This window comes from Lagenorhynchus albirostris, chromosome 2 (assembly GCF_949774975.1).
Source record: "Lagenorhynchus albirostris chromosome 2, mLagAlb1.1, whole genome shotgun sequence".
NCBI lineage: Eukaryota > Metazoa > Chordata > Mammalia > Artiodactyla > Delphinidae > Lagenorhynchus > Lagenorhynchus albirostris.
The window spans coordinates 140,118,658-140,380,928 of record NC_083096.1 but is presented as its reverse complement, the minus strand read 5'-3'; the positions used below and the strand labels follow the sequence as shown (position 1 = coordinate 140,380,928).

The 262,271-nt window shown below is 44.2% G+C and overlaps 4 protein-coding genes, 1 long non-coding RNA gene and 1 other non-coding gene across 12 annotated transcripts; 4 read left to right on the top strand and 2 right to left on the bottom strand.

Moving 5' to 3' along the window:
• Positions 1-15,214: 15,214 nt before the first annotated feature.
• TRNAG-ACC (transfer RNA glycine (anticodon ACC)) lies at positions 15,215-15,287 on the bottom strand. The gene has a single exon. It is a non-coding gene; the product is annotated as a tRNA-Gly (tRNA).
• Positions 15,288-25,088: 9,801 nt separating this feature from the next.
• Positions 25,089-34,881, top strand: TMEM61 (transmembrane protein 61). The gene is made up of 3 exons (XM_060142580.1): positions 25,089-25,268; positions 29,213-29,559; positions 34,551-34,881. The coding sequence occupies exons 1-3, from the start codon at positions 25,254-25,256 to the stop codon at positions 34,831-34,833; spliced, it is 645 nt and encodes a 214-aa protein (XP_059998563.1). The 5' UTR covers positions 25,089-25,253; the 3' UTR covers positions 34,834-34,881.
• Positions 34,882-43,028: 8,147 nt separating this feature from the next.
• On the top strand, positions 43,029-51,135 carry BSND (barttin CLCNK type accessory subunit beta). Its single transcript, XM_060142579.1, has 4 exons — positions 43,029-43,205; positions 47,682-47,775; positions 49,583-49,859; positions 50,721-51,135. Exons 1-4 carry the CDS (start codon positions 43,029-43,031, stop codon positions 51,133-51,135), a joined length of 963 nt encoding a protein of 320 aa, XP_059998562.1.
• Positions 51,136-71,690: 20,555 nt separating this feature from the next.
• PCSK9 (proprotein convertase subtilisin/kexin type 9) lies at positions 71,691-93,709 on the top strand. Of its 3 annotated transcripts, none has more exons than XM_060139939.1 (12): positions 71,691-71,894; positions 75,057-75,248; positions 77,485-77,608; positions 81,159-81,292; positions 81,484-81,625; positions 84,599-84,795; positions 85,818-86,001; positions 86,517-86,690; positions 87,018-87,166; positions 88,271-88,448; positions 90,171-90,352; positions 91,867-93,709. In XM_060139939.1, the coding sequence occupies exons 1-12, from the start codon at positions 71,691-71,693 to the stop codon at positions 92,083-92,085; spliced, it is 2,079 nt and encodes a 692-aa protein (XP_059995922.1). In that variant the 3' UTR covers positions 92,086-93,709. The 3 variants fall into 3 exon arrangements, with proteins under 3 accessions (XP_059995922.1, XP_059995924.1, XP_059995923.1); XM_060139941.1 differs by having other exon boundaries at positions 88,229-88,448; XM_060139940.1 differs by lacking the exons at positions 86,517-86,690; positions 87,018-87,166; positions 88,271-88,448.
• Positions 93,710-96,985: 3,276 nt separating this feature from the next.
• Positions 96,986-245,248, bottom strand: USP24 (ubiquitin specific peptidase 24). 5 transcript variants are annotated; one of them, XM_060139935.1, is made up of 68 exons: positions 244,924-245,248; positions 204,045-204,210; positions 202,637-202,704; positions 198,761-198,904; positions 197,957-198,079; positions 192,197-192,232; positions 191,794-191,859; positions 187,891-187,956; positions 185,294-185,368; positions 184,501-184,659; positions 183,248-183,362; positions 182,948-183,051; positions 182,284-182,391; positions 181,982-182,077; positions 181,729-181,890; positions 181,482-181,529; positions 176,216-176,323; positions 175,401-175,550; positions 174,622-174,753; positions 173,645-173,756; positions 172,081-172,157; positions 170,740-170,880; positions 170,516-170,569; positions 169,468-169,583; positions 166,727-166,793; positions 166,476-166,586; positions 165,647-165,745; positions 165,380-165,553; positions 161,832-161,917; positions 161,573-161,666; positions 160,153-160,308; positions 157,174-157,271; positions 154,323-154,418; positions 153,975-154,203; positions 153,118-153,277; positions 151,900-152,055; positions 149,690-149,760; positions 148,846-149,006; positions 142,302-142,363; positions 139,928-140,119; positions 138,618-138,735; positions 136,263-136,407; positions 133,822-133,941; positions 133,044-133,169; positions 132,309-132,407; positions 130,934-131,016; positions 130,393-130,534; positions 130,044-130,163; positions 129,396-129,616; positions 128,718-128,842; positions 127,514-127,655; positions 125,589-125,739; positions 123,992-124,087; positions 123,206-123,309; positions 122,657-122,770; positions 116,971-117,067; positions 114,519-114,635; positions 114,036-114,128; positions 112,415-112,517; positions 111,130-111,251; positions 110,142-110,255; positions 108,422-108,487; positions 106,345-106,411; positions 104,840-104,918; positions 100,328-100,403; positions 99,339-99,425; positions 98,895-99,005; positions 96,986-97,900 (listed from the first exon to the last, which is right to left on the bottom strand). In XM_060139935.1, the coding sequence occupies exons 1-68, from the start codon at positions 245,245-245,247 to the stop codon at positions 97,838-97,840; spliced, it is 7,863 nt and encodes a 2,620-aa protein (XP_059995918.1). In that variant the 5' UTR covers position 245,248; the 3' UTR covers positions 96,986-97,837. The 5 variants fall into 5 exon arrangements, 4 of the variants coding, with proteins under 4 accessions (XP_059995918.1, XP_059995920.1, XP_059995919.1 ...); XM_060139937.1 differs by having other exon boundaries at positions 160,153-160,245; XM_060139936.1 differs by having other exon boundaries at positions 204,045-204,207.
• LOC132514746 (uncharacterized) lies at positions 244,994-246,358 on the top strand. Its single transcript, XR_009538922.1, has 2 exons — positions 244,994-245,122; positions 245,637-246,358. It is a non-coding gene; the product is annotated as an uncharacterized LOC132514746 (long non-coding RNA).
• The last annotated feature ends 15,913 nt before the right edge of the window (positions 246,359-262,271 follow it).

Sequence of the window (262,271 nt, the reverse complement as noted above, 5' to 3'; positions counted from 1 at the left end):
GCAAGTCAGCTCTGTGGTGGGCATCCTGCAGCATGAACTGTACAATGGTCGAGGCTCAGAAATAAGGCAGAGAAGGGGCAATAAATTTGCCTTTTCTTCCCATGCACCTGGGCCGAGGGAAACCCTGCGTACTCCTCAAAGTGAGCTCAGTCACCAATGAAGTCCCCTTTGATCAGTGCCTCCTGCCCCACCTTCAGCTTCCAGCTGGGTTCTGTCACTCCTTCCTTTCAACGCTTGTGGCTCTTTCTACCTTTGTAAGAGATTGATCACACAGCCTGGGAGAGGAGTTCAGGGGAGATCAATCAATAGGACCAACGGGCCAAGCTCCATGCTAGACTCGGGGCAGACAGAACTAATAGTAGACGCTTGATACCTGGCAGCTCTGAGCTACCACATTACAGGCGTTATCTCGTTTCTTCTCCCAACAAGTCGAGGAATAGGTGCTACTCATCTAATTTTATGGATGAAGTGTGGAGAAGTCTGGCTCAGAGTTACGGAGCCATTTAAAGGCAGAGCCAGGATTTGAAACCAGGCCACTTTGACTTTAGGACCCACTACGTCAGGTAGTTCAGGTGAAGCGAGGAGCCATGCTGTCTACCTGTGTGCTCTGAGCACGCTTTCCTGGCTGTTCAAGGTGCTCCTCGTGGACGGGGAGCCCTGTTTAGTATCCACACAACACTCTATGTGTACTGACCGTCTGGCTGATACAGCCACAGAAAGTCCTGTAGGAAACCCACCAGAGAAAGATTTGCATTGACACATCTGGGGACAAACTGCATTGGGAAAGCTGATTTTGTTAACAACTGAACAGGAGTTGAGAAAGCGAGGAGGACTCAGCACTCTAAAACTCTTTGAATGAGCTTTGGATACAATGATGATGATGGTGGTGGAACTGGTGGTAGAAGTGATGGCCGTGGTAATGATGGCGGTGGTGGTGATGGTCATGATGGGGGTAATTGAGAGGTTAATGGAGGTGTTGGTAGTAGTGATGTTGGTGGTGGTGGTGGTGAAGCTCATGGTGATGCTGATAGTGTTGGTAGTGGCGGCAGTGGTGGTGATGGTGGTGGTGACAGTGCTGATGACAGTGGCAGTGATGTTTGTGTTGATGGCGATAGTGGCAATGGTAATGGTTGTGATTGTGATGATGGTGGTGATGGTAGAGGAGGTGGTGGTGTTTATGGTGATTCTGGTGATGGTGGTTGTGGTGATGATGGTGGTAATTGTGGTGGTGATTACGGTGATGCTGGTGATGGTGGTTGTGGTGATGATGGTGGTAATTGTGGTGGTGATTACGGTGATGCTGGTGATGGTGGTTGTGGTGATGATGGTGGTAATTGTGGTGGTGATTACGGTGATGCTGGTGATGGTGGTTGTGGTGATGATGGTGGTAATTGTGGTGGTGATTACGGTGATGCTGGTGATGGTGGTGATGATGGTGGTAATTGTGGTGGTGGTGGTGATGGTGGTACTGGTGGTAGTGATGTTGTGATAGTAGTTATGATGGTTGTATGATTGTGGTGTGATGGTGGTGGAGGTGGTGATGTCCATGGCGATCACAGTGACGATGATGATCATGGTGAAGGCATAGAAATGGAAAGAGCACAGGACTGAGGATTCAGACTGGCCTGATTTTAAAGCCCAGCTCCACTATTTACTTGCTCTATTACTTGGAGCAAGTTAATACTTCTTTCTTTGAGTCCCACTTTCTTCATCTGTCAAATGAGAGGACTAAACTGAATCCATTCATTTATTCTATCATCAAACATTTATTGAGCATTAGTAGGTGACCAGTAGTGTATGGTTGCTAGGGATTCAACAGACTTGTAGTTCAATAAAGTTATCAGAGGGCATAGAACCAATTGTGTGTATAATCAGTACAAAAAGCACTGAAATAGAACACAGAAGAGTGAATGATAAGTGTTCATTCTGGAGTGGGAATGGGTGGTGTTTCGCAGAGGTGACCTGGGCCATGTAGGAGGGCATAATCCCACTAGGCAGAGGAGGGGGTCGGCTTCCAGGAGCCCTGCCTGAGCAAAGGTGCAGAGGTGTGAGGGGCTGGGAGGGCGGTGAACTCTCCAGACTGATGAAGACAGGGCTCAGGTGGGAGAGGCCAAATCTTGATCGGGCCCCAAATAATAGATTTCAGCTCTTCTCCAAGGTTAGCCCCCTATGATGGTGTTAATCTCAGCCTGTTGAGTTCCTGAGGTCCTGCAGGCATAAATAATAGTTTGCTGCTGAAGGTAGAGAGAATGTTACCAACTATCAGATAGCACAGCTGGGCATTCCAGCATTCCAGAGGCTGATGGCCAGAGGTCAGGACATGCCCAAGGCTGTTGCTACTATTTATCTCCACTGGAGAGAGAGAGAGAGAAAGAGAAATAGAGACCTCAACCTTTCAACCTTACAGCTGGCTTGAGATTTAATCATACACATTCAACAACACGTGAAATTCAGCTGTGTCAGTCAGGCTCTCCCTCCCTCCCTCCCTCCCTCCCTTCCTTCCTTCTCTCTCTCTTTCTCAAACTCAGAAATGGGTCCTGGCTAATCCAAGAGGAAAAGGAATCTATGGATTGTATCAGGAAGCTGTAAGACATGATGGGATGGCTTGAGAGCCAGACTTTGACAGGAAGTAAGGGAGGCACACTGAAGATGCTGCCCACGAAGTGTCTGCTGAGGGATGAAGCCTTCTTGGACACTTGCTGCCGGGCCACTGAAGACCTCACCCCCGTCTTCAAGAATCCCTAATGACCAGATGTCTTTCAAAGGTCAAAGCCAGGAAGGAGCAGCTAATCAGCTACACTTAGAATGTGTGCCCACACTCCAGTGCCAAGGGGCTGGATGGGACTCCCTCCTCCTTAGGTTTCCTGTCTGTTTCTCCCTGTTTGGGAGTCCCTACAATATAGGAAGGATGTTCAGATGCTGGACAGCTGTTGGATTTTTAGTATTCATGTTTGTTAATTTTATACTGAATGTGCACACAAGGTGACTACATCAGATAGATTATCATTATTCACTTTAATGACAAATAATAATCACTTGACTCCCCACACCCCAATTCTCACCCTTGGGGTAATATAATGAAAGTCAGAAAAATCTCCTGTGTATACAAAATCTGTTTCATAAATGAGGAATGAATGAAAAATGAAGTTTCTCTGCTTACAGAGGGGAAGGAGGCAGCTGTCCACTGCCCCTCCTGGAAAGGTCTCCTCGGAAACTGAATGGGCCTGAGTCCTCACTGCAGCCCCGTGGTATGTAAGTCTGCCCGGCAGAGACTGAGTACCTGAGAAACTCCATTCTCCCTGGAAATGTAAACACATTCCTCCACGATTAGGTGCATCTCTCTGGAGTTCTCTCGTCTAAACTTTTGTAAATAACTTTAAGTTTTGCTCTTAGGTCTGGCCCAGGTTTCAGGAAAATTTGTTCAGAAAGCCCTAATTGTGCAGAAACACACAGATATTTTTCATATGCTCTGTAGCAACCAAAGTGACAGATGTTTGCCACATCCATGAACATTCACTAACACCCACATTGTGTCAGGCTCTGTGATGGCACTAGGGGCGGGCAAGGAGCAAGCCATGGCCCCTGTCTTCACTCAGCTCCAAAGGGAGAAGAGGCACGGTCCCAGACCCAGTTCAAGCGTCCCCACCCCTACATCTGCTCAGCTCGCGTGCCTTGCTTCCTGTCCAGAGTGGCCTTAGTGACAAGTCCCACCTTACGTTGGCCTTAAAGCCTGGACACTCGTCACAGACCTAGAAGCCCCCATGTCAGCGCCAGCTGACAAAGAGAGACTACTGCTTCTGCCCACTAGCTGGCCTGGACCAAAACTTCAGAGGCCCTGGCTTTCCCAGCAGCTTCCTGGGGGGCCAAGTAGTGCAAGCTGGCCGTGCAGGGGGCTAGTGCCCATGGGGTGGACTTTGACCACAGAGAGCAGGAGATGGAAATAAACCAGCAACTAAATTGCTTGCCCCACTCCTCCAACTCCAGGGCTGTTTAAGATGCAGTGAATCCTAGTCTGCTTGAGCTGCCGTAACAAAATCCCATAGACTGGGTGAGTGGAAACAACAGAAATTTGTTTATTATTTATTGGCCTTGTTGTGCGGCTTGTGAGGTTCTTAGCTGCCCAACCAGAAATTGAACCCAGACCCTCAGCAGTGAGAGTGCAGAGCCCTAACCACTGGCCCACCAGGGAATCCCCCAAACAACAGAAGTTTATTTCTCACATTTTTGGAGGCTGGAAGTCTAAGATCAAGGTGCCGGCATGGTCGGGTTCTGGTGATGGCTCTCTTCCTGGCTTGCAGACAGCTGCTTTCCAAGAAGACTACCTCACCATTCATTCACTCATTCATCCATTTGTTCATTCATTCATCTCTGAGCCAACATCAGGAGACTCCCAGGCCTGGCTGGGCCCCAGGTGAACCAGACCAGCCTGCCCTCTCCACACAGTGTGAGAAGCTCTGACTGACCATCTGCAAGGGGCAGGAGGCACAGAGTAGGACAGGAGTCGTTGGGAGTGGCAGGGGGTGAGCGGTGGTCAGGGGGACGTCGTAGAGAGTGGGTGAGCAGAGGTGGTCTGGGCAAAGGAAACTGCCTGTGCAAACAGAGATGAGGGAGAGAAGCCAGGGGTTCAGGAGGGCTACTGTGAAGTGTGAGGGGGTGATGGGAGGGGCCAGGTCCTGGGAACACTTCGGGTGAGGTACCTGGACTGTTTCCTGTGGGAGGCTTCTGAGAGATAAGGAGGAGGGACAGTGACAGGCCCCCAGCATCAGGTAGGGAGACCAGCGAGAAAACAATGAGATTACACATTGTCAGTCCCAGGCTGAGGAGCTGGGGCTGGAATCAAATGTTCTAGGGAGGAACTAGAACCCTCCTGGGGTTTCCTGCAACACAGAGCTACCTGGGCAACATTAAGTAGTGATGCCTGTCTGTATGCATGCATGAATTCTGGGTGGATGGACCCTGCTCTTCCCTCCGGTAGCCCTTGCCCTGAACTGGTACTTTCCAGGGAAAAGGGCAGAACAGAGCAAAGCTCTTTCCCTCTTGCTCATGAGACCCGTCCCAGGCTTGAAAAATGGCGTGAATGAGGTCTACGTTCCTGGAACCCAGGAGGATGGACAAATGTACTTACTGTGATGGAAAAGAAGCGGAGCTGTGAGACCTTGGGCAAGTCCTTTCACCTCTCTGGGCCTCAGTTTCCTCTCCTGTACAGCAAGGAAATTATATCGGTCATGCGGTTGTTGTGATGATGAATTTGGTCTGTGAAGCATCCAGCCCACCTTGGATACCTAAATACGGCTAGTTCCGACCCCTTCCGCTCCTTCGTTCTCTCCCATCCCCCCACACACCAGCAATGCTGGCAGCTGGCTGGGTGGTGACTCAGCTAAAGTACCTGCAGCCCCTGACTCCTTTATGCACCAATCGATGCATAGACCACCCCGCCCTCCCGCACTGGGCTGTGATGGGGAGGTTTGGAGCTCTGGCCTTCCAGGCATCTGGGACTGGGCTCCACATGCACACCCCAACCCCCAAGAGCCTTTGGTGATTCGTTTTCAAAGCCACTTTAGTGTTCATTTTAGGGAAACGAAGGGGAAAAGAAGCAAACTCCAGGCTCCTATGAGTAAGCACTGCAGGAAAGGACACACAAAGATCTCCCACAACCCTAAGAAGTAGTTTCTGTTAAAGCCCAATTTAGAAGAGGAAATTGAGGTACAGAGAGGTTAAGGTACACGGCTGGCAGGGTGGCCCAGCTGGAAGGTGGTTGAGTCACATGGAAAGGCACATCTGTCTGTCTGACCCCAACGCCTTTGCTTCTTCCATCACCCCCCTGGCCTAGAGCCACAGAACAAACACAGGGCCTGGCAGCTCAGCCTCAGGGACCTCCCAGAGGAAGAGAAGTCCACCCACCCTCGTTGCCTGCCCACATTTTATTGTAAAGTTAACCAAGGCCCAGAGAGGGCCAGTGGCCTGTGGGGTCACACAGCCAGCTAACTCTGCTCTTCCACCCTGATCTCCACACGCCCCATTCAACTACCACAGTTTCCTGATTTTAGACGATTGTCATTAAGAGCTTTGTATGCCTTTAACTGTGGAAAGAGCCCTTGCCCAATACCAGAACAAAGCAGAGAAAAGACCCTGGAGGGTGAAAAGGGTTCTTGGTAGGAGTGATGCGAGAGGGGTTCGACCATTACCCTGGTTTCTGGAAAGAACAAATGATGGGCTTTTTATTCTTGTCTTTTTAATGAGAAAGCTTTCAAAACAAACTGGCGACTTCTCAGTGTGTCTGCAGCTATCACCATCCACCCTTCAGCCCTGCACACGGTGGCCGTCAATGTGATCAGGTCCGTACAACTGACCCTTCTGGGTTTGGCCATGTCACCAGGCAGGGTTGTTCCACATCTGAGGGTGGCAGGGATCAGCCTGGTGGTGGCATTGTTGGGACAGGGTCCTGCCAGGAGGCCAAGTGCTGGCAGTGAGGGCTGCAGGGTAGCTGAGGCAGGGCCTCCCCTCAGGGACTCCCCTCTGCAGCAGGTGTCCCCCAGTGCATGAAGCCCTGGGAGTGGGTTAAAATGCGGATCCTGACTCAGGGATCTGGGTGGGGCTCAGATGCTGCATTTCTAACAAGCTCCCAGGGATACAAAGCTGCTGGTTGTGGACAAACTTTGAGGAGCAAGGATTTAGTGGATATATGCTGAGCACTGGGTCCTTTAAAAAATAACCTCTTTACATGCTGATTTTTACATCTCCTTTATTTATCCATTTTGTACATTTTCCCTACTTCTGTCCTTTCCCCCTCCCATTTCAGTCATTATAGAGCTGAGAGCTGGCCATGGGGGTTTCTACAGAGAAATTTCCATTGCCTACATTTCCCTTCTAGAAGGTTGACTCAGGTCATAGTGCAGAGAGTAAGTGTAGGGGTGAAGAATGGAGGTGGGGAGGCCAGTGAGTGGGCCTTAGAGGTTGTCCAGGGCCGAGATGGTGGTGGCTTGGACTAGCATAGTGATGGGAAGGGAGAGAAGCAGAGGGATGCCACAGCATTGAGGTGTGGTGACTTGGGGTATGACTGGAATGAGGGGAGACTTGGGAGGATTCCCAGGGTGGAGGTGGGTGCCCCTGATGGGCATGTGGGGCTGGGAGGAGGGGGACTGGGGCAGGGAGGGGAGAAGTGGCTCTGGCAGGAGCGCAGGACATGGGACACCCTGGGGTCAGGCTTTGGAGATGACCAGGCAGCAGGCGTCTAGCATAGAGCCTGGCACAGTGCTTCAGTGAATGTGCGTGGAATGAGCAAGGCTGAAGCTCTGGGCCCCCAGAGATGGCACAGCAGGGACCACTGGATGGGCAATTGACCCCATTGTGCCTGAGAGGCCCTGAGCCATTAAAGACTATTTGTGAACCCTCTGGGGCTGGCAGACTGGGCTCCTGGCCCTGGGGATGTGGCCGTGTGGTGGTCACTGGAGCCCTTCCTTTTCCTGTGGCCCATGTGACCTGGGAACCACGAAGCACGGATTACATGCGTGATGGTGGAGCTCACCACAAGGGGGCGCGCATAGGCTTTCTTTAGTTTTAATTTCAAACTCGCATGACAAATTTGGGATTTCTTGCGTTGCTGAACAGAGAGAAGCCCGACTTAGTCTTCGCAAGTTACAAGGCTGACCCCAAGTGCTGTGGTGTTTCCTATTCTACCATGTTGCAACCACCCCCAGCCTGGGGAATACAGGCTAGGGTTCCAAGACCAACATAAAGGTCCTCATTCAACAACTCAGTTTGGGTGGCAACCTCCAATGGCACAATAATGCAACACTCCCACTGGCTGTGTGACCTTGAGCACGTCATTTAACTTCTCGGAACCCAGCTCTCCTAGAATGAAGAATGGAGACGATGATCATTCTTTTCATACACAGCTGTTGCAGGAAGTGATCAGAAATGGAAGCAGTACTATATTATTTTTTTTAGCCGAATCCCTCAAACCCCGCCCTGTGCTACTACCTCAGTTGGATTCTTCCAGCCAACATTTACAAAGTCCCCACTTAGTTCCTGGCCCTGTGCCGGCTGCTGGGGAAGCAGAGATGAATGTGAGGCAGTGGCTGCCCTCAGGTGCCCCCAGCCTGGGGGAGTCTCCCATGAGGATGGGCCCTCCCTGGGCCCAGGATTGTGAATGATGCCCCTGTGGTCTCACAGACTAAGTGAGGCCCACCCGGAGCTGGACTGAGTGTCCTAACTGCCTGCCCAAGGTGACAGGAATTCAGAACAGCGACCTCAGCTCTCCCAGGTGGAACTAGATTCCTCTGATACCTGCCCCACGCCTGTTAACACATTGGCATTAGGTTGGCAGGTCCTGATGAGTGAGGCTCCAGTTCGCACTCCAGTGAAGGGATTTACAAGGAAGCAGAGTCAGATTGCTTCCAGAAATGACATGGTTTCCTGCAGGTCTGGGCCTTTGCAAAACCGTAATAGGAGCCATTGTCCCCTCAGTGACTCGGGGCCTCCTGGACGGTGGAGCACGGGATGTGCTTCTCACTGAATGAAGTTCCCAGGAAGGGCTCCCCTCTGTGCTGACAGTTTGGTCTGCTTTCTTTTCTGAGGAAAGAGACACCAAGTAAGTCTGACTTTTCTTTGATGTCTGCTCAGCCAGGGAATGGCTGGAAGTCGGATTTGGCTCTCACCAGCTCTTTGTAGGTGCCTGGTATCAGTGGCTCTTTCTGTCCCTTTTCAGTGGGCTCTGCTCACTTAGAAGTATAGCATGATGGTTAGGAGCACAGACCCTGCAGCCAGATGGTGTGGGTTCAAATCCCAGCTCTGCTACTTACTAGCTTGGTCACATGACTTAACTTTAGTGTGGCTCAGTTTCCCCATCTGTGAAATGGGCTGCTGTGAGAATTAAATGAGCCCTTTCTGTAAAGCGCTTGGTCACATAATAAGCTGTATGTAACTGTGAGCTATTATGTATCTTCTCTACCTGTCTTGCTTCACCCTCTGTGGATGGGGATGCAATAGAGAGCAAGGGACACAAACATTTATTTTTTTATTTTTAATTTTTTTTGATGGTACAATTCACAGAGTTTATTCAGATTTCATCAGTTACATATGCATTCATGAATGTGTGTGTGTGCATATGTGTGTCTGTATGTGTGTAGCTCTATGTAATTTTGTTTTATTGGAGTGTAGTTGCTTTATAATGTTGTGTTAGTTTCTACTGTACAGCAAAGTGAATCAGCTATACGTATACACTATCCCCTCTTTTTTGGATTTCTTTCCCATTTAGGTCACCGCAGAGCGTTAAGTAGAGTTCCCTGTGCTATACAGTAGGTTCTCATTAGTTATCTATTTTATACATAGTATCAATAGTGTATATATGTCAATCCCCATTTCCCAGTTCATGCCACCGCCCGCCCCCCTTCCCCCTTGGTATCCATATGTTTGTTCTCTATGTCTGTGTCTCCATTTCTGCTTTGCAAATAAGATCATCTATACCATGTTTTTAGGTTCCACATATATGCATTCGTATACAATATTTGTTTTTCTCTTTCTGACTTACTTCACTCTCTGTGACAGTCTTTAGTCTAGGTCCACCCATGTAAGGGACAGAAACATTTATAAAGCAGCATTATAGCTGAAGCACTCTATGTATGTAATTTGTGATGCTCTGAGTAGCCATGAGAGGTAGGAACTCTCATCCTCATTTGATCAAGGAGGAAACAGAGGTTCATGTGGGGAAGTGCCTAATACTAGGTCACCTGTGCCGCCAAGAAGTACCCACACCTTCAGCCCCTAAGCTGGGGCATCTTCTCTGTCCTTATGTTCTTGCCCAGCCCCTTCAGCCTTCAGCTGCCTCTCAGTGCCCCCCTCACTCTAATCTGTCTGACCCGGGAGTCAGGAAAGACACTGGGGGCCGTCAGGGTAAATAACACTGACTGCCTAACAAACAGTCCTCAAATCTCAACATTTCCCACACTGGAGATTTCTTTATTCACATCACAGTTTAATGAAGGGCAGGTGTGGTGAGGGGATCTGCTGCATACAGCCACTCAAGAACCCAGGGACCTTTCATTTAGTGACCTTGCCACCCTCCAGGGGCTCAGAGTCCCCCCTGGATCCTCTGCATTTTGTCAGTCAACAGAGGAAGAGCGATTGTGTAAAGGGGCTTTATAGGTAGAGACCACGTCTGCTTCATCTGAATCTCACCTCATCCAGGACACATGAAATACATGTTTGCTGAACTGAGGGGCTCATCATGGGGGAGCTTAGATGATACCTAACTCTGCCCAGGAAAGGTGGGGAAGTGTTCACCAAAAAGGACACATCTGAGTTGGGTGTTGAAGGATGAACAGGAGGTCTCTGGATAAGGTGGAGGGGAAGAGTATTCTGGCAGAGTGGAACAGCATGTGCAAAGACACATGGTTAGGAAAGGTAAAGGGCCAACCTGGCAGGGTCACAGAGTGGGAGGTGGGGGGAGGGGAGATGAGGCTAGAGAAGTAACCAGGGCTGGAGTTTGAAGGTTCTTATTCCTCATTGTTTCCTATCCTTCAAGTACCAGCCCCAGGCCTCCTCCCCAGGACTCTAGGACATGGGGGCCTCCCTCTGTCCTGGGAAGCACTGATGTTCAGGCCATTTTAGCCTGGAATGACTCAGCCTGACCCTGACAGCAGCCTAGTGAAGGAGGAATTATGATCCCATTTCTTACATTGTCTAATTGTGTATTGCTAGTTTACTTTAAAATTTTTGAATTTTGTTTATTGAACTTGTGTATAGTGAAATTGCTCAATTCACTTGTAGATTCTTTTGGATTTGCAACACGATCATATCATGTGCATATAATGAGTTTTATTTCTTCCTCTATAATCCATATACATTTTATTTCTTTTCCTTACCTTGTTGCACTGGCTAGGATCTCCAATAAAATGGAACCGAATCAATGATGGCAAGCAGCCTTGTCCCTTTCCTGAGCTCATGGGGAAAACTTTCAAATTTTCACCATTAAGAATTATATTAGCTTGGGCTGCCATAACATAATACTATAGACTGGGTGGTTTTAAACAACAGAACTTTATTTCTCACAGTTCTGGAGGCTGGGAAATCCAAGATCAAGGTGCTGGCAAAATAGGTTTTATTCTGAGACCTCTTCTCTTGGCGTGTAGGCGCTGCTGTCTTGCTCTGTTTTCACATGATCAGAGAGAGAGAGAGAGGTCTCTTCATATAAGGCCACCAGTTCTATTGGATTAGGGTCCCACCTTTATGATCTCATTTAACCTTAATTACCTTCTAAGGGCTCTATCTACATATACAGCCATATTGGGGGTTAGGGTTTTAACATATGAACTCCTGGGGAACACAATTCCATCCATAGCAAATATAATGTTTACTGTAGATTATTTTAGTAAATACCATTTATCAAATTGTTTCCTTCCATTCTAGTTTGCCAAGTACGTTTTAAAAAACATGAATTGGCATTGAATTTTATCAAATGGTTTTTCTATACCTACCAAGATAATTTTATAGACTTTCTAGTTTATTCTGTTAATAGGATGATTTTATTATTGGTTCTCAACTGAGGGCAATTTTGCTCCCTAGGGGACGTTTGACAATGTCTAGAGACATTTTTGATTGACTCAACTGGTGTGTGTGTGTGTGTGTGTGTGTGTGTGTGTGTGTGTGTTACTGGCATGTAGTGAGTAGAAGCTACAATGCACAGGACTGCCCTTTACAACAAAGGATTATCCAACCAAAAAGGTCAATAGTGCCAAGATTAAGAATTAATCAGTGATTAATTTTTGAACGTTAAATCAGCCTTGCAATTTGGAAATAAATCCAACTTGGTTGTGATATAATATTAAAAAACCCTCAGGTGCTGCCTTTTGCTGGAGATGGGAGGGGACATTTCCAGGAGCCTGAGGGGAAAGGCGGGTGGTGTGAGCAGGAGATTCCTGTGACCCCAAATCCTCAGAGCCCAATCAAGGGACAGTGGAGAAGATCCCAGGCCACCGGAGGGCAGATACTCCTGGAGAATAGGGATCTCAGTGCACGACTGAGAATTAGAGGAAATGTTTAACAACATCACTGTGATTGGCCCCTGGGATCTTGGCAGCAATGTCTGAGCGACAGGAAGTGAGGTGCTGCTGGGCCGGCAGACAAGGGACAGAAGAAGTGGAGAACAGAGTGAGTCCCAGGGACCAAGGGGGCAGTGTTGGGGAGATGACATTCAACTGAGGTGGCTCAGGGAGACACAAGGGCCCCGAGCGATTGCCTGGAGCACCAGCTGTGCTCAATGCTCACCTTTAGGGTCTGCAAAGTGTGGGAGGTATAGGGGGTGAGTCTGGCTTTAAGAACCAGGACCAAGTGGACCGTTGCGTAGTTTAAAATGTTTATCCTCTTGTGCTTGGTGTAGGCGTCCATCCATTCCTCCTTCAGTCATGCAGTTCACATGTACCAGATCTCAACTCTGCATGAAGCCAGGTATGGGTTGTAGGGTTGGAAAGTCCCTGTCTCTGAGGAACGTGGTCTGGTCACGGAAAAATAGAGAGATTAGCTGGTACTTTATTGGGAGCCCCAAAGAGGGCACTCATCCAGTCTGGAAAGGCTTCCTCTGGAAAGTGATGCATTGGCTGGAATGGAAAGAGTGAGAAGGGCAAGGGGTGTGCCAGTGGAGGGAACAGCATTTGCAAAGGCTTAGGGGCAGGAGAGCATTCTGTTCCCTATGATTATGGCTGAAGCACAGAGTTCAGGGGGAAGGGATGGAGGGTCTGTACAGGCATTGGTTTAGAGTGCCACCTGGTGGAGTGGAAAAGGTCAGGCTTTGAGTCAGACTGCTCTGACTCCTCTGTGTGGTCTTAGGTGAGTTACTTCACCTCTCTGAGCTATTTTTCTCTTCCATAACACAGAGATAACAGTTCTTTGTTCTTGGGAAATGTTTCATTAGGGATAATGAATAACTAAGAATTATTAATCAGAAAAATGAATACAAAATAACTAGCCCATTGTCTGGCACATAATAAGCATTGAAGAGCAATTTATTTAATCAATTCCAAGAGGCATTTTCCCTCCAGATGTTCACATCTCTGATATGGGGAGTCATTGTAATGGTCTAATTGACAGCATCTCTTTCTTGGTGATACACAAACAAATGGTGTCATCTGATTGATGACATCTTACTGTCAATAAAATATGGTAATTGTTCGGGCTGTCCAGAATGGACGTTGGCAAACTTTTTCTGTAAAGGTCAAGAAAGTAAAGATTTTAGGCTTTGTGGGCCATATGGTCTCTATCACAGCTACTCAACTCTGCCATCATCGTGCTATGGACAATATGTTAATGAATGAGGATGGCTGTGTCCAATAACGCATTATTTATTTATTTATTTTTTGCGGAACGCAGGCCTCTCACTGTTGTGGCCTCTCCCGTTGCGGAGCACAGGCTCTGGACGCGCAGGCCCAGCGGCCATGGCTCACGGGCCCAGCCGCTCCGCGGCATGTGGGATCTTCCCGGACCGGGGCACGAAGCCGTGTCCCCTGCATCAGCAGGCGGACTCTCAACCACTGCACCACCAGGGAAGCCCAATAATGCATTATTTATGGACACTGGCTTTTGAATTTCATATAATTTTCATCTGTCACAAAATATTACCCCCCTTTTGATTTGTTTCCCAACGATTTACAAATGTAAAAACTATTCTTAGTTCCCAGGCTGTACAAACACAAGAGGTGGGCTGGATTGGCCCCATGGCACCCAGACCATTAATAGGTGGTCAAGAATTGCTTTTTATCAATGTCTGTGCTTTATGCTTCTGTTACTATCTGGAAAGTTTCCAGATTTTTTCAAGCCTTACTAGAAATTATTTGTAATGATGCTTGGGGCTATCTAGAGGCAATCTGGAAACTCAGCTTGGGTAGACTGGATTCAGGAATGTTTTCCTGGAGGAGATGACCCATGAGCTGGGTTTTGCAGGATGAGTTGAAAGTGTGGTGTGGGGATGGGGGCTACCAACTAAAATGTGAAGCACCCTGTACATGTGAGGAGCCAGGCACGGCTAACAATAGGTTCTGGGGCAAGCAGGCAATGTGGAGAGGTGAGATTAGATCACGCCAAGCTTTGGACACCAGGCAAAGGGCTTTATTCCAATGCAGAAGTTCTTAATTCGAGGCTCATAAATTGTGCTTCAGAAGGTCTACGATTCTCTTGAAATTGCATGCAAAACTTTGCAAGGATGTTTATTTTTCTAGGGATGTCTGTGCCTTTGATCAAATTCTCAAAGGTGCGTGTGAGCCCAACTTAAAAATAAAATGAACACTAAAATGAATGATGAGCCATTTGCAGTAGACAGCGTCAGTCAGGAGACTACCTGCCTGGCTGTTTTCCCACCTCTAGGTATACACGGGGATGGGCCTTTCGTGGGCATTTCTTTGCTACATGGCCCCACTGCCTAGCCACAGTTGACTGATCCAGGGGTGGGCACCTCACTTAACTGATAGTCCCTGGGATTTTTTATTCTTTTATTATTTATTTATTTTTTTTGCTGCATTGGGTCTTTGCTGTTGTGTGCCGGCTTTTTCTAGCTGCGGCGAGCAGGGGCTACTCTTCATTGTAGTGCGTGGGCTTATCGCAGTGGCTTCTCTTGCTGCGGAGCACGTGCTCTAGGTGCGCAGGCTTCAGTAGTTGTGGCTCACGGGCTCTAGAGCTCAGGCTCAGCAGTTTTGGCGCACAGGCTTATTTGCTCTGCGGCATGTGGGATCTTCCCGGACCAGGGATCGATCCAGTGTCCCCTGCATTGGCAGGTGGATTCTTAACGACTGTACCACCAGGGAAGTCCCCTGAGATATTTTAAACCTAGACCCAAAGGTGGTAGCTGGTGTTGGTGGTAATAGAGGATAAGCCTCGGGAGTGGCAGGTGACCATGTTGCCCGTCCCGTGGAGGAAAGTAGTATGATGAGAGAATGAAACCAACATACCAGGAAAAGCAGAAATACAAAACCTCAAGTGAGAATTTCACTGGTATGTGAGTCAAGGCACCTTGACCTCCATTCCTGCCCTTTTCACGGTTACTTGAGATGGTCCACTGCCCTAAAATTAAATTGATTCTTTTTTTTTTATTCTTTTTTTTTAAAAAAAATCTATTTATTCATTTGTCTGTGCCGGGTCTTAGTTGTGGTATGTAGGATCTTCAGTTGCAGCATGCGGATTCTTTTTAGTTGGGGCATGCAGGCTCTTAGTTGTAGCATGCGGGATCTAGTTCCCTAACCAGGAATTGAACACGGGCCCCCTGCATTGGTAGTGCAGAGTCCTAACCGCTGGACCACCAGGAAAGTCCCTAAGTTGATTCTTGCCTAACCTTAATCACGTTGAGTTTCTGACAAACTAAAGAATCTCAAGCAGAGGGGGATGGCATGATCAGAATAGAGTTCAGAGTGGAAACTCTAGCTGCCACGAGGGGCATGAACTGGACAGAGGAGGCAGGGCCAGCAGGGAGGCTGATGCAGGGTCTTGGGGAGAGATGAGGAGGCCTGGGGTAGACCTGGCAGTCTCAGTGTGGGGAGGAGAGGGAATGAGGATGGGCACTGGGACCTCAAGAAGATGCTCAGGTTATGACCACGTGGTGTTGGAAATTCAGGGCAGGGGATCTGGGGCTTAGAGGGGAGGTTCTAGGCTGCATATGGAGATATATCTGCTTAGAAGTATTGGGTGGCCCAAAAGGTGCCTTCAGTTCTTTAAGTAAAAATAAAACACACATTTTTCACTTTCACCAAGAACTTTATTGAACAATGTATTCACCCTTTTGTTCCACTACCTTCTGCCATTTTCCAGGCAACTTCATAATTCCATCTTCCCAAAACTTTTTATCTTTTTGAGCAAAGAACTGTTCCACGTGGCTTTTACAGTCTTCCAGGAAATTGAAATTTTTTCCCTTAAGAGAATTTTGTAAAGACCGAAATAAATAGAAATCCGAAGGTGCATTGTCTGGTGAATATGATGGATGAATCAAAACTTCCCAGACAAGCTGTCACAGTTTTTGCCTGGTCATCAAAGAAACATGCGGTTTTGTGTTATCCTGATGGGAGATTATGCGTTTTATGTTGAGTAATTCTGGACGCTTTTTGTCGAATGTTGCTTTCAGTTGGTCTAACTGGGAGCAGTACTTGCTGGAATTAATCGTTTGGTTTTACAGAAGGAGCTCATAATAGGGGACTCCCTTCCAATCCCACCATATACACAACATCACCTTCTTTGGCTGAAGATCAGTCTTTGGTGTGGTTGGTGGTGGTTCATTTCGCTTGCCCCGCGATCTCTTCCGTTCCACATTATTGTACAGTATCCACTTTTCATCACCCGTCACAATTTGTTTTAAAACGGAACATTTTCATTACGTTTTAGTAGAGAATCGCATGCGAAAATATGGTCAAGAAGGGTTTTTTCGCTTAACTTACGTGGAACCCAAACATCAAAGCAATTAACATAACCCAGCTGGTGCAAATGATTTTCAACGCTTGATTTGGATATTTTGAGCATGTCGGCTATCTCCTGCGTGGTATAACGTTGATTTTTCTCAATTAATGTCTCGATTTGATCGCTATCAACTTCAACTGGTCTACCCGACTGTGGAGCATCGTCCAGCAAGAAATCTCCAGCACGAAACTTCGCAAACCACTTTTGACAATGCTCGATCGGTCACAGCCCCTTCTCCATACATTGCACAAATCTCTTTTTGCATTTCAGTTGCATGTTTACGTTTCTTGAAATAATAAAGCATAACATGCTAAAAATGTTGCTTTTTTTCCTTCCATCTTCAATATTAAAATGGCTACACAAAAATTCACCAATTTTGATGTCTTTTTTTTTTTATTGTACACTGATATGACAGCTGTCACATACAATCTAACAAAATCGTTCTGAATGAAGTTAAAGACAACTAAGTGCTACTAGAGCCGTCTTACGGAAAAAAACCGAACACACCTTTTGGCTCACCCAGTAGTAACTGAAGCCATGGCAGTGAACCAGGTTGTCTAGGACAACGCAGAAAGGGCCAAAGCATGCTGTGCTCCGTCCAGTGTGGTCAGAGGACATCTGGTCACCAAAGGGGGTGAGGGGCACAGACCCCTGCCCAGGGCTTGTGGGGGGCGGCACCGGGCCATATAGTCCTTCTCCAGGGGTGGCGGTGCCCTCCTGTGCAGGTAGTGGAGAAGAGGAAGCCAGGGCACACTTGACGAAGAAGCACAGGACTAGGTAGGTAGTGATCGGTGCTTGCTGGGAAGAGAAGGGAGCACCCAGTCCAGGGTGGCAAGATGAACTGATGACTAAGTGAAGCCAGAGCTCCTGCCTCCACTGTCAGTGCTTTTTCCACCTCCCCTAGGCCAAAACGTATCTGGTCCAATCTCTTCGATTACTGATGTGGAAACTGAGGTCAAAGAGAGGAATGACTTGGCCAGGGTCACTCTGCAGGCTAATAACAGATTTGGAGTAAAATCAGAGCATTCAGGCCCGTCAGCAGCCTTAGCTACTGTCAAGGGCAACGTCTCATTGAACTGTTGATAAACCAGACCCAGAAAGGGTAGTGAGTGATTGCTTTGCTGCAGCTGGTGTCCTTGTTTGGGTGAATTCACTGAGCACTGATCACGAGAGACAGAGCATCTTAGGAGGGAAGTGGTGATTTGGTTGGAACAGGCTGAGGGGGAGGTTCTTATGGGACATCAGGCATTGGTTGCATGGGGCTGGGTTCGCACAGGAGGTAGGACCTGAGGCAGGAAATGGGGCATTTCAGAAATCCTGGGCTAGGGCTTCCCTGGTGGCTCAGTGGTTAAGAATCCACCCGCCAATGCAGAGGACACGGGTTCGAGCTCTGGTCTGGGAAGATCTCACATGCTGTGGAGCAGCTAAGCCCGTGCACTACAACTACTGAACCTGCGCTCTAGAGTCTGCAAGCCACAACTACTGAGGCCGCATGACACAACTACTGAGCCCACATGCCACAACTACTGAAGTCTGTGCGCCTATAGCCCATGCTCTGCAGCAAGTGAAGACACTGAAATGAGAAGCCCATGTGCCACAATTGCTGAGCCTGCGCTCTAGAGCACATGAACCACAACTACTGAGCCCGTGTGACCCAACTACTGAGCCCACATGCCACAACTACTGAGCCCGCGCTTAGCGCTTGTGCTCTGCAATAAGAGAAGCCACCACAATGAAAAGCCTGTGCACTGCAACGAAGAGTAGCCCCTGCTCGCTGCAACTAGAGAAAGCCCGCATGCAGAAATGAAGACCCAACGCAGCCAAAAAATAAATAAATAAAATTTATAAAAATAAATAAATAAAACAGTATGATCTTTATTAAAAGAGAAAAAAAGAAGAGAAAGAAATCCTGGGCTAGAGGGAGATGATTCCAGAAGAGCCTCTATATGCCTGCAAAGAAAGCGCTGACTCTATGAACAGAGTCTAGGATTTCTATTAGACTTGGCATGGAATTAGTGAGTCCAATTCAGAGGAGGAAGGAGAAGAAGAAAGAGAATTAAGCCTCGGAATAGAGTCCCAGAGCCAGAAAGGACTCCCAACTTTTTATAGGAAGGGCAACGGAGGCTGAGAGGGGACAGAGACTTGGCCAAGGCCACAAGTCACAGTCAGGACCCAAACCAGCCCCTCCTATCTGTGAGGGCAGCTCTCTTCCCTCACGCCCCACCTCAGCCCATTGAGAATCATTCTCCCCACTGACAGGAGGGCTTGCTGTATCTTTCCCGGGATCTCTGGGAACAGCTGGCTCTTTCCCAGAATCTGCATCCTTTTATGTGTCTGTTCCCAGAGGTCATCCTGGAGTCAAGGCTGCTGCCAGCCCTGCATCCACAGAACTTTGTTTCAGCTCCCAGACAAGATTTCCTCCCCTGACTGGTGAGCATCTTCCCCATGCTCCAGGGCTGCTGGCCCAGTCTCAGCCCGCCCAGAACAGAGGCCCCAGAAGAGCCCAGGGCCGTCTCACTTGGGCAGAAAATGCCTTCCAAGGAAGCTGAGGCCTTGAGGTTCTAATCCTTTTCTTACCCACAGACAGCAGTTTCCTTTTTTAGAACATGAACTCAGAGGACGCAGCTCCTTGCCTCTCCATGAATAGACTATCTCCCAGGCACAGAATTCCAAGAACCCAGGGGGCCACTAGAGACAATGGCCTTTCAAGGTTGACTGCAGGGGGAGAGCATGTCCCTTGTAGGGTGGCTTCAGCTGGCTCTCAGAGTCTGAAAACTTCATCCTGGCACCAAGTCTGGAATCTTGAAAATTTCCCACAACCCCACTCACCCGCCTTCAAATCATCTACACTTATTCATTCTGCCCTTCATTTAACAAGTGTGTATTGAGCACCTACTACGTGTCTAGCCTCTTTGAGGCACTGGAACTTTTTGGACATATCAGATAAAACCGACAAAGATCCTTATCCACCCTATCCAACAAATCCATATTTTAAGAGGGGAATGGTTAAAAGAGACCTCTGTACTATTTTATATATTTATCCAGAGGCAGGAGATAGAGAGCTTTGGCGTTGGATGGACGTGAGTTTAAACCTGCTCTCTTCTCTGATCTTGGGTGGCTGTTTTAACTTCTCTGAGCCTCAGTTTCCTCAATGCCAAAGTGGAGACAAAAATTCCTACTTTATCCTCAGTTGGCTAAATACTGAGTTACCATATGATCCAGCAAGTTGGCTCCTAGGTTGTACACCCGAGGGAAATGAACTTGTACACGAATGTTCACAGCAGCAGTATTCATAATATCCAAAAAGGAGAAACAACTCAAATGCCCATCAGCTGATGAATAGGTAAACAAAATGTGTTGTATCCATACAATGGAATATTATTTGGCAATAAACAGGAATGAAGTACTGCTACGTGCTACAACATGGATGAACCTTGAAAACAGTATGCAAGTGAAAGAAGCCAGACACAAAAGACCACATGTTATATGTTTCCATTCATATGAAATATCCAGAATGGGCAAAGACTAAGACTAGGGGAAATGGAGGAATTAGGAGTATAATGGTTAAGGGGTGCAGGGTTTCTTCCTTTTTTTTTTAAAGAGAGAGAGAGAGAATTTTTTTTAATTAATTAATTTTATTTTTGGCTGCATTGGGTCTTGTTGCTGTGCTTGGGTTTTCTCTAGTTGTGGTGAGCGGGAGCTACTCTTTGTTGTGGTGCGCAGTCTTCTCATTGCTGTGGCTTCTCTTGTTGCGGAGCACGGGCTCTAGGTGCGCAGGTTTCAGTAGTTGTGGTGTGCAGGTTCAGTAGTTGTGGCGCACCAGCTCAGTTGCTCTGCGGGATGTGGGATCTTCCTGGACCAGGGCTCGAACCCGTGCCCCCTGCATTGGCAGGTGGATTCTTAACCACTGTGCCACCAGGGAAGTCCTGGTACAGGGTTTCTTTTGGGGGAATGAAAATGTCCTAAAATTGATTATGGTGATGGATGCAAACTCTGTGAATATACTAAAAGCCACTGAATTGTACACTTTAAATGGGTGAGTGTTACGGTACATGAATTGTATCTCAATAAAGCTATTAAAAATTTCCTACCATGTAGGGCTCTTGGAGGACTAAATGACCTAAGTATACAGTGTACCTAACATAGCATCTTGTATTTGGTAGATAGTTAATGGATGCTGACTTTTAGTCTGTTGATAATCCTTAATAGGCTTGTTTATACAAAAGCTTAAAAATATGTCCTTTGTCAACACAAGAATGCCGTAACCTTTGGTAATCAGTGTTGTGCCTTGAGCAGGTGGTCCTTCCCTACCCCCGGTCCCAGTCCCTTCTTTGCCTGTTGAAATCCTACCTGTATCCCAGCTCAGCTTAAATGCCACCTCTGCAACACGTCTGTGTCGGTCCACCTAGAAATCCTGGGGCATTCAAAGGCAAGCTTTCGCCACAGTCTGGCCTGTTTCCTAATTCTTTGTGAACACTGCCTCTCCATGTGTCCTGTCCTCTGTGTCCAGCACCTGGCACAGAGGACCTGATCCTGTAACGAGAGGGTTTATAGCTCACATGCTCTGTCTCCCTGGCATAAAACCTGTAATGGGCAGAATTCTCCCACGGCCCTCATAACATTTGCCCCTCTGGTTACATGGCAAGAAGAATTTCATAGATGTAATTAAGGTTACTAATCAGCTGACCTTAAGATAGAGAGTTGGGTGGGCCTAACCTAATCACAGGAACCCTTTAAAAGCAGAGTTTTCTTCCACTGGTAGCAGAAAAGGCAGAGAAATTCAAAGCGGCCTCTGAGAGCTGAGAGCTGTCCCCACCAGGGGGAAAATGGGCCTTAGTCCTACAATCACAAGGACCAGAATTCTGCATGGAAGCAGGAATCTTGCTCAGAGCTGCCGGATAAGAGACCAGCCCAGCCCACACCTTGACTTGAGTTTGACCTTGTGAAGCCCTCAGCTGAGAATTCAGTTGAACCTACCTTGACTTCTGACCTACAGATAATAAACAGGTGTTATCTTAAATTGCTATGTTTGTGGTAATTTGTTATGCAGCAATAGAGAACAAATATAGCATCTGTCTGTGGAGGGACATTTTATCCCCATTTTCTAAGTGAGGAGGCCCAGAGGGGTGCCATCATTTGCCCAGGACTGCACAGCGCACTAGTGGTAGGGCTGAGCCAGCGGCTACAGCAGGGCTGGCAAACACTGTCTGTAAAGGTCCAGACAACTAATATTTTAGGCTTTAGGGGTCATATGGTTTCCGCACTTAGGGAAATGTTTTTCTCCCTTTAAGGGTTGGAGACTGGTTTTTATCTGTGAAGGGGGACATTCTGATTTCTTTTAACTTATTGATCGTTTCTGCAATGTCCATCTATTTCTTTTTATTGGAACAGAGGTAGGGAAGGCAGTGATTTCACTTTTGTTAGCGTGCCCAGGGCTCTGATGGATGAATCTGTAAAGTCCTGTGGGAGCTTGGGAGAGGGACCAGATAATTCTTCTTTGAGACACTGAGGAGACATCACCCAGAGAAGGTGACCTGTGACCTGTCTTAAGGGAAGTGTATGAGCTCAACAGGTGAAGCTGGTAAAAGGGAGGGCCTTTGTAGCAAAGGTGTGGTATTGTGCTTGGGACACAGTGGACAGTAGTTCAGGAGTGGCATGGGAGGAGTGCAGGAAATGAAGCTGGTGTCGTTATTCTGAGGGCAGTGGGAAGCACTGAAAAGTTTAGGCAGGTGAGGGACTTACTGGGATGCTGCTTTGGAAGCTCAAGCTGGGGCCTGATGATGGGCAGAGAGCCTGAAGTCAGAGAGGCCAGCAAGGGGTGGGTAGCAGCAGCCCAGGCTGTAACTGAGGAAGGGCCAGTGTGGCAAAAAAGGAGAAGTACACGTGGGTGTGGAAGATTCAGGCGGATGTGGATTTCAGCACTTACTCTGCCACTCCCCACTCCCAGCCCCCCACTTATCAGCTGTGTGACCCTGAGAAGGTATCAATATTTCTCTCTCAGCCTTGATGAATTGACTGAAGTGACAGTTAAATGGGAAAAGCACTGACTGGTGACGTCCAGTAAGTGGGTGCAAGTGGTAGTCCCCTCCCCCACACCTGGAGGCAAAGGCTGGTGACCCATTTTCTGCTCTGAGTTGCCCGGTGGTGCCAGGAAAGCCTGAGGCTGATTGTTCAGAAAGGACCTGCAAGTATTCCCAAGCCTGCATGGTCCCCACAGTGCCTGGGCATCATGGCAGACTTCGGGGGCTGGGACCAGAGCCCCCAAAAGTGGGGAAGAGGAAGATGGAGCCAGAAGAACTGGACCAGATCCTCAGGTTCGAATCAACACCCGGTCCCAGTCTCCTCTGGTCCTGGCTCTGCTGGGTCTGGCTGGGCCCTGCACCAAGTCACATCTGGTCCCTGCCCTCAGGGTGGTCCCCATCAACTAGGGGAGATTCACAAACTGAACCATCCTGTAATACGAGAGCGTACCCAAGCCAGCTCCTCATAGGTAAGGTCTTACTAAACTATGAGGCCCTCATAGCTACCCTGGGAAGGAGGTACCATTGTCTCCATTTTATAGATAAGGAAACAGCAGCTTAAAGAGAAGGACGTGGCCAGAATCTTCCGGCCTGGAAGTGGCTGAGTCAGGACAGAAGTTACAACCAGGCCACCACCTCCAGGACGTGAGTGTCCAGCCTGGGCCAGGGGACTCGGGTTCCAGCAGGGTCAGGTGTGTGCCCAGGCCCTGATCTCAACCTTATCAGCCTGTGACCTGTGACCCTGGGGAAGGAGAGTCTGGATCGGTGAGAGGCCCACACCGGCATGGATGCCTGTCCCTGGAGAAATGGGTGGAGCTGACAGCTTCACAGCCTCCAGTTGCTCACTCACATCCCCCCTGAGCAGGCCCACAAGGGCACCGAGAAGGCTGCTTGGCCCCACCTCCAGATTAAGCAGAGCAAAGCTGAACGAGGTCCTGGTTTGAGGTCTACCTGATCCCTACCTCAGCTCAGCCACTTGTGAGTTCTTTAGACTTGCACAGGCCTTTGCCCCTCTCTGAGCCTCAGTTTTCTGTCTGTAAAATGGGAACGCTTACATAGACCACACACACAGTGAAGATGAAATGAGATAACATGTAAAAGGACCTCACCGGTCAGAGGAGTCGGTGCTTAGAGAATGCTAAAACTCTCAGGTGGCATATTTCCTCAGAGACAAGGAGTTTAAAAATTGGGGGCCTGGGCCCTGGCGCTGACCTGCTCTGTGACTCTGAGACAGTGGTTCCGCCTCGCTGAGCTTCAGATCTCCACTGGACAGGCTGCTCTGACCTCCCCGTGTCCCTGGGTTGGTCGGGGAGTTGGTCGCCACCGGCTCAGTGGGGAATCCTTGGCCGTGGCTGAGGGGAATCCGCCCAGTCCCCTGGCTTGTTGGAGGAGCAGGACGAAACATAAACAAAACCCAGACCCCAGCTGGTCCGGAACCACCTCCCTTGGACCCACATGAAATTGTCGAGGTTTTACCTGCCTGTGACTTCACCCAGCCTTTGCACATGCTGGATGCTGCCGCCCCATTCCTACCTTCTACAACAGGTGTCCTCCCAGAGAAGACGTCACACAAGCACACACGCTGACCCTTCTCCAGGCTCCTAAAGCACCTGTCCATAAAATCTGCCTCCTGCCTGCACTTGTGAAAGGGCTGAGCTCTATTAACCTGCTCAGCTTAACTCATTCAATCCCGGAAGACCTGTGAGCTGGGGTCCTCAGCCCTCCTTGGACACAGGAGGGAGTAGGTTCAGAGAGGTTAAGGTCACACAGGAGGTGGGAGGCCCTGCTCTCAAGCCCCCCTCTCCTGGCCTCTCCCTGCCTGGGTCAGCGACTTCACTCGTTTAGAGGCTGGGGAAGCACTTAAATGCCTTCTGTTATTTCGGAGAATGCCTTCCTCCTGGGGATGTGAGAGCCTGGAGGGCCCGGGAGGGCTTGCTGTCCGATTGACTGCTGTGAGAAGAAAAAGCCAGTTGTCAAGGAGTATGCGGTAAACAGTCAAGTAACTTTCCCTCCTTGGGCCTCAGTTTCCCTTCCTGTAGAATGGGAGTGAGGAGGCCTGGGCTTCACAGCCCTCTCAGACTGAGCGCCGATGGCTCTCAGAAGAGTTAGTGTCCGGTTCCCAAGCCCGCCCCCGTGGAGTAGTGGGGGCGGGATGGCCCCAAGGACTGCGGGTTCCCGACAGTTCCAGGGAGGTTCCGGTTAAGGGCTCCCCCCGCGCTGGGAAACCCCGACCTCCGCCAGCCCAGGTCGCGCTGTCGCTTTAAGGTCGGGCGCGGCACCTGGAGCCGCCTGGAGCCGCGCCACCCTGGAGTCTCCGCAGGCCCTGCGGCCGCGAGGACGCAGATCCGAGGAGAGGTGGTGCCGGCCGCGCCCTGAGCCCGAGCCCAGGGTCCCGGCCGCAGTCGGCCAAGCCCGAAGCGTGGGCGGGAGCTAGGGGGTGATCATCACCGGAGTCGACAGCGAAGTCGGACTCCACGCGCCCCTCGGTTGGCCGAGACCCTGTGCGGTGAAGCGGGCTTTGCACCGCTCCCACCGGGTCGGGGCGGCGATCGGACGGGACGCACGGCGGCGGACGAGACGCCGTGGACCAGACCCGGAGCCGGACCGTAGCGCTTCTGCGGTCTCGGAGAGCTGGGCTGGGGGAGGGTCGCCGGGCCGCCTCTAACGCCGGGCGCCCCCTGCAGACCAGAGAGACCGCCCTTCCCAGGTTCGCTCTGCCCACGGGCGCGACAACCATCATGCATTCACGTGACTCCGCTCGGCTCGCCAGGCTCCCCGCTCCGGGACCACGCCTGACCCTGCAGCGCGATGGCTGCGCGCAAGGTGGGTATAAGCTTCCTTCTCTCCCCGCCCTTGGGAGCATCTCGGCTCCTCCTAATCCAGCCCCCCCCCCCCCCCCCCCGTCCCGGACCCCTTCCCTTCACCTTGACCTCAGTGACTTGGTGAGCAGAGTCTGGACACCCAAGCCTCCTCCTGTGTTCTAACTTGTTGGGTGGCCTTGGACCATGGCGCTCAGACCCTCAGTTTACCCGGGGTTACACGAAGGTGGTTTGGAACACTTCTTGTTCAGATGGTTTAGTTCTTTACAGAAAACTAGCACTTAAAGTTCCCCTGTTGGTAGCAGGGATAGTACGATATTATTTGTGCCCATTTTACAAAGGAGGGAACTGAGGCATGGAGAATCTAGGTAACTTACCCCGTGTCAGAGCCAGGGTCCATCCTCTCTGTCAAGCTGTGTCACTGTTTGCCATCTTGCCACCTCATCTTCACAACTTGCTCCCCAGGAAGTTGTGGAATTTGAGCTCAGAGATGTTGGGCCGCCTGATCAAGGTCACAGAGCTAACAGAGTGGCTATAGTCAGAGGCAGTGATAACTCTGGCTGGTGGGAGGTGGGGTGGCAGCAGCAGAAAGGCTTCTGGGAGGAGGTGTATTTGGCATGGGTCTTGAAGGGGGGTGTGAAATGAGGGCCCTGAATGGGGACAGAGGGCTCCCCAGGAGCAGCAGGTGTAGGGGACCCCAGGAGTTTGGGTGCATGGGTGGGGGGGATATGAGGGAGCTGGAAGGAGGGGCCAGCCTGGCAGCCTGACTGAGTACCAGATTGGGAGCGGGACTCCTCTGGGATTAGAGACGTTTCCTCCCTGCCCGGGGCTGGGGTTATGCCCTCCAGGGCAGGGAGCCCTTTCTTCCTCCCCGACCAGGGTCCAGGGTACACTACTGTGAAGGGTGAGTAAACTGCCTGAAGACCACGTCTCTGAAATGGGCCAGGGGAATCTAGGGCAGGACACCCTTCCCATAAGCCATCAGAGCCCCGATCTGTAAAAATAATGAAGACCACCTCACAACAGAACAGGCTGTCCTTCATCCAGCGGACGTTGACACCTTCCATCTCCCGGGGGTGGTGGGTCATTGTGTGCTCTGCCTGCCCATGGTGGATCCACGTGGAGGGAGGGAGACTCACACAGAAGGAGATGACAGCATCCAGTGAGAACATGCTAAGGGGAATTCCAGGGGCTTGTCTGAGGTCTGGGAGCATTTGAATCAGGAAGGAGGGCAGAGCATTTTAGAAGGTGGGATCTGCCTGTGCTGAAGATTTACAAATGCATCTATTCACGGTACGGTCTCAACTTTATATACTGAAAAATACAGATGGATCTAGCTATGCACACACAGGGATTTGATTCAGACTAGACCTGGTTCAAATTTGGCACTGACCTTGGACAAGCTGTCACCCTCGAAGCTCCAGTGTCCTCAGGACATAATGCTGTTGTAGGATTAAGATGGCGGGTACCTGTAAAGTGCTGGATGTGGTTCCCAGCGCCTGTAAAGGCCTCGTACACATCTGCTGCCGCCATCATCAGCTATGCAGGCCAAGGGAGGACTGGAAAGGAAGCATTCACTTGCAGATCATGCTCATCTCTGTGGGGCAGCATTAATGATGATTTGTATTTTGCATTTTTCTTCTCTTCTGTGGTTTTCTCCTTTTCTCCACAATGAGGAACTATTGCTTTTATAGAAATTTGAAAGCATCGTAAGTTACCTTACTCAGGAGTGAGTTCTGCAAGGGTTGAGACACACAGCTGTATACGGCTTTGGGCAAAGTCCCTCACATTTCTGGGTTCAGTCTCCTCATTTGCAAAACAGGAATTTCTTTCCCTGCCCTGACCATCCACCTCAGTTGTGGTTAGTTGGATGAGATTCCAGGTATGAAGCGGAACTGTCAAGTGCCGTAATATACAGGCAAAGGGTTACCGTTATAGATTTGCTGTGTTTCCCCCCCACACCCCAAGCTGATTTCTCCAGCTTTTCCTTCTGACAGCCTCTCCTCGCTGTCTGACTTTGGAAAGAGTGTAGTCAGGTTCTTTTTCTCTTCCCCAGAAAATGCCTTGAGCTGGAGACAGGAGGCCTTGCCCCATAGACAAATTCACAGGAAGAGAATTGAAGGTAATTTACAAGTGGCATTTTTCTAAATGCTTCTGGTGGCCTGGAGGCTCAGAAAGATTGGGGTCCACTCCTCGAGCATTACATGTATACATTCTCTCTTTCTCTCTCACATGCATACACACACACATACACACACACGTTTTTAAACACATCTGGGAACATGCCCTTTTGAAATCTAAAGGCTCACCGACTACATCTTGAACTGCCACACTCCTCAGCTCCCCAGGAGTGTGCCTTTGAATGGCTGCACAGCAGGGCATCATTTGATGCACCACATTAGGCTGGGCAAGTCCCCATTTGTAAGGCTGGCGATTGAAGTCTTCCTAAGGTCTGTGAGTTCCCCAGCCCCCTCCTTCACCGGCTCAACTTTTGGAAGAGGAGAGGGGCCCTCTGTAAGTTCTGCTAGCTGCCTGTTAGAGAGCCTGCCCTTTGTACAGGTGAGGAGACAGGCCCGGAGCAGTTGAGAGGCTCACCCCAGGACACGGCTGGTGAGCTGTAATGTAGGGACTAAAACCAGGCTCCAAGGCTGGGTGCTATAGCAGCTGGAATCTTGTGTTCCCTCCCCTCTCCCAGCCCCTCCCAACTGCGAGAGGGGCTTTTCACACAACAAGGTTTATTCAGCAACACTGTTTCTCATTTAGGAGAATTTTTTCAACAAATGTTTATAGAGCAGCTACTATGTGCTAGGCACTGGGGGTTAGAGCAATGAACAGGGCCTATACAGACCCTGCCCCCAGGAAGCTTCCTGTCTGGTAAGGACAATAAGCAAAGGAGAAACCAAACAGGCAGGATAAAAGCTTGGTCCAAGAAGGCCCAGGGGACTCCAAGTTTAGAGTGTCCCCAGCGAAGACTTCTCAGGTGAGGGCCAAGCTGAGCGGGGAGGGGAGACGCAAGTTACCAGGCAGAGGGAACAGTGTGTACAGCAACCTAGAGGTTGGCTTTGGGGACAGCCCCTTCCTGTCTGCATAATCTGGAGCCAGGGTTCCTCCCAGTTATTTTTTTTCCCCTGGGCATTTTGTCTTTGCCTCATTGAGATAACACTGTGCACATAATTTGGCAAACTAAGTTGAAAAAGGTCAGATATCATAAGCATTTACCCCGTTGTTAAACATTTGTGCTGAGCTTTTTGAAAAATGAGTCATGAATATTCCATCTAGGGTTTATGCCGTGGTTTACTCACCCTTTCCCTATAGTTGGACATTTAGGCTCTTTCCAAATTACAACCATTAAAAATAAGGCCATGGTGAACATCTTTTTGCACAAAGGTTTGCTTTGTGTCATGAATTTCAACTTCAGGCTTCTCAATGCCCCTTTCCCACTAGCTCCTTTACCCACCCCCAATTTCAATGTCTTCCTCTGTCAAATGGAGATAAGAGCATTGACCTTTCGAGACTGTGACCAAGGTGAAGTGAGGCAAGGCGTAACCAGCAAGCCTCTCTCCTGGCAGGCCTGGCGGACCCCACAGCGTTCACTCTTCTCCCTCCCAGCCTGCAGTGGGGAGTCTCATACACACCAGGCTGATGAGGCCTCTGAGTCTGGGGGGAGTCCTGGAGTGAACCCAGCCACACTTAGCTGAGCTCCTACCAGGTCCCAGGTGTGGTGCTAGGAACTTGAGACACATTATTTGTGGCCTTCAGAACAACCCTGCAACGTTGGGAGCATCATCTCCATTTCACAGATGAGGAAACTAAGGCACAGAGAAGTCAAATGACCCCTCTGAGTTTGCACAGTGACCTCAGGCAGAGGAGGACTAAAATCCAGTCTCTGGTACCCAACAGGCCTCTCACGGGGCCCATTTCCTCTTCTCTCTCCTTCTCGGTGTCCAGACGTGTGACAGGGGCCATGTGGCCTCCGCCCTGTGCTACTGCATGACGATCACTGGCATGGTGGTTCTGGTGGCCGGGACACTCTGCTTCGCCTGGTGGAGTGAAGAAGATGCAGGTGCCCAGCCCAGCCAGCCGGCTCTGCCCACAGCACGCCCTGAGCCTGAGGCCGCCGGTCCCCTGTTCAGGTCGGTCAGCTTCTTCTGCTGCGGTGCAGGTGGCCTGCTGCTGCTCCTCAGCCTGCTGTGGTCTGTCAAGGCCAGCACCAAGGGGCCGCCTCGATGGGACTCATATCACCTCTCCAGAGACCTGTACTACCTCACTGTGGAGCCCTTGGAGGAGAGCTGCAGGTCAGCAGGGCTGGGTGGAGGCCACAGGTGGGGCACTGTCACATCATCATGCATTTGCTCAGCAAACTTTCATGGGGTTTCTCCTCTGGACCAGGCCTTGCCTATGCCCTGGGGTCTTGGAGGCTGATCAGCACTCCTGGAAGTGTTTAAAGTCCCTCGACAGAGGCAGACTCTGACAAATCAGAGTAGTTAAAGCTGTGAAAGAGGACAGACATGGTTCTGTGGGGACATGGAGAAATCCAGGAAGGCTTCTTGGAGGAGGTGGCAGCAGAGCTCAGCATACAATAGTAGCAAATGCCTGTATAGTACTTAAGTGAGATGATGTATATGAAGAACTCAGCCCAGAGCCTGGCACACAGTAGGTGCACAACAAATGTCAACTTTTCCTCAAGTAGATAAGGTGGAGAGAAGAGTTTTAGGCAAGCAGAAGAGCGTGTGCAAAGGCCCAGGGGTGAGGTGGGGAATGGAGACAAAACCTTGCATTTGGACAATATTTCTCTTTTTTTTCATTATCATTCCCTCTAAGGAGACTTTTTAGGCATGTTTTTCTTCATCCTCCCCCATGAAATGTTAATACCACAGATATACTACATATTTGGTCTGTGTGTATATTTGTGCTTTATATGTAAACACAGTATCAGCAAGAGTCCAAGAACCAATTTTTGCCCTATTGAGAATGCATGTATCTTACATGCTCTTATGTACTTACTCATTCACCAAGTATCAGCTGGGCAGGCATCTCAGGGGCCTGCATACATCTTCCCCAGTCTAACCTACCTGCAAGGTAAGAATTACTGTTGTATTTTACAGAAAAAGAGGGTGAGGGTTATACAGCTAGAAAGTAGCAGAGCCTGCTGGCTGTGAAGTGTGCATTCCCCCACACCACTCTGTAAGCACTGGATTTGCATGTACTAAGGGTTAAGCCATATATTTGGCAACTGGCCTCGGACGTGGGCACCCTTCTTCCCTTGGTTAGAGGGAAAAATGCATTCTGAGTTAAAGAAAGTAACAGATTAGTCCCTGCTACTGGCCTGTGACTCCTTGAGGTCACAGACAATAAAGTATTCAACAGAAGCCCCTTAGTCCAATGGTCAGGCCTTAATTTGACAATTAGAGGGAAGGGCAGGGCCTTGGGGACTCTTCTCAGTTGAGAAACCTGGTCTCAGAGAGACCAGTGACCTACCCGGTCACACAGTCGGTTAATGGTCAGTTGGAACCAGACCAGGCCTCGGGGTGCTCTGGACTGGAGCCTGTCCCTCCCCGCCCAGCCTGGCCTGAGCACAGAAGGTAGGTGTTGTCTGTAGACACAGCCGTGTTGACCCAACAGGGTCCGGGACATAGCTGCATCTGTCAGGTGGGGCCACTTGGCCTTCATTCCCAGCCTACCCAGGAGGCTGTGGGGTGCTCATGGCCCATCAGGTTCAGAGACCAGGTCTTAGATTCAGAGCTGGGGTGGCTGGCTGTTGGAGAGGCTGCTTCTGCTAATGGCTCTTTCTTGTCCCTGGGGCTGAGCCACCCTGGCCCTCCTGCTGAGAGCCCAGCATCTGGGCCCCATGGGGAGGCCACTCAGCTGTCCCTGCCCCCAGGGGCCTTGCTCTCTGCAGGTAACTCTAGGTTAGAGAGAAAGGCCTTCTAGGCTGATGACTTGGGCAGGTCCATTTCTCTCCTGGGGCCTCAGTTTCCTCATTTATTCATCTACTTATTCTTTCCTGCGTTTCACCAATATTTACTGAGTACCTAACTACGCAGAGCGCTGACAATGCAGCCGTGGAGGAAACAGACAAAACCCCTCCTCTCAGGGGCTCCCATCTTAAGTGTGAGCCCTAAATGAGGTGCCTGGATGGGAGGCCTCCTGGGACACCCCCCCCCCCGCCCCGCCGACGCCTCAGTAAGTACAGCAGAAAAAGCGTGGGTCTAGTCAGACACGAGGCTTTCAGTGTCTGCTCTTTCTTTTCTAAGCTCTGTATTCTTGAGCCTGTTAATTAGACTCTGAGCCATGTCTAGTTCTTCCCCTGTCAATCCTGGAATTTTCCCTAGGATTACTGTTAGGCTCAGATGAGATGACAGATGGGGAGGTGTATTCACTGCAAAGTTTGCTGTTCTTCCCGCACTTTCATTTTATGATGTGCTCTCATGCCTCCTGATTTGAGCCTCACTGCTCATGAGGCAGCGTAAGGATTAGATCCATTTTGCAGATGAGAAAGCTGAGGTGTGGAGAGATTAGGGGTCAGGGTTGGGGGAGGTGTGATGGGTGGAGTTGGCTTGGGTTTTGCAAGCAGGCAGAGCTGGGGCTTTGCCGCTTCATTGGAGTGCGGCCTCCACTCTCCTGTGCAATGGCTGAGGGCTGCTACCCCCAGACTTGTCATGAAAGTGAAATAAGATTAGAGAGCTTGACTGTTGGGCATACAGTGTTTCCTCCCTGGTCCCTGTCCCCTTTCCCTACTGTGTTTGCTTGAGTCAGCTGAATAATGGAAGAGCTGGTGCCAGGCTCAGATCTCACGTCCCCCCCAGGCTCCAGAGAGTGGGGTGAGCCCCAGCCTCGGTGGAGCTTCCTGTGCATGGGGACCACAGTGGGCAGCCCGCCCCACACGGCTGCAGGGGGCCACATCCAGAATACACCACAAATGGGCCTGCCCCTGAAGTGTGCGATATGGTCACCCTGAACTTCATGTTCCCCAAGTTTCCAGCCTGCTGGACCATGACTCTGGCAACCTGGGGCCGGGTGGGCCCAGCTGGCTAGGTGAGGTGGCATGAGGGATACTGCACCTCTGCCCTCGAAGCAAACTTCCTGCTGTGGTCTGATCTCACCTGCCACCTGTGCCCTGCTCTGCCAGCTGTTGCCTGCTGGAGCGGCCCTAGGCATACCCAAAACCTGACTCATGTCTCTGGGGCTTGGAGAAGTAGGGAGCAGCAGGGCCGTGGCTGGGAGGTGAGCAGGGCAGGAGATGTGGGGTTCTGGAAGCCTAATCACCCATATTTTCCTGAGCGTTGTCAAAGCATTTTCCATTTTTCCCTCTCCCTGAATCTACAAAATGGAAATTGTTATCCTCATTTTATAGATGAGGAGAAAGGCTCAGAGAGGCTGTGAACATAGCCTAGGTCACACAGCAAGTGAACCTAATTTGCCTACCTCCAGGAGCAATATTCTTTGCCTGCCCTCACCTCAAAGGATGCTGGGAGTCAGAGGTGGGTGAGACCCCTTATCTGATTTCTCAGCTGCAGGGCTCCTGGGCTCCGGAGGAGGAGGGTCTGTGAGAGAAGTTTGCAAAAGCACTGGAAGGGGAGCCCAGCTGGGGCTCTTGGCTGGTGCCCTCCATCAGACTGGCACACAGCCTGCTCCATGACCTTGGTCACGTGGTCCCAGTGGGCTGCTCTTAGGGCTGTGGTGGGCGTGGGCTGAGAAGATACGTTGCCCATAGAAGGGCCATGTCCATGGGGGTGATGGGTGCCCACCTGAGGGGCGGCAGATTCCTGGCACAGCTGCCCCATCACCACTGGAGCGAAGACCCCTGCACCACCTGTCTGTCCTCTGGCCAGCCTCCTGCCATCGGTCTTCCCCTGTCTAGACAGGCTGGAACTAACTTGCTGCTGGCTCCAAACTGATGGCCTTGGGCAAGTCGCAGCCTCTCTGAGCCTGCGTGGCTCCTGCTAGCAGCAGATCTGTGATAACTTTTGCTACCTACACCCCTGCCTCATGGAGACCTTTGAGATTTTGTTACCAGCTCCCATTTATGGAGCATGTGCTAAGTGTCCCTGTATTACCTCATGTAATCTTCATACGGTCCTGTGAGGTAGATGCCCTTATTGTCCCCATTTACAGATGGCGAAACTGGGGCCTAGGTTAATAGAGTTACTGACCCATGATCTCCCACCGAGAATGTGGCTGAGCAGGGAGGTGTACCAGCCAGTGCTGACTCATAGCCAGCCCTCGAGCCACTTGGGGTGGGAGGGGACCTCCAAGGTCACCTAGTCAACCTCCGTATCTGGCAGTATCTTCCCAAAGCAAAAGCAGTCCAGACAGAGGATCAGTGACCCTCCCACCCCCAAGGTCCTGGGACGGGAAGGAGCCCTGACTTCCCAGAGATGACCCCCCAGGGTCCTGGGAGGACCGAGGGCCAGCCTCATTCCCATCAGCATTGGTGTGGCTGGGATGCAAGTGACCTGTTCTTGGAATCTAGTGGGCAGAGCCTGGTCAGAGGAGCCTCAGAGGATCTGGTCTGTACCTCAAGTCCCTCCAGGGTGGTTCATTTGGGGGAGGTGGGGGAAAGTCACAGGAAAGCCAAGCTCTTTAGAGATAGATAGGGTTGACTGGGTAGATAGTGAGCTCTCTGTCTCTGGAGGTATGCAAGTAGAGGTAATCACTTGGTGGACTTACCATATCAGGGCCCCAAGCATCCAGATGGGCAGGGGAATTGAGGTCTCGCATCCCGCCCTGAGCATCCACAACTCCAGATTTTGTAAGGGAGATGATTACAGTAAGCTGGAAGTCTTTCTCCCCATCGATCTTCACTCAGTCTTTCAACAAACATCCCCAAGCATCAATCCCTGGACACCCAAAATCAGTCCCTGCCCTAGGGAACAACCAGCTGGGGTCAAGAGTGACAGAAGGGAGAGCACTGTGGGGACCCAGAGGAGGGAGTGGGAGATTTGCTAGGGGAGGTCAGGAGAGCTCCCCGGAGGAGACTCAAAGGACAAGTGGGGATTGACCAGCAGGGAAGGGGTGAGGGAGGTGGGAAGGACTTTCCCTGTTGAGAGAACTGAGGAGACAGAGGGTGTGGTGAGCCCATGTGGGGAACTAACTGTATGGAGAACTAACTATAGCACAGGGAGGGTGCAGTTGGGGGAGCTGAGGTTGGCAGGGGCCGGCTGATGTCAAGCTTCAGCTGTGTCTATGGGGCCCTGGGGAGCCTACAGCCTTCCTCGCTCTCTTCCTGGCATGCAGTAGGGTTTTGCCCCACCCCCTGCTCACAGCCTCTCTTCTGTCCCTGTAGGACCCCAGAGGTGGTTGCCATCCCCACTTACGAGGAGGTCGTGCACTGCCGACTGGCTGAGGGGCCCCTGACACCACCTGCATACCCCGTGGAGGAAGACCCGGAGCGCAGTGCCTCGGGGGATGCCCTGCTTGGGGCCCAGCCCCCCTTGCCTCCGCCCAGCTACGAGAGCCTCATCCTCGCTGACGCTGACGGTGGCTTCTCTGGAGAGACAACACCTGGGGCTACGTGCTCCTGCCCAGGCCTGGTTCAGACTGCAGGGGAGGAAGTTAAAGGCTTCTAGCAGGCCTGGAAGCCAGAAACAAATGATGGGCTTCTTCTAGCGTCTAGTACAGTGCCTGGTACACAACAGGCACTCAATGTTGCTGAATGCTGTTTTATTTTTCTATTGCCGTGTAACAAATGGCTTGAAATAAATCCATTTCATTCTCTCTCATGATTCTGTGGGTCACCGGGGCCCAGCTGGGTGGTTCTGCCCCACGTGACACTGGTGGGGCTGTAGTCTTCGGGGCCCAGCTGGGCCGGCACGCCCAAGATAGCACACTCACGTGGCTGACAGTTAGTACTGGCTGTCAGCTGGGAAATGTTCTTGTGCCGATGAGAAAATTGGGGCCCAGAGGCAGAGCCAGGACTGGCCCAAGGGAACACACTGAGTTTATAACCAAAAGAACAGGGACTCTGAATTCAGACCACCTGTGCCTGGGTTCCACCAGGTACCAGCTGGTGAGTGACCTTGGACAAGTGACTTTACCTCTCTCTGCCTCAGTTTCCTCATCTGTAAAATGGGAATTGGGAATGACAAAGGCACCAGCCCCTACCTTAGAGAGCTGAGTTTTGAGGATTAAATGAGATAACAGCTGACATTATGAGATCACACTGACCCTGCAGGCTCAGTGCTAACGCATCAGACAATAAATGCAGGCTTCTTAGCGCAGAGGCTGGTGTCTCTTAAGTGTGCAGTGATTGTTAGATTTTGTTAGTAAAGGTAACCCCCTCCACCAGGTGCCTCTGCTTCTATACCTCCTGTGACAGGGAGCTCGATACCTCTTCTTATATTCCAGATAGGCAGAAGGGTCTGCTTTCACAGTGTCATATCCCATTCACAGATGAGAAAACCAGCCCAGAGAGGCTAAGTAACCTTCCCAGGGGCACTCAGCCAGCAGGAGTTCAAAGTCCTGGGGCTCAGTCAGCTGTGTAGGGACACTATTCCCTGAGGGCCTACCATTCACTGGGCCAGGCTCTCTGCTGTTGTTTCACATCCTCAAGGCCTCTCTGCTGCAGGTGGTGGCCCCACTCAACAGGTGTGGAAACTGAGCCTCAGGGAGGTAAAAATCACCGAGAATAAAGGTTTTTCATGTAAATAAAGGTATTTTCATTCAGGCCTGGTTGGGCTTCAGGCCTCGGCTCCTCCCACTTAGGCCTGGACCAGCTCGGCAGCTGCCTTTCCCAACACCCTGCTTCTGCCAGGGTCCCCTGAAGTCTCTTCAAAGCTCAGCAGATGGAATGAGCCTGATCAAACCCAGATCCGTAACATCCCTCCTGGGCTCAAAACCCTGAGTGGTTCCCAGCTCACTCCGAGTAATGAAAGCCCTAATGAGGATGGTATGGGCGGGTCTGGGTCCCTCCCCTTGCTCTCTGCTGCTGTCAGTCCCCCTGTGGGCCTTTGCTCCTGTGTTTTCTCTCCAGAAGCTCCTCCCCAGGCTCACTCCTCATGCCCCTTGCATCTTTGTCCCTCTCTTCAACACACCGTCCTGGACCACTCTGTTAAAACTGTTGTCTCACCCAGCCCCCTGCACTCCCAGCCTCCTTCCTGCTTTACTTTTTAAATAACACCTGTCATCATTTAATATTTTACCTTTAAAAAATTTGTTTGTTTGTTTGTTTGTTGTATGTTTCTCCCCACCAGTAAGCTCTCTGAGGGCAGGGATTTTTTTGTTTCTTTCCTTTACATTTATATCCCTAAAGCCTAGAAACGGAGCCTGGCCCATGGAAGATGCTCAGTAGATATTTGTGGACTGAGAGAATGAATCAATAAATGTCAGCTATCACGGTTGTTTCCGGGCCCTCTCTCAGCCATCTGAGCCACATCTTGTGGATCTTCCTGTGGGTCTTGTGTCCTCTCCCTCCCCCTTCACCAAATCCTGGATCCCCATCCTGTACCCCTTCCCTTCCTCCCCGTCTCCCGTGTGTGCCTTATACTTACTGCTATGATGGAGATGCAGGTTTGAATGCTGCCTTAGCCCTGACCTTTCTGTGTGACCCTGAAATGTGTGTGTGTGTGCGCGCGCGCGCGCGTGCACGCGCGTGCAAACACACACACACACACACACACACACACACCAGCTTCCTGTGTGAACCATGGGGATTTGGTTGGGGGAGGTGCGGGGGATTTATCAGGCCCTCTGCAATTCTGAAGGGGTTAATGGGGTTCCAGGCTGGGAAGCAGAGCCCAGCTTCCCTCCTACCCCCAAACTGAGGAATTTCCCCCAGGCAGGTGAGTTAATGAGTTGCAGGTGTGATTTGGAGGTACCACCACCTTTGCCAAGTGGGAGCTGGAAGGGGCAGGGGGTGGGGAAGGCTGGAAGACCGGAAAAACCTTTTCTGGTTTCCTCTCTAAGTCAGCTCATCTGCATCCCAACTGAAAGCCACCAAGGAGGGGCAGTGATTTGCTCAAGGTCACCAGCTCCTTGGAGGCCAAGCCAGGGCCACAGAGCCAGTCTCCCTAACCCTAACCCTAACCCTAACCCTGCCAAGCCAAGGGTCCTTATGAGACGCAGTGGCCTTGCTGTGAACTGGGAAGGCCTCAGGCTGGGCGGCCCCCTGAGGCTGGGTCTGTCACTCCAGCCCCCAGTAGGCACTGGTTTGCTGCCTGGCCTCTTTCCTCCTGGGCCTGGCTGACTGGTTTCTTCATCCATCATTCAGAGCTCACATCTGGTGCCCGCCACCAGGCCTGGGACATCAGGGACCCTCTGAGCTCAGGCCTCTCCCACGCTTTCCCTGGGCCCCTCCTTTGCCCTGTTTCCCTCTGTGTTGACCGGTGACCCCACACCCTGGAGCTCGCCACCTCAAATCAGTTGGAAAATTCCCAGTCAGAAATTCCCTTGCCCTCCATCCCCTCAGCAACTAATTACTCTTTGAAAAGGCTTCATTTTAATCTTTCCCTCCCTAGGTTTCTGCAAGTCTGGCAACTGCCCCTCGCTTCCTCCACCTCCTCTTGTTTCTTCCAACCTGATCTCAGAACCAGAGAATCAGTGTAAAATTAAAATCCGACCTGTGTCACCCCCCTGCACAACTCCCTGGGAGGCTCCCTGTTGGCCTCTGAAAGATGTTGGCAACCTTAGCCTGACCCCAGGAGCTTTCCTACCTATGCTTCCTCTTCGGCCTCCCTCTCCTCTGGAGCCAATAGCCATCCCTCCATTCCCAAACATGAATTGAGGGCCAACCAGTTCTAGTCCCTGGAGATAACACAATGAACAAAACAAAGCCCCCAGCCTGTGGGAGCTCGAGTTCTAGGGGAGGAAGACAGACAAGAGACAAGAGAAATAAATGATGTGTACAGTATGATAGATGGTGACGAGTACTACGGAGAAAAGTAAATGGGAAAGGAGGACAGGCAACACCTGGGGGCGGGGGTTCTGCAGTTTCAGATGTCACACCAGAGATGGCCTCGTTGTGAAGCTGACATTTGGACAAAGAATTGAAGAAGGTAAGGGAGGGAGCCATGCAGATATCTGGAGGAAGAGCTTTCCAGGCGGAAGGAAGAGCAGAGGCAAAGGCCCGGGGATGGCTGTGTATTCCCAGAAGAGCATAGAGCCAGGGTGGCTGGGGTGGCGGGGGTGAGGGGAGATGTGGCAGGAGATTATCTCAGAGGGGTGATTGGGTGGGCAGCATGGGCAAGTTACCTAGGGCTTTGTAGGCCATTTTAAGTCTTAGCTTTTACTCTGATAGGCCGGGAACCATTCCAGGGTTCTGAGCAGAGGAGTGACATGGTCTGACCTGACATTTGGGTGGGAAAGAGATTTCAGCCAGCAAGGGTAGAAGCAGAGACCTCTTAAAAGGACAGACACGATGGGCCTCAGACTGAGGCAGGAGATGGGTGGGCTCCAGGCTAGACATTTACAACTAGCCTCCTGTTCACACTTCCTGGGGTGAGAAGAAGATGGGCTCCAGGCTGGACATTCATTCCCAGCCCCCTGTTTACATTTCCTGAAGCAAGAGACAAATGGGCTCCAGGACTACATATTTATGACCAGACTCCTGTCTCTCTCTCTCTCTCTCTATATATATATATATTTTTTGCGGTATGTGGGCCTCTCACTGTTCGGGCCTCTCACTATTGTGGCCTCTCCCGTTGCGGAGCACAGGCTCCGGACACGCAGGCTCAGCGGCCATGGCTCACGGGCCCAGCCGCTCCATGGCATGTGGGATCCTCCTGGACCGGGGCACGAACACGTGTCCCCTGCATCGGCAGGCGGACTCTCAACCACTGCGCCACCAGGGAAGCCCTCCCATCTATATTTTGAGATCTGCACCTTGATATAAAAACCAGCAACAGAAATAGGGTAAATAACCGGATTTTGGACATTTTTATGGCAGGGGCAGAGAGGGGTTAAACCCTGTTAAAAGGTCAAGAGGTCATACATTTCCCATCCTTGGGGCAATGGAAACATTGCACATGCACAGAAATGCTCCTTGGGGGTCAAAAAGGAGGGGGCACCACCCCATAATATATAATGCTAAGCCTGTCCCATAGGCCTCTGGGCTGGAATACATTTTGGAAAAAAGTTGCGTATGCAAGTTGGGGAGGACCCTAGAGCAGGGCAGGTGTGGAAAAAGAAATAAGATGATTGGCCAAATGTAAACAAAGACCCGGAAGAACTGCCCTGTATGAATGACAACCGCTTCTTTACTACGCTCCTCATTAGAAAGGATGCCCACACCCTTTCTCTCCAGGTGTGCATCTCTGCCTTGCTTCTGTCTTAACTGAACGAACTGTTTATCTGTGTGCTCTCGCACTTGTTGTTGTGCTATGTCTCTGATGATAAACTTTGACCGGTTTTTACAGTTTTGCCTCCGTGAGAAATGCATTTTTCACTGGGGGCGAGAGCCAGGGGGTGTGGTGGCTAGGATTCCTGGTTTTCATCCAGGCTACCCAGGTTCAATTCCTGGGCAGGGAATTAAGATCTCGCTTCACGCCACCACTCACTTCCGCCTCTCTGAGCTCAAGACCAGGGTGATGAGCAGTAGTGGGGGGGGGGGGGTGAGAAGTGATTGGATTCTTCTGTCTCGGAGGTAGGGCCAATAGGATGTGGGTGTGAGAGAGGAGGTGAGGATGTCAGCTAGGGTATCCCGGTGGTGGAAGGATGGATTTGACACGGAGGAACAGGAAGGGGAGGAATATGCCGTATAGGGGTGAACGTGTGCATAGCATTTAGCGTTTTACCTCCAGCTACGTGTCAGTGCTTACTTGCCTCTGGGCATTTGCACACACTGGTCTCTTTGCCTGAACTGCTTTTCCTGCCCTGACAGAACTCCAGCTGGCTTCTCAAGAATCCCTCCTGTGAATCTGTCCCTTCGTTCCTCCCCCTCCACCCCAGTCTCTCCCTCTGTCTGCTTCGTGCACCTGCTGGACCTCAGGCATATCTCAGAGCCTTTACCATATTGTGCCCCAGAAGACAGGACCAAGCGCCATCACACTGAAAACCCACGTTCATCAGACACCTCATACCTCAGCATCCTGCACGTAGCAGGCGCTCAAGAAAAGAGGGACGTGGGGCCTGGCTTGAACCCTGGCTCTGCTATTTATAGGTTCTGTGATCTTGGGCCATTACTGATGCAGCGCCTCAGTTTCTGCATCGGTCAAATGGGTGTGATGTTTCCCCTCCCTGAAGCAGCTCTTAGGATCTTGCGAGGACCCCGAATTCTGCAGACCGGGAGAAAACCGTGGTTATCGCGTCCTCTGCTGGAAGATGGCAGACTCCGCAAGCGCTCCCCCCCCCCCCCCCCCCCCCCCCCCCCCCCCCCGCTTTGCAGGGAAGGAAGCAGAAGTCAGAGGCAGGTGCGACGTGAGCGGGACCCGCGGACAACCCAATACTTCCAATGCCCGGTACTCACGTGTCCCCGCTTAACCCTCACCGCGGCTCTGTGGAAGAGGTTAGACTAGACCCATTTTACCGAGCACCTACTTGTCCCAGAGCTGCTTACTCGTTGCCACTTCCCCCCTACCCCCCTCTTTTAAGGAGAGAAAAGGTGGAAAGGAGGCCGGGTCGTGGTGAGGAAAGAAAAGATGGGGAGACTCGGAGAGTGCTCGGGTGACCCGGAGGACTCTCAGGAAGCCCTAAGGACCAGATCCGATCCATCCACAATGGAGCTGGGACTGTGTGGATCCCGGTCACCGCTCAGCCCCCGATTCAGTTTCGGGAGATCTTTGGGGAAATCTCCCCGGGCTCGGTTTCCTCGCCCGTGAAATAGGCACGATCTTCCCTGCGCCCCTCGCGGGGCTGCGGGTTTCAGGCATGACCTACGGTGGTGTGAAAGCACGTCGCCAAGCGCGTGCTAAGATGGCCACCAGGGGGCGCGAGAGGCTCCTGCTGGACCGCGACCCCGCAGATCCAATCCCGCCGTGGGCCGGGGCTTCAGGACCAGACAGGCAGGCTGAGGTCCCTCTGGGCCCCGGTCTCCTTTTCTGGGAGGGGCACGTAGCCTCCCTTCTCTGAGCCTGTATAAGATGATTATAATAGTATTTCCCTGGACGGTCCTTCCCTGTAAATAATCCCAGATTACAAAGCATTTTTCCCTCCATCATGTCACTTCCCTCCACAACCCCTGGGAGGTGGCCTAATACCACCTTCAATCACTGATGACAAGACTCAAGCCCAGAGCGGAGGCACCAGGCCAAGGTCACCCCGGGAAACAAACATGGTTGTCACCTGGTGCCTCTCAGCCCTTCTCTGACCGCGTAGCAGCCTCTCACTGGGAGGGTCCCCCAAGCTCTGCCCCACTCCGCAAACTGTAAGCGCTGGGTCTGAGGGCTGGTGAAGGAAAAACAGCTTCACAATGAAACCCCAAGGCACTGTGGGCAGAGATGTCAGAGGGTATCATGTGAGCAGAGGTGTGATGTCGGGAACCAGCACAGCTTGTTTTGGGGAGGAGGGAGAGGGTGACATCACAAACAGGAAAATCCCCAAACCTATGAAGTCAGGATGCCAAATGAAAGCCTTTTCTCCTGCAGTGGCAATTCAATACCATACAAACAACATGTTAACATTTTCTTTTAGCGATACTGTTGACCCTCATTTTCCTATAATCCTGTAAGGGAATCTGATTTTTACCCTCATCCTGTCCCCAGGACTGAAATTCCACCATTAGAGTCTCATTCTTAGGATGAAGGTATCTTCCTAGGTTAGGAGGCAAGGAAATTGCTGTCGGCCATTCACACCCTAGAGGGGCATTGCCTCACCACGGCCAGCTCAGAGCCAGCAGGCCTGGCTGGAGCATAGAGTACGGGAAAGGGACAGAGGCACTCAGGGAGACCAGGCCTGGGGATAGACCCAATCCTGTGAGTTGCTATTATTATCCCCATTGTAGAGAGGAGGAAAACTGAGGCACAGGAGGTAACTTGACCAAGACCACACTGCACCATAATAGAGGAACCAGAACCCAAGCCCAGGCAGTCTGTCCAGCCACCAGAGCCTGCACGTTTAACCCTTGTGCTACAGTTAGGCAGTATCACCCAGTGGCAATACTGTGGACCCACGGCCTCCGGGTTCAAATCCCAGCTGCTCTGCCTTTTCTAGCTGCGTGACCTTGGGCAAGTTACTTGTTCGTGTCTTCATTTGTAAAGTAGGGATAGTAATACCTGCCTCACGGGGTTCCTTAAATGAGTTAATATGTGTCACATGTTTAGAACAGAGACATGCGTGCAGCCACGGTCAAATAAATAGGGGCCAGATGGGCACATGACCTTGAATAGTCTAGAATTCTTCAGGATTCTAAAATGCCAGCCTGTGGGACCCTGTGGGATCCTCCAGTGGCATTCTGATGTCTTGGGGCTGCAGCATTGTATCTGCTTCCCGTGGCTGGACGGTGCGGGGCCACCTGTCAGCCCAGCTTGGCCCTGAACAGGCAAATGAGGTGATGTCAAAGCCTTGGCTAAGGCCCAGCCCCTGGAACCTCCCCTTCCTTCCCTCGTGTCTCCCTCACTCGGATTCCCACACACTCCGGAGGGCCCAGAGGGAAGGTGAGAGGGAGTGAAGGTGGGAGCACGTGGCCACCCAAGCGTAGCTCCTCCAGCCTGGAGAACTGGTGCTCCCAGGGGCTGAGCTGGACCCGAAGGGAGCCTCCTTCCCTCCTACCTGAAGCCCTGATCTGCAGTGATCCCAGAGCGTCACTCCTCCGGTGTGAGCGTGTGCAGACGGCTGGCTGATTCATTGGCGCCCCTCTGCGGGTGGTGCACAGACCAGGCCTGGCCAGGCAGCCATGGCTGATGAGAAGACCTTCCGCATTGGCTTCATCATGCTGGGGCTCTTCCTGCTGGCCCTCGGCACATTCCTCATGAGCCACGACCGGCCCCAGGTCTACGGCACCTTCTACGCCATGGGCGGTGTCATGGTGATCGGGGGTGTCATCTGGAGCATGTGCCAGTGCTACCCCAAGGTAGGTGGTAGTGGGGACAGGTGGCCTGGGGGTCAGGGCCCAGGAGGGCCTGGGGCTGTGCCTCTGTTCCAGGCATCAATCCCCCATCCTTCAATCATCTTGTTATCCTTTCCCCTTTCCCCCTTCTTTTCTTATCTCCGTTCTCCTGAGCGTCCATCCATCCATCCATCCATCTATCCCTTATCATAGAGATAGATCAGGAGCCCCCTGGATCTGGAGCCCTGAACTAGGCACCATGGGGGAGACGCAGTAAAACCCACCACACAGTCCAGGTGCTTGAAACCAGAGTTTATGAGGGCTTGCTGCCTGCCGGCACGCCTGCATCCCTGGTGCAGTTCAGTCCTCATCCTGAACTTTTTGGTACCTTTGACGTTCTATTTTACACTAGAGAAGCCCGAGGCTCAGAAAGTGAGGTCCCACAGCTCCTAAGTGTCAGGCTTGGGATCAGAGCTCAGACGTGTGTCACCTAAAGCATAGCCCTCCACCTCGGGAGGGCAATCCCTGTGTCCCAGGACTGCTGAGTGTTCTGGGTGGGTCAGCTGTAACCTTGATGGCCTGAGTTAGGCAGCTCTATCTTTTAACGAACTCCTAGCCTAATAAGTGACTTAGTGATGGGAAGAGCACTGGTTTGGGAATCTTGAGTTCTAGTTCTAGCTCTGCTCCAAACTCTCTGTGTGGCCTTTATCTTTCTGAACCTCAGTTTCTTTCATCTGCAAAATGAGGCCCTGAGCTCCTATTCTCCCAGCCTCACAGAGTTATTATGGAGAACAGAAAAGAGATGGGCAGTTTTGTAAACTGTACAGCGTTATATTTAGGTGAAGCGCTGCCACGCTTACTGTTAGTGATCCTCTCAACAACCCTGTGAAATGGGCATATCAGGAGTTGTAATCCTTCAGTGCCCAGAGAGGTTGAGTGACTTCTCCAAGGTCACAGCAGCTGGTCAGATAGACCCAGGGAGAAAAGGAAAGAAGCATGGATTCTAACTAGGGCTCTGCCTCTAACTACCTGGGAGACTTTGGTCAAGCCCCTTCCCTCTCTGAGCCTCAGTTTCCACATTTGTAGAATATGTGAGTCAGGAAGAGGGGGTGGGAAAGCGTGTGCATCTTAAGGGCCTTGCTGGTCCCGCCATCCAGGGTTCCAGGCCCCAGGCAGCCTCACACACTCAGACACCTCCTCGCCTCTTGCCTGGATGGCCGTGCTGGGGTGTGGGAGGAGGGGGGAGGATCCTGGGGGCCTGGGCTCGGCTCTCCCAGTCCTGTCTCCTCTGCGGGAAGCCCCGGGCTGTGAGCGCGTTCATTCAGCACCGAGGCGGTCCCAGCTGGTTTGTGGTCGTTTACCGAGCAGTTTACAGTCAACTCACCTCTCTCTGTTCGGTGTCCTGAGCAGAGGTCACCGGGAGAAGAGGGCCCTGGGGGACAGCAAGGTGATGGCCGGGGTGGGGTGGGGGGAGTGTCCTTCCTGCCTCACTCCGTTCACAGAGCTGGCTGTGGGCGGTAGGCAGAGTGATCGGGTGGCAGTGGGGATGAGGGAGTGGCGGGAGGGGGGGAAGGAGGGAATATTGCTGGGTATTAATGAGTAACTGTTGATAGATTCACGTGTTCATGTGCTGTGGAGGCCGCATGGCGGGTCAGAAACGGCACAGGTTTCAGTGCCCACCAGGCCCTGACTCAAGTGCCCCTCCCTGTGCCCCACTTCTGGGGCCTTAGCAGAGGCTCGCCCGGGCCTGTGGAGGAGCCAGTGGGGGCTTGTAGATGGGGGACCTGGCATCACGCCTGGCCTGGAGCCAATGCGAAGGCAGCGTTCTCAGGACAGGTGTTTGTGGCTTTGGGAGGGTCTCTGGATGTGTGTGCCGGTGTGTGAGCACAGACGTGGGTGTGTGTTTCAGGGACGCAGGCTGTTAGGGCTGGAACACTAAAGGAGGGGAGGGAAGTGTGTCGTAAACCAGGGAGGTGTGCTAGACGAGGGTCCCGGTCTCCCACATTGTCTCATTGGAACCTGGGCCATCAGAGCCCTCAGCAAATGCTGGCGCCCATCCTCCCTGCCGGATCCTCCCCTGCCTCAGTGCCTGACAAATGGGAATTTTCTGGATTGAAAAAAATATAAACATAAGGGAATGGAATTAGCCAATTATGATATGGGGGAAGGGGTAGCCAGTACCCATGTGAATTAAGCCGTCCCTGTCTTTGAGGCCCTGGGGGTCTCATGGAGGAGACAGTTTTCTGCCTGATGGGGAGGGAGTGGGCTTCACAGGGAAGACGAGCTGGGGTTTGTAGGTTAAGTAGAAGTTCACCAGGCAGAAAAGATGGGGAAAGAAATTCCAGGCAGAAGGAACCGCACGAGCAAAGACATGAGGTGAAAGGACAAGGCAAGCGGGTCAGCCTGGCTGCCGGAGGGCGTGGGGAGCGAAGTAAGGCGGAGAGGGAGTGGGGCTCGGGTCCATGGGACCTGCATGCCATGCTGAGGAGTTTGGACCTGACCCTTTAGCGGATGGGATGAGGGACGGCTGTGAGCAGCTTTGCAGTTCGAGGAAGCTATCAGGCTGACATCTGGGAGGAGGAACGTTCAAGCGCAACCAGGCCAGTGGGGGAGGCTCCTTCTCGGTCCAAGGGAGGATGATCATTTCCTAGACTAAGGCAGAACTTGAACCCAAGGCTGTAGGAGCTGAGAAGACATTCCCAGTTCACCAAACATATAGTACCTGTCGTGGCTGGGCGTGGCCCTTGTCCTCCCATCCAGCTTATTTTATTGAATTTCTGAAGTAGACTTGGTCAGTTTTGGTGGTCAGCTGGGCCTCAGGCTTGAGAGGGAAGGAGGAATCGGGGCAAATCTAGCAGGTGGGACTGTCAGGGATGCTGTGCCCATTAGCTGAGATGGGGCAGGGGAACTGGGAGAAGGGGAAGGATTGTCTGGGAAAGCAGGGCCTCTCCCTGTCTGGCTTCTGATTCTGCCTACAAGTCGCCCACTCCCCACTCCTGCCTGCTCTGCTGGAGCCCAGGACCAGGCCCCTGATTGGTGGCTGATGGATTGGTCCTCTCCATGGGCCTCCCTCCATCCCTCTGTTCCCTCCCTTTGGGGACTGCTCGGAACTCTGCCTGAACACAAATCTGGCTCTGTATTCTGCTGAGAACTCCTCCAGGGCTCCTGTTGCTTCTGGATTAAAGGCTGAATTTCTTAGCCTGATGCTCTGGGGTCTTTATGATCTGATCTCCCCTCCCCAGCTTCAACTCTGCCTGTCACCCTTTCTTAAAAGAACTTGTGTTGTAAGATTCTCAGGACTTTCCTCCTCCTCCAGGCTTTTCACAGTGGCAATGATAATGATGCTGTAGAGTGATGATGATGATGGTGATGGTGACGAAGGCGCTGGTGCTGATGTTGCTGGTGATGACGTAATTATGATGTTGATGGAGATGATGGTGGTGGTGGTGATTATGATGATGGGGAGAAGGAGGAAAACTGGAGGAAGGGGCAGCTTCTAGGAAACACAGAGTCAGCTGGCAAGTGCAGGACATACTAAGTGGGTGTGGAAGATACCCAGGCCCCTCGCTCATTTCCAGACATCTGGGGGAAGCTTACCCCTCACAGGAGTTCTAAGAACACATCCATCTATCATTCCCTTCTCCCCAGCAGGATTGGGTGCTTTCCTGGTGCAGACAAGTGTCTTTCTCTCACCTACTCTATGGGAAAGGGAGAAAAGGGGCTGCCAATTATGAACCTGGCATGACACAATGGGGTCTCATCAAATATTTGTTGAACAAATTTTCAGCTGGGGAGAACAAGACTTAGAGAAGTCAGGTAACTTCATCTTCAGTAGCATCAAACTATGATTTACTGAGCAACTACTGTGTGCCAGGCTTTGTGCTGGGGGACTCCTTATATGTTATCTCATGGAATCCAGGAGACAGGCATTACTAGTCCTACATTTTTTAATTGTAAAATATAATATAACATAAAATTTACCATCTTAACCATTTTTAAGTGAACAGTTCAGTAGTGTAGGCACAACCTCAGCCATCCACTTCTCTGTCCTCCCCACCGCAGCCTCTGTCTGTGCCAAGAAACACATGAACTGCTTCCCACTCACTCATCAGATGCGGACGAAGGGCCTACTCCGGGTCGGGCAAGTGCTGGGCACTGGACGAGGACCCCTGGAAATGACAAGATATGACCTCCCCCAGGGCAGGGGTGTTCGTCTCATTCACTCATGGCTGCCCCCTAGTGCCTAGAAGAGTGCCTGGCACACAGCTGATGCTGCATGAGTGCTGGGTGAATGAAGAGCCAGTGAGAGCAGGAACCCAGACATCTGGCGGCCACAGGTGCTGGGCCCTGAGCAGGCACCCTCCTGTCAGACGGGGTGGCCTCCCTTGTCAGGCCTGTCTCCTAGGGTATGTGGAGATGTTAGGCCCGTGCTCTGGGGGAGCAGTGACCATGGATGTGTGTGGGCAGCTGCAGAGAAGCCTTCTCCCCTTTGCCTTGCAGATCACCTTCGTACCCGCTGACTCTGACTTCCAAGGCATCCTGTCACCGAAGGCGCTGGGCCTGCTGGAAAATGGGCTCACTGCTGAGATGAAGAGGTGGGTGCCGGGCCCTCTGGGGCAGGGGTGGGGCAGTGGAGGGAGGGGAGGGGCAGTGAGCCCCTCAGGCCAGTCTTCTCCCCTGCCCCAGGCTCTGGCTTTGCCTTCCCACTTACTGAGAACATACTATCAGAAATCATGGATTGTTTTGACCTCTCAATTCTATGAGGTGAGCTTTATTATGACCATTTCACAGATGAGGAAACTGAGGCTCAGGGATTTTTGTCCTGTCTTACAGTGAAGTAGTGGCAGACCAGAAATCAAAAATAGGTGTGACCCTAAATCCCACACAGCGGTGACTACTACTCCTCTAGCAAACAAGAGGCATCCTGACGGCCAAGGCACAGCCCTGGGGCCCTGCTACTTTTTGGCTGGGTGACTTTGGGAAAGCAACCTGCCTCTCTTTGCCCCATCTGTGAAATAGGGATACTAATAGTACCTTCCTCCTAGGCTTCAGGGAGGGCTAAGTGAGATAATACAGCCGTCCCTCAGTATCTGTAGGGGATGAGTTCCAGACACCCTCTCCCACCACGTACACCAAAATCCGCAGATGCTCAAGTGCCTTATATAAAATGGCTCAGTATTTGCTTGCAATCTATGTACATCCTCCCCTGTGCTTTAAATCACCTCTAGGTTACTAATAATATTTAATACAATGTAAATGCTGTGTCAATGTTTGTAAATACAGTGTAAGTGCTATGTAAGTAGTTGCCAGTGTGTGGCAAATTCAAGTTTTGCTATTTGGAACTTACTGGAACTTAAAAAAAATATATTTTAGATCCACGGTTGGTCGAATGTGCGGATGCGGAACCTGTGATATGGATGGTGGACTTTAATAAGCCAGGTGCTAAGAACAGAGCCTGGGGCATAGCGGGCCCTCTAGAAGCCTTTGCCATCATCACTAGGAAGTGCTTCCAAAGCACCAGAGAGCAAGTCAGGCGTTTTGTGCCCTGTGCTCTTCTTTCAGGCCTCATAGAAACCCTGTGAAGTAGCGGGGTGGCAGGCCCATTATACAGATGTGGAAGCGGAGGCTCAAGAAGTGCAATCCCAAGGCCCAAACCTCACGGGGAGTCAACACCAGACCAGACCTGGGTGGGTGGGTGTGGGGGCCAGCCTCAGGGCTGGTCACACAGGGAGAGCTGCTAGAACAGAGCAGGGGCTCAGGCCACCCTGAGCCTGCGCTCCTCCCTGCTGCTCCCAGCCCTGGACTGTAGAGAGCAGTGGAGAAAGGGGTGCTTGGGGCCCCAGTACCACCCCCTAGGTCTGCACCACCTGGGCAAGCCAGCTAAGGTGTCTGCGCCTCAGCTTCCTCCAGTATCTCCCAGAGTTACAGGGAGAGTTAGACGAGCTAACTGATAGAGCCTGACCTGCAAGGAACACTCAGTAGCTGGTTCTTACTGTTGCTCTGTCCTCATCTGAAAAGCGGGAACGACCATTCTGCTTCAAGGTGTCATTCAGAATAAATGGGATGATAAATGTAAAGGCTTCAGGCCACTGTCTGGAGCCCAGCAAACGCTCAGGCAACGCGAGCTGGTCTTCATTTGACAGCCGCAGCCTTGGAGTTAACTTTGGAGACGCGGGTGAAAGGAACACTGGACCGAGGGTCTGAGCTCTGCCACTCAACTTAACTTGTTGGGCCTCAGCCTCCTTATCAATGAACTGGGTACAGTAACCACCCGCACTGGCTTCTCTGAGATCGGGGGAGAGCCGGTGCACGGAGCAGGTGGGCCAGGGGACGGCACTGACGTCTGTTGATCGAATCTTTGCCCACCTGCCTGTTCTCTCTCCCGCTGTCTGCTGTGCCCCCGCCCAGCCCCCGGACCCCCTACGTCAGGCTGTGGGAGGAAGCCGCCTACGACCAGAGCCTGCCGGACTTCAGCCACATGCAGATGAAGGTCATGGGCTACAGTGAAGACCCCCACCCCGTCCTGGCTCCTAAGCCGGGACGGCCACAGCCAGGAGCCAGCGATGGAGGAGAAGGTGGCCCTCGCGACCCTCAGGCCTTGTTGGAAGCCGCCGTGGTCATCCACAGGGGCTCGGACCAGGACGAGGGAGAAAGAGACCCAAGTCAGGGCAGGCCCGGGTGAGTGCACGGAGCGCAGGGGTGCTGGGGTGAAGGAGGAGGGGTGTGGCCACTAAGAGGTGGCTGGGGACATTGGGGAGTAGAGAGGCTGGGGACACCCTGAGAAGAAGCAGGGGTAGCAGACACATGGGTCTTGGCTTAGATGGGCCTGCGTTCAAAGCCCAGCTCCTCTGCTGTGTAACCTACGGATGTCCCTCACCATCCTGAGCCTCAGTTTCCCCACATGGGAATAATCGGTCCTACCTCAGAGTTGTCCGAATACTCGTCATGAGGGGCCAGGGCAGGGAGCCAGAGGACCTGAGTTCAAATCCAGGCTCTGCCACTGATGTGCTCTGTGACCTCAGTCAGGTCACTCCCCGCCCCACCCTGTCCCCAGCTGTTCATGAACTGGGTTCCTCATTCATCCACGTAGTCACTCATCCACCAGCATTACTGGATACGTACTCCCTGCCAGCCCTTGACAGCCCCTACCCTGCAGGAGCTCCTCGTCCAATGGGGGAGGCACACAAGGGAACAGAAGGTGACACCCAGTGTGACAGGGATTGTGGGCCCAGAGGAGACCTCCAAGTGATTGGAGAGGCAGAGGAGTGACCTGGTTTGGATAACATAATAAAGGCCCATTTCTTGAGCACCTACTATGTGCCAGGCCTTGTGCAAAGTGCTCTGCGTTCACTATCTGTTGTAAACCTCAGGGATAAACATAGGAGTGAATGCTGTTATTACCCCCATTTTACAGAGGAGGGAACTGAGGCCCAGACAGGTGAACTCACCTACCCTGGGCCTTGCAGCTAGTGGGTAGGATTTGGACCCAGGCAGTCTGACTCAGAGCTACCCTCGCCCTTTCCGCCTTTGCCCCTGCAGCCCCCCGACCTGTCCCCAGGGCCCTGCACCCTTGGCTTCCTTCCAAGATGACCTGGACGTGGGCTCCAGTGAGGGCAGCAGCCCCAACCTGGCACCATCTGAGGGGGCGGAGCCCCGGCCTGCAACCCCGGAGCCCCAGGCTTGCAGGTGCCGGCTGGACCGCTTCCATGACTTTGCCCTCATTGATGCCCCAACGTTGGAGGATGTGCCTCCAGAGAAGCAGCTACAGGGGGCAGCCCTGCCCAGCTCCTGCCAGAGACCCCCGAGGACAAAGCGGGAGGAAGAGGAGGCTTCGGACGCAGGTACAGAGGAGCCGGAACAGGAAGAGGAAGACTTGTACTACGGGCTTCCCGACAGCCCTGGGGACCCCCTTCCGGACAAGGAACTGGACTTTGAGCCCGACGCCCAGGGCTGACATGGAACTGCTCCCTGGGTTTTAGCCTGGCTCTGGGGCTAACCCCGATGTGATCACACAGGACTTCAATTTCACTACCTGCAAAATGGGGTTAGATGGACGTTCACAGGAGACAGTGGACCCGAGAGCATTTTGAGAACTGCACAGAAATGCACAGGGAGGAGATGATTACATTACTGGGCCATTGCTGTTCGGATTATTAATACCTTTTGTAAAGATTTGAAGGTCAAATATGATTAGTTGAGAAGATCTGTAGCAGCCAGGGCCCTCAAGAGCCCTTTCTGCCTCCCCCCAGAGCTGGCCTCTGAACAGGAACCCTCCTGGGTGCTACCCCCGTGTCCCCGATCCTCTGTGAAGGCCTCTCAGGGCTCTTATTCCTGACGTGTCTTTTAGTCCAGCCGGGGGATGGCGTGATTTGTTTTCACTCAGAGCTAACGTCCCCGGCCCGCATCCCTCCTGTGTCTCGTGTAGCTCTGGGATCCAACACCCTCCATGAGTGACCTCTGCTGACCTCCCAGCTTTCGCCCTGGCCAGCCCCACCCCACGCTCACCCTGCTGCCCCATGCCCTTGCCAACCTGTCTCCTCTGCCCGGATGCCCTTTGTCTCCTGTCTGCCGGGCAAATTCAGGCTCATCCTTCGGACCACTGCACAGACATCCCTCTTCTGAAGGCTTTTCCTGATGTCACCGCTTCTGGGCCGAGTTAGTCCTGGCTCCCGTGTGCCACCCCTGGGCCATCTCTGGGCCTTGCGCATTTATCATGGAGCATGGCTGCCTGCTCAAGGTCAGCACCTTTGCTTTACTCACCTCGGTCTCTCCTGTGCCCAGCTGGTGGTCGCTGAGCATGTACAGAAGTGACCAGAATCCACAAGCCTTTTGCAGGGAATGCTGCCTCCCCCACTTCCCTGGGTCTCAGACTCCTGACTTAATTAATTTGGTTCAGGTGGCATTTACTGAGCATCTACTGTGTGCCAGACGCTAAGCTGGGATCTTTAGGAGGAGAGAGACACAAACTGATAACAGTTCTCACCCTCGAAGGGCTCCCAGTCCACTGAGCCTGGTGTCTTGTAAGTTAGCACAGAGTGCAGAGCAGAAACTGAAGTGGGAACAGAGGAGTTAAAAATTGTCACACCAGAGGCAGCAGAGTGACACTCACACAGCCGTTGGGGCCATCGAGCGCACGGACAAACAGCTCCAGCTGCCTGAGCAGCCCCTGGAGGTATCACCGTATGGTTGCATCACCGAGTGACGCTTTTCTTAGGCTGATCTCTGCAAAGCCCCTCTGGGCCCCATCAAAGGGATGGTGGCACTACCTCATCCTACGTCCCCACGTTCAGAGCTTGCAGCCTGGGCCTCCTGGGAGGGCTGGCCTTCACCTGGGCTGGGCCTCTGGGTCAGGATTGGGGTCACGGTCAAGGGAAGGGCACAGCCCTGGGACCCCCTCCCTCTCCTTTCTGGGTCATTGCTACCTCCTGGAGGAAAGGCTCTGCTGTAACAGATGTTTCCTCACTGCCGTTCCTGTGCTCAGCTCACTCACGCAGGGAATGGGTGACCGCATCAGAAAGAACACCAGTGTGAAAGGCTAAAATAAAAAAGTTTTCAGTGTTTAGGGCGGTCACCTTCATTCACCTGCAAATTCTTTTATGTGAACCCCTCCCACACCCCCAGTCCCCCTCTGGGCAGGATAAACGAGGCATCCAGAGAGTTGAGGGAACTCTCTGGAAAACCAACAAACACAGTGGCGTGGCCGCTGGGACAGCTGTGTGCGTGGAAACTTGGGTGTGGCCCACGCCTAGGCATCACACGGCAGCGCACCCCCAGACCAGGGGGGTCTCTGGCTGCCAGGCCCGTCCACAGAGAGAACCCTGTCCCCGGGAGGGCGCGGGGACAGAGATGGCCCGGCCAGGCTTCGACCCCCGTCCGGCTCCCCCACTTTCTTCCTGCTTGATTGGGAGACCACTCGCCTGGCCTGCCCGGGACAGTCCTGGTTTAGGCCCACTGTCCCTGCCTAGTTAGTAGTAGTGCGTCCTTTCACCCTCGAAAGTATCCCCTTGGGACGATAAACTACATGTTCACCCTACTCTGTGACCTTGGGCTTGGACCTCACTTTCCTCACCTGTGGGAGGGAGGGGATGGATCCCGGGCTCTGCCTTTTGCAGGGTTAGGTGGTGGCGGCGACGGCGCGGGGCGGTGGGGGATCTGATGAGATCCGTCTGCTGGTGCCCTGCAGGTGAGGAACACCAGTAGCTTGCCTGTGGTTAATGGTGGGGTTTGTGGCTCATTGCAGCGAGGGGAGAAACCCCATGCGATCTACGAGGTGTCTCTGTAAGAGGGTGTGAGAAGGGACTTATATGGGATTTGGGCTTGTGTGACGTGACTTGGGGGCGGGTCTGAGGAAGTGGGCTGCAGATTGGATGCTGTTGGGAAGCAGGGCTAATCCATGGTGGGGCATCTCAATCAACCCTATGTAGGAGAGAGCAAGCTAAGGATGCAACTGGCAAAGCAGCCGCAGTCATGCTCCAGCCAGGAGAGGGTTGTGTGGTCGCTGACATAATCTGGACGATGTTCCTCTTTGCTCTGCTCAGCCGTAGCTACCGGTGGTCTGGATGCATCTTGACCCATCGTGGTCACAGAGCGCCTTGTCTGACGCTGATATTCTGTGAAATTGTTCGACTTCATCAGAAGACCACGGGGCCCAGCTGTGAGGGCCGGGCCGGCTCCTGGCTGTCAGGCTGCTTTTCTGTCTCAGCCTCCCTGCTCCTCTGGGGCCTGCTGGTGACTGTGGGTTGGTGCAGTTGGGGAAGCAGAATGTGCTGTGGATTTCATTTGAAAAGAAGAGTCTGCGGCTGCTCCTCTGTTCAGCTCCAACCATCCCAACTCTCTGGTTTGCCACCTCCATTGTGCTCTGTTCCCTTGACCTTGCCAATTTTCAGTCCTCTAAGAACCTGGGCCCCTGGGATGGCCCCTCTCTTCATGCAGGTCCCCGGGGGCAGGGGCGGTGCCGCAAGGGCCTGGTGGAATGGCCTTGGCAAACCCTGGGATTCCAGCTCTCAGCCCCAGGCTCCGGATTGGTGTACCATGGCAGAAATTCCTGTTCTTTCCACCCTCCTGTCAGGTCAGAGGGACTTTGGGAAGTTTCCACTCTCTGGGGAGGGATGGCCCCTGCCCTTTACTAGGAAAGAATGATCCTGGGGGCAGTGAGCTTGGGCTCTGTGATTGCTTGCTGTGACCTTGGGCATGTGGTGACCCTCCCTAGACTTCTGTCCCTGTTCTCTATACTATTAGAGGGAGGTAGACAAGATTCCACTTCTACCCCTGGTCCTTAAGCAGGGTGCTGGTCACCCTCGCACCGATGACCCCATTTAGTCCTCTCAACAGCCCTAGGGGACAGATCCATCGACTCCACATTGCAAATGTTTGCTCTAAATCCCAGACTTTGGAGTCAGAGAGACTTGGGTTTGCACTCAGCCTCTGCCAGTTCCTCGCTGTGTGACCTTGGACAAGTCACTGCCCCTCTCTGAGCCTCAACATCCACATTTATGCAGTGGGAAGGATAATACCTGCCTCTCAGGACGTCATGAAGAACTAATGGGCTGATGTTTCCAACACATCATAGGTGCTTGAACAGCGTCTGTGTCCTTCCTTCCCTCTCCGGGTCTCAGTTCCTCACCTGCACAGTGGGGATTAACTCTGTCCCCCTTATAAATGGGACAGCGGGTGAGTGGATTCACCAGGGAGAAGATGTGTGTGGAAGCTCTTTGCAAAGGGTACAGAACATCTATGGTGTGCCAGGCGCTCAGGGGCAGAGGAGCTGACAGCAAGCGACAGGGAGCTAAGGGACAGGGAAAAGGAAAAGGACTACTTGTGTCTGGGCAGACGAAGAAGCAAACAAAGGGCTGAGCATCTGCTAAGTATCGGGTGCTCCCTGAATGGAACCCTCCCACCAGCCCTGAGAGGTGGGCATCCCAGGGCCCGGGCTGGGATTCCAGCATGGGTCCTGGAGCCTGTGCTCTTCCTCCAATGCCACCTGGTCCACACATGTAGCAAGACCCACAATCACCTATTATGCTGTGCTCACCTGCACATTTCTCATTTCACCCTCAAAATCTGCAAGGTTGGCGTGCGCCCTCACGTTACAGGTGAGTAAATGGAGGCTCTCAGAGGCTGAATAATTTGCCCATCCTCCCAGAGAAGGGCTAAATGAGGGAGAAGAGATGAAGCCATAGGGCCTTCCACTTCCGGCAGGATTCGTCCAATAGTCCCAGGTGATTTCGACCCTAGTGAGGCCAAGAGAAAGACACACTTCAATAATTCAGGCAGCAAGGTTGCACTGAGCATCTACCTGTGTCTTTCCCTTTGCTGGTGCTCAGGGCAGACACACGCCTGCTCCCATACCTTCCATGACTCCCTATTTCCCACAGGATAAGCCCAGACTCAGCCCGGAGTTTGAGGCTCTTTTCAGCCAATTTGTCCACCACTTCCTCTGGTGCCATAGCCGCTGGACACTTGACCCGTGACCCCATCTTCTTAATGCCCTTCCTCCACTTCTCTATCATCCCTCAAGGCTCAAATTCCACCTGTTCCCTGGAGCCTGAACTGGCCTTGCTTCCCCCACTGGGGCAGAACCCATCCGCATCCCACCCTCTCCTCTGTGTCCTTCCCAAAGGGTGTGCACTGCTCTGGTCCCAGCGCTGCTTACGTGACTGTGTGTGTGCTGGTCTCCTCACCTGGACTGGGATGTCCTTCAAGGACAGGGGCCTCTGCCTACCCATTTTTCTATCCCCAGGACTTAGCAAAAGCAAGTGGCAATAGTGCTGGTGGAAGAGGATGGAACTGACCCAAATTGAACTGAACCACACGGCCACCCTGAAGGCTCGTGGCCCCGTTGCAGAGACCACATAGCACAGGGCTGAGGAGCTCAGGCTTTGGCATAACCAGTCCTGAGTCTGGGACTGGGCTTCCCCTGGCAAACTGTGTGACTTTGGCCAAGAGACTTACCCTCTCTGGTCCTCAATTTCTTTATCAATAAAGTGAGATTAATAATATCTACCTAATCGCATATGAAGATTAGATGAGATCACGCGTATCGAGTGCTCAGAGTGTGCCTGGTGAGCCCTCAGTAAACGGTAGTTATTATCATTACCATTTGCAGGGAGGAAGGGAATGTGCACAACGTGTAGACATCAGGAGCCAGTGTGGACTTGAGGTTGGCATCCAAGCACTGTATTATTAGCACTTCCCAAATGCAGGTCAATGGACCCAGCTAGGCTGGTGGCGTCAGACTCTCCTGGGCAGTTTTAAAAGTGCAGTGTCCTAAAATACCCACAAAGAGGTCTGGGATGGTCTGAAGTGTGAAGAAGCCAAGCCACGTCATTCTAAGGTGCAGACGGGCTTACTCTTTTGTTTTTAAACAAGTTACAAGGACTAGAAGGGTTGGAAGATGGCCCAGAGAAGGTGGGGTGGCAAGCCAGGAATTAGATGGGTAAGACGAAAGGGCAAGGGTATCTCAGGCAGAAGGCATGGTGCAGGCAAAGTTCCATAGGAAAGAAGGAAGAAGATGTGATCCCAAGAACCTGGAGGAGGCTAGTCTGGCTGGAGTGATGGTGGACGGAGTCAGAGAATGAGGCTGGAGCTTGGTCACAGGACTTCTTGAATTCCTACTGCAGAGCTCGCATTCTATCTGATGGGCAAGTGGGATCCACTGATGGTTCTTGAGCAGAAGAGTGACATGAAGAAAGGAATGGTGAGGACATATTCTGGTTAGTATGTGCAAAAGAGAATGGAAGAGCACATATTGGTGGCAAGAAAGCTAGCTCGCGGCCTGTGGCAGGGTTCCAGTTCCCAACCTGACATGGGAAAGGTTTTTTCCACTGTGGAGGGGAAGCTGGGTGGGTGCTAGGTCAGGACTGAAGCTTGGTAGAGCCAGTGTCCCAGATTCCTCATTGCTGACCACAAGACCAGCCCAGCAGAGCAGGGGGCTATGTGGCAGAGGCTGGATCTTCTATCCAAGTCACCAGAGCCCTGATCAATGCAGTGTTCAGTTCAGAGAGAGCCCAGGGGAAGGGCAGGTGAGGGTTCAAGGGACCCAGTAAGTGCCCAGGTCAGATAACCGGCCCCATAGGTGATTCTGCAGATGGTGAAAGCTCCCAAGCCACCTGCATATCCTCACGTTAACCCTGATGAGAGCAGACCTGGGGTGGAGGGTAGGCGGGCAGCAGCAGGCTTTGGATGCCTGGTCTACCAGCCTGGAGACAGGGAGGGGTCGATTTCATTCATTCATCCATTCATTTATTCATTCATTCATTTATTCTGGCCACAAGCACTCTCTAATCAGCTGCTTGGCGCCACCCCCTGTGCCAGGCACTGGGGGCAGAGAGATGCGTCTGACCCATGCCTATCTAGCTGGAGGCCCCCCTCCCCTGGGGTAGCTGCAGAATGAACAGTGACAGGTCAGAGTGGCCAGTGCTGGGCAGAGGGAGGCCCAGTAGGGGTCTGACCCCACCTGGAGAGTCAGCAAGAGCTTCTCAGACTTGCACCGAGCTACGTCCTGAGGGTTCACTGGGGGAGAAAGGGAGAGGAGAGCAGCCTAGACAAAGGCAGGGAGCCCAGAGTCACCCCCCCCCATGTTTGAGGAGTGACGCAGGGGTAGGTGTGAGCAGAGCTTAGGATAGATGGGGAGGACGGCTAGAGAGGACATGGGTGGGTAGGTGGGGACTTGACCAGGAAGGGCTGTGGATGCCACGCTGGAGAGAGCCCCAGTGGGCTGGATGACAAGTACACAGCTACAGTCTCCCAAGGAGGAGGACCTTGGAACACACAGAGCTGCCCAAAGAGTGGCGGCAACATCTGACAGACGGAGGTCACAATCCTTCACATAGATAGTGCTAAAAATCAGACAGGAAAAGAAAAGGAGTTCACTCACAGGAAAGATCTGTGACCCCATAAAAGAAACAAACGAAAATATGGTCAATCAAAGGAATAATCAAAGGAATGGAAATTAAAACAGCAAGAAACCATGTTTCAACCCGTAACACTGGCAACGTTTTACAAAGATGATGATAACAGACGCTGTTGGCAGAATGTGGAGGAACAGGGTGATTTCTTACATCGCTGGTGGGAATAGAAATGATGCGAGCTTCTGGGGGGAGGAGTATGGCAACGTAGGCTAAGTGCCTCAGCACGTGGGCTGCCCCAAGATTCCGCACTTCTACACGTAGGAACCTATCCCAAGGAAATAATCAGACAGGTGCACTAAGATGGAGTTTGGGAAGGGTGTTTACTGTGGCAGTATTGATGACAGCTCAAGTGTGGAAAGAATCTAAACATCCAGCAATAGGAGATTTGTTGAAATAACGATGCAACAGCTCTGCGAGGGAATGGTGTACGGCTGTTAAAACGGGGACCCTCCTGATTGAATCACACCCCCTTCCCCCACCTCTCCTTGGTAGCATATGTGATCACTGCCGTTTCACATTCACTTGTGAATTTCTTGGGTGACTTTCTGCCTTCCCCATCCGCTGTTAAGCCCCGTGAAGGCCAGGACTCTGTTTATTATGTTCAATATTATGTCCTCGGTGCTGACTTCAGTTCCTGTGGGCCCTCAGCAGATAGTTATTAAACGAATAACTGAGTCTGTACTTCTTTAGTGTGGTAAAATACACATATCATAAAACTTACCATCTTAGCCATTTTCAAGTGTACAGTTCAGTTCTGTTTAGTACATTCATGTTACCGCGCAACCATCCCTGCCACCCATCTCCAGGTTTATCTTCCCAAACTGAAACTCTGTACCCATTCAACAGTAACCCCCATTGTCCCCTCCCTGCTCCCCAGCAACCGCCATTCTACTTTCTTTCTTTCAATATCCCCCTTTTCCCTATGTCCCTGTATTTTTTGATGTGGAAAGATGTTCATGATATATAATTGATAAAAAGACACCTTACAAAGCAGAACGCAGCAAACACTGTTAATTCCCTCCTTCCTTGATTTTGTTTGGAGGGATCACATGTCTACACCCAGGCGATCAATTACGATCGACCCAAAGCCAGTGAGGACAATCCTATTCTCTACTGACAGTTCTGGCCAATGAGACCTGAAAAGAAATTTGTTGGAGTCACTTCTGAAAAAGCTTTTACTTTCTTGATTAAAAAGGCAGCCGTGATTAGCTTTGCTGGCCTTGAATACAGATGCAGTGGTTGGAGCTGCAGCTGTTGTCTTGCAACCACCAGAGAAATGCTAAAAGGATCACAGGGATTTTGGACCTGTAAACTGGTGAACCAAAGCCAGCCACCACTGGTCTTCTAGCTATGTAAGAACGTTTAACTCCTACTTATTTAAGTTACTGTGCTTGCAGCTGAACTCACTCCCAACAGATACAGAATATGACCCTTTATCTATGTGCACGTATGAATAGAAAGAAATTGAAGTGATTATCTCTGGGCGATGAGATTCTTCTTTTTGAAATGTATATAATGAACGTGTAAGTAATGATCAGAAAATAACAATTTTACATTTAGGAAAATGTAACAATGATGTTAGTTCTATTTTAAAAAATAAATAAAATATTGGGCCTCCAGGAAGTAATTCACTCCTATCTGACCACTGAATTCAAGGGAGGCTCAATGGGCACCTGTGGAACAGATTCAAGCCCCCAGGGGGAGGCTGGACTTCACCTACACGGGTCCCATCCAAAATAGTGTATGATTCTAGCCTCATGATGCGGGGCAGGACCGATGCCATGATGCCAGGGGAACATGAAAACCTGAGGCTCTGTGAGGAGAGGTGAACCTCGAAAGGTCCCCAGTGTGGCTGTGAGGGGCTGGACCACACCCTCTCTGGCTCCCTTGTCCTCCCCCTGCTGCAGCCCTGAAGGCCCCACCTCTCCCTCTGGGCTTTGAGGCCAGACCCCGTGTTCCTGGCAGAGGCATGTCCCTCAGCTCCCAAAGGACAGTCCACCCTCACCCTCAGATTAGGGCCCAGACCTTCTCTGGCTGATGAGCCTGCCAAGCAGGTTCTCAGCCAGCTCCAGGCTGATGACCGGATGACCAGGAGGAAGAGCCGCGCTGGGACCTGGGCATGAGGCCCCAGGAGGACAGAGCAGCCGTGGGGTCTGCAGGTGGGGCTGACGTCGCGAAGCACCTGTATTGGCTATAAACACCTTTACTCCAAACGACCTTGCCATCTCTTCCCACAACAAACCTGGGATTATCTCTGTGAAAGTGACCCTGGGGAAAAGCAGAAGAAAGAAGGAAAAAATGCCAGCAGAGAATGAAAGGGAAACTGCACTAAGGGAGCACTGTTGATCCTCTTCTTGGCAAACGTGCCCAGGGTCGCAGCTGTGCCGCCTGCGGACACGGCAGTCGGGACCACAGCCAGCATTGCTCTGTGCGCTCGGCAGTGCCGTCCTCGGTCACGCACATGTGCCGGCTCATTTGATCTTCGCCCAGGAGGTAGTGCGTGCAGAGATGCATCAGAGGAAACTGCCCTGGAGAAGCGGGGGCAGAGATAGCGCCAGGGACACTTAAGGGCAGCAGGGTTTTCTCCTGGGATGGGAGGAGACTGGACCATGAGGATGGTCTACACCAGCGTTCCCTTGGGGGAGGCATCTGGGTACTAGCTCTCCACCTTCTCTTTAGAATGGGATAGACCAGTCTGGAGCAGCTCGACATCCCGGTGACTCCAGTCTTCTTCCCTCTCTTCCTTTCCTGCCTCCTCTTTCCTTCTGCCTCCTTCACCCTCTGAGTTAGGAAGCTCAAGCCGCCTACCTGAGCCTCGGTTTTCCCCAGTGAAATAACGGGGTGCCAGTCAATGCTGCCCGACCTCTTCCCAGTGAGCACTTTTTTTTTTGGGGCTGCGCTGTGCAGCTAGCGGGATCTCAGTTCCCCATCCGGGGATTGAATCCGGCCCACAGCAGCGAGAGCACACAATCCTAACCATGAGACCACCAGGGGACTCCTCCCAGGGAACACTTTGATCTTCCCTGTCTAGGGAAGGGGAGCCAGACTCCACCTCTTTTTCCCTGTAGGATCTTCCCTGGCCTCAGTTTCCTCACCCCATAAGGGGCTAGCAGCCCTGCCTGCGTGCCTCACGTGCTGATGCGAGGCCTGGGAGGGGACAGAGGTGGCTATTGCCGCACTGGGTTGCAGGGCTTCTGGGCTCCTCCCCCCAGGCTCAGATGGCTGCCTTCCCTGCACCACTAACACCCTGACCAGCAGGTGATGGAGATATTTTGGCCTGGGGGTGAGGGCTAGTGACTGGGAAGCTGCCAACAGCACATTCTTCCTGGTCCCCCCCCCCCACTCCCACCTGCCCTGGGGCCCTGGGGCCCTGGGGCTGCTGCGGATTCTTTCCTTTCATCCCAGACCTCAGGGCACTTGATGCCAATTGGGTGCATGTCCTTGGGGTCTTTTGGATCCAAATTGCCAGTCCATGATACAGCTGGGTGTTTGTGTGGAGGGGGCGCTGCCATCCGACCATTTACAGCCCCCGTCTGCCCTCTCCCTCCACACGTGTCTAATGTGATGAAGCGCTCTCCTCTGTTTGTGCTATAAAGCATTTTCAGATGTGTCATCTCATTTGGCCTCACGTCTCCCTGCTGAGGTTGGAATTATTGCTACCATTTTACTGATGAATCAACTGGGGCTTGGAGAGGAGCAGTGACTCACCCAGGGTCACACCGTGGGTTTAGTGGTGGAACTGGGATTAGAACGGTGCCTTGGATCCCAGCCCTGGGCCCTGCCCATCTGCTACCCAGGCCTGCCTGTTTCGGAAGTACTGCCTGGAGGAGGTGACTCTGAGCGGGTCTTGAAGGATGTGTATGAGTTATTAGGTGAAGAACGTTGGGAAGGGCATTCCAGAAGGGAACAGTGTGCACAGAGGCATGGATCTGCCTGGCGGCTGCAGAGTGGGACTGGGCAATCTGGACCACTCTAAGCAGTGCTACATCTTCAGGGAGTAAACCTGTGGCTCCCATGCTTTGGGCTACCTCAGACTCTCCTGGGGAGCTCATGAAATGCAGATGCCTGGGCATGTTCCTAGAGATTCTGGGTCAGTCCGAGGAATCGGCCCTTCTCACAGACTGGTTCCCTGCCCCCACCCCACAGCCCCGATGCCGGTGGTCCTCGGGTTAGTGGAGAAGCCCAGCAGGACTGAGGAGACTGAGGCAGAGCCGTGGGCAGGGTGTAGGGGAGGCGGTAGGTGTGCAGGAAGCCACAGGAATAGCGTAGGGGCTGACCCTCTCGGACCTCCCTGTTAAAAAGTGCAGCTCTCCCCGCAGCCTTTCCCTTTTCACTTTTCTCCAGGCCTCTTGTCACCACCTCACATACTGCACACTTGACTTAGTGGTTTCTTATGTTTTACTCTCCAAGAGTGAGGGCGACATGAGGGCAGGAGTTTTGTCTACCTTGTTCAGTGATGTAACCCAGCTTCTAAAACAGTAGCTGGCACATGTAAAGTGCTGGAGGGGCCTTTGTTCTGTTTATTCATTCATTCATCTTCAGGGTGGAAGAGCTCTGAGCATCTCAGAGGCTGGCAAGCCTTGGCGTGGACAAGATGGAGACAATGTCGGAGCACAGTTTCTGGAGGAGGCCAGGGGAAAGGATGGGTCCCTCAAGGGAGAGACCTGCTGGACATCTTCTTCCTTTAAACCTGCAGGGACAGAGCTGGTGCGTGGTGGGGAGGTAGTGCAGGAGTTGGGTGCCACTGGCCTTCATTTCCTCCATGAAGTGCAGGCAGGAAGAGGGGGAGGGGGCAGTGGAGGCTCATGGATGACGAGAGGCTGGGGTAGTTCCTGAGGGGGGCCTTTTGGAGCGAGTGAAAGCAGAACTGAGGCTGGCACTCTAGTCACCACTCTCTTTTGTTCAGAACCTCCCAGGACCCCTCAATCCACCAGAAGGGGCCGTACCTTTCCCTGGCCTCAAGGGGAAACATCATTAAAAACTAGCCTCCTGTCCTAACGTCCCCAGCTAAGCCATGCACTGCTTGCTAGACATGTCCCCATTACAGCTGGACCACAGACCCAGAGTTGTCTCCTCCAGGAAGCCTGCCTGGATCCAGTGTCCATCGACTGGGTCCCACAGAACCCAGCCTCTCTCTTCCTTGTGTGACTTGTCTCCTCCTGCCTCTCATCAGAGGCCTGAGCTCTTACCTGCCTTGCTGTGGGCTCGCCGAGGGCAGGGCAGGGTCTGCTTCATCTCAGGGGCTGGAGCAGGCTGCCAGCGAAGTCTGGGCTCTGCCTGGCCTGGGTGGTTAGGCCATGGGCTCTCACGCTGGGCGCTGGGCGCCCTCTGCTGGCCCAGCTGGACACAGCCACTGCTCGCAAGGGATTGGAAACTTCTGGGAGACACATCTCTTTCCCTGGGCCCAGCGCCTCCCTAGTTCCTTCCTTCCTCCTTTCCTGAAACCCTTCACTGTGCTCTTGAAATCCTGGTCCATCACCACCGCCTTGTCCTCAAACGCCTCTCAAACATTCCTTCCTCTTCTTGCTTTGCCGAAAATCCCCGTCCCCCAAGACACTGCTTCCTCGGTTTCCTCTCCTTTACCTGGAGCCTGAGGTGGGGTGAGGCCCTCCTTGCTCCTCAGAGCCTCTTCCAGATCGCTGTCCTTCTGTCTTGCATACATACACACCATCAACGTGTTCCTGACTAGGGTTCTTGGCCTCCTTAATCGATAGAAATTGATCAGAGGCCAGACAAGAAATTCAGGCCGGGCTTATTGGAGACCCTGCTACAGCAGAGGGGAGTGAGAACAAGTAACAGGTTCCCTTGCTCGCTCGCTCACTGTGGGGGGCGGCAAGCTGGTTCCTTCTATGGGGGGAGGGGAGGGATGCGTCCAGGGGTCTGGCCGGAGGGGTAGCTTAGGTGGTTTGCCGACCCCCTTGGTGGTGTTGTGTGCAGGGGGCATGCGCAGTACCCTGCTTTTGTTCCCCCCCACCCCCTGCTTTTCTCCCAGCTCTTCAGAAGTGGCAGTTGGTCTTTTTGGTCTTTTTGTATCTTGCTGCCCATAATTTGCCCCAGCTGCACATGCACGCAGTTATTTTTAGTCCCTTATAGTGTCTTTGTCTTTTGCTGCTTGAGAAGATGTTTGTCTAGGTGCAAGCACTGCAGCAAAGGGTCCCAGGTCCCAGCCTGTCTCAGAAGCTCCTGTCATCAGATTACATGCTTTACGTACTGGAGACTGAGCATACGGTCACGTTCTCCTGCGGGGCCGATTCCAATATGCACTGGGCTCTCACTTCCTCTACCTCCAAAGACCTCACCTCCACTTCCTCTCAGCCACTCACTCCCACCGCTATGTTCCTGACCCTGTCGCTGCCTGTAGTTCTATCTCCTCTAGAATCTCAGTTCCAAACACCCTACCTTCTGATCACCACATTCCCTTTTCCCAGCTCACCCCCAACTCCCGCATCCTTCACGGACACCTGCTGTTGACGGCCCCCTTCTCACCTCCGGCTGTCACTCACCTCCTCCTGTGTCTCAGCTCTGCACACCTGAGGCTTCCGGGTCCAGCCTTCTATCTGCTCGCACCCTCGACTCCCTTGCCCCACTCTTTATTGTAATCACAGACCAAAACCCAATCCTGCTTAGACCCCGCTGTCCACCAGCTCCGCTCCCGCGCCCAGGTGGCTGAGCACAGAGCAAGAGGAAAGCATTCAACATACACGCTTTCTGGTTTCACTTCATTATCAACCACAAACCTCCCGTGGGCCCTTAAGACTGTCCTACAAACCCACATGTTTTCTGAGCCATCACTCTTCCCAACTCATTTATTTTAGCTTTAATTAAAAATATAACACCTCTACTTTGCAGGTACTATTCTAAGCATGTTATGAATACCAATTCGTTTAATTTTCAAAAAATTCTGTGAGGCAGGTTCTATGGTCACTTGGATTTTACATGAGGACATGGAAGCGTGGTGGGGGTCCGTGGATTGGGGGACCTACACTGGGAGCCTCCGCCCTCGAGCCCCCAGAGACACAGCCTCGATTACATCCCCCCTTCCCCTTTCTCCTCACACCTCCAAACCTTCTCCCATCCTTCCTTCCAGCTGATGCCGTGTCTCCTATTTCCATGAGAAAACACATACAGTAAAGGGAGGCCCCCAGCAGCTCCCATTCCACAGCAACCTGGCTGTACCTCTGCCCGCTTCTCCACCCCCCCACCTATTAGGATACAGTGTTTGTGCCCTGTCTCCACTGCACCAGAAAACATCCCTTCTCACCCACCTAAGGAATTCCCACCCCTCACCTTCTGGTTGCCAGCTTCCCTTCTCTGCCCATTGGCCTGCTCTCACGGTTCCCATCTAGGGGAGAAAAGCTTTCTTGGCCTCCTACTCTCTCTGTCCACAACACACTTTCCTGCTCCCTTTATAAGAAAGTTCCTTAGAGGGCTGTCCGTACTCTCTGGCTATCTCAGTTCCTCTTCCTGCATTCTCCCTAGAACCCTCTTCATTCAGACCATTCTGGTGCCAAACCTGATGGGATCTTCGGATCCCATCACCTGATCTGTTAAATCAATTTTCCGGCCTCACCTTACTTGACCTGTGGGCTGCATTTGACCCGCTTGGTCACTTCCTCTTCTTGGACACACTCCCTTAGTGATCTCTGCAAGTCGGTGGCTTTGAATATTATCGATATGCTGACAGCTTCCAGCCGAGCGTCTCCCTGAGCTCAGGTCACATGTCACACTGCTGATGTAGTGTCTTGGTTGTCTGGTGAATGGTCCAGACAGGGGCAACCAGAACCCCGCAGCTGCCCTGCTAAGCCTCTCCCCCTGGACTTCCCAGCTGCCTAATGACAGCCCCATCCTTCCAGCAGCCTCGGCCCAAACTGGGAACCTTCACTCTTCTTTTTCTCAGACTCACATCTAAATGGTCGGCAAATGCAACAGGCTTTATTTTCAAAATACACCCAGAATCCAACCACTCTCACTGCCCCACTGATGCCCCTGGTCCAAGCCACTAGCAGCGGCTCACAGTCTCCTGGCTGCTTTCTCTGTTCCTGGCCTTGCCCCCTGCCATCTTTTTTCTAACCAGCAGTCACAGCAATCCTTTAAACCATCAGGGCATTTCACTCTTCTGATCAAAGCCTGCTTTAGCTTCCCACCTTATAAGACAAAAGCCAGAGTCCCCAGAATGGGCTACACTCTCCTACTGGATCTGCACCCCAGCCCGGCGGTTACTGCGCTGCCTCCTGGTCCCTCCTGGCTTGTCCCTTCCGTGGCTGAGCTTGTGCACCCGCTGTTCCCTCTGTCTGGGGTGCTCTTCCCCCACCTCGTGTCCATATGGCGCATTTCCTCAGCTCCTTTCTCCCAGTGTCCCCTTCTCACTGAGGTCTTCTCTGACCACTCTATCATCTGTCTATCTATCACAATTCCAAACATGGAACACAGACAATGAGAGTCCCCTTGAATTCAGTTCGGGGTCTATAACCTCGATTTTGTTTTGTCTATGCAGAGGTAAACATTATACATGCATATGTAACCATTTTATGGAAATGAGATCATAACCTACTTTTTAAAAGGGATTGATTTCGGACATCTTTCCATATCAATATATAAACATCTATGTCATTGTTTTTCACAGCTGCAAAATATCCCACTGTGTGAATAGTCTAAAATTGGTCCCTCCATATTGATGGAGATTTGGGTTGCTGAACCAATAGAAGAACTCAGTGAGATCGAATGAAAGTATGATACCGTGGCATATCAAAGTGACAGTCTTATTCCAGAAGACAGTAATGCTGGAAGGAGAGAGCTAAGTGAATCGACCTGTGGCCGTGGGAGCTCCCATGGGACCAGGTGAGAATGTCCCACCCTGCCACACGATGTCTGGGCTTTTATATCCTAGAGACTCCTTAGTGAGTCAGGGGCTGTTTTAAGAACCAGATGCAACCATCAGACAGCAGAAGTTCTTATTAATGAATATGCTCCCGTCCTTGACCCCTCGTCCAACCCGAGCCATGGCCCACTCAAGTCTTGTCCTTTGATGGTGGGTGAACATACTGGGGGCCTTGCTGGTTTATGTTAGGGCCTCCATACACTTCAATTGCTCTCAGTTTTTCACAGTAACAACTGTTGTACCAAGAGTACCTCTTCGTTCACTTGTCTATTTCCTCGGGATGACTTCCTAGAAATAACTTTGCTAGGTCCAAATGCATGCATGTTTTGACATTTCGGTATCCGCTAGAGTTATTAAAGGAGCAAAACGGAGAGGCGGAAATAGCTGCTGAGTCATAAGGGAATTTAGTTGCTGCTCAGGTGTCATTTCTAACCATTGGAGAATAGGTGGGTTATTGAATAAATGGTATTGGAGCAATGGGTTAGCCCCTTGCCACAAAATAACCTCACTCATTATGCAAAATAAATTCCAGCTGAGGCCAAGATTTAAACGTTTTCAAAAAGGAGAATTTTTATATGATCTTCATAAGGGGGAGGCCTTTCTAAGCACAGCACAAAAGTTAGAAATCATTCAGTAGATGACTGATAAATTTGACTCCAGAGAAAATAAAATTTCCTATGGAGTCAAATGCCGTAAAGTCAAATGTCAATCAACAAATGTGGGTGGAAGGGGTGTGGGTCACCTCTGGGCGGAAGCTGCATGTGATTCACCACTTCCGCTTCCCTCCTGCCTTGGTGGATTCAGCAAAGTTCTAGATAAAGGTGGCTTCTTCAGTCTGAAGCAGGGATCGAGAGCAAAGCCTGCGGTGGACATGCAGTGTGAGAAAGAAACCAGCCTTTGTCATTTGAAGCACTGAGATTTGGGGGTTGTGCGTAACTGAAGCAGAACCTAGCCTATGCTGATGGATTCCCCAAGCGATGCTGGTGGGACTATATCAGCATCAAACATTCACGTGCCTTTCACGTAGAAATTCCACTTCTGGAAATATATGAAACAGAGAGGCTCACGCATGTGCAAAGAGGCATGGATGAGGCGAGGCACTGCTCCTTTGTCTGTAACAGCAAAAGGCAGAAAACAGTCGGCACACCCATCAGTCAGAGATTGGAACATACATAGAACGGAATCGTCTGCCACCAGAGAAATGACCAAGCAGACGCAGATGCACCGACATAGTCGTAACCCGCAGATTAGGGCTGGAGTAAGACGATAGAGACCCCAGGATCGAAAAAGACGAAGAGGCCCCTCTCCACCTTGCCCATGTAAACAAAAAGTTAAAAATGAGCCATAAATATTAACATGTTAAATGTTTAAAAGTATTTTTATAAAAACATATCTGAAAAGTGACACAATAAATGGGTATACTAACTCGTTCCCAAGGGCTACAGTAACAAATTACAAGGAAAAACCTTTGGTGCTTTGAACAACAGAAATGTATTCTCTCACAGTTCTGGAGGCCAGAAATCTGGAATCAAGACCACGTTCCCTCTGCAGCCTCTTGAGAAGAATCCCTTCCCGCCCCTCGCAGCCTCTGGTGGGTCCTGGCTTTCCTTGGTTTATGCATCATTCCCACCTGTACCTACATCTTCACATGGTCCTCTTCCCTGTGTCCCTCTGTGTCTTAAATCTCCTTCCCTTTTCTCTTCTAACACCAGTCATTGGATTTAGGGCCCATCCTAAACCCAGGCGATCTCATCTGGAGATCCTTAGCTTAATCACATCTGCAGAGACCTTCTTTCCAAATAAGGTCACAGTCACAAGTACCAGGGGTTAGGAGTGGACAGATCTTTTTGGGGGGGGACACTGTTCGACCCACTACAATGGGTAACAGGGGTTGCCCCTGGGAAGGTGGAGGGGGACAGTTAGGAATGGGAGGGAGATAAACTTTTCACTGTATATACTTTTGAACTACTCACATTAAAAAAAAACACATTTTCCTGTAAAAGTCTTTTTAAACGAACATACACACAAAAAGGATGGGTCCCTCCCCAAAAAGAGTGTGCCCGTTCGGAATGTTGACACTGCTAAATTGGCCTAATGTACACTCATGGCAATAGTGACTGCAGACTCCAAGTTTTCTGAGGTTGGGGAAGTACAGGGCGTAAATAGCGGGTTCTGTCTATCGTGACTGTGAGTGGGAGTCAAGGGGAGAGGGCCATTTTGAGGGAAGGGGTTTGGGGGGTGGAGAAGCCTTGAGAAATCTGATGTGGTGAAGAGGAAGAATAACAGGAGATGAGGGATTTGGCGGTAAGAAGGGGAGACGAGATGGTGGACGCAGATCCCTGAGGAAGCCTGACTGGGGCAGGGGAGGGTCCTCTGTGGACAGGAAGATGGTCCCTTCTGCCCTAAAAGAGAAAGGAAGGAAGGAGGAGGGAAGGGTGGGTGTTGGTCCAGGAAGAACTCGGAGGGAAAGACCTGGAAGAGGCTCTGTCTTACCCTGACCCCTGCATCTTTGCATCTCTGGTGGTGGTGGTGATGGTGGGTAGGCTGGTTGTCAGCTGGTCTGAGCAAGGGGGGGTGCATCTGAGAAGAGGGAGGAGTTGACACCACTGCTTTGGGCAACTCTTGGGGGAGGGTAATTAACAAGGGACAAAAGCCCTGCCAAGTGGCAGGAAGCCAGGGTGGGGCTGCCGCCTCAAAGAGTGCAGTGGAGGATGCGGGATGAGGAGGGACTGCCCTCGGGGTCCATCTGTTGCAAAGTCCAAGGTGCCTGCGGGGCTTCCTTGGTCCCCCATCTCCATCCAAACACACCCACTGCACACTCGACAGTGCCCCCGCCTTTCTCAGCCTGTTGACATCGTGTCCCTCTGTGCACGTGCTTGATCATCTGCTGATAGGTGAGACCCCAGGGTCCCCAAGGGGAGCATCAGGGAAACCTTGCTCCCACCTCCCAAAAGAGGAGGCCTTTGATGAGGAAGCCGCCAAAAGCAGGTTTCAAATACAGTTCTCTTTACAGGCGACAGGAAAGGGCGCATCCGCTGCCCGCTGAGAGCCTCGAGCTTCCTCTCTCAGCAAAAAATTAATGAGCTCCTACTCTGTGCCAGGGATGGTGGGATATTCCAGGGGAGAACAAAGTGGAGGAGACCCTGACCTTGCGGAGGTCGCTGTCAGCCCACTGGCTGCACAGTCTTTGTTCAATTGGCCCTGGCCTCCGGTGTGAGGTGTCTGCAAACAAGGTGGAAAGGGCATTGACTTTGGAGTCCAGTGACCCAGGCTCAGAGCAAGTCATTTTCACTAGAACCCGCTAATCAGCTGCAAAGTGGGAGCAGGAAGCCTCCAGTTTCTACACCGTGTGGCCCTTCTGGGAGGATGCCTGGCTTTGTGTGACACATCAACCCCGAGGCCTGGGGCTGCTGGCCTCCACATCCTCCCGCAGGCAGCAGCTGCTCACCAGACCCTCGTCCAGTCATGTTCTTGGCGATGGTGTGTAAATTAAATCTGCAAACCAAATCGTTTGGAACACTGAGCTTGTGCTACAGTGGAATTCTTTTTTTTTTTTTCTAGATTTTTTTTTTGATGTGGACCATTTTAAAAGTCTTTATTGAATTTGTTACAATATTGCTTCTGTTTTATGTTTTGGTTTTTTGGCCGCAGGGCATGTGGGATCTTAGCTCCCCGAACAGGGATCGAACCCACACCCCCTGCACTGGAAGGTGAAGTCTTAACTACTGGGCCGCCAGGGAGGTCCCTACAATGGAATTCTTGAATGTACACGTATGATATCTCTGCAGATTAAAACCAGAAATATTTGTAGAATAAATCCCTTGAAATGTTTGATTAGTGCTGGCTGGAAGTCAAAAGCAACAGGACTTCAAGGAGTGGCTAGTTGGTGAGGTTGGGTGTGCCGGGTGCATACGGGGCAGAGGCCCGAGAGGGGTCGGGGCTGAGTTTAGAAGGATGGCACGCTCAGACCTGCGGAAAGACTTGGGGGCTGGGGGCAGCGAGGGGTCCGCTGTCACTGGCGGCGGCGGCGAGGAGGAGGACCCGATGGAGTGGTTTAACATCGTTCGGGGGGTAGGCGAGGGGGCTGGCTGGCCAGTGCCAAGGCAGAGCCCGGAAACGCTCGACGAGGTGGGCTCAGCCGAACTTGGTGCCCCGCACAGCTCGCAGGTCTCGGGTTGAGGGGCGGGGAGAAGGCGTCTCGGGAGCGCGGGAACTGCTTTCCAGCCCAATTAAGATTTGGGATTTTGTCTTCTCTCTGAGCGTAATCTGACGCCGTTTGGGGGTGGGGGTGGGGAGGGGGAGGGGGAGCGAGGCCGAAACCCGATCCTTCAGTCCGGGGGCTCCGTTAATATTTAATCAGGTAGGATCATCCGATAGGGCTCAGGTGGCGTGATCTCCCGGACCCTGGGCTTCGCGCACCCACACCCCGGAAGGTTTCCGCCGCTGCGTCGAGGCGCGCGCGGCTGCAGGCGGGCTCAGGCTCAGGTCGGGTCCGAGCCAGGAGGGGCGAGCCAGGCAGTGAGACGGCCCGGGGCCGGCAAGCGTCTCCTTGGCGCAGCCCCGAACCGGGAGGCCTGGAGCCCGGCCCAGCGCGCGTCCCCGCCGGGGCTCGAGTCCCGAGCTCGCATCGGGCTCCCCGCCGCGAGGCACAGGCGCTGCGGGCCTGGCCCGCGCGCCGCCCCCGGGTCTCCCCGCCCGACGCAAACCTCTCCTCTCCCCGCGATGGGTACGGGGAGCTCCCGGCGGCCGTGGTGGCCGCCGCTGCTGCTGCTCCTGCTGCTGCTCCTGGGACCCGCGGGCGCCCGCGCGCAGGAGGACGAAGACGGCGACTACGAGGAGCTGGTGCTCGCCTTCCGGTCGGAGGAGGACAGCTCGGCTGACACGGCCCAGAACGTGACCACCGCCACCTTCCACCGCTGCGCAAAGGTGCGGACGCCGGGGTGGGAGGCGGGGGCGAACCCGCGCGGGGACCCGGGCGGTGGGCGTATCCTCTCTGACCTCAGTGACACCCCACACCCCGGAAGGGAGGGGCTGGAGTGAAAGTCACTGGTTGGGGGGGCTTTGCTCACCCGAGGACGGGCTTGGCGCGGATCTTGGGGACTGCGGGCGCGGTGGTGGGGAGAACGGGCACGGCGGCTCTTTGGGGTGCGCTCTGCGGGGGAAAGGTGCACGGGGCTCGGAGACTGGTAGGCACCAGGTAGGACGAGCAGAGCACCTCCAGGATCGCCTGCTCAGATCCTGGACGTGCCTCACCACTGAGGCTCGGGTGGGTCAAGGCGCTAATGCCCGAAACGTGCTTAGAACGGCCCCGGGCAGAGAGGAGATATTAGTATGCGTCCTGACGCGGATCGGGAAATCTGGGTAGTGCAGAGTGTGTGTGGGGAGTGTGGGAGGGGGTGGGCTTGGGGGTCTTGGGACGAGACGGCGCTACTGTGACAGGGGTGGAGCAGGAGAGAAGGCGAATGAATGATAGTGGCGGGAGGCAATTTCTTCATGACACAAAACTCACATTCTAGGATTGCATCTTTTTCAGCTGAAGAAAAGAACAAAACTGAAGGGGAGGGGACGGAGTTATTCTCCAGGCCCGTTGGGGTCCTTGGGCTCGTCTGGGAAGGGCTTGTTTGGTGCTCTCGGGAAAGAAGGAGCCTGGTAGCCGCAGCCCACTCAAACGCCGCCCAGAGTGGGTGGGGCGAGTTTCCTGGAGATCAAGGCCAGCGCCTGGCCGCTGGGCTATGGGAGCTCCTGCCCAGGGTTGGGACTGCTGTTTCCCTCCAATTATAACCTTCCCAGGGCTCAACTGAGGTCCTGCTACCGGGCTTGGAGTCAGCTCTGGGGTTGAATCCTGGCTCCATCACTCACTAGCTGAGTGGTGCATGGCAAGTCACTTAACCTCCGAGCCTCCATTCTCCTTATCTTTAAAAGGGAGGTGACAGTCCTTCCCGAGGGTTTGTTGTGAAGAGTCAGTGCTGGGCAGATGGAGGAATGAAGGGAAAGGGGCTCTGTTGCCCACATGAGTGACCTCCCCACCATGTGAGCCAATGAAGAGAGCACTGTAGGAGGTAGCTATTTACCTTGCTGCAGTGCGACCTCCCAGTCATGCCCTTTTTGCTCCAAACTGCAGGTCCCGGGGCAGAGGGGAAGTTCTAGGCTAATGGACACCTGGCCTGCGCTTCTGCCCCAGCTCCTCTGCCTGAGTGTGCTGGGTGCAGAGGGGTGTCAGGCCCTCAGTGTTGCCTGTGTCCTGTGTTAGTGGCAGGAGGGGAGGGATCTCTCTTCTTCAGTCTGGCTCTCACAGAAGAGTGAAGTTTACTCAGCTCATAGCACCTTCTTCCTTGTTCCCTGAGCCTTTCACCGTCTAGAAGGATGTTGATGGGTTGTGACAAGGTTGAGAAAGGGCGTTTCAAGTCACTGCCCCCAAATAACTATTCTAGAAGTAGTAAATACCCCATCCTGAGAGGTGTGTAAGCAGAGGCCGGACAACCAATTAAAACAGGTGCTTGAGGGTACTTCTTCCCCAGCGGAAGTTTGGAGCAAGAACCTCCAGAAGTTCATTTATTCATTGCTTCAATGGATATTTTGTAGAGATTGAATTTGTAATGACAATATTTTTGGCAGGCAGAGAAAGATTTTAGACCAATCCTTTTATTTTATTCATGAGAAACTGAGACCCAGAGAGAGGGGTTTCACCCCCCTGATGCATTAGAACTAGGCTTCTAGGGCAAGTCTCCTTCCAGTGCACAAAGTGTCCTCCCAATTCATTAGGTTTTCATTTCGCTGAGGGCATTTTAGATGGGCCTTTGAAGCATAAATAAGAGTTTAAATAAAAGTGGCAGGGGAATTTTATTCTAGGTGAAGGGGGTAGCATGAACAATAGCTCAGACCTGGGAAAGCTAGAGGTGGAGAATAGGGAGCACATGTCCACAGTTCCTTATCTCCCTTCTGAAATGTAAAATGTTCTGAAACCCAAAAGGTTTCTTGTAATTTATTTTGTGGTAACCTGACCTGAACTGACATGAGGTTATTTATAAGTTATCCCACGGATGTAAATATTTATATTCCTATATTTTGCTGCATAGATTACAATATGTTGCTCCAGACGCCTCTGAGCACCCTGATTGCCTATTACTACCTTTCTAAAGTCCAAATAAGTTCTGAATCTTGAAACCCATTTGACCCTAAGACTTTGGATAAAGGGTTGTAGACTGTATTCTACTCTGGTGCACGTATAGAGATGTGGGATATTAGGCTACGGAGGTAGGTTGCAGGGGGGACCAAGGGGCAGCATGGAGTTTGGACTTTGTCAGGCTATGGGGAGCCACTGAAGATTCTTGAGCACAGTTGTGTCTGTTTGAGAGCAGTGGGAGCAGATAAGAGCTAAGAGCAAACAGATCTGCTCCTGCAGACCATGGCCTTGAGTCTTTTATCCCATGTGAGAAGTGTTGCCTTTGCTCACTCTATCCTCCCTTCTGTTTGCTAGATGCTTTACACAACGATGTCTCTTGGCCTTCCCAGCAGGCCTGTGTCATAGGTATTATGTTCCCCACACCACAGAGGAGATATCTGAGGTTCAGAGAGGTTGAATGACTTGCCCATGGCCACATAGCCAGTAAATATTGAGGTTGGGATTCAGGCCATGGTTTTGGACTGCTTCCAGAGGGGGTCAGGGAGGTACTAGAACCGGGAGGAATTGATTATTTCAAATTGAGACATGGGGAAAGGGAGGTGTAATTAAGAAGGTCTTCGGCAGGAGGTGGCCTTCAGGCAGGACCTCCAAGGGTGGCCAGGCCTTGGTCGGCCCCACAGAGAGCTAGGTGCAGGTGCAGACGAGAACCTGGTGTTGACTGTGGCCCACGGTTCCCGTTTTTGCCTGACTGTCAAGTATGAAAGTGTGGTATATGTTACGTTACTGCTAAGAGTTGGCTTCTATGTGGTTTGGGGGTCCTAATTTGGTGACTTCTCTTTATACTTCCTGTACTCTATGGAGTTTCTTTTGCTGTAATTCTAACTTGTAAACAGAGGTGGATGAAGCACTCACAGCACCCTTCTTTTTTTAATGTCATCATGTCACTCCTCCTCACTGGGGGCCAGGACGCCTGGAGGCTGCCAGGCACCTACATGGTGGTGCTGAAGGAAGAGACCCACCGCTCGCAGACGGAGCGCACCGCCCGCCGCCTGCAGGCCCAGGCCGCCCACCGCGGCTACCTCACCAAGATCCTGCACGTCTTCCACGACCTTGTCCCCGGCTTCCTGGTGAAGATGAGCGGTGACCTGCTGGAGCTGGTGAGCTCCGTCTCTGGGCGGGCCGCTTCCCGAAAGGGCTGGGCTGTCTCATGCATACAGGGCACTGTCCTGGGTGTGCCCATGGCTGACCGTCAGGAGGCAGCAAGTGTTCACAGAGCGCTTACTGAGTACCAAGCATAGTGGCTCCTGGCCTTCGGTACAGGATGCCCTTCAAGCCTGGCCATACCTCAATGGTACCTCATCTTCATCTGAGAGATGAGGAGACCAAGGTTCAGAAGGGACCACACAGACAGCCAGAGGCAGAGCTGGGATCAGACCCAGTGGTCTGTCTTCTGGCTGTCTTTGTGTTGGTGAACTTGCTGCCTATGAGAACCCTACAGGAACAAGGCCCTATGACATTAGTGGGGCCAGAGTCATTTTATTAAAACATGACTCAAGGATCCAAAATTCCTTTGAAACTGATGCTATTCAGAAGGTTCCTCCTGTAGGACAGGGAGGCTGTTCCCCCTCCAGCCCGACCCTGATGCCACATCTTTGGTGCAGGGGCAGAACAGGCATGGGTAGTTGAGGACTTCTGGCCTCCCTTCTCCTCATCCTGGCCCTAGTGCTTTAAATGCATATCTTAAAAACCTTTCTTGGTGAGGTTCCCTGCGAAAGGGGGCTCCGCTTGAAGCGAGTTGATGGATGTAACATTTGTAGCTTTAATAAAAAGGCAGAAGAGAATTTGGCAAATGTACCTTTAAAAACAAAACAAAACAAAAAACAACCCTTTTCTTGTTTTAGCCTCTGCTCCCTTCCTCCCAACACACCCCCCTCCCCTGTCCTCCTAACTTGATGAGAACACATGGTTCCCATTTTCATACTGATTCTCCGCGTGGCTGGGGTGCTTCATAGCCTCCTGCAGACACTGAGACCCAGAACGGGACAGGGTCTTGCCTGAGGTCACACAACACATAACCGGCAAAACGAGAATCTAGGCCCAGGCCTCCTTGCTCCACTGTACTACCACTGCATAGTTTCATTCCATTCAGCATACAGTGGCTGAACAACTACAGTGTGTTAAGTCCTGTGGGGACAATGACATGGATTAGACAGGGTCCAATCCCTTAGTCTAATAGCAGAAACATCAAGTTTATGCCTTCAATCAGTCTGCTCATCCCATATTTAATGAGCACCTACTATGTGCTACAGACATGAGGATGGATCACCAGCCCTTTCCCTTGAGCTCACAGTTCAGAAAGAGAGACTGAGAAGTGATGGCCAGTCAGTTAAATGGGGGATGATATGCCCAGCACAGTGCGGGGGAAGGAATCAGATGCCCACAGAGCCAGATGGCACGCATGAGCCCCGAAGGCCAGGCAGCTTCTCAGAGGAGAGACACTGCTGATCTGCAGGCCACAGACATGTGCACTCAAGAGCTGGGCTTTGGCATCGCGCCAGCCTGGGGTCACGTACCCTTACTAGTTTGTCTAACCTTGGGCAATTTTCTTCACCCCCTGAGTCTCAGTCCCCAACCTGTAAGCTGGCATGAAAGTAGGAACGGTTCTTGAAGGACTAAATGAGATCGTCAAGTATTTAAGCAGATGCTAAGCACAGAAACTCACGGAGGTGTGGACAGGTTAAGGAAGCCCACAGGGACACTGAGGCACCCAGGGATGAGTTTTCCTGACAAGTTGATGGGCGAGGAGAGGGAATAGTGTCTTCTCTGCCAGGTGGGAGCTGGAGCTGTGGAGCAGGGGCTGCCCCGGGGGAGCCGTGGTCACCAAAGGATGTAGCCACCGTGGGAACCTTGCACCAAAACAGAGAGGGGGTGAAGACACCCTCTCATCCCCCAAAACTCCTTCTGGGCCTCCCTCTGACTGATCCCAACCAGAAGTCACTGCAAGGAGGCCTGGGTGCTGCCGTCTGCAGGGTCAGCCTCCCCACGCCTTGCACGGTGGAGAAGGGTGGGAACCGGTCTTGGGGAAACAGAATGGCCAGTGAGGGCATCATGATCTGGGCGTGGAGTCCAGGTCCAGCCTTCCCCAGGGCCTGGGCACTGCCTGGCTCCCCAGGTGGCATGTCAAATTCAGAATCCTTCCTAAAAGGCATCCTCTGTGCTGGCGGGTGCTGGGCTCCCCAACCTGAGCGAGGAAACACCACACCAGGAGGGGACAGGTATGGGACTGGCATGTGACCCGGGACAGGCTTGATCAGGTAGGTGAAGGGCTGTGGCTATGGCTGCTGTCAGCCAAATGGCTTTTGAAGCCGAGCCCCACCTCTCTGCCTTCTGCAGGCCCTGACGTTGCCCCACGTCCAGTACATCGAGGAGGACTCCCTCGTCTTTGCCCAGAGTATCCCGTGGAACTTAGAGCGGATTCTCCCTGCGCGGCGCCAGGCGGATGAACACCACGCTCCTAGTAAGGGCCCCAAGCTCCCTGCGCCTCTTCATCCCCGCGGAGGCCACATGCCGCTCTCTCCTCCCTGTCTATGGTCCTCACCTCCCAGGGGCGTTAGAGCTCAGTACACTCTGCTGACTCCTTTTCTGTCCCATTCCACCCAATCCAGCCCCCATGCCCTGCCTTCCTTCTGCCCCAGGTACAATGCAGAAGTCTGTTTCTTTAAATGAGCCCCTCTCCCACCTTCTAAAAGTTCACATTTGCCTCTTCTTGCCATTTGGCCCATCAGGCTGCACTCAGGTGGGGAGAGGGTAAACCTGACCTTGACACCCCCTAAGGCCCACAGGTCTGGGTGATCCCAGTGCCTTGAGGACAGGATTGGACCCCATAACGGGACAGATAAGCCCTGTTTGCCACGCCCCCAGCTGGTCTCTGGTGTCCTGCCTTGCCCTGCGCCTCCCTTCAGCATCGCTAGGCTTCCTGGGGTTCCCCGCGTGGGCTACTCTGTGTGTCCCCTCCACGCCTCTCCCCCGACTCTTCCCTCTGCCTGGGGTGGCCTGGCCAGGAGGAGGAGAGGCCAAGGAAAGTGGCCTGGGCTTGGGCAGGGCCTTGTGGGGGGTGGAGGTGACATTTATTGAGCTGGGGAAGAAGGGAAGGACACCTGGTTTGGGGAGATCAGGGGTTTTGGCTGGCCCGTGTTCAGCCTGAGAAGCCCGCACGCAGCATGAGGTCTGGAGCTCAGCGGAAAGACGATGCAGGGGTGCTCCAGGACTCAGCCAGACCTGGGGCTGCGTCCAGCCTCCGTCCTTGACTGGCTCACGTGGGGTCGGATCCTCCCCTTCCTCGGCTGTGAAAGGGGCACAGTAACCCCATCCTGTCCTCACAGGGTGTTGTGAGGTTGTTGATGTACAAATGCTTTGGGAACTGAAAGGCTAGGCGGGTTCTGAGTTGCTGTCATCGTGACAGACGGTAGACCTGGGGCCTCCCAGGGCTCGCGGCCAGGATGGGAGATGAGTAGGAAGTGTGGAGCATCAACCCCAGGGCTGGCAGCGGCAGAGGTGCGGGGCCTGGTCGGGCAGGGTGTGCTGACCGGTCTGGGCAGCCTGTGGCCAGGGAGGGGGTGCCCTTTGCAGGAAGAGCCTGCCTTTCCCCACCGCAGGCTGCTCCTTTCTAGGCAGAGACCCTAGAGACCCCACCTTCCACATCTGCGACTCAGGGACCTCCCGGAGCCGGCTAGTACGGGGAATGGGGAGGGGATGCTGTGCAGGGGGTTCCGGGGGACACCGAGCCAAGCAGGAGAGAGAGAAGGCCACAGCCCCTAAATTAGTTCCCTAGGGCTGCCCTAACGAAGTACCACACACCGGTGGCTTAAAGCAATAGAAATGTACTCTCCGGTCGGAAGTAAAAGTGTTAGTGGCCAAGCTCCTCCCAAAGGCTCTAGGGGAGCACCCTCCCTTGCCCCTTCCAGCTTCTGGTGGCCGCAGCGTTCCTCAGCTATGGCTGCATCACTCCTGTCCATGCCTCCTTCATAGGATCTGCTCTGTGTATCTCTCCTCTTCTGTTTTTTTATGAGGACACATCAATGGATTTAAGGCCCATCGGGATAATCCAAGATGATTTCGTTTGGAGGTCATTAACAATCACGTCTGCAAAGCCCCTTTTGCCAAATAAGGTCATGATCATAGGTCCTAGGGGTTAGAATGTGGACATAGTTTTCTGGGGTGACCGTTGGACCCACTGCCCTCCCCCAGGCCAGAAGCAGACGTGCGATCCTTTCCTTCCCCACTGGGATGCCCACGGATTGCCTTACCCTCCTCCTGCGCCCAGTGGCTGTGAGAGGTGGGGGGGATGGAAGGCAGGAACATGGAGTCCATCAGGAGTCACAGAAGGGCTTGGCTGGACGAGGCCCCCCGGGGGCTGTTGGGTCGGAGTGGGGCGGAGTGGGCACCATGCAGATGAGTGGAGAGTGGCGCACCCGGCCAGGAGCAGACCCTTCCTTCACAGAGAGGCCACCTGGCAAAGGGCTGACGAGCACAGGCTCTGGAGCCAACTGCCATGCGCAAACCCAGACTTCAGCATTTTCAAGCTGTGTGAGCTTGAATGAGCCTCAGGTTCCTCTGCAAAAACGGGAGGTGATGACAGTCCTACGTGGGGGGCTGTGTTGGGGTTAATGCTCTTTATTCTGTAGCGAGCCTCCAGCCGTGTCTGGTATAGAGTGAGAGTGCTGTCATTTCAGCCCTCCCCCTCCTCTCCTTCCATGCCACAGTGAGTTCTCGAGTAGCCACTCTGCTCCAGACACTGTGCTAGGTGCTGGGGACACAAAGACCAACAAGATGGACTTGGTCTCTGCCCGCGCCCCGCCCCCCCCCCCCCCCCCACTCCACCAGAGCTTCTAGTGCATGAAGGCTAATCCTTTGCTTACACAGATAGCTACATGACACCGGTAGTCTGGATGGGGTAGGAGCTGCGAAGGAGTCTGGACAGCTGTGAGTATGGAGTCAGGAAAGGCTTCCTGGAGGAAGTGGCACTCAGCCAAGCCCCGCCGTGGGTATCATTAGCCCCACCGAGGGGAGCATGTCCAAGCGGAGAAACAAACAAGGACAGAGGCCCTGAGGCAGGAAGGGGTGTGGCCTGTGGGGAAGAGGCAAGAGGGTCAGGGTCAGGGGCCTCCTGGGCAGAGATGAGAAGGAGAACTTGGCTGCCTTCCGAGCTTCTCAGGCGTGGCAGGGACTGTCCTGTGGGAGAGAGAAAGCTCCCTGCTCTGGAGGGATGCAGGCAGGACTGGGCGCCCACCTGCCAGAGGCTGCAGAGCTCCCTGCACTGATTCAGAGGCTGTAAGAGGCCACTCGCAGGTCCCTTTGCCCTTAGGGATAACTCCTCTTGAGGCCGCTTTTCCCCTCTGGAGAATCTGAACTGACCCAACTAGAAATGATGAAGTGTGTAGGTGGTAGGCTTTTGGTGAACTTCCAATACTGCTGTTTTCTCTGAGGCTGTAACTTGTGTCAGTTGGAACCAGCCACCGTTGAGCCGTCCTGGCACCTGGTGGAGTGGAGAAAGCATGGGCTTGGAGCCAGGAGGCCCAGGTCCGCGCATCCTCCTTGAGCCTCGGTTTCCTCTCTGTGAAATGAGCTGACCTGCTCAGGTGGCCATACAGGCCTGTTATTCTCCTTTTACTTGTCAAATCCTGTTCTGTCTTTAAGTTCTGTGGCCTCAGGTTTGGGGAGCTGTGAAAAATTTTAAGTAGCGGCTTGGCATAGTTTTTGCCATTCGAGTGTTCATATTGTTATTTCATATTAATATTAATATTATGGAGCCAGACGACTTGGTTCTCTTGCTGGTTCCACCATCACCACCTATGTGACCTTGGACAGTTACTTACCCTCTCTGTGCCTCACATTCTTTGTTTGTGATATAAAGATATAAAAGTATGTACCTGGAGAGGATTTTCTGAGTTGACGTATGTAAGGTGCTTAGAGCAGCGCCTGAGACATGGTAAACAATTTATATGTGTTAACTATTACGTTAACCTCACGGTTATTCTTTCCTTTCGAACAAACCTCACCTTGGAAAGCTGGAGGTGGCCTGGTGGAGGTATATCTCTTAGACACCAGTATCCAAAGTGGCCACCGGGAAATTGAGGGCAGGGTGGTAGTCACTGACTTCGAGAACGTGCCTGAAGAGGATGGGACACGCTTCCACAGACAGGTGAGCATGGCCCTCATCCCCGACCTGGAGTTGGTGCCACCCCCGGAGTGCCACAGCCGCACCCCCGCTGGCCTCCGCAGCTGTCACTGCCCCTGCCGTCAGTTGTGGGTGGGGACGTCTGTCCGGTCACTCCCTGATATTATTACAGGGTGGTTGAGTTTTCTCACTCGGGTCTTGTATTGGTCGAGCAGGCGAACAAGTGTGACAGCCACGGCACCCACTTGGCAGGGGTGGTCAGTGGCCGGGATGCTGGCGTGGCCAAGGGCGCCAGCCTGCGCAGCCTGCGTGTTCTCAACTGCCAAGGGAAGGGCACGGTGAGCAGCACACTCACAGGTGAGTGACGGCTCCGGGCGTGCTGTCTCTGCCTCCAGACCCGGCACGGGACGGGGCTTCAGCCCAGAGAGAACTGACTCCTGACCGACGAGACCAAGGCAGCCTCTGCCCCAGAGGCAGAGTCCCAGAGTGTCAGTGTGGGCAGGGCCCCCAGGGGGCATGAGTGCCGATGGAGAAACTGAGGCCCTGAGAGGGGCAGGGCTCAGCCCAGGCAGGTCCTGCAGCTTGGACCCCTAGTCAGTGGTCTTTCTACAGTTTCACACTGCTCCCCTTTCCAGATCTTTTAAAATAGTTGCGTCTCTTGCCATGTTACTTTAGATTTGGATGTACCCTCGAGGTGATCTAAGCAAACTTTCCCCATCTTCTGCTTAACACGGGAGGACTCACTCCTCGTGAATGATTGGAGCCCTGGTTGGGTAGACCTGGTAGAGGAACTGGCAGAAGACTTTTTCCAGACTCTTGCATCCATCCAGTCACCTCTGGCAAGGTCCAGCTTAGAGCTAGGACCCTGGGAGGCCTGTGGACAGAGAAGAGGCTGGGAATTCTCACTTACTGAGTCCCTCCTGTGGCCAGACCTTGAGCAAAGGACTTTGTACTCCATACCCTGAGGGTGATATTGTGAGCCTGTTAAACAGTTGAGAAAATCAGCCCAGAGAGGGGAAGTGACTTGCCCAAGGTCACACAGCCAGAGCCAGTGGCCTCGCTGGGGAAGGTGCTGGCTCTGAGTTTGACCCCACTGCAAGCGCCCAGACCCCTGTGTCAGACGCTGGCCTCTGAACTGGCAGAGGTAGTCATAGGCCTTTTTGAAGGGCTGGGAAGGGCTGGTGGTGCCTGCCTTGTACTTGGTGAGTGAGCTCTGCCCTAATTCTTTGCAGTTTAGTGCACAGATTTTTGTTTGTTTAATTAATTAATTTTTGGCTGCATTGGGTCTTCACTGATGCGCGCGGCCTTTCTCTAGTTGCGGCGAGCGGGGACTACTCTTCGTTGCGGTGCGCGGACTTCTCATTGTGGTGGCTTCTCTTGTTGCAGAGCATGGGCTCTAGGCGCGTGGGCTTCAGTAGTTGTGGTACTCTGGCTCAGTAGTTGTGGCTCGCAGGCTCAGTAGTTGTGGCTCGCAGGCTCTAGAGCACAGGCTCAGTAGGTGTGGCACGTGGGCTTAGTACTCCGTGGCATATGGGATCTTCCCGGACCAGGGCTTGAACCTGTGTTCCCTGTATTGGCAGGAGGATTCTTAACCACTGTGCCACCAGGGAAGCCCTAGAGCACAGGTTTTGTTGTTTGGTTTTAAAGGCAAGAATCAATAATCCCCTGCCCTATCAGGTGACCCTTCCTTCCTGTCCCACCCCTTTATCCACTGACCTCAGCTCAGCAGGCCAATTCCCAAAGGTCAGTGTGCAGAGGAGGGGAGGCCCGCTTGTGCCCTGAAAGGCCTTCCACAGGCCTGGCGCCCTGGGCTTGGAGGGTTTTCCGGGGAAGAAGTCCCCGCTTTGGGAAAGGCCCCTAGCACGTTACCTGGAGCAGAGCAGGGGCTCCACGAACAGTAGCTCTTACTTTCGTGGTCACCGCCGGTCTCCTCTATAAGCAGATTGTTGAGGTTAAGTGTGTCAAGTCCGAGCACAGAAACATACATACAGTTAATGAATGGCAGCTGTAATCGTGCTTATTCCTCACCTCCACTCCTACTTCCGCTCTGCCCCTCCCGGTGTGAGGGGCAGCTGTCTCCTCCTAAGAGGAGCCTGGCTATGGGACCCCAACTCCCACCTCTGCTGCAGCCCTGGGGACCTCCCAGAGGTCCAGATCCAGAAGGTTCTGAGAGGTCAGCTGGCCACACCCCCATCTGACGGGGCAGGAGCCGGAGCCTGAGAGGAGAAGCTGTCAGCTCCGGGTCCCCTGGCACGTGAGGGCCAGAGCTGGTGTTAGAACCCAGGTCTCCACTGGGCCTGGGCTCCAGGCTGCACACTCGGCTCTGGGGCGGGGGAGTGCAGCCGGGGTCAAGGCATGACACCCCCCCCCCGAGGGGGCAGGGTTATCAAGTCCCCCCACCACCCCCCTCTAGCTCCAGGGCGAGGAGTCTTTCGATCCTTGACACAGTCTGAGCAGCAGTGCACCCTTTCACACATGGGAGGGCAGGGTCGCACAGCTGCCAGTGGGCAGTGTGGACTCACTGGAGTGTGTGTGTGTGTGTGTGTCTGTGTGGCGGGGGAGGATTACTGTACACCAGCCCTCAGAGGATGGCAGCGAGGCTTGTGAGGGTCAGAGGCAGGGCAAAGGGGGCCCTTCCTGTTCCTCTGAGAAGCTTACTTATCCTCTTGGTGCCTCAGTTTCCCGGAAAGGGAAAATAATGGTAAGGTTACTGTGAGGCTTGTGTAAATTCCCATAGTCAGGCCCTTAGAAGGAGCCTGGTGCGTATCAGTGTTTGGGAGTTGGCTGGTTTTATAAGTGCTGCTGTTGTGAACATGCTTCCCGTGTGTATTAGTCAGGGTTGTCCAGAGACACAGAACCAACAGGATGTGTGTGTATACTTATATTTATAAATACATACGTATACCACATATGGGCGATTTAGCTTAAGGAACTGGCTCATATATTGTGGGGCTGGCTGAAATCTGCAGGGCAGGCTGGCAGGCTGGCAATTCTGGCAGGAGTTGATGCCGCAGTCTTGAGTCTGAAGGCAGTGTGCACACAGGTTTCCTTCCTCCTTGGGGAACCTCCATCTTTTCTCTCAAGGCCTTCAACTGATTGGACGAGGCCCACCCCCATTATGGAGGGTAATTTGCTTTACTCAAAGTACTGATGTAAACATTAATCACATCCACAAAGTACTTTCACAGCAACACTTAGACCTATGTCTGAGCAAACACCCGTAGCCTCGCCAAGTCGACATGTAAAATTAACCCTTACGGGGGCCTCGGGGGCGGGGGTGGGGAGGGGGAGCGTGCCTCCTCATGGGTGACCTTGGCTTTGTCCTCTCAGGCCTGGAGTTTATTCGGAAGAGCCAGCTGGCCCAGCCGGCGGGCCGGTTGGTAGTGCTGCTGCCCCTGGCAGGTGGGTACAGCCCGGCCCTCAACGCCGCCTGCCAGCAGCTGGCCGGGACGGGGGCAGTGCTGGTGGCCGCTGCCGGCAACTTCAGGGATGACGCCTGTCTCTATTCCCCGGCCTCAGCTCCCGAGGTGGGTGCTCCCGAAGGGAGGGGAAGGTGGCAGGGGGGCCCCTGGGGGCTTCAAGGGGGGTGCTCCTGAACTGGCCTGGCTTTGGAAGGACGTGTCAGAGACTGCCAGGGCCGACCTGGGCAGAGGAGGGCCTTGAACCTCCACCATCCCAGACTATGAACAGCACCAACCTCAACTCTCCCCTCCCCCAGTGCAGCTCCAACCCCACGCCCTGGCCCTTCTCCCTCCGAATGGCTCGTGACTCCCCCGGCCCCTTCTCCCCAATCCCATCACCTCCGTCCATCTGCTGTCCCCTGGATTGACACCATAGCTCCCTCCGCTTTCTCCCGGCCTCCCTCTCCCAGTCCACTCGGTAAGGCCCCACCCCGCAAGGCCCCCTGAGGCCCTGCATTGGTGTGTCCCAGGGGAGCTACATGAGCACAGAGATGACGCTTCTCAGCTTGAGAGGTTGACCCAGTGGGTCCAACGCCCGTCCATTCCTCTGACTAACATGCGAGGACACCTGCTGGCGGTGTGGGCACTGGGGGGACCAAGGGGAAGGAATCTCGTCCCACTTCAAAGATATCATAGTCTGGGGGGTGGGTGTTGGGGTCAGGGGGCAGGTGGGGGGCACACGTGTGAGCCTGACAGTGATGGATAACCTTCCCTGGCTGCCGAATTTAAAATCACACAAAGCAGAAAAAACCCAGCAGGTCTTCTCCACCTTGCCGGCTCTGCTTTCCTCCTTAGCACATATAACCACCTAATGTGTTGCACTGTTTACTGTCTGGGTCCCTCCCTGGAATGGAAGCACCTCGGGGACTTCGGGAATGGTGCCTGGTAGGGACAGAGGGTAGCGCCAGGGCCGGGTGGGGCAGAGAGTGCCAGAGCTCTGCCTGGAGAGGCAGATTTCCCTCAGGAGGGGATACTTGAATGGGCCCAACAGGTATACAGGAGTTGGCCAGCCCAGTTGGCAAGGTCTCAGTCTCCCTACATCCTCTCCTTGACTCCTCTCTCTGCCATCCACTCCCTCACCTCTCCAGGTCATTACTGTTGGGGCCACCAATGCTCAGGACCAGCCGGTGACCCTGGGGGTCCTGGGGACCAACTTTGGCCGCTGCGTGGACCTCTTTGCCCCAGGGGACGACATCATTGGTGCCTCCAGTGACTGCAGCACCTGCTTCACATCACAGAGTGGGACGTCACAGGCTGCCGCCCATGTGGCTGGTGAGTAGCTGCCCCACCGCCTCAGTCATCATGATTCTGACAGCCCCTTTGGCAGGCAGGGTCTGCACCAGGACCACGCGTGCCAGGCTCTGTGTTGGGTATGGGGGAGTAAAGACGAGTCAGACTGATGGTGCCCTCAAGGACGCTCAGTCTGATGGGGGAGGCAGGTGCACAAACGGAGTAGCCAGGGCTGTGTGGAAGGGAGAGGCGCCTGACCAGGCTAAAGGTCAGGGAAGACTTCCTGGAGGAGGGCCGTTTCATCTGGGGTTTGGTGGATGAATAAGAGTTTACCTGGCAAACAAAACAGCCATCGCCAAGGCTCAGAGGTGCGAGAGCAGGATGTAAGTCTTACTCTGGCCATCTTTTAGCACGGGATTGCAGGTGGTTTAACTTCTAAAGAACAGCTTGGTGTGTCTGTGTGTGTGCGCACGCTCATGTGTGCACCAGGAGAGGAGTCCCAGGTGGGGAAGGAGGGCCAGGCCACCACCATCTCTCACCGCCTGCCCCACGACCAGGCATCGTGGCTAGGATGCTGACCGCTGAGCCGGAGCTCACCCTGGCTGAGCTGAGGCAGAGGCTGATCCGTTTCTCTGCCAAAGACGTCATCAGTGAGGCCTGGTTCCCCGAGGACCAGCGGGTGCTGACCCCCAACCTGGTGGCTACACTACCCCCCAGCACCTATGGAGCAGGTCAGCAGGACGGCAGGGCGGGCAGAATCCAGACTGGGGCTTGGGAGGTCTCAGGGCATCTGTGTGGCCTGGGCAACCTTGTCCCTCCCCCATCCGTGGAGGGAGGATTTGGCCACCGGCTCCTAGACACTGGGGGAGATTGAGTAGGACGGGCTCCGAAAGGGCTTTGCAAGGGCTTTCGTGACCTGTTTTAATGGGAAAATGGATCACATTCCTTAAGGCCCCTCTCCCCCACCAGGAGCCAAAGATCTGGAGCCCTCTGTGAGCAGAGCCCTGACGGAGGCTCCCTCCCCAGCCACCCCTCCTCACCCCAGGGCCTCGTTGCAGGTGGGCAGCTGTTCTGCAGGACCGTGTGGTCGGCGCACTCGGGGCCCACGCGGATGGCCACGGCCGAGGCCCGCTGTGCTGCCCCTGAGGAGCTGCTGGGCTGCTCTAGCTTCTCCAGGAGCGGGAAGCGGCGGGGCGAGCGCATTGAGGTGACCTGTACCCTCCCGTTGGAGCGTGAAGTGGGGTTCTCGCTTCCAGGCCCAGATCTGCCTGAGCCCCATCCTCCTCTGAACTCCAGCGCCCGTCTGCAAGTTAAAGCCGAACGGGGCGTATCTCAGTCACGCGGTTTGGGTGCTGCAGGAGGGAGGCACACGGAGGGTTCCCGGGAGACTCTGCAGGATGAGACTGGATGGATTCCCGTGCCCACCTCGTGGGAGGGGAGGGCCGAGTGTGTGCCAGGGATTCACTGCCTCGGGGGAGGGGAGGGCCAGACGTATGCTAGGGATTCGCTGCCTCTGGACGCAGTGGTCTCCAGGGCCCTTTTCACTCAGATGTTCCACGGTTCTGGCAGTTGAGAAATCTCAAAGCAGCAGAAGAGGGGACTTGATGGGAAGGCTGCAGAGCCTGGCGGAGATGCCATCTGGCTGCAGTGTTTTGGTGGAAGGGCGGTGCCTAGGCCAGGAGGACAAGGGGCGGGCAGGCATTTCTGTCTGGGAACCAGTGTCTGGGAGTGTGCTTGACTGTGCACCCTCCTGCACGCGAGTGCACGTGGGAGAGGCTGAGAGTGGGTCAGGGCTGAGCAGGCCAGGTCCATGCTCTGGAGTCTTAGGTTTCCCTGTATCTGCATTTTTTTTTTTTTCTTTTTGCGGTACGCGGGCCTCTCACTGTTGTGGCCTCTCCCATTGCGGAGCACAGGCTCCGGAGCGCAGGCTCAGCGGCCATGGCTCACGGGCCCAGCCGCTCCGCGGCATGTGGGATCTTCCCGGACCAGGGCACGAACACATGTCCCCTGCATTGGCAGGCGGACTCTCAACCACTGCGCCACCAGGGCAGCCCCCTGTATCTGCATTTTGAAGTCACTCTCAGTGTCCAGAAGAACTTTATAACACCCAGAACTGCCCATCTGCGGAACCGTCTGCCTTGGGTGGAAGCGAGCTCCTTGTCCTCAGGGGCCGGCTGGCCCCTCGCGAGGCCATCGGAGACGTTTCAGGGGGCTGGGACCAGGCGCCCGAGTCAGCTCCCTCCAGCCCCCCTCATCCTGTGTTTCGAAGCCTTTTCTAAAGCAGGTTCCTCTTTCTGTCTTTGGCTCTCAGGCCCGAGGGGGCAGGCGCGTCTGCCTGGCCCACAACGCGTTTGGGGGTGAGGGTGTCTACGCAGTTGCCAGGTGCTGCCTGCTGCCCCGGGCCAACTGCCGTGTCCACACGGCTCTGCCAGCTGGAGCCGGAGTGCAGACCCAGGCCCGCTGCCCTCAGCGGGGCCAAGTCCTCACAGGTAGGTGGCTGGGCCCACCCCAGGGTGAGGAGGCATCTCTGGCTCCTGGTGCACCTGCCCCCACCCGGCTGGCCCCACCTTGGAGCCCGACGGCCTGGTGTGAAGGCCAGTGCTACCCTTCCCATCCCTGTGACCCTGGGCAAGCACCTCATCTGTCTCCGTCTCAGCCTCCTCCTCCCTAAGAGGGGCGGCGGCAGTTCCTACTTCACTGGGTTGCTATGAAATGCGTAACACCTAGAGCACCAGGGCTGGGGCATCGTAGGCATTTCCCCACAGGCAGTGCATTGCATGAGGGGCAGTTTAGGGAGTGGATCCGAAAGTGGAGCTGACCTTGGTTTAATCCTGGCTCTGCCAGTCGTCCGCTGTGTGACCTATGCAAGTTACTTAACTTCTCTGTGCCTCAGCAATAGAATGAGGATGATGGGTGCTAAGCATTTAGCTTGGTGCTAGGACAACATAAGTGCTAGCTATCCTGGTTATCATCCATTGCTTTAGAATCCATTCTCTGATATAGGTAACTGTGGGTGGGCCACCTTGTGTCAAAAACATGCCCTGGGTAGGTAGCAGGAAGTCGCAGGTAGGGACCTTGTGGGGGATCCAGGGATGGTGCCCCTCAAATCGGGAGGGGGCTGAGCTGTCCTGCTTGGAGGGTGCATGGGATGTCCTGGGGAGCGTTTGGGGAGAGGGCAGGTAGTGGGCCTGGAATAACTGGCTCGGGAGTTGATTCTTCATCGAGTATGTACTGGGGAGACACTGAAGTTTGAGGAGGGTGACAAGGGCGAGTGACGAGTTAGGAGCTGGCTCTAGGAGGAGCAGCTGGTGATGGCTTTGCAGGGGAAAGATGAGCCCAGTCAGGTGGAGAGGCTGGGACAGGTCCAGCAGGCCACCGGCCATCTTATTGGGGTCCTGGCTTGGTGGGAAGTCCACCGTGTTCTGATGGCTCTCCCCTTTGGCAACGCCCAGCAGATGAACTGCAGGGCACGCGCCAGTTCGAAGACATCGGAGTCATAGAACCCACTACCTATGAAGCACGTCCAAAAGAGTCCCACTTTACAGCGAAGGGAACCGCACCCTGACATGCTGAGTGACTTCCCCAAGGCCGTGCAGCTAACACACGGGCATTCCAGTGACCATGACCCGAACACGTGCAGAGCCCTTGCCCGGTGCCAGACGCTGTGCTGGGCTCCGCGTGCATGTCCTCACTTCACCCTTGCAGCCTCCCTTTTCCTTTTACAGAGGGAAACTGAGGCTTGCTGTAGCCTAGGAACACTCTCTGAGGTCTCGTAGCCAGGGGGTGTGCCTGACTCCCGAGCTCTGGAGGGAGGCCCATGTCTCCCAGAGAGACATCAAGCTCACCCCTGAACTTCTGCCTGGGGGCTGGGTTATGGGGAGGAATACCATTTCCTGGTCTAGCATCTCAGGCCTTGGAGCCCCCTCCCCATGTCGGGGTGGAGAGGAGATGATGTTTTCCCTGAGACACTGAGGCCCAGAGAGGTTGTATGGCTTTCCTAAGGTCACACAGCAGGCCAGCAGCAAGGTTGAGCTGAGAACCCAAGAGTCCTGTCGCTCAGGCTAGTAGTGCCTTTTTCCTGCCGAGACTTGTTTCTGCGTTTCCCAGCTCCAGACTCAGACTCTAAAAAGATGGAGACTGAATGGGGTGGGGAGGAGAGACAGAGGGACCCTTAGCATCCAGGTGTTTGAGCCGGCCCTCCTCTTCCCCAGGCTGCAGCTCCCACTGGGAGGTGGAGGACCCTGGCACCCCCAGGCGGCCTGTGCTGAGGCCATGGGGTCAGCCCGACCAGTGTGTCGGCCACAAGGAGGCCAGCATCCACGCTTCCTGCTGTCACGCGCCGGGTCTGGAGTGCAAAGTCAGGGAGCACGGGATCCCGGGCCCTGCAGAGAAGGTGAAGGGGCTCGGGGGGTCGGGACGGGAGCCGGACGCCGCGTGGGGTGGCACGTGTCCATCCTGTGCAGCTTTTCTGGGTCAGTGTTTGTGTCACCACCATACCCTCACATATCTGGGGAGTAGCTTGTGGGGTGGGTGCTGTCAGCAGCTTTTGCAGCTGTGTGGACATCACGTGTGTGTGTGTGCGTGTGTGTGTCGCCGGGCCAGTTTTTGCTTTTGTCCAGCTTAGTGAGATCTGCTGTTGGGGCATGCTTCCCTCACTTCGGAAGAATATGTGTAAATATGGCATAAGAAAAGCAGTCCACACACATTCACTGATTAATCCACTTAACACATCTGCTGGGAGGATGACTCAGCCATGACCCAGAGGACGGGACACCTGAGCTGAGCGCTGCAGGTGGAGGAGAGGCTAGTGGGGCCAGCGAGGTGAGGAAGGGCTTGCAGAGAGGGAAGGCACGCTGGGGGACTGGGGCGTGAGAGGCCCTCAGAAGCTACCAGTGCAGACCCGCCCTACGGCTTCTCTCTAAGTCTCCTTTTAAAAGCCACAGGGAGCTTCTTAAAAGGAAGCCCTGGGGAGTCCACTCTCCTGCCTCAGAGAGGTTTTTAAGAGCAAGTCTGTAGTGATTGTGGTCTGGATGCTGCATTGCTCGAGGGCAAGGGCTGTCTTGGGTCCACTTGCTCAGCATGTATTGAGGCCTCTGGCATTCCAGGCACCATTCCAGGCGGTGGAGATACAAACCTGACAAGTTCTCCTGGGGCGTCTTTTCTAGTGGGATGACAGTAAACGAATGAGTAGTATTACAGAGTACTTAGAAGATGCTGTGGAGAAAAGTAAGGCAGGGAAGAGAATGGGGAGGGGAAGTTCAGGAGAGGGAGGCCTCGCTAAGAAGGTGGGGGACAGGACAGGGAACAGTGTTCCAGGCAGAGGGAACAGCCGCGGCAAAGGAGCACCAGGAACAGCCAGAGGGCCAGTGAGGTGGGCACTGAGTGAGGGGGGGAACCAGAGACAGGGTTCAGGTGGGGCCTGAGGGCCACAGTAGGGACTTTGGTTTTTGCTCCAGTGAGCTGGGAGCCACTCAGCGTTCTGAGCCTGGGGTGGGGGGAGGGGAACGGGTATCTGACCTGGGTGTGAGCGGGTTCGTTCTGGCCACTGTGCCATGAAGACTGCAGGGAAGGGGGCAGAAGCAGGGAGGCCTGGTGTAGGCAGGTGGACAGCTACGGTGACTGTCCAGGCCCGGGGGGTGGGGGCTCGGCCAGGGCAGGAGCACGGAGGATGCTAGGGCCTGAAGGAGGAGCCCACAGACCTGAGGGACTGGACGTGGTGGGAGCAGCGGAGGGGGCAGTCCAGGCTTTGCTTTGCCGCTGGCTGGGATGGGGAGGGCTGTGGGAAGCATGGTGTCGGGGGAAGATGAGTCTGTGTTGGCACGGCAGACACCAGCCTGTGCCCTCCCGGCCTGGCTCACAGTGTGCCGGGCCATACGTGCGCTTTCTTTCGTCCCCTGGCCCTGGCAGGTCACCGTGGACTGCGAGGGAGGCTGGACGCTGACCAGCTGCGGGACCCTCCCCGGGGCCTGCCCCACCCTGGGGGCCTACGCGGTGGACAACACGTGTGTGGTGAGGGGCCGGGACATCGGAGCAGGAGGCAGGACGGGCGAGGAGGCCACCGTAGCCATCGCCATCTGCTGCCGGAGCCGGCCCTCAGGGGAGCAGGCCTCCCAGGAGGCCCAGTGACCGCCCTGCCCGGGACGCATGCATGGGGAAGGGGCCAGGGCCTGGGGGCCGTGGTCCCAGGCCTCGGCTGGGCTTTGAAGTGGTTCCTCCTTCCCCCTTCCTCAGCCTGGACCCCAGGGAAGAGGATACCTCTTGCTTCTGGAGCTCTCGCGCTGGCACTCGGGGTGCGCTGGCTCCCCACCTGGGAGAACCCCAGCTCTCGGCCTGGACCACCCCTTCCCAGGCCTGAGCTGCATGGGAGGCTGAGTGAGTAGGGCTGCAGGTGCCGGGCAGTCCCTCCCTCGCTGTGGGGCTGGGTCCACATGCCACCATTAACGCTGGTCAGGCTGTGCCCAGCTTCCTGCCAGCCGCTCCCAAGATGCCAACACTGTGGGTAGAATTACTTTTATTGAGCAGTCAGTCTTCAGGCCTCCGTGCAGGAGGTGGTCATTCTCCTGTGGGTAGGCAGGGAGGCGCTTGAGGGCTGGAAGGGGCCAAATATTGGTCACGGGAAGTGAAAGGTGGAGATGGCCCCTCATCTCCTGCCTGCTTTAGGGATGCCCTGTTGGGCTCCCGAATTAGTGGAGGATCAGTTTTCCATGCCTCTAGGGGTGCAGGGTGGCACTGACAAGAGGTGACGCTTCCCCACATGTGGCCAACGTTTCAAAGTGTCCAAAGGGCTTCTCCACCCACCTTCTCACAAGAGTTTCAGAGTAGCCCTGGGGCAAAGGCAGGGCCTATATTCATACCCATTGGATAGATGAGGATGTTGAGGCCCGAAGCACGAGCCCAGGGTCAGCTGCCAAGATGCCTTGGTTCAAGTCCTTGCTCTTTAGAGAGATCTCCATCAGTTCGGTGATCTCCACGGGCCCTCCCAGTCCTGCTGTTAAGACTCACCTCCCGAAGACAGCTTGTTGACAAAATTCCTAGCTCTTGTACCCACCAGCGGCATGACGGATGCAGCCAGATGTGTCCCAGGTGATCACGAGGCCGTGCCTTTGTTTCTCCCAGCTGCCCTCACCTGGCCTGGTCCCGGCTTTGCAGTCCACCTGGCATCAGCCTGCAGGGGGACATCACCCCAGGGATGACTCTTCAGTTCCCAGTGGAGGGCCACGTGCTCCATCCACCCTCTCACCCAGTCCTCGCACCTACCCTGCACAGTACACAGTCATCCCCACTTCAGAAGGAAACTGGGAACCAGGGGTGGGGGTTGGGTGCCCGCCATTCACACAGCCAAGAAGTGAGGTGGTACCAGGGTATAAACCCAGATATGTCCCTAAAGCCAAGGCTCTTTTTGCTGCACCAGGTTGGGCCCCCCCCCATCTTTATAATAACAGAGGCTCATTAGGGAACACAGACCTGGGGTAGCCCTGTGAGCAAGGACAGAAAACTGGGCAAAAGGCACTGGCCGATTCACGGGGACCAGAGTGGAGAGGGCTTTGGAGGGATGCAGGGACGGAGGGGGAAGGGGAGAAGGGGGAGGTGCAACTCTCCCTCCTTGAGCTCCCCTACCCCCAGCCCCACCCAAGCAAACAAGCACGCATTTATCTTTTTGGTCTGTTTGTCAACAACTCTCTGTTGCCTTTTTACAACAAGCAGCTTTTCTAGATTTCTGTTTTGCTTTTGTAACTTGAAGGTATTTATTCTGGGTTTTGTAGCATTTTTATTATACAGTGACTTTTTAAAATAAAAACAACTTGTCATGACTCTTGCCTGAGTTTGACTGTCTAGGATGAGGCCTTGCTTATACCAGATGCCTGATAACGGTCTGTGGGGTGGTTGAGTAAATCAAGCCTTGAGGAGCGTCTGTATTTTGAGTACAAGTACTTGAGTACTTGTGCCCGTCCTGGGATAAAATCAGCGTCTTCCTCTCGCTTCCGAGTCCCCCCAGCAACCAGGGCTCCCCCTCCTTGGCAACTTCTGCCCCACGATGTTCTAGACGTGTGGGGCGCCCGTGTCCTTTCCATTCTTCTCTCCCAGCACCTGGCACAGGGCCTGGTGCAGAGTCAATGTTTATGGTATATGTTAATTATACGAGTGGCTGAGGCTTCTATAGTGAGTATCATGTCCATGGTCATTTTTCATGATTTGAAATTAAGAACAGCCTCAGGACTTTGCACCTGGCCAAGTATAACCATCCCATGCAATGCGCCCCCCCCCCTCGGCCCCCAGCCCCACTCTGAGGCTGGCAAGCGTAGCTGTCTTAAGCAAGGCCTAGCTCTCAACAGCCCATGTTATAAGTGATCAGGGAATCGGCCTGCAAAAGCAAAAATCCTCTCAAACTCTATTTGCTGACAATTTAGTGTCATGGAACGCGTTCAAGAGCGGCCAGCTGCTAAGGGCCTGACTGCCAGCAGGCATTTGTGTAAGTGGGCCCACTGGCACCCCTCGCCCACCACCCAAGAGTCGGGGGTCAGTTCCTTAGCTGTCCACGCCCGGATGGCTCCAAGATCTGAGAAAAGGGAACGACTGTTCTTGCAGAGAGGTTGGCAGCTGGTCACCGGGAGTTGGGGAGGAATGGGTGTGGACCGCAGGAGAAAGGTCTGGAGCAGCAAACACCCCAGGAGAGGGGAACCATGTGGGCAAACGCAGGACATTAGGGGTGAGGCTGAGACCTGCGGGGTCCAGCAAGAAATCCAGCTTGACCAGGGATGTGATTTATGCTGGGGACCACTGGGAGACCTGAAAGCCATGGGGGAGATGTCTACAGGCCACTGGTCTGAGTTTAGCACATCCTTATCCAGCTTTGCAAATGAATCCTGAAATGGTCAGGGTATCCAGAGGAGGAAACAGTAAAAGGCTTAGAAAAAGAGCCACCGCCCCTCATTATTAAAGAGTGGACCTTATTCACACCGTCAGTGCAAAGTACAAAAAGGAGGGCTTCCCTGGTGGCGCAGTGGTTGAGAGTCTGCCTGCCGATGCAGGGGACGTGGGTTTGTGCCCTGGTCCAGGAAGATCCCACATGCGGCGGAGCGGCTGGGCCTGTGAGCCATGGCCGCTGAGCCTGTGCGAGGCGCGCATACCGCAAAAAAGAATCAGCACCATTTCCCACCAGGTCACTGGCCCCTGGCACCCCTTCCCCCGACCATAGCCATTTTCTGATATTCACAGAAAAATGTCAGTGAACCCCCAACTTTGTTTTTGAAAAATTTATTTTATACCCTCAGAAGCTAAGAACTGCCACTCAGTGAACCAAATTTAGAATTAAGTTTCTTCCCTAGTTTATCTACTTCCTTTTGAAATTTTATAAACAAGATTTTGTACACAAGAGGTAGCAGAGGAAAATTCCAGTCTGCTCGTTCCAAGCTCAAAAGGTAACGGCACACGCCTCGATGTTAGCAGGGAGGGTGGAGCAAGACAGGGTGAGTCTGGTGACACGTGCTCTAGGCCCGCGTTTGTTCTGTCAGGGCCCTGTGTGGGCTCCAGGGGAAGTCACGGGCCAGGTGCCCTTCGGAAGGCTCATTTGCGTTCTCTCCCAGGACGCCTCTAAGGGGCTGATTCGGCCATCCTAAGAAGGGCCTCACGAAGGGAGCTTCTTGAGAAAACACAGCATTGAGTTTAGTTGTGCAATTCCTACTCGATTTGCAGACATTTTGAAAGATTTATAAAAACATCTTCGTCCAAAAAATTGGCAGTAAAAATGACCCTTCTTCCAAAGTAAGCCTGTCGTAATTGTCACTTTGTTGTATGACATTTAAAAAAAGTCATCAGCAGGTTCGTAGACTGCAGCCATTGGAAATCAAGGTTACTGGCAACGTGAAAGTGATGTTCCTCGCAGCAACAACGTGAGCAAATCAACCAGGGCACCTAACATCAGCGGCAGGTGATGCTGGTCCTGAAGAACATGACCGTGAGGGAGCAGGAGCTGGAGGCTGTGGAAGGCATTGTTTCCATAGGAAAGAGGGGATAGAAGTAGCAATTTCACTCCTGAATCTGGGCTCCTGAGAGTGCAGCTGCCAGCGTGATATCATCACGCTTTACCACGGCTGGCATTTCAGCGTCACGCCCTGTGGGGTCGCTTTGTGAGGATGGGGATGGAGGGGACGGCTGGGGAGATAGTAGGACATGGGATATTCATGTGCTAAAAATCCATTTTGAAACATCACACTTGAATTTGCAAGAACAGCAGAACCACATAAAATCTGCCGGCTGCCTCTGACCCTTCCTCTGGGGCGCAGCTCTGCTCTTAGGTGTCGGCCCTCCACCTCCTCAGTGTCTTTTGACAGAAGCCACCACCAGCCTGTCACGCAATCACAAACTGCAGCCTGGCTGCACCGTAACTTCAGCCTTCGACCGTGAGATGACAGGGTCTGCAGTGCGCGGTGGGAGCAGCTGTCTGTCCTGTCACAGGTCCACTGAGCCTCTCTGACTCTGCAGATCTATGACTGGGGCCACTCGGCTCTTCCTGAGGCTCCCCTAGTCCTGTGCGTGCTGAGCACAGGACCAGGCAGGGCACACAACCAAAGGCAAACAGGGTTGAAAATGTGTGTAGTGACTCAAAACCCAAAACATACAAAATATATGAAATATGTTGGCATGCCCCCTCCCCTCCAGAAAAAGGGGGAGCTGGCATCTAACCTGAAATGAGTGCATGGTACAAGACTTGGGAAACACAACTAAGTGGATGGCTGCTCAGTTGCTTACTAGTTATTTCTTGTCCCCATCTTTTTAGTGTCAATTAGTTATGCTGAGGAGAAACTAAGTCTCAAATTCCTTCTCTGCATTAAAAGGTCTAAAAACTCAGAAAGCAGTGTCTTTCAACTCAAATATTTAAACTTCATATACAACCAGTACCAAGGGTTTCAGTAATTATTTTTCAGCAAAAGCAAATGATTGCAGGTCACATGACTTAAGACTACAGTTTATTCAATATGTCTCCAAGCATTAAAAAGATGATTTTATGCAGTCAAACTCAATAAAATTATATCTTAAAGTGCTTTTTATTTTGCTCTTTTTAAAATTTGTTTTGGGAACAACTCGCAACTTCTTCAGTAACTGGTGTCAAAGAATGCACCCTGTACTTCTGGAGAACACAGCATTTTTTTTTTTATTGCTCTTTCAATCTCAATTATATCAGAAAAATACCTTAAAGAGCTTAATTTCCCAATTTTTGATCCTGGTAACATTTCATCAAGATCCAAGTTTATGCGCAGAGCTCTCATCCAGACCAGCCTGAAATTCTATACAAATAGGGAGACATATTAAATACAAAGGTCTGTGTAAACTGAATTCTTTAACTACTAATGTACAGTGAAAAGGAACTTTTATCACATATCTTTACATCATTTTAAATTGGATACGCCTATTCAATGTTACTGCAAGATTAAAAATTTGCCCGCACTCATCTAAAGGCAGCTTGCTTTTTTTTTTTTTTAAAATATAAAAACCAAAGGAATTTCTTTTGTAGCATCATAGAGAAAGCAACAGCTTTATCCTCACTCACTCTTGTTATGTTCATGTAACAAAACAGTCTACCACCGGCTTTATTTCCCAGAATCTCCACAAAAGTGTCAATCCACATGCGGACTGTGCCCCCGGGGGGTCAGCGGATCCACAGGCTGGAGTTCTTCGCTGCCAAACAGCTCCCAGGCCTTCCCCGGGGGGCTGAAGAGTGCTTTCCTTAAAACACATGCTCCTCCCTTCACGGCGCAGGCTCTCCCGGTCCAGCCTCCAGGCTCTTCCAAAGGGTTCAAGGATGAGATTCTGATTTCAAAAAGGTCCTGAGCATCTAGTAACCGTGACGTGACTTCTCATCATGTGCTGGGCACGTCCCCTAGGGATCGACATCGTCCAGGTCACTTCTTAACTCGCTGATCATCATGGGTGATTCAGAACCCTTTGGGAAAGGAAAAGAAGTTAAATACATAGAGTTAAGTTAGAGAAAGAAGTTTTTCTATGCCAACGGACTTGTGTTCTGCAGTTTAAACATGTCCTCATTTAACTACTTAATGTTTATCAAAGGGCAACAAAACATAACAAGTGTTAACACCTTATATTTGATAATTCCTGATTATGCAAAACTTTCATTTCTGTGTTCTCATTTAGTCACAGAAACAACCTAGTGACCTGCCTGCAGTCACAATGTGGCCTTGGGTTAAATCAAATCACTATGCTGAGTCTCAGTTTCCTTCTGTGAAATCAGGGTAACAGCGACCTCACAAGGTTGTTACGAGGATCCGAAAGATTTAGAAACAAACAAAACAGCACACAGAACATCAGCAAGATTCATTTAATGAGGCCTCTGTGCCATGCACTGTGATGGAGCTACAGAAATAGCTTTACAGAAGGTTACAGACCAGAGGGAGGACACGATACACGTCATTACATTTAAACCTGCTGCATTATTTTGCACATAGTAGGTGTTCAATAAATATTGCATTCCTTTTTCTACTATAGCGATTAGTATTAAAAATACTTAAAAAATAAGCTTAAAATTACGCTTTGACTCCCCTAACAGATTTCAATGGCATGAGACCCTTCTTTTCAAGGGTCTGTGTTTCCAGGAAGCCTGGTGAGAGCAGGAGGAGGAAGGGGTGATTCTTCATAACCCAGCAGAACAAGGTACCATCTGGAAGGACCACATCTGCAGCCTGGCTTTATCAGGATGCTCTCCAAGCTCAGCAGAACAGCCAGCAGAGACTGAGGCCAAAGCCTGGCTTAATTTCACGGTGCAGCACTGTTCTGCTTTCTAAGCACACAGTGCCTGAGTCCTGAGCAGAGATCACTAGAGGGTGGAGCTGGTGTCTCCTTTCTCTCTTGATTATGGAGATTCTCTATGGAGAACCTCAGAGCAGGCGCTGCCCTTTCACACAGGACATGCCCTACTGTACCTGCTGTAAGTGCCTCTCTCCGTTCTCATTCGCAGGACTGCTCTCCGACCCGTTACTGCTTCCCGACTGCTCCTTCTCATTCAGGAGAGCTGTGGCATATGCTAATGTGTCCTGCCGGAGATTGAAACACAAGAAAAAGTTAGGGGGTGTGCAGTGGCAGCAGCATCACTGAGGAAGACTACCCTTCACTTGACCTTTGGAGGTGGTGCTTTCACATCAACCTCTGTGGCAGTGGGGGCCAGACTGACCGACCCTCATTGCTTTTCTTCCAGGCAAATAACTCTCAAACTGTACACCAACTTGCTGTCTTTTCATAGAAAATCAATTGTTTCTTCCAGCCTTACTCATTTTTAACCTACGCCTCTTTTCTGAGGCTGCAGTTTCTGAGAAACATACTAAAAATCCTACCTAAGGGATTTCAAGCCACACAAAACCAAAGCTCACCTGAGCTGAAATTGTTCGCTGAAAAGTTTTTCCAGTTGATGTTTCATTAGAGACATTACTCTGCGGTGTCCAGTAATGTTCTGACATCTGAGACAGAAAGTCAAAAATGCCATCAGAGGACTTACCGGGTGGTCCAATGGTTAAGAATCCGCCTTCCACTGCAGGGGACGCAGGTCTGATCCCTGGGTGGGGAACTAAGATTCCACATGCCGCAGGGCAACTAACCCGTGTGCCGCAACTAGAGAGGCTGCATGCCGCAAACTACAAAGCCCACGCGCCACAACTAGAGAGAAGCCTGCATGCCGCAACCAAGACCCCACGTGCTGCAACTAAGACCCGACACAGCCAAAAACTTAAATAAATAAAATATAAAAAAAAAGTCATCAGAGATGACAAATAAGCCCACGTGAGCCCACGATTTCTACCATTAGATATTACAGTACAAAAAGCATCTAGGGACTTCCCCGGTGGTCCAGCAGTTAAGACTTCATGCTCCCAATGCAGGGGGCCCAAGTTTGATCCCTGGTCAGGGAACTAGATCCCGCATGCCGCATCTAAGAGCCCGCATGCTGCAACTAAAGATCCCACATGCGGCAACGAAGATCCCACGTGCTGCAACTAAGACCTGGTGCAGCCGAATAAATAAATAAAATAAAAATTAAAAGCACCTAAAATAGCATATAAATTGACCCAGACTTTCTGTCACATCAGGAGATTCTTTCTTAGAAGATTCCACTTCCATTCTCAAGAGCTCACTAAAATATCAATATTATCTCTTATATAATCATCCTTACCTTTTTACCCATAAAATTAAAACACATGTATTAAGATACAAATTAAATGCATAAAGATAGGTATCAACTGTACTAAAAAAAAGTCTGAACTCTGAAAATATTTTGAGGACAGTCTCCAAATTAGAGACTTTTCCTGATAGGATATGCTGCTATTGATTCCTATGTTACAGCCAGAAAAGTTAAAAACTCAATTACCTTCTTCTGCAGCCACTGTACAGCCCAACTCCAGTGATGGGAGTTCTCCTTGAAGTATTCTTTAGCAGCAGGACACCTGGTGATTGGAGGAAATTTTTATTAGCCAAATGCTTTCTCTGCAAATATACTTCTTTAACATATAGTACTTTAAAATTTGGAAACACAAGTGCTACTTTCATTAAAGTTCAGTTGTCTTTACATTAAATGTGTACTTTTTTTGGTTTGGATACATTCACATGTTTAAACTTCAAAAGGCAGTAAAAGATAAATATGTGGTGAAAAGTTTCTTATCTACCTCTAACTCACCCACCTCATTCTATTAAAATTCCAAGTTGGAAAATGAAAAATAAAATACCCACAACAAATTGTACATTTAATAAATAACCTATTTATTTAATTAAATTAAAGCATAGTTGATTTACAATGTTGTGTTAGTTTCCGGTGTACAGCAAAGTGATTTAGTTATAAATATACCTTTTCAGATTCTTTTCCATTGTAGGTTATTACAAGATGTTGTATACAGTTCCCTGTGCTATACAGTAGGACCTTGTTGTTTACCTATTTTGTGTATAGTAGTGTGTATCTGCTAATCCCAAACTCCTAATTTATCCCTCCCCCACCTCCTTTCTCCTTTGGTAACCGTAAGTTTGTTTTCTATGTCTGAGTCTGTTTTTTCTGTAAATAAGTTCATTTGTATCATATTTTAGATTCCATATATAAGTGATATGATATTTGTCTTTCTCTGTCTGACTTACTTACTTAGTATGATAATCTCTAAGTCCATCCATGTTGCTGCAAATGGCATTATTTCAGTCCCTTTTATGGTTGAGTAGTATTCCATGGTATATATATACACCACATCTTTATCCATTCCTCTGTCGATGGACATTTAGGTTGCTTCTATGTCTTGGCTATTGTAAACAGTGTTGCAATGAACACTGGGGTGCATGTATCTTTTCAAATTAGAGGTTTTCTCCAGATGTATGCCCAGGAGTGAGATTGCTGGATCATATGGTAACTCTGTTTTTAGTTTTTTTTTTTTTCTCTGCGGTACGCGGGCCTCTCACTGCTGTGGCCTCTCCCGTTGCAGAGCACAGGCTCCGGACGCGCAGGCTCAGTGGCCATGGCCCACGGGCCCAGCCGCTCCGCGGCATGTGGGATTCTCCCGGACCAGGGCACGAACCCGCGTCCCCTGCATCGGCAGGCAGACTCTCAACCACTGCGCCACCAGGGAAGCCCTGTTTTTTAGTTTTGTGAGGAACCTCCGTACTGTTTTCCATAGTGGCTGTACCAATTTACATTCCCACCAACAGTGCAGGAGGGTTCCCTTTTCTCCACACCCTCTCCAGAATTTATTATTTGTAGACTTTTTAATGATGGCCATTCTGACCAGTGTGAGGTGATTACCTCATTGTAGTTTTGATTTGCATTTCTCTGATAATGAGTGATGTTGAGCATCTTTTCATATGCCTATTGGCCATTTGTATGTCTTCTTTGGAGAAATGCTTATTTAGATCTTCTGCCCAGTTTTTGATTGGGTTGTTTGTTTTTTTTGTTATTGAGTTGTATGAGTTGTGTGTATATTTTGGAAACTTAGCTACTGTCCGTTGCATCATTTGCAAGTATTTTTTCCCAGTCCATAGGTTGTCTTTTCGTTTTGTTTATGGTTTCTTTTGCTGTGCAAAAGCTTAGAAATTTTATTAGGTCCCATTTGTTTATTTTTACTTTTATTCCTATTGCCTTGGGAGACTGACCTAAGAAAACACTGCTACAATTTATGTCAGAGAATGTTTTGCCTATGTTCTCTCCTAGTAGTTTTAAGGTGTCCAATAAATGACCTCGTGATAAAATCAAACTAGTCTTTAATTTTTGTTATTTAAATAAGAATGATATTATGGGAAAAACTATTTTAAAATGTGATTTTGGAGCACCCCTGCTTTCCATTTTTATTTGCTCATCTAGAAAGCTGTCCTTATTTGAAGACACTACCGATGGGGATATTGCCACTAATGTATATAAAATGTGATATGTGCAGGGTATGGAAGCACATATAAAGACACTACTGATGTCTGGACTGTGTGTCTGCTGGCATCAGACATGCTATGTGGCCCCAACACTACTTGGAAATGCCACTTTTAGGCAAGGGCTTATGATGACATGTTGCCAATATGAAACCTAATTAATGAACGCACAATTGTGGCAGAATGATTTCCATCTGTGTCTACAATGTTGTGTCATCTGGAAAACACGTGTTCATGCATTATTTCAATGGGGCTCTCAATTTAAATCTGTTGAGGATGCTCAAATGCAGCAGATTAATCCCAACAGATTTCTCATTCTCATTCTGGTACAAGTCCAAGGATGGCAATACCCATGCCTAAGAATCAGCGAAAATCTGGAGCAAAATAAATTAAACTATAAAAAGAGCTCGGTGCAAGACTCAGTGATGGCAGTGCAGTCTGCTCAATAACCTCGGGTTACACTCCTGTACATAAATCCTGAAAAGACAAAATCTCTAATTTGAAAAGATACATGAACCCCAATGTTAACTGCAGCACTGTTTACAACAGCCAAGACATGGAAACAACCCAAGTGCCCATCAACTGACGACTGATTTAAGAAGATGTGATGTGTATATGTACATATATATATATATATATATATATATATGTATACACACACACACACACACAATGGAATATTACTCAGCCATAAAAAGAATGAAATATTGCCATTTGCAACAACATACATGGACCTAGAGAATATTATACTTCGTGAAGTTAGACAAAGACAAATATTATATGATATCATTTATATGTGGAATCTAAAAAATAATACAAATGAATCTATATATAAAACAGAAACAGGGCTTCCCTGGTGGCACAGTGGTTGAGAGTCCGCCTGCCGATGCAGGGGACATGGGTTCGTGCCCCGGTCCGGGAAGATCCCACATGCCGCGGAGCGGCTGGGCCCGTGAGCCATGGCCGCTGAGCCTGCGCGTCCGGAGCCTGTGCTCCGCAACGGGAGAGGCCACAACCGTGGGAGGCCCGCGTACCACAAAAAAAAAAAAAAAAAAAAAAAAAAAAAAAACAGAAACAGACTCACAGACATAGAAAACAAACTTATGGTTACTGGGGAAAGGCATGGGTGGGGAGGATAAATTAGGAGTATGGGTTTAACATACAAACTACTATATATACAACAGATGATAAGCAACAAGGATTAACTGTACAGCACAGGGAACTATATTCAATATCTTATAATAACCTATAATGGAAAATAATCTGAAACAAAATATATAACTGAATCACTTTGTTGTACACCTGAAACTAACACAATATTATAAATCAACTATACTTCAATTAAAAAAAAATAACCTTGGGTTAGGATGCAGTCACTCTGATCTTTTGTTGGCCAACGTACTAAATCGGGGAGCTGAAGTTGCAAACCACTCAGGTTCCTTCTAACATTGAGAACCTTTGCTTTCCAAGGGTCTACTGACAGATGAATAGATAAGCAAAATATACTATCCATATATCTATACTATGGAGTATTATTCAGCCTTAAAAAGAAACGGAATTCTGATACATGCTACGATGTGGATACACCTTGAAGCCATCATGATAAGTGAAATAAGCCAGTCATAAAAGGACAAATACTCTATGATTCCATTTATGTGAGGTACCTACGACAGTCAAATTCATGAAGATAAAAAGTAGAACGACGGTTGCCAGGGGCTGGAGGGAGGAGGAATGGAGAGTTACTGTTTAATGGGTACAGAGTTTCAGTTCTGGAAGATGAAAAAAGTTCTGGAGCCTGATGGTGGTGATGGCTGCACTAACAATGTGAGTGTACTTAATGCCATTGAACTGTACACCTAAAAATGGCTAAAATGGTGAATTTTATGTTATGTATATTTTAGCACAATTAAATAAAAAGAAAAAAGAACCTCTGCCTTGAAGTCAGTCAGCCTGTGATCAAGTCCTAGCTCTGACGGCAGGCATGTCACTTAAACCACCTATGACATGGTGTACTTAACCTCATAAAGTTGTTGAAAAGGTTAAATGAGAATACAGGCGAAGTATTTAGCATAGTGCCTGGGTTCATAAGTGTAATTAGCTGTTATATGACTTTGTCTCTTGAGAGACAATTTTGAAAGTGGGGACCTAGAAGCCGACACAGTTGGTAGTTAACTAAAGGTCTCCTGAGTGAAGGTTCATCAACTTTTTGTTGTCGAGGCCCCTAAATCTGCCTTGGACTCTTGCCCTTCCTGCATAAAGCCTGGTGGTTTAGCATTTTTTTTTCCTTGGATTACAAGATCTGTTACCTTTAACACTCCCCCTCCACATCTCTTGGAGATCATTTGAATAGTTGTCTGTACCATCCAAGCAAGCATGCCCTGACTGGGTCAGATTTTCTAGGTACTAAAACAAGGCAGATTTTTTTCCTCTGGTCATATTTGACTTGTAACTAAAACACCATTTCCTCATTGCATTTTGAGTCAATACTTACTTCTGAGCAAGAGTTACAAGAAATTTGACACACTGGTAGCAGCGACTGCTGTCCACGTGATTACTGTGGTGCATCAGAGCTGAAGGAACAGAAGAGGAAATTTTAACAATAAAGCACTAAACTGAAAGTGGGTCCAAGTGATGACAGCTCTCTTGTTCTGAAAATTTACAACCAACTATTTTGATAAGCAGATAAGAAACTTAACAAAAACATGGTGGTGCTGACTCAACAGGATTCCCTAAATTCTAATGGGTAGAAACACTAAGTAGTATTCAAGAAACACACAGGGTGGTGAAAGTTCGACTTTTACAAGAACTGAAAGGAACTAAAATTTATAATGGCTGACAATTCACCTAGAGACCTTCAAAGTTCTCCATCCACCATACTCCTGACAGAGAGTGCTTAAAATACTTTAACTGTGATAAATGGATCTGTATGGTAGTTGTTCAGTTCAACAAATATTTTCTGCTCTTTGCTTTTAGCATTTAGAGATAAATTACAGCTGATCCTTAAACAACATGGGTTTGAACTGTGCAGGTCCACTTACATATGATTTTTTTCAAGAAATACATATAGTACTACACAATTTGTGGTTGGTTGAACACTCAGATGCAGAACTGTGGATTCGAAGGGTGGACTCTGGAACTTGAGCGTCTGTGGGGTTTGGTATCCAAGGTGGGTCCTGGAACCAATGCCCTGCGGGTACCCAGGGATGACTGTAATGCCTGGTCCCTGCTCTTGAGCAGTGTATCCTCTGTAAGTTCCAGAGAGCCCGGGGACTGCCCTGAGCAGAGTACACCATTCCAAAGGGGGTGGCCTAGAATGCTGTAGCTACAGAACCTTTTTAGCATAAATTTCCTTTCTGCAATAAAGAGAGATCCTAAAACGTCTCTAATACATAGCAAAATCTAAAATGACTCAAGTTAACTGGAAACACAGGTGGATGGTGGGAGTTGGATAAGACTATTTTTAACTAATCTTTTCCTAAGAAATAGCTCATTAAAGCCACTTTAGCCTTCTGGAAAAGAAAACTGTCAAAAAACTTTTATGAATAGACAATAGAAATTTGGGTGCATTCATACCACAGGTAAAAAAAAAAAAAAATTACATTTCATGAGCTTGACAATATCCTGCGTCTAAGGTTTTAGTTTTTTCCTCCTCAATGGCTACGGAGTGGGATGAATGATTTCTTGCTTAAGTGGACAAACTTTAGCTTGTTGAAGAAAGTCACAGCACCCCCAAATCTTACCTGACCCAGTAAAAGGACCTCAAACTGTGTCTTACTAAAAGTAGGAGAGTGTCCAGGGCGATAAGATCCTCTGGCTCTAATTCTCCTGACTAGAATGAGGGAGCCCAACAGCCCTGACCAGACTTCTCGTGGCTTCCTCACTGATCCACGCCAGGCAGAGCGTGGGGGGCAGACCCCAGGGAGGAGAGACTGGCTGGAACGATGAGCTCTCTGCACGTTTACTGCAGACACTTCTTCATAAGGCAGCCATACTTGCCTAGTAATCCATTTTCTGTCTCAAACACAAATTTGACTCGCTCCACTTGTATGGGATCCTCAATGACCTGGGAGAAGCAGGAAACAAAGGCTGGTAAATGAAGGAAGGAACTTGTGTTACAGCCACTGGTGCCTTTAAAACAAAATAATTCAAGAGATTATATAGTTTCTAACATAACAAAACCAAATACAAACAAATATCAAGTCATTGCTGTATTTCTCAACAATAAATTTTAAACTAAACATGAAAAACTATTACGTAAGTAATATTTGAAGATACACTTATTTTCTAATACGTGTTCTTACCGATAACATCTAGAGTTCTCTATGGGTTATATGGACGCATATTTCATGATCCCAAGGATAAGAGGTTTATGGTTTACAAAAATGTGTCAAAGTTTTGATGTAACACATGCTCTGCAAGTTGACGTGGAGGTTTACGCCACGCCAAACGGGCTGGATCTACATCTTACTCTCACTGTACTTCTAATGCTCGGGCACTGAACCGTGCATGGTGCAGTAAACTGAACGGGTCTGCTGTTGAGCAGATGAACAATACACAGACCCACCCCAAGGAGCAACAATCTTCCAAAAGCACTAGGACCAGAAGGCGGTAAAGACCAGAAAGACAGACTTCTTAGAAATGGCACCCATGAGGTACTGCCATATTCAAAAGTGTTTATTAAATGCCTACCCTGTGCCAAGGCCTAAGGGACCTAAAGGGAACCCAGGTCCCCCCGCTCCCGCCCCTCTTTAAAAAGCCCCTGGGCTAGTCTCTCACTGGCTCACGGTCAGTCACCAAATTCTACTGATTCTCTTTCTAAACACCTACTGTTCTGGCCTTTGCTCCCTCTACTCCTGTCTCTCCTTAGTACAAGCCTTGTTATTTCACATTCAGATTACTGCCACAGACTCCTATGTGGTCTTCCAATTCCAACCTTGCTTCCTTCTTTAGTTCATCCTTCAAGACAACTGCCGGAGGAATCTTTCTAAGAAATAAATCAGGTCACATTGCTTTCCTGCTTCAAACCCTCCCATCACCGACGGCAGAAGTTGCTAACTTAAATGTCTACAGAGCCCAAGATGATAGGACACGAGCCACGCGGCAGACAAGAGGAGTGGTGAGGACACTGGGGAACGGGAGACCACAAGCCTCATCGAGGGGTTGTGCCGCTGCTGTTCTAGGTGATGGGCGTGGAGGAAACGGAGCCAGTGTGGCCAGATTACCTGCTTCCTCAAGACAGGCTGGGATCCAGAAAGTAAAAAACAAGACAATTTGCGCCAACTTAAATAGACACGTAGGTGGAACTTGGCCACCAGAGTGCCACCACTGACCTACAGGGAAAAGTCTACACGCACTGGTACCTGAAGCCTTTCCTGGTCTGGTTTGGGCTTCTTCCCCAAGCCCTACGAATTTCCACTCCTTCTAGCTCTACCTCTACAATTCACTGAGCAAACCAGGGGTTTGGTGGAGAGCATGGGATCCAGGGCCAGTCGCTTGGCTCAGATCCTGGCTCTGTCACTTCCTGAACAATGGCCTTGGGCAGCTCACTCCACCTCTCTAAGTTCAGCTTCTAATAAAACTATACTTCACTGATTACAACTGAATTTTAGCCCCTGCTTTTCATATTTCTGAAATTGGGATGTACCCTACGGTGGATTACGTTTCAGTTTTTTGGCTCACGAAGATATCTTCAGTGGTACACAGTCAGTCAGTGGTGTCTCAGATTCGAGTGAACTATAGAGCCAGCCGTTCACCTCTGCCGGTCACAGGGTCACACAAGATCACATCTGAGCTGATCACAGTTTCCTGTCCATGGTGAGGCCTTTGCTCTCTGTACTGTGATCGCCTGTGTACTTGTCTGCCTCCCTCACTAAACTGCAAGTGCCTATGAGGCGGTTTATTATCACTCACTTCTAAGTCAGTAATGCATGAAAAATGGCTGACATGAAGAGGACACAGTGAGTACAGACCAAAGGAAAGCAAAGGCAACACAAGGACACACAGTTTTTATTCATGAACACATGCTGACTAGTAAATACCTAAATGCAAGTGAATTAGAACATTTATGACTTACCAACATCTCATGAAGTAGTTGGAACGTATTCTTTAACTCATGGGGTGGAGCTGTTTCTAGTTGGTTCTGAAATATTTTTTAAAAGCATAAAGATTCCAGTGAGTCTTCAGTGGAAAGCACACTGGAGTGGCAACCAACAGTGCTGCATTCCAGCCCTGGTTCCACCACCTCCTGGCTGATATTGGGCAACTCGTTCCCTTCTCTGCGTCTCAGTTCCCCAAATGCTAAATCTGGGGACTGAAACAAACAACCTCTATGGTCCTCCCACCTGTAACCCTCCTTGATCTTTTACTATGAAATTAGGAAGGAGACAGGAAAAAAAGCAGAAAGGAAGGGAGATAATTTTCAGTCACTAAACAAGCCTAAGTGTATACTTGTATTTCATTTATACACATCCTATTTTGTTGAACATGCTGGAGTAGCTATGAGAATGCAAATGAGAGCATTCTGAGATCAGCATGCTATGAGTGAAATATATAACAAAATTCAGCGTAGGAAGTGGAAAAATCTACCAAGATACACTAAGTGAAGAAAGCAAGGTTCAGAAAACTCACACTCCTGTGCATTTTAGTAACCTTATACATATGTGTAGTAGGAAAGGATACTGCATTACAACACCGCACTTGCAAGGTGCCAGGCACGGTACTAAGTAAGTGAATGAGGCCTGGAAAGACATATATAATGTGACAATACTGATCCGTGGCGTAGGGTGGAGAGGGGATGAGCCTGGCTGGTGGTGGTCAAGGTGGACTTTGGCCTTGTTTGCACGTTTTAGATTTTCACCAAGAGAATGCAGTTATATGTCATCCATGTAATTAAAAATTAAAGATTAAAAACAAATAAAAATGCTAGGTGTAGGCTTAAAGGTTTTTCTCATAATCCCCAGTAAGGTAGTAAACAATATGGTTAAGAGCACAGCCCTGGAAACACCCTGCTGATGTTCAAACTCCCACTCTGCTACTTACTGGTTGTGTGACCCTGTGCCTCAGTTTCTTCAATTGCAGAATGGTGATAAAAACATATCTACCTCAAAGGACTTACGTATTTGAGAATTAAGTGAGTTAGACAGGTATTATTCTTGGAACAGTGCTTGGCATCCAATAAGTGCAACATAAATAATTACTACACACTGATCAGAGCTTCATAAATGAACTGCATACATTACTATTTCAGAAGGTGACAAAAATCAATCTACTTTTGATATTTTAGATGCTGCCTGGGGAAATAATCTAAACCTGTAAAACCATTTTACACAATAATGGTCACCACAGCATTATCATTAACTGTAAAATATTATTCTTAATAGTTAAGAATTGAACCCAATGCAAATGTGCATCACTAGGAAGGGAATGGCTAAGTAAATTACGGTACATGAGAGAATGAAATATACTCAGATAACTTTTAATGATATGGAAAATACTTATAAATGTCAAGTGAAAAAAAGGACACAAAATCATAAAGACAATAAAATCCCAATTATGTTAAAATACATGCATAAAAAATAAAAGGGAAATGTACGAGAATATTATAAATGGTCAGATTTTGAGTTCTTTTTTATTCTTCATTTAAAAAAAAACCCAATAAGTATATACTATTTTTATGATTAGGAAAAACAATTAAGATTATTAAAAGAAACATAGTGCCTGGGAGCCAAAGGAATGCTTTCCTAGTGTCTCACCCACAGGCTCTCAGGCTATCACCGGGTTTCCTGAGGTCCTACCTTAATGAAATGCAGCATGGTGAAGGAGAAATGCTCGTTACAGAAACAGCAGTACACCACCATCTCAATGAGCGCCAGCAGTGAGCCTGTCAGCTCTCGCAGAGCAAACATCACCTAGCGAGAGGGCAGAGAGGAGTGAGCCTTTCTTCTGTCACAGGTTACTGCTGATACGCTGCTTCTGACTTTCACTGAAATCTGCTCAGATTTATGATCATCAACATTGCCTCAAAATAGTCGGAGTCTGTCTGAGAGTTAACACAATTTGTGCAAATGTGCACCTTTCTCTCGGGAGTCACCTTCATCAGATTTTTAGAGGTAAATCTCCTCCTCCCCCATTAAAATAACCACCGATAGATCCAAAAAATACACAATATTAAGCTTAAAAAAGAAAAAGGAGATATATAGCACAGCACTGTTGATGTACCTAAAAACCAGTATGATTATGTTCACAGTCATATATATGTAAATCAAGTAATGGAAGAAGGGCTGGAAGATTACGTTCTCAAGAGGGGGTAGTTCTGGGTGGAAGGGAAAGGGACTCATTGTGGATGGGCCACAATGGGGGGGTTGTGAGCAGCCCACTTCCATACTCCTGAGGTTGAAAAACCCATGTGCTTCAGAGCTGTAGTGTTCCAGGACCAGGGACACATACAAGAGACTGGGAATAAACTCTCTGATAATAAACTGAATGGCTGTGACTGGGGAGGTGCCATGTACCTAGCTGCTGGGACCTGGAGGGGTAATTAGCTGGGCTGGATCTTGAGGCCCAATTCTTAGCTGCAGACAGGACTAAGAATATTTAGTCCTTATTTCTTCCTGACACACATACAGGAAATAAACTTATTTGAAATAATCACTTCTCTTAACAATACTCCCCTTCATCAGAGCAACATACAAAATACAACTTATAACAAAAGGCATTTTTCCTCAAAAAGAAGAAAACAGCTAAAACAAAAAGAAAGTGGCTTTAGCAGAATTAAGTACATACCTCTAACAGGTAAGGTTTCCCTTCGGACAAGAACAACAGGGCTTCGACTTCCTCATGGAGGGGCAGCAGGGGACTCGAGGGGGCAATGCTAATAGGCGGCCGTTGTTTAAATGCACCCGGAGCTTTAGGGGACCAAAGAAAAACCCACTTTACTGGATATTATCACATGCAATCGACTCTACAAGGCAAAGCGATCCCCTCAAGATTCATACATGCAACTGCTGAGCACCTACAACTGTTCCCTCACAGACATGAGATGGGAGAAAACACTTACCCCTCTCTTTCAATGTATGCCCAGGATGTAGGTGTAAGACCTCTAGACTCCTGGTGATTCCACCCAAGACAATCTTCCAAAGAAGTTAAAATATACAAAGTGCATGAAAAAAAAAAAAAAAGCCCAAAGTGCCTCTGAAGAGACCCTGGACAAGGCACTTCTGTTGCTCAATGGCCAGCACCACCTGTGCTGTGCAGAATCAACCCACGTGGAAGGGGTTACCCCACATGGTAGAAAAGCAAGGACTCCCACTCTCATTTTCTTTTGCAAACCTTTCTAACTCATGAATGCAGTAGCTTTGCCTCTGTAGATGGGCGAGTCAGAGTTTAGGAAGCATACTCTAGCTCACGACCATTTGAATGCTCTCCCACGTCCCTTCAGACAGCCAACGGCACTTCCAGATCAGAGGGATGCCCTGTGCTTTTTAATCTAGTTTCCTGGTCAGATGACATGAAAACCCTACCACAGGCTCGGGGGTCAGAGGCTTGCATTCCACACTGGCTGCCACGCCCCTGACTAGCGGTGAGACTTTCAGGGGCTACCAGACCTCTCCCTATCTCAGCTTCTGCACACACAGGAGGGGAACTGCCCTCACAGGTTTGCTGAGAGGATTCAACACAACAAACTGCGAGCCCCGCGGAAAGGCACAGCACACAGGAAACACTGACTACTTCTCAGCTGCTTTCCTGTATTATCACTGTTACCGTTGCTGTCACGACAAGGCCTAGAAGCAGTGCAGAAACGTACCTTTAACCCTAGTGTGTTGGTAAATACTTCTATGTCCCACCCCAAAGAAATGACTGGCTTGCTCTCGTGACAAACTAGTAAAATAAGGTGAAGTTTAACGTGGACTGAAACAAAAAACTTTAAGTGTTCCTCAAATAGCCAAATGAGAAACAAGTAACACCCATTTAACTGCCAACGTCGTTACTCTCCACATGTTACACGTGTTACTGACAAACTCACCATCTCTCTGTTTTCCTGATGTATTAAAGACAGGTTAAAGCTTACCAACGTTTCTTTGGGAAGAGACATCTGAGTGCAAGATAAGCAATGCCACTGTATTGTGAAGGTTCCCAAATTCTCGTGCTTGTGCCGAACTCCATCGACGTATCTGTTGTCAGAGAAAATAAAGTGGATGTTAGTGCTCCGGTTAGAAGGGTGTGTGAGGGTTCCTGATACTTTGAGCCACATTCTTTCTCAATGTGTGACAGTAGGACAGGTCAAAGTCCAAAAAAGTCATGGGTTTTAAGCCAGCTTAAGAGTGGCTTAACGTAGATGTATATTAACTCGTATTCTAAAACAAATCCATTTATGTATTTAATTCAGGTACTGAGAGCTCACCCTGTGCCAGGTAATTTTCCTACACCCAGTATAGTGGGGAAAGCCTGTGAGGCTGGAGGTCTGCAGGCCTGGCTCTCCTCTGCCACTTGCTGCACCACACGGATGTGGGCGAGTTCTCTACCTGACTTCTTTGTGTAAAGACAGAGATAACCTACCTGTTCCGCCCACTTCGTGGTTGTGAGGACCAAATGAAACATGAAAGGTAGAATGTTTTCAAACTCGTGTGCTCCATAAATGCAAAACAATATTAATCGTACAACATAACACCATTAATTAAATCTTATTTAAATTACAATGAATTTAAATCAATCGCCAGTGTCAGTGGAGTCCCTGATAAGGAAAAGCTCGAAGTGAAAAACAGATACTGTAAATCTCAACACAACATCAACACACAGAGCATGTCAGCATTTGTTTCTTTAACACTAAAGAGTCACAGCGGCAAGGTGGTGTGAGAGGAAGCTGAGAGGAGGCCCAAGTAGCAAGTCTGTCTCCCTTAATAAAGAAAGGAAAGCTTCCCTAGGCAATGCATCCCACACAGGGGAAACCAGAGCTTTAGCCCTGTGGCCTTGTCAAGGTTGTCACAAGTCACAACTCTTCTGAGCTGTAATTCTTGCCTGAGAATGGGGACTGAATTGTGAGTTTCAGAGGTACAGCATGAAAAGTAACCAGTTCCATAAACAGTATTTATCATTACAGCATGTTCACATTTTGTGTATTTTAAATCTATCAAACAGAAGAAATACAAAGATTGGAGAAACACACCAATATAGGAACTCCAAACAGGAGACTCATTTTTTGATATATCTGACCCTACTATCACAAAACCACTTCCCTTTCATTTTCTGAATATGAGTATTACATCTGCGGCAACATCGTTCAGCGTGTAATGGTTCAACTTCGCATCTGAATCCTGGCCTATGACCAGCATCCCGTGTAAGCACGTCCGCCAACACAGCCTGCTCACAGCCCCAGAGAGCCAGTGGAGGACCCAATGCCACTATTTCTTGAATGCTTTCGAATCCCCCAGGCAGAACCCATCTTTCCTCCTAGGTCACTCAGCACTTTGCATTTTGAGTGATATCCTAGTCAGTCATTCCCATTGGTTACAGCATTTAGAATAAATTCTATGAGGAGGCTGTAAAAATAACTGAACTCCAAAGAATTTTAAAGGCTATGCAGTACTTATACCTGGACTCTGATGAAATTAATATTTATTCCCTACAAAGAGAAACACTGTGGCTTCCAAAACTGTGGCCACTTCGCTGGGATATATAAAAGTAGGCATTACCTGACTGTTCTGCCGGTTGGCCCCCAGGAGAAAGCTGATCATGTGTCGCAGAGCTGAATGCTTCAGAAGAAGATCTCCGGCCCTAATTCCTTGCTGTCACGAGATATTGAGAATGACAAATTATATTCCTATCCAGACAGAGATCTATTCCAAAAATACAGTTAAATGAGAAGTTTTCAGTGGTCAGTAAGTTTTTAAATGGTATAATTTACATAGAGAAGGTACTTGTTAAAAATCTAACAGCCCCGCAGTGCTGCACAATGGCCCCTAGTTTCAATGCAGACTTCTACTCCAACAGTAAGTAACGATCCCTACGTACACTGGAATTCTTGCAAGTAATATAATTGCACGAATTAAGATTTTTAAGAAGAAACACTCATAAAACCATATCATATAAATCCTATATTGACCAGTCTGAATTTTTTGCACATATAAAATTCCTTTAGACTATCAATCTGCTATATTAGGAAAAAAATCATTTACCTTTTGTACAAAAGTGTTGAACAGGAAAAAGTACTGAGCACAGTTTTTACAATTTTCAGGAACATCTTTATCCAACAGAGCAAGTAGTACCTCCAGTAACTGATGAAGGCTCTTTAACTGATTAGAGGAAAGATGAAATTACATAAAGAAAAAGAGTATAAGACAGACACTTGTAACAGGATTAATCTGAAGTAAATCACCATAAGAACAAAAGGAAAGTCTGACTGATACAATCCAGTCTCAGATTCAGATGGATTTATGCTTTGGAGAGCAAAAACAGAATTATCAATTTGATCTTCCAGGGAAGACTGGTGGAACTGTAGAAATAATTAAAAGAAAAGCCTAGTTTTGTTTCCTAGCTTTCAAACTCAAGGGCACGGTTCTACTGCCTAATCGTCACATTTTCTGCAGAGCCCATTTCTTTCTGTCTCTTAAAAGGCTGGGGGTTTAGAGGTAACATATTTCTGAATCCCTCCCTCCACTATGCTACTTCTTCACATAATCACAGATGCAAAGAATAAAAAACACAGACACAGGCATAGGGGCTAGAAATCAAGCCAATGGAGCAAATGGAGAGCAACAGCCTGACAGAATGACAACGGTAATATCGACTCAACTGTGAACTTACTTGAAAGCCCGCTGACGCCTCATGGAAAGCTTTGAAAAACATTTTATTTGTTTAGAAACCATTTTGGTCATCACATTGCTTCTTCTTTCCCTCCCACCCCAACTGTTTTTGGACAAGTCCCTAGAAATTCATGTGTGATCTGAGAATTAAGACCAGCCTTACTACTCTTTATCAGTTCATTTCCTCTAGAGATGGTTCTCACAGACTTGCGAAATATTCCCATCCATCCTGTCACACTCGTTATATACAGTAAAATCTACCATTTATGTAGCACTTCATTTCAAAGTACTTTACAATATAAAGTGGGTAGCAAGAGGTACCATTTCCATTATGGGGTAAAATTAGACATAAAATACATCAGCTGGATATCAAGTAGAATTTACTGAGGCAAATGGTTTATGTCCTCCACCACTCCCTTCCCTTTCTCCCCACTGCAGCCCTGCCTTTAGAGGTTGGTGGGATGATGCTCTATGGCCTGACCCCATCTGTAGGGAGACTACACTAACTCTGCCTTTATCCGGGTTTGTACATGGGAGGAAGGAGGAGAATAAGAAGGTCCTTATGTTAAATATCAGAAAACTTCCACAGGGGTACTTCAGGGCAACGGTATCCAAACTGTCCTAGGCTGCTCCCAATGACCTATTTTTAAATATTCTGCAACCAGGTAAGGTTTTGCCAAAAATGGTTCTGCTGTTTAAGCTGATCGAAAGCCAATGCCTTAGAGTAAACCTCCACTTCCTTAGGATCCCTGGAACTGAGAGAGACAGTCTTCCTCTAGGTCCTCCCTGAAGAGTGTATTTGACCTCCTTCTCCATCCTGGATTGAGCGGAGCTCCTGAGCATGTCTGGTCTAACGGGGCACCCCGGCTCAGGACTGCTGAAGGAACTAAGTGCCTGGGTGCCAGGCACTGGGTGTGGATCAAGGGCCTCTTTAAAGGATTGAACAGTAAAGCGAACATCTGAATCTGAAGCAGCAATTCCTAGAATTTGCCTTCAGTTCGTTGAGACACTGCCTCCAGCCAATTTATAAGGAGTTTATAAGGAGCCAATTCATTCTCAAAACAACATTTTTCAAAGTTTTCCATGTAGTGTCAGCTGTTTGAAACAGCAAACTTGGGAAGTAACTGCTGTATTTGCTAGGACTTCATAACAGACTGAATAATCAGACTCATGTCATTTATGTCCCTGAGACTTAAAATTTGGGGGGACTGAGGATGGTAATAAATACCGTGGTTTGTTTTAGCATGTGTGGCATTGTGAACCAGAAGAAAATATGTTACAGAAAACATGGTTAAGAAGAAGAAGAAGAAATTCAGAGGAAAAGGAACAAGGATTAGGGAATAACGGAGATCAAAGAAGGAACTGTTGTGGCCAATGCCCCTGGATGGACGGCACTATTTGGTCCGGCTGCCAAATGAAGGTTCGGATCATGAAAATAACTTAGGAGGGAAGAGACAAAGCCAGGGGTGGCTCAAAATGACTGTCGGTCTAGACTAGAGACTCTAGACTCAGGTTGGTCTTAATGCAGAGAGATCGAACACAAACTCTCAAGAGAAGACTCTGAGAAGGAAGTGCTCTAGACAGAAAATCCTGACACAGACCAAAGCAGATCTGAGTTCCTAGCCTACCCTGACATCTGGGATCTGAGGAGAGGAGGACAGAATGCCTTCTAGCCTGGCATTTACCAGGAAGTCAGTGCACAGAACGTGTATTTTATGTGGATAATTACCAGACTCTAATCCTAGGCTTTCTTTCTTATTATGTGCACTTTAAAACATTTGGTAAAAACAGAATGTGTAAATAACATTTAGAAAACAAGACTGACCTTATCCTGATAAAGCAAGGCACTGTCTAGGGTTTTCTCCAGGATGGTGGCCACAGCGACACGTACTTCTCTCACATTGCACTCCAACAAGAAAATCCTAACATAGAGAGAAACGTGGTGTGAAAAAGCAAGATAGATTTCTATAACCCAACTTTCCCAACATGGTCCCACCTACTGTCCAAGAAAAAAATTACTCCAAGATGTAAGTTCAAGTCTCCTGAGAGCATCAGCACACACAGGCCCTTGTGAGGGAGGAAGGAGGAGAAAAAGGAAAACAAGACCCTTGAACACAGAAAGTGGATTTTTTCCTGTTTTTTCTTTCTTTCTTCCCCCAAGATGAGTATCTGTATAAATGTAAATTCAGACTTCAAGAGATATACAAGCAAAGAACCTAAAATTTTATAAGTTCTGTTCACTCAGGAGTAGTTCTCCCTGGCACCCCTTCAATGTCTCAGAATAAGACACAAGTTCAAAGTTCTGAGTCAACACAGCACCTCCCAATCCCCCTGTGCACCTGGTGTTTCCATCCTTTCACTTTCCTCTCCTCTTCCCTCCCAACGTTTACTTATTACTCAGTCCTCCCAGAAGCATGTGAGGCTGAAAAGGTCCTGCTTCCTTCCTTTCTTCTTCTTCTATGATGATGATGATGATGACGATGACAGCAGTTTTAAGGTTTATCAGCCACGTCCATCATATTTGGCACACCCAGTGTTACACTGGGATACTACACTGCCCGCTGCAAAGGCATGACCCAATCCAATCCTCCACACCACCAGGGCGGTAGAGGCAGCAGCCTCAGATGTGGCGGAGGGCACGGTCAGGCAGAAACACCTGCTCCCTGGCGCCGGGCAGTGGTGGTAACTACCTGAGAGCAACTAGGTAACTGCATGCTTCCCCACAGTCAGCTTTTCTTTCTCTGTTTCACACACGCACCCTGACATGACAACCCATATTATAATCAGCACAGTGAAAACTTACCTATCGTTTCTAATATCTCTTAACAGAAAAGTCTCATTGTTCCATGAGCAAGATTTAATATAACAGAATTTTGATGACCCAAGGCAAAGCTGTCCTGAGGCATTCTTTCAGGTCACAGCAGTGAAAGCTGCTCTGGTCCCTGTCTGAGGGCAGCATTTGCTGACAGCCCTGCCCTCCTTCTCCCCACAGGAAGATGACAGTGGAGTTTTCTGAAGCCACTTCACTTCTGCTCATTGCACGTAACTGTCAATGCTCAGCATTAGCTACCTAATGTGAACCCGACACAAGGTTCTGTTCAACATCCACTAAGATTCTAAGTGGCAACTCCAGGCAAGTTTAAAAGATAACAAGTACTCTTGCAATATTTAGCTCTAGATGTCTGATCAGATTTAGGTACAATTCTTCTGGAAAGAATATCTACAGGGGGTGCTCCACATTTCCTATCACAGACATTAGGAAGCATCGTGAGAATGCAAACCCAGAATATGGGCACTTCTACAGGACTAATGACCTGTCTCACGCCAGTTAAATGGCATGATAGAAAAGGTGGTGGGGAAACGGAACAATTACAGATTAAAAGAAACTTAAGAAACATACAAACCAAATGGAGACCAAATGGAGCTCATTTGGAGCCTGATTTGTACAAATTCAATGGTAAAATAACACTTTTGAGACATCTGGGGAAATCTGAACATGGACTGGGTACAGGATGATAGGAAGGAATTACTATCATTTTTGTTTAGAGTGATGATGGTAAAGCACTTATTTTTTTTTTTAAACTTAACCTGTTAGAGATACATGCTGAAAAATTTATAGTGAAATTATATGATGTTTGAAATTTACTTTAAAATATTTCAGAGGATAAAAGAAAAGTATGCATGTGAGCGTGTGTGGGAATTGGGATAAGCAAACAAGACTGGCCAAATGCTGACAACTCAAGCTGGGGATGGGTACAGGAGAGGGTTCGTTATTCTGTCGACTTTAGAGTATGTTTAAAAATTTCCACAATATAAAAAAAATTTTTAAGATGTAAAGTACCCTTCATGTTAGTAGTTTTAATTGCTTTAGATCAATTTGCAAGCATTATTTGCTAATTTAATTTTTTACACTTATAATTACATTTAAAAATTGTCCCCTGAAAGGACTACAGAGGGGCTAATCTGAGAGACAACAGCCTCTTCACATGCACAGTTACTGAGGTATTAGTAGAGTGTATGTTTATTTTTTAGTTGTAACAACAACAACTTAAGCTATCTTAAAAGTTCTAAAGAAATAAGTAATTAGAGAAAGGAGAATATTAATTCGATAATGATGAGTAATTGGGCTTTATAAAGAAAGACACAAAATATAATAAACTTTACCAGGAACATTTAGGTTAGGTAATTCACTAGATTCTTTACCATTAGGAGTTCAAAGAAACCAAATCATACTACCAAAGGAAGTTACTGTAAATAGAGCTGCAATGAACATTGTGGTACATGACTCTTTTTGAATTATGGTTTTCTCAGGGTATATGTCCAGTAGTGGGATTGCTGGGTCATATGGTAGTTCTATTTGTAGTTTTTTAAGGAACCTCCATACTGTTCTCCATCGTGGCTGTATCAATTTACATTCCCACCAACAGTGCAAGAGTGTTCCCTTTTCTCCACACCCTCTCCAGCATTTACTGTTTCTAGATTTTTTGATGATGGCCACTCTGACCGGTGTGAGATGATATGTCATTGTAGTTTTGATTTGCATTTCTCTAATGATTAATGATGTTGAGCATTCTTTTTTTTTTTGCGGTACGCGGGCCTCTCATTGTTGTGGCCTCTCCCGTTGCGGAGCACAGGCTCCGGACGCGCAGGCTCAGCGGCCATGGCTCACGGGCCCAGCCGCTCTGCGGCATGTGGGATTCTCCCGGACCAGGACACGAACCCGTGTCCCCTGCGTTGGCAGGCGGACGCTCAACCACTGTGCCACCAGGGAAGCCCCTAAGCATTCTTTCATGTGTTTGTTGGCAATCTGGATATCTTCTTTGGAGAAATGTCTATTTAGGTCTTCTGCCCATTTTTGGACTGGGTTGTTTGTTGTTTTGTTATTGAGCTGCATGAGCTGCTTGTAAATTTTGGAGATTAATCCTTTGTCAGTTACTTTATTTGCAAATATTTTCATTGAAGCTCTATGTACAATAGCCAGGACATGGAAGCAACCTAAGTGTCCAATGGACAGAGAAGATGTGGCACATATGTACAATGGAATGTTACTCAGCCACAAAAACGAAATTGAGTTATTTGTAGTGAGGTGGATGGACCTAGAGTCTGTCATGCAGAGTGAAGTAAGTCAGAAAGAGAAAAACAAATACTGTATGCTAACACATATATATGGAATCTAAGAAAAAAAAAAAGGTCATGAAGAACGTAGGGGTAAGACAGGAATAAAGACACAGACCTACTAGAGCATGGACTTGAGGATATGGGGAGGGGGAAGGGTAAGCTGTGACAAAGTGAGAGAGTGGCATGGACATATATACACTACCAAACGTAAAATAGATAGCTAGTGGGAAGTAGCCACATAGCACAGGGAGATCAGCTAGGTGGTTTGTGACCACCTAGAGGGGTGGGATGGGAGGGTGGGAAGGAGGGAGATGCAAGAGGGAAGAGATATGGGAACATATGTATAGCTGATTCACTTTGTTGTAGAGCAGAAACTAACATGCCATTGTAAAGCAATTATACTCCAATGAAGATGTTAAAAAAAAAACAAAAACAGGGCTTCCCTGGTGGCGCAGTGGTTGAGAGTCTGCCTGCCAATGCAGGGGACACGGGTTCGTGCCCCGGTCCGGGAAGATCCCACATGCCGCGGAGCGGCTGGGCCTGTGAGCCATGGCCGCTGAGCCTGCGCGTCCGGAGCCTGTGCTCCGCAATGGGAGAGGCCACAACAGTGAGAGGCCCACGTACCGCAAAAACAAAAAAAAAAACAAAGGAAGTTACTGAGTTTCTCTGGAGATATTTAAGAGCGAGCCTGCTTGATGGTAAACTAAATATTTTGCCATGTGCCTTTCAAATGGATGATGATTCTATGACGTTCTACTGCTTAACACAATACTCAGGAGTCCTAATGGGAAGATATTTTGGAATTAAGCTGGAAAAATGGGTGAAAGGTTATTTTTAATGCAAACTCTAAAGGGACAGGCAAAAACACTTCAAAGAAATGTTTATCTGTTCTCTCTTTATGAACTGTATGCATGTATTCATGCACAAATACGTAAGCACTTAATGCAGGGAACCAAACGGAGTAGCTTCTGCCCGTCAGGAAGCTGAAGTTTAGTGGAGGAGACAGAGCAAACAATAGGGCAGACCTACTTTAAATTGGGTGGCCCTTGCCATCTGATGGATGAGAAGGCGCTTTCTATGCAAAGAGTAGAGGGGAGACTTTCAAATGGAGGGAATAACTAGCAAAAAGGTCTTTAGGCAGGACAAAAAGCTTCGTGTGTTCAAGGAATCAACAATCAGGTGAATGATAAGCCAGGTGGAAAGTGAAACACACAGGCAAAGCCCATACTCAAGTGAGGCCTTTTGTATTACATTATGGCAAAGATTTTGGATTTTATTATAAGTGCAGTGAGAATCCACTGAAGAATTTTTAAGCAGAGAAGTAACATAATCTAATTTGTTTCAAAAGAACCCTTTTGTTGCTGTATGAAGTACACTGGAGGAGGCAGAGGTGGAGATACCAAGCAGGCCAGTGAATGAATGTCTGAAGCTCAGACCTCAAGATGAAGGGGATACGGGACCAGGAGTTTCAATTAGATCTTAACTTGCCGCCGCACGAGGATCTCCCTGTGGGAAGGGACTTGCATTTCTGAATTCCTTGTCTGTTTTAAGTTGAGAGATACCAGAGCATATTTGCATGCTGACAGAAGTGACCCAATAGAAAACTCTGGAAGGTAAAGACGCCAACTTCCTTGAGAAGCTTTGCTCATGTAGAGAGATTCACTTTGAGAGGAGAGAGGATGCTTCCTCCATTATATCAGGAGGAAAGGAGAAGATGGGAACAGACTGGTTGGTGTGCAGCTTGGGGCGGGGCGGGGGGCTTCACCTGTGCTGGGGTGAAGGCTGAGGCAAGGCCACTGGCTAGCAGCGGGTGAGCCCGCTCGGCACGCCCGAGAGGCGTGGGGCAAGCTGTGGCAGAGGGAGGGGAGCGGCCACTGGGGATAAAGCAGCCTGGCCACTGACAGATCAAGGTGCTCGCTGAGTCCCCCACATCGATGCTGAACTCTCCGAGGATAAGAGAATAAGGAGCAAGGTGTAAACATTCACAGTGATCGGACCTTCTTGAAAAATCCAATTACTTTTGTATTATAGATATGTAGGTAAATATACGATCATGGTATATCTGCCACACTATCATGCTATCAAAAACTTTTTGAAAAATAGTATTTTAGCCAGAATCCAAACACATTAGCAATATTGTGGTCTTACTGTATAACCCAGGACGGCTGATCTTTACCTGCCACCAGACTGTGAGTCCGAGGGAAGAGATTTGTATTTTGGAATCCCCTGAGCAACAGCAGTTGCCTGGGAGGGCCTGGTTACCTGCTTAGAATTGATTCCAACCAGAAAAATAATTTCAAGTTGAAATAAAAAGAGTTACGAGAAGCTTCAGCTCTAAATCACTGGAAGAGACACACATTTCTTTTAACTGAAAGATACTGACTGACACTTACTTTATCAATTCTCGTCCTTCAGAACTAATAAAATATTCAACCAGCCACTGACAAGCATCAAAACTTTTTGAAAGTAATGCTTCAATAGTGGCAATCCATTCTTCAGTGTCAACCCTTTAAAAAAGCAAAGACAGCGATGTTAGACAGCCCAGCAAATAACTCCATGGAGTGTCGCTCATTGTTTTTTATTTAAAAAAAATTTTTTTTGGGGGGGCGGGGTGGAGGATAAGTTATGTACTCAATGACTGCTGGACTAACATGGATAGTCAGTTCAAGCCCCATATCTGGATATGACTTTTCCCAATTTCTAAAGACATATAGCATTTACACCACAGTTCTTTTTCTGTTTTGTCCATCTTTCCTACTGAATTAGAAATACCTTAAAAATAGGAACCCATATTTTAATCATCTGGGTGTATTAGGTAGTTGCCTTCAACTACCTAAAACAATGTTTTGAATTTAATTTTAAGTGTTTGAATTTATAAATTCAACTTTAATTTAATTAATGCCTTTTGTCACAATAGACTATCAAAATGTGTCACCTCTTACCTGAGTTTTTTCTTTGTCCGTAGATAAGTTTGAAAAAGGAACTGAATGGCAAGCTGTAAGCTCACCTTTGCCATGCAAGGATAGTACGGATGCTTTAATTTAGTCTACAAGAGAGAGAGAAAAAAGACAGGCTATTTTTCACAGAAGTTTTATAGATTATTATGCATTGTTACGGACTGAATAATGAGATACATATAAAATAAAGTTAAATACTAGTAAGAAAAATCCAGCCAGTTCATAATAGAAAATGTTGCAGTTAAATTATAAAAAGATTAAGAAAAGATAACTCCTTCATTTCTTTTATGAAGCCTTCTCAAAATAGAGCCTTTAGACCACAGCGTGTTAATTAAGCTACCAATAGACTAAGAAAGTCTTCCCCTTACTGGCAAACTGTGATCATGGTGCTCAAGAAAAAGAAGCACTTAGAAGCTGATCTTGAGTCTGGTAACATCTGATTACGAATTGGGAATAATTAATCTCCTCATAGCCCAATATCCGTTTACATCACCTATGGCTACTCTTAAATTTTTTATAAAATATAACAAGAGCACTTAAAAAAGCCAGTAAGTAGAAACCCACATTCATTCACAATCTGTATTATATATTCTGAATACTGCCTGTATTTTAATATCACCCATTAAGTGACACATTTGTGGGAATTTTTTTTGGCATTTAATCTAAATGCTAACAAGTGAGAGTGACGGTGAGTCACTGAATGCTTTAGTGGAAAGATATTTAACTATGATCCTTTCTAATTTGTTTAGTAACAATCCAACTAGTACTTACAGCATTCAATGATGCTAAAGACAAAACAAAACTGAAATAATCACTACTGTACACATCTCTATTCTTCATAAACTTGAGGTTTTCATCTCTCACCATCTATAAAAGAAAATTGGTAATTATTTTTAAGAAACAGGGTAAATTATTCAGTATGGAGAAGACATTTTTACTGATATGTTAGGTAAAATGGGTTCATAAAAACACTTCTCTCAAGCCTTCAAATTTTTAAAAAGGAGAGAGGAAAAACTTCCTTTCAAAGATAAGAAGTTGTAAAAAGGTGAATTATGATTCATTAAACCAAATTCTTCTGGGAAATTCAGAAAGACCACCATGTGAAGGACAACTGAATTCTAACCTGTTAATCTGAGTGGAAAGGGACAATGAGAGCTTTCCCAAGTACAACCAACCCCATGCTCTCTGTGTATCAGATGCTCATTCTCTCTCTCTCTCTCTCTCTCTCAATCAAAGACTCCATATTTTTCTTAAATCTTTTGATTCTGGCTACTTAGCTTTTGATTACTTAGTGTATAAAGTCTGGACTGGGCAGCTGGACAGTCTGAATTTAAATCCTGGCTCTGTGACACTGGCAGATCATTTCTCTTTTCTAAGCCTTTTCTCCTTTTCATCTGAAAAATGGGAATAAAACCTGGTACTCCACGAGAGTGTTTTAAGAATTAGGGATTTGTTTAAGCATGTAGCACAGAGCAGGTATTCAATAACTAACGGTCATCACTGTTATATTAGTTTTACCCAAAGGTTATGAACCTTAACTTATTTTTCTCTCCAGATTCAATAAATTGATTTCAGCAATATGTTTCTGTACTGCCCACTCCCTCCCTCTTTTTTTTTTTTTTTTTAAGATGTTGGGGGTAGGAGTTTATTAATTAATTAATTTATTTTTGCTGTGTTGGGTCTTCATTTCTGTGTGAGGGCTTTCTCTAGTTGTGGCAAGCGGGGGCCACTCTTCATCGCGGTGCATGGGCCTCACACTATCGCGGCCTCTCTTGCTGCAGAGCGCAGGCTCCAGATGCGCAGGCTCAGCAGTTGTGGCTCACGGGCCTAGTTGCTTCGCGGCATGTGGGATCCTCCCAGACCAGGGCTCGAACCCGTGTCCCCTGCATTAGCAGGCAGACTCTCAACCACTGTGCCACCAGGGAAGCCCCCTCCCCCTTGTTTATGTGGGGCATCACACAGCAGGTCAGTGACAGCCCTGGCCAATCTTGAGTCTGTTGCCACCTCTGCGACAAGGTGGGTCAGAAGACGTGGCGCTAGAGGTACAACTACGTCCACAAGAAGGCTGGCAGGAGTAGTTCTGGACCCACGAGATAGATTTTGACATTTATCTGGATTTTATCCCTTAGAACTTTTTTTTTTTTTTTTTGCGGTACGCGGGCCTCTCACTGTTGTGGCCTCTCCCATTGCGGAGCACAGGCTCCGGACGCACAGGGTCAGCAGCCATGGCTCACAGGCCCAGCCGCTCCGCGGCATGTGGGATCTTCCCGGACCGCGGCACGAACCCGTGTCCCCTGCATCGGCAGGCGGACTCTCAACCACTGCACCATCAGGGAAGCCCCCTTAGAACTTTTTATACAGTTCTTACCTGGTATATGCGAACAGGCATCTTCTCCACAAAGAGTCCTTTCTTCTCACCCTTTTTAACTAGCTTGGTTAGAATAGAGAGCCGGTCATTGTTAGGCCTATGCGGCCGAGGAGATGACTGAGGTGAAATTTCTGGTGAAGATGGTGCTGACCTAAGAGATGGAATCAGAAAAGTGTTTGTCTAGAATAAAACAGCTATTGTTTTAGTAGTTTGCTACAACCGGATAAACTTAACATAAACAGGGTATTAGACTTAAACTGTATACTTTCCTGATCTAATGTATTAAAATGCAAATTCACAGAAAACAGGACCTTTAAAAAAACTTTTCAGACAGTGCTGGTATAGTATTTATTGGGTTGGCCAAAAGGTTGGTTCGTTTTTTTTCCGTAAGATGGCTCTAGTAGCACTTGGTTGTCTTTAACTTCATTCAGAACAATTTTATTAGACTGTATGTGACAGCTGTCAGATTAGAGTGCATTAAAAAAAAGACATCAAAATTGGTGAAAATTTTTGTGTAGCCATTTTAATATTGAAGATGGAAGAAAAAAAGCAACATTTTTGGCAAATTATGCTTTATTATTTCAAGAAAGGTAAAAAAAGCAACTGAAATGCAAAAAAAAGATGTGTGCAGTGTATGGAGAAGGTGCTGTGACTGATCGAACATGTCAAAAGTGGTTTGTGAAGTTTCATGCTGGAAATTTCTCGCTGGACGATGCTCCACGGTTGCGGAGACCAGCTGAAGTTGACAGCAATCCAATCGAGACATTAACTGAGAACAATCAACATTCTACCGCGCGGGAGATAGCCGACATGCTCAAAATATCCAAATCAAGCGTTGAAAATCATTTGCACCAGCTGGGTTATGTGAATTGCTTTGATGTTCGGGTTCCACGTAAGTTAAGCGAAAAAAAACCTTCCTGACCATATTTCCACATGCGATTCTCTACTTAAACGTAATGAAAACGCTACGTTTTTAAAACAAATTGTGACGGGTGATGAAAAGTGGATACTGTACAATAATGTGGAACGGAAGAGATCCCGGGGCAAGCGAAATGAACCACCACCAACCACACTAAAGGATGGTCTTCATCCAAAGAAGGTGATGTTGTGTATATGATGGGATTGGAAGAGAGTCCTCTATTATGAGCTCCTTCAGGAAAACAAAACGATTAATTCCAACAAATACTGCTCCCAATTAGACCAACTAAAAGCAGCACTCGACAAAAAGCATCCAGAATTAGCCAACATAAAACGCATAATCTTCCATCAGGATAACACAAGACTGCATGTTTCTTTGATGACCAGGCAAAAACTGTTACAGCTTGGCTGGGAAGTTTTGACTCATCTGCCGTATTCACCAGACTTTGCATCTTTGGATTTCCATTTATTTCGGTCTTTACAAAATTCTCTTAATGGAAAAAATGTCAATTCCCTGGAAGACTGTAAAAGGCACCTGGAACAGTTCTTTTCTCAAAAAGATAAAAAGTTTTGGAAAGATGGAATTATGAATTTGCCTGAAAAATGGCGGAAGATAGTGGAACAAAAGGGTGAATACATTATTCAATAAAGTTCTTGGTGAAAATTAAAAATGTGTCTTTTATTTTTACTTAAAAACTGAAGGCACTTTTTGGCCAACCCAAAACTATGCTCTGGACATAAAGTGTACTCAATAAATGAGACTTAAAAAAAAATCTCAATTCTAGAATGAATAATTTCTATGCATGTTTCTGAAAACAAAATAACTTCTTGCCAAGGAAATAATGACCAGGTAGCAGCAAGAAAAAAGGTAGAGGGATTTACTTATTTTCTTTTTAGAATTTCTCTCTAGCTTAGCTAATTACCCTTAAATCCCAAACAGCATACTCTGAAGATCACGGTATCACCTACTGCAATCACACAGCAAATTACACAGAGGAGAAACTCACAGAGAGAGGTCCTCAGCTTCCTGCCGCACAACGCTGACTCGACTTTTCTTTGGTAACACAGGGGAGTTCTGATCAGACACCCTTTGGTAGAAGAGCATATAGGCGTTCCAGTATCTTCGGCGTACATCAGTATATGGGTTCGCTTCATAATGAGACAATAAGAAAAATCTCTTTGTAAATAAAAAAGGTGTTTTGTTTTTTTTTTGTCTTGACAATCTATAACAAAGGACCTACAAATCCAGCAAGTAATTACGTACTAAATTTGTTAAATGGAAAGCGTTAAGTGAAGTGTGTGTCTTTTTAGAGCACTGCTTAAAATCACTCTGAAGGTGATTCAGAGGGGCAGGGAGTAAGGAGTTGTATGGTAGCAGAGTAGGGGAAAGAAGGTATACATTCCGAGGCATGTGGAAATTTAATCAAAAGGCAAGTAACATTTAAAAATAAGTTCTGTGGCACCGGATGGGATTATAATTGGCCTCACTTAACCATTTCTGCATAGAAGAGCCAAATTCAGGTAAATTTTGGCAATGACACTATGTTCAGCTAATAAAGGTTACTACCCTTAGATGCATGACTACCATGGTCTGGTGTCAAAATCTAACACTGTGGATCTCACACACGTGGAAAAATTTAAATGCCCCTAGAGTATTTCAAAATCAGGTTTCAAAAATGTCAAGGTCTCTGAAAAATATTTCTTCTTCAAATAGCAAATTCTGATGGGATTCTGTGATGCACTTTTCCTTATATTTTTTCTTTTGGGGGTAGAGTTGTGGAAAGATTCCTTTACCACACTGCATAACAAATAAGGTTTTAAAAACACAGGTGCTAGAAATGTCTTCTCCATTAATCACACCTCTCCGTAAGTGAAAAGGAAATTTGAAAATTTTAGTGGACTACTACTTCTGAAACTATTTTTAAGGTTGAAATTCTTTCAAGTTGTTCTTTAATATTCATTTCTTCCATTGAACTCACCCTCCATCCCAGGGCTGTTGTAAGGAATTATTTAAAAAGAATTCTGTAAGCAGCTTGAACCTTTCCGCCCTGGCTATCAAGGAGTTCGTGGACCTACATGGCTAGAGCAGTAGTATGTAAAAAAAATAAAATCTTTTCTATTTTTATATAAAAAATACTGCTTCCAATTTGATAGAAAACTATAAATTAAGAAAATAAAACTAATGGAAAATATACATTTGCAAATACTTACTTTGATCATAAACTTTTGGTCTATATTCTCCTCCAAAGCATTCGTACTCTAGGGTCTCATCATTTAGGTCAAATTCTTCTATAACTGTGTCATTAAATTTATACCACTTTCCTTTTCCACATCCCCTAGAGCACAGATTTGATAAAATATTATGAAGTTACAAATCAAACATCCCCATCCCCAGCATTTATCTCTATGTATTGTCTACAAATACAGCAGGAAATTACCATTTGAAAACACCTAAGAAAAATATAGCAACAGTTACTTCAATTTCTTAAACAACTTTTCAAATTGAAGGGATAAAACAATTGCAACAACTTTTAAAAATCCAATATGAAATAAGATCAAAGAACAATGTGAAAGCTTCTTTGCACCGTAATGATAAGTGTGGATGACAAAGTAGGGCAGGGAGAGCAGAGGGGAGATACAGGGTGGGCAGGGGGAGTGGAGGAGGGATATAGGAGGGCAGGGGAAGTGGAGGAGGGATACAGGAGGGCAGAGAATGCATAGAAAAGACATAGGAGGGTAGGGGTAGCAGAGGAGAGGTACAGCAGGGCAGGAGGAGCAGAGGAGGGACATAGGAAAGCAGGGGGAGTGGAGGAGAGGTACGGCAGGGCAGGGAACGGAGGAGAGACTACTGGAAGGGTGGAGTGAGGGAGCAGTACGAGAACCCCTTACCGCCTGTCCTTGATGAAGGAATAGTAGTGGCCTGCATGTGCCTGCCCACTATGTACAATGACGCCGACAAGTTCGTAGTTTTCTGTAAGGGCAACTTTTTTTCGTGGAGATCCTCCACCTCCCTGATCCATATTTCGCCCGTTTTCACCAACTTCCGAAGATGAATCTTGGCGAGCCATTCCTGAAACTGTGTAAGGCTCCATGTTTAGCATCCAGGGAAACTATTTAAAAAGCAAAAAGAGCACAATGTTGGTTAGTAACATATAGGGTCACACCCAGTTACGTCTGTACAAAGAAGAGGGATGTGTTTTCCTAATTTAAGCTAGGACTACCCTCCAATTCAAGTACACAATTTCATAATGGCTTACAAGTCTAGGAAGGTTTAAGCAGTCTCTTGCTTGAGCATTAAGGAAAGGATTTCACTTCATAGCTGTCACTAGGATGCCTTCTAGAAATGAGGGTTACTGTCTAGAGATCTGCCGGTACCACTAGCAGCAGCTGCTTAAGACGAGGGGCTGTGCACTTCTCAGAATGCTGAGACCACAGCCTTTCACATTTTAGATGAAATTTGAAAATATAAAAAGGAAACAATAAAGGGAGCACAGTAATAATGGTTATTAAAAAACCAAGAAAAAAAAAATAAGTTACCCTTATCTGTTCGTCATACTTAATGGAGCGTCCACTCTCCCAGTCAAATCCAAATCTCATCAGGTGGATGACCAAGACACTAGGTAATGACTTAATACAGGTCCTTTTCACTGTTGTTCTCTAAAGAGAAGCAAAACCCAATTATCTCCATGGAGACAATAAAATAACAAAGTAATTAATATGAAGGTCACAGATTTCTACAGGGCTTTCCCATCTCTGTGAACACAAGTCATGACACAATTTAATGGCAATAACAATAGGAGCTTAATACTGATCTTACATAAAACATAAAGACAAAGTCCATGAATAACAAATTAACCTTGTGTTTTGAAAAGGGCAAATGTAATACCTTTTCTTTACACTTTTCACAGTAATATGCATTACTTCCCTCTAGAACTTCTCCTCTAACAAACTGGTCCAAAGAGATTTCCAAACTCTGACAGGAAGTAACTCCTAGATTGAGAGCCATGAAAGCTTCCTCGCGCTCATATCTGCTTAGGAAATAACAGAAACACCATATCAGCAATGGAATTTAAAAATCTTGAAATTACCACAATACTTGAGATTGAACACAGAACTATTGATACATTCCTAATCACTATAATTAACACACACCTTCTTTTCATCCTTCTAAAAGTATACCAAATAAAAATGCCAATTTTTGACCACTTAGAATTGCTTAAAATTATGCATTTCAACAAAGAAATTTTAGAAATGGAAATTAATTCCCTGGAAATGTCACCAAAGAAATTTAATTCAATAAACATTTATAGATCCATTAGGAGATATATCTGCAAACCTCTCAATGAATAAAAAATTTACAACATTCTAGAAGAATCATTTAAAAATGACGGTGATTATTTTCTGATGTCAGTGTTATCTTCACTAACCTGTGAGGACAGTCTTTACAGATCTTCTGATCAGAATAGATGCCCTGAAAAGTGTTCTTAAAAATTTGGTCTCTCCCCATTTTCTGTTGAAATAAAAAGTTAAAATTTTAGTTGATGCCTCTAGAACTTTTAGGTTGTTTATACAGAATTTTACTTAGACCTGAGCTAAAGCATAGATTTTAATTTAACCAACAAAATAAAAGAAGTCAGCTTGGTAGTTTAAGCTGGGAACTAATGAAAGAATTATAACTCATGAGACCCGCTGCCAGAGTAATGCAAATGGTCAGAAAAGGAAGAGGAGCGCCGTCAGCCACACTGATGACAGGATCCAGAAGGATTCAGATGATCCATGATGATCACGACTCCTTCTCCCCTTGCCACAATTACCAAGCTAGGAGTAACTCTCCACAATCTTCTCTTTTTTCTTGTGGATAGAATGCTACAAATTTATGTTATTTTTATTTATTTTTTTGGCTGCGCTGTGCAGGTTTCGGGATCTTAGTTCCCCAACCAGGGATCGAACCCGTGCCCCCTGCAGTGGAAGTGTGGAGTCCTAACCACTGGACTGCCAGGGAAGTCCCTATAGGTTATTATTATTATTTTCTCCCAGTTGCGCCGGGTCTTAGTTGCGGCAGGTGGGCTCCTTAGTTGTGGCTCACTGGCTCCTTAGTTGCGGATCGCCGACTCCTTAGTTGTGGCATGCTAACTCTTAGTTGCAGCATGCATGTGGGATCTAGTTCCCCGACCAGGGATTGAACCCGTGCCCCCTGCAGCAGAACTGTGGAGTCCTAACCACTGGACCACGAGGGAAGTCCCTATGAGTTATTTTTTAAAAAAGAAATGGATAATTTGTGCCTACTGAGAGGAGAGGCAAATGCTGGCAGTGATGGGAAGCTGTCTGTATCTTAGAAGGCAATACCACTTAGGAAGTTTGTGACACATTTTCCTGGGTAGAGGTAGAAAGCTTTGGGTCGCACAACCACAAACAACTTTTGAACCTGGTCCTTTTGTACCCTTTGACAGAGCAAAACAGCTCTGCACGGGGCCATCAGTTCACTGGTGACAGCAGCACTCCTCTGACGCCAGGTTACTTCAATGCAGACACAGAGCGTGTAGCCACAAATGGTTATCATTATGGGGTATAGGTTAAGAGTTATATACTTTATCAAGTGTCAGATGAATTAAGAAGAAAATAAATCTATAATCTATAGTGTTCTGTATATGTTTTGATATTCAAACCCAGAAGAAATGAATTACTGTTGTGGTATTAAAGACGATCACTTTCTGATTTGTCAGTTTCATAGTAATCCCAAATCCTAAACCACTGCTCTCATAGAGTTTGAGGGAGTTAGAGGGAAAATGAAACTTTTTCTACCTTGAGATATTCATCCATCTGATCGATGAGACTGGTGAAGAATTCATATGCATCCTGTTGTTCTCTCACATAAAGTTCTTTGTTCCACATCTTGAAAATCTATGTAACAAGAATTACATATGTCGTTACAGGAAAAGTAGCAATTTCTGAATATGGTAGAAAAGGAAAATGAAAGAGTCCTTAAATGCTTCTAAAAACCAAGTTTACTATTAGGGTATAAAAGTTTTTATTGACATGAGATTAGCTTGCATTCAGCCATCTATGTTTTTCCTCGGTCCCTTTATACTAAGTCTATGAAACCACAGAGGGTGAGATCTAAGGCCAGGGAACAGAGTTTCTCTCTTAGAAACTAACCAACCTATAGGGGAAAATATAAGGTAAAACACAGTAAAGCGATGTTTTAGAAGAATGGTCTTTATTTAGAGGTATTAGTGAAATTGGCATAAGTTCAGAGGAATAATTTGAACAAATATTTCAAACAGCTAAACAAGAATAGTGGGAAATAGTCAAAACATTTAAGATTAGCAAAACCCTAGAAATTATAAATGACTATTCTCAACATTGTAATCACTTGACTCAAGCTCCAATGCCAATAACAATGGTATAGACATTTCTTTTATAGGTTCTTGGCAATGGGATTAGTCTACAGTCAATAAACAAGACACTAGAGAAAGAATGCAGCCACACTCCAAATACCTAACACCCTTCAATCTAAAGAGTTACTGGGTAAAATACCTTCCAAAAGTTCTCAGGTACATAGTACTGCAGCTTGCTTTCCATCAAATGCCCAAAGAGAGACTGCACTTGGTAGAATACACTATCGTCTGGATTGTCCGTGTCATCATCCACTGAAAGTAATGACTAAAAAGAAATGAACTGTATTAAATTAGAAATATTCAACTGCTTTCAGAAAATCTTGACTTCTGTATGTGTGAGTACCCACTGCTCCTTCAGAATGGTATGTATGTTTGTATATGGCTGTAACTCTGCATATGTTTAGCTTCAACGCTTCCTAGCTGGTGTAATCATGAATAAATCATCTCTTTGAGCTTCTGTTCGATTATGAGAAACTGGAACTAGTAATGCCAGGATCTCTATAAGAAATAAGTGTGACATGATGACACACAGAATATTCTCAAAACTATTTCATAGCTTTGCTATATCACAAGCTACTAATAAATTATTACAGAATGCTAACGATAGAGTCTAAATATTTCTAAAATACCAAGTGTTAGTAGCTATATGGAATACAATTTGAGAATAATTGAGGAGTTCAAAAATCACATTAAGTCAAATCCATCTGTCAAACAGGCAGCATATTACCTAAGCAGATATACAAAAATATGTGACTATGAACAATGCCATCTGTACAGATTTCAGAAGCTACTAGAGAATCTCTAATTATGTCCAGTTTAGTAAACCCCAAAATGCAATATATGAATATGGAACAGTTCTCAGGCAATGTACACATACATCATTTATAACACTAAACAGGAAAGAGGAAGAAAATCACCTCCGGGAGACCAGGCTGCATATACAGCTGTTGGAAGACTGCATTCATGTAACATGTAGCGCCACCATTCCTCAGTCCCACAAACCCTGAGCTGGACCTGCTATCCACTGGGGGAAGGTACTAGGAAAGAGAGGAGCAGAAATAGAGAGAGAGAGAATTAGTATCTCTGCCACTAGCACATTTCCTTACAGCTTTATGAGATGTCTGAGAGGAAAAGAGAGATACAGATTTATCCATTCAGTGTGTTACGAGTTATGGTAGCAAACCTATGTTCATGAAGTACCTCTGCAGATGCAATACAAATCTAAAACTACTATCTCAATGTTTCCTTTTAGTTCCTAAAGTACCTCACATATATACGAAGCATGTACCTATACATCCACTATGTAGTCTTGCATTTAGTCACTTGATTATCATTCGACAAACATTTCTTAAGAGCACAATGTGCCAGGCATTGTGCCAGGGACATGAGAGAGAGCAGAAATGTATTTAGTGCTTGATCTCAAGGAGCTTACATTATAGTAGGGTATACATTAATTAAGTAAAAATACTGATATATATTTACAAACTGAGGTAGTAATCTGAAAAGTAGGAAGGGTTCTATGAAGTGTTTACTATAAGAATCCTAACCTGTCTGGATAGTCAAGGAAGGCTCATATTCATATTCCTTCCCTTCCTTTTTTTTCTTTTTTTTTTTTTTTGCAGTATGTGGGTCTCTCACTGTTGTGGCCTCTCCCGTTGCGGAGCACAGGCTCCGGACGCAGAGGCTCAGCGGCCATGGCTCACAGGCCCAGCCGCTCCACGGCATGTGGGATCTTCCCAGACCGGGGCACGAACCCGTGTCCCCTGCATCGGCAGGCGGACTCTCAACCACTGTGCCACCAGGGAAGCCCCTTCCCTTCCTTTTTTGAGAAGGTGAAATTCTTCTATTGAACTTCCTCTAATAAGCATGCCATTAAGTAAGTATGTAAACACCCTAGCATTTCACTTAAGGATGATCTGTAACAATGTAGATTCCAGGACAGTATTTTTCTAGGTAGAAATCATCTAGAAAAGGCATCCTGGTTACAAGTTCAACATGGCACTTCAATGGATATTGTAATGACACACTCTGAAATGCTATTACAGCAGAATCTTGGTTCTAATCCTATGACCAGAATCATGTTACCTGCATATATCAAGTACGTGTAACCATGTAATAACTAACCAATTGACAAAACCCTGGAGGTCTTCTGGACTGAAAGGAATTGCTAAATATCACATACTTTTCATTAACATTCAACATGCACTTAGAGCAGGGTGATTTCTAAGATCTAATTAACAGTGTAATTTATTTGTAGTCCAAAGCACAGACTAAAAAAAAAAGTTATCAAATAAGAAAAACTGGTTCATAACAGTACTAAAAATGTAAGTATTTATATGACAAATATTTTCACTATGCTGATATAATCCCTGACTTATTAAAATAAGATTGTCATTTTAATCTGATTATTAAATAAGTGCATGTAAAACTTAAAGCATAGCATAAAGTAAGCATTATAAACTAAACAGTTCATACCAAAATAGTTCCCAATTTACGCATTCACATTCCACTTTGCAAGTGCTCTTTCCTCTACTTAGAACACCTGTTCTCACTTCCTTTCCTGCCTAACTTGTATGTTCCACAGTCCTCAGCTCAGGCATCCAAAGGGATGAGACTGCCTCTTTATGACGTTAGTGGAAAACGCTTTAGAAGTGTCCTCCCACACTCCTGGTCTGGTATTCCAGGGCATTTGCAGCTCGCTTCCCTCTTGCAGATCCCGACATATACAAAGCTGTCCATGGCTTCTCATGTATGGAATGACCTTCCCACCTTGCTTCAATTGGCTCATCACTCTTAAGGGCTCTATTTTAAATTCCATCATCTCTAAGAAGCTTTCTAAAACACCACCATCTGGTGTTGAAGTGCCTCTCTGTTAGTAGAGCATTCAGGACATACCTCAATCTTAGTGCTGGGTTCTATCTTCATTTCTGAGCTCCAAAAGCCAACAACACCTTAGCGCATAGTAAACTCAATAAATCTTAGTTGAATTTAAGTGAACATAGACTATACTGTGACAGAACCAATGTTTTCTGGAATTTGTAGCTCTAGTGCCTGGCACTGTGCCATGCATAGTTCCTCAAAAAATAGATTCAAATGCTACTTTTTACTGAGAGTAATTATCAACTGACTTGAAAATCTCTCCTCTTTTTTAATCAAAAGGGTACCATTTAGTAATATATTACAGTGTATTAGTGTAATACACTATAGATTATAGTTGATTTGAGTATGTGAATTTGATAAGCAAAAGAATAACACTGACTTTCTTTGTGACTAGGATAATGCAAACATAGTTTTAAAATACTATGTTTAAGAGAGCATTCTAAAAAAAATTAAGTGCATTGAGGTCTAGAAAACTTACATCAAATTCCTTGGTAAGAGCAGGATCAGGTTGATGATGCATAGAAAGTAGTTCTTTTGTAATAATCTGAAGATTTGAAGGTGAGCTATCAGCCAGCATTACAAGGACTTCGTAGGCTGCCAATCGGCTATTCACTGTACTACATCTAAAAACAAACGACACAAGTCAATTTCAACAGTGAATAATTTACTTAAGTCGCTCATTAAACTAAATCAACATTTGAAATGAAAATATAAGAGCTGCAATTCCTAAAACAGGGTTAAGTCAGGTCTGATGGCACAACCTAGTAATCTAGTGGGAGGTGCTTACTTAACCAAGGAAGAGACCATGAATACAGGAGGGATGATTATGGTTCAGAGCTAAGTATCTTCTTGGCCTGATGATAAAGTAGCAAATCTTTCAATTATGACTCCAGATTAGTATCTAAGGGATGGATCAGCAAGAATAGAGAACAGAGAGTCTGAAAATTTTACCAAAAACACAACATGGAAATAACTATCTTTCAATTAAGGTAGGTAGAAAGAAAGGTTTTTGTAGTTACTGCCCTGAAATTCAAATATCTACATGGCAGAAAGCTATACAAATCAGAATAGATGTCCATAAACATTTGCTGTGCACCTGCAGATAAAAAATTCTTCAAGGACACTAACCAACTTTCTATCTATGAAAATGTGGAGACAGAAATAGTTTGCCAAGTCAACTTGTTTAAAGTGACAATGAGAGATAACCAGCAAGCATTATGCAGGAAACCGAAGGCTTCTTTGCTGCTCACCTTTAGCAGAAATCATTTAGGGGATGGACAGTAATTTCTCACAGTCACCTAAGCCAACCTTGCATTTGTTAGGAGATCACAGGTTAGGAAGGATACACAGAAAAGAGGACATCCAACCTTTGAGAGAAACACTTATGGAGTGGAGTGTGGGAGATGTGTTCAAGAGGGGGTTGAAGGGCATGGAGATCAGAACTGCATCAGGCACTGAGGACAAGAGCCATGGAGCTGGCACTGTCCTTTGCTTCTTACCTGCATTTCTGGGTTGCAAGGGACAGGTAAAGAATGAATAGAAGGTACCATATATACAGGTTAAACGTCAAGAAGTTCTTTTGTTGGTGTGATATAAGAATAGCATTACTTGTGAAAAGACTTTCTGTGTATTTTAAATCTCTTTCTGGCTTTCGTGTTTAGGTGGGAAAAGGCTGGGAGTCACTGTGATAAATGGACACCGTTCAGTACACTGGATGAAACAAAATGTTTCCTTTTCTATTCAAGGCACTGTATATGAGTAAAAAAAAACACAACTCGCTGACAGATGTATTACTTTTAATAATTACAAATGGAAGAATTCATGAAAAAAATTTCAGTAAAACTGCTGAAAATTTATTTTCTCTGTTCACTGAAAACTGAAATACTCACGTGTTTCTACTGCCTTAATAAAAGACTCCCGCAGAGCTAGCACCAAATCTTCCAGAACAAGACTGGGGCAGAGGTAAGGATGGGAGTGACAGTGTGAGGGACACCCCAAGAGTTTTAATGAAGGTTTATTACTTAAAACAGATTTTGCTAATAAGGAATCTCTAGATAGAGAAATATTCACACATGGTAAGATACCTCTTAAGATTCCATAAAATACTGCTTATTATGCCTTGCCCATTTCAATAACCACTGAAATTGTATGAGAATTTTTTTCACTGGTTAAATACCAAATCCTCAGTTCCTTCAGGATTACTCAATTAACTCTGGTTTTCGTGAGAAAAGAATGAGGTTACGTTAGGTTCAGAGTAAATAAGATGGCAGCTTGTAGCTGCCTCTTCCTATTTCCAAGAGTACAAACATCACCCACGAAGGGTCAACATTACAAAAGATCTTTCAACTTTCTACCCATAAAAACTAATATAAAATTTGACTCTAAAATTACCACCGTAATAAATCACTAGCAGTTTTAATGATAAGGACACAGTCAATGCTCAGCAAATCACAAGGATCATGCACTAAAGCACCTATGCTTTTCTCCTAGCAGAAAGAAACCCTCAAGACTCAGAGCCTGTTTATCTTTACTGCGGAAGCAATTCTTACAACCTCCGTTTCTCCTGGAATTTGTTACTGACCAAGTTAACCACATTATTACTTATTCTTCCATCTTGATGATAGTAATAGTACCAGCTCAGCAATCACTACGTGCCAGGCAGGCTTTATCCTAAGCCCCCTTACATGCATTTCTTTATACAGTGGATAATGTCTTACAAGCTACACACACTCACACGATGGAAGACAAACTCCAAGTTAAGAAAATCTTTTTTGGACTAAAGTTTCGAATTAGAATTTTTACCAAAACTGAACACAACGTGCATTTTCCATACTTTGGATGAAAGTCCTGTTGACTGATGGCGGCACTGCCAGCTGGAGAATGACTATTTAAAATAATTCTAGAAGCTCGGAAAAGGAAGTCATCTAATAATGGTTTAATGAGTGATGAACCTGGAATAGAGCATAATATTCATGTTGAGGATGAACACATATTTTAATTCAAAGATCTTGTCTTGCACTTTCATATCAGAGCAGCAAAGGCACCTGAGGCCACCCAAAGGCAAGGCATTCAATTTAACTTGACGCTCATTTTTTGAGCTCTTATAATACATGGCAAAGATCTGTGGGGCAGAGGAGTGGGGATGGGTGGGAGAGTCGGGACAGGATGCAAAGATAGACAAGCGAAGGAACCTTCCTTTATGAGCTTAAAATAGAGTGAAAGGAGTTAAGCTTTCACTTTAGAAACACAAATGCCAAGAACATCACAAGGCAGACGGTTTGAGTGAATAATTAACTTTTACTTTGGGCATAGGGGAATCCAAATAAAAGTTTTTAAAACTTTAAAAATCTTCAGGTAAAAATGATGTGCCCGGGCTTCCCAGTTGGCGCAGTGGTTGAGAGTCCGCCTGCCGATGCAGGGGACGCGGGTTCGCGCCCCGGTCTGGGAAGATCCCACATGCCGCGGAGCGGCTGGGCCCGTGAGCCATGGCCGCTGGGCCTGTGCGTCCGGAGCCTGTGCTCCGCAACGGGAGAGGCCACAACAGTGAGAGGCCCGCGTACTGCAAAAAAAAAAAAAAAAAAATGATGTGCCCATCTCACCCTGGTTTAGAATCACTCTTTTCTATGTATCCCCAATAGCCAAGATTTTTATAGAACTCAGTTTGTGTGATAAAAGTGATAATTAACATTTTGATTTGTCTTCTGAATATAATTTATAATACCAAATATGGTTTTACAAATTATACGTGTATCCCACCATCCAGGGGTGGTGGTTGGGGGCTGCCTCTCCAGACAAGAATTATCCTTAAAAGAGGTAAGACATACAATGGGCTGTATTTATAAAGTATGTAACAGGAAAAAGAGAAGACAAAAACCTACTTTGATTTATAATTTTTATTTGTTGCTAAGTTATGTGAGCCAACTATTTTGAACGCTATAAAATTCTCTATATGGTTTAATGACACAGATAAAATACACCTTAAATTTGTTAGCCACTAAAATTCCAGACAATACCCTACTGTCTGAGGGTCAATTTTCTATGGAACATTTAGCACCTATCTTAGTTTCCCAATTGCACACAACACTATGGCAATAACTGAGAAATGAGGTACTCTATCACATGATAAGATGAAGTAATAATTACCAAGCATTTCCTTTTCTGCCCCACAGAGTGAAAGAAGGGTCTTGATGAGCCGTAAGTGTCCTGCCAATAAGATGTTATCTGCTTCACTGGTCTCACACTCAGCTGTGCGATTAGGTTCAAAGTTATCCAGCCAAGTAATCTCATCTTCGAGCATGGTAGCTGGGCTGATTCTTAACTGCTCCATTTCTGAAGCTAAGATGGAAAAACAAAACAAAACGACCTCTCATCCTGAAGAAAGAAGGATTTCTTTTCATGGAGTCAAAATCCTGAATTAAAGTAAGCAGAGACAAGTCTCAATCTTCTACTTCACAGATTTAAAAAAACTGTCATTAATGAACAGCAGCTGCCCACAGGACTATGAAGGCTCAACACGCCCTTTCCTTCCCTCCCTCCCTCCCTCTGTCACAAATCACACGGTACTGAATGCCTCCTCTGTGCAGGTCACGGTGCTGACGCTGGGGGTACAAGATGAAAGGGACACTCCTTGTTCCGAAGAAGCTCCTGTTTGGTGGTGTTAGCAGATGTCCCAGGGAAGAAACCCTTCTAGAGAAGGAAGGGGTCGAGGGGTGAGAGGAGAGCCATCACTCCCACCGTGTCACCTATGCCAAGGGAGGGGGGAGCCCTGTGAGGGAGAGAGGGGTTCACAGCACAGCAGCAGAATCCATGTTTCCAGATGATGGGCCAACCTCCAGAGAACCACTCTTTTGTATTATGTATTCCACTTTCCCCTCCAAACAAGGATTGAAAACAAGATTCCATGTTGGAAGCGGGGCTTAGGTGGGAGAGCAGGAGCAATCATGCTCTCTTCCCACTGCACTGCAGGCACAGGCAGGCAAGGCCCCACAGAGTGAGGTGCAAAGGGATACTGCAGGCGACACTGTGCATCCTCGTTTCCTCATTTATGAAATGGGGCTAACACCTACGCTTCAGCGTGCTGTGTATACAGTGTCTAGTATAGGCACTGGCATACAGAAAATGCTCCAAAAATGGCAAATATTGCTTGTTTCAAGACATATTCCTTCCCTGCCCTCAACATCCCATTAAGGGATCTTGGATCCCTTACTTATGGCTCACTGGCACAGCAAAGGCCTACACTAATAACTTGTTCATGCATTCTGAGGATGTATGTGTCTCATACAACTCATGAGTCCAGTTCCCAAGCAGCAAAGCAGAATACCCTCTCGAAGTCCAAGCCAGAGAACAAACCTTCGCTGGCTGCCGCCCAACTTAACACTGAAAGCCTAGTTGAAAAATGCAGTACTAGGCTAGGCTGTTAGATGGACATGTAGTCCATCCACTTCTCTAGATAGTACAGGTCTTATCCCTGAATCAAGACACACAGACTATATCATCTCAGGCTCCAACAAAACCAATTTCACTGCCCTGCTCAGAGCACCACGTCCTCAGCTTTTGAGAGACACTTATGAAACCCAGGAAGGCATCTGCCTTAGAGATGCTGCTGAGGCTTCTTAGTCACTCTGTCTTTATGTGTCCATTACATGAAGACCTTTGTGTGAAGTTTCTTTTAGGTTTGAGTGCTGGGGAAAAGATCTGTTTCTTTTGAGAAGCCATTCTGTTTCTTCCTCTAGGGTACTGAGAACAAACAAACAAATGAGGTTTCCTTTATACCTCGGTCTTCCTCAAAACCTCATTCTGACTGTGTGGGGCTTTTCAGCCTGCACATACACAAGGTATTTTTTTTTTTACCTCCTGGTCTTGACATTCTTTTCCAATTAACATTTTTGTTGATCCCGACTTTCATTTTATTTATTTCCTATAGGCAGAAGCAAATCTTTCCTATAAACTTTGTGTAAAGAACAAGGAATAAACTAATGAACTCTTGACTGGAACAACTGAAATTTGCATAGAGGACTCCAACAAACCTTTGCATTATATAAGAGTAAGTACAGATGATTAAAATCTAAACACTCTAACAAAAGAGTTTGTAACAATGATACTGCAAACACCTAACACTAAACAATCACCTGACTTCTATCACTCACTTCTATTACTATCAACATATCTCAGCAGATTCCCTCTTTCCTTTAAACCTTCAAAACTGTCAGAATTGACTATAACGGAAAGACTCTTCTTAATAGTTCTGTATCAGTGTAATTAAAATATGAGCCTTTGACAATTTTTAAAATCAACAAATCTTCTAACACATTAATGGTTGGGTATATAATAGCAGAAGAGATAACTGGTACATGGGTTTACATGCTATTTCCAAGAAAATAAAATTCAACTTCAAACAATAACTTTAATGTTATTTATATCTGAGATACATTAAGTCAGATTTAGAAATGTCTGTCTTTCTTTTCTAGTCCTTCCCAACCCCTCCCCCAACATAAATCAAAGTTAGACATCTACTTACTTGTCAGATCATCTAATAATTGGCACCTCAGATCAAAATACTCCATGCACTGGGATAACAGTCTAAAAAACAGATTTCAGTTATTAAAAAAAGGCTGATTTGAGAATAAAAAAATATTTTCCTTGTACGAATAAGTTCATAAAACAACTGAATAAGAGAATTTTCCTAAGCATAAAATAACTACATCAATTCAACTTCAGTATTTTAGCAAGACACACACTAGTGATTTTACTTATACAGATACAGTATAGGAATAATAATGTAAAGAGAGAAAACTTACTAAATCTATCACATTACATAATGATGTACACACTGACTGCATACATAATACATTGATTAATTTGTTCAAATATCAACTGATACACACTAAGCACCTACTATATGCTTGGAACTGTTTTAGGGGAACAGTGAACAAAGGAGACAGACAACAGATGAAAAATACATACATATGTCAATTGGTGATAAGTGCTAAGAAGCAAAATAAAGTGGATAAAATAAGAAAAAGGTAAATTCTTTTATCTAGGATGATCAATGAAGCTTTTTCCGCAATTACAGAAGTGAAGAGCACAGGTTTTAAAGTCAGGCGGACCTTACTTTTAATCCTGGCTCCACTACTTACAGCTGGGTGTCCAGGGACAATTTATTTCAGTTGTCTCAGTTTTCTGATTTCTAAAATGCTTACTAGAGCATTAGAAATAAATGTGCACACATATACACAAACATAAAGGGCTCAAGAATGCACTAACGATGAGACTACATAATGAACCAAGAACTACGATTATTAAAAAAGTGGGGATAATAAAACTGCCAAACTCATTTGGCCATTGTGAGGATTAAATGATAAATGTATGCAAAGAATTTAGCACACTGGGTGGCACATAATCAGCCCGTGATAACTGCAATTATTATTGCACTACTATTATTGCACTACTATAATTGCACTACTATTATTATGGGAAAATATGTACCAAACTTGGGCATTAAAAAGTTGTGAAATGCAATTTTCAAATTATAAAAACACATAATTAAAAGACCCAATATTGTGTAAAATTAAATGCTTTACATTCAAGAGCTTCTCTGAGAGTGTATGTTAAAAAATTCATTTAATGCTTTCTGTTTCTTTCCCAAAGTTTAGAGGAACTTAATAACAAATCAAACTGTTAATGGTTAGTTATGTTAAATAATCTGACTCTTAAAACAAGTAGAAGCACAACAGCTTACTACTTAAAAAATGGCTTACACATTTAAACTAAAGAATCACTGATCTAACTAGTTAATAAAAGGATTATCTGATTTTAGGAAACTTTAGCTAGGAAAAATTGGAATACTAAAGTAAAAAATGTACAAGGGCAAAAAAAGAAGTTTCTATAACTTTTAATCCACATGCCTTTATCAGGGAAAAATCATTCCCTGAAATTCTGGCTTTACATCACTAAAGACTTACTTTTCATGACCAGAAATACACAGCTAATGTCTATCTAATTTAGGTTAAATCTTAATGGTCAACTGCAAGTTTGTACAGCTAATGTCTATCTATTTAGGTTAAATCTTAATGGTCAACTGCAGGTTTGCAAGTTTTAGTTAAACTAATTGTAAGTTTTAGTTAAATTTTTAAGTTTTATAAATCACTCACAATGATCTCATCTCAGAAACAAAAATCTTATTTGTTATTTATTAAATTTATAAATTTGTTATTTATAAATTTATAACATTAAAATAGGCTAGATGCTTCAAAATAATATTTAAGTTGAGACTTAGACATGTGGGCCAGGAACCTCCATATATGACAGTGTGTGAGAACATAATCAAGGTTGAAACAAACATTTAATCCTGAAATGAGGACTTGCAAACTGATAATATAACTCAGTTCAAAAAAATTCTGAAGATTATATAACTTACAATTAGAAAATATAGGTATTTAAAAAAAAAGTCAGGGACAGATTGGAGAAGAAATCACAAGGAAAATTAGAGAAGATCTTGTGACAAATAAAAATGAAAACACAACATACCAAAAGTTATGGGATGTAGCTTTTGAAAACAGTGCTACTAGGGAAGTTTATTCCTGTATGTGCTTACATTAAAAAGGAAGAATGATCTCAAATCAACAACCTAATTTTACACCTTAAGGAACTAGGAAAAGAAGAACAAATCAAATCTAAAGCTAGTAGAAGGAAGAAAATATTAAGAATTAGAGTGAAGATAAATAGAGAACAGGAAAACGATACACAAAATCTACAAAAGCAAAAGCTGGTTCTTCAAAAAGATTAACAAAATGACTCAAAAAAAGAGAGAAGACTCAAATTAATAAAATCAGAAATGAGTGAGGACACTACTACCAATTTATAAGATAGTATACGAGCAAGTGTACACCAAACAAATTGGATATCCCAGACGAAATGGACAAATTCCTAGAAACATAACACTTTGGAAGACTAAATCAGGAAGAAATAGTGATTGCTTGCTATCACTAGCAAGAAGATTGAATCAATCAAAAACCTCCCAACAAAGAAAAGCCCTGGACCAGATGGCTTCACTGGTGAGTATTACCCAACAGTTAAAGAAGAATCAATACCAACCCTTCTCAAACTCTTTCCAAAAAACTGAAGAGGAGGGTACATACACTTCCAGCAAACCTAATTCAACAGTACATTTAAAGGATTTAACACCATGAACAAGTGAGACTGATACCTGGAATGCAAGGATGATTCAAAATACGAAAATCAATCAATGAATATACTACATTAACAGAATGAAGGAGAAAAACCCATGATCACCTCAACTGACATAGGTAAAAAAAATTGACAAAATTTAATGCCCTTTCATGATAAAACACTAAACAAACCAGGAGAGTAAGAAAACTACCTCAATCCAATAAAGGCCATATATGAAAGCCCCATAGATACTATCATGCTCAATGGTGAAAGACTGGAAGCTTTCCCCCACAATCAGGAACAAGGATGCCTACTTTCACTACTTCTATTTAACATAGTATTAAAAGTTCTAAGCAGAGCAATTAGGCAAGAATAAGAAATAAAAGACATCTAAATTGGAAAGACAGAAATAAAATGATCTGTTTGCAGATGACATGATTTTATATATGGAAAACCCTAAAGAGTTCACAAAAAAAACTGTTACAATAAATGAATTCAGCAAAGTTACAAAGATAAAAAATCTGTACATAAAAATCAGTTTCATTTCTATATACTAACAATGAACAAAGAATATGAAAAAAGAAAGACAACAATTCCACTTATAATAGCAACAAAAAGAATAAAATACTTAGGAATCAACTAAACCAAGGGAGCAAAAGACTTGTACAGTGAAAACTACAAACAATGCTGAAAGAAATGAAAGAAGACTTAAATAAATCTAAAGATATCTTATGCTTGGGGATCAGAAGACTGAATCTTGTTAAGATGCCAATATCCAAAATGACCTACAGATTCAATGCAATCTCCATTAAAATATCAATGATGTCTTTCACAGAAACAGAAAAACCCATCCTGAAATTCATATGGAATCTCAAGGGGACCCCCAAAGAGCCAAAACAATTCTGAGAGAGAAGAACAAAATTGGAGGACTCACACTTCCTGACCTCAAGCTTACTACAATGCTACAGCAATCAAAACAGGGAGGTACTGGCATAAAGCCAGACATATAGATCAAGGAATAGGAATAAAGAGCTCAGAAATAAACATGTGTGCATGCATCTATGTATGTGTGTAAATATATAATATATATATATATTTTTTTTTTCAAATGATTTTCAACAGAAATGTCAAAACCATTCAGTGGGGAAAGGACAGTCTTCAAAAAAATGGTGCTGAGATAACTGTATATCCACATGGAAAAGAATAAAGTTGGACCCTTACTTCACATCATACACAAAACAACTCAAAGTGGACCAAAAACCTAAATCTCACAGCTAAACCAATAAAACCCTGAAAAAAACCAGGGGAGAAACTTCCTGACATTGGATCTGTCAGTGATTTCTTGGATATGACACCAAAAGCCCAGGCAACAAGATAAAACAGAGAAACTGGACTTCATTAAAATTAAATACTTTTTGCACATCACAGGACACTATCAAGGGAGTGAAAGAAATCCCACAGAATGGGAGAAAATGTTTGCAAATCATGTATATGATAAGGGATTAATATCCAAAATATATAAAGAACAACAAAAAACAGACAACCTAACTTAAAAATGAGGAAATGGGGGACTTCCCTGGTGGTCCAGTGGTAACGAATCTGTCTTCCAATGCAGGGGATGCGGGTTTGATCCCTGGTCAGGGAACTAAGATCCCATATGCCACAGGGCAACTAAGCCCACGTGCCACGAACTACAGAGCCCACGCGCTCTGGAGCCTGCGTGCCACAACTAGGAAGAGAAAACCCGCATGCCACAACTAGAGAGAAGCCTGCGCACCACAACGAAAGATCCCGCATGCTGCAACTAAGACCCAATGCAGCCAAAAACTAAATAAAATAAAAATAAATTTAAAAAAAAAATGAGGAAAAGACTTGAATAGACATTTCTCCAAAGAAGATATACAAATGGCCAAATAAGCACAATGACATACTCAAAATCACTAATCATTAGGGAAATGCAAATCAAAACCCTGAGATGCACATCACACCCATCAGGATAGTTAGTCACAAAAGCGAACAGAAAACAAGTGTTGGCAAGGATGTGGAGAATATGCAACCCTTACACATTGCTGGTGGGAATGTAAGATGGTACAGCCACTGTGGAAACAGTATGGTGGCTCCTCAGAAAAGTCAAGCATACAATTGCCATATGACCCAGCATTTCTACTTCTGGGCATATACCCCAAAAAACTGAAAGCAGGACTCAAATTGATATTTGTATACTCATGTTCACAGTGGCATTATTCATACTAGCTAAAAGGTGGAAACCAAATGTCCATCTATGGGTGAATGGATAAACAAAGCATGATATATACATACATTCAGTCTAAATAGAAATGAAACCCTGACCCGTGCTGTAACATGGATGAACCCTGAAAATATTATGCTACGTGAAATAACCTAGACACAAAGGACAAATATTGTATGATTCCACTTTTACGAGGTACCTAGAATAGTCAAATTCATAGAGACAACGTAGAATGGTGGTTGCCAGTGCCTTGAGGGAGGAGGGAAATGAATGGGGAGTTACTGTTTAATGGGAACAGAGTTTCAGTTTGGGATGACAAAAAAGTTCTGGAAATGGACAGTGGTGATGATTGCACAATAATGTGTATGTACTTAATGTCACTAAGTTATACCCCCAAAATGGTTAAAACGCTAAATTTTATGTTATGCATATCTTGCCACAGTAAAAAAAAAAAAATCTAGCAAATCTGAAAAAAAAAAATCATCTCCATGATTGTCTTTGAACTATCTCTCTTCATTTCCTTTGTCCATTTTTCTATTTGGCTATTGGTCTTTTGTGGTTTATAACAGCTCTTCACATATATTAGCAAAACTGGCCTCTATCTGTCATATACGTTATAAATCTATTTATTCAGTTTAACTGACTTTTGACTCTACGGCATTTTAATTTTTATGGCGTTAACTTTATCAGTCTTTTACCTAATGGCTTCTTACTGGGTACACAGTCTCAGTTTAGGATGCTAAAAAAGTGTTGGAGATGGATGATGGAGACGGTTGCACAAAACTGTAAATACACTTAATGCCACTGAGCTGTACACTTAAAAATGGTAAAAATGGTAAACATTCCGTTATGTATATGTTACCACACTAAAAAAAAAAAAAAAGCCCAAGTTTGGATGCTTATATGTTAGGGGTTTAGAGTAGCTCTAACGTTTCTTCCCTCTAAGGGCTCTAATTTGTAAAGCATATACATATTGATTTCACAAATCTCTGTGGCACCTTCTAAGCCCCAGAGCAAGGGCTCGCTGGTAAAGCTGAATTAGAGAAACTGGCTTAAACTTGAGGTCAGTGTGGGATCTCTGATCTCCCAGCCTGGGCCTACACTGGGGCACCCCTGCATGCAGGCTTGCCTAAGGAGACAAGATGGGGCAGGCAGAATGGATTTACTCAAGTCCTTCTCTGAGCCTGGACCTCAAGCCTTCTTCCATGCCCAGGCATGTATAAAACCAAGAAAGCAAGCTAGAAGGATACCCTAGTACCTCTAGACATGGAGTTATGAAGCAGGCTGAGCTAAGAAAGTGAGGTACAAGTGGACATGGGCAGTGCGACCTTTACACAGTGATCTGGCTTGAATCATGCAGCTTCTCAACCACCAAGTGAGTCCTCTTTCTCTCTGGGGTAGGGGGACCAAGAGGAGTGGAGGTGGGAGTTGGGGTGCTTGAGAGGAAGAAAGCCTGGTAATGTTTCTTCTAACTCTTCTGTCCTGAATGGGGAGAAAACCTGAAATGCCCTCTTTCAGGGTACAAATGTTGGAAGAGGAAAGGAGAAAGTCCTTCATCTCAATCATGCACTGTGGACTCTGGGGGAGCAGTACACAAAACATTATTCTCTTTCTGTATGACGTGAACTTTTTCATCTTTACGTACCTCTGATTGACTCCTCGCATAATACTAGTTGGGGACCAGAGAGGCAGCTGAGCAGTGAGAATCACACCTAGGAGAAACTGATTTGGCTTTTGCACATCTGGATGGGCCGAAGTATCTGTCTGACTAAGAGTATACAGTTGATCACAGGCAACACGGCGAATCTGAAATTACATTTTTAGTGGCAAAGGAAGTACATCAACCAACACTTACAGACTGCTTAAAAAGTTATTTTCTTCCAAAGTCCACCTGTGAAGGATGCTGTAAGGGTTTGAGTATTTCAATCTTTAATGGTAAAGTTTACATTGAATAAACTAGGGCTAATTTAAAACAAGTGTAGTCTGGGAACTAATTTCCCAAATTATTCTAGTACTGTACTCTCATCATAGGTTTATAATTTAATGTAAATGAAAATAAGGAAAAAACTCTTCTGCAAGTGCCTCAAAGTTAACTTTCAAGGTCATATACAAAAATGAGGATTATAAAATCTAATGAAAGTTCATGGCCTGAGGTTGGGTCTTTCTTGATTTTGACCAACTTGTTGATGCTTAATGCTAGCTGCCTTGGCCAGCCATGGATACTGAACACTGGCTGTAAGATTTTTTTAATAAACAAACACAAGTTAATCATAGCACTAGTCTCTTGACTTTCAGTGAAATATGGAACAGAAAGGAGGGCAACAGTACAAATGGTCACTTTGCTTTCAGAGGGCTCTGCGGCCTCTTTGTCTGATTCCCCGAGAGGACTAAACACCATCCCTTCTATACTCCCCACCATGTCACAGGTATCCAGAGAGCCCACGCAGAACAGGACCAAAGGGGCCTTTTATAAAGTAAAAAATCCTTACCTCAGCACTTGGTGATCCAAGTAGAATATCAATGATAAAATCAGCAACACAGGGCAAGTTATAGAAAGATGCTAATAATAAGAATAAAGATAATGGGAGCAGGGGAGGAAAATAAGTTAGGAAATGCATTTTCAAAATTTCGAAAATTTTGAATAATTTCTTAAGCTTAACTATCTTAGAAATCATCTCTTCTTCCACACAGAATCAAATTCAGTGCCTCCACAGCTGCACCCACGTCTCTGAGTCTATCCCACGAGAGCCCAAGGTGCTCAAAAGCAGGGCTGTGTCTTGGTCATCTTCACACCCGGACATTTTTCATGACTCCGTGTGCACACCAGTTACAGAATAAATGTCTTGCCTTGATAAAACTGTCAATACTTGTGAACTATAAAATGTACCCCACAATAAACTTACTAATGATAAAAAAGCTTGAAGTTATAATTTTTTCATCTTGATTTGAAAATATGTCTATAATTAAACAATTGCAGGAAAATCGAACTAAAAGTATGGTATATGCTCAAAAGCATTTCATAATGAATTACTTTCATATATAAGCCTTTAAAAGCATTTCTGCTCAAAGTAAATCATTTCTGATATTACTGAACTGTCCCATAAACATCTAACTTTTTCTATATGTTTATCTTGACATCTTATATGATGAGTCTGGATGTTATACTAAATACATAATGATCACCAATTCTATGAACAGGCAGTTTGAATCAGTAGTAATAGTGAAGAATGGGCTCTGATGTGTTGGTATAATTTTTTAAAGTGGAGTTGTTAAGACCTCATCCCTGAATAAGTATTTATTGAGGGCCTACTACACATCACACAGTGTTTGGGTGCTAAGGATTCAGTAGGGAACAAAATGAACAGAAGTCTCTGTTCTTAACGGAGCTTACCATCTAGTTGGGGAGGGGATAATGACAATAAACACAGTAAGCAGAGAAATTATATTGTATGCTATAAAGTGACAAGAGATATAGAAAAATAATAAAGAGTTTAGGTGATGGTGGGTGAGAGAAGGGTTGCGATTTCTTCAAAAAAGGCAGAGGAAGAACATACCAGGAATTAGGAACAGGCAGTGCAAGGGCCCCGAGGCAGGAATGTGCCTGAGTGTCAGGGAACAGCCAGGAAGCCAGGGTGGCTGAAGCACGGTGCGTGAGGGGAGAGCGGGAGAAGGTGAGGGCACACAGGTGTCACGGGGGTGGATGGTGTCAGGCCTTAGGAAAGACCTGGCTTTCACTCAGTGTGAACCGAGAGGCCACTGCAAGGTTTTAAACAGAGGAGTGATACAATCTGACTTACAGTTTAGAAGGTCCATTCTGGTTACTGTGTGGAGAATAAACTGCAAGGGTAGAAGCAGGGAGATTAGTCAGGGCACTACTGCTATAATCCAAGTAAGAGATGACGACAGGTCAGAGGGTGCTAACAGTGAAGGTGGTCTAAGGGGTGGAATCTAGATAGAATTTGAAGAAGGATGTGCTGATAGATTAGAAGGGTGTGAAAAAAAGGAATCAAGGATGTCTCCAAGAATAAAACTGCTATCAATTCAGATGGGAAATCTCTTGGGCGGTATGGGCCAGACCAGTAGTTCAGTTCTGGACATGTTAAGTTTGGGAAGTCTATCTGATATCTAAGTGGAGAAGTCAGGGGAGCGGTCCAGGCCGTAGAGTCAAATTTAAGTGTTATCAGCACATAGAGGGAATTTAAGGCTGTGAACGTGGATGTGATTATGTGGCGAGAATGAGTGCAGACAGAGATGAGGGACTGAGCCCTGTGGTGTCTAATGTTAAAAGTATGATTAGCAACAGCCCTAGTTTGCCAAAACCAACAATAAAGACAAAAGGGCAAATCTTAAGTTTCATGATTTTTGATACTGGAGTCATTATCAGTTTAGGAATTGATATATAATTCTACTTCTATAGTTTATGACATACAACTTTGGGTTGTTTTAATTCCTCCACTAGATGGTAAGCTCCTGGAGAGCAGACATACTGCCCTGTAACATCTACTGTGGAACCCTGTATACAGAAGGTGCTCAATAAATACTTGTTCAGAATTTAAGTACTCTAGCACTATTCTTACCTATTCCACATGCCAACTTTCCCCTTTGCCATTTCTATTAACATGACCTTATCTATGAAGGGATAGAAATAATTCCTAACAGAAACCTGGCCTTTTACTAAAAGAGTAAGCCTCCTGCATACCCAGTTGTTGGCTCCGAAGCTGCAAGCAAGTAACAAGAAGAGACAAAGCCTCTCCAGCAATCAGTGAGTCTTTGGTGGACACGGACTGTTGTCGCACACAGATGCCTGCGTGCAGGGCTACCGGGTCCCCTTCACTTCCAGAGCTGCAATTGCTTCCTGGAAACAGGCAAGCAGAAGGTTACTGTGGATCCCACAGGACCCTTGAGATTATAATATCCTTTAATGAGTCCCATAATCCTCAAGTGAAAGTAAAGAGTTCAAGAAGACACTTTAGGCTAAGAAACAAGAGAGACTTAGTCACTTGATTTGAACCTCATTGCTTTGTACTTAAAACACATTTGGAACCATTAAAATATGTTTATGAGGCAAAACTAGTTTCAGGTGACAGAAGTAAGAACATTGCAATTTTGGAGGCATGTGGGAGTCCTGGGATATTAGAAATGTTCCTTATCTTGATTTAGATGGGTTACACATATGTAAAAACCCTAAAAATCCTACATATTTGGCATTTCCGCCCTTTACTGTGTGTATGTCATACAGTTTATATATCCACACACACAGATTGAGCAGGGAAACCAAATGAAGCTGAGAAATAAAGCTATTTATAAAGGCCTAACAGAAAATAACAGGCCAAACCAAGAAAATGATTTTTCCAGGTAAAAATTCGAGATGAATTTTTATTACAGTCACAATTATTGGCCTCCCTACACTTTTACACTCAGCAAGCTAAAACTCTGCTTGGTTTCTCTGTATTCTGTATTTATAACCTTTTTCCTCTTAGTGTGACATACATAAATGAAGTGTGCACACGCATACATGCACATTGAATGTGCACAAATCTAGTGTTCAGCTTGATGTTCAGAAACATTTAGTTTTAGCTTACGCTCAAGAACAAGGGAAGGGCTTCCCTGGTGGCGCAGTGGCTGGGAGTCCGCCTGCCGATGCAGGGGACATGGGTTCGTGCCCCGGTCTGGGAAGATCCCACATGCCGCGGAGCGGCTGGGCCCGTGAGCCGTGGCCGCTGAGCCTGCGCGTCCGGAGCCTGTGCTCCACGGCGGGAGAGGCCACAGCAGTGAGAGGCCTGCGTGCCGCAAAAAAAAAACAAAACAAGAGAAAAGGCTTTCTCCTTTCTGTGACTCTGAACAACCTATACAAAGATGATTCTTACAGCTACTTCCTGCCCAATATTCTGATTACTTTATCCTTTTTAATCAGTACCTGAACTGCTGAGCCTGTTTCGAATTCCAGCAGGAAACAGAGAATTACTTTCTTTAATTGGCTGGCTACTCCCAACGAGGTCAAGCCGTCCTGCAGCTGCAGCCCATGACAATCTCATGAAACAAGCCACAGTAGACGTGAAATCACTGACTTCCATTGTCTAAGGAAGTGAAGAGTGTTGTGAGAAAAGGTAGTACTTGAACACATCCCGCTGACTTCAATAACCTCCCCCCGTCTCAGTTTTGAGACTCGTTTCCTTCTAAGATCCTCCACAAGATAGTCTTTTCCATGCTTCCATACTGTTCAAAGACTTTCACTACCCCTCTGCTACTTGTAATACAGAGACTCTACTCTCCATGTTCTGGCTTCAAATTACCCATCACCAATTTTGTTTTCATAGTTTCCCCTCTTCCACATTCTGCGTTTTGGCCTATGTGAACCACTGTGTGACCACCCACACAGGCTCTGGCTTTCTCTCTAACTGCTCACGCCCTCCCTTTTGCTTGAACAACTATCCCCTCTCCAAGCTAATCTCTGTATATCGAATCCCTACTATTCTTGAAGGCCTAGCTCAAATGCCACCTCCTACATAAAATCATCCGTGATAGCCACACGTGAAGGTAATTTATTCCACCTCCTCTCATGGCCTGTAGAATGCTTTGCCTTTGTAGTTCTCTTATAACATCTGATATCTTCTACCTGAATTACAGTTATTTCTGCACTAGTGATCTCTTTCTTACTCACCATAAGCTTCTTGAAGGCAATATTCATGTCAGTAATTTTTATATCTGCATACCACCACCAGCGCCTTCTACATAGGAGGTACTTAATATTTCTTGAATACACAAATCACTTACTTGTATTGCAACTCGAGCAGCAGGGATGATTTCCTCAACCCTAATGGAAGACCTGTCAGACACTGACAGCTGTCGGTAGGATGACTTTTCTGGGGTACCACACAAGGACATCTGCCTGCTTGTCTGCCGGCTGACATTTCGGAACGGGCGAGAAGTAAGTGCTTCTATGCCGTCTTTGGTGAGGTCTTCCTCTAATAATGTCGGCAATGTTTGTCCCACAAGTAAAAATCTTAAAAGGAAACAAAAAGCTCGGCTTAGTCAAGGTCATTTCATACTATTTTAAAGGATGGGATTTGGAAGAAAAAGTCAAGAATTGCCTTCTGAGACTAACACAACATATTTACATACCTTGCAAGTTGTAGGCAGATGGAATAAACTCCCTGCCTTGTTTCATAGTCTACTTCTGATGGGATGGAATCCCTCTGCATGACATTTACAACCAAACTTCAAAGAAAAGAAAAAAAAAAAGGCAGATATTAAAGACTTCTATTTCTTTTATAGGAAATCTTCTGTAAGTAATTTGATTGTTTATAAACGTTATCAGTTAAAATTTCTACAAGATCTTTACCTATAAATGGATCACACATATTCCTGTTACAATTATTTCCTATAGTACATATAAACCTCCTGGTCCATTTAGAATTCGACTCCTTCCTTAGCCAAAAAGATAACCAACACAGAGTGTTTGGGTGGTTCTCCTTCTCACTAACTGGTTTCGAGTGCACCGATCAACTGCTATCTTGGTACTAGTACAACTGTCAATTCAAAAATATGTTCAGAATTGGTGTATTCCACAAAGCTTGTTTTTCATATCCACTACCACCTATATTGCTGCAAAAGCTTCCCAACTGTTCTTCCTGATTCTACTCTTGATGTTTCACCACCAAAATGTATTCTCAGAAGATCAACCAGAGTGATCCTTTAAAAATGGAGGTCACCATGGAACTGCTCTGCACAAAATCCTCCCATGGCTTCCTATTTCCTTCATAGTAGCTTGTAAGATCCTGCATAACCGGACCTCTGGTATCTCTGTGACCTCATGCTTCCTACCCTGCCCCCTCACTTGGCCCCAACCACACTAGACCCCTGCCGGCCTCACAGGCACCAGGTTCGCCCACACAGGGGCTCACGCTGGATGCTCCTCCGGACAGCTTTCCCCCGTATCTCCAGGTCTTGCTCCCTCCCGTCCTTCAGGTCTTTGTAAAATGTCACCCCATCAGTGAAGCTTTCCCGGATCACCCCACTGGATATCAAACCCTCTCCATCCACTCTTCCTTGTCTTATTTTTCTCTACAGCTCTTATCACCACCTGACATACGCTTTTACTTCTTCGTTTATTGTCTGTCTTCTGTTCCAGACTGTAAGCTTCATGAGGACATGGATTTTTGTTTCATCTACTCACTGCTCTGTTCCCAGTGCTTAGAACAATGCAGGCACGTACGTTAACTGACATTCAAAAATAAGCCAGAAGTAAAATGCCTTAATTAGCACAGCTCTGTAACTGGCTGAGTGATCTGAAATGAGTTTAAACCTTCTAGTTCCACTTCTCTGTTTCCCACCCCCTTTATCTCCTCAAGGTCTCACCCAACTTCTCTTCCCCTGAAGGCCTCCAGACAGGAATTCCTTCAACTACCCTCTGTTCAAACGTCAAGTGGGTCTTCACTCTTTCCTCCCGCAGGGGAAATGGCATGCCTACTTCTTTCTGGAGCAAATCTCCTTCCAACTGCAGTGGAACTTAGCCCCATCGGTTGATCATCCCCCTTTCTTTTATCTTTATTCTTTTCTTTTTCATCGGCCCCTTTAATCAGCCTACAATGAGAATCAAGTCTTCTACAAATTAAAATCAAAACAGAAGAGCAAACTTTTCCCTCAGTTATTCTACCCTTCAAACTCCTGTCACCTCCGTTTTCTCACTCAACATAAAGCAGAGATTTCTACTTACTGATTCTGCTTCCCATCCTTACACTTGCCACGCAACACTTGGCCAGCTGCTTATGCCCTGAGGCTTTACTTACACACTGATGTCTCCCTGAACCTCTAGTGCCATTCTCCACTTCTCTCGAGAGCATCATGTCCAAACCATCCTCTTCACATGACTCACAGGGACCTCGTGTGCAATCAAATTCTTGACTTTCTCACTTTCCTCCATCTGGTTCCATATTTATTTCCCATATGGGTTAAAGACTCACCATTCACTCACTCTTCCAAGCTAGAAATCACAGGCCATTTTATAAATGTTCCTACCCTATAACTAGTCATAAAGACTTGCCTATTTCACCTTATTCCTTCTACCACACTGTCCCATATTTAGAAACGGTCACCTCTCCTCTGGAACAGTCATAGTTCTATAGTTCTCCCTGCCTGCAGCCTCTCCCTCCCACTTCTATCCATCTTCTCCACTGTAGCCAGAGTAACTGTTCTAGGTAACTCCTGGGTTAGAAACCTCCTGTTTTTCCATGGTCTTCAAGATAAAGCTGAAATTCCTCAATGTGACCCCTCTTTACATATTTCTCTCCTTTATCCTTTGCTCTAGCTTCACTAGGCAACTGTACTTCCCAAGACAGTCCATGATGCTTTCACTCATCCCCACCCCACCTCTGGCTTAGAGTGAGTGCCCTTTTCCCCTTATTTACCTAGGGAATGGCGACTCATCGCTCAATTCCTAGCTCAAATGTCACTTTCTGGGAAGCATTTCCTACTCTTATGATCCTAAGCAAATCTAACCATTTAACCACTGCTTTCTTCCCCACCCCACAAAGCACTTTTTATAAGCCTCTGTTTTGATACTTATAATAACTGTTTGTTATTCTTTATTAAACCATGAGGCTCTCAAGGGCAGGGATAATATCTGTGCACCCCCATCACTAATGCCTTGCACAACACAGATTACCGACAATCAGATTCACCTTATCTCAACTGATGTGGGAATGAATAGAAACAGTAAGCCTTCTCTCATCTACTTGAGAATTTCCCTCACTACCAGAGAGGAAAGAGACATGCTTCTGTCACTTTTCCAAATAATCAAAAGTCATAAAATGAGTTAAAATATTCCAAAGACTAAAACAACACTCCTTATTATAACTGTCATAATGCTTCATATAATGCCTTGTAAGAATAAGCAAGGCTTGGCAGGAGAAATTAACTAAAATAACTAGATTCATTTTCTGCAATTCATATAACATAATATTGAAACTCTAACCTCAAACCTCCTGCTTTGAGGAAGTTCTCACAAAAGGATTTTGCACAGTTTCTTGCCATGTCATCATCAGCTGTTGGCATGAGTTTGGAGCTTAGAACCTTGGAAAAAGATAAGCACAATTAATCATCCCAACATTTCCAGTTGAAATTACTCCTTTACACTAAGTAAAACAATCAGACAATTTGAGTCAGAATCTCTTTAAATGCTACTGTTCTTTTTACCCCCAGTAGTGTAAGGAGGCTGATGTTTCACAAATAAAATAATCACATTTTCCAAGTTCCATTTACTTAGCATGAAAAATCTTTCTGTTTTTAAGAGAGCTGGTGTATTCTTCTTTTTATGAAACCAGCAAATGTGAAGGTCTCAGGCTCCCAGACTTAGATAAGAGCAGGTAACATTACGTGTTATGCTGATATGTTCTAGAAAAAGTATATAAACTAAAGTCTTACAAAACAGCCCATTTATTATAAATGCTGGATGAGTTGCCAGATAATGATTCTAACTCCTATTTACTGAGCACCTATCTACAAAGTACTAGGCATAAGGTGAGGTACTTAACATGCATTCTCTCTTAATCTCACTATGCACAGCACAGGTATTTTACTCTACAGGTAAAGACTGAGACCTGAGAGGTTAAGTGACCTCCCACCCGAGGTCACATAGTTAGAATTCAAGTCCAGATGTGCCTCACTCTAATACCCATGCCCCTTTTATGACACTGCAATACCCACCTAAAGGAAAGCGCAACTAAATATTCTGGTATAGTAGAGAATTATTTCACATAACTAATCATACTGTGGTATGAGACGACGAATCTAGCTCACATTCTAGTTTTACCATCGACTAGCTGAAAGATCTCAGATATGTAATTTTCCTTTTTTGCCTCAGGTTTCTCATACGGTAAATGAGGACAATAATTACCTTTACCGGAGGACTGTTTGTAAGTAAGATAACACAAGCTTAAGGTGCTTTAGTACAAGCTCTGGCACAAAACAATTGCCCAGTAAACAACTGCTTATTTAGTAATGATTTAAAAAAAAATTTTAAAGCTCATTGCTGCAGTTTCCCCAAGGTTTTAATCTAGATGTAATTCAAGATCCTTTTCTATTCAAAAAAATCTGCTTCTATGAACCTATTAGTTTTACGAGCTTAGATTTTTAATGTGGTATTTTTGTTTAAAGATGCTTTCTTCCTAAGCTGCCCTTTGGGAAACAGCCTCACCAGCCTCAGATCACAAGCATCACACAAGGAGAATGGGAACCCTCTGCTATCCTAACCCCTCCTGAATGTCAACAGCCACATGCACATACTCCCCATGTTTAATGGACAATTTAGTGAAGATGGAAGGTTTCTCCAAAGGAATGGGTATTTGTAATATCCACTTTGAATCTTCCTAGTGGGCAAACATAAGTTAAAGATCGAAATGCAAGGACATTAACCTTGCAGGTAATAGTAAAAATAAGTGCTCTGGGAGTGTTAGGTTTTCTACATTTTTTATGTCAAGCAAAAGAAAACCTATCAGAGGAATTTGCAGTTAATCAGAAGTCCTAAAATTATACCGGAGATAATTTATATAACCCTTTGGCTCTAAGATAATGCAATCTAGGTAGCCAATGACAAGCTAGACCCACTGTTGGGTCATTCTGTTTCTCTGGGTGCTCTCAAATATGGGTGTTAAAATTTATACCTTAACTTTCTGAGACAATCATTCAAAAGCAAATGACAAATCTGGCAGTAATTGTAAGATGTCAATTTCATAAGCTTGAGTTAGCCAAAAATATCTAGGTAATTTTCTGTTTTAGAATATTGTATGTATTTTTAAATGTCTGTAAGAAATAAGGACATATTTTATTTTTAAAATATTTGCTAGATATTTTCTCCTTTTGAACCCAACAAATGTTTTCACAAGAATGATTATTTTAAGGCAAATATGAAATGTTAACACAGCTCCACCATATAAATAAGTGAAACATAAAAATGAATGAATGTAATTTTATACTCCAAATTAGACTGTCAGATGAAATAAAACTTGGAAAAAATGCCCAAGCAGGTACCTTCCTACCAATTATGACCTATGTTGTGATTCAAAACCTACTGAAGATAAATGGTAATTTGATGATTAAGGTTGCTTAGGCACTAATCTGGATTCCTTAATAAATAACTGACTGGATAGAACATATTAGGGCAAAGCAAAATCATTCAGGGCTCTATTTTCTCCAGATCTTAAGTGGCCTGAGGGTCTAGCCCCTCACCCTCCAAGAGTGGGCCACTCTCCACACTGCTTTGTTACTGCTTTCATTTCATGACTCAGCCTATCCAGCCTCCCCTATGTCTTACTCATAAGATCTTGGAGCAATTATCTTGTCCTTTCAACTCTGACCCTTTAAATACCACAATGACTTGTAGACAGTAAACAGTTAGTAAATGCTTATTGAACTACATCTACTAGTTTAAAGCTACTACTGGGAAGAAGGGTAATAAAAATATTCTTTTCAAATTCTTTCAATTCTTTTTTTTAACCTTGAAATAATAATGTTAATGTGACTCCTGACAAACTCCTTATAAAGCTTCATTAATGGCCACAAATTACAACAGCTTTTTTAAAAAGTTAGGATGCATTTAATAACAAGAAGGCTGAGGATTAGGAACTGATGTTATACAGACTTGCAAAACTTCCAGAGGAAGATAATGACACATTTTAATACATAACGCTTCCTACTTATTTATTTACATGCTATTTTGCAAGTATAACAAGGCACACAGGTATAAACTGAAAAAGAAAACTGAGCATGTTCAAAGTCCAAAACAACAAAATACTTCAATTTATATTCTATTTTTTACTTTTTAAAACTAATTTTTCTTAACAAACCATTGAATAATAATAGAAACCTATTTACTTATTTCTGATATCTGAAAGCATGAACCTTTAGGCCAAAATGAATCTGTTAAGATGAAATAAAAAGAAATGAGGTTTCTTACTTCTAAGTTGTAGAGCACTCTGAAGGTGGACATTCCTGGAGCGAAAGATCGAAACAGACTTTCTAAAATTGAACTGGCGCTTGGCTGATGCTGCTGCTTGGAAGAGAGGGATGGAGATTTTGAAGACTGAGCACTTGTTTCAGACAGCAATGTTTTCTAAGTTTAATAGAAAGAAAAAAGGAATATACAGCTCAAAAGCACAAATTAAAGAGAAGCAGATATCACTACACACTCTAATGTTTTTTCCGACTTTAATATAATCAAATCAATGAAATTTTCTAAAAATTAACCTCAAAGCCACATCACTCTAATTATTAACAAAGCACTGAACTCCATCACACAGACAGTAAATGCTCAACAGCATTCCAATCCTACAGGAATGCTTCTGGGATTGTATTCTAAGCAACACTAGTGGGGTCATCCTAATTTGTTTCCATGTTTTTAAAATTTGTACCACTAGGAGACTTCCCTGGTGGTCCGGTGGTTAAGACTCTGTGCTCCCAATGCAGGGGGCATGGGTTTGATCCCTGGCTGGGGAACTAAGATCCCACATATGGCAACTAAGCTTGCGCGCCGCAACTACTGAGCCCATGCACTCTAGAGCCCTCGCGCAACAACTAGGAAAGCCCACGTGCTGCAGTGAAGAGCCCTCGCAGCCAAAATAAAATTAATTAATTAAAATAAATAAATAAATAAAATTTGTACCACCAAACATTGATAATTAAATTATAAGATTGCAGTGTAGTAGTTTTGATAATTTTTTTAGTTAGTATGAGTAATATAGTTTTTAATTACATTAGTTCTCTTCTTCCTCAAATTAATATATAAGGTACATGTGACACGATTATGAGCTCATCTAAACTATAATCACTGAAATACAAAATTCATAACTTAGTTCTACCAGCTTTGATTTAAATGAATTTACTCTGAGAACACAAACAATATTATAGATAAAACACAATTTCATTATATATATATACACAACTCTTAAGGAACAAGATTCTAAACATTAAACAAAAGGAACTTTAAATATAAACTGTGAAAATATTAAATGATAACCCATTTACACAAGCAACTCAAACATACGCAACAACCACATTCAGAGAGGCATCATAACAGAAGAAAAATATCTCAACTCAATCAGAACTAGAGTGTGACCCTAGTCAAAACCGTTCATCACTCTGCGCTTGGGTTTCCTAATATAAAACATGAAGGAGGAGGACGCAGATGATACTAAAGGCTCTTCCAGTTCTAAAATTTGATATCATTATTTACAGCAAAGGTATTTTTCTAAAGAAAAAAAAAATTGTTATGGGAAAGATGGTATCATATGACCTTAATGTGATGTCATGCTGTATTTTCACTGAATCATGATATAAAATTTCCATGCCTGTTAAATAACTATCCAAGATACTCATACCTTTCTTCCTAAAGAATCAAGTTGATCAAGGGCTTCCTGAATGGCTGGATCAGTTGGTATCAAGAGCAGAAGCTTTCGTACTCGTAGAGTTATCCTGCAATTTTTCAAATATTAATTTTTTTTCACACAAACCACAGTTTCAATAACAAAGTCACTTAGTATGGGACGTGAAGTAATATACCTTTCAAGTGAACATTTACTGGGTTCCCTAACTTTAATACCTTTCTCTCTTTCAAGCTTTGTAAACATTTCTATTTACCTTGGCTCCTCCAGATTGGCCAGCTGGTAAAGCATGTCAAATACATTGCACACAAGTGCCATCACCACACCAGGGAGGGATTTCTCCTGAGGGAGGAAGCAAAACATAAATGCAAATTTACAAAACAATTTCCTCCTTTTCTAATCAAAGGTACAAACAGTAAAATTCCTGGTTCTTAAAGACTGGCCTGCAAAACTGGAGGGAAGCATGGTGCTTATCTGTCTCAAACAACAATGCACGGGAACACAGAGTGAGGGACCACTCCCTCTCCTAGCGTGCTCATCACCTGGGCTCTCTTCTCCTACCACCTGCTGGCCAAGGGGCTAAGGCACCAAAAAGCAGGCAGCGGCAGAGAGGCAAAAGGAAGGGCAGATGTGATGAACAGAACGGAGGGTGGGCACCGTTGGAAGCTGATCATAGCTTGGCAGGAGCAAACAAGGCAGAGTGATTTAAAAGCAAATTCATTCAGAACTCTAATGGAAAACTGATGAATTCATAAAAGTGCTAACAAAAGATCAAGATGAAAAAAAATTAATTACATGGGACTGAGTGAACTGATGAGGATGATTATAATTTTTGTGACTTTCTGTTTGAATAATAATAATAAAAAAATCCCATAAGAACTCAGAGGCAAAAAATACACAAAGCAATTTTCACTGCAAGGTAAAGGAGCCGTTACAGTGGAGGATTACTGGGCTGAATGTCAATATTATGACATAGTAAGAGTGTGTTTCGTGTTTGGTAATTGCAATCATTGTTGCGGTTATCCATTTACAATGCTTGGTGTCAGTTTATTTATCTCTTGTTAAAATAAAATACAGTGTGTGTGTGTGAGTTGTGGAAAAAAAAACAAAAAAAAAACCAGGAGTCAACCGTATTAAAAAAAAAAACAGGGCTTTCCTGGTGGCGCAGTGGTTGAGAGTCCACCTGCCAATGTAGGGGACATGGGTTCGTGCCCCGGTCTGGGAAGATCCCACATGCTGCAGAGCGGCTGGGCCTGTGAGCCACGGCCGCTGAGCCTGCGTGTCCGGAGCCTGTGCTCCGCAACGGGAGAGGCCACAACAGTGAGAGGCCCGCGTAACGCAAAAACAAACAAACAAAAATCCCACAAATTCAAAGTGATATAATCAAACACACACACTCACACAACCACATAGATATAAATGTAATTTAAGTTGAGAAAAAGAAGTTGGCCTCTTTTTTTTAAAGGTGAAAAAAATGGATACAACTGTATAGAAGAGATTCAGATGTGATTAAAGTACTATTTTCTGGTATAAGAAATAAAAAAGCTGGATATCACTATAGAATATATTTGGGAAGGTTTTTAATAAATTCAGGATAAATATGAGATAGTTTAAAAATGTTAAACTCAAAGATGCTATGTACGTCATTTCTGTTGCTGATAAACTGTCATAATACTGCTCTGAGTATGATTTCGTTCTTTAATTCTCACTACATATAAGTATAGTTACTTTTTAAGAAACGGCACAATACTAACATTAACCCTGCAGGATTCTGTGGTATCTATAAGCAAGGCTATGCTCTCTAAGTGAAAGAGACAGCCATGCAAAGATCTTACATTTGTAATTAAATGAAAGGACTATACATAATAGCTATGAAAAAAACCCCTCTCTGTCATTTAAATACCTTTATTTCACACGAGGGCTGGTATTATCTTACTTTTCTAGACTATAAACGCATAAAGACCTGAATGGTCTTGTTAGTTTTGTACCCCTGGTGCTGAGCTCAGTTCCTGGCAGAGAGAAGGTACAAAAAACCCTGATTCATAAAATCATTCAACAAATACTGATTGCCTATTATGTTCTAGGCACTGTTTTAGGTGCTGTAAATACAGCAGTGAGCAAAACAGACAAAGGTCTGCTCTCAAGGAGCTTAAATTTCACTGGTGGTGGGGAGAGGCAAAAATAAAGTAGGGAAGGGAAATGAGATGTGCAGGAGTAGCAACAGGTGGCAAGTTTAGACAGGACTGCCAAAGAAGGCTCACCAAGAAGGCAACATTTGAGTGAAGGCTGAAGGAAGTGAGAAAGAACCACATGGGTATCAGGAAAGAACATTACAAGCACAGAGAAGAGCAAGTGCACAGGGCCCACTTTGTTTGAGGACCAACATGGAGGCCAGTGCAGCTGGAGTGGTGAGAGTGAGGGTGGGTCATGGGGGAACATCTCAGTGGGGAGGATAGACCAAGTAGGCCCTGAAGGTCCCAGTAAAGACTCTGGGCTCTTACTCTGAGTGAGATGGGAGCCGCTGGAGAGTCTGAGCTGAGGAGTGGCATATAATCTGACTCTGTTTAAAAGAGATCATGGGCTGTTGGGTGCTACACAGAGAAGAGACTGAACTGGTATAGGGGCAGAAGCCCTGAGACCAGTTGAAGAACTCCTGAAACCCTCCAGCTGAGCGAGGACGGCTGCTTGGATTGGTGTGGAAGCTGTGGAGGCAGAGAAGAGGAGCTAGATTCTAGATGAATTTTAAAGGTAGAGTCAAGGCTTTGCTGACGGATAGGGCTATGCTTTGAGAGAAAGTAGGGACCCAAGGATTTTGGCATGAGCCACTAGAAGAATGAAATAGGCATTATCTGAAATACGGCAAGACTGGGATGAAGAGGTTTGGGTTAGGGGTGAGGTGGTGGGAAAGGGGATATCAGGAGCTCGGTTTTGGATGTTAGGACTGGGATGTCTATCACACATTTAAGAGGAGATGCTGATTAACCAGTTGGTTCCATGTATCTAGACTTCAAGCTGAAGATAAAAATTGGGGTGTTATCAATATACATACAATATATAACGCTTTGAAACTGGATGAGATTCCCAAGGGAATAAGCGTAGACAGACGAAAGGTCAAAGGACTGAGCCAGGGAACTTCTTTGTACACAGATCGGGAAGATGAAAAGGAGGCAGCAGAGGAGACCAAAGAGGGAGAACCAGAGCGGGAGGGCGGAGCCAGGGGGGTTCTGAAAGCCAAGGGCAAAAAGTATTTCAAGGGGAAGTGATCACATGGATCAACTGCTGAAATGTCAAGAAGACGAGGATCGAGAGGTGGACATGACAGATTACCTTGCAGAGTTTATTTTCGAGAGGGGTCAAGAGAGCATGGTAAAGAGAGCTTAGACAACCCTTTCAAGGAGCTTCGCTGATTTGGGAAGGAGAGAATGGGGACAGGAATTGAAGCTGAAATTGGGGTGAAAAAAGGTTTTTTAAAAGGATGGTAGAAATAGCACAGCACGTTTGAATGTTAATAGGAATGACCCAGGAGAGGAAACTCAATGAATCAATGAAGAGAGATATATGAGAGGAGCAGCAAGCAGTGGCCAGGCAGAATCACTCAGACTCAGAAGAGTCTGTGGTTCAGAAGACTGACAAATTGTGCATCTTCTTCTCCCAACTAAATCCCAGCATTTCTCAGTGATACAGTTCTGAAGGGGCAGACTTGTCTGAGAGAAAAGGACGTAATCATGCAAATCTATATGGGCTGAAGGCAAAACTTAATGATGTTACGTTCTTGTTCTGAACTTGAATATTATCGCTCAATACCTGCTCCATGGCATATGATGAACTAAACACCCCACTGCTGCTGCTGCTGGAGCTGGTTGAGGAATCTGCAGAGCTCCCAGACGGGGTCCCACTGCCAGAAGTCTTTACTGTGAGGATTTGCTCATCAGAAAAGCCCAGCTGGTGGAGGAGCTTTTGATCTTTATTCACTGTCAGCTGTAAAAAGTGGTTTCTTAATTACTGAGAAGGAAAGGAGAGGAAAATACTGGTATCAGACTAAAGTGCCACAAAATGTTGATTTACACCTACCAGACTATCATTTGTAAATATCTGTATACTATCCACGGGAGAACACAACTGCTTGGCTATCTTCCACCGGACACTCCCTATGGTTTCATTACTGTGAGCCTGTAAAATGAAATGAAACACTGTTCTGAGTAATGCACTTATTCATCAATTTAAACAACTACTAGCGAGCATCTGTCATGTACCAGGCACTGTTCCAGATCCTGGGAACACAGCAGAGAACCCAAAGACAAGAATCCTGCCCTTGCGAGGCTTCCCTCCTGCAGTAATTAAATATTCTATTCCATACTCCATTCCCCAGCATGCATGGAATGAAATCTCAAGCCCTTCTTCCACTGGAGTGTCTTCCACTCTTCCCCTTCTCACTGTGCTCTAGTCACACCAGCCACTTTCCTTGCCACTGAATAAATCAAACAAACTCCCACCTCAGGACCTTTGTACCTGCTGCTCCCTTTGTGTGGAATGCTCTTCCCCAGAAATGGCTAACTCTGTCACTTCATTCAAGTCTCTGTTCAAATGTGATCACCTCAGAGACCTCCCTAACCATTCTTATCTAAAATATGTCATGTATACCCATCTTATCCTGCTGTCTTCTTTTGTAACCTTTATAACACTCGTTATCACCTGATATTATGTATTTACTTATGAGTCTGCTTATACCCTATCAGCTTCCTTTCATTTCAGGTCTTTATTCTAAATTTGCTTTCCAAACAGCTTTTAGAATAGTCATTCATGCAGCTAAATCAACAACAGTGTTCAATCTCAATCAACAGTGTTCTTATAAAATAACATGACAATATGGAAATGGCTTCAGAGCTTAATGTAAACCTACCTCTACAGTGAAGGTATCTTTGGTAGACTCATAAGTAACATTAAGAGTTAAAAGATGTCCATGGAATGAGGCACCATGAGGTAGAATAGTTCGGGGAACAGAGTAAAAATCCTTGAAAAAGATATAGCAAGTCAAAAGATACAGCAAGTGAGATGCACAGCGCCACTGTTAAACGTCACAAAAATACTCTCCTAACACATTGAGACTAATTATAGGATGATAAAGTTGCTTTACAAAGAAGAGAGGCTTACCTCTATCGTGATCACATAGCGTTCTGCCAGAAGCAGCAATCTCTCAATTATTACAAGTTTAGTGGATCTATGAATTAAAAAAGTTTTTTTTGAAAATACTTGAAATGAACTGCTGACTTGAGCTCAATTTCAGTCTATTTCACCAAAACCACAATCACAATTAGCCCTCTCTGGTCAAAGACTGAAATCTGCAAAGACTAAACTTCCTTTTCACTCAAGCGGGAGGTGGTTCAAGCAGGTCACAGCTGTTGCACACAGACGGAATATGGGGCAGAAGCCTGCCCCTCCCCGTGTTTCCTTTCCTGTTCTTTTCTTTCTTCGTTTTCTTTTTTTAAACAGTTGTCCCATAAATAGAGGACCTGGGTCTCCTCTGGGTCTGCAGGCTTATTTGTCTACCAATCCACCAAGAATGAACGATCAGTGAGTTTGAATCTCATAACCTTACAACTAAGATATGCCACATAATTCTGTAAACACAGAATCTGACTAAGTTCTGAACTGCCTGAAATTTAGAAGACAAATGCAAACCATTAAGTATGCCACAAATGAGAGCTGCTGTTTGTTTTACTTAGCCTAAGAATGAGGCAGAAGAAAAGGACGAGAAAAATTGTTCATCTGGTTTAAGTGACTAGTCTGTATAGTTAAAACATACAACGTAAGAATTTGTTATCCCAAGGGTTTTCAAAGTACTTAAGAAATCAACACACATCAAGAGACATAACCATCTCTGGAACAGAAAACACACAGCAAGGAACTGTGGCACTCTCACAGACTCTGAAAGTGAGACCTGAGATCTCTTTTGGTTAGACTTAAGCAATCTTATCATTTGAAATAACAGGACTCCAACATTCAGCAGCTTGTACAGTCACAGCTCCACACTTTATTAAACACTACATGTGTTAACACTAACAAATGAAAATCCAAGTGCCCTTAAATATTTACTATTCCAGAGAGTCTAAGTATTTTGTACAGGTGTATTTCTAAATCTGGAAAGTTTTCAGATTTTCTAACAATAAGTATGCTGATTAGCAGTACTGGAAATTTCACTTTAAAAAGAGTTGGTTAAACGCATTTAACAGAGTTCTAAATTCTTTCAGTCTATGGGCAGAAACCAGAACTTGATATTCAGATGGACCATCTTTAGGAAATATTTAAGTGCTTAACAAGTGAACTGTTTTATTTTGCCTCAAAGATGAATTAAATCACAGACAGCGTTGCAAACACTACAAATGAGAGAATAGCTCCTCCCAGAAGTGGAACAATTACGGTCATTGAAAAGTTCTTTTAAGACTAGTGAATGAGATAAACTACACGTACTGGTTCAAAGGCAACTCTGAAATTACATATTCTTAGTAACTCTGTTTAGGGTTTATAATGAGAATATTTAAAAACTGTCATGTGGTTTTGTTCTGTAATAGTCAAATATGAAATGATTCAGAATACAAAGCAGTTAGAAAAGACAAACAAAAAGCATGCTTATTTAAAGAAGCAGCAGTTTGGAAATCCCAATCCGATAGTTCATAAGTGCATTTCTAGTCTGGTTTGTCAGACAAATGAATCGTTAAAGACCTAGGTCATAGATATAGACTACATTTTACAAACATGTAATTAGGAATTCTTAATGAAAGTCTACTTGAGATACACTTCCAAGAATGTGGGAATGCAAAAGTCATGTTAGTGTTCTTATCATGAGTTGAATCTATAATCACTTTCTGTCACTTTAAAAAGAGGTCCAAGAGGGCTGAGTTCTACTGACTTCTTTCATATTAATAATGTATCACTACACGGTACTCAGCTCATTTAAAAAAAGAAGATAAAGAAGAAGAATGTGAGCAAGGATATTGCCTTGACTCCTCTTCTAAAGGACGGCTTTAAAAAGAAAGGAATATCCCCAACTGTGAATAAAGAGAAATAAATACATACATACATACGTAAACACATAAAGCGATTCCGGGAGTTGAAAAAGACTTTATGAGCACCAATCACTAGAGGGCAGCAGAGTGAGGCATAGAGAGGGAGCCCTTCTCTGATCACCTGCCAAGGTTTCCTGAGCATCACTGACTGGGGGATGCTTACCAGTAATGAAAGGCACATAAAACCCCACAAAAGTATTTTAGTTACTTCAATCTAATGTTTCCAAATACTCATCTATTCTCCTTACTATATCAAAGACCTATAACACTGAACTCAGATTTCACTGACAACATCTGAAAATACTCAACACAGCAATGTGATTAAGAGATGTCAGTTCAAAGTTTTAACACAAATATTTGGGGCTAAAGTTCTTATTAAAAATTATTTTGAAAAATGATTTTAAGTAAAACATTTTAACTATGATTATATCACAATGTACAATATTAATCAATCATCATATTCCACTTCATTTTGCTTATGCTATTGGTGCCCTGGATTTGACTATTCAATGAGAAAAGTTATAAGAGGTCTAAGTAAATATTTCAAACTTGAAATAAATTACTCTTCATACAATGCATATATCTTGATTCCATCATAAAGAGTAGGCTACTCGTGTTACACACAGTAAAAGTAAAATGAATCAAATAAAATACGTGATGGGGAATATATAACTTCCCAGGATATGACTGTTTGAAAAAGATATGAAATGAGGAAATGAACAATTAACCGAGGTATCTCCAAAGGAAAGAAAAGATTCCAATTATTTTTTTTTAAGCTGATCTACATTTAGGTGTTGCATATTCGCTGTAACTTCTGCAATCACTTACCTGTATGGAGACTGGACTGACGTGGCTACGGTTGGCATGGCAGTTGCTGTAAGCATCTTTGTTGCTCTGGTCACAGCGTGTGTCAGAGTGGGGCCACCAAGCGCTGAACTGGCTGCCTACGAAATAGAAAATCATCTCTCTATATCAGGGTTTCTCAACCTCAGCTCTACTGACATTTTGGGCTGGAAACTTTTTTTGTTGTGGAAGACTGTCGGGGACATTGTAGGATGCTCAGTGGCATCCCTGACTTCTATTCACCACTCACCTACCACTAGGTGCCAGTAGGACCCCTCTAGCTGTGACAACCAAAACGGTCTTCAGACATTGCCAAATGTCCCCTGGGAGGTAAAATAACCTCCAACTGAGAACTACCATTCTACGTGTGTTAATACTTACATGGCACGTCATTTAGGGATACCTGAATACTTTAAATGTTTTTATGATGGCATATTTGGATGGAAGTCACAACTTGGGAACTCCTTCCTGTACAGATTCATCACCAGCACATATTCATCATCAGAAAGTTTAACTTATTGAGACAGTATTACACTGCAGGCTTCTAGTGGACAAAGACACCCAACACTACCCACTACTGAGTGTGCTGCTGTGGCCTTTAATAGCATTTATGATATAAACAAAGTGACACATGGGGAAGGATGGGAAAAGAAGCAAGTGCTTGTACAAAATTTCTGGACAGAAAAAGGAGAAAAAGAATCTATCAGAAATGTGGAAAGTACAGCAGACCTATTTTCTGAAGACAGTTTCTATACCCCCAAAAGGGGGTGGGGGTGGGGTGGGTGGGTGGAGCAGGGAAAAGGAATGGGGAGGGAGAAGGAAGGATTTCCTGTAAAATACACTTTTACATTGTGGGCATTAGGGCAAATGCCTGTTCCCTATGTCCACAATACGGTACTGCTAGCAAATTCTTCCAGTAGGATCCAGCTACAAATATCAACATTATACACGATCTCAAAACACAACATTATAAAAGGAAAAAAAACCCAAAGCATTTATTTCAAAAACAGGTTAAATAAAATTTGCTACTCACTTCTAATCTTGTGTAGCAATCAGCAATGAATTTCTTATGTAATGATACAGAATCCTAAAAGTAAGAGGTATATGGAAATTAAAATTAGTCTAGCATTTAGTTGTAATCATTATTAAGGATAAAATGTCAAAATAAAGAAGCCCGACTTTCAGGCATGCCAACTTAGCAATTAAAAATATATTATTTTCTGCTTTTTTGTGTACCTTCTTTCCTTAAATACCCACCTTCTTTAACCGAGGATTTAGATTAATGTAACTGTAGTTTATGATTAACTGAATAGCTTCATTAGCAATTTCTTCATCAGGTGATTCCATAGCTATTTTCCAAATGAAATCCATTCCTATCAATTCCAGCTTTTCTACATACTGTTCAAAAGAAAGAAAAGTATACAGCACACCAAGGTCACAAAATTACAGTTATTTTCTGCTACACTGTAACTCCACACCTCTTCAAGTTCAAAATGAATTAAGGCTGCAGAAACCCAGCTACATATGAGAACGTCATTATACTGATATGGAACTTTAAAACAAGAAACGATCAACAACAGAAACACTGGACAACTTCCATGGAACCAAGACAGATATGGAGATTTTTCTCCAGACATTCCTAAACCTAAGCTAGAACTCTACACATATGGGCTACTAAAGCAGAAGCAAAACAGGAATAATATGGGCACCCTCTTCACAAGCTTTTCTTCAAAGGAAAGAGAGTCAGGTTAGAGGTAGTTACTAATCCTTGGGGCTCAATCTGGTCTTCTCAAAGCTCAGTTAGAAATGGCAGGATCCAGGCCTTGTAAAATCTTGTTAAAATTCTTACCACCTAGGAAGTCAGGTCATGAATGAAACAGACTTGGAAAAAGAGTTATTTTTTTGCCTTTCTTTTTCAAGGTGCTCACGTAAATATAAACATAAGCTGTATACATTCTACAGGTCCTCATTTTCCTGCTTCCTTGTCTGTTAAAAATTTCCCCCTAGGGCTTCCCTGGGGGCGCAGTGGTTGAGAGTCCGCCTGCCGATGCAGGGGACACAGGTTCGTGCCCCGGTCCGGGAAGATCCCACATGCCGTGGAGCGGCTGGGCCTGTGAGCCATGGCCGCTGAGCCTGCGTGTCCGGAGCCTGTGCTCCGCAACAGGAGAGGCCACAACAGTGAGAGGCCTGCGTGACGCAAAAAAAAAAAAAAATTTCCCCCCAAATCCTTGTCCCTGCGATTCCAGAATTGAAGATTTTGGTACTTTTTCAGGTACATGTGAATTGCTAGATCTGAGAGGTTGGAAGCTTGGCTGGAACTATCCCTACTCCACGTTCACCCAGCCACAGGAGGCCGCTGGCTGCCCCAGATCAGCAAGAAGCAAAGAGGGGTCTGAGAAGTCACCTGTTCGAGAAACCCAGCCTCCTCACACTCTAAGAGAAGTGCCCTCGTCCATGCAGAAGCCCGCAGTCAACGAGGCGCCCATTCTTTTTAAAAAAACCTCATGTTTTCTCTCAATTATAACACATGTGTTTTGCTGAATGTCAAGTTTTACTAGATTTTCCAAATTTTCTACATTTGAAAACAATGTTACTTACCAACTGAGCTCCTTGTCTTTTCAATCGATGATCACAGAGATTCACATTTTCAAAAAAAGTCTTAAATAAGTTAAAACCTGAAATTATAGAATGTCAGATAAATTCATGCACTCTAGGTACCACAGATAATCAATGAAAAGACAAAGTATATCAAGAGCTAAAACTATAAAACTCTTAGGACAAAACATAGGCACAAATCTCCAAGACCTTGAATTAGGCAATAGTCTCTTAGATATGGTATCAAAAGCACAAGCAACAACAATGACAAAAAAATAAATAAACTTCATCAAAACTGAAAGCTTTTGTGCTTCTAAGGACTACCAAGAAAGTGAAAAGCCAACCCACAGGACAAAATACTTGTAAATCACATATCTGATAAGGCGTGAATATGCAGAATATATAAACAACACTTACAACTCAAAAATAAAAGGGCAAATAACCCAATTTAAAAACGAGAAAAAGATTTTTATAGACATTTCTCCAAAGATGATATATAAATGACCAATAAGCCCATGAACGGATGCTCATCATCCTTAGTCATCAGGGAATGTACATCAAGCCACGAGATACCATGTCACAACCACTAGAATGGCTAAAATAAAAAAGACAGTTTACAATTATTGGAGAAGATGTGAAGAAATCAGACCCTCATATACTGCTGGTGTGATTAGAAAATGCTGCAGCCACACTGCAAAACAGACTGGCAGTTCCTCAAATGTTAATGATATGATACAGCAATTTCACTCCTAGGAATATAAAAACTTGTATATGAATGTTTACAGCAGCATTATTGGTAATAACCAAAACTGGTGAGAACCCAAATGACCATCAACTGATGAATGGATAAACAAAATGTGTTATGGCCATACAATGAAATATTACTCAGCCATAAAATGGAAAGAAGTTCTGGTACGTGTTAAAACCTGGGTGAACCCTGAAAACATTATGTCTCAGCGTGATAAAAGAAGCCAAATATTCATACAAAAGGTGACATATTATATGGTTCCATTTATATAAAATGTCCATATTAGAATAATCTATAAGGACAGAAAGTAGATGAGAGGTCGGGGAAAGGGGAGAATGGATAGTGACTGTTACATGGTTTCTTTTTGGGGTGATGAAAATATCCTGAGATTAAAAACGGTGAAGGTTGAACAACTTTGTGAATATACGAAAAGCACTTATTGCACACCTTAAAAAAGTAAATTTTATAGCATGTAAAATACATATCAATAAAAAAACTCAATTAAAAGAAACAACTGAAAAGAGGATTTCTATACTTTGACAAATCTTCACCTTAAATGAATCCTTTTTGTACTAAGTAATTTCATGAAAAGACAGCTTGACAATTAGCCTATATGATTTAAAAATACCATTCATGTAAAAAGAAATTTATCTGTGTATATAAACATATGTATATATAGATGTGTCTTTATGTGCATAAGGCAAAGTCCAGAAGGATATCCCAAAATGGTTAGCTGCTTCTGAGAGTGGGCTGAGAAGAAAAGTATAAAATTCTTACTTTAAAGAACTGAAAAAATGATTTTACGTTTTTCTTCCCTACCATTCATGGTGATTTCATACGACTCCAATTTAAGAATTTTCTCCTTGAAGAGCTGCTGCTGAACATCACTCTCAAGATCATGCTGCCCTTTTGTAAACCATTCAAAACACATCTGCGGATCAAGACAAATCACTCTGTAACTAAAATCCATTTCAGGCAAATACATATTCCAAACTGGGAAAGCAAAGATAAATTATTTTTAATTCTTTAGAAATTTATATTGCCTTAATACCACTCAAAACTGAAACGGTTCTAACTCTGGAACTAAATAAAGCAGTTAATTACAGCAATCTTTCCTCTAGATAATGAAAATATATATTCATGCTTTTCACTGAATTGTTACACTTTGGTTTTACCACCAACATTTATTAATAAGCCTTACTATGTGCCAGGGACTGTGCTAGGCACTGTCACATACTTAGTCCTTTCAATAATCTTATGATGTAGTTAACACTATTCTACAAAATGAGATGAGGAAACAGCCATTCACTGTTGGAAAACGTCAAAGCAGTGTGGTGCTCCTGGTTTAATCCATTTTCAGCTGTGTAACTGTAGTTCTAAAGATCTGTCTAGGTATCAGTTCCTTCTTTAGTGTTTCCGGGATACAACATCATTACAGGAACTCAAAGTTTTCTGCTGGTTAATTTAAAATTAGTTTCATGGGAGGGAAAAAAATACTAGAAGACACACCAAGAATTCTTTTGCTGTACTCACTTGGCTGAATTTGGTTTTATCCAGAATGGTATCAGACTTACCAAAGATTTCACACACTTGTCTATATCACAGATATATATTATATAAAATATCTTTTCAACACTTATAGTTCCTAGCTTATTAGTATAAATGTATGCTTAGTAAATTGAAAAGTGTTTAGAATTGAAGGTGTGAGACACACACAAAAATGTGAGATACACACAAAAAAGTGAAATGCTATTAAGTCCCACTGCTGTCTTACTTCATCCACAGTATCTTCTTACCTCTCTATCTAATTCACAAACATCCTGGCCAGTCACAAGACACTCCCAGATTTCCTTGGCACGATTCCAACCGAGATACAGAGTAGCTTCTTGCAAGAAAAATGCCAGAAATTTTAGATGGGCCTCTAAATACTGCAAAAAGAAATAATGCTAATTAGTTAACTCCAGGCATTCATATGTAAAAGAAAAATTTTAAAAAACAAAAAAATTTTGAAATTAAAAAAATAGTTTTACCTAATGCTTTTTCATATAACTTAGGGTAAAGTAAATGTGAGAAATCTGTTTACAAGTTGACAATACAATGCAGCAGAAACTACTTGAAGTCTAACACAAACTCAGTTGACTTTAGATGCCAAAAAAATACAATTTCAGCAATCTCTGGGTAAAACACCACAACACAACTGGTGAGTTAAGGTATTTTTCTATTTTTAAAAAAACAATACTACTAACCACTAGATTTGAAAAACAAAAGCCATTAGCCACAGAACTCACAGTTATTATTTCTGATCAAAGACAAAGAAAAGATGTTTATTTTTATTACCATATCATATGCAGTTATCTTGGGTGATTTACTGAAAGATTTACCCACAAATATCAATTTTCTGAACTTTTATTTTGAGGTGATTATAAAGTCAAGATACAAAAATGTTCCATTATGACAAAGACACCTCATGCTACCTCTTTAGAGTTACTCCCAATAAATATGATTTTTATAGTTCAAGTGCAAAAAGGCCAAATGAATGCTGTAAATCATGAAACAAAAGCACAATGCCAGATACCTCCCGATAAGTGTATCGGCCATCCACTAGTGTTGAACCAGTTAAGCCTCCAGGTCCAGCCACGGCTGCTGCAAGCCGATGACAAGCTATCAAACTTCCTGTTACCAATTTTACTATTTCAAAATTTTTCTTCAAGTCTTGAATAATGCTCTTGGCGAAACAACAAAAAGAAAAATGGTATGAGAATGCGCAGTTATTTTGTCAGTTTAATACAAGCTTCTATTTTAGCACGTAGCTGAAGAATAGCAAACACAGAAAGTTTTTCACTCATATTTCCTACATAAAAGTAAATAAAATCAATCTGGTATGTACATTTACTAGGGAATTACTATAGAATTAATAAACTTCCCTGGTAAATTTCTGCTTCTAAAAGGGATTCTTTAAAAAAAAAAAAAAAAGTCTTTCAAAAGAACTATTTCACTTCTTGCATACTTTTCCAGATCTTTCTTCCCAAGTCTATTACACTGAGGAAGCTCTAGCTCCTTAAGCAAACTAATGTTTTCACAATATAAAATAAGTCTTTGAATCTTTTCAAACAAATTTCTAAAATACCATTAACTTTTAAACATTGGCTTACTTTGTAAATTAAGGAAATAAAAAATAAATGAGTTAGGGATATATCAAAAGAAAAGTTCCATAGAAATGAAAGCAGAATGATGTTTAAATTCAAGATTATTAAGTAATATAAATGAATTACATTAATAACCATAAAACTGTAATACAGTCACTACAAAACTCAGCAATCTTTTGATGTTTGTTATTATAAAAGGTTATGCAAGTAATTGTATAATAATCAAATATAACTATACTCTTACCTTGTCTTGCTTCTGATAGGTTTGTTTTATGAATGAGCGGGTGATTTCATGTAGCTGACGCAAAGCTGGTACTACCCATACAAACTGGGGATTATTAAGTTGAGATGACTAGAGTTAAAAAGAAGTTACATTAGTTAAATTTAGAAATAAATAGCAGATTAAATTTATTAGCTACAAAAAATTTCCAAGTCAATTAGGTTTCATTGTTACACATTCTATTATTTTTCTCTTCACATCGCTCATTTATAGTTTATCTCCATGCACTCATAATTCAGTCTTCAACTTCTTATTCTGCATGCAATCCTAAAGCCAAGAACTGCAAACAGGAGTGGATGTGAAGTGATAGTAAATGTATAGGGGTACATCAGCAAAAAACAGACGACAAGGAATTAGCAACTTCAGAGGATAGATTAAGTAGCACAGGCTGCTAGGATATGTTGACGTAATAAAATAAATTGATGGCAAAAGCTTAACTTGGATAATACTGAACTGGCTGATAAGTAAAATGGTATAAAAATATGGTTGTCTACAATTACATGATTAAGATACCAATGACATGATCAAGATACTAATAGTGGTCTAAATATTAAAGAAAATATCCATGGTCTGCTTGTATTTCCTAGTTAAAACAATTTTATGAGAGAATTCTACTTTTATTAATTATTACAGCCACTTCACACTTATACTTTATATTTTTCAAAACACTTTTCAAATATGTTATTTCTGAAACTGGTACATGACAATCCAGATCTTCAAGTACATATCTGAAAAGTCTGATATTCATGCGATACTCTTTAAAAAGAGAATTGCTTTTGAATAAATAGCATCTTTCAAACTATGTGATTTCATTATAAAGGTTGTAGGAATGTCAGATTAAACACTATCGATCAATTGAAAAGTAACTCTCTAAAAAACTGAGTAACAGTTTAAGTCCTTAGCTTTTACTTTAAAAACTGTATTATTTTTTTAAAGCCTTGCTTCTTTAAGTCTTTCTGTAAGATGAAAATGCCTATGGGGCAGAAAACTACTTTTGATGTCATTTGCAGAAAAATATCGTACTACTAAATACGTAAATGTGAGACAGCTACTGCCTAAATAATACTGGCTTTCCTAGAGATTAGCCAATCAGCAAATACCGTATTTCCTGGATTCTAAGATATAGGTTTTATAAATTTTAATATTTCTGAAATGGACACTTCTTACAACTGTATCAAAGAAACTTACCAGCCACTAGGCATAGGAGTAAGTTTAGATATACCTGTCCTTATGTGAATATGTGCAAACTTAGCTGTTTTCAAAAGGTATCTGTTCATTTACCCATCATTTCTGCTGTTACCTGGCATAGTTTAGCACCAAACAAGGATGGCTTTTTAACTTAAATGTAGATCACTGATTTGTTTCTTGAATGCTATCAAAAAGATTACACTATGATATAGCACTGACTAGCCTGTCGTGTCCATCAATTCAATTAAAAGCAAAGAATAACTGCCAGTGGTCTCGGACTTAAGTGTTTTTCAGAGCCAGGAGAATTCGGTGTGACAGACTCATACCCTGTGAAGGGCTGTATCACTTGGCATTAAACGTCTCTCTGTCCAAGGCTACACCTTGATTCAAGAGAAACTGTTTAACTTAATGAAAGAAAAAAGCAGCTTGAGTTTTTACAAAAAAAAGGACACAAAACTCTATATTCTTCAACGTGCCTCAAAATTCTACAATCTTAAAGATTTCAAAGAAGTCCAAAGCACTACACTAGATAATGAAAAGCGGTGTGCCACAGTGAGGCTGTACATACTGGATTAAACCTGTGATGCATGTTGCAATCACTGGCATCTTAGAATCAGAGAAATAAGGTATGTATTAAAGGCCAACTACTTGCAAGACTAGCTAGAATATTTCTGCTAGGATATGAAAGTTGCAAAATGACAGAGATTAAAATTCTAAGGCTTAAGTCCGAACTCATACCTTCCAAAAGGATTACAAACATTAGGATATAAATATAAACCCTTTAGTAAATAATCAGGTATATTAAAAAGTATCATTATGACCAATTAAGTCAATTACGGTTAGATTATTTTTTTTAACATTGAAAATTACCCTTTAGAATCTAAAAAGTATTCCTGATATAGCCTTTCTACAGTTTAGCAAACAAGACAGATGTTATTTATTCCATCATATCTATAACATTATGTTGCTATGTTATAAGAAAAATTTAAATTACTCTTCTCCATTTATAAAAGGGGCAGAAGACTATGGTGAACAATTAAAACGAACATATCTGATAATGTCTGATAATGAAGCTGAGGTTTCATAAGTAGGAGTTAATGGTATATCCAAATTAGACTCCTAATGTTAGATGAAGCCGTAGAGGTCAACTAGTTTAGCCTGCAAACCTGTGCCTAAACTTTCCTTATTCATTTTTATTACAAAACTTGTCTTCTAGTGTTTCCAGTGATGAGGAACTCAGGAGGCAGTGCATTCTGTGTCAGACTGTTTTCATAGGAAGTTCATTGCTCTATCATATTGCAACATGCCTTCCCATAACTTCTTAGGAGACATAAAAAGTTAAGTTGAATCAAACTTCTATAACAATCCTCTAAGTAGCCGAAAAAGCTTTCCTATTCTTTCTTGAGTTCTCTCTTCTCAAAGTTGAATATCCCAGTTCTTCATCTGCCTTGTTTTACCAGACCTAGCCATTTACCTAGAACCAAGTTCAAATTTTTACATGGGTGGACATTTAAAAAGTATTTCCTCCTGTGCTAAGCACATCACTGTGAGGCTGTACTGAGGGCATCTTGCTGGTTTTACTTTCAGTTGTATGTTTTGGCAAGTGGAGGCCCCTCAGGTATGGGTAAGTAACGATTTTAGTGTCCTCACAGAGGAAGGGGAAGAGGTAAGAGAAAGGGAGCCAACATTTATTGAAAGGCTGCTGGGCACTGTGCCACGAGGCCTTCATATAATGACTTAAGGAATACACAAACACCACTAATTGAGTAAAAATGACTTTTTTTGGTTTAGTAATATTTTTTTTGGATGAGTACATTTAAACTTTTTAATTGAAGTAAAAAATAAGTGCAATAAGAGGGAAAGGGTTGGGGGCAGACAGTGGAAGGTATAAAGGAAGCAAAGGAAAGAGGACCAAGGAAGCCAAGGGTATCCTGGCAGAATCTACAGAAATAAAGTTGAGAGAAATAAAGGTCAGAATTTCTGAACACAATAATGGAACTTGGGAATTTTAAGAGTGTCAAAAGCAGAGGGAAAGGGAATCAGTTGGAGGAGTAGAGGTAGCTGGGGGGTGGGAGGGGAGTAAGAGGTGGGTGATCTTGTCTTACCCTTTGCTTAGTTTCTGTGTAGCCTGGCAGGGAGACATAATTCCCAGTCAGCCCACCTTGCTGCCTGGCAGGAAAGGGCATAGCATAGAAAAACACCTTTAGTGGCAGTATATAACTCAACCCCCTGCCTGGAGTCATATCGGGGGCTTTGATCTTCCCACTGCCCCCCTTCAGCCATGTGTACTTTAAGAGAGTATCTGCGAAAGCACTCAGTCAACTGAAAAGTGCTATGTAAATGCAAGTTATTATTATTTGAAATGAAAGAATGGTACGTCAGAATTTCTTTACTGGGAGCAGTGGGATACAAAAAAGGAAGAATATTCCTTTCAAGACTCACAAAATGACTCCAAAATTCTCCCTGCTACTTTTTGAGTTTTGTTATCAAACAATAGACATGAATGAAGCGACTGCAAAGAGAAGCAATAAAGATGCAGCGATGCTACTGGCTACAAGGGCTAAAGTACTGCTTAGTTGTAACAAGGAAGGAACAGGGATCAGGAAGGATTTTTCTGGTTTCAAAAGCCATTTCCCTGGAGGGAGGAAAAAGTCCCTTCAGCTTTGACCTTCATACCTATAAAGAAATGTATCTGTTACTGTGAAGAAAAGACCATTTTCTATAGATACCCTTTCCCTCTTACTATTACTATTGAAAGATTTAAACTTCTTAAATAACTCTGGATGAGTTTCAATCATAAAGACAGAGGGTGCTAAATTATCTGAATCACTGAGCTGAGAAAATTCAAATTGTATCTAAGTAGAAAGAGAGCAATGTTGTTGAATTAAAGGAACAATTAATCATAACCTGAGCATTACCAGCTCCAGTCTGTGAACGATTTTAATGTAGAAAATTCACTTGATCAAATTTCAATGTCAGAAATATAACACACAAAGTTCTTAAATGTCCCCAACTAAACTTTATGACCAAGCATAATTTAAGAGAATAAAAGCCTACTGAGTCACCAAGCCCGCTTAGCAAGAGCTGAGTCTCTGAATTTACTAATGTAAATTAGCAGTATTCAAGATCCTTTAAAGAAATACTTACTAGGAAAGCCAAGAAATATGTTTTACCAATGAAATTCCTAAGCCATTAGCTATTTACTAAAACCTTTTCTTATGATAACAGTGAAATGAAACCCCTCTCGCTGCTAGGCTTTGTTTCATCTGGGCAACCTGAGGGCCTGCGTGGGAGGAGGACATGCTCTGATCAGGGCTGCAGCAACCACGGAAGCAGGCTCCAGTGAGCAGCTACTGACTGCAGCAACAGGAGAGCTACAATCATCACTACACATGCTGCTACCCACCCTTTCGAAGGATAGCCCTTAAGTCCACAGTCACCTGGAGGCCAAAGCCCTGCAGCGTAGGACTTCACAGCACCCACCACTACCCAGTTCTACCTTCTAAAATCGAGTCCTAGAAGCAGGCACTCACTCAATAACCGTTTGTGTAAGGAATTACTTTAGGAACACATCTGAACCAAGCACCTAGAAAACAACTACGTGCCAGCAACGAATGAACTTCTTTCTTCCCTTCTTTCTCTCTTCTGACTCTATGAATGTTCCTCCATTTCTCTCTTATGGGAGAAAAATGGACACGATATTTATTTAGAATCCACTGTGCTTATTAAAGATGTGCATACTTTGGATTTAATTTTAAAAAAGAAAAACTAAGTTGAAGGTCTTACAATCTTATGAAAATAATATAGTAAAACTACTCTTTGAATGTGACCCTGGATTTTTCTTCCCCTTTGACAGTCAATAACCCCCAAGCTTTAAATAATAAGCACAGGTCATAAGCAAATATTTAAACAGCAGTGTGTATCTGAATATTATTCGAAGAAACACTAAAAGATACTTTTATCTTAAAATTATAATTCAATTTATTAAAAGGAATTACTAAATTAGTATACCTTTTAGTTGGTTCCATCTGCAAATTCTTACCTTGAATCCATCCTTCTTGTTTTTTTCCAAACCTGACCATTCTCCAGGCTGAAAATTAATTTTAAGAAATATAAGTGACTTGGTAAAAGCAGTACCTATAATTTCCCTATTTTGGACTCTAAGGTATGAGCTTCCAGGTAGGACATTTAGTTTAATTTACATAATAGGGGAGGAAAATTATTTGGCTCTAATTACTCAGACAATACTGTTGCTCTGACAACAAAACTAGACCAAAGATAAAACCAACCCTTTTAATATCTTCTATGCACTTAATGATGTAGCTCCTCTTGATTGCTTCTTTCACTGCATACGCATCACTTAGGATTGTCAGGTGCTCCTCCAAAGCTTGCTGAATAAGGCTACTGGGCAATGTTGGGAGATGAGCCAGTTCCCAGAGTACATCTAACACCTATAATAAACCACATGTGATGAGCCAGCCCATACGCAAGTAAAGCTGCTTTAAGTACTTGTAGCTAGAAAAAGTCATTTGATTCTCCTGCCTTTCCAGAAGTGGTCTCAAAGCGAGCTTCACGGCCTATTCGTCCAATCAGGCTCAATAGCTTCTGTCTTACTCTATCGGTCTCGGTCTCCCAGCTCTGTAGAACGAAAAAGAAAAGACACAGGAACTGCTTCCCAGTCCCATTTGATCACACTGGCAAAATATGCAAAAACTTTAAACTTGAGCTAAAAAAGTTTAATAAAGTAAGAAGTGTACGGTTAAACACTGCTAATTTAGAGGGAGGAGACTTCAAAATAAAATTATTTTAGAAATATTTAAAAGTAAGCACGTTTGAACACATACCTTCTGAATGAGAACAAACAAATGATTAAGCTGATCTGAATTAAATTTGACAGCTGCTGCAGCAATAATAGTATGGATATTCTCGATCACAGTAGATGATTGTCCTGACTAGAAAAGAAGACATTGGGAAGAAAGTTAAGTCTTGGAGACCGGAAAAACCCATGTCTTTCCCTGTTGATTTATAGACGCAAAAGCAAAACAGTAACAAAGATAAATTGATTCTAGTCTAACAGCATACATACACTTGCGTGATAAAATTGGTAAGACTACAAGAAGCAACCATTATTAATGGTTATCTGTTGGCCTTGTTTAAATTCCTAGAAGCATTAAATCTCTAAAAAGACAATGTAAAAAAAGATGAGAATCAAGTTCTCAATCTGACATATTCATTTCAAGAGGAGAACAAAATATCTTCAACTGGCTTAAAAACAATTTAAACTAATTACAAGAAAAACATACTCACTTTTCACATTTTATAAATGATCTTGAGGGTCTCAGTTGAGAGTATTATGTGTCTCATTTTTAAATCTGCTTATAGATAATTTGTGACTTCAATTATTATTTATTTATCCATGGGCAGTAAGTCTCTGCTTTAGAGAGTCACCACCCTTCGCCCTTACTGAAAAAAGTTAGAAAAAGGCAAAAATAATTCTGATCAACTTACCTGTATCTTCCAAATTTTAGTGAGCTCATCTAAAGACAGTTTACTGCCCAAGAGTTCAATAATTCCCTTTATACGATCACAGTATTGTGCTTGGTCTATGTTGCCTAAGAGAAGAAACACCAGAGAGGCAGACAGATACAGTGAACACTAACTTTCTAAATATGATCCTATTTATTCAAAGCAATATTAACTTTCTGTAAGATTATTTAAAGGCTAATACAGTCAAAACAACAATTTCATACCTTTTTTATACAGAAATATATTATTTATGTGTTAGGTAACCTTTTTTAAGCAACTTACCTTCCAATGCAATTGAAAGAACTGAGTTCTCAACTAGCCAATCTAATAGTCTGTCTGTATCTATAGCATTCTTCACAGATTTGGATAAAGTGCTATCTTCTATTAGTTTGGTTACCTAAAAAGACAGGATTATTGTGATTGAATCTAATGCGAATATTCATAATCAAAATCTTCATATATATTTTGTGACTTTTATAGTGTTACAACGTGGTCTAACGATTAGCCAAAATGTATCAAAGGCCAGTTATTAGAAGTTAATAGACCACTTATTTGTGATGTCTCTTTAAAAAGAACACAGAGTTCACACTTCCTGGGCCACTGCTGATTGGCTCAGGGATGCACATCTGACCCAAACTTCAATCAGAGCACTCCTCCAAATTCTATACTTGGGACCAGAGAGAAAGTATCAGTCCTTCCCCAGTCACAAGAGCTATCCATGGCCATGTCTACCATATGAAAGATGCCACTCTGTAGGTGGAAAGAGAAAAAGGCCATGATGCTCATAAAAGCAGAGATAAGACCTGGATAGAGTCCTGGCAGTGATTCAGTTCTCAGATTCTAGTTGATCCTGTTGCCCACATGTGTCCCTGCCCTTACACGGTTTGGCTAGTCAATCTCTCATTCATGTGAGATAGCCTAGCCTTCTTCCATTAAATTCCTCTTTTAGTCTAAGATAATTCAAGATGAGTTTATTTCACTTGCAGCCAAGAATCCTAATTAACACAAAACTGAAGGAAAATAACTGGAATTATGACTGAACTGTATTGGCTCCACCGGAAACTCACCAAAACCAACTATGCTCATGTAAAGTTTAGGAAGCTGCAGAAAATTACTTCCATCATTTTGCTTAGACCATCACAGTTGTAAACAAAACAAAATTTTGCCTCAACCCCAGTTAGAAGATTTGATTTAAGTAAACACATATCTGAAATATAGTAAAAGGAATTATACCCTTAGGGTAAAAAGTAAATCTCAAACTGTATATTCCAAGGAATTATGTTCTAGCAAATTTCACTAGAACACTAAATATTTCACAGAACGAATTTGGAATGTAATACGTATAAAAATATTGCTTTATTAACAATTATAAACATGTATACCATTTTATATATAATCACTGTTATCTCTTTTTGTAGGATTACAAGAAATTATTATTCTTTATTTCCCAACATTTTTATATTAATAACCACAAGTTCTGGAAAAACTTAAAGTGTCTGTCCTTTAAGTCTTCCAGAAACGGACGCAAAACTTACTTCTTTGAGGGAATTCATTTTAGCGCTAAAATGAGGTGATTTCAGCATGCGCAGTAGGATGTCTAGTCGAAGGTCGTCCACAACGGTCACCAGATCCGGTTGGAAGCGCATGCAAAGTAACTTAATGGCAGACAAGAGCTCCGGGATGCTAACCAATCTCTTTTATTTAAAAACAAAATACACACAAACGTACAGATACATAAACAGAAAAAACAAAAAGGAACCATGAAGACATTCTGATGCCAATTCTTACACATACACAGGAATACAGGACATTTTCAATAACCATGGTCTAATGGTATATGATATTCCACATGATCAATAAACTACATTTTACTTCTAAACAAAAGTTAGCACGTGTGAGCAAAGAAAAGGGAAGGGTTCTGTGATAAATTCAAGGTAGACAAAATAAATCACGTTAAATTTAAATGTTAAAATTGCTTTAAACACCTTTGGATAGCTTTTAATACTGAATCATTTTAAAGCTTCTTCAATGCTATACCAATTATACTACTATCAAAATCAACATGTTAAAAAAAAATCAACATGTTAGTAAAATTCTTAATGGTATCACTTGCTGACAACCCTACATTCATTCTATTGACCGAGGTAACACCAACCACTTGGTATTTCAGACAAAACATTTTTTGGTTAGGAGATGTAAAATTAATTTGATGTGAGTTGTATGTGACCAGAATCCAAACAGCAATGGTGTGTGAACCTTGCCCTAAGCCCTGGCTCTGCTTCCATGGACCAACAGGCATTGGGGCTACTTGACTGGAGAGAACATTACCTTATCTTTAAGGTCCTTTTCTTCCACGCTCCGCACGTCCTGGATTGTAGTAAGGATGACTGGGTCCAGCATGGGCTGCAAGAAAACAGTACTAAAGTTAATAAGGACCCCTGAATCTGTCCCCAAACTAGAGAGGAGACACTTTTTTATTCGTATTTCACAAAGGAGAGGGTGCTATGCAAAGATCGGAATTCTAGTATTAGAGCAGCCACTAACTAGGTAATACCATCCCAAGTAAACCCTTAACTGATTCTGTGCCTCAGCTTCTTTACTATCATATGGGTGCAATCCCTCTTTACTATCTTATAAAGGGTCCTTTGAAGAGCAACCAAAGACAACCAAAGACACACCGACTAACTTAAAACATTAAGGCATGAGTATGTACTATTTTTGTAATAAAGTATTTTGCATTTGATTTAAAAAATGAATGTAAGCACAGACCATGAAAAACACGCTGTTTTATGCATTTATTTTGCTAACTGATATAAATGAGGCCTATAGACAAGACTCATACAACACACTGCTCCAGAATGGTAGCATAACCAGGTAACTAACTCTGAATAGTATGTGAAAAGTAGCAAACTATTAGCTAGATCTAAATGATCACTTCCATTTAAGTAAAATAATTTTTAAAACTTATCTGGTGACAAGAGAAGATAGACAATATTTGGCTGTCAAAGCAAGAAGACATTAGCAATGAATTAAAATGACATCAGGCAACAGATTATCCTAGTAGAATTTCTTTATTTACACTTATGCCAAGTGAGAACTGAGGGCTGTCAGGGTAAGAGGCAAGTCACACGGCTCTTGTCAGCATGTGCCAGCCCTGCTTAATTCTCACTGCAACTCTGTGAGATAGGCATGGTTATTATCACTATTTTACAGATAAAGAAGCCAAGTCACAGGAGTTACTTCAGTCTTCCGAAGTCACACAAGGAGCAAGTGGTAGAGACAATTGTTAATTTACATAAATATGGTATGAATTTATTGCTGAATGAATTTAAGGTTGGATGGTTTGATATAATTAAAATAAAGATAAAGTTAAATAAGCTTTGGTTGGAAATTCATATACTTTTTACTCTTTTTAAAGTACACTGTGCTTGGACTTCCCTGGTGGCACAGTGGTTAAGAATTTGCCTGCCAATGCAGGGGACACGGGTTCAAGCCCTGGTCCGGAAAGATCCCACATGCCACGGAGCAACTAAGCCCATGCACCACAACTACTGAGCCTGCGCTCTAGAGCCCGCGAGCCACAACTACTGAGCCCACGGGCCACAACTACTGAAGCCCGCGCACCTAGAGCCCGTGCTCCGCAACAAGAGAAGCTACCGCGATGAGAAGCCTGCGCACCACAACGAAGAGTAGCCCCCGCTGGCAACAACCAGAGAAAGCCCGCGTGCAGCAACGAAGACCCAACGGAGCCAACGAAAGTACACTGTGTTCACATATAAAACCTGGAATTTCTAAAGAACTTAGTATTAATTAGCAGTTGGAATATTTACACTGAAGCTCTTTCCATGGAGCAATGCATGGGTTTAAAAGCATGCATTTAAAAATTCAATCCTGGCTCTGATTATTAAAAAGCCAATTATTAAGTCAAATCATTTTGTCTCTTTACGTCTTTGTTTCAGCTACAAAACGAATGACTGTATTCATATGCTTAATAAGTGAGAGAACACTAGATGTCTCTAAAGACCTTAGTACCCAGAATGAAGAAATACATAAGTAGCCATCCTGTTTCATTTAAAAATCTTGCAGTATTGCTTTGAACTCTAAAGAAGGCACTTAAAACTTAGAAATAGCAGGAATTTCCAGAACCTACTAAAAAAGTCCTATATCCCTTGTTAAAATGGCCCTAAGTAAATTAGATATTAGAAAGAAGGAACAAGTGCATACTATTTGCTTCCAAAGGACACTAAGCTTTCAAAACCATTTGCGGTGATTTAAAAAAAAATCTCTGTGAAAGTTTTAAGTTTCACAGACTTATTTCTATAAAGAAAATAATAAATGGAGGTATTTCAACATGACATTTTATTCAGTAAAACTTGTTAACTGAAATGGAAAGGAATAAGAAAATGTAATAAGCCCTAAGCATTAGGAAGCTGAACATTCCACAGCCTTGACTATCCTGTGACCTGCTGACGTACAATCTGCAGAGGCAAGAAATCAGACAAGATGTGCTGTTAAACTGTTACTCAGATAGTGAGTGACTTGGCTAGCAGGTGAGCCCAGCCACTCAACACTGTTTAACACATAATGGCACTGAACCCTTAAATAATCCTGTAAAGGGGGTAGGGATATATGCCACCTATTTTATAGTGAAGGAAGCAAAGAAAAATATATGCTATAATATGTAATTATATTTGATAAAATGATAAATTAAAAAGGTAAATAACCTTAAATGTTAGGTCTCCTATACCTTAAATTAGTAATCACTTTTATTTATCTTCTGATATTTTCACTATAAAGACAGCTAATCTGAAAAAAAAAAGTTACTCTAAATTAGGCACAATTCTGAACAACCTGATAAAAAGATAATTTTACTGTTTGTATGTCTTAGATCACCTCTGAAGTAAGTGTAAAATGGCCTATCTTACCTGTACCACTGAGGAGTTGAGGTACTCTGCACACACCCCTAAGGGCTGCACCAGTGCTGATACTGCCTGAAAAAAGACAGTGAAGTGAGAAATAAATGTGAGCGAGTTTCTTCCTTTTAACATTAAACAAATCCCTTTTAATATGTCAGAGAACATTTTATACTCTTGAACAGAAGAACTGATATAAAGATGTCGATTTATTTAAATTACTGTAGAAATGTGATTTAAATCATAATATGCCAATAAAACTTCTTTCAAGGCTTGGATGAGATGATTCTAACGTTCACATTGCAGAATAATAAAAATTTTTATTTGAACAAGGAGAGAACAGTTGGGGAAGGAGTGAAATGTGCCTTTAACAAAAAAATACTTAAAACTTCCATGAAGAAAATTATAAAACTTTACAAAAATACATAAATAGTCCAAATAAATGAGATACCATGTTCTTGAATGGAAAAGACCAGTACTGTAAAAATGAACAAACTGAACACACCTACAAACTGAACACAATTCCACATATGGTCTTGGTGGAACTTTCTAGAGCAGGAGAACCTGACATGCTGGCTATATTCAGAAGAGTAAAAATATGAGAATGATCAATAAAATTTGAGAAAAGAAAGACGCTGAGCAAAACTGGCACTACCAATAATGAAAACATTGGAGAAATGGTATAAAAATGGCAGAGTGACCAAACGAATGAATGACAGGAACAGAAGTCCAAGAACAATTCATGTATACATGGGACTCTGACATTTGATAAAGCCAACAAATCAAAGTAGTGAAGAAAAAAATGGAATATTTTTTAAAGGACCTTAACAACAATTAGTTACCCATTTGGAAGAAAATAAAATTGGATTTCTATCTTACACCATATATAAATACATTCTAAACGAATTCAAGAACTAAGTTTAAAAAATGAAACTGTAGAAGTATAAAATTATATGAGTATTTTTATAACCTTGAGATGGGGAAGGAAACACTCCCCAAGCAAATCAGAAAAATTTTAAGCCATTAAGGAAAAAACTGACTGTATAAAATTTTGAAGCCTCTCTATGGCAAAAAGACACCATCAACAGAAACGAGAAGAGAAGGAAAAGGCTGGGAAAGATATTTACAAATACACAAAACAGACATGACATTGATATACTTAATATAAAAAGAAAAAAATAAATAAGACAAGGAACCCCAAAGACCTATGTAAATAGATCAAATTTACAGAAGAAATGCCAATAGCCAATAGTCATATAACAAAATGCTCAAATCACAGGAAATCAGAGTATTGCAAATTAGATAATAAAATACCATTTTTTTGGTCCATCATATTGGAAAATTAAAGACTGACAATATTCAGCACTAATGACAGTACTAGGAAATGACTTTATGGGAGTATACACTGGTCACCACTTTTTGAAAGGAGATTTAGCACTATCAATTATAATTTTAAAATGTATATAATCTTTGAAATCCCACTTTCTAGGAATCTATCCTTCAGATATGGCAGCAAATGTACACAAGGACAAATTTACATGGAACACTCTCTGTAATAGCAAAAACTTAGAAATAATCCAATGCTCATTAATAAATGACTGCATCACGGTACAACAGTTGCAGGAACACACTGGAGCTATCAAAAACACTGATAGCACTAACCTGGAAAGATGTCCATGATATAATGTTATATGAAAGTATGCTACTAGGTATAGTTTGATTACAATTTGGTCTCAAAGAGAAAGAGAGAACATGCAGATATATTTTACATAAACTTAGGAAAAAGTCAGAAAGGCTATGCATTATATGGGTAACCATGACCTAGGAGGTAGATGTATGTGTTGGGGTGGGGTGGAGGACAGGAAACCTTCACGTCTTACTTTGTACAGGTATTTTAAACTGACAGATTGTGAATGATTTTTTTTCCCCAGTATTTTTCAAATCCAAAAATATGTAAATATAAATGTAAAATGATGACATTCACTTGTATTCAGTCTTATAACGCAGCCTAAATTTATTCTGGGACATAGTCACCTTCTTAACTGGTCAGAAATCAGACATTTATTGTGATTTAAAAAAAAATTATTGATTTATTTTTGGCTGCCTTGGGTCCTTGTTGCTGCATGCAGGCTTTCTCTAGCTGCTGTGAGCGGGGCTACTCTTCGTTGCGGCATGTGGGCTTCTCATTGCAGTGGCTTCTCTTGTTGCAGAGCACGGGCTCTAGGTGCACGGGCTTCAGTGGTTGTGGCTTGCGGACTCAGTAGTTGTGGTGCACGGGCTTAGTGTTGCTCTGTGGCATGTGGGATCTTCCTAGACTAGGGCTCGAACCCGTGTCCCCTGAATTGGCAGGTGGATTCTTAACCACTGCACCACCAGGGAAGCCCTTACTGTGAAATTTTAATTGTACCTGTTTGCAAAATTAGAGCCTCAATCTTTGCAATCTCCTTCTCCTATGCCTGAATTTCTACCATCTTCTCAATACAACCTAAACAATCTAATTTTACATCAACTGCAACAAACAACACAGTTGTCTGAAAAATGGTCTGACCTAAGGGAAAAATCTTCGAGGTATCTTTAGCTTCAAGACATTTGGTAATAATGAGGGCAAGCCCAGATTCCTATGCATCCATCCTTGGCCAATTTTCATCCAAGTAGGGGAGAAACTTTGGGCTTCTCTGTTTGTTTGTTTAAATAAATTAACTCTGAAGGAAATTAGTGAGTGTTTTATTTAAACTTTTTAAAAAATGAAGCTCATTTCTAATACTACCCAATGACCTATATAGCCAGTTCTTGAGAAACAAGCAAGCTGGATAAAACCCTATATCTGAACAGGTGTTGTTTTGTCTTGCTTTTGAAGTCACTAACTATTATCTTCCAGGTCAAGAGTCGTCTCTAACATACTTGATCCACTTAATGGGGATCAAAATGACAGCCTAACAACCTAGTTAACAGTCAGGGAGGGAGAAGAGGCCTCTGATCAGTGTCAGTAGAAGTATTTATGAGCTGGCAGACATATGATCTTTAAGGATAAACACTGGGTAGCAAGAAATAGACTATTACCAACCACAGCACCAGTCTCTCTCATTGACCGTTGTTACTGCTCTCATGCAAAGATGGACCAAGGGAGTTAGGTGATTGGTCATGGTCCCACAGAAATAACTGCTATTGTAAGCACAATTTATACCACTTCGGTATATTATTTTACCACATCATTTTCTGCTCTGATCAATTTACAGTAGCTAGCACAGTGTCTTCTACATGGCAAGTACATAAGTAGCTTATAACTGAATGATTAATTAACTAGAGAACAGAATAAAGTGCTCTCGGTTACAAACAGGTCGGCAGTCCGTGAAAAATTAAAGATTATGTTATTCCCCTTATCACAAGGTTAAATTTGAGAAAATGAAGTTGACATGAAAAGATAATGGTATTGCACCTGAGGGATGATTCTAAGCTCCTGTTATAGCCCTTGTTATCTATGAATCTCTGTAACACCAAAAAGCTGACTAAACAATCTTAAAATAAAATATTTTATTTGTTTCTGGTACTATGAAATAATTTCTGACTTATCTGAGGCATAAAATTGTTATGTACACATATACTTGCCACATATAGCAACTGTTCCTAAATAGCAAGATAATTTCATGTAACCACCACAAGTTAGTAGTTAAGAGAAAAATATCACAAAGAGAAATTAGTGTGGTGAAAAAAAAAAACCAAACACCATACACTGAAATTTGCTTATTTTGATTAACAGTAAACATTTCTGTTCCATCAGAAACATGGAAGCTGCTCCTGTAAAGATTGACTTAAACTTTAACATTTAATTTAATTTGTCTAGACCATGTCCCTTGGGTTACACAGCAACCCAGATAAAGTGAACTTCCACACTGTATATATAGTGGTTTAACTTACCCCAAGTTCTATATCTTCTGAATGGAGCTTGGCCTGGATTGCTGCAAATCCACCTAATTCTCCAAACTGAGAAGAAAAAAGGTATACATTAATTTTAAAATGCTATACCTTAATAGTTTAAGCAAGCAACTAAGGCTCACACTCTGCTTTATCAGTGTGCTCTATAATCCTGGTCTTAAGGGTCATCACAAAAATAATTCCAATGCTCCTGTGATATACTAGAGGAGATGTGCTAAGCCCTAAAGCTGAGGTTTATCTGTATAAACAGCACATACAAAAAAGAGGGAGAAACTGTAAAACCTATCTGATTATTTTCTGTAGCTGTCATCTACCTAAAACACCAAACTTTAGGAAATCTCATTAGAAAATGGAAAACATGATCATATTAATAAAAGCTTTATACCTTATTTACCAAATCCACAACCCATCCATGAGGCTCCTATGAGAAAAGAAAATAGAAATTGAGATGGCAATACAAAAACTTGCCTACTAACCCTCATATTTCTTTTATCCTAAATCAAATGTTGGAAAAAAATTAAAATTTAAAAAATATTTCAAAGTTTTCTCAAATGTTTCTTAACGTGATTCTTTGACATTACTGTAAACAGTTGCATGAGTAAGTCTGTATTTTGATGGAATTGCTACAATACGAAGCATTTATGTGTTTTGGGTAGCTGAGATCAGTTTAAGCTCTCTGAGGTACAAGATAACTTGAGTTAAATTTTCTAAGAGAGTTATATTTTAGGAACTAAATTAACTTAAAGAGTAGCAAATCAGGAATCAAGAAATTAAAATTTTAGTCCCAGCTGTACCATTAATTACTGTCCTAGAGTAAGCTCTTCTTTTCTCCTCCTTTTCTTCCCTCCTTTCCTTTCTTAAGCATTCACTGTTCTAGGGGCTGAATAATGTTCTAGTGGCTGGATACAGAACAGTGACTAAAAAGAGATGTGGTACCTGCTTTCACAGAGCTCATATTCTAGCAGGATCAATAAAGACAAGTAAACCAACACATAACTCAGATTGTGCTAAATTCCACAAAAGGAAAAACAAAAGGTCTTCAAATGAAAAAGGAGCCTACTCTGTTCAGTGTGGCGGTCACAGAAAACCTCTCTGAAGAGGTGGTCTTTAATCTGGAACTTAAAGGATGAGACAGATTTAGCCATTCAAAGAATAGTCCAGGCAGAGAGGCTGAAATGGAAAAGGTCCTGTTTGGGGAAGGCAGAAAAGCCTACCTTGTTTGAAAAACTGAGAGGCAACTCTCCCAGCTGGGAGCCGGGGTGCAGGAGAGAAGGTACAGATGAAGCTGTAGAGACAGGAAAAGCCAGATGATGCAGAAATCTGTAGATTGTGATTAGAAAGAAAGCAACAGAGGTGTTTAAAGCAAGAAAATGATGCCTTTTATGTTTTAAGGGGATGTTTTGCAGTTATGTGGAGAATGGAATGGAATGGATCAATGAGAGAGTGAAAAGTAGAGATACCAGGGAGAAGACTAGTGCAGTAACTAGGTAGGACATGATGGTGTTTGGAGTAGGATGGTGGCAGAGGAAAAAGAGAGAAGTCAACTTATAATCTATGTGAGATTAAATCAAAGGACCTGTTTACAGTTTGGATATGGGGAATAAGAAAAAGGGATGAATCGTGGCTGATTCCTATGTTTTGGCTTGAGCATGTAGGTACATGGTGATGCCATTTACTGAAAGGGAGAAGAATGAAGGCTGGGGAGACATAATGAAGTTCCATTTTAGGCACAGTTTGAGATGTCTGTGTGGCAACCAAGAGGAGACAGTTGGCTCTTCAAGTCTGTTGTGCTCAGAGAAGAGGTTTGGGCCACAGAGATATAATAAAGCAGAGGGCCATCAGCACAAAGATAGCATTTAAACCCATGAGAATGGAAGATATTTCTTAGAGAGAGTACTCTGGATCAAAGTTGGGTAGAGGTGAAGGAGTTGAGAAAGGAAAGGTGGCTGAGGGGCAGGCAGAAAGCAAGAGACTGTAGGAAGGAAGTTTCAAGGAGGGAGAAACTGACTGTGACCATTCCTGTTGACGGGGTCGAGAGACATTTCCTCTGGATCTAGAAACACGAAGGTGCTGGTATCTTAACGAGAGCTGTTTCAGTGGAGTGGTGGAGAAAGAAGGCAGAATGGAATGCCTTGAAGAGTTAATGCAGAGTTCAGTCTAGTGACCCCAAACATCTCTCCAGCCGAAAATAACTTAACACCACTGGATAAAAACATTAAAAAAAAAACACTTTAAAAATATATAGCTGAGTTGACACAAAGTGCTCAGAAGTTTTAAAAAAAGAGAAAGCAGAAATCCTGTGAGGTAAGCAAACTGTGAGGCCAGCTTTCACGCTGTAGGCATCTGTGGAACTCTGGAGACCTCTAGCTTCCATTTTCACAGCCTTACAGTGGCTGAGAAGCAGGACACGTAGCCAAGACAGGGCTCAGAGACTAAGAAGAGTTTGTCACATAAACCAAGAACCCAAAGGGCTACATCCTGAGTGTAAGATGAACTGAAATAAACTTACCTGTGGAAGGGAAACAACAAGGAAGCCTGCCTACCTTGACTGTGGTACTGGACTGTGAGAAGAAAAAAATTCTCCAGGAATTTATAACCACAAAATTGCCCTCACATGGCTTTGCTGCTCCAATTCACACTGCCTTTATGGTCTGAAAAACCTTAAGCTGAGAATTTATTCCCAAATCGTAGTATCCCCAGGCATCTGGAAGAAGTAAATCTTTTTTGGAGGAAAGAACTTTCAACTCAGGCCTCAAAAACTCTTCTTAGATTAAATTCCAAGAAACGTAAGTTCACAGGAAAACAAAAAAATACGTATAAAAATGTTTTTCTATACACATACATACATATACAAAACAACTGAGTAAAAGCTGGCAGAATCAGACCAGCTTTTAGATGTCAGACATATGCTTATATGTTAAGCATTAAACATATAAGTTAAACATCAAACAAGGAGGAGACTGAAAATATGAGTCAAGAACATGAGATAACAAAAAATAAGCAGAGTCAAAAATGAACCAATGAGAATTTATAGAAATGAGAAATATAATAAATGAAATTAAAGACAATGAATAGGTTAAATAGCCTATAGGATACAAATAGAAAAAAAATTGGTGAACTGGACCACAGATCTGAAAAAATGTTATCAGAAATGCAGTACAAGAAGACAGAAAGACGGAGAATATGAAAGAGAATAAGGGACATAAGAACAGAATGAGAGGGACTTCCCTGGTGGTCCAGTGGCTAAGGCTCCACACTCCCAATCGAGGGGGCCCAGGTTCGATCCCTGGCCAGGGAACTAGATCCCATATGCCGCAACTAAGAATTCGCATGCTGCAACTAAAGATCCCACATACCGCAACAAAGATCCCATGTGCAGCAATTAAGACCCGGTGCAGCCAAATAAATAAATAAATAAATATTAAAAAAAAAAAAGAACAGAATGAGAAGGTCCAACATGTAGCCAATCAAAGTTCTAGAGGAAGCGAGACTAATGGGGAAGAGGCAATATTTACAAAGGTAATGGTTGAGAATTTTCCAGAATTGCGACAAGATATAAATCCTTAGATTCGAAAATTCAATGATCTGAAGCAAAATAAACAAAAAGAATACCTCAGTTAATTGCAGTGAGAGTCAAATTGCCAACTATCAAAAAGAAATAAAATAGCCATGAAGAAAAGAAAGACTTCTTACAAAGGAACAACAGTCAGACCAACAATCAACTTTCAATAACAATACTCAAAGCCAGAAGACAGGGCTTACCTGGTGGCACAGTGGTTAAGAATCCTCCTGCCAAGGCAGGGGACACGGGTTTGAGCCCTGGTCAGGGAAGATCCCACATGCTGCGGAGCAACTAAGCCCGTGGGCCACAACTACTGAGCCTGTGCTCTAGAGCCCGCGAGCCACAACTACTGAAGCCCGCGCACCTACAGCCTGTGCTCCGCAACAAGAGAAGCCACTGCAATGAGAAGCCCGGCGCACCGCAACGAAGAGTAGCCCCCGCTCGCTGCAACTAGAGAAAGCCGCGTACAGCAACAAAGATCAAAGCAGCCAAAAATAAATTTAAAAAAAAAAAGCCAGAAGACGCTGAAATGATAGCTTTGATATTTTGACAGAAAAATGTATGTCAATCTAGGATTTAAAACCCAGTGAAAATGTTCTTCAAGGAATAGGAAATAAAGTCAAGTTTAAGCCATCAAAAACAAAGACTCAACTCCCAATGGACCCCTTATGAAAGGACACTGTACAGGATGTACTCCAGGAAGAAGAAAAATCATCCCAATGGAAGGTCTGAAATACAGAAGGAATGGTACACAAAGAGATAGCATATAAATAGTGCTGAGTCAAAACACTGTATAAGGTAATGATGACTGTACCTATTTGAGGGGATAAAACAATACAGGAGAGGACTAAGACAATGCACAATAAAGACAAAAGGATAATGAGTCAGGTGAGGAATGAGTATACGAAACAGTCTAAGGTTTTCAAGTACTCCTCAGAAGAGGGTAAAGTTACTGATGAAATTTAGGTTTTGTTTAATTAATAAGTTAAAATTTTAGACTAACCACTAAAAGAGTAACTGAGAGGGAAGGATATGGAATCTTTCATCTGGTTGGTTGTGAAGGGGGATAGAGAATAATGCTGAAGCTAGAGATGGAAGTGGTATCCAGGGCAGAATTTTTAAAGATGGGAAAATACTAGACTCTGTTATACACAATGGGAATAATCTGATAAAGGGGAAAAAATTGAGCGTACCAAAGAAAGAATAGAAATGCTAAGGCATAAAATGCTTGAGAAGGCAAGAGGAAAGAAGAGGGGATCTAGGGCATTTGCAGAAGAGATAATTCCTTTTGTGGTAATGAGAAGAAATTAAGAGACAACATTTCTGGGTCTCCATTGTTGTACATGTAAATTGGGGGGAGGAGAAAAAGAACATTTTTTGAGTACTTACTAAAGTGAACCACTGTGTTCAGTGTTTTTATATACATTTGTCATTTAATCTTCACAACATAACTGAAGATAAGATTTTAGTATTTTGGGAGCCAAGACTGTATAAAAAGAATGCAGACTATGGCACTAGATTGCACAGGTCCCCTCTATAAACAGGTTTGTGAACTTGGGCAAGTACTTAACCTCTGTGTGCCTCAGTTTCTCATCTACAAAATGGGGGTAACAATAGCACGTAACTCACAGAGCTGTTGTGGGGACTAAATTCCACAGGATATACTCACAGTACTTTCCACTCAGCTCTCATTTCCTCTCTAGAGTACTGCCTGACCTTCCAAGGTGGCAACTCCTTCCCCTTATTCCATACATAGTACTTATTATTATAATTGCACCTATTGTTTGTTATACTGTGATTTTTTTTTTTTCCTATTTCCTCCACTATGCTGTAAGTTAGAAGTCATGTCTTATTACTCTTTATACTAAGGGCAGGAACTATTTATTTATATCTCCAAAGCCTAGAATAATGCCAGACACACAGCAAATGTTCAATAAATGATTGCTGAACTGAACCCCTGCCTTCTAGATAAATCAATAGACAAGTTTTCTATCTACTACATTGACTTCTTTCAAATGTCTCTCAAAAACCAAAGTGTCTGATCAACAAATTGTCTGAATTATGTACTCCTTGTGGGTATAATGTTATTGGCACTTCATACGCCTTTAAATATAAAATGAGGATGTTGGTCTGTGCTTAGAAAAAAACAAAAGCTTTAAAGCTTACAGAGTTTAAAGAAAATTATACATGAGATTAACTACTAGATTTTATTTTCTGGGAATAATTAGTCGTTTCAAATGATTTCAAATGCTCTAGCTTCTCAAACATCTCTAAGAAACTGGGACACTCATTAAACTGGGGTTCTGGTAATTCAATAAATAGGGCACTTTTCATGTCATGCAGTCATTTCTCATTTCACCAAACATTATTTCAAATCTCTAAAGTTCTTCATGATGTTAATTAACAGCTATGGAAAAATATCCAGTAGCTGAAAAAAATGTTAAGCAATTTTATGAACCATATGGAGTATTTGTCATTTTTCATAGGTTGTTTTATCCTTCCATGTAAATTGTCATTTTTGTAGCAGAGAAAATCTTTTTCAATACATTTATCTATAAAAGGATGAAACAAAACTATGTTTACCTTTTGGAAAGTAGATACAGGTGAAATAGCAAACATATTTCCCTCTCCAAACACTTCTGCCCAATTCCTTTGAGATGCTTTCATTCTGTTTTTAAAATGGTATTCATTATCAGGATTGAAAGCCTAGATTCAAAGAGAACAGAGAAGCATTATTATTATCTACTTCTATAGCAACACATATTAGCATTAGAAAAGAAGATAAAAATATAGCCTTGGACTCCCTCATTAATGGAATCTTTCAAGTATCCCAACAAAACATATTCCTTAGCCAGTGCTGAGGAACAAAGTGGTGCTCTCCTGTTCTGTTCAATGTTTGCTGTGGGGAAAGAGAAGGGGGTAGCAGGACGGGAGGTCTGATCCAGGCACGGTGATGCCAATGCTCCAGATGTTCTAGGGCTGCCACAAGCAGAGATGGGCAACAAGGCAGTGAAGACAGAAGTTAGGAGGGAAAACACGAGCGCCCCTTCTTCATGCAGCTACTGCTACTAGTCGGGGGAAAAGCCCAGAAACCAAACTACATCAACACCCTATGTGACAGTATTTGTGATTCGAATAATCAGGGAAACATAAAGGAAAGCTATTTAATCATTCTAAAAGCTGAGAAAGCTTAAAATTAGAAAGGTATTTCTTTAAAACTGAAAACACAGAACAGTTGTTCTGCTTTTAAAATAAAAAGCAAGAACAGTCAAGTTAATAACTTTAATGATAAGATCACGATCACTCATTATTAATTACAAGTCAGAAGGTAGTAGGTATTTTAAACAAAAGCAAAACACAAAGTACTTCATTTTAGACATACTGTACCATTGTAAGCACAGCCAGCAGACCAGTGGGAATTGGATCTTGTTTTATTCTCTCTGCAGCCAGTTCTATTAATAGCATCAACATGTTGTAGATGCCTTCATGAATTTCAGTACCCCACTTGTGAACAGCACTTGATGTCAGCAGCTATAAAAACATAAACGGCACTTTAGAGTCTTACTTGAAAAGAAAGAAAAGACATCTACAGTTATCAGTTCAGTCTTGACTAATGAAGAGATTATTACCATAATACTTATTTTTATGCAGATGACTTGCTTTAAAAGACCCATAGCTGTAGTCCATCTACTTATCCACTTATTTCACAGTCAACACTTAGTTTTGTTTTTTTGAACTTTAATTCCCTTATATTAAGACAGTTTGGGGAATTCCCTGCTGGTTCAGTGGCTAGGATTCGGCGCTCTCAATGTCGAGGGCCTGGGTTCAATCCCTGGTCAGGGAACTAAAATCCCACAAGCCACGCAGGGTGTCCAAATAAATAAATAAAACAGTTTGTTTAAAAGAAAATGTTGTTTTCTACTTTTCATTATTACTAGGAGAGGTCAAGTGGTGAACAACAAGAAAGAACCTGAGATCAATTCTGGTACTACTATTTTCTAGCTGTCTTGAACAAATTTACCAGAGTTCCCAGAGACTCAGTTCTCTCATCTCGAAAGAGGGATAATTCCTACCCACTTCACAGAGACGTTACAAGTATCAAAAGGTACATCGAATGTAAAGTATTAGCGAGGTTTTATTATTAATATATTTTGGCTGTCGTTATTAATCAACATTCCTGGAATCTAAGAAATCTCATGATTTGAACATGCACATTCTTTTCATATTATTTATATCTCAGAAACAGAACTGCATCTTCCCACCTGTTGACCAGATGGCAGCAGGGTTCGGAATGTGAAAAAAATTTTAGAAATACCTTGTCTATTTATTTTGCTTGTATTTTCCTTTCTAGTATGTATTGAAGAAATATACAATTTTTTTAAAAAGTTTAAGCAAATCTAAAATAGCACTGTAACATTGTTTACTTTGCAGCTATTTTTCTTAAATATAAAAAATGGTGCATCTTATACTCAGATAGCAGCTTAGATTTGTTAAAAAGGAAGGAAAAGGCACACAGAAGAATCTAAAATCATCATCTTTGGATTTCCCCAATCTTTGACCTTCTAAGTCCTTGGGGAAGTCTAATTCAGGAACAACTGCCGAAACAGGGAATGGGAAAGTGAGAGGATTCCACTTAATAAAATAACGGCAAATTGGTACAGTGGTTTCATGTTTTTGTAAGATCTCCCTTCAGAGGGAAAATACTGTGCTATAAAAATTTCACCTTAGCCACACTGAGAACCCCTTAACGAGAGGGTTAAGACCCTGAAAGAGCCCAAACTTCTTTAGCTGCAGAGGAAAACCTCAGTTCCAGACTTTCTCTATAGCAATTAGCCGCACTATTTGCTCAAATGAACAATAATCATAAGACTGATTCTATATAATGCAATTACTTTTTTTTGCTACTATTTTTGCAAGAATTCTTTTGCCTGCCTATATATTCTTCCTATGCTTAAAAATCAGATGATAAAGCAGAGATTAAGATTTAAGAAGCTTCATGTGACAACAATAAAATTTATGTGGACTAAGCACCACTCCCTCTGTTGTCATCTCATATGTTCCGTTTTTACTTTGAAAATGGAGGTGGGGCAAGACAGGCAGCACCATGTGAGGAAGAGGCACACAAAGTTTAAACACAACTGTGCACTATGGCCACACCTGGATGTTTTTCCCTGCCTGAATATACTAGTAAAAGAATCCAGGGGACTTCCCTGGTGGTGCAGTGGTTAGGAATCTGCCTGCCAACACAGGGCACACGGGTTCGAGCCCTGGTCTGGGAAGATCCTACATGCTGCGGAGCAACTAAGCCCGTGTGCCACAACTACTGAGACTGAGCTCTAGAGCCCACAAGCCACAACTACTGAGCCCGGATGCCACAACTACTGAAGCCCGCGCGCCTAGAGCCCGCGCTCCACAACAGGAGAAGCCACTGTAATGAGAAGCCTGCACACCGCAATGAAGAGTAGCCCTTGCTCGCTGCAACTAGAGAAAACCCGCGTGCAGCAACAAAGACCCAATGCAGCCAAAAAAAAAAAAAAAGGAATCCAGGCTGGCCTGAAAGTGAAAGGTGAAGAAAGTAGAAATTACAATAAAGCTCCTTTTGTGCACCTTATTCACACAATTGCTTATTATTTGTACTCTTACTTCTTTTTTTTTTTTTAAAAAAAGGGCAGCTTGTGAGAAAAGCCCAGGGAAGGTAGGGAGAGAGCCATCATACCAGGAAACACAAATCTAAAGGCACACAGAATTCTGTAGCCCTTCTAGTATAGAGGAATCTTTTTAATAGCTCTAAACTGTAAGAATTGAATGACATTAAACATAATGCAAGGTACCTTTGTGCTCATTGTTTTATAGGAAAAAAACCCCAACAACCGCTTGACCATTTATTATACTATTACAAACAGCTGAGGGCATAAAATAAAACAGTCCTCTGAAGCATCTCTGTACAGAGTTAGAGTATTACACTCCAAATATGCAACTTGCTGCTGGACTGACTTGACCCAGGGCTCTCTGAATCTGAAGATCATCAACCTAAAGATCCCTTCCTTACACGAATAAACCCTTTTCCATGACTCTGAATAAACTTGAATTTTCTTTCTCTGCAAATTTATGCATACATTATGATAGGTGTCACAATATGTCACATTATAAAAGTGCTGGTATTTTTTTAAAAAGCTACTATAATTCTTAATAAAATTCTTAAAAGTTAAAACTACAAAATGGTAGATGAATTCATCCAAAATGAAGAAAAATCCTGATTCTCTATAATCCCTGCCTAAATGACAATTTTAAAAGATTTCTCCCTTTTTTCAAAGATGAAGCTATTTTTGTTCCTAAAATTAATTTTGTTCTGTCTTCAGTCTTGAATCAAGGGAGATTCTGTCTGTCAAGACGCAGATGGAAATAACAGTTTGCAAATGAAGTTTATTTTACTGGGTTTTATAATAAATACAAACTTCATCACCTGTAGTTGTAGTATCTTACTTGCATATGAGACAAAAAAATGGATGTCAAAACCCAGAAGCATGAGACAGCAGGAGACTCATTTATTCATTCAACAAAGATTTACTGAGCTCTTTCTCTGCACTAGGCACTGGCTATATGCTGGGGAAAACAACAGTGCCTGTGACATCGTCCCTGCTCTTGGAGGATTCAGGACTCAAGTCCTGAATAGGGATCCATGCTGAGTTAGAATGCTTTCAGAAACAGAAGTCCTGTGATCTTCTATTCTCACTGTTAAGAAAAATTGCTTTATAAGAGATGTGGCCATAATGGGGGCAAGCATATCAGTCTAGCTCCAACAGAGATGCTGCCATCCACATGCCGTTTTGCCAGATACAATACTCAATCCAGTTAAACTTTCTATAGTTTAAACGTCCGCTTCTGTCTCAGTAGAATAGTACGTACAAAATGGACTATATTTTGATAAATAAATATTATCTTTCTAAGTGCCACAATCCTTAGTTTAGTAAGATTTCTAATTTCCTAGTGTAAGTCTTCACCTATTCTTTAGCAGTTAAATAGAAGGAAGTAAAAGTTATATTCGACCAAAGACATGCAAACAATTAAATATAGAAGAAATAAATCATTCCTGAGCCCCATATTCAGGGCTACGTTTTTCATTTTTGAGCATTCCTCAGTTGTACAGGATTCATAAACTGGGCTCACATGTTAAAAAACTAAAACTAAAGCAAAAAGCCTGTTCACCTTCACCCCCACCAAAAAAAAAAAAAAAAAAAAATCAGCACAGCACATTTTTCTTACCTTTTTAAATGCTTCAGGCATACACCTATCCATAAATCTTTTACAATTCTCATCAGACTCAGAAAGACCTTTGTAAAATAAATGAAACAATATGCCTTATTTAGATTTTAGGTAGTTGCAGAAATCATATATATCATTCCAAGCTCATACATATGGAACTTATTACAGAAACCTTGACTCTTAAGGAATTATTAAAAGCAGAAGACATACATTCTGATAAAGGAATAGGCTGAGAAAGTAACAGTATTAAATTATTAATAGCATAATATATCCATTTATATTTATTATTAATATACACTTATTAATAGTATAATAAGTAAATACTAATTAGAACTGAAATGCTTGAACTCATGTTTCCATATCAGAGTAACTTTCAATGATCTGACTAAATAGCTAATAGAACAAACACCACCAGCAGCTACTTATCAGCCATTACTGTCTTCTTAAACATTTCTTTTAAAAACACAAATATTCTCAATAAATGCCAAAATCACTCTCTTGCCCAAAACAAATTGAACTCTGTGCAATAAAATGCACAGAACTGTGCCTGGCATAGAGTACGTGATAAATACTTGCTAAATGAATGAATGAATCCACTGTAAAATTATCCTTCGGAATACACTTAAAAGAAAAACTCAATGACAGATTTTGCTTATCAGTGGAGACACTGTCGAGCACATTTTCTTTTTTCAGTCCTACCACTTAGCATAAGACCGGCATCCTCTCAGGCACTCAATAAATGTTGCTGCTGAGAAGCCAGTCATAAACGCATCATGGAAGCTAGTCAAAATATTTCCTTTTGATGTGCCTTGTATTTAATCACAATGGTGAACTATGCACTTTTAATGAGAAAAAAAAATTTGCAAAACACTGGCTCAATTAATCTTATTTTACAAATGAATTCAATATGAAAAATAAATTATTATTCTCTTTAATATATTTATAATATAGATGCTTCCTTATGTTGAAACTTATTCTCTAACCTAGTGATATTTTATTACTCTATTCGTTTAATATCTGTAAAGCACTTAAGATAGTGCCAAGAACTTAATAAGCGTAAAATATTAAATAAACATTACTTTCTTTTCTTTAAAAAAAAAAAAAACGCCACTGCATTAAGCCTTAATCTAAAGTGCTCCAAGTTTCTCTGGAAAAGTTAATTTCAATTTCCGTAAGGCTTTTCAATTATATTTTAAAGACTCTTACACTCTATTGGAGTTAGAAGAAAATAGCTGATTTAATTCAACGCTTTTACTCCACAGGGGATAAACAAAGACTAAGAGAGTAAATGATCTAAGATAATACAGATGGCCAATGACAGGAGCTAAGATGAAAGTCAAGCCTCCTATCAAAAAAAAAAAACCCCAAAAAACGAAAACTCCTCCTGTGTCCTGAAGTATGAACTTACCAAGTCTTGCTAGGTAAGTAGACGCCAACAGGCATTTGCCTAGTGACTCTTCCCGCTTGTAAGGTATGGACCAGTGATCCGTCAAAACGCGGCTTTCCAGTTCATATAAATTTGTTGTAGGGAATTCAATTCCTTCCCCTGAGCAGTTTCCGTTTTCATCATTCTTCTGACAAAGAGGGATTATGGTTTAAAAAAAAAAAAAACACACACACACAAATAATTAGTGACTACTTAAAAATTTTTCAATTTAACACAAAGCAGATCCTTAATCACTGGTAGCCATTAATTCCAAGTTTGTGGATTCCACATTTCTTTCTCGTAATCACATCTTTCACCAAGACTATCTGAAATATTCTCAGCTTTTATCAATGTGGCATCCCAACTCTCTCAGTGAGCTCATCTCATTCTTCAAAAATGAACTCTCTTAATCTCTTGTTATAAATATCAAATCTACCTTCACCTACAGCCCCTTTTCTCACGCTCTCCCAAAGTGGCAACTGTTAAGGTCACCACACTGAATGCTACATCATTCAATCCAGTGGACGTGTTTCAGTCCTTATCTTACTTTTCAGGAATATCTGACCTTCTGCCTGCTTCCTCTTCTTGGTATGCTACATTCCCTCCCCTTACCTCCCAGGATAACATGCTTCCCTGTTCTCCTCTGGGGTCTGGGTTAGGGTGGTTCCTTCTGTCTCCTCTTCTGGTACATCCTCCCCTTCCTAGCCATCAAACACTGGAGTTTCTCAAACCTCAGTGCTAGGCTCTCTTTTCTCTGCTCAGTGAATGGCACCACATTCATTTGGCAGCATAGCCAGAAATCAAGACACATTCTTAAAACCCTATTCTCCCATCTCCACCCCTAAGACTAAGTGATCAGACCTCCTATATTTCTCTCAAATCCATCTACTTCTGTCCATCTCCACAGGGATGCCGCTATTCCTGAACTCAGCCTTCTGCCCTCTTTAACCTACTTAACTCTTAAACCCTCTAAACTCTTTCAGAGAAAAACCTTTCCAGAACTTCTAAACATTGTCAAATTCCTTTAATTATTTTATACCCCTACCATCCCGAACTTCTCCTTCATAACACAACTCACAGATATAATTTTACATTTATTTGTGATTTATTCTGTTTGCCCCCACTAGACCAAGCGAGCCACAAGGACAAGGACTGTTTCTGACCACTTCTATATCTCTAAAACCTAGTACCTAACACAAAGTAGGTATTTAAAACGTATTTTTAAGTAGAAAAATAATTCATGCAAAGTTTCAACTATCAGTGGGGTAACTGCCAAACTTTCCATCAGTCCTCGCTATAGTAATCTGTAATAAATCAAATGGAACCTCTCCTCCCAAATGGCGTAACACCTGGCTCCTTTGAAAACCTAACCATTTTCACAACCCACTCTATAATTTGATCATTACAAAATAAAACAGTTCCATTAAAAAAAATTCACCTTTAGCCTCAATGAAGGAAAAGACCATAAATATAAAGCAGAAATGATTTAAAAACACACTGAAAAACAAATTTCAACTCCACATGAATGATATCTAAAGGCATGCAACACATTTTTTTTCAGGTTCATGGCTAAATTGGGATGAAAATAAGACAAAAAACAGGAAGGTAATAAAAATTTAAAATGGAGTAGAAGACAATATAATTGGGGGTGAAGAGTGAGGGATGGTGGATGAAGTAAATTTAGAGTCATAATGTTTGGGGATAATTCAGTTTTTAAACACAATACTTTCGGAAATTTTTTTTTTTTTTTTTTTTTTGCGGTACGCGGGCCTCTCACTGTTGTGGCCTCTCCCGTTGCGGAGCACAGGCTCCGGACACACAGCCTCAGCAGCCATGGCTCACGGGCCTAGCCGCTCCGTGGCATGTGGGATCTTCCCGGACCGGGGCATGAACCCGTGTCCCCTGCATCGGCAGGCGGACTCTCAACCACTGTGCCACCAGGGAAGCCCTCAGAAATATTTTTAATTAGTAAGTTCTGTAAATAAACCACTTTACTTAAAGGAACTGAGGAGAATCAAAATGTAAAGATTTTAAGATAGTCTCAAAATTGTACTCTTGTTAAATGCTTAAATTTATGAACCTAGGATCAAAATAGAATTAAGGCATATAAAAATAGAATTCAGTTGTATGATGGGAATATGTCATTACTATGAAATATCTACCATTAATTTCCACAGGAAGTTAATAGATCAAATCATGTATGAAATCATTAAATGTACTTAGCAGCTATGAAAACCAAGAGCCTCCAAATGGGATTATTGCCCTTGTGAGAGTCACAGGAGAGCCTGCATCCCCTCTCTGCTCTCCACACAACAAGAAGACGGCAGCCTGTGACCCAGAGGAGGACCCTCACTAGAATGCAACCATGCTGGTACCCTGATCTTGGACTTCCAGCCTCAAGAACCACGAGAAATAAATTGCTATTGTTTAGACGCCGACAAACAAAACCTGCCCCAAGCTAAGAGCTTCCTTGGGTGGGGGTGGGGGGAGACCTTTAACATCATCAGTAATGACACAAACATCATGTGCCTCCTGAAAGGACGCACTGTAAAGGGCACAACATCATTTCTGCGACAGTCCTGCCAAAAATGCATCCTGTCTCTAGTCATGATGAAACCCAAAATGAAGAACAACCTAAAAAATAGCCTGTACTCTTCAAAAATGTCAAAGTCAGGAAAGATTGAGGAAGACTGGACAGACATAACAACTAAATGCAGCATGGGATCCTGGATTAGATCTTGAACCAGGAATTTTTATTTGTTTAATTTTACTTCTTGGCTTCAAAGGACTTTAGTACTGGATCAATGTTCCCGATTTTGATAATATACTGAGGTTACATAAGAGAATATCCTCATTTGTAAGAAATACACACTGAAGTATTTAAGGGTAAAGGGATATCATGTCTTTAATTTATTCTCAAACATTTCAGAGAAAACAACAAAACACACATACACTTTTACATACACGTGCACATTATACATACATGGATATTCATATTTAGAGAAAAAAAGAAGAATAAAGAGAATGTGATAAAATGTTAACATTTGAAGAACCTGAATAAAGTTTATATAAAAATTTCAAGTTTATGTAAAGGTTATATAAATAATTTGACATTTACAGAAAAGTTGCAAAAATAGTTTTGCGCTATTCTTGCAACGTTTTTGTAAACCTGGAATTATTTCAAAATTAAAATAATTTAGTAAAATAAATATATAAAAACAGATTTTTGAAGAACCTAATGAATTAGAGAGGTAGGGACTCACCTATAGCGGTAAAAAAAAAAACCGTTAAATTATACTGAGTATGTTTTACTTAAGAATCCCATTCCACTTGGTAACATAATTTGGTTTCTAAATACCTTTGTTTTTGTCTTAAATTACCAAATAAGTAATACATGTTCATTGTAGAAAATATGAATAGCAAAAAATAAAACCCACCGTTAATTTCACCACTTATAAATTAATCACACTGACATTTTAATAAATATTTTTCCAGTAAAAGCTTTTTTTTTAACAGATTTTTTTCTTAAAAATTCACAAATGTGGAATTAACCTCATTCTCATCACCTCCATGGCCTTTCATAATTCTGTTATTAAAGACAGTATTAATGCACTATTTCTTTTCCTATCTGATTTAAAAGACAGATGCCCAAAGCAATAGTTACAAAACCATGTTAATGGGCTTATAATGAATACAGATGTGACCCATATGACAATAATAGCACAAAAGGTGGTGGGGGGGGTGGAGAACAGAGTTATATTGGAAGAATGTTTTGTACACTATTGAAATTAAGTTGGTATTAATTTGAATTACAGTGCCATAGATCAGGATGTTAATTGTAATCTACAGGGCAACCACTAATAAAATAGCTTTAAAAATTACACAGTGAAAAAAAAACAAGGGAATTAAAATTGTACACTGGAAAGTATACTTAATACGAAACAGAGGAGTAATGGACGATTAGAGAATTAAAAGGCATAAAACATAGAAGACGAACAGCAAGATGGCAGATGTAAATCTTGTTTTATCAAATAATTATATTAAATTATAACTATCAGAAACATATGGAATGAAAGTGGACTAAATGCTCTAACCAAAAGGCAGAGATTTTCAGAATGAATTTTTAAAAAGTGATCCAACTGTCTACAACAGATACCCTTTAGATTAAAAGACATAAAGAGGTTGAAATAAAAGGGTGGAAAAAGATATATCATGCACACGTAAAGGTGGCAGAGTGGCTATATTAGTAATAAACAGAATACAGGCATACCTTGATTTATACTGCTTTGTTTTGCGGTGCTTCGCAGATGTTGCATTTTTTACTAATTGAAGGTTTGTGGCAACCCTGCATCCAGCAAGTCTATCAACACTTTTTCCAACAGCATTTGCTCACTTCATGTCTATGAGTTGCATTTTGGTAATTCTCACAATATTACAAACTTTCTCATTATTATTACATTTGTTATGGTGATCTGTGATAAGTGATCTTAGATGTTACTATTTATATTGTTTTGGGGCACCAAGAATTGTGTCTGTATAACATAGCAAACTTAATCAATAAACGTCTGTGTTCTGACCACTCCACCAAACGGCTGTTTCCGGTCTCTCTCCCTTCCTCAGGTCTCCCTACTCCCTGAGACACAATAGTATTAAAATTAAGCCAATTAATAGCCCTACAATGGCCTCCACGTGTTCAAGTGAAAGGAAGAGTAAGTAGCATGTCTCTCACTTTAAATCAAAAGCTAGAAATGATTAAGCTTAGTGAGGAAGGCATGATGAAAGCTAAGACAGGCCAAAAGCTAGGCAGGTGTCTTGCACCAAACTATTAGCTAAGTTGTGAATGCAAAGGAAATCTTCTTGAAAGAAATTAAAACTGCTACTCACTGAACAAACAAATGATAAGAAAGCAAAACAGGCTTATTGCTATATGGAGAAAGTTTTAGTGGTCTGGGTGGAAGATTAAACCAGCCACAACATTCCCTTAAGCCAAAGTCTAACCTAGAGCAAAGCCTAACTCTCTTCAATTCTGTGAAGGCTGAGAGAGATAAGGAAGCTGCAGAAGAAGTTTGAAGCTAACACAGGCTGCTTCATGAGGCTGAAGGAAAGAAGGCATATCTTCATAACATAAAAGTGAAAGGTGGGCTTCCCTGGTGGCGCAGTGGTTGAGAGTCCGCCTGCCAATGCAGGGGACACGGGTTCGTGCCCCGGTCTGGGAAGATCCCACATGCCACGGAGCGGCTGGGCCATGAGCCATGGCTGCTGAGGCTGTTCGTCTGGAGCCTACGCTCCGCAACGGGAGAGGCCACAGCAGTGAGAGGCCCGCGTAACACACACACACACACACACAAAAAAAGTGAAAGGTGACAGGGGGACCTTCAAGATGGCAGAGGAGTAAGACATGGAGACCACCTTCCTGCCCACAAATACATGAAAAATATATCTACATGTGGAACATCTCCTACAGAACACCTACTGAACGCTGGCAGAAGACCTCAGACTTCCCAAAAGGAAAGAAAATCCCCACATACCTGGGTAGGGCAAAAAAAAAAAAAAGAAAAAATAGAGACAAAAGAATAGGGACGGGACCTGCACCAGTGGGAGGGAGCTGTGAAGGAGGAAAGGTTTCCACACACTAGGAAGCCCCTTCGCGGGCGGAGACTGCGGGTGGCAGAGGGAGGAAGCTTCGGAGTCATGGAGGAGAGCGCAGCCACAGGGGTGCGGAGGGCAAAGCGGAGAGATTCCTGCACAGAGGATCGGTGCCGACCGGCACTCACCAGCCCGAGAGGCTTGTCTGCTCACCCGCGGGGCGGGCGGGGGCTGGGAGCTGAGGCTCGGGCTTCGGTCGGATTGCAGGGAGAGGACTGGGGTTGGCTGCGTGAACACAGCCTTTAGGGGGCTAGTGCGCCACGGCTAGCTGGGAGGGAGTCCAGGAAAAGGTCTGGAGCTGCCAAAGAGGCAAGAGGCCATTGTTTCAGGGTGCGCGAGGAGAGGGGATTCCTTCCCCGTGTGCCCACAGAAAGCAGAGTACCGCCTAAGCGAGCTCCAGAGACGGGCACAAGGCGCGGCTAATCAGCTCAGGCAACAGAGACAAGCGTGAAATGGTAACACTGCTGCTGCTGCCACCAAGAATCCTGTGTGCAAGCACAGGTCACTATCCACACCCCACCGCCCCAGGGAGCCTGTGCAGCACGCCACTGTCAGGGTCCCAAGATCCACGGACAACTTCCCCGGGAGAACACAAGGCATGCCTCACGCTGTTGCAATGTCATGCCTCTGCCGCCGCAGGCCTGCCCTGCATTCCAATTACGACTACCATACGCTTCGCTCTCAGCGGCCTGAGAGAGCAAGAGAGCCATAATCAGCCACTGCTTTAACCCCCTCCTGTCTGGGTGGGGAACAGACACCTGAGGGTGACTTACACGCAGAGACGGGGCCAAAACCAAAGCTGAACCCCAGGAGCTGTGTGAACAAAGAAGAGAAAGGGAAATTTTTCTGTGTAGCCTCAGGAGCAGTGGATTAAATCCCCACAATCAACTTGATGAACACTGCATATGTGAAATACATGAATACCTGAACAAATGTTCCCAAAATAGAGGCAGTGGACTCTGGGAGCAACTGTAGACATGGGGTTTGCTGTCTGTGACTGATTTGTTTCTGATTTTTATGCTAATCTTAGTTTAGTTTTTAGTACTTCTTACGACTGGTAGATTTGTTTATTGGTTTGGTTGCTCTCTTTTTTTAAAAAATTTATTTATTTTATTATTTTTTTCTTTATTATTTTTAAAATATATTATTATTATTTTTCTTTCTTTTCTTCTGAGCCAAGTGGCTGACAGGGTCTTGCTGCTCCGGCCGGGGGTACAGCCTGAGCCCCAGAGGTGGGAGAGCTGACTCCAGGACACTGGACCAGCAAAGACCTCCCAGCCCCACACAGTATCAATTGGCAAGAGCTCTCCCAGAGACCTCCATCTCAACACTAAGACCCAGCTGCACCCAACGGCCAGCAAGCTCCAGTGCTGGATGCCCCATGCCAAACAACTAGCAAGACAGGAACACAAACCCACCATTAGCAGAGAGCCTGCATAAAATAATACTAAGTTCATAGACACCCCAAAACACACCACCAGACGCAGTCCTTCTCATCAGAAAGACAAGATCCAGCCCCACCCACCAGAACACAGGGAACACCAGTCCCCTCCATCAGGAAGCCTTCACAAACCACTGAACCAACCGCACCCACTGGGGCCAGACACCAAAAACAACGGGAACTACGAACCCGCTGCATAAGAAAAGGAGACCCCCAACACAGTAAGTAAAATAAAATGATAAGACAGAGAAATATGCAGCAGATAAAGGAGCAAGGTAAAAACCCATCAGACCAAACAAATGCAGAGGAAATAGGCAGTCTACCGGAAAAAGAATTCAGAGTAATGATAGTAAAGATGATCCAAAATCTTGGAAATAGAATGGAGAAAATACAAGAAACATTTAACAAGGACCCAGAAGAACTAAAGAGCAAACAATGATGAACAACACAGTAAATGAAATTAAATATTCTCTAGAAGGAATCAATAGCAGAATAACTGAGGCAGAAGAACGGTAAGTGACCTGGAAGATAAAATAGTGGAAATAACTGCCACAGAACAGAATAAAGAAAAAGGAATGAAAAGAATTGAGGAGAGTCTCAGAGGCCTCGGGAACAAAATTAAATGCAGCAACATTTGCATTATAGGGGTCCCAGAAGAAGAAAAGAAAAAGAAAGGGACTGAGAAAATATTTGAAGAGATTAGAGTTGAAAACTTCCCTAATATGAGAAAGGAAATAGTCAATCAAGCCCAGGAAGCACAGAGAATCCCATACAGGATAAACCCAGAAGAAACACGCCAATACACATATTAATCAAACTATCAAAAATTAAATACAAAGAACAAATATTACAAGCGGCAAGGGAAAGCAACAAATAACATACAAGGGAACTCCCGAAAGGTTAACAGCTGATTTCTCAGCAGAAACTCTACAAGCCAGAAGGGAGTGGCAGGATATATTTAAAGTGATGAAAGGGAAGAGCCTACAACCAACATTATTCTACCCGGCAAGGATCTCATTCAGATTCAACGGAGAAATCAAAAGCTTTACAGACAAGCAAAAGCTAAGAGAATTCAGTATCACCAAACCAGCTCCACAACAAATGCTAAAGGAACTTCTCTAAGTGGAAGAAAACAACCTACAAAAACAAACCCATGACAATTAAGAAAATGGTCATAGGAACAAACATATCGATAATTACCTTAAACATGAATGGATTAAATGCTCCAACCAAAAGACACAGGCTCACTGAATGGATACAAAAACAAGACCCATATATATGCTATCTACAAGAGACACACTTCTGACCTAGGGACACACAGAGACTGAAAGTGAGGGCATGGAAAAAGATATTCCATGCAAATGAAAATCAAAAGAAAGCTGGAGTAGCAATACTCATATCACATAAAATAGACTTTAAAATAAAGAATGTTACAAGAGACAAAGAAGGACACTACATAATGATCAAGGGATAAATCCAAGAAGAAGATATAACAACTATAAATATATATGCACCCAAAATAGGAACACCTCAATACACAAGTCAACTGCTAATAGCCATAAAAGAGGAAATCGACAGGAACACAATAATAGTGGGGGACTTTAACACCTCACTGACACCAATGGACAGATCATCCAAACAGAAAATTAATAAGGAAACACGAACGTTAAATAACACAATAGACAAGAAAGATTTAATTGATACTTATAGGACACTCCATGCCAAAACAGCACATCACACTTTCTTCTCAAGTGCACACGGAACATTCTTCAGGATAGATCACATCTTGGGTCACAAATCAAGGCTCAGTAAATTTAAGAAAACTGAAATCACATCAAGCATCTTTTCTGACCACAACACTATGAGATTAGAAATCAATTACAGGGAAAAAAACATAAAAAGCCCAAACACATGGAGGCTAAACAATACGTTACTAAATAACCTAGAGATCGCTGAAGAAATCAAAGAGGAAATCAAAAAATAGCTAGAGACAAATTACAACAAAAACACGACGATCCAGGGCTTCCCTGGTGGCGCAGTGGTTGAGAATCTGCCTGCTAATGTACAGGACACGGGTTCGAGCCCTGGTCTGGGAGGGTCCCACATGCTGCAGAGCAACTACGCCCGTGAGCCACAACTACTGAGCCTGCGCGTCTGGAGCCTGTGCTCCGCAACAAGAGAGTCCACGACAGTGAGAGGCCCGTGCAGCATGATGAAGCATGGCCCCCGCTTGCCACAACTAGAGAAAGCCCTCACACAGAAACGAAGACCCAACACAGAAAAAATAAATTAATTAATTAAAAACACGACGATCCAAAACCTATGGGATGCAGAAAAAGCAGTTCTAAGAGGGAAGTTTACAGAAATATAAGCTTACCTCAAGAAACAAGAAAAATCTCAAATAAACAATCTAACCTTACGCCTAAAGAAACTAGTGCAAGAAAAACAAACAAAACCCAAAGTTAGCAGAAAGAAAGAAGTCATAATGATCAGATCAGAAATATATGAAAAAGAAATGAAGGAAACAATAGCAAAGATCAATAAAACTAAAATTGGTTCTTTGAGAAGATAAAATTGATAAACCATTAGCCAGGCTCATCAAGAAAAAGAGGGAGAGGACTCAAATCAATCAAATTAGAAATGAAAAAGGAGAAGTTACAACAGACACCAAGAAATACGAAGCATCCTAAGAGACTAGTACAAGCAACTCTATGCCAATAAAATGGACAACCTGGAAGAAATGGACAAATTCTTAGAAAGGTATAATCTTCCAAGACTGAACCAGGAAGAAATAGAAAATATGAAAACACCAGTCACAAGGAATAAAATTGAAACTGTGATTAAAAATCTTCCAACAAACAAAAGTCCAGGACCAGATGGCATCACAGGTGAATTCTATCAAACATTTAGAGAAGAACTAACACCCATACTTCTCAAACTCTTCCCAAAAATTGCAGACGAAGGAACACTCCCAAACTCATTCTATGAGGCTGCCTTCACCCTGATACCAAAACCAGACAAAGATACTACAAAAAAAAGAATATTATAGACCAATAGCACTGATGAATATAGATGCAAAAACCCTCAACAAAATACTAGCAAACAGAATCCAACAACACATTAAAAGGATCATACACCTTGATCAAGTGGGATTTAACCCAGGGATGCAAGGATTCTTCAATGTATGCAAATCAATGTGATACACCATATTAACAAACTGAAGAATAAAAACCATATGATTATCTCAATAGATACAGAAAAAGATTTCAACAAAATTCAACACCCATTTATGATAAAAACTCTCCAGAAAGTGGGCATAGAGGGAACCTACCTCAACATAATAAAGGCCATATACGACAAATCCACAGAAAACATCATGCTCAATGGTGAAAAACTGAGAGCATTTCCTCTAAGATCAGGAACAAGACAAGGATGTCCACTCTCACCCACTGTTATTCAAGATAGTTTTGGAAGTCCTAGCCACGGCAATCAGAGAAGAAAAAGAAATAAAAGGAATACAAACTGGAAAAGAAGAAGTAAAACTGTCACTGTTTGAAGATGACATGATACTATAGAGAATCCTAAAGATGCCACCAGAAAACTACTAGAGCTCATCAATGAATTTGGAAAAGTTGCAGGATACAAAATTAATGCACAGAAATGTCTTGCATTCCTATACACCAACGATGAAAAATATGAAAGAGAAATTAAGGAAACACTCCTATTTACCACTGCAACAAAAAGAATAAAACACCTAGGAATAAACCTACCTAGGGAGACAAAAGACCTGTATGCAGAATTCTGTAAGACACTGATGAAAGAAATTAAAGATGATACAAACTGATGGAGAGATATACCATGTTCTTGGATTGGAAGAATCAACATTGTGAAAATAACTATATTACCCAAAGCAATCTACAGATTCAATGTAATCTGTATCAAACTACCAATGGCATTTTTCACAGAACTAGAACAAAAAATTTCACAATTTGTATGGAAACACAAAAGACCCCAAAGAGCCAAAGCAATCTTGAGAAAGAAAAACGGAGCTGGAGGAATCAGGCTCCCTGACTTCAGACTATACTGCAAAGCTACAGTAATCAAGACAGTATGGTACTGGCACAAAAACAGAAACATAGATCAATGCAAAAGGATAGAAAGCCCAGAGATAAACCCACGTACATATGGTCAACTAATCTATGACAAAGGACGCAAGGATATACAATGGAGAAAAAACAGCCTCTTCAATAAGTGGTGCTGGGAAAACTGGACAGCTACATGTAAAAGAATGAAATTAGAACACTCCCTAACACTATATACAAAAATAAACTCAAAATGGATTTAGAGACCTAAATTTAAGACCGGACACTATAAAACTCTTAGAGGAAAAAATAGGCAGAACACTCTATGACATAAATCACAGCAAGATCCCTTTTGACCCACCTCCTAGAGAAATGGAAATAAAAACAAAAATAAACAAATGGCACCTGATGAAACTTAAAAGCTTTTGCACAGCAAAGTAAACTATAAACAACACGAAAAGACAACCCTCAGAATGGGAGAAAATATTTGCAAATGAATCAACGGACAAAGGATAAATCTCCAAAATATATAAACAGCTCATGCAGCTCAATATCAAAAAAACAAACATGCAGCTCAATATCAAAAAAACAAACAACCCAATCAAAAAACAGGTGGAAGACTTAAATAGACATTTCTCCAAAGAATACATACAGATTGCAAACAAACACATGAAAAGATGCTCAACATCACCAATCAGTAGAGAAATGCAAATCAAAACCACAATGAGGTATCACCTCACACCGGTCAGAATGGTCATCATCAAAAAAAACCTACAGACAATAAATGCTGGAGAGGGTGTGGAGAAAAGGGAACCCTCTTGCACTGCTGGTGGGAGTGTAACTGATACAGCCACTATGGAGAACAGTATGGAGGCTCCTTAAAAAGCCAAAAATAGAACTACCATATGACCCAGCAATCCCACTACTGGGCATATACCCTGAGAAAACCAAAATTCAAAAAGAGTCATGTACCACAATGTTCATTGCAGCACTATTTACAATAGCAGGACATGGAAGCAACTTAAGTGTCCATCAACAGATGAATGGATAAAGATGTGGCACATATATACAATGGAATATTACTCAGTCATAAAAGGAAACGAAATTGAGTTATTTGTAGTAAGGTGGATGGAGCTAGAGTCTGTCATACAGAGTAAGTCAGAAAGAGAAAAATAAATACCGTATGCTAACACATATATGTGGAATCTAAAAAAAATGGTTCTAATGAACCTCGGGGCACGACAGGAATAAAGATGCAGATGTAGAGAATGGACCTGAGGACTAGGCAGGAGGAAGGGTAAGCTGGGAAGAAGTTAGAGAGTGGCATGGACATATATACACTACCAAATGTAAAATAGCTAGCTAGTGGGAAGCAGCTTCATAGCACAGGGAGGTCAGCTCGGTGCTTTGTGACCACCTAGAGGGGTGGGATAGGGAGGGTTGGAGGGAGACGCCAAGAGGGAGGAAATATGGGAATATATGTATATGTATAGCTGATTCACTTTGTTATAAAGCAGAAACTAACACAACAATGTAAAGCAATTATACTCCAACAAAGATGTTTAAAAAAAAAAGTGAAAGGTGAAGCAGCAAGTGGTGATGCATAAGCTACAACAAGTTATCCATAATATCTAATTAGGTAATTAAAGAAGGTGGCTACATTCAAGAACAGATTTTCAGTATAGACAAAACAGCCTTATATTAGAAGAAGAGGACATCTAGGACTTGCACAGGTAGAGAGGAGAAGTCAGTGCCTGGCTTCAAAGCTCCAAAAGACAAGCAGACTCACAGATACAGAGAACAAACTCGTGTATACCAGTGGTGGGGACAGGGGGAGGAGGAATGTAAGGGTGGGGGAGGATGAGGTACAAAATATTAAGTGTAAGATTGGCTCAAAGATGCATTGTACAACACAGGGAATATAGCCAATATTTTGTAATAACTGTAAATAGAAAGTAACCTTAAAAAAATTTTTAATGGTTAATTAAAGAAATAAACAATACTCCCCCCCAAAAAAAACCCCAAAAGACAAGCTGACTCTCTTGTGAGGGACTACTGAAGCTGGTGACTTGAAGTAGAAGCCAGTGCTCATTTACCATTCCATAGACCATAAGGCCCTTAAGAATTATGCTAAATCTACTCTGCCTATGCCTTACAAATGGAACAACAAAGCCTGGAATGCAGCACACCTGTTAACAACATGGTTTACTGAATATTTTAAATTTACTGTTGAGACCTAATACTCAGAAAAAAAATATTCCTTTCAAAATATTACTGCTTACTGACAATGCACCTAGTCACCAAAGAGCTCTCTGATGGAGATGTACAATGAGATTAATGTTGTTTTCATGCCTGCCAATACAGCATCCATTCTGCAGCCCATGGATCAAGGAGCAATTTTAACTTTCATGTCTTATTATTTAAGAAATACATTTTGTAAGGCTATAGCTGCCATAGATAGTGATTCCTCTGATAGATCTGGGCAAAATACATTGAAAATGGTCTGCGCAGGATTTACCATTCTAGATGCCATTAAGAACATTCATAATTCATGGGAAGAGGCCAAAATATCAACATTAACAGCCGTTAGGAAGAAGTTGATTTTAACCCTTGTGGATGACTTTGAGGGGTTCAAGACTTCAGTGGAGGAAGTCATTGCGGGTGTGGTAGAAATAGTAAGAGAGGAGTTCCCTGGTGTCGCAGTGGTTAAGAATCCGCCTGCCAATGCAGGGGACACGGGTTCGAGCCCTGGTCCGGGAAGATCCCACATGCCGCGGAGCCACTAAGCCCGTGTGCCACAACTACTGAGCCTGCACTCTCGAGCCTACAAGCCACAACTACTGAGCCCGCGTGCCACAACTACTGAAGCCTGCACGCCCTAGAGCCTGTGCTCCGCAACAAGAGAGGCCACCGCAATGAGAAGCCCGCGCGCCGCAACAAAGAGTAGCCCCCGCTCACCACAACTAGAGAAAGCATGCACACAGCAACAAAGACCCAAAGCAGCCAAAAAATAAATAAATTTTTAAAAAAAAAGAAATAGCAAGAGAACTAGAAGTGGAGCCTGAAGATGTGACTGAATTGCTGCATCTCATGACAAAACTTGAACAGATAAGGAGTTACTTCTTAGGGAGGAGCAAAGAGAGTAGTTTCGTGAGATGGAATCTGCTCCTGGCAAAGATGCTGTGAAGATTGTTGAAATGTCAACAAAGGATTCAGAATATTACATAAACTTCGTTGATAAAGCAGTGGCAGGGTTTGAGAGGTTTGCCTCCAATTTTGAAAGAAGTTCTGTTAGTAAAATGCTATCAAACAGCACTGCACACTACAGAGAAATCATTCATGAAAGGAAGGGTCAACTGATGCAGCAAACTTCATTGTCCTATTTTAAGAAATTGCCACGGCCACCCCTACCTTCAGCAACCACCACCCTCATCAGTCAGCAGCCATCAACATCAAGGCAAGACCTCCACCAGCAAAAAGATTCCAACTCGCTGAAGGCTCAGATGATGGTTAGTGTTTTCTAGCAATAATGTATTTTAGAGTTGAGGTATGTACATTTTTTTAGACATAATGCTGTTGTACATTTACTGACTACAGTATAGTGTAAACATATCTTTTATATGTACTGGGAAATCAAAAACTTCATGTGAGTCCGTTTATTGCAACATTCACTTTGCTGCGGTGGTGTGGAATTGAACCCACAATATCTCCGAGGTATGCCTGTAGATGTTAAGACAAGAAATACAGTACTAGAGACAAAGAGGGATACTTTGTAATGATAAAAAAGTCAAAAAAAAAGGAAGATAAAATAAAAGAATGGAAAAAGATATACTATGAAAACAGTAACCAAAGGAGAGCTGGAGTGGCTACACTAATATCAGAAAAAAGTAGAAGTCATGTGAAAATTTATTACTAGAGATAAGGAAGGATTTTTTTTTAATGATAAAGGGCTTATCCATCAGAAAGACATAGCAGTTCTAAACAAATATGCATCTAATGGCAGAGACCCAAAGTACAGGAAGCAAAAACTGACAGAACTAAAGAGAAATACACAATTCAACAAGAACAGTTGGAGACTTTCACTTTCAATAATAGCTAGAACTAGGCAGAGGTCAATGAGGAAATAGAAGAATTAATACCACAAACTAAGTATACAAAAGACATTTATAGAACGTTCCACCCCATAATAGCAGAATATACATTCTTCTCAAGTGCACATGAAACATTCTCCAGGACAGAGCACATGTTAGGTTATAAAACAAGCCTCAATCAATTTGTAGGGATTAAAATCATACAAGGTATGTTCTGTGACCACAATGGAATGAAATTAGAAATCAGTAGCAGAAGGAAATTTGGGAAATCCAAAAATACGTGAAAATTAAATAATATACTCCTAAACAACTGATGGGCCAAAAAAGAAATCATAAGGCAATTAGAAAATGCTTTAAGATGAATGAAAATAAAAATACAATATAACTTATAAGATGCAGTGATCGGAGAGAAATATTTTTTAAAAAGAAAAAAGATCTCAAATCAATAACATAACCATGCACCTTACAAAACTAGAAAAAGAAGAGTAAGCTAAACCCAAAGCAAGCAGAAGGAAGGAAATAATAAAGATTAGAGTGGAAATAAATGAAAGAGAGAACAGAAAAACAAGAGACAATAAACAAAACCAAAAGTTGGTTCTCTGAAAATATCAACAAAATGGACAAATCTTCAGCTAGACTAACCAAGAAAAAAGAGAGAAGACTCAAATCATTAAGATCAGTAATAAAAGAGAGGGTATCAATTCTGACCTTATAGAAATAAAAATGATTATAAGGAATGCTACTGATGACCCTATGCCAACAAATTAGATAATCTAGATGAAATGGACAAATTCCTAAAAGATATAAACCACCAAAACTGACTCAAGCAGAAACAGAAAATATGAATAGACCTATACAAAATAAAGAGAATGTTGTAATCAAAAGCTTCCCACAAAGCCACGACCAGATGCCATTACTAGTGAATTCCACCAAACATTTAAAGAATTAACATCAATCCTACACACTCTTCCCCCTGACCCACCCACCCCCAGAAAAAAAGAAAAAAAAAAGGAAAGGATACTTACCAACTTATTTTATGAGATCAGTATTACCCTGACATTAAAACCAGACAAAAAAAAACATTCCACATCCATTAGGATGGCTACTATTAAAAACACAGAAAATAACAAGTGTTGACAAGAATGTAGGAAAACTGGAAACCCTGTGCATTGCTGATGGGAATACAAAATGGTACAGCCACAGTGAAAAACAGTATGGTAGTTCCTCAAACAATTAAACATAAAATTACCACTTGATCCGGCAATTCTTCTTTGGGGTATATATCCAAAAGAACTGAAAGAAGGGACGTGAACAAATATTTGTACACCCGTGTTTATACTTATAGCAGCATTATTCACAATAGCCAAAAGGAGGAAACAACCTAAGTGTCCATCAATGAATGGATAAACAAAATGTGGTATATACATACAACCAAAAATTATTCCACCCTTAATAAGAGGAAGGAAATTCTAATACATGCATGCTACAATATGCATGAACCTTGAAGACATTATGCTAAAGTGAAATATGCTAGTCACAAAAGAACAAATATTATATGATTCCACTTATATGAGGTACCTAGAATAGCCATATTCATGGAGACAGAAAATAGAAGGGTGGTTGCCAAGGGCTGGGGGCAAGGGAGAATGAGGAGTTATTGTTTAATGAGTACATAGTTCCAATTTGGGAAGATGAAAAAGTTCTGGAGATGGACAGGGTGATGGTTGCAAAACAATGTCAATGTACTTAATGCACAGAATTGTATACTTAAAAATGGTTAAAATGGATCTGTAAGTCATTTTATTTATAGGAAATTTTTAAATTCTAAGAACTATTCTGAAGACTGATCATGAAGTTATCTTGCTTACTTGGTGTAAAAATTTAGATCTATTTTTAACAAATCACAAACCTGTATAGTGATAGTACAATTCTGAGGGCTTTAAAAAGATCTTTCTTATGTGATTATTTAGGTGATTTTTCCCTTTACTTATTGAATGTTTGTATTGCATCTGTATGTTGTATGTGCATCTGTATGTGAGCATGCACATGTGTTGGGAAACATAAGTAAGAATTTAATACATTTATTTTACAGGAAGCTTTGAAGAGACAGAGCATCTCAAGTTTTCGATTTCTAACATAAATACATTTAATAGATAATGTATTGTTTCAGGGAGTAGAACAGATATTCTTCTTTGGTGATTACTTATTGATTTTCTTTTGTCTATAACAATTTAAAGTACTTTATTGCTTACATTTAAATAAATGCTAAATCAATAGTAAGTTATACAACCATATAGTGGATATATGTATAGAGACATTATCCAGAATACATGCCCTGGTCAGAACAGAGACTTGTAGAAATACTCACTTTAGATGACTCTTACAAGAGCAGAAATGTGAAGAAATAAAATGATCTTACATTTCATCCTCAACAACAACAACAACAAAAAAATGGTTAAAATGGTAAATTTTATGTTGTGCGTTTTACCACAGCTTAAAAAAATGGACAAAGATATCCCAAGAAAAATAAACAGAACTACAGACCAACATCCCTGTGAATATAAACGCGAAAATCCTTAACAATAAGCTAGCAAACTGAATCCAGCAATATATAAAAAGGATTGTACCATGACCAAGTATGCACACAAGGTTGATTCAGCATACAAAAGTCAATCAATACAATGCTATAAACAGCAATCGAATAAAGGATAAAAACCACACAATTATTTCAATAGATGCAGAAAAAATATTCACGAAAACCAACACCTTGTCATAACAATAACAGAAAAAAATCAACAAATAAATAAAAGGGAATTTCCTCAACTTGATGAAAAGCATCTACAAAAAACCTACAATTAACATCATACTTAACTATGAAAGACTGAATGCTTTCCTCTAAAATCATAAACAAGGATGTCTGTTCTTCAGTTTCCATTCAACATTGTACCAGAGTGTCTAGCCAGAGCAATTAGGCAAAATAAGAAATAAAAGGCATTCATTCAGATTGAAAAGGATGAAGTAAAACTATGCCTATTCACTGATGACATGATCTTGTATATAGAAAATTCTAAGGAATTCATGAAAAAAAGAAACTACTAGAACTAATAATTGAGTTCAGCAAGGTTGCAAATAAAATATCAATATCTAAAATTCAACTGTATTTCTATATACTAACAATGAACAATCTTAAAATAAAATTAAGAGCAACTAAGCCCATTTGCCACAACTACCGAGTCTGCGCTCGAGAGCCTGCAAGCCACAACTACTGAGCCCACGCGCCACAACTACTGAAGCCTGCACACCTAGAGCCCATGCTCCGCAACAAGAGAAGCCACGACAATGAGGAGCCCGCGCACCACAACGAAGAGGAGTCCCTGCTCGCCGCAACTAGAGAAAGCCCGTGTGCAGCAACGAGGACCCAACACATCCCAAAATAAAAACAAACAAATAAATAAATAAATTTATTTTAAAAATAAATAATAAAATGGTGCAGCCTCTTTGCAAGACAATTTGGCAGTTCCTCAAAAGTTAATCATAGTTACTGTAGGACATAGCAATGCTATTTGCAGATACACCTATGAGATACACCAAGAGAAATATATTTCCACATAAAAACTTGTACATGTGTTCACAGCAGCATTGTTTTTAATAAGTCAAAAAGTTGTAAAAACCCAAAGGTTCATCAAAACTGATGGATGAATATAGTATATCCATACAGTGAAATATTTTTTAGCCCTAAAAATGAACGAAATACTGATTCATGCTACAACATAAATGAACTTCAAAAACATTATGCTAAGTGAAAGAAGCCAGACATAAAAGGCAACGTATTACATGGCTCCATTTATATGAAATATCTAGAATAAGCAATCCACAGACATAAAGAGTAGATTAGTGGCTGCCAGAGGATGGGAAGAGGGAGAAAAGGACAGTGACTGTTAAAAACACATGCAAGCTTTCTTTCGGCGGTGATACGAAAATATTCCAAAATTAAGGAGTGGTGATGGCTGCACAACTATGAATGAACACTTTAAAAGGGTAAACTTCAGGGCATGTGAATTATATCTCAATAAAACTGCTATTTTAAAAACTTGATTAACAAATATGAGTTCAAAGATTATAGTTATTAAACATAAGTGAGTATAAAATCTTGTATGTAAGAATTTCAAAACACAGAGTTGTACCCAATGATCTATGATAAAAATGATATATATGCCCAGTAGTCAGTTTTTAAACAGAAATTTAAAAAATAATATATTTGAGACCTAAAATCTCATGTTGCCTCCTAAGCACTTAACATTCTTGGTCTTGAAAAGGGGGGGAACATACATGGTGTACATTAGGTTAACAAATGATAACACAGCAGCGTTACATTTTGAGGAGGGTACTACCAACACAAAAGAGATAGGGAATCACAGGAGAGCAGGAAATAGTGACGTGAACCCATATTTAGGTCGGTTTAATATTCTGAGTCATCATTTTGAGTAGAGCCCGTCCTTGGCAAAAATTACATATTGAGCAAGAGAACACATGCAAAGCGGCTCAGAATCGTCCTATTGCAAAATAGCTCCCAATAGACATAAGGTATAAGGCTTTTAATAAGAACTTTGGAAGGTAATATACTATTTTCTCATTAGATGCCAAATCCAACTGATACCCAAGTAACCGTTAACAACCAATGGTTCTAAATTGATGAGAAATACACTTATCAAAAGCTCACCATGTTCCAGACAAGGTACTTGGCGTTGGTGATGGAGATAAAGACACAATTCTTGTCTTTAGAGTACAGGACAACGTGAACAAAGAGAAGGGATGGATCCAAGCCAGGCCGTGGGTGATGCTGTGCATGCATGCGAACAGTTGAAGTTTAAGGGAAACGGTATTACAGGCAGAGGGTTACAGAGGGAACTGGAATTACTTTATTTTTCAAGTATATTAAGTAATAAAACTTCAACATTTTCAGGTTTTTTGACTATTTGAAGCAATGTCTTTTTATTATGACAGTCTACCAATTTCATTTAAAATTTAAAGATACCTAAGTTTTGAAAATATTTTACAATATTTATGTAAATTTAGCATGTTAGAGATGCACAATTCTGTCACTAAGGCAGAAGAGAAATGAGCTCACAGACAATTCTTGAATGTCACTTTTAACCTGAAAAATTTCTAGTAACACTGAATCCTGTGTATTCGGTCATCCAAGAAAAATAATAAATGAGTTAATGTCCTAAATTATGACTCCTGAATTAGCCGTTTAAAGATCAGAATTAAAACAATTGCTGGAAACATAATTTAGGCTAGTTCCTAAATAAGTAACTTTATTTATGCTCATAAATAAAATTAAAATATAAACAAGACCTCTGCAACTCCCATAATATTGGTTAATGTCATAAACATGCTAGGAATTCATATAGTTGTGATTATAACTTCATTATTGGCAAATTGTTCAGAATAAGGCTTACTGTTTGCTCATAAAAGGGCTTAGTACTTTTAATTATTGGAAATAAAGTTTTTCATGGAATTGATAAGTGCTGTCACTATATAGTGTAAATCTACCTCCTCAGAGTTTAGCAAAGATCTTTAGATTTAACATCTAAATTATTTTGACAAAAATATTTTTCTGTATGAAAACTTCTATATTTACAATTAGACGTGTTCATATATGTCACTACCCATATCTAGAAATCTGCCTGTTTGAAAAATGCAGATGAACCAACATAAATACAGTACAGGCAATAACTTAATTGAGGGCTGAGTACACAAAACAGTATCACTTACTTAGCCCTTGCAACTGGGCTTTAAAATATTACTGCATAAGCTTTTAAGTTAATAGCAGAATTTTACTATTTACTTAGAAAACTACCTTCAAGTTTAAAAAAAGACAACAAACCCTTTGCTCTTGAACTCAATAAGGACATATTAAAATTTAAGCCTTCTTTGTTTAAAGAAGTGAAACCTACTGGAGTAAATACTGCCTGTGAGTTCAGAGAAACTCTGCTCCTGTCTGCCCACTAACTCAACAAATATAGATAAAAAAAACTTAAGGCATAGAAGATTGCCAATACTGCTTAAAGTTTATGTTAAAACTAAATTAGATTACTGAATTATTTTATTAGCCAACAATGTACTCAAAAGAGTTTCCAAATGTTTGATTAATGTACAGAAAAATGAAGATACCAAACTGATGCCAAATCCTTTCTCCATGATTTTTAAAAATGCATTTGTCTATTACCTAAAACAAACCATTAGCACCATGTATGTCAAGTGCTTAAGGAAAAACATGAAAACATGAACATTTTGATTCCAAGTCACTAACTTACAACTTTCTAATGAAACTTGAGATCTTGAGATTGTCAGTCTTATTTATTTAATATTTTTCAAGCAATTCAGAGATAGTTATATGCAGATCTAATATGCCTTCTGTTATTTCAGACTAGATAAAATGACTCCTAAAATACTGCTTACTGAAAAAAGAGATGATGGACAAATGCAGGCAGTCCCCAAGTCACTAATACACTGTGTCTCAAGTCTGTTGCCAAGTTGTTTTCTTGGAATTCATTTTCATCCCATGTTATAAATCGCAGAGAATTTAACTTTTCTACGAAAGTTGACATTTCTCATGGCCCCTTCCTTCATAACCCTTGGTGTTTATTCACTATATAGAAACAAGGTTTTCATGAGAAATTGTTGTCTTCGAATTCAAAGGTGGTATCTTACACATAGGATTTATCCTTTCATTTAGATTTGAGGTCTGAGACTTACAGATCATTGATCTCAGGAACAAAAAAATTGGTAGCTGAAGGTGGACCTTCAGTTTTAATAAACAGCAGGAAAAAGGAGAGAGATGGTAAAAGGGGATTTAGATATCTGCAGAGAAAAATGAGTGAGAGGCAAAAGAAGACCATATCTACTGAGTACTTAGCTACTTTGTGTCAGGAATGGTGCCCAACCCCATGAGGCAAGAACTGTCATCTTTCTTTTTTAGATGGGCAAAACTGAGGCTCAAATAAGACAAGTTACTCAAATCACATTTCTCATGGTCTCTTGCCTAACGCTAATAGTCATTCATGGATTCAGAATGGGATGAGAATTCAAGTCAAGTTTCTCCAAATCTCAGGTTCTAGATTAAGCACCCCTGGAGGTATTCCAATTCCTCCTAAAACTGGTAGGATGAGACAGTCCCTAAAATCACCACTCCAGAATGGAGGTAAATTGTTTGTTATTAAAAAAACAACCAAACAAAAAATTTATATAATGTCCCCTAAACCAAGAGATGAGAAGGTAAGAGAGGATTGATTATCAACTCTTTTTCTCCCAAAGCACTTGTATTTCTTAATCCACTGATATTCCTAAAGTTCTAGATAAGGGGTTTTCTAGGAGAAGCAAGTACCTTTTATTCTTAATTTTGTTGAAATTTCCTTTACTATATATTCCCAAATGACAGATCTAAATGTTGATTCTGTCACCACCACTTGCTTGATGTATGACCTTGAATAAGCTTCTTAACTTCCCTATGTGCCATAGTTTTCTCAACAAAAAATAGAGAACAGTGCCTGGTTTGCAGGATTATTACGCAAATGGGACAGCATCCACGTAGAGGGGCCAACCACAGCAAACAGGCACATCATACCCCGTAGCCCAGACCTCTCTTCAAGCTTCAGATGAGTGTTTCTATATCCCTGTCAGACTCTTCAACCTCTGCAGAGAACTCAGTGTTCTTCTGCTTCACATTTGTTTCTTTTCTACTATCCCTAATCTCTGAAACTTTGTGTCATCTTCCCAACCAGTCAGTCACCATACCACAGTGATTCTACCTCAGAAATTTCTTCTCAATAGTCTCTCCTAGCCGTCCACCCCCTTAATTAAGGCCCTCGACCACCCCGTTAATTAAGGCCCTCACTGCACGTTGCTTAGACTGCAGCCGACACGCATAAATGACTGCTGTTCCTGCTACCATTCTATCCCCACTCTTGTGTCCGCTCCAAAATGCCACAGTGATCTTTCTTTACAAAACAAAAACTAAACCAAACCAAAAACAGGAATCTGATCCCATCACTTACTTGCTCAGAAACTTCCTTTAGCTCCCAGCTGCCAGTAAGTGCCTAGAAAGTAAAAGCAAGTCTCCAGCACTGGCATGCAAAGCTCTTTACCACCTGACCACAGCCTACAAAGAGATCCTCATCTGCCACTTTCCCAAACCCTTCTGCTCTAACCACACCAAACTCCTCAGACCCCTGAGGACACAGGCCTTGTTGTGAAACCATGCTACCTCTATGTTCTTTCCTCTGCCTAGAATGCTTAAAATGCTCTTTTTCAACCCAATAAATTAGCACTTTGCCTTTGCTACAGACTGAATGTTTGTGTCCCCACAAAGTTCATATGCCAAAACACAGTCCCTGCTATGACAGTATTTGAAGGTGGGGCCTTTGGGAAGTGAGCAAGTCATCAGAGCTCTGCTCTTATCAAAGAGACCACAGAGCACCCCCTTGTCCCTTCCTTCCACCATGTGAGGTTAGAGGAAGAAGACAGCCGTCTATGAACCTGGAAGCAGGTCCTCAACAGACACCAAATCTGCCAGCACCTTGATCCTGGACTTCCCAGCCTACAGAACTATGAGAAATTAATTTCTGCTGTTTATAAGCCACCCATTCTGTGGTATTTTATTATATTACCCTGAATAGACTAAGACAGTCTTTAAAATCAGTTCAAGTATCATCTCTTTAACAAATTTTTCAAGATTCCTCCAAGCAATGTAAAGTATTCTGTCTTCTGTTTTTATACTGAATTCCCATTCAGTATTATCCAGAAGCTGTGAATACATCAATGGATAAGACAAACACATTCTGTCTTTGAAGCTCTGAGATACACTATCAGAAAAGACCATTAAATAAGAGATTATAACTTCTTGTAAGGAGCTTGTTACAATAACAGTATTATGCAAGTGTGTAAGAAGGGGAAACCATGGAATGTTATTCAGCCTTAAAACGGAAGAAAATCCTGTCATATGCTACAACGTGAATGAACCTTGAAGACGTTGTGCTATTCCACTTACGAGGTATCTGAAGTAGTCAAATTCATAGAAACAGAAAGAATGGTGGTTACCAGGGGCTGGGGGTAGGGGATAAAAGGGGAACTGTAGTTTAATGAGTACAGAATTTCAGTTTTACCAGATGAAAAAGTTCTGGAGATCTGTTTCACAAAAGGTAACTATACGTAACACTACTGAACTGTATACTCGAAAATGGCTAAGATGGTAGATTTTATGTTTTGTGTTTTTCACCACACACAATTTAAAAAAAAAGAAAAAAAAAGAATAAGAAGGGGACCCAGCCTACCATGGTCAAAGGTAGCCTACAAATGAAATGACATTTAGGCTGAGACCTAAGTAAGCATCCAGCTTCTTCAGCCTCGAGCACACGGTAATGCTCAGTCCTCACCTGACCCCGCCCACCAGCAACCTTTAACTCAGCTGCGGGACCCATGGCCCCGAAACACCTCCTCCATGTGGCTTCCAGGACAAAGCCCCTGCCTGGCTCCTCTCTCTTCACTAGCCACTCCTCGCTCTCCTCTGCTGGTTCCTCCTTGTCACCTCAGTCCCTAAACACTGCAGTACCGGGGAACCCAGTCCTCAGAACTCTTCTTTACTTCAGACACACACACATTCCCTTGGCGATCTCACGGAGTCACATATAGCGCAGTGTTTGTCAACCTTGTTTTCATGATCACACCTTCGAGGAGCCTTTTAAACATTTTTTTTTTTCTCAATCATCCCATCTCCATTTATTAAATACTAAAGAATAAGACTGTGTTGGCTAGGGTTGAGCTTTGGAGCCAACCACTGTAATATCTAAGATTTTCTTCACACCTCAGGAAACAATTTTTGGCCCTTTGGAGTGCTGTTGGCCCTGCTGAGAATGCACAGGCTAATGGTCTTCAATACCATCTCCGAGCTGAAGGCGCTCACAGTTTAGATCCAGCATGGACCTCTTCCCTAGGCTCCAGGCATCTATCCAACTCCCTGTCTGACATCTCCACTAGGGTATTTAACAGGCATCTTAAATAAACACATCCAAAAACAAACTCTGGATCTTTCCCATAAGATCACATTACCTCCCTGTTCAGAACCCTCAACGCTTGCCTTCCTCATTCTGACAAAAAGGCCATTTCAGTTGCCTACAAGGCTCTGGTGAGGAGCTGCCCTCTCCACCTCTGAACCTCATTTTAAAAAGCAGCCCTGTGACACCTACCCCCTAGTCCAGCATGCTCTCTGCCCCATTCCCTGCTTAATTTTTTTCTATAGCACTCATCATTCTCCATTTGACTTATTTGTTTGCTGTCTGTCTTCCTTCAGCCAGAATATAAGCTCCACCAGGGCAGAATTTTTGTTTTGTCTGTTGCACTATCTCCAACAGTCCTTGATACAGAGTACGTGCTCAGTAGATATTTGGTGGATGAATGAATGAATGTTAAGCACCTAATAAATCCTTAGGAAATGAAAGAGAAGGGGAAGGGATTCTAGGCCTACAGAACTGTATGTGTGAGAGTCTGCCACCAAAGAGAGAGTGTGGCATACTTAAAGCACTTTCTTCTATCTCCATAACAACAAATACTGCGTTGTATTAAACTTGATCTATTCACAGGTTTGGTGCACTAATTGGATTGTGTTACTGAACAAGCTGTGTCTAACTGTCCACTCTACCGCCAGTGGCTAAACCTTTGGTGATACCTAAATCCCTTCCACATCCCCGGAAATATCCCAGAGCTTCTGCCTAAACAGGTCTAGGAACCAGGAGCCTATGACATTTTGAGACTGCCTGTTCCTTTTTAGCACAGATAAAAGTTCAACTGAAATCTTGCTCCATGTAATTTTAACTAATGCCTACCTGACCACAGTCCGATGGGATATATTATTTTCCTTGACCCTTCATTTCCTCACTTTTGAAAAGGACACTGACATTTGTTTGCTTATAACTACAAAGGGGTTTTGCGAGTACTAAATAAGATAATGTATGTGAGAATGCTCTGTAAACTCAAACATCATGTAAACAAAGTAAAGAGCTGTTACGGTTATCCAAACTGCTTTTAAAAGGTTATTTTGCACACATTTTTACCTACAGGAACAAAACTCCACTGAAAGCACTTTTATATTTCTCTTTTAGAAAGATACTCCATCTTCTTCTAGCAATATGCTCTAATTCATCTTAATCCTTACAGGCATCAAGAAATTCATTAGGCTTAACAAAAAAGGTTCAAAGTGAAGAAACGGAGGATGAAGGCAGGGAGAATGAAAGGGAGCGAAAGTCAGGCATTGTATGTTTTGTGTGTGGAAAGAACACAGAACTGAGGGTCAGGACACATGGATTTACTTCCCTGGTGGTACAGTGGTTGAGAGTCCGCCTGCCGATGCACGGGACACGGGTTCATGCCCCAGTCCGGGAGGATCCCACATGCCGCAGAGTGGCTAGGCCCGTGAGCTATGGCCCCTGAGCCTGCGCGTCCGGAGCCTGTACTCCGCAACGGGAGAGGCCACAGCGGTGAGAGGCCCGCGTACCGCAAAAAAAAAAAAAAAAAAAAGACACATGGATTTAAGCCCAGCACTAGCTGTATGATTTTAGACCAGGGTTTCTCATCCTCAGCACTACTGACATTTTTGACTGGATAATTCTTTGTTGAGGGGGGCTGTTCTGTGCATTGTGAAATGTTTGGCAGCATCGCTGGCCTCTACCCACTATGTGCCAGTAGTACCCCTCTAGTTGTGACAACCAAAAAGGTCTCCAGACATTACCAAATGTCTCCAGGGGCAAAATCGCCCCTGGTTGGGAACCACTGTTTTAGATAAGACTTGATAACTTCATATTTTAGTTTCATCTATAAAATGAAAATGTTTACCTATAGGTTTAAGACCCCTCTTTGGTTCTAAAAGTGCTAAAACTCCATAAAAGATCAGAATAAAGGTGACTGAAAGTGCAGTCTTATTAAAGAGGAGCAAGTTATGTCATGAAAGAAGTTAATATTTTTGTTCAGTTTTCCTTATTACCTTAATAGACAATGATAAAACTTTCCTGTGCATTTAAAATGATTCAATTATAAAATCTTTTAAAAATACAATATGAGAACTGGGTTACTTTCAAAAATGTCAGTATCAAAAGACTAAAGAGATGTAAAGACTATTCTAGAATTTACATTAAAGGGATATGATAACCAAATGCAATGCATAATTTTTGATTCAATCCTGCATTTTTTTCAACTCTGATGCATTTGAAGTGCTTAATATATGGCCTAATACTTTATTACATGATTTTTTTTTTTTTTGGCTGCGTTGGGTCTTCATTGCTGCCCGCGGGCTTTCTCTAGTTGTGGTGAGCGGGGGCTACTCTTCGTTGCAATGTGTGGACTTTTCATTGCGGTGGCTTCTCTTATTGCAGCGCATGGGCTCTACGCTCACGGGCTTCAGTAGTTGCAGCACTTGGGCTCAGTAGTTGGGGCTCAGTAGTTGTGGCACACGGGCTTAGTTGCTCCACGGCATGTGGGATCTTCCCGGACCAGGGCTCGAACCCATGTCCCCTGCATTAGCAGGGGGATTCTTAACCACTGTGCCACCAGGGAAGTCCCTACATGATTTTTAAAAGGCTATATTCCATTTACAGTTATTATAAAGTATCTGCTATATTCTCCATGTTGTACAATATTATCTTTGTAGCTTATTTTATACCTAATAGTTTGTACCTCTTAATTCCCTACCCCTATATTGCCCCTCCCCCGTCTCCTCTCCTCACTGGTAACCACTAGTTTGTTCTCTATTTTTTCTGTGAGTCTACTTCTTTTTTGTTATATTCACTAGTTTGTTGTATTTTTTGGATTCCACATATCAGTGATATCATACAGTATTTGTCTTTCTCTGTTTGACTTAGTTCACTTAGCATAATGCCCTCCAAGTCTATCCATGTTGCCGCAATTGGCAAAATTTCATTCTTTTTTATGGCTAAGTAGTATTCCTTTGTGTATATATATACCACATCTTCTTTATCCATTCATGTGTTGATGGACACTCAGGTTGCTTCCATACCTTGGCAATTGTAGTAATGTTGCTATCAACACTGGGATGCATGTATCTTTCCAAATTAGTGTTTTGTTTTTTTCAGATATATACCCAGGAGTGGAATTGTTGGGTCATATGGTAGTTCTATTTTTAGTTTTTTGAGAAACCTCCATACTATTTTCCACAGTGGCTGCACCAATTTACATTCCCACCAACAGTGTACGAGGGTTCCCTTTTCTCCACATCCTCGCCAGAGTTTGTTATTTGTATTCTTTTTTTTTTTTTGCGGTACAGGGGCCTCTCACTGTTGTGGCCTCTCCCGTTGCGGAGCACAGGCTCCAAATGCGCAGGCTCAGCGGCCATGGCTCACGGGCCTAGCCGCTCCGTGGCATGTGGGATCTTCCCGGACCGGAGCACGAACCCGTGTCCCCTGCATCGGCAGGCGGACTCTCAACCACTGTGCCACCAGGGAAGCCCCAGGACCTGGCATATTTTAAGGCTGATTTTTTTTTTTAATGTATCTTCTAAGAGTTAATCAACACATGCTGTTTTATTTCTGTATTCATTAAAATATATAATTAAGGCAAGTGTCATGTTTTTAGAGTATTAATACCTTTCCAAGGTATCATTCAAAATGTTTGATTTCAAACCTACAATTGATACGTAGAGAACAAAAAGGCAGTTTTAAGAAAGTAAAAGATATACAAATTAGGCATATATTATTTCAAAAGATTTATATACTGACTATTAAGCTTATTTTTAAATACCCAGTACCCATGTGCAACTATGGATAGACTCAGGCAGGGGGTCACTAATCCTTGTCAGGTTTACAAGGATGCTAAGTAGACAGACGGACACAGCACCTTCACAAATGACAGCACCTGTTCAACCTTCCCCTCCTCAACCCTCACCACCTTTTATAAACTTGTCAACAGCTGCTGATATTAGAAAGTGCTGAATGAGAAAGCAAGGTAAACAAGATAAACACCTTCAAGGGGGAAAAAAATGAATCAAATGTCACCTTTGCCCCCTTAACTGAAACTAGTATCTAACAAAGGAAATGGTGATGACTAAAATACAGCAAGTTTATGAGGAAGGATATACTAAAGATAATCTACAGTAAAAGACTTCCTCATGTCAGAAAGACAGTGTGGTAAACTATACAAAACACTTCTTGAGAAGGAGAAGGCTAGTTCCCTTCCTGACTTTGCTAATGATCGAAGAGTCGAGGTCCTCATCCCTAAACCGACGAGATTTAAATATCCCAATGGGGGCTTCCCTGGTGGCGCAGTGGGTGAGAGTCCGCCTGCCGATGCAGGGGACACGGGTTCGTGCCCCGGTCTGGGAAGATCCCACATGCCGCGGAGCGGCTAGGCCCGTTGAGCCATGGCCGCTGAGCCAGCGTGTCCAGAGCCTGTGCTCCGCAACGGGAGAGACCACAGCAGTGAGAGGCCCGTGTACCACAAAAAAAAAAAAAAAAGATACATAAAGATCCCAATGGTCCCTTCCAGCTTTGAAACAAATCTTCAGTTTTAATCCTTAAATTTACAACTTTTAGTATTGTTTACTGGAATAGGGAGAGGAGAGGACAGGAAATATTCTCAGTTCTACAGATGATTTTTCTGTTTTATGACGTGTAAGGTATTCTTGATATTTCTCTCCTGTATTATAACCACTGTGAACTGGGTGGATCCAAGGTAACTCAGCATTGATTCTGGTCTTTGATCTTCCTTAACAAATGCTTGGAATTCTTTTACCACAGACCTGTTTTATACTCCAAGCATAAAAACCTCAAAGTAATAAAAAGCAAACAGGACTCGCTTGTTATTCTCTACAGATGTCAGTATATATGTACACATATCATGAACCAATTGTTTTTTGTGGTACAAATGTTATATTACACAAACATTTTTTGCCTGGTGTAACTTCAACACCAAGAATACTGATTGCTTAATAGAAAACTGACATTTTCTCAAAAACAAATATGATATATAAACTTGTGAAATACAGAATGATCTGTTGCTACTGTAACTCACCAAAACATTTCAAATGAAGCAGACATCATGAGAAGGAAATCTTACAAAATGAAAATGACTAACATTTTAAAAGTATTACAGTATTTTAGTAAAGACAGTCCACTCCAACATAAAACTACACACACACAATATTGATAATAAACTAAGGATTCCTAACGTTATTAATAGCAGACAGGTTTTTCATTTAGAGTTACTGTTACTGCCACCATCGTTAAGTCTTTCTAAAATCAACAACATTCCTCCAGCTTTAAAGCATCCTTTTTGGGGGGTATTATCAACAATCATAAGAGATTTTTAGCCTAAAAAAGACCCATTCCTAGGGCAATTTCTCTTTTCTGGGAAAAAAATACATATTCATGATTTTAGGACAAAAAGTAATGACACTTAGTTGAAATAATTAGCATCATTCTTAAAAGAGATACTAGTTGAAAGAATCATTAACCTACTAATATTAAACATTCAACAAGTAAATAAATACAAATTCTGTACATTCCATGGCACTAAAGAAATATCACTTGAAAAAACAGTATCACTTGCTTTCCTGGCAATGGATACCACTATAGATCAAATTACATCACAAAAAAATTCTTGAGGCACTACTCAAATGCTTTTGATAGAGCTAATCTCTTCACACTTAACCCACAACTCTTCAAGGCCTTAATTTTCTGAATTATAACATTATAATCTATTGGACACAAAGCATAAGAAATCCACCAGCCTTGAAACTGGAACAGAGAAGGAACTATGTGTGATTGGTTCACCACTGTATTCCCAGCGTCTAGCTCAGTGCCTAGCACACAGTCAATGCTCAATAAAAACCTACTGAATGAAGGTATGTTTAAGTGTTTTGTTAAATGGGCTATTAACTGTCTGGCTGCTCTGACATTTTTGGTGTAATGCCTGTTTTTATCATTGGAATTTGATTTGTATCATTATTTAATGTAAATCTAGAGTTTTCTTCTGAGAACTCTTTATTTTCCATTTAATAAAAATACTGGAAATAGCAGTCTCACCCTTTTAAAAATAAATGTGTAAATACACATGAAAGAGTACATTAAGGTATGCAAATGACAGAAAAAGTCAAGTGAGTGGAATGTGTCTTGAAAACAGCAGATAAGATTGAGTCTGGAGCCCAGTAACAGCCCAACAATCATGAGTAACAGTGTTACAGGTCACAGAAAAGAGAGGTGACAAGTGAAGGCCTTGTTGGCCAGGTGTGCATCTCTATTCCATCCCTTTGGCAAAGCAAAACAAAACAAAACAGAAAAACTGTGCTCTAAAGACAGCTGTTTCCAAAACACAGTCATAGATCTTGGATAGTCTTTAAATGCTGGCAGGTAACCTAAAGGCCAATCAAAACACACCGGGGTCATAGATAAGAAAAGTCCTAAAAACAGTCAACAAGGCAAAATGCTCTGAGATATTAGGCAAGGGGGGGGTGCGGCATGAAGAAAAGGAGAAAGGCAGGAAAAGCAACTAAACAGAAGCTCCGTTAAAGCTCAAGACGTGACTCAAAATTGAAAAGTCCTGCTGAACCACATCTTCCAAGCCAGTTTTCTTACAACTAGGACTAATTAGAACCTATCTAATAAGTAGATAATCAAATATAAAATCTAGATTTTTAAAAAATGTTCCCAATTATGTTAGGAAGTAGTATACTTTTTTCTGTATTTCAGTTAGATAAAACACGAATTAAATCTTTCTATATTTAATTTTCCTCAGTAGCAAAGTTTTAAAATAATTTTGGAGTCTAGGCAAAATTTTCCTAAGAATCATGAAATACTTTAGTCTATTTTTTTAAGCTATTTTTATTTTTAATGGTTTTGGTTCGTCTTCATTTAATAAAGTTTATATACTTTTCAAAATTCAGAAAAAAGAAAGAATTACCTGTATGTCCTATCACCCAAAAATAATAGCATTAGTGTTTTAGCACCAGTTTATTTAAAAAGCCAAGTGTGTATATTTATATGTGCTGTTTTCTGAAAGGCCTCATAGCTTTAAATTTCTTAAAGAGGTGAAAGAATGAAAAAATTTAACCACAGATCTAGTGCCCATTTCATAGGTGAGAAAACTGAGGCTCAGAGAGGCAAACTGACTTGCCCAATACTATAGTTGGCAATCAACAGAACCCTGAAGAGAAATGTACAGTCTCCCAAGTTCCTGGTTCAATACTCTTTCAAATACCATTTGACTTTTTATTTCACTTAAGGTGTTCTTTCCATCCATTCATTTAGTTATCTATCCAATCAAACTCTGTGAGCCAGGGGTCCTAGGACACAGAGAGAGAAAGAAATAATCCTGCTCCTCAAGTCCAATGGAAACAGATACATATATGTAAACACATCTCTTTATTAACTACAACATCATCACTGCTTTACTTGGTGTACATACAGAATGCAGTGGGAGAATGAGGCCGTGTGAGACAAGTGTGCTTTGAGGAGGAATGGCATTTGAGGTAATCTTGAAGAATGAATCCATGTTAGCCAGGCAGATGGATATTGGGGTTCGGGGGTGAGAGTGAGGGAACAGATGGCCCCTGAACTGCAAGGGAGAGCATGACACTGGAACGCAGGAGGTAAGACGGGATGGATAAGTATGGAGACCTTGAAAGAAAGTTTAGATCTTACCTACAGGAAATAAGGAACCACCAAACTTTTTTTTTTTTTTTTGCGGTACGCGGGCCTCTCACTGTTGTGGCCTCTCCCATTGCAGAGCACAGGCTCCGGACGCGCAGGCTCAGCGGCCATGGCTCCCGGGCCCAGCCGCTCCGCGGCATGTGGGATCCTCCCGGACTGGGGCACGAATCCGTGTCCCCTGCATCGGCAGGCAGACTCTCAACCACTGCACCACCAGGGAAGCCCCACCAAACATTTTTAAGCGAGGTTATCCCATAACTAAAATTTGCATTTTACAAAGATCATTCTGGCACCAGTGAGTGGCACAGAGAAACAGTAAGAAAAGCACATGAATAAAACCAAAGCAGTAACAGAGGAAATAGACAAAAGGGGCAGGAGAGATGTTTAGGGTTAGAATTAACAGGCTATTTGATAAGAAGAGAGAGTAAGGAGTCTAGAATAAATTAAATAATTGACAGATGGTGTTGCCATGGCAGTAGAGAATACCTTCATATTTTTTAGGATCTGAAATTTATTTTAAATTGCTACCAAAATGCTACACTGTAGGCTTCTAACTATGTTTCACAAAGCAATTCAATTTTCAACAAAAATTGCCAATATAAGAGAAATGGAAAGAGGGAAAAAAAGCCAAAAAATGCTGACCTGTTTATGAAAAGCTAGATTCTAAAAGAACACAAAGCAGAAGTTGAAAAGCCTTGGCAACAGAATGTCTGACCAACAAATCTTTCTGGAAAAGATTTTAATTTCAGAAACCATTTTGGAAGCCTACTGATAAAGAATGTAACATATTTACTTTTTTTTAATAAAGTATTTCTAACATAAACATCTTAAACCTAAGTGAAAGCAAATCAAATGCTGTCAATTGAATTTTACAATGCACATAACTGACTAAGACACTACAGGAAAGAGAACTGTGTGCTAGAACTTAACTGAAAAGACTTTGGTGGGCACCTAGGGTATTACTTATTTCTAAGAAGAAAAATAAAATCTTCAACTTAGCTCTAGAAAAAGATTCCACACACCTCTGCTTCATGGCTAAAGCATTTCAATTTCTGGAAAGATTATCAGAATGAAATATCAACTTAATTGTGTTAGCTCTTTTCTTCAGAACAAATAAAAATAAACCAAATCTACTGTCACCTACTACTAACATGAGCTTAACAAAAAAATTTTACAACTCAACTGTGACTGAAAAATATTTCAACACTGAATAATAAGAATTCCTATGATAACAATGAGAATGAGAAATACAAACTTAAAAAAGAAACTAAAACTCCCTAGAAGGAAGGCGAGAAAAAAACATCTACTCTAGGGGCTTCCCTGGTGGCACAGTGGTTGAGAGTCTGACTGCTAATGCAGGGGACACGGGTTCGAGCCCTGGTCTGGGAGGATCCCACATGCCGCGGAGCAACTAGGCCTGTAAGCCACAACTACTGAGCCTGCGCTCCGCAACAAGAGAGGCCGCGATAGTGAGAGGCCCGCGCACCGCAATGAAGAGTGGCCCCCACTTGCCACAACTAGAGAAAGCTCTCGCACAGAAACGAAGATGCAACACAGCAAAAATAAATTAATTAAAAAAAAATCTACTCTTGAAAATGAAGCACAATCTACATAGCAATGCCTCCACAATGTAGAAGTCTCAGGCTGAAATGTCCCTCGTATCTGAATTTTCCAGGTACCTGAAAGCTTATTTCTTTAATGTGTCCAACTTTCTTCTTCTTCCATTTTTTTTTAAAATGAAAACCTTGGTAAAGTGTATTACACATTCCTGACCTTTCTTAAACAGAACATACTGTAACCTTTTCTTGAGCGTGGCATCAGTAAAAACAGCCTCTCAGGGGCATGTAGCACATAAAGCTGTTTCACATCGCCCTATACAAACGGGTGAGCCTGCTTTGTTTTTAAAGTTTCCTGTCCCCTTCTTTACCCCTGGGCTACTTGTCACTTCTCACTACTGTCAAATGCATTTGCCTCCAACAGCTCATCACCTCACGTTTGGACTACTACAAAACACTTCTAATTTGATAGGAAATCTAATATTAAAACTTACTTGAACTATGTTTTTTAAAAAACAAGCTACAACACAAATGAATGAAATCCATGATCTTGAGTGCATTAAATGTATGGGGCTGTTTTGAAATGGTTTAATCTTATGTATTTTACTTCTTACTGCTCTCTGGTGTTCCAAATAAGAAAAATTTCCTGGAAAACTGAACTCCAGACATGAAAAGTATTACTGAACTAAATCTTTCTAAATATAATAGTTCTATTAAAAGTAAAAATTTTTCATGTTTGCACTCAAATTAAATAACATCAATATTATATGATATTTGAGCAGTAAGTACAAAGATGTATAGTACACCGATGTCTGCTATTTGGGTCGTATTACAGTTGAAACTCTTTCCTCAAATTGTTAAAACATTACAACATTTACTTTTCTAATATTGTAATTGGTTTCAAATTTTAAGCTAACAGCATTATTATGTTGTATAAAGCTGTCACTACCTACTATGATTTCACTAGAATACACACTCACTGACACACAAGAGGTACTTCCTTCATGCCAAATTACATTCATTCTAATAGCAAATGGCCAGGTAATTACAAGGTGAGAACCAACTGTCAGATGAACTCATAAGCTTCATTCGCAAAGGAGATACATATATACTAGATTATAAAGAAATTCTTATTTCAAAATTAATCTTTCAGATTCCCTATTTTTCATTTACTTTCAACTGATTTTTGGAATTTTTTTTAACTCTAAAACTTTTAAATAGATTCCACTTTTTCTAATTTAACAAATCACAGTAAATCAGAAACCACGAGTCATGTATTCAAATCACAAATAACTAAAATTTACTTATTTGATATTTACTCTATATCAAATGAGCTAGGATTGTGTATTTTAGGGAAAAAGGGGCATGAATTTTAATATAAACCTTAATATATCATATAACATATTATATATTGTATATATAATGTATTATAACTTTAATTCATGTATAACTACCCACTTAACACCAAAAGGAAAAAAGGAGGCAGAAATGAGTTAGAGTTACAAAGTAATGTGATTTATATATACTCTAGCAGGACCAACTTTGGGGCTCTTAACAAAGTAGCAATGAAATCTTGCAAACACGCCTGACAAAATACTTCCAGAAAGACTATCCACAATACAACAGGAACAAAACAAGCAGTTCACAATATTGGTGAGATCACAGCATTAAATGTCACTTCTAGGAATATTAATTATCACAGAACTAGACAATGAGGAAGGTATTTCTAGCTGTTAATTAAAATCTCCTTGCAAAAACATTCCATTTTAGGGACTTCCCTGGTGGCACAGTGATTAAGAATCTGCCTGCCAATGCAAGGGCCATGGGTTCGATCCCTGGTCTGGGAAGATCCCACATGCCATGGAGCAGCTAAGCGCATATACCACAACTACTGAGCCTGTGCTCTAGAGCCCGCAAGCCACAACTACTGAAGCCCGTGCTCCGCAACAAGAGACGCCACCACAATGAGAAGCCCATGCACCACAACGAAGAGTAGCCCCACTCGCCACAACTAGAGAAAGCCTGCGTGTAGCAATGAAGATCCAACACAGCCATAAATAAATAAATAATTTTTTAAAATTCCATTTTTGTATTTTCTAAAGACAAAAGAAGGAGACTTAATAACAAATAAGGTATATTTCACAACTGTTAAATTTTAAAAGGTGCCTACAACGGTTCCTGGTTCTAAATTCTACTAACTCTCCGGACAGGATCACAATTCTTAAGGGACCAGCTCTCTCCCAGCTCTGTGGAGAGCAGAACCAGGGGGCATGTCCTGAGTAGTGGCCAGGGGGGTTGACAGCCATATAAGAAACACTGAAGAATTCTGACAGTGGGGGTGTTAAACATCTGGATATTTAGAGCAGCTGTCTAATATCACTCTCTAATAATAGAACAGACTCCTACCTGCCGTGGAAAGGGTTTGAAGTAATGCTATTCAAAATCAAAACTGGATAACTTTTCAAAGTCCCGTCCAGACCCAGAGACCAAGAATTACATATACGTCTACATCCAGCAATACTAATAACAACCAAACACAACTTTCTGCAAAGCGATACCTTTACTTCACTGGAGGATATTTAAAAAGTGGCTTTCTGTGCAGTTTTATGTGTTCTGCTAGATATCTGGGTCTTTTTTATCTGCCTTCTCCTTGCTGCTACTGAACCAGAAGTTAACGCCTTTTACTTTCCAAATTTTAATTTTTAAACCAAATACTAATTATAGCATGGGCCCAAATTACTAAACTGGTTTACCTAACTACATGACCGTGGGAAGTCATTTCTTGCAAAATGAGTGGCTTGCACTAAGATCCACCAGAATGTAACCGTCACGTTCTGTTCAGCACTCTATTCCCAGCCCCAGGACCTGGAAGGCATCAAATGTTTACCAAATAAGAGGATCATTCCTGTCCCCAAATGACAAATATAAAATAAATGTAATCATTTTTCTTTTTTAACAATTAGATTTTAATCCGTATATTCCCAAACGTTTTTAAGAGGACAATGAAACTGAAATTTCCTATGGGGCAAATAGAAATTTATATATTTTCAAACAAGGTACTAATTTTTTAGAAATAAAACAAGCAGATTACACAAGAGCTGGCAATCTTCACACTGTTTATTATACTTCCCTTTGCTTCAACCCATTACTGTGTCCTGTCCCCTTTTCATTTGAAAGGCAGGCCGCTGGTAGGGAGAAAGTACACTGGACTTGCAGTGCATGGGCCTGGGGTCTAGTCCCATCTCTTCCATTAACTAGTTCTACGGGGAGACGTCACTTCCCCTTTGGGGCCTGCAAGGTTGCACTTGTAAAACAAGGGAGCCAAACTAATCATTAATTTCTAAAGTCTTCTGCTTTAAAAATCGATGATTCTCCTTTCATTCTACCCATTATCCTATTCCTAATGCCTTGATTCAGCAATTGCCAGCCACATCATTCCTAGACTTGTACAGGAGCCTCCAAATTTGTCTCTTTCCCTTTTTATTTTTCCTTATCTTAAAATGAATTCAATCCTAAAACCATGAGTTGAGCAGAATGAAAAGCACACTGTCTGAAGTCAGAGAGAACAGGTTCAAATCCAGACTTTGCCACTAGCCAAGCACAGCTCTAAAATGGTGATCTTATTAGCTATCTCACTGGGGATTAAATAAAATGTATAAAACACCTAACATAGTGCCTGACACACTGTAGATGCTCAACAATGTTTAGCACTTCTCCCTATTTCCCAAGATCAAATGCCTCAGGTTCCCACTGTCTACAGCAAGGATGACCAACAAGGTGCACAGGTGGCATGCAAGAAAATTTGTAAAACTACAGAAGCAAAAATGGGGTTAAACATTCTCACCAGGCTCCTGTGTGCCAGGAAAGTGTCTCCCTGTATCCTTGCCAATACTCTTCCGGGTAAAGCAGCCTCAGTAACCAGCCCCTAGTGAACTCTCAAAATTAAACGGTGCAGCCAAATCCACAGGTCAAGAGGAAATGAAAACTTGACAGGATTCTTCAGAAAGTCATAGATTCTCTGGATTTTACATTAAAGCAAACTCCTCAGCCTGTCATTCATGTGCAAAGAAGCCAGTCCCAATTCTTAGTATTTAAATGTACAGGCAGTACAACTAATGTTAAAGTACCACCAAGCATTATAATTTATTTTGATTTTGCAATTCTAGGAAATTAAAAGGTGTGACAAAAGAAATAAAGAGTAAAATTTTTCACAAAATGAGGATACACTCAACTATGTAGGGCCATACAAGTATCTTCAGAATAAGCAATGACTTTCTTCTTGATTTCAAAACTGGGTCAAAACTAGAAGGAAGGGGGCTTCCTTGGTGGTGCAGTGGTTAAGAATCCTCCTGCCAATGCAGGGGACACCGGTTCGATCCCTGGTCCAGGAAGATCCCACATGCCGGGGAACAACTAAGCCCGTGTACCACAACTACTAAGCCTGCGCTCTAGAGCCCGTGAGCCACAACTACTGAGCACATGTGCCACAACTACTGAAGGCCGCATGCCTAGAGCCCGTGCTCTGCAACAAGAGAAGCCACCGCAATGAGAAGCCCACGCACGGCAACAAAGAGTAGCCCCCGCTCACCGCAACTAGAGAAGGCCGGCGCGCAGCAATGAAGACCAAACGCAGCCAAAAATAAATAAATAAATTTATAAAAACAAAAAAAAAACAAAAAAACTAGAAGGAACAAGGAGAGGAGTGATGGGGACTTACAAAGAGAAGCTCATTTCTTAAAGTGACTTAGGTACATTTAAATATATGGGAATTTTTCCCCAGACTAGGACTAATTACAACCTTTACTGCCATATACTAGTCAATGATCTAGCTGAGTTACTAGGTAACAGAGGGCAATCAACCAAGTGTGTGGAAGTCTGGAAACCAAAGAGATCTTGCGAAGAAATCTGGCTTTTTGAAGTGCCACCTTCTTTCCCAAAATACTTCAACCCAAGAAACTGCTGCAAAAGAATATAACTGAAAGGATAGAACATTATTTAGGAAAAAATTCTATCAGGAGGCTTAGCTTCATTAAGAATTTTCCAAATTCACATCTCTACTAAAAAACCCAAACCACTAGAGTAGGCCAACCCGCTCTACTGGACCCTTGAAATGTACCAAGCAGTGAATCTGACCAAAACTCCTACCAGGAGCTGCCATTTTTCTGCAAAGTAATTATTCACAAGCACTGTTGCTTCTGGTTGATGCTTTTTAAAAAATCAAGTAAAGTCTGTTTTCTCCCCCCATGTACTTTGCTCACATCCCTAACTAAAACAAAAAGGAATCGTCTCCACCCAAATTTGAGATTTCTGACCAAAGCCATTCGCCTAGACGGCCCTCTTTCTCCTTAACAGACTTCTCCAGTCCCCTTATCTCCCGCTCTGTCCCTGTCCCTCTACACAGCACCCTAAGTATTGCTCCAATCCCTTTCTCCAGTCTAGCTTTCCCTCATTTCTGACTTAACAGCTGACCAGTACTCTGCTTACCCAGACTTGGTCCCAGCTTCATCCTCCAACTCCAGTCCCATCACTGCCTAGCCCCTCCTCAGCTTTGACTCCTGCCCTGGTCTCTTATCCCTTAACCTCTCTCAGTCTAATCCCCGCGGCTTTAATATCTAACCTTATCAACGACGCCCCCCCACCAGACTTTATTGCAGCTGAGCCCCTTCCCCACTTCCTATCAATTCTTGTCATTCCTGGCCTCTGCCCAGTCCCTCTTCATTTTAGACCCTGACCAATCTCCTCTCTTTCTGGTCCTTGGCTAAAACCCAAACCCCATTCCTAATCTCATTCCTGACCCTAGCAAAGCAGCTACTCTGGCTGGCCCATCCCACTTTTCCTCTGACTCTGAACCTGGTGCCTCCCCACTCCTTCACTGAAACCCTGGGCCGCGAAATCTCGGGCCCTCGCCTAATCTCCTAGGACCCCATTTCTCACCCCCTGATACAAGCGTCCTCCCCATCACACACTCCAGGTCAATGTGTCTGGCTCTCCCCACCTCGGATGCCAGCCTTGGGCCCTTCTCCCCATCCCCGACCCGGGCCTGCCCCGTTAGTGAGCTCAGCTCAAAGCCCAGAGACCCCCTACTCACGCTGCCGCGCAGCCCTATCCTGCAGCCCTTATTCCCATTCAGCCCCTCCCCATGGGCCCTTCTCCCCACTTGACCCCAGTCCGGTGACCTCCATCCCGACGAGCCCGGTGTTCCATTCCCCCTCTCTCCGTGCCTCCCCCGCCTCACAAGCCCTCCGCACTCCAAGCCCAGTGGGGTGTGTCCCCTCCCCAGGGAACTCCAGCCCGCTGGCCTCTCTCGCGGGGGTCATGGGTCGCCCCTCCTCACCTCGGCGTCCACCACCTCGTGGTAGGCGGGCGGGGGGTCGAAGCCGCCGCCGCCTCCGGTGCTGCTGCCGCGGGAAGGGCCTCCGCCGCCGCCGTCACCGCCGCCGTCGCCCCGCGAGCTCCCGCCGGGCCCGGGGCTGGGGCCGCCGCCGCTGTCCATGGGCTCGTAGCCGCCGTAGTCGAGGCCCGGCCGCTCGTTGGTAAGCAGCGCCACGGCCTCGTTGATGTCGTTCTTGGCCAGGCGCAGGGCCTTGCGGATGGTGGCAGGGTCCGAGAAACCCATGCACAGCAGCGTGGTCATGTGCTGCTCCTCCTCCGATTCCATGGCTCGGGCCTCCGGGCCGCGCCAGCCGGCGGGCTGCGAAGCTGCGGGTCCGGGGCCTGGCGGGCCGCGCGGCGCTGCCTCCGCGCCGTCCCCGCGCCCGGGCGGGCCCCTGCACTCCTGCGCTGCGCGCTCCGCGGCCGCCGGGCCAGGGTGGGCGCGGGGGTGGGCGCCCCGAGCCGAGCGACGGCGGTGGAGGGCTTAGGCGCTGCGGCGGCCCGGCCCAGCCCTGCGCGCCGCCATGTTGGCCTCCTCCTCCGCCTCCGCCTCCTCCGGCCCGCGGGGCCGCGCCTCCGCTCCCGGAAGCCGCACGAGAGGCCGCGGGGCCCGCCGGTCACGGGTGAGGGTTGGGGGGTGATTTTTCTTTCTTTCCTTCTTTCTTTTTTTAATAGAGGCGGTAAGGAAGGGGCTGCGCCGCGGAGCGTCTCTACGGTGAAAGGGACGCCGTAAGGGCCAGGCGGAGGCGAGGGAGGGTTCTTCGCCGTCGCCGCGGCCGCCCGCCCATTCCTCCAGCAACAGGTTTCCGCGGCAGGGGCGGGAGCAAAGTGCAACGCGCTGCGCGGAACGTCGCCGAGGTACCCGAGCTGGCGATCCTGCCGGGCGCTGACGGCGGTTCCCCCCGAACCTCGCTGGAGTCCCCGCCGGACTCCAGCTCCCGGACTTGCTCGCCCCGGCGCGGCCCGGACTGCGCCCCAGCCTAAACGCAGTGCGCTCGGCGGCTACTGTAACCCACCCCAAACCTGGCCTGACTTGCACCACGGTCCTGAAAGAAATCCTCCAGCCACGCTGCCTGACATACCCTTCAGCACCCACTTAAATTCATGCCCAAAGCAGGCAAACCAGCCCACCCGGGCTGAAATGCACCCCCCCACATACTCTTGACCTAAATCCCTCCAACTTTCGCTGAAATCACCCTAAACTGGCTGAAGTGAATTCCCAGCCCTCCTTGAATTTTCCTTCCAGCATTGACTGACCACCACCTACCCCCAGCCAACCTGACTGGGCTCTACCAAACTCATGCAAAAATCCCCTGAGAGTCCGAAACATATTTTTACAACCGGAACTCCAAATCCCAGTGCTGTCTGAAAACCTCCAAAAACTCCTGACTGCATCACCCTTTTGCAGCCTCTGACTCATTCGAACACCTTGGACCTCTACTTCCCTCCCGATGCTCATCCACCCACCCACATTCTACTGCACCCTTTGGCTCAGGGTTCCGTCTTTGTTCTGCCTTTTGAGGGAGGACTGCCCTCCCTCTTTTTTATGCCCTTTGGGGGAAGGGACCGCACCCCTGTTGGTTTCCCCCTTTGAGCATTCCTCTTCCCCTTCAAAGGCCTGCTTTCTTTGCTTTCTTTTTCTACTTTTAGCATTAGCGCGCAGGGGCCGTATCTTTAGTCCACTGACTACCATCTAAGCCCTGGTCCTTGGTATTTCCCGCCTTCAATTTCCTTTTATTCTTGCTTCTCCCAAGTTCTTTCCCCACCCTCTCCCAAGATCCTGATGCTTTTTCCATATCTCACTTCATCTCCTATTACCCTTACCCTGGTTTCTTCCTGAACCTTGAAGTCCACCATCTAACCTTTCTCATACCGTCAAATCCCTCCTGTTGCCAACCGGGCACTCACTAAAATCCCCCTTTACCCCAAATCTTAAATTAGGGACAGTACCCAGAAATTTTCTCTGCACTTTCTCTATTAGCATCCTTTTCCCTGGACCGTGAGCCCTTCTTGTCTAGTACTTGCTACATACATTTATAAACACCAGCAATTTGATTTACAGGGTGAATTTATCACTGCTGTTTACATTTAAATGAAGTAACTGTATTTGTTGTATTGATTAAAGACTAGATTATAGACCAAAGACTAGGACTAATATGCAAAGGAAGTAAAGTCTCGTAATTTGTTAATGAAAATAACAAAACTCTTCTCTTCTTACATTTCTGAACAACAACAAAAAAGAACCTGCTAAGGAAGAATGCCTATAATTGGATCAGGTCACAGTGTGTATATTAAAATAAAATTTTATTAAGTGTTATCCACTTCTAGGTACTCAATGACATTTTAGATATTTATCTGTGGCATATGAAGAACAAAAGTAATCTAAATCAACCCAAGCAACCTGTCATAGAGTACCTGCCAAGGTATTTAATTTTTTCAACAAATATGTACTTAGTATTTGTCAGGTGCCAGGTACTGTTCTTGGCACTGGTGATGCAACTCTAAACAAAGTAGACAAAATTTGATGATGGCCAAGTGATGACATTCAATTTTGCGCTGTGTTTAAAGAGTTAATTCAGTGACCAAATTAAGAAATCAGTTATAAGGGAAGAGAAAGTAGCAGATAGAGAAAAAATTGTTTGCCACTGAAATTCAAAATAGAACTCAAGAGGTAATGAGACGGGGCCGACCGATTCAGATGGCACATAAAAAGACTCATCAACAGTGGCAGGTTTATAGAACGTGACAGAGGAAACTGTGCTGAGCTGAGAAGAGGAAGCAGAGAAAAACAAAGTCTGTGATAAAAACTGGAAAGGAGCCACAGAACGCTATACAAAAAAAGGAAGGCCATTTTTGAACCAGATCCTGGAGTGACTGAAAAGCCAAAGTGTCATTTGAGGATGTGAGTAGTATAATCACACTTTTTTGCATGTAAGAAAGCAAGTGAGCACTTTAAACTCTGTTGAATTGGGATAGCAGGAGAGGGCACTGTGGTATGAATATTCATACCTTCACTTACATTTTTATTTGTATTGCAGTAGAATCTTGAAAATGTTAAAGGACCCCCCCAAAATAAATATTTAATTCACATTTATCCTTATTTAGAAGCTTTTAGAAGAAAAAGAAATAGCTTGGTTTAGAAGAGAGGTATAATGGACTGTCTTTTTTTTATCTACTAAGTTTTTATTTTTTTAACATCTTTATCAGAGTATAATTGCTTTACAATGGTGTGTTAGTTTCTGCTTTATAACAAAGTGAATCAGCTATACACATACATATATCCCCATATCTCCTCCCTCTTGCATCTCCCTTTCACCCTCTCTATCCCACTCCTCTAGGTGGTCACAAAGCACTGAGCTGACCTCCCTGTGCTCTGCAGCTGCTTCCCACTAGCTACCTATTTTACATTTGACTGTATATATAAGTCCATGCCACTCTCTCACTTTGTCCCAGCTTACCCCTCCCCCTCCCTGTGTCCTCAAGTCCATTCTCTACCTCTGCATCTTTATTCCTCTCCTGCCCCTAGGTTCTTCATAACCATTTTTTCTTTTTTTTTAGATTCCATATATATGTGTTAGCATACAGTATTTGCTTTTCTCTTTCTGACTTACTTTCTAGGTCCATCCACCTCACTACAAATAACTCAATTTCGTTTCCTTTTATGGCTGAGTAATATTCCATTGTATATATGTGCCACATCTTCTTTATCCATTCATCTGTCAATGGACACTTAGGTTGCTTCCATGTCCTGGCTATTGTAAATAGTGCTGCAATGAACATTGTAGTGCATGACTCTTTTTGAATTACGGTTTTCTCAGGGTATATGCCCAGTAGTGGGATTGCTGGGTCATATGGTAGTTCTATTTTTAGTTTTCTAAGGAAGCTCCATACTGTTCTCCATAGTGGCTGTATCAATTTACGTTCCCACCAACAGTGCAAAAGTGTTCCCTTTTCTCCACACCCTCTCCAGCATTTATTGTTTCTAGATTTTTTGATGCTGGCCATTCTGACTGGTGTGAGGTGATACCTCATTGTAGTTTTGATTTGCATTTCTCTAATGATTGGTGATGTTGAGCATCCTTTCATGTGTTTGTTGGCAATCTGTATATCTTCTTTGGAGAAATGTCTATTTAGATCTTCTGCCCATTTTTGGATTGGGTTGTTTGTGTTTTTGATATTGTGCTGCATGAGCTGCTTGTAAATTTTGGAGATTAGTTAATGGACTGTCTTGAAGATAAGATATGAGGGGTTTCTAATAATAATAAGTAATTTAAAAAACATTTATTGAGTGTCTATTTTGAGGCAGGCTGAGGACTAGGGAGACAACTGTGAGCAAAACATGCATAGTTTCTGCCCCTTTAGAACTTTAAAGGCTTTAAAGGGAGATAGAAAAATAAGCAGTAATCAAAAAGTGTGATAGGTGCTTTGACAGGGGAATTTCAGGAAGTAAGGAGCAAATTTCTTGTCTCCTATGGGCATAAATTACCAAATCTAGGAAATCTGGAAAGTTTTCCAAAGTAAGTGTTAAACAATAATATGATAGGGGCTTCCCTGGTGGCGCAGTGGTTGAGAGTCTGCCTGCCGATGCAGGGGACACGGGTTCGTGCCCCGGTCTGGGAAGATCCCACATGCCGCGGAGTGGCTGGGCCCGTGAGCCATGGCCGCTGAACCTGCGCGTCCGGAGCCTGTGCTCCGCAACGGGACAAGCCACAACAGTGAGAGGCCCGCGTACCGAAAAAAATAAAAATAAAAAAAGTCAGTGGAGTGTGGCTGGAGTGCAGAGTTCTAGAGAGGTAGCAATGAGAAAGGAATCTAGAAACCTAGACAGACACCAGATCTGAGAGGGCCTTTTAAACTTTGAACTTTATTCTGAAGGAATGGGAAACCACTGAGTCTTTTGTATAGAGGATAGAGGTGATGGATGTTATTTAAATTTTAAAAAGATCAACAACTGCAGTGTAGAGAATGGTATGGAAGAGAAGAAGAGTGAAAGTAGAGAATCCATTTAGGAGACAAGATCTGTTAGCCTTCCTAGGTAACCTTTGAAATGAAAGAGTTGAGTTGTTTTCTTATCCAGTCTACAATATTTGTCTTTTTGTTCTTGGTTTCTGGCAGTTTAACTGTGATATGTCTATGGATGGTTTTATTTGTACTTGTTTTCAATGGAGTTTGCAGAGATTCTTGAATATGTGGCTTGAGATCTTTCACAGCTTGGAAGATTCTTGGCTATTGCTTCTTTATATTACTTCTGTTTCATTCTCTCTCTCCTCCTGCGACTTCAATTAAATAGATGTGAGGCTCTTTTCACTGAACCATTTCTGTCTCCTATGCTTGTTTTTATATCTTTTATTCTTTTGTCTCTGTGCTTCAGTCTAGATTTTTTTTTCTGTCCTTTCCTCTGGTTCACACATTCTCTCTTCAGCTACATCTTATCTGCTAAGTCTATCTATTGAGTTCTTAATTTTCAGTTATTGTATGTTTAAATTCATAGTTCACTTTAATTCTTATGCCTTTCACATTTTTCTGAAATTCTTTATCTTAATTTCTTTAACATATTAATTACAGCTGTTTTATAGTCAGTGTCTGATAGCTTCCATATCTGCACTTCTGTGGGTCCATTTCTATTGTCTGATTTTTCTCTTGATTACCAATCAATTCTTATGTTTTTGTAAGCATAATTAAAATCTTTTTTCTGGGCATTAAATTTTATAGATTATATATTGTTTAAAAACTATATAGATGACCTTAGGTTCTAGATGATGTTATCTTCCTTACAAGTGGATTTACTTTATCTTCTGGCAGGTAACTGGGAGTAGGAATGATAAACAAAGTAATCTAATAAAGGATTAAGTTTTTTTGGAAGCCAGACATCAGTCTTTGTGAGGGCTGGTTTACTTTTGGACCACCTTTACTCCTAGCATACTTTAGGGTTCCCAACTGTTTTGGTTATATATTGTTGTATCTCAAAACACCACAACACTTGTGGCTTTAAACATCAATGACTAATCATTTCTCATAATTCTCTGAGTTGACTGGATTGTTCTTCTGCTCCATTTGGTGTTGGCTGGGATCACTCATAAAGTTCCATTCACCTGAGAGCTTGGCTGGGGCATTTTTTTGCTCTTCCACATGACCCCTCCCTCCACATTACGTCCCATCCTTCAGGGCTTCTCCACACGGCCTATTTCTCCATTGGGATAACCTGGACTTCCTTATGCTGGGTTCTAAGAGGGAGAATTTCAAAAATGCGAACCCTAGTGAGCAAGTGCTTATCAAATCTATGTTTGTGTCACTTTTCCTGATGTACTATTGATGAAGACAAATCACGTGACCAAGCCCAGAGCCAATGTGAAGAGACCCACCCCAAGACGTAAATATTGGAAGGTGTGTTTCATTGCAGGAGCCACCAGTGTAACAGATTACCATACTAAAGGAAAGCCTGGGGTGTTTATCCAAGCCCTTCCTCTTTAGTGGCCCTTGATCTCCAATTTTTGTCATCTCAGTTCTGTAAGACTGCCCAAAGCTCTCCTCAGCTTCTTGATTGATGATTAAGAATCAGCAAATGCATGAAAGGGAAAAGCAATGCCAAATGATGGGCTCACTCATCATGTTCACCTCTCTGAACTTCCTTTCTCTTTGGGATTTGGCCCTTCAAGTTCTCACTTGGAAACTTTCCAGTGCCTTTAAATAGATATTTTTTCTATTCTGCTTGACTTGTCTGGTTGTTCTCAGTAAGAGGGATGGTCTTAAATAAGCAGATCTTTCATTGATGGGAGCAGAAATCCCATAGAATGAAAGAAGATGGATGAAAGTACTTCAAGGTAGGGAGTAAAAGGAGCAGACCCTGACAGAGAAGGAGATTTTCCAAGACTAGGAAGAGGTTAGTATTTTGTATATTCCATGAGGAGGAAGAGCCTTGCCCTGTTGCCTCACAGTGCCCCAAGAAGTAGAAAGAGCTCAAAGAGAAATGACTGCCTGGGCTTCCGGCATCTCCAGCCTCCACAAAATTCCCCACTCTCCAGCAGGGCAGGGAAGTAGCAGAACCACCTTCCCTTGGAGGACCTTAGCTTGTGCAGAGCTATACTGTGATTCTTTCAGTGTTAACTAGTATAGAGACCAGAGGGCACTTCTTGATTCTTCAGACTACAGAAGACCCCTGCAACTTGTATAAATCCACCCCCCACCCCTGCAATAGTGGAGGGAGTCCTAATTGTGACTGTAATTCAACATTTCAATGCTTTGGCAAATGGAGTTTTAGGTGAGCTTTAAATTGTTTCAGAAAAAATAAAGTAAAATGGTATTTAATTTACCAGATATTGATGGATGCACATTCATACCCATTATATATGTTTAAAAATTAGTAAAAACAGCCATGAGAAAATTGGCACCAATGGCCATACCTTGAATACTCTACTTGGGCATTGATTTTTTATTTCTTTTGGTAACAGCTTTATTAAGATGTAATCCACATACTATACAGTTCACTCACTAAAAGTGTACAATTCAATGTTTTTTAGTATATTCATGGGTGTGTACCACTATCACCACAGTCAATTTTTGAACATTTTCATCACTTAAGAAAGAAACTTAGATGGATGTTTCCTTTAGCCATCATTCTATTTCCTTATCCTCCCCAGTGCTGAACAAACACAAATCTACTTTATGTGTCTATAGATTTGCCTATTCTAGAAAATTCATGTAAGTGGAATCTTACAATATGTGGCCTTTTTGTCTGGCTTCTTTTACTTAGTATACTGTTTTCAAGCTTTATCCATGTTATATAGCATATATCAGTACTTCATTCCATTTTATGGCTGAGTAGTATTTCATTATATGGATATACCACATTTTGTTTATCCCTTCGTGATGGGCATTTGAATGTTAGGGTATTATGAATAATGCTTCTATAACCACTTATGTAAAAGTTTTTGTGTGGTCATATGTTTTCCTTTCTCTTGGGTATATATCTAAGAGCAGAATTGCTGGGTCAAATGTTAGCTCTGTTTAATTTTTTGAGGAATTGCCAAATTTTTTCCAAAATAGCCTAACCAATTTACATTCTCAGCAGCAGTGTATGAGGGTCTGATTTCTCCACATTTTCTCTACTAATTGTTATAAACTGACTTTTTGATTATAGCCATCCTAGTGGGTGTGAAGTGGTATCACATGGTTTTGGTTTGCATTTCCCTGATGACCAGTGATATTGAGCATCTATTCATGGCTTATTGGTAATTTTTATATCTTCTTTGGAGAAAGGTCTATTCAAGTCCTCTGCTCCTTTCCGAATTGGATTGTCTTTTTATTATTAAGTTGCAAGTGTTCTTTTATATTCTAGATCCAAATCCTTTACCAGATGTATGATTTGCAGATATTTTCTCCCATTCTGTGTGTGTCGTTTCATTTTTTGGCAGTGTCCTTTGAAGCAAAAAAGTTTTAAATTTTGATGAAGTCCAATTTATCTTTTTTTTTCTTTTGTTGCTGTGCTTTTGGTCTCATATCCAAGAAATCATTGCCAAATCCAATGTCATGAAGTTTTTCATCGATATTTTCTTCTAAGAATTTTATATGTTTAGCTCTTACATTTAGGTCTTTGATCCATTTTGAGTTAATCTTTGTATATGGTGTGAGGTAAAGGACCAATTTCATTCTTTTGCATTTGGCTATCTAGTTTGGCTTCTCTTTGTTGAAAAGACTATTCTTTCCCCACTGAATGGTCTTGCATCCCTGTCAAACATCAATTAAACATAGACACATGGGTTTATTTCTGGAATCTCATTTCTATTCCATTGAGATATATGTCTGTCCTTATGCCTATACCACACTCTCTTGATTACTGTTCCTTTTTAAAGGAACTTAAAATCAAGTGTGAATTCTTCAACTTGGTTCTTTTTCAAGATTGTTTTGGCCATTCTGGGTTCCCTGCAATCATATATTACTTTTAGAATCAGTTTGTCAGTTTCTACAAGAAAGTCAGCTGGAATCCTGATAGGGAGTGCACTGAATCTGTAGACAAATTTGGGGAGTGTTACCATCCTAACAACATTAAGTCTTTCAATCCATGAACATGGGATGTCTTTCCATTTATTTAGATCTTCTTTAATTCTTTCAGCACTGTTTTCTGTTTTTCAGAGTACAAGTCTTGTACTCCTTTTGCTAGATTTATACCTAAATATTTTACTCTTTTTGATGCTACTGTAAATGGGGTTGTTTTATTAATTTCATACTTGGATTATTTGAATGGAAATGTATAGAAATACAATTGAATTATACGTATTGCTCTTGTAACATACAAACTTGCTGAATTTGTTTACTAATTCTAATAGTTTCCTAGTGTATATCTTAGGATTTTCTATACACAAGATCATGTTTTCTGTGAATAGAGAGAGTTTTGTTTCTTTCTTTCCAATCTGGATGCCTTTTTAAAATTTTCCTTGCCTAATTGCCCTGGCTAGAACCTTCAGTATGGTCGGTGTTGAATAGAGGTGGCAATAGCAGCCATCCTTGTCTTTTTCCTGATCTTAGGAGGAAAGCATGCAGTCTTTCACCATTAAGTATGATGTTCGCTCTGGCTTTTTCATATATAGCTTTTATTTATGTTGAGATAGTTTCCTTCTATTTCTAGTTTGTTGAGTGTTTATCATGAAAGGGTGTTAGATTTTGTCAAATGCTTTTTCTTTGCATACTGACATAATTATGTGGTTTTGTTTTTTATTCTATTAATATGGTGCATTGCTTTGATTTTCAGATGTTAAACCAATCTTGCATTCTGGGATAGTGCCCACTTTATCACGGTGATAGTACTTTATATATGTTACTGGATTTAGTTTGCTAATATTTTGCTTAAAAACACAGTGATGGGCTTCCCTGGTGGTGCAGTGGTTGAGAGTCTGCCTGCCGATGTAGGGGACACGGGTTCATACCCCAGTCCGGGAAGATCCCACATGCCGTGGAGCGGCTGGGCCTGAGAGCCATGGCCGCTGAGCCTGTGTGTCCGGAGCCTGTGCTCTGCAATGGGAGAGGCCACAGCAGTGAGAGGCCCACGTACCGCAAAAAAAAAACCCCAAAACAACACAGTGATAATGTTGGGGAAAGAGAGCAATTACTTTTAGAGGAATCTAGAGTCTGATTACTTACTGCAAAAAAAAAAAATCAGTATGAAAAAATGGAGAAATCTAGAAGAAGGAAGAGGAAAACATAATTTTAAGTTCAAGCCTCCTCCCACCCTTTAATAAAGAAAGCATATTGCCAAATGGGTAGTCATTTAAAAGTTACTGTGGGGGCTTCCCTGGTGGCGCAGTGGTTAGGAATCTGCCTGCCAACGCAGGGATCACGGGTTTGAGCTCTGGTCCAGGGAGATCCCACATGCTGCAGAGCAACTAAGCCGGGGCACCACAACTACTGAGACCACGCGCCACAACTACTGAAGCCCATGCACCCTAGAGCCCTTGCTCCACAACAAGAGAAGCCACTGCAATGAGAAGCCTGCACACCGCAACAAAGAGTAGCCCCCGCTCACTGCAATTAGAGAAAGACTGCGCACAGCAACGAAGACCCAACGCAGCCAAAAATAAATAAATAAAATAAAATAATTTAAATAAATAAATGAAAGTTAATATGGTGTCTTTCATCACTTCAGAAGATGATACAACTGACCTGATGGCAGTCCAACTTAGCTTTTGGTTATTTTTCCAGCAGCAGCTATGGGTTTTCCTGAGCCCCCATGACTAATGGGCAGATCTATCCCCTGTACATGCAAACTGATTCCCCTACCTCCACTTTGGGAGGCTTTTCACTTGTCGTAGATGAACTAAGAATCCAGAAGTCCACAACCTAAGGAAATGCATGCTATCAGATTGTGGAGTGAATGGGAGACGGGAGATAAGGCCAAGGTTTTGACTGCCAAACTGAGGAGTTTTCCTGAATTTGTTAGGCAGTGAGCAGCCATTAAATGTTTTGAGTCTGGGAATGACATGATTGAAGATATACTTTAAGAAGATTAAACTGGCATTAGTGTATTGAACATAAAAGATCAAATAAACAGCTCTGGGGTGAGACTGAAAAGAAGTATGCAGGAGGATTTGGCAATTGGATTTGATGATCAAGGAAAAGGAAAGACTCCTAGATTTTAAGACTGGATGATCTGAAGTCAGGATTCAACCAGAAGGGAAGATGATAACTTAGGCTTTAGATGAATTGACATTTAATTAGGAAAGATTGCAGACTTTCCCAATCATATCACATGCATACAACTGGAAATAAAACAGTTAAAGCTGATAGGTATTTACACGGAAAGGAGAATGGAGCTATTTAATTTGGAAAGTGAAAAGATTTTACAAAAAGAGAAAGATGAAAGGATGCATTTATTTCTCTGATGACCTAGTTCCTGGCCTTTAGCTCATCATACTCACCTATACATGACACCACATGGCAGCTCAAGAAAACAAAGCTTGTTCAGGCAGAAGCACCCCAAACACACACTCCCATTTTTATTCCACTGTTCCTCATTTTCATCTCTCTGCTCCTGGGTAGCTGGTTCTGTACTCCAGCCTTCCATATGGTGGCTAATCTGCCGGTGGCCTCTTGACTATAGTATTATTCGACACCCCTTCCTGCATGTTGGATCCCTCTGTCCATGGGTTCAGATTTCAGCCATCGCACAGTTTTCAGTAAAAGACTTCCTCTGCCATCTCAGACCTTCAGAACCCTCTTGTTCAGGCCGACTCCAGAATCTTTGCCAGGAGATAGAAATTGGGCAGTTTATCTTAATTATATTTTCTGAAGAATATGCAGTTATAATGTAACAGCTTGCAATTCTCTGAGTGATTAAAAATTTGAATAAAGAATATGTTTACCTTGTTATTAATGTTGAAACTCAGTTGTTGAAAAGAGAGAAATGGACTCCCATATCTGTAGTTGAAAACCCAAGGTTTGAGGCTTTTATTTCTTCTGAAACCAGGAGGACCTGGCTGTCAGGCTTCAGCTTAATTTCAACATGATTTAGAAGTCTGTTTCATTTCCCTGATGTTGACTCATCAGTCTGGATTAATTTTCCAGGGTGTTATGCTAATTATAGGCTAGTGGAACTAATGGACTAAATCAAAATGGCAACAAGTGAAAAAGTAGCAGAGCCCTCTGGGTTCTGCTCCGATGCAGATCTATTTATAACTTCACATTGTATGGTTACTATTAATTAGAAAGTATTGCAATGACCCTCAGTTTTCAAAGGCGTCCACAATCATTTCTAGCTGATCTTTCCCATCTATTACCGCATCCGTTTTATGTGGAGGGTGGAGCTGATGAATTACTTGCCTGAAGTCATGTCTGTGGTAAAGCCAAAATCATACTTTAAATGTTATGAATAATAATAAAAATGATATCTTTGTGGAGCATTTGCAGTTTTCAAAAGGTTTCCTCCATTGTCATTTCATTTACTTACTAAGCACCCCTAAGAAGGTTTCCTGTTGGTTAGTTTGAGGAGAGCGGAAGAGAAGAGAGTTCGGTTGACAGCTGTCTTGGTTAAATTTGAATAAGTAAGTGAAGAATACAAAGTTGTTGTTCAGGAGTGCAGAGTTCTAAGTTGTATGATCTTCACTCTCCATCAGTTCTTTCTGTTAGGTTTTCTTGGCCTTTGAGGATCCACAGGGCAAACATTCAGTTACATTAACCTTTTATTTTATGAGTCTCTACTTTGTTCCATCCAAATATTAAAGGTAGAAGAATCTAGTGCCACTAGAGACCTCAATTTTTAAAAAGTTGAGATAATGCAGAGATTGTTATGCTAGGATGTTGGAAGAAACTCTCCAAAAAATGGAAGTGGTTCCAGTGACTGCCGTGAACCGTGACTGCAGTGCACCAGCTGCCCTCCCATTCTCCACGCAACAGCCTAGGCCTTTCCTGGCCTTCCCAGGCCCAGAGTGTCCAGACTCTCTACGTCCGATCTCCCAGAACCTTTTATAATCCCACAAGCAGAGAATTATACAGTTAGATGGTTCTAAAAGGTCATGGAGTCTAACATCATCACCTTACAGATGAAGAAGCTGAGACTCAGAGAACTGAAGTGACTTTTCCAAGTCCCACAGCTAATAATTGTCAGAATTGAGGTAAAAACCTCGTGGACTTTTGCTCAGGTGGAAAAGGAATCGATGACGACAGTCACTCTCTCACTGAAGCTGTGTTTGCCACAGCAACCCAGTGAATTAGCCACACAGATAGCAGTTTCCAAAATGTCTTCACAGATGCTCCTTGACACAGGGTCCTGTGGTCATATTCCTTTGCCCAGTTGGGAATTCATAAGGCAAATTTGAAGACCCTGGAAAGTCTCATGGGAGGAAAGAATTTTGTTTAATCAAGCATTTCTCAACTTATTTCATTATTTTTTTTTAACTCAGAGAAAACCTAGAAATAGCCTGTGTAACTGGTGCTCCTTTGAACACATTGAAGAATAAATAAATGGTACCTGTTGAAATGGAGCAGTCACAAGCAGGGTGAAAGCTTATTGCTTAGTTCTTAGCTACATGTTATTTTATCTTCACAACACCTCAGGAACAGGTATTATTACCCCTACTTACCGATGGGCTCAAGATTCTAGTTGCATGTGACAGACTGAACTCAAACTTGCTTAAATGCAAAGTGGGGTTTATTGGTTCATGTAACTGAGAAGCTTGGAATATTGAAACTCGCAAGATCCTTTCTCTCCTACCTCTGCTTCTTGCTGTTTGCCAAGTCTGTTCATTCACTTTACTGACAGATGTCCTCATGAGAATGGAGACATGGCTGTACACAGCTTAGGTTCCTGCCCCAACTTCTCTGCAGCCAGATAGGAAAGGATTTTTCCCCTGCCAGTACCACTAAGCAAGATCCTGGAGAGGGACTCTATTTGGTGGGTGAGGGTCCTGTGCCCCTCTGCTGTCCACCTCTATGGCTAGGAAAATAGGTACTGTGATTGGTTTAGACTGAGTCTCCTGCCCTCTCCTATAGACAAGGAAGATACATTTCCAGAAGACCCGAAAGGAACTCAGACAACAAAATAGTCTGAAAGTTAAGTAACCTGTCTCAGGTCACATAGCCAATAAGTGGCGGAACTGGGATTTGAACCCAGGTCTGTCTGACTCCAAACTCTCTCTCTCTCTCCATATATATATATATTTTTTCCCTGTACACTTCGTTGTTTCAATAAGATATAATCTTCACTCTTAAGAAAGGAATAATCTGATAGAAAAGATGCACAACCCTGTAGAATTAGTGGTGAAAGTTACAAGAACAATGGGTGTTCAGATGTTGGTGAGATCATGTCTTGATCATAACCTCCAGAGCCAGTGCTCCAAATTCTTTTGGGATTATGGGCACCTTTGAAGATCTCAAGAACCCTGTGAACATTTCCCTCCAAAATACTCACACACACACACACACACACACACACACACGTTGCCTGCATTTTTTCCATGCATTTTAAAGGTGTTCATGGACTCCTGTAAGCTCATCCTTTGTTTTCCAAGGTACTCAAGACTTTGAGTTAAGAATTACTGCTTTGAAATGTACTTATCTAGAAGAACCAGTTCAAAAGATAGAGGCTTGCTGTAGAATGTTGGTATGACCAACCTCAGGTGTTGGTCCTTCAGTATTAGCAAGGAGGGCCCAGGAAGCCCAAGTCAGAGCCATGTAGAGAGAGGAAAGGCACAGGAAATAGTGTGTTCCTTGGAGCAAACTTTGGGGCACATCTATAAACAAATAAATGGTACTTGTTAAATGAGGCAATCACAAGCAGGGTGGGAATGATTGTTAGAAGTTACTGCTGCTATTTTTAGTGTAAATAATAGAATCATAACCATCTAATTTGACCTCATTTGAAAGAAAAAGAAAGATGGAGAGGGTAAAGGGATTTACTAAAGGACACACAACTGATTAAGTTCTATAACTGAACAAAACAGGGTTCACCAGGTGCTCTTGTCCAGTGCTCTTCATTCCATGTCACCACATAATCACACCTTAAAGGGAAGAGCATGAATATAAATAATAGCATTCACTTATTATAACACTCCTCCCACTTTATTATAACTTGTTTTAACTGTTTGTTTTTTCCACCAGACTGTAAACCCCATGAGAGCAGAACCTACGTCTGCTTAATAATTCACTGCTCCATCCCCAGGACCTAGCTCATAGGAGACACTCAGTAAATACCTCTCTCCTCTGAATGCCTGAAGAATGACTGAGTAACAGGAATTCCATTCCTTGAGATGGAATACATCCCTTGCTGTTTATATAATTTCTGATGTGGCTTCTGTCACTCCACCCTCATTTTTCTCCCTTGGCACCCTCTGCAATTTCTCAGTGCTCCTGACTCATGCCAAGGAAGCCTCTACCTTCCATATATTTTAAAGGCACAGGACTTCTAACTCCTTGTTGACTGATTGACAGAGCCCTGGAAATGCAGTGCTCACCTCCATTTCCCTCCTGACTCCCACCGGGAGAGTTCTAGGTCCCTGGGAAACACTCCTCTGGCCTGCCTAAGAGAGGACCAGCCCACTCCACAGAAAGCACCACTTCCTCCTCCTCATTAACAGATGCCACCAGGGGGATAGATCTTTTCTAAATTTCCTTGAAACCCAGGCCAGCTTTGATAAAAGGAAAAGTGGTCCCACTGTTTATCAACCAAATCAAATGCCCTTAGTCACTTGGCAAAAGGTAGTTATGGATGCTATGCTATGTCTGTCAGTAGGCAGCTTGTGTCTAATTAATCCAAAGGAAATATTTGTATGATGTACTTTTAATTTACTGAAGAAGAATATGTGTTCAAACCTTTGCAAATTTACACTGAAATTAATTTTTCAAGTTCCATATAACCACAGCTCTGTTAACCACAGCTCTGTCAAATCTTCCTTTAAAACATACTTCCTTTAAAGTGTGACTAACCATGATAAATTACACACATTTATAAATGTCATCTCTCATAGTGTTGTTGTGAAACTTAAAGAGAATGAAGTGTGAAAAACACCCAGCACCATGCTTGGCATATCAGTTGCCTTTCTTCTTATTCTATTTCCAGCTTTTAGGGTGGTAGAAGCCAAAACAGATGAAATTCCTATCTGTATGGGCTAGGAATGGTTTGGGCTATAAATAACAGAAAACTCCTAAGAGCTTAAGAAATAGGAGCTTTTTCCCTCACATAACATTAAGTCTGATGGAGCCTGCTGGTTTGGTTTTAGTCTGGGAGCCCAATAAATCCACAGCCCGTAGCTCTTCAGTTCTCTTGGCCTTTGCCTCATGCATATTGCTTCATGGTTCCAAAATGGCTACTGCAGCTCCAGACATCGTATTCATATCTGAGACAGGAAGGAAGAGTAAAAGACCTATCTAGTCCTTTCATTAGGAAAGCAAAAATCTTTTTCAGACCACTCTCTACCCTCCAGCATTTTCATGTCTCATTGGCAACTCAGCCTCACTGGAGTTGAGAAAATGAGTACTTAGCTTTTTCAGCCTTTATAGTGGAGGTAGACAAGGGAGAGGTGGTCAGAAGTGGGTCTTCAGTCAGCTAACTTGAAATATTGCCACACTGAAGCTCTTAGTATGACCCTCAATTGTTTTGCAGAGCTGGGGGAGAGAGTTGAGAGTCACTTAGTAAGATTCAACTTTGCTTTCTCCTCTTGGTCTAACTAAAGACTCAGTTTAGCATAGTTGGATTCCATCTGGGACATATATGGGTCTATTAAGCTGCATAGTAAGTGGGGTGCTGGAGCTGGCTCTTACCATCTCACGAGAGCCAGTTGTTAAATTTTTAGGAATGTTGTGAGCCAGCTGATAAACACAATCATTATTAAAATGGAATTACGTTAACTTAAAATTAAGTAAATTATTTTGAAAAAGGTCATAAATACTCAAAAAGACTCACCACTTCCTAACATTGTATTACATTTCACTATTAACTATGCTCTTGAGGTTATTTACGTTTGCTATATCTGTATGGCATTCTAAAAATGTGCTACTGTGCATTTCTTCTCATCTCTGTGTTTAGTGACAACTTGTTGGTAGTTTTAAATTGGCCATGGTGGGAGTATTTACACCACAGAAATCAGCAAATGCTACAAATCTGGTGGGGTTTTTTTTTTGAGGTAGTCAGTTAGACATTTACTAGCACACCATTGTGCACAGTCTTAGAAAACAATAATTTGGAGAGAGGATGGATATGCATGGACATTTGAGGTAAGTAGGTAGGCATTATAAAACAATTCTCAGAGCCCTGCCAGAGATAAAACACATAAAGAGATGGTTCCCTGTGTTTTAAACCAACACAATAGGAAGGCATTCTATAGATTG

Excerpts from the sequence above, each read along its gene's own strand:
- TMEM61 (XM_060142580.1), top strand. Across the intron at positions 29,560-34,550 it reads CCCTTGGAGGAGAGCTGCAG|GACCCCAGAGGTGGTTGCCA; the intron begins GTCAGCAGGGCT and ends CTGTCCCTGTAG.
- BSND (XM_060142579.1), top strand. The coding sequence starts at position 43,029 with ATGGCTGATGAGAAGACCTTCCGCATTGGCTTCATCATGCTGGGGCTC. Across the intron at positions 43,206-47,681 it reads TGTGCCAGTGCTACCCCAAG|ATCACCTTCGTACCCGCTGA; the intron begins GTAGGTGGTAGT and ends TTTGCCTTGCAG. Across the intron at positions 49,860-50,720 it reads CCAAGTCAGGGCAGGCCCGG|CCCCCCGACCTGTCCCCAGG; the intron begins GTGAGTGCACGG and ends TTGCCCCTGCAG.
- PCSK9 (XM_060139941.1), top strand. The coding sequence starts at position 71,691 with ATGGGTACGGGGAGCTCCCGGCGGCCGTGGTGGCCGCCGCTGCTGCTG. Across the intron at positions 87,167-88,228 it reads GGCGGGGCGAGCGCATTGAG|CCTTTTCTAAAGCAGGTTCC; the intron begins GTGACCTGTACC and ends TGTGTTTCGAAG. Across the intron at positions 88,449-90,170 it reads GCGGGGCCAAGTCCTCACAG|GCTGCAGCTCCCACTGGGAG; the intron begins GTAGGTGGCTGG and ends CCTCTTCCCCAG.
- USP24 (XM_060139935.1), bottom strand. The coding sequence starts at position 245,247 with ATGGAATCGGAGGAGGAGCAGCACATGACCACGCTGCTGTGCATGGGT. Across the intron at positions 182,392-182,947 it reads CTAAAATTTGGAAGATACAG|TCAGGACAATCATCTACTGT; the intron begins GTAAGTTGATCA and ends CTTCTTTTCTAG. Across the intron at positions 97,901-98,894 it reads GAGAGAGGCACTTACAGCAG|GGTTCTGAATCACCCATGAT; the intron begins GTACAGTAGGGC and ends CCTTTCCCAAAG.